At 43.1% G+C, this 247,911-nt stretch overlaps 3 protein-coding genes and 1 long non-coding RNA gene across 15 annotated transcripts in view; 1 reads left to right on the forward strand and 3 right to left on the reverse strand.

Moving 5' to 3' along the window:
- NOM1 (nucleolar protein with MIF4G domain 1) overlaps window positions 1-8,957 on the reverse strand; it is a 13,457-nt gene extending 4,500 nt beyond the window's left edge. Inside the window, exons 1-7 of one of the 2 annotated variants that reach the window (XM_057733606.1) lie at window positions 7,957-8,957; window positions 6,354-6,478; window positions 5,522-5,717; window positions 3,092-3,415; window positions 1,460-1,570; window positions 608-775; window positions 1-69 (exon numbers count right to left, since the gene is read on the reverse strand). The exon at window positions 1-69 is cut by the window's left edge and continues 53 nt beyond it. In XM_057733606.1, coding sequence (XP_057589589.1) covers window positions 1-69; window positions 608-775; window positions 1,460-1,570; window positions 3,092-3,415; window positions 5,522-5,717; window positions 6,354-6,478; window positions 7,957-8,931 — 1,968 coding nt within the window. In that variant the 5' untranslated portion in view covers window positions 8,932-8,957. Of the gene's footprint in view, window positions 70-607; window positions 776-1,459; window positions 1,571-3,091; window positions 3,416-5,521; window positions 5,718-6,353; window positions 6,482-7,956 lie in introns of both variants that reach the window. The other variant, XM_057733605.1, reaches the window with a different exon arrangement.
- Window positions 8,958-48,015: 39,058 nt separating this feature from the next.
- On the reverse strand, window positions 48,016-51,548 carry LOC130851046 (uncharacterized). The gene is made up of 3 exons (XR_009053104.1): window positions 51,306-51,548; window positions 50,341-50,454; window positions 48,016-48,544 (listed from the first exon to the last, which is right to left on the reverse strand). It is a non-coding gene; the product is annotated as an uncharacterized LOC130851046 (long non-coding RNA).
- A 119-nt stretch (window positions 51,549-51,667) lies between these two features.
- On the forward strand, window positions 51,668-188,114 carry LMBR1 (limb development membrane protein 1). Of its 9 annotated transcripts, XM_057730818.1 has the most exons (18): window positions 51,668-51,971; window positions 71,556-71,678; window positions 75,834-75,906; window positions 77,971-78,010; window positions 83,528-83,667; window positions 109,742-109,845; window positions 134,971-135,097; window positions 135,570-135,638; window positions 136,456-136,520; window positions 140,567-140,639; window positions 155,456-155,536; window positions 158,479-158,555; window positions 159,195-159,272; window positions 162,031-162,104; window positions 162,338-162,428; window positions 163,684-163,750; window positions 182,950-183,111; window positions 186,231-188,114. In XM_057730818.1, exons 2-18 carry the CDS (start codon window positions 71,670-71,672, stop codon window positions 186,314-186,316), a joined length of 1,416 nt encoding a protein of 471 aa, XP_057586801.1. In that variant the 5' UTR covers window positions 51,668-51,971; window positions 71,556-71,669; the 3' UTR covers window positions 186,317-188,114. The 9 variants fall into 9 exon arrangements, with proteins under 9 accessions (XP_057586801.1, XP_057586800.1, XP_057586799.1 ...); XM_057730817.1 differs by lacking the exon at window positions 71,556-71,678 and having other exon boundaries at window positions 158,479-158,516; XM_057730816.1 differs by lacking the exons at window positions 71,556-71,678; window positions 186,231-188,114 and adding an exon at window positions 183,961-185,932.
- Window positions 188,115-201,714: 13,600 nt separating this feature from the next.
- RNF32 (ring finger protein 32) lies at window positions 201,715-232,743 on the reverse strand. Of its 3 annotated transcripts, none has more exons than XM_057730824.1 (9): window positions 232,607-232,743; window positions 230,237-230,328; window positions 229,459-229,723; window positions 224,550-224,692; window positions 221,977-222,009; window positions 221,276-221,400; window positions 221,088-221,196; window positions 203,072-203,239; window positions 201,715-202,493 (listed from the first exon to the last, which is right to left on the reverse strand). In XM_057730824.1, exons 2-9 carry the CDS (start codon window positions 230,249-230,251, stop codon window positions 202,263-202,265), a joined length of 1,089 nt encoding a protein of 362 aa, XP_057586807.1. In that variant the 5' UTR covers window positions 230,252-230,328; window positions 232,607-232,743; the 3' UTR covers window positions 201,715-202,262. The 3 variants fall into 3 exon arrangements, with proteins under 3 accessions (XP_057586807.1, XP_057586808.1, XP_057586809.1); XM_057730825.1 differs by having other exon boundaries at window positions 230,237-230,325; window positions 232,607-232,705; XM_057730826.1 differs by lacking the exon at window positions 232,607-232,743 and adding an exon at window positions 230,949-232,589.
- Between the last annotated feature and the right edge of the window lie 15,168 nt (window positions 232,744-247,911).

Raw genomic sequence — 247,911 nt, forward strand, 5'->3', positions numbered from 1 at the left:
GAAGACGCTCCTCCTGACGTCTGTGTTCATCCTTTGCTTCCGGGCGAGTGCCAGGACCTTGGCGCTGACCTGGAAAGAGGGGCCGCCGCACGCAGCTCGTACAGATGTTTCACTGATTTCGTGTAGTTATTACTAAGCTTCTAAAAAGTAATGTGTGTGACTCTGTGGCCTGACCCGAGGGTAACTGTAAGCTACACCTGCACACACACGTCAGTGCTAAACCTTTATGCTTAAGCAACAACCCTCCCCCCCCCCGCCCCCCCAAAAAAACCCAAGAAACGAAGCAAGCCTCCGAGGAGAAAACCACTCGATCTGGGAGGCTTCGCAGGAGCAGTGGGTCTGCCAGTCTCAGCGGCAGGGGAACGAAGCAGAGGTAAGCACCGCGGCCAGGATGGCCCGAGAACGGGGGAGGCAGGGCTGGGGGGCCAGGACGGCCAGGGAGTGGGGGGGTCAGGACAACCCAGTGCTTGACGGTCACGTGTTCCCCTCACTCCACGCAACATTTAAGTCTCTCACTAAATGGAATTAAATATTACAAAACAACAGCAATTTCTGTACAGTCTACAAGTAAACCCAGGGGAAGCCGCGTGGGGGCACGGGAGTGTACCGTGCCCGCGGGCTGCTCCTGCGGGGTCTTCCGCTGACCGCTGTCGATCATCGGGGCACCGCTCCACGCGGACCCCACGATCCACCAGCGCCCAGTGCGCTCGGCGTTCAAGACGCCATCCCAGGAGATGCGCAGCTGAGTGTCCGTCCCCGAGCCAGCACCGCGCACCTGATTGAGAGAAAGGAAGGCAGTGCTGGGCCGTGGCGGCTCGGAGCCTGTGCGACAGCCACCCCGCTCCCTCTGGTGTGGGTGGTGGCACTCCTGGTGCGCGAGCGCTGTGACGCGTCACTGGCAGTTGGGACAGGTAACCCGCTGGGAGTAACGTCACCATTCGAAGTGAGCTCTCAGAACGTGTGCTTGAGCTTTGTGGATCTATCACCCAAAACACCTGCCTTAGAACAGCTGCCCCGGGCGGGGCCGAGGCTCACACTGGGGCCATGGGGAGAGCCCCGCGGGCTGGCGGCGAGGACTCCACCAGCAGGGGCCTGGGATTCAGCAACTGACCAAAGACCAGGGCTGAAGGACGCGCCCGAGGGGGCCCCGCGTTGAGAAGGTCTGGGGAGCTTAAACAGACGAGCGCCCACCCCCAGGCTTCCCTCCCTGGTCCGGGTGGGACCCTGGCCCGGGCCCTCTTCCAAAGGATCAGAGGGTCCTCCTGCGATTCCCCTGCGCGGCGGAGGGCGGGGGGCTCAGCGTGGGGCACACACAGCTCACAGGGAGGGTCTCACCCCAGAAACATGCAGCTTCCTTCTACACCGGGGAACCCCGTTCACCGGACGGGCACCCAACCTGCAGCTCCACTGCCCTCTGGGACCTCACGGGGGTCGGTGCAGACCCAGAAGCAGGCCTTACCAGGGCTCTCTGTAGCTTCCGCAGCTTCTCCACGGGCTCGGTGTCATAGCCCGGGATCTTCCGCACGTCGTTGTTCTTCAGCGCCAGCAGCGTCTCCAGCATAAAGCGGACCTTAGACACAAACAGGAAAAGCCATCACGTCAAGTGGCAGGAACCAACGACCCTTAACTTGGGAAGAAAGCACCTTCGTGCACGTGATCACCACTGCCGAGGATGAGGGAGGTGCCCTGGGAGAGTCCACACAGCCTCCGCAGCCCGCCCAGGGCCCAGCAGCCGAGAACACGCCTGGGCCACACGCTCCCTTCCGCCCCCACCAGCTACAGCCCCCCATCTCAGCTGCCCTCCTCCCCCACCGTGTGTGCAACTTCTTCCCACTCCTGGCCTTTTTGCTTTTTTAGCTTTTAAACGGGAAATAACACTGTACTCAGAGGAAAGCTGCAAGAGCAGGAGAAAGACTTCCCACAGACCCCGTCTGAGATCTCACTCACATACCAAGCGTGCACTGAGCACACTAAGGAATGTGCAGCCGTCACCACGAGCAGCTTTAGGACGTTTCCATCAGCACTCAAGGACTCCGAACCCACCCAGTCACGCTCCAGCCCAACTCCTCCAGCTTCAGGGCACCTCGAGCCAAATGCCTGTGTCTGCCACTTCTGGGTTTTAAATGTGACCCCTGAGCATGCAACACAGGGACAGGGTCTTCGCTGGGACACTGCCCAGCCCCTGCCATGACCCACCCCCACCTGGAACCCCACCTCCCCTTACACCGCAACGCCACCCACCTCCACGGCCCCCAGGACCCTCAGAGGGCTCGGCCCACACCTCCCTCCTCACAGCTAACCAAAGCCCTCATCTTAGGATTCCAAAAATGGGCCAGTCTTCCTTTCCAGTCTGTGTCTCCTGACCTACTGTCCACCTGGAGACCCAAGGTGGGTACCTAGGGTGACCTCTGGCCCCTCCTTCTCTCTCCCTCCCCCTACCAAGTCTGGCCACTTCTAAGTCCTAAACCCACGACCACTAACCATCCCTAACTCTGCTAATCATCGCCCCGACCCCTGAGGTGGTTTCTCTCTCTTTCCTATGTTGTAGCCAAAGTGACCTTAGCTCGAAAATGCGTCACTTACTTGCCCAGAACCCTTCGTGTGCCTCTGGGCTAAAATCCCAATTCCCTGCGAGGTCTGCAAGGCCCGAGGCCGGCTGCGGCCGTTCCCCACAGGGACGCTTTCCTTGTTCCTCAAGCAAGCCCCCCCACCGGGTTCCCACGACTCTCCCGGCCCCTCCGTCTGTGGACCAGCACACGAGGTGGGAGTTACGGTCAGCCCCACTTTCTGACAGGGGGAACGAGGCCTGGAAGACTGGTCCACGCGCTGCCCCTCGCCCAGGCCTCCCAGGAAGCCTCTTCTGAAAGGCTTAATGTGAAACAGACCGATTCTTAAGCTCACAGCAGTAAGGAAACAGGGTTCGTTCACATACTGAGGACAAAGCCACAAAACCAGATGAGGCAGAAGACAACAGGGGTTGTGGGATCGTCAGGAGATAAAATGCAATATTTATCCCAGATACTCATGTTTGAGTTCTGGTCAGTGTGAGCGTTTTGGCAGTTAGGAAGCAGGGCAGGTGACGTGCTCGTACCCTGGTCTGGTCCTGGAACTTGCCGCCTGCCCCGCTGGCTTTGGCCTGGGCCTCAGTGATCAGTTCCTTAAGTGACAAAGCATCATCTTTTCTCAAGGAAAAGCCCACATTCTTCAGCATTAACAGGATGAGTTCGATATCTTTCTCTGTGAAAGTTCCAATAAGTTTTCTCAAAATGTCAAAGATGAGGAGGGACTGCACCACGTGGAAGTTGTACAAGTGGGCGATGATGGTGAACAGGTTGTCACACTCCTTGCTGTCACGCCCACTTTTATAGACGTCATCAAACTTCCTCACCACAGCCTCCAAAAAGTGCGCACCGACCTGGACAAAGAACAGAAAAAGCATCACTGCAAACACATGAGAATCAAGTTGGCAAGTTACTCTCAGGGGTCCTTCTTTCAACTTCAACGTGTGTTGAAACAATTAGTACTTTTAAAATCAACACATAAAACATACATGTGGTAGGATACAAACTCCAACAGGGCAAAAACTTTGAAACACAAGTCTGAGTGCCCAGTGCTTTACAGAGGAGACCCCTGCACCGTACACGATGCAGAGCAGGGTGGCTCACGCTCAGACCTTCCCTGGAAGTGCATCTTCCCAATTCAAGCCTCTTCACTGAAGACAGACCTGAAGAATAAACTCTCCTATCATGACCACTACGTTACATTCAAATGCAACTTAAAAAAAAAGAAATCAGAATTCTGCAGACATCAAGACAAATTCAGGCATAAAATACACTCAGGTATGTTTTCCATCACACAAATGGAATTATTTAATCATATCAAAATTTGTCAAAATTATAAATTCCATTTAATGTCTTCAAAATAAAACACAATAGGATAACATTTAAAAACAGGAATAACGTTCACGTAGCCAAGTTATTTAAGCGAATAAATTCATTCTGACTTGGGGATTTTAACACAAACCTGCACAGATCCGAGTTTTGATTTTTCAGTGACTTAGAAGCAAGTCAGTAACTGACACCATGGCTTCGTCACACACGTTCCCTGTGCGTGGACTCCTATGAGGGCGCTCTCTCATCACAGACCACAGAGCAGTCTAGTGGAACCAGAGCCTGGTGAGCTCAGTCTCCTCCGGCACCAGTCTGAGTGGCTGTCACTAGCTGAAGTCCCGTAACGACTGCCCCTGGAATGCGTCCCTTCAGTTGTCCCTCGCGCTGCTAGCAAAGGTTTAAATGAGAAGTGGGACCAATAATCTCGTGCTTTCAAATGCAGGGGATTCCTGATATGCTGTGGGTGGTCAGGGTCTATGGCTTGTTCTGTAACTCCATGAAATGCTGTCTGTACTGAAACCATCTTGATTGTCAAGTACTCCAGGACAGCCTGTAATGGCACTGAATGAATCGTGGCCATCACAGGGCACGAAGAACGGACCCAGTGACCCCATTACAGCATGTAACCAAGGGAAGGGACTCACAGCGTCGAATGTGAAACCGAGTGGAGCCCTTAGAATCCAAACAATCACAGCAGAAGAGTGACTCCCCGAGCAGCGGGTGCAGACTAGCCGAAAAGAGTCTGCTGCTCAGAGGTCTCGGGGCCCACGCCTCACCCCGCCCCCACCTCCCAGTGCCCAGGAGGTCCCAGAGTTGCCCTCTTTCAAAGTTCTCATGAAGTGACCACTGCTAGAGGAGAAAAGTGTGGCTCAGAGGTTCTCTAGGGAGGGTGACAGAGGCCGCAGTGGCAGGAAAGGCCAGTGAGGAGAACGTGGCAGGGAGGGTGGGCAGAACTCTGACCACAAAGAAGTTAGCAAGAACCAGCCTTTAACGCGCACTCCCTACGGGCCAGGTTCCTGTGTACACTGCCTGCGTGCGACACCCGCCAGACCAAGCCCTCAGGGGAAGGGGGGAGGTGCAGGTCACCAGGAGGCTGGCAGCATCTCCCCAGCCACTGCTGCCCACGCGGAGCCTCCGGCAGAGCAAAGCAGAAGGCCTCCTGGCAAGGTTGTGCATTTTAAAGTACTCCCCGGACAGGCCCACGCTGTAAGATCCCAAATAATTTTTAAGACCTCAATTGCGAGCAAGTCCTGGAGAAGTGGGAGGCGCGTGAGGAGCAGGTGGGAGAGTGAAGACAAGGCTGGGGCCTGTCCAGAGCCTGCGATCCTGGGTCAGTATGACCTAGGGGCTTTGCTGCATTCGCAAAGTGGGGCTAAATAAGTACGTGCCCCTCTCATCCTGCTGGGATGAGACCTGCAGCGATGCTTGGCGGCCGAGGCTGCTCCTGGAAGGGGGGCTACCAAGGACATGTCAGCACGGAACAACCGCCAAAGCAGAAGCTGGCCGACTGCACGCACGCCCCAAGTGCAGTTGAGAATGACATGAAGCACACAAGCTGGCCTCGCGCCGTGTCAGCCCGTCACGGACCGAGCAGCACCTGGACAGCTACCGGCCGGAGAGAGGCCGCGTACCTCGATGCCGACGGTGTAGTGAAGAGTGCTGACCAGGAGGACATGCTCCATCACCAGCCTGGCAGGCATGGCTGCGTCCGGGGCGCAGGCGCTCAGGAGGACACCTGTCAGAGTGTCATTCATGTCCTTCCTGCTGTGGCCCATGTACAGCTCCTCCAGCTGGCCGCTGATGGAGGCCAGGTTCGGCTCACTCAGCCTGCAGACAGACGGGAAGGCAGAACCACAGTGCTGTTTCCCATCAAGAATTGTTTTATAGGTCAATTTAAAAAAACCGAAAAGGCTATTAATACTACCAACACATCCTAATTTGTGTAGCTATTTGACCCGTGAACAATTCTCATCCTGCCCCAATAACCCTGCATGCAGGCACACACCACAGACCCCTCTGGAATCTTCACACAACATTACCTGTTGTCCTTCCAGCTGAAATGCGGCCATAGTAAAGCACACGTAGGACTCCTTCAAGTCCACAGAGACCGTGATGAGGCGACCCCACTGACACCCTGACCCGCTGTCCCGGCAGAGGCAGGGAACCACCATCAGCACATCCGTGTGCACTGCTGGCAAACCCCAGCCTTGCTGTCCTCTGCTGCCGTGAACAGCGTCACACCCCAACACGGGGACAGGCCGCGGGGGGGGGGATGTGTACGCACTGCGCCTGTGCTGACTCTGAACCTCCAGGAAAATCCCAGCAAGCACCACGGAGAGCATTTAAATTACAAAGCGGGGGCGGGAGGAGCAATGCAGGCTTTGGTTTAATCCCAAGAATCATTCCTCTGTTTTTAGAAAACAGACAATCCATTGAAGTGACACGACACACTGTCGAGCTTACCTGTTGATCAGACCTTTGACCTGTTTCCTGAGTCTTTCTAGCTCTTCCTTCTTCTGGGCATCCACTGTCTCCCCTGCTCGCCTCACGTGAGGTGGGATGTACCTCCCACCATGTTCACAAAGACGCTGCTTGAAAGAAACAAAATACAAAAAACTTACACTGACAACACCCCACCTTTCCCCTTGTTACATTCATACTTAGATACTAAATTCCCGAGAACTGGGAGAGGCTGTCACCCCTGACCTCTGCCGCGTAATGAACATCAGTTATCTCCCTAGTCCTGGACAAGCGGGCCATCCCGGGAAGGTGGATACATTAACGTCAACACTACATGTCATCCCCTCACTTTTCCCTCTGTAGCTCTTCAGAGCGGACTGCGCCCCCCCCCCATACCTCCTCAATCCCCCGTCCCCTGACAGAGCCCTGTACGCTACTTTGCCAGCCTCAATTCACAGCAGACATGGCAGTGCACAGACACCAAAATTAAATGCAGCACAAGTTTTGGAGAAAAAGCATTCTAAAGTAACTTCAAACTTGTTCAAAACCAACATCTAAACTTACGTGATCAAATCAAAATCAACTCTCTGCTAACTACTCCCTAGATTTTCAACTGAGAGGATTACAAGTCCCTATCACCGACCCACACTTCCTGGACACCTGAGTGGTGAGCCTTTAAGGAGACACATTCATAAGGCACGATCCTTGCTGTTAGACCTGCAGCTTAGCTGGAGAAGGCACATTTTCGTACACAGAATCTTAATCTTGAGACACCCGTTAGCATGTCAATTATACCTCCACAGGCTGCGGAAGAGACTTGGGAATAGTCAAAAACTAAAGTGCCAAGAGAGAAACTGACAGCACTGCTCACAGAGCACCAGGTGATAAGGCAACAGGGATAGAAACAAAACGTCATATCCTTAAAGAGGGGAAAAGACGCCCAGAGGTGTCTGACGTGAGCAGATAGACCCAGACAGTGAGAAAACAAGGAAAGGCCTTGTAGACAGGAGAGACGTACACTCTGAGGCAGAAGGCTGAAACGGTGAGACGTGGCGCAGGGAACACAAGCACTGCCGTGGGGCTGCCCTCCAGGCACACACTGAGGCGAGGCTGTTTTAACAGCGAGGGGCCAGCCCGCCAGGCCTTGTCTGCTCTCCCTTGGGTTCTGAACTTGGTCGTACCCAAGGGAGTGCTGGAAACCAGCTCTGTGCTTTAGAAGGATGAGCTCCAGGAGCAGCTGGACAGGAAAAGGACTAGGTGAAGGCAGAGGTGAGTCAGGGTGCTGCAGGTGTCCCCAGGATACATCAGATTTGGGAACAAAGCGTGGGGGAGGGGAGTCAAAGTCATATCTGGAGACCCGGGCAGTAAACTTGAGTGAGCATGTAGGCTTGGGACAACTGGGAGCAATGTCCATTAAGTCCGTGGATGGAAAGGCCTCTAGGGATGCTTTCTCCCCCATCTCTTCATAGTGAAAATTTAAATAACGCGACAGGTCCACACTCGGCTCAATCACCAGCACATGAGCGGTGTCACTGCTGTCCCACGCTCCGCCCCCACCCGTTATTCTGAAGGAAAACCCTGAGGACTTAGACTGTTCGTACGATACCTGATCGTTTGTGTCAACCTCCTCCGAGGAATTTTCACTCCTCTCTTCATCTTCAGCAAAACGGACTCTCCTTTTCCTGCCTTTCTCCTTCGCTCCCCGCTCCGCTCCTTCGGCTGCTCGCGCTTCCTCTTCTGCGTCCTCCTGGTCCGCCTCCGCGCTCTGCGCTCCCGCCTCTGCCTCCCGCTCGCTTTCGTCTTCCCCACCGCGCTCCTCCCGTTCGTCCTCGCTGTCAGTGTCTACGCCACTTTCGGGGAGCGTCTGCCCCGCATCCTCCTCCTCCTCCTCACTGCTGCTTTCATACACGCCACTACTTCCCGCGGAGTCCAGGGCTCCCAGGACGTAGTCCAGCCCATCGCGGGCAAAGCTAAGCGGCACGGAGCTACCGTCGCCTTTCTTTCTGCGCTTGTTCAAACCGAGGCACCGCTCCAGCTTTCGGATCTCTCGGTCCTCCTCCTCGTTGGCCGCCAGAAGTGCCCGTTTCCGGGCGGCGGCGGCGGCCTGGGTCCTGCCGGGGGGACCCCGGGCCGGGGCCGGGGGAGGGCGCAGCCCCTCGGGCGACCGCGGGGCCCGCCGTGGGGATGGCCGGCCGTCCTCCGGCGTCGCCTCCGCCCGCGGGCCGCTCGCTCCCCCGGCTCCGCCGCCGCCCGGGCCCGGGCCCAGCGCGGGGCCTGCCGCCCGCGGCAGCCGGCGCGCCTTCCTCAGGCGCCGCTTCTCCTTTCTCAGCTCCCTGCGGCTCTTCCTCCCGCCCGGGCGCACGCGTCCCTGAGCCCGGGGCCCCCCGCGGCCGCCGGGGGTCGCGCCCTCCGCGGTCGCCCGCACGAACTCCTCCACCGCGAGCTGCAGTCGCTTCAGGGCCCCCTCCCCGCCGCCCCCAGGCCCGCGACGCGGTCCGCGCCCGGCTCCGCGCTTCCTGCGGGCCACACGCCCCCGGCAGCCGCCCCGGGCCGGCTGGGCGGCGCGCGTGGACGCCGCCATGTTCCGGGACGCGCCGACGAGCGACTTCCGGCTGGGGCGGGACTTCCGAGCGGAGAGCGGCGCGGGGCGGGGCGGCGCGGCGCGGCGCCCCCTGCTGGCGGGAGGGCGACGGCGCAGGGCCGCAAACGGTGCTTCCTCGCTTGAAAATGAAAACCTTGGAGATTGTGGTCAAGAAGGCTCCCAACGACGCGCCGCGGCGGCAGCCGCACCCGGGGGTGGGCGGGCGGAGCCGCTGCGCGTTTGGCGGGGGAAGCGCCGTCCTGCGCTCGGGGCGCGCAGGCTTGCTGCGTTCGCTCCGGCTCCGCCTCGCGACGCCCCCGCCCTGCGTCCTGGGCGCGCAGGTGGAGGGGGTGCGGAGGGAAGGGCCCCCTGCCCTGCTGGCTGGGGCTGAGCGGCGGCAGCGGCTGTGGTGCGCTTTAGAAACGGAACATGCAGCTGCCGTGCGGCCCAGCAGGCCCGCTCCTGGGCGTATACCCGGGGAAAACCGTCATCCCAAAGGAGACACGCACCCCAGTGTTCACTGCAGCACTGCCTACAACAGCCAGCACGTGGAAGCCACCTAACCGCCCATCCACAGGGGAGTGGAGAAAGAAGGTGTGGCACACACACACGCCATGGAATATGACTCAGCCATAAAAAGGGATGAGGTGGAGCTATATGTAATGGGGTGGATGGACCTAGAGTCTGTCATACAGAGCCAGTCGCGGGAGGGAGGGGATATGGGGTTATATGTATAAATACAGCTGATTCGCTTTGTTGTACAGCAGAAACTGGCACAACAGTGTAAAGCAATTATATTTCAATAAAGAGCTTAAAAAAAAAAGAAAGAAAATGTACATTCTGACTGAAAATCCAAGTCTCAGTAAACGCAATATATATCAGCATTAAAAAAAAAAAAAGTTTTTCAGGCATAAGGCCGAATGTAAAGAAGATAGGATTTATTAAAAACAAGGGATGCTTCCAGAGCAGCAGGCCGCCTTCCTGGGAGCCAGGGAGAGTTGACCATGAGCATGGGTTGCTTGTCTGTTTTTACAGCCAGGGAACTTGGGGTTATCTGCTAACTGGGCAGAGTGTGTATACTTTCAGTGTGCTGAGCATGAGAAGAACGGGGCAAGTATCTTTCCTTATATGGGATGGGCAGGGCACAGGGCAGGCTGCCTGGGAGGGCTCCGGGACATTGCAATGTCGCATAGTGACAGAGTGACGGGGTCCTGCAACTCTTTGTTCTGGCAGTATTGGCCATTTGAGTTTATCTTTCTTTGTCCTTGGAGCACACGGCAGTGTTCCCTGATTATAGCTTCATGGACGTCTGCCCCCGGGGGTGACGGGTGCCCGCAGACTTCAAGTCCGCTGGAATTCATGGATGCGACCTCGTGTGGAAGTAGGGCCTCTGCAGATGCAGTCGAGTTGGGGGGAGGCCTTGCTGCATTGGGCAAACCCCACACCCGCAGACAGGTGTTCTTAGCAGAGAAATTGGGGCTCGTGGCTCACACACAGGGAGAGAGCCATGCGACGTGGGACGCGGTTGACTCCATGAGCCAAGGGACTCCAAGGATATCAGCCGCACCAGAAGTTGGGCGGGGGGAGGCGGACCCTGGAGCAGGTCCTGTCCTGCAGCCCAGGAGGAACCCACCACGCCCACACCTTGATTTCCTACTTCCAGCCTCAGGACGGAGACTCTATTGTCTGTTTTAAGCTGCCTAGTTTGGGGCGGTTTGTCACCGGGGGATTTTTACTGGGAAATGAATAGGACAGATGGGAAGGTGGGAGCTGGCGCCCAACAGTACTCAGGGCTTAATGGTGACAAGCAAAGAACTGCAAGAAGGACAAGAGTGACCCCCAGATGGACGTTCAGGCCAGAGCTCCAGGCTGGGTTCAGATCCTGACCTCACTGCCGTGTGACCCGCTTAACCCACTGAGATGCAGCGTCCCCGTCTGCAGAGTGGGGTGATCAGAGTGCCCATTCCACAGGGCTGTCATAAAATTAATGGGATTAAAAGGTTAACTTCTTGGGACTTCCCTGGAGCTCCAGTGGTTAAGACTTCACCTTCCAGTGCAGGGGGTGCAGTTTCCATCCCTGGTCGGGGAGCTAAGATCCCACAGGCCTTGTGGCCAAAAAACCAAAAACATAGAACAGAAGTACTATTGTAACAAATTCAATAAAGACGTTAAAAATGGTCCACATCAAAAAAATCTTAAAAAACCGTTAACGTCTTTCATTTCCCGCTGGAGCGGACGGCACCCTCCCGGCTCCCCCTCAGCAGCGCGCTGCCGGCTCTGGGTTGCTGGTCTGTCCCCCCTCATCGTCACCTGCACTTTGGGGCTGTGGTCTCCTCAGGCGTCCACCTGCGAGCGCTCATTTGCCTGGGTACGAACCTCTCCGCTGCAGGCTGAGACTGGAGCCGTGCTCTGCGTGGACGGCTCCCCAGACCGCCGTGTCCTCAGCTCCTGGAGAGAAGCGTCGGGGAGGAAGGGTCTCCCAGCTGGAGCCCCCGGGCCTGGGGGTGAGGCGCAGGAGGAGGGGGTCCCTGGGTGCGGCCCCCCTCTCGCGTTCCCGAGCACCGCCTCCCGGGCCCTGGCTGGGGGCGGATGGGACGGGTTCCCGCCGGGAGGGAGGGGGTGAGGGCGCAGCGCGGGCGGCCCCCCGGCCAGGTCGGCGCAGGCTCTGGTTCCCGGGGAAGCCCTGCAGCCCGCGCTCCCCTCTCCTCCAGGAACTTCTCTGGTGCTAACTGGGGGGAGGGAGCCCGCCACCCTCTCGGCCACCCTGTTTTCACAGGAAGCAAATCAATTCCAGTCACTTGTCCCTGCAGGGCGCTCCGAGAGGACGCGGCTGGCAGCCGCTCAGAGTCAGCCGGCTTCTGGAACCCTCAGCACCTGCCCCGACCTGGGACCGGGCTTACTCAGATTTCACTGCTCTGAAGCCACGACTTCAAAGCCGTTGTGGGGATTGGTGTGGGCAGATCTCAGGGGTATTTTCAACCCCCAGATCCTGATGTGAAGCGGCCCCTGCAGCCACGGGCGCTGCCTGCCACTCGCAGAAGCTGTGTCTCTCCGAGCCTGGAGGGGCCCGCGGGCGCGGGGGCGCTGGACGGCTGGCGCCTCTCCCTGGTCCTGGTGAAAGGGGCTGGCCAGAGAGGAACAGGAGGCTTTTTTTTTTTTTGTTAATAAATTCATTTATTCATTTATTAGCTGCGTTGGGTCTTCATTGCTGCGCGTGGGCTTTCTCTAGTTGTGTCAAGTGGGGGCTGCTCTTGAATACGGTGGGCGGGTTTCTCATTGTGGTGGCTTCTCTTGTGGTGGGGCATGGGCTCTAGGAGCATGGGCTTCAGTAGTTGTGGCTCGCAGGCTCTAGAGCACAGGCTCAGTAGTTGCGGCGCATGGGCTTAGTTGCTCCACAGCATGTAGGATCTTCCCGGACCAGGGCTGGAACCCGTGTCCCCTGCATTGGCAGGTGGATTCTTAACCACTGCACGGTCAGGGATGTCCCAGGAACAGGAGGCTTTAGCACCTGGATGCAAACATGAAACAGTCCATGAGTGACATGTGCTGACGTGTGTGCAACAGGGGGCCCACGGCAGGCAGTAGGGCAGGGCGCTGGTGTGCGTGCATGAGTGTATGAGGGTGTGTGTGTGCATGTGCATGTGGGCAAGAGGTGCTGGAGAAGTGGTGAGGCCAGGCGGGGAAGGTCTGGCTTTGATGCTGGGAGCAGGGGGGAGCTGGCGCAGTGTTTTAGGTGGACACATGGGTAGAGGGTGCGGGGCGACCGGAATGGGGCTGCGTTTTGAGGCGATGGCCTCACATCTGGCAGGGCGGACTGAGGCGGATCAGAATTGATGGGCAGAGAGAGGCTGTTGCATCAGACACTTGTTCCCCAGCTGCTTGTGGCTGACAGCTCTTTAAAATAATAGCACGGGTGATCTATGAAGAGTAATATGATATACAATTGAAGTGCAACCTTTCACGCTGTGTCTTAGTCTGTTCGGGCTCCTATAACAGAGCACCATGAACTGTGCGCTGGTACTTCAGACATTCATTCCCCGCGGTTCTGGAGGCTGGGAGTCCTGGGTCGGGGTACAGACCCAGTGTCTGGTGGGGACACGCTTCCTGTTCATGACGACCGTCTCCTTGCTGTGTCCACGCCTGGGGTGGGGGCGAGGGAGCTCTCTGGGGCCCCATTTATAAGGCCCTAGTCCCATCATCAGCGCTTCACTCCCATGACCTAATGACCTTGCAAAGACCTCACCTCCTAACGCCTTCACTTTGGGGGTTAGGATTCGAGTCTCGGGGGAACATAAGCATTCAGTCCCTAACACTCAGGTTCACAAACTTTTATTTTTTTTGTTTCAAAGCATCAATGTATTGACTGCTTATTTAAAAATATTGGTTTTTCTGGTACAAAAATAATTCACGCTTTCCATAAAAGCCTGAAATATCGTAGTTACATATGTCATGTGGAAAGGGGACATCCACCTCCAGCTCTTCCTCCCAGAAATACATTTCCTTCCAGATAGTCAGTGCATATACTAAGACTACTCGTTACCAAAATAGGATGCATTGCTTTGCAGTTTCACTTCTGCTCTTGAAGATACAGCTCAGGTTTTTCCCACGGCAGGCACCTAGGTCCCAACAGCAGCACTGCCTGGAGGCCCTTCCCGGACCCCCGGGGCCAGAACATGCACTCAGCAGCCTCCCAGGATCCCAGGAGCCCTCCAGCACATGAACACCTGAGAACCACTGATTCTGGGTCCTTCACTTTTTTCAGTGGCTTTATGGGCATCATTTACATAACCAATCTCCTCATGGTGAATTTTTGTGTCCTTTTAAAAACATACACGTTTATTTTGCACTATTACACAATGCCACAGCAAACATCCCTGTGTGTGTCTGTGTGTGTTGTGTGCGTGCAGAACCGTGCAAGTGTTTCACAAAGTTATTATCCTAGACATTGTTTAGGGAAAGTGTATAAATATGTATTTTCTGAATTACCTGATAATGCCAAATTTCCAACCTGAAAGCTGTGCCAACTCGTGCTAACTTGAGGGTGTGAGGGCCTGTCCCTGACACCCTCCCCTTCTGTGGCCCGTCCCAGCCGATCCCCTTTGCCCATCTGTAGGTGAAAGGTCAGCGCCCCCTCCTTCAGCATCCGCACCACCGAGGCTTCTTCCCCAGCAGCCTTCCCACCCACCCTGGTCAAGAACATTCGGTCAGACCCAGGCCTGTGCGCTCCTTCCTCTCCATCCTTGTGGCCACTGCCCCAGTGCCCAGTGCCCAGGCCCTACCTTGGTCCTCTCCAGTCCACGCGTGGCCTGAGTGCTCGCTTTGGCCCTTGTGGTCCACCCACCCCCCGCCCCTCCTCCCGGGTTCCTGGGTCTGGCCTCCCTGGTGTCCCACACGCCCTTGGCTGGAACGTCCTCCATATTTGGCTGGATGGGCCACCTTTGCCAGAGCAGTTTCCCTGCCTACTGCTCTTACGGGATTGTCTTAGCGGGATTCCGTGGTCTCCTCTGCATCTGCATCTGTGGAGGGAGGAGCTCAGATCCTTCTTCGACTTCCCACAGCATGTTCCTACCCCCGGCGCTGCTTCAGCTCCCGGCACCCAGTAGGCAGTGAACACGAGTGAACGGATGAACCAGGAAATGCCTTCAGATCCTCCTGGGGCCGAAATGAACGTCCAGAGCCAGCACTTCCTCAGTCTTTCCCTTTCGCTCCGTGAATCATCAGCGGCGTGGCGGAGCCCAGAGCACAGGGGCCCGGTTAGCTGGACAAGGGGGTCAGACTGGACGGGGAGAAGGATGGCCCCATGGGCGGGGCTCTCAGTGAAACAGGGCATCTGAGCCAGGCTTGTGCTCGGGACAGGGTGTCCTCGGGGCAGGAGCGTGTGGTTCATTCCGTTAGCTGCAGGGTAGGCTCCCCACACCACACCACTCGCAGATGACTAAGGAGCTGTCCCTGGGTCACAGACCTGAGCTGACATCTCTGCCCAGGAAAGGAAAGGGAAGAAAGTCATAGTTATAAGTTGTGATTTTCAGTATTTTTAGTTTACAGCCCGACTATTCATCACATTAAGACACGGATCTATAAATAAATTTGAAGGCAGTGGTACATCTGGGTCTCTGCCGGCCTCCAGTTGAGGCGATGATCTATAAATATATTTGTCTCTGTCATTGATTCCTTTTTTTATTAATGTCGTGGCTTTCACTGTGGTTATCAATTTCATTCCCGATTACCAAAGTCCTTACAAAACCTTTGTTCCCTGGCGCGGGCTGCATGGGTCAGGGCTCATGTGTTTGAGGAACATAAAGTTACATCCACTTCTGGCTGCAGTTCAGATGCGTCGTTCATTTCCATTAGCTCTTCCGGTTCTTTCTATATACTTCTCCCCATTGTCAGTGTATCTTTCTATTATCTGGAGATGCTTCTGCCGTGTGGAGCCCACATTATCTGAATGCTTTCGAATTGAGGGCAGTTACATTTCCGACATAGGCACACTTTACCTCCTCAGCAAAAGTGAAGCCCATTTCGTTAGTTATATAAGATTTCTCACTACTTTCTATTACTGTCTCTGTTTTTGTTGATTCTACTGCAGGCTCTATAGGCAGGCAGTTCTGTATCCACGCAGGGCAAGCTTCGATGAGGTTTGTTTCCCACGAACGTTCTTGCATGAGACCACCCAGCCTGACGCATCGTGTTGACTGTGACTCTGGCGACACTGGACCGAGGATGTCCACGGCTCTTACATGCACTTAGAAAACTCTCTCTGTCTTTCTAGATGGCTATCAAACTTATCTTGATTATACTATATTTTGCTTATATTAGAGCAAACTAGTAAAACTTGAATGCAACCCCCACACACTCATGAAAAATAAAATAAAACACAAAAAAGAAAACAAATAAATTAAAACAAACAAACAAACCTGGAAAGCAGCTCTTTCAAACTGCATAAATGCTACTTAGTATCACCACTGGCAACAGGCACCCGCCTTTCCTGTTGCTCAGATCACAGACTAAATGCAGACACTGCCTCCTTTCAGAAGACATGGGAGTATGATAACTGCCAGGCATATTCTATTTTTTCTAAATGGAAATAGTTTTCTTTGATTTTGAGAAGTTCAAAGTCAAATTTTCAGATAATATCAAAAAGTTTCAAAAAGAAGGTTGCACACCCATTTGTGATAAAAACTCTCCAGAAGGTGGGCATAGGGAACCTACCTCAACATAATAAAGGCCATATATGACAAACCCACAGCAAACATCATTCTCAATGGTGAAAAACTGAAAGCATTCCCTCTAAGATCAGGAACAAGACAAGGATGTCCACTCTCGCCTCTACTATTCAACATAGTTTTGGAAGTCCTTGTCACAGCAATCAGAGAAGACAAAGAAATCAAAGGAATCCAAAGTGGAAAAGAAGTAAAACTGTCACTGTTTGCAGATGACATGATATTATACATAGAAAATCCTAAAGATACCACCAGAAAACTACTTGAGCTAATCAATGAATTTGGTAAAGTTACAGGATACAAAATTAACACACAGAAATCTCTTGCATTTCTATACACTAACAATGAAAGATCAGAAAGAGAAATTAAGGAAACAATCCCATTCACCATTGCAACAAAAAGAATAAAATACATAGGAATAAACCTAACCAAGGAGGTAAAAGACCTGTACTCAGAAAACTGTAAGACACTAATGAAAGAAATCAAAGACGACACAAACGGAGGGACATACCATGTTCTTGGATTGGAAGAATCAACATTGTGAAAATGACTGTACTACTGAAAGAAATTTACAGATTCAACATAGTCCCTATCAAATTACCAATGGCATTTTTCACAGAACTAGAACAAGAAATTTTACGATTTGTATGGAAACACAAAAGACCCCGAATAGACAAAGCACTCTTGAGAAGGAAAGATGGATTTGGTGGAATCAGGCTTCCTGACTTCAGGCTATACTACAAGGCTACAGTGATCAAGACAGTATGGTACTGGCACAAAAACAGAAATATAGATCAATGGAACAGGATAGAAAGCCCAGAGATAAAGTATGGTCAACTAATCTATGACAACAGAGGCAAGGATATACAGTGGCGAAAAGACAGCCTCTTCAATAAGTGGTGCTGGGAAAACAGGACAGCTACACGTAAAAGAATGAAATTAGAACACTTCCTAACACCATACACAAAAATAAACTCAAAATGGATTAAAGACCTATATGTAAGGCCAGACACTATAAAACTCCTAGAGAAAAACATAGGAAGAACACTCTTTGATGTAAATAACAGCAAGATCTTTTTTTGATCCACCCCCTAGAGTAATGGAAATAAAAACAAAAATAAATAAGTGGGACCTAATGAAACTTCAAAGCTCCTGCACAGCAAAGGAAACTATAAGCAAGACAAAAAGACAACCCTCAGAATGGGAGAAAATATTTGCAAATGAAGCAACAGACAAAGGATTAATCTCCAAAATATATAAACAGTTCATCCAGCTCAACATCAGAAAAACAAGCAACCCAATCAAGAAATGGGCAGAAGACCTAAATAGGCATTTCTCCAAAGAAGACATACGGATGGCCAAGAGGCACATGAAAAGCTGCTCAACATCACTAATTATTAGAGAAATGCAAATCAAACGACAATGAGGTATCACCTCACACCGGTTAGAATGGGCATCATCAAAAAATCTACGAACAGTAAATGCTGGAGAGGGTGTGGAGAAAAGGGAATGCTCTTGCACTGTTGGTGGGAATGTAAATTGATACAGACACTATGGAGAACAGTATGGAGGTTCCTTGCAAAACTAAAAATAGAACTACCATATGACCCAGCAATCCCACTCCTGGGCATGTACCCAGAGAACACCATCATTCAAAAAGACACATGCACCCCAATGTTCATTGCAGCACTGTTTACAATAGCCAGGACATGGAAGCAACCTACATGTCCATCAACAGATGAATGGAAAAAGAAGATGTGGCACATATATACAATGGAATATTACTCAGCTCTAAAAAGCAATGAAACTGGGACATTTTTAGAGACATGGATGGACCTAAAGACTGTCATACAGAGTGAAGTGAGTCAGAAAGAGAAAAACAAATATTGTATATTAACACATACATGCGGAATATAGAAAAATGGCACAAATCAACCGGTTTGCAAGGCAGAAATAGAGACCCAGATGTAGAGAACAAACATATGGACACCAAGTGGGGAAAGTAGGGAGGGTTGGGGGGGAATGAATTGGGAGATTGGGATGCAAAATTGTACACTCTAAATATATGTAGTTTTTTGTCTGTTAACTGTATCTCAACAAAAGTTATAAAAAAAAAAAGAATCTGCCTGCCAATGCAGGGGACGCGGGTTTGATCCCTGGTCTGGGAAGGTCCCACATGCTGCGGAGCAACTAAGCCCGAGCACTGCAACTACTGCGCCTGCACTCTGTGGCCCACGAGCCACAACTACTGAGCCCGCGTGCTGCAACTACTAAAGCCCACGTGCCTAGAGCCTGTGCTCCACAACAAGAGAAGCCACGGCAATGAGAAGCCCGAGCACCACAATGAAGAGCAGCCCCCACTTGCCACAACTAGAGAAAGCCCATGCGCAGCAATGAAGACCCAACGCAGCCAAAATAAGTAAATAAAATAAAATAAAATATTAAAAAAGAAAAAGAAAAAGACCCTACCTGGTTCTGATCTCATGTGTTGAAGAAACATGCCCATCATCTAATTCATGGGTTACTGTAGAACAAAATTCAATAAGGCTGTATTGCTCTTAAGTCCTGTTCCATAACTAAAAGCATTGTTCAAATATGGCTTGTTAATTGAGAAGTTCTGTAACATCACTCGTGATTATGAAGATGGATCATCAGAACTCGTTACTTTCATAACATATCTGAAATGTCACTTAGTACTAAACATGCAATATAATTGAGACTGTTTACTTTCAGTATTTATCTAAGAAATACAATAAGCTATCAGTTTTTTCTAAATGGTCACAATTTTACAAATATAAAAACACCAGGTGTTTTTCTTTTTGCAGACTCGGATACCTTTCCTTGAAGAATTTAAGGACAGTGTAGTCACTCCTAAAGGAAATGTGTTTTATTTTTATCTACTCTACAATTTAAAAGTTCTTTCAATTTTTCTCCTGCAAGGAAAGTTTAATGAGGCATATTTGCTTGTTTCCATGGTATTTCAAAGGAGGATTCCTAGCTGAAGGCAAGAAGATGTATACAAAAGAAAAAAAAAGTGTGTGTGGGGGGGGAAGGAATAAATAACAGCTCTTGCAATAAGAGAGAAACTCTCTTTTTCAAATACATTCCATAGGGTATTAGTTACTCATTGGTTATCTGTAAAAACAATGTGAATCATTTTGAATGTTATTTAAAGGCAGGTTTCCCTGAAAAAAAAATGGTAACAAGAATTTCATCATATAACACAATCTGTCACTACAACATGCAAAAATACCACATCTTATTCATGGATCAAAATTCAGTTCTCTATAAAACTACTGTATGTACAGAAAAAACAAAGATGAAGTCCACTTGCATTGTCTTTGATCTGAAAAGAAAAAAAAAAAAAAGAAGGTTGCAGAAGACGCCTTTGTCGGTTCCTCCCAGTGTCCTCCACGCGGCACCTACCTGGGGCACCTGCAGGGGCGTGGAGGTGGGCTAATGGCTGGGGTGGTACCCCCGGGAGCAGCCCTCTGGCCACCTCGGCTTCTCCCGCGACTAGACGGACTCTGAGGGCTGCTGGGCGTGCGCACTGCATCCAGCTGTCTACACTCTTGCCACCCGCTCGCCTCCTGGACCGACTCCCCACCTCCCCACCGTGCTTCGGGCATCGGTCCTCAGCCAGACCTCACGCAGTAAAATCCTTGTCTCAAGGTCTGCTTCTGGAAGAATCCAACTTACAGCAGCTGAAAGAAAGAAAACCTACTGCTAGTAAACAACGATCCGCAAGGAACCGACGGAGAGTATTCTTCCTAACTTTTCTAAACCCAACTTGGTTTCCTCCTTCCTCAGCCCAAATTCTTTCTACACACACACACACACACACACACACACACACACACAGGGGCAGGGGCAGGGCTGGCGGGCAGACAGCAGTGCTGTGTGTTTCAGGTGGCTCCTTCTCCCTCTGTCCCCGGGGTCACCAAAGCTACATCCTAGCTTCCTGTTCATCCTTCCCTGTGCCGTGGGGCCGCCCTCCCCCATGCTCATGGCGGCCCCGCCTCACTTGTTCAGCTCCAACCAAATGTGACCTCTGTTCTGACATCGACCTTGAGTCTCTTCTTCCCTGTCCCCAGACGTCCCCCTCGCTCAGAATTCCCCGGTGACTACATGCCGGCCTTTGCTTGTTTTCCCCAAGGGTGGGGACCTGGGCCACACTTTGCTGATTTCTCAGGGCCTGGCATAAAGGCCTTCAGAAAACACCCTTCCTTGGTTGATTGAAGTGGAGAGGTTTTCCGCGTTCACAGCCGCGGAGCTGGGAATCCCTGGCGAGTCACTTGAATCTCCAGGGTCACATGGGAGGGAAATCGTGGGCGCGTTTTGATTATTTTAATGGCGACATTTTTCGTTCTCTGGGAGAATTTTAACTTTACAAAAACTATTCAATGGTCCTGTATTAAACTCTCGTGCTAATGATATGCAGCACACAATGAACTTAGAATTTAATGTTTCCCCGTCAATCACAATAAGTGTGGCTGACATTCATGGCGTGTTTGCCCTGAGCCAGGCACTAGTCTAAGCTTCTAAAAACAGGTCGATTCACGTAGTGTCCCCGAGACCCCAGGAGGCAGCGGGAAGGGTGTGCAGTAGACACAGAATTGCGGTCACCCCTCACCTTGCCGGGTGGGCAGCGCAGAGAGCGCCGGCTGCATCTCCCTGGCAGGCTGCCCTACGGCCCCAGCCAGGCATTTCCAGGTGCTCCCTGAAGGATAAAGAGCTGTGCGAATGGTGTTGTGCTGGTGAAAAATGGGCTCCTCTAAAACGCTTATCATTTGTACTCTCCCAGCAAGGGTGCTGCTACAAAGCATCTTTCCTATGTTGCATCTGTAACATTTAAACTGCCTTTGAAAAAAAAAAAAGACAAAGAAATAGTAACTACCCAGAAGAAAACCAGTATTGATCACCGGGCAAGCCATTTTATTGGAGGTTAGACCTGTGGCTTGGGAGATCTGGGACTATGTGTAGACAGAATAATTTTCTTATTAGCCTAGAGAGGATCTTTAGCAACAAACACTGCCTAAACACAAGCTTTTAAATGAGCCGTTTTAAATAGTGTGGTTGAGAAAGACAGGACAGTAAATCAGGAGACCATTGTAAATCAAGGTCTCACGTTACCGAACCTAGAGTCTCCTTTGTGAAATGTCTGATTCATCTTTCGGTTGCCAGGAAAGTGGTCCTTCCTGTCGGAGAGTTGGAGCGTGGCTGTGAAGGTTCCCTCGCCGTGGCGACGCTTGCTAGCCCTGGTTTTCATCCAGCCACCTGCCATCTGTCTGAGGACCACAGAAACCTGCACATGTTCTGTCATTCAGAGAGCAATTTTTACAGGTTTTTAAAGAGTGGACATCTATACTGAGATGCATTTGCTTCTTTTGTCTTCTTTCTGGTCAGTTGCTAATAGCTGGCTTTTGCTGCGAGAAAGGCGTTTCTCTGATTATAAGCTCTGTACCATTACCAAAGTTTTACGATATCAAGTTTTCACACTAAGGTTTCAAGAGTAAAAGCCTCCAGCACCTACTGGGGGGCAGGGGAGGGCACTTATCTGAGGTTGATGTCAGCCAGGGGTTATTTTCAGGATTTTATCTGGAAAACGAGGCAAGTCTAACATTTCATTTCTCAATTAATTTCCCCAAGAAAATAAATAGAAAACAAAGTATTTAATTTGAGTATACTGTACATTTAATACTGGAATTATGGGAATGCTTTACTGTTCAGCTAGCGAGCACTGACTCATACTTTACAGAGCAGTTGGTTGATAATAGTGTAGAACTTTTCACAGCATTTATTGATCTATTTCTGGCATATGAATCCCCAGACAGGAACTGTCTATGAGCGAGATTTTACGACCTCAGTATAGATCCAAAGCTTTTAATGCACCTTTTGCCTTTATCATAATGTCACTGAGGAAATCAGAGTGGTTAGGAATGGCCTTCTGACATCAAATTCCATGTTTAATTATGTTAAGATGGCTCTGTTTTACACAGCCCTTACATCTACAGATTTTAGAATAGTTCTTAGCTGATCTGGTCACCTGGCCTCTAAAATGAAACAAACAGGAAATCCTCCTTTGTGTCAATGATGCAGGACTACTGCTGTGTTTCTAGGGGCCTCAGGACACAGCTAAACCTACCCATCAGCTACGGTCAAGAGAAACAGTAAAACATCATCACGCCAACACCAAAATAGGCGTTCTGGTCATCCTAACTCTGGCATCAGATTTGATGATACTAAGCAACCTTATTTAACAGATGAACTTGTTTGATTATTTGGTGAATCCATTGGTATACATTTCCAGAAGCCTTGCTTAGTTCTTTTATTTTTCTCTTTTTTTAAATGACGTATAGTTGATTTACAATGTTGTGTTAGTTTCTGGTGTACCGTAAGATGATTCAGTTATACATATGTAGATATTCTTTTTCAGATTATTTTCTGTTATAGGTTATTACAAGGTATTGAATATAGTTGCCGGTGCTATAAGGTAGGGCCTTGTTATTTCTCTATTTCATACGCACTAGTGTGTATCTGCTGATCCCAAGCTCCTAGTGTGTCCCTCCCTTCCCCCAGCTCGAACACGTTTTTTCATAAATCTACATTTTCTTACTCCCCTCCGCAGCATTCTGTGATTTTACGTCTCCGTGTTCATTCTCGGGCTGTCCGTTGCAGTTATAATCGCTTTCACAAAATTTTTTTGATTTTTTTTTTTAATCTACATACTGGCTTATTTAAGTGATCTACAATCCTTTTATATATTTGCTTTTCCTATTGTGATTTTCCCTTTCTTATAGATTCTTGCTTCTTTTCTATTTGCAAAATATATTTCAATATACATTTTTAGGACAGGTTTAGTGTTGCTGTACTTTTTTAGTTTTTGCTTGTCTGAGAAATCCTTTCTCTCTCCTTCTATTCTAAATGATAATCTTGCTGGATGGAGTGTCCTAGGTTTCAGGTTTTCCCTTGTGGGACTTTGAATATATCTTGCCACTCCCTTCTGGCCTGCGGTGTTTCTGTAGAGAAATCAGCTGTCTTCGGGTTCCTTTGTAACTAAGTCTTTGCTTTCCTCTTGTTGCCTTTAGAATCCTCTTTAACTTTTGCCATTTTAATTAATATGTCTTGGTGTAGGTCTGCTTGGATTCATCTTGTTTGGGGCCCTCTGGGCTTCCTCTACCTGGCGCTTAGCTCTTTTATGATAGAAAAAGATGTCCTTAAAATATTCTTTAGCTAAGCCCTAAATGGGGTAAGAACTATGGGGTTTAATGCTGGGCTTGTACCTATTGCTCAGCAAACGTTAGCTCTTAATCTGCTCGAGAAACAGAATGATGGTGCTGTAACTGAGTTCTTGTCAAAACTATTGGAAAGTAGTTTGTCTTTGGAGCTTCTGTAATTCTATTCCATGGGAAGATATAGCTGTGCTTCATGAGGTCAGGGATATAGGTCAGGGTTTTTGACGTTTAGAATACAACCTCAGCCTTACTTTCTAAATACCAACACTTGTTAGGCTGATATCTAAAGCATAGGAATCTTTTCAAAAAAATAACATGGCATAAGTGTAGTACAGTAACTGTACAAATTTTATTTATGGCTTTGCTGGGTACAGCTGTTATAGAAAAATGCACTTATGTGATGTATTCAGTTTGTTGAGTATGGATGTGCTTTCTCCTGCAACGCTGTAACCATAGACAATACACGTGTCCATCACCTCCTGACTTCCCCTCCCTTTTTTTGTGGTAAGAACACTTAACATGAGATCAACACAAGATACAATCCCATATTGTTAACTGGAGGCGCTGTGCTGTACAACTGATCTCTAGAAATTGTTTATCCTGCACAACTGAAACTTCGTGCCTATTAGAAACAAGACCACGTCTCTCCTCCCCCAGGCCCTGGCAACAACCATTCTACCCCCTGGTTCTATGAGTCTGATTATTTTCGATTCCTCGGTTGAGTGGAATTGTGCAGGATTTGTCCTTCTGCGATGGGCTTCCTTCACGAGCATAACGTCCTCCGGGTTCATCCTTGCTGCAGCATGTGACAGAGTATAACGTATATTCTTTTTTAAAGCTGAATAATATTTGATTGCATGTATACATTGCATTTTCTTCATCCATCTATCTGTTGATGGACGCATAGGTTGTTTCCATATCTTGGCTGTTGTAAATGATGTGGCAATGAACTTGGGAGTGCAGGTAGCTCTTTGAGACCCCGAGTAACCTTATCAGTTTTATTTTCGAGCAGTCTCTCACATAAATACTGTCAAAAGCCTAACCTAATTAACTCAAGATGGATCATAGACCTAAATGTAAAATGTAAAACCTCTAGCAGATAACACAGGAGGAAACCTAAATGACCTTGGGTGTAGTGACGCCCTTTTAGATACAACACCAAAGACATGACCCGTGAAAGAAATAACTGAGAAGGTGGACTTGATTAAAATTAGAAACATCTGCCCTGCGGAAGACACCATCGAGGGAATTGAGATAAAGCACAGACTGGAAGAAAATATTGGTAAAAGACACATTTAATAAAGGGTTATTATCCAAAATAGACAAAGAACTCTTAAAACTCAACAATAAGAAAACAAACAACCCAATTAAAAAATTGGCCAAAGACTTTAACAAACACTTCAGCAAAGAAGATATACAGATGGCACGTAAGCATATATGAAAATATGCTCCACACCATATGTCATCGGGGAAATGCAAATTAAAACAACAGCGAATGCCAGTACACACCTACGAGAAGGGCCAAAGTTCAGACACTGACAACACCAAATGCTGGCGGGGACGTGGGGCAGCAGGAACTCACTCATTGCCGGCAGGGATGCAAAATGGTGCGGCCGCTTTGGAAGGCAGTTGGGCAGTGTCTTTCTGAACTAAACATCCTCTTACCATATAAGCCAGCAGTCCTGCTCCTTGGTATTTATTTACCCAAAGAGCTGAAAACTTATGTCCACACAAAACCTGCACACAAATATTTGTTTATTTATTTATTTATTCATTTGTTTTTTGTGATTCATTTTATTTATTTATTTACTTATTTATTTTTTAAGAACTTTTATTGAGATACAGTTGGCATACAATAAACTGCATAAATTTAAAGTGTACAATTTGATTTTTTTTTCTTATTAGTAATGTATATATGGCAATCCCAATCTCCCAATTCATCCCCCCCCAATCCCCCCACCCCGCTGTCCCCCCTTGGTGTCTATGTGTTTGTTCTCTACATCTGTGTCACTGTATCTGCCTTGCAAACCGGTTTGCACACAAATATTTAGAGCAGCTTTATTCATAATTGCCAAAAATTGGAGGTAACTAATATGTCCTTCAGTAGGTGATGGATAAATGAACTGGTGCCTCCAGACAGTGAAATATCATCCGGTACTAAAAAGAAGCGAGATGTGACGCCAAGACAAGACATGGAGGAAAAGTAATTGCATGTTACTAAGTGAAAGCCAATCTGAAAAGGCCACACACTTCAAGATTCTGACTCTATGACATTCTGGAAAAGGCAAACGATGGAGACAGTAAAAAGATCAATGTTTTCCATGGGGGGAGGGGTAGGAAGAGGTGAGTAGGGGGAGCACAGAGGATGTTTAGGGCAGTGAAAATACGCTTTATGGTGTGAGTGAGCCCTGAGATAAACCGTGGACTTCGGGTGATTCTGTTCTGTCAATGTGGGTTCATCTTTGGTAAAAAAAAAAAATGAACCATTGTGATGAGTGATGTCAATAAAGGGGGAGGCTTTGCCTGTGTGGGGCAGTGGGGGTGGGCGTGTGGGAAATCTCTCCATCTCAATTGTATTGGGAGCTAAAACTGCTTTTAAAAAGAAGTAAAGTTATTTTAAAAAAACAGCCTAGGCAATGGATATTAAAAATTCATTTAGTTTTTATATCCTTTGTTTCATTAACCCGTTTTCAGGAAATTGCGTACTTAGACTCACTTACTCTGCGCCCCCTCCCCATAGAAAACTCTTCAGAACAGTAAGCATCCTGCCTGCAGATTTCGCAGGGGGCTCGTAGCACCCCCGCAGCTCATCTCTGCGCTTTCCAGGGGTTCCCATGGCGTGCGCGGCGGCCGACCAAGAGACGCGTGGACCAGAGGCCCCTCCAGGGCCGGCCGCATCCCTGGGTGGTCCACGTCCAGTGACGGGTTCGGGGAGGGTATTTCTGGGGCTCCTCTGATGGGCCACAGGGACGCACACCGCCTTGCAGGCTCTTGGCCTGAGCCACAGCTGCCCGCCGCTGCTTCCTCCTCTCTCCTCTGTGTGGCTCTCCAACACAAACTTCATCCCAGCTCCTGCTTCTGGAAAACCCAGCCTTTGACATGGCTCCCCCTGCTCACAGCTAGGATACACCATTTCCTTCCGCGTCCTTTCACCAGGTAGTGTCCAGACTGCTGTCGCCAGGGTTTCCCCTCATTAAGCTCCAAGGCTGCTTCCTGGAAGGGGAGGGGGCGAGGGGGCGAGTGTTCCCCTGTTGGTCCCTTTCTCTCCATTCTCTGATTCACATCCTTGAGTGACTTCCCAGACGGGCGAGGAGAGGGCAGGACGTAAGCGCTATATATGTCGTATCTGAACGTGATTATATTCTACCGCACGGTTGATTGGTGGTTTGGTGGGCTACAGAATTTTAGGTTAAACAGAATGTTTTCCCTCAGAACTTTGAAGATGTTGCTTCATTATTTTCTAGCATCTAGTGTTTATGGAGAATTAGATGCCAGCCTGATTCCTGTCTCTTTGTGTGTTCTGAAGTGATGTACTGAGATGTGGGTCTCTTTTTCATTTATTGTGCCCAGAACTCTCCACCTGAAGCCTTGGTTCTGATCATTTCTTACGTTATCTCTTTTACGCCACTCACCCCTCAGTTTCTCTGTGCTCTCTTTCTGGGACTCTTATTGGTTAGGTGATGAATTTTTTTGTTTGGTTGGTTTTTTTTTTTAATTTATTATTTATTTATTGGCTGTGTTGGGTCTTTGTTGTTGCACACGGGCTTTCTCTAGTTGCGGCGAGCGGTGGCTACTCTTCATTGTGGTGTGCAGGCTCCTCATTGTGGTGGCTTCTGTTGTTGCGGAGCACAGCCTCTAGGCCCGTGGGCTTCAGTAGTTGTGGCACGTGGGCTTAATAGTTGTGGCTCACGGGCTTAGTTGCTCTGCGGCATGTGGGATCTTCCCAGACCAGGGCTCGAACCCGTGTCCCCTGCCTTGGGAGGCGGATTCTTAACCACTGCATCACCTAAGAAGCCCCTGTTTGCTTGGTTTTTTAATTGTTTTTTTGGCTTCACTGTGTGGCATGTGGGATCTTAGGACCGCAACCAGGGATTGAACCCGTGACCCCTGCAAGTGGAAGCTTGGAGTCTTAACCACTGGATCTCCAGGGAAGTCCCAGATGTTGGATTTTTTTGGATTGGTGGTCTAAGTCTTTCATTGTTTCCCATATTTTTCATCTCTGTCTTTTGCCTCAGCTCCACCTTCCAACTTTTCTATTGATGTTTTCAATTTTCAGCATTCTTTTTAAAGTGATCTGTCCTCTAGTCTTTCCTTTGTCATGTCATCCTAGTCTTGTTTTACGAGTGCATTGGTTCTCCAGGATCTCTAAGATACTATTTGGAGTCTTTTTTGAAGTTCTGTTCTGTTTCCTGCAACATCTCAGATCACTCTAGGATTTTAACATGCTGTTTTAGTTTATTTCTATTTTGAAAAACATTTTTGTATAATTTCAGGAGCTTTGTACATTTATGGAATTGGAAGATGAAAACTGAAAAATGCAACAATAAAAAAAAAAAAGCATGTCCCACCACCTAGAGATTAGCTCTGTTCGTATCTGAATACATATCTTTCCAGGTTTGCATACATATGCACATGTATAAACACACATATGTTGGTGTGTTTGCAAACACACTGTGCATATAAATATGTTTTTAATTGATGTATAGTTGATTCACAATGTTGTGTTACTTTCTGGTGTACAGCAAAGTGATTCGGATTTATATATATAGTTTGTTTTTTTTTTCCTACTGCGCCACATGGCCTGCAGGATCCCAGTTCCCCTACCAGGTATTGAACCTGGGGCCACAGCAGTGAAAATGCTGAGTCCTAACCACCGGACCGTCAGGGAATTCCCTATGTACAATATATCTATTCTTTTGCAGATTCTTTTCCATTATAAATTATTATAAGATATTGAATATAGCTCCCTGTGCTATAGAGTGGTCCTTGTTGTTTATCTGTTTTATATACAGTAGGATGTGTCTGCTGATCCCACACTCTGAATTTATCCCTCCCTCCCCCCCAACCCTTTGGTAACCATAAGTTTGTTTTCCACGTCTGTGAGTCTGTTTCTGTTTTGTAAATAAGTTCATCTGTATCATTTTTTTTTAGTTCCACACACAAGTGATATCATGTGATATTTGTCTTTCTCTGACACACTGTGTGTATTTTAAATCGATGTGGGATCATAGGTGCATATGATTTCTTGGTTCCCCTTCTCTTGTTTCCCTTGCTCTTTCGCCTTTGTATATCTGGTTTCCCAGTTCTGTCTGGTCATTCTTTGTTGACCTTCAAGCTACAGAAGAGGCGATGGCTTGTGTGTCCCATGGAGGCTCATCGAGCCAGGCTTCACTGTAGGGTGAGCAGGAGGGGAGACCCCTGGGCTTATGACGGGAAGAGACTTGCACTGTGAGTCCTCTGGAAATCGGGAGGCAGAGTCCACAGATGCACGCTTTGCTGTCTTGCTACATCTACAAGGGTCTATGATTTCCTTTAACAGAACCGAAATCTGGGGCCACTGGGAACGTGTGCTGTGCGTTGTTGCCAGGGAGCCTGGTGGGTTTTGCTTTAGGTGATGAGGCGGGAGGCAGCTGTTCCTCTGGGGACCCCTCAGTGCTAGCGTGCTGAGCACGTAAGAGTTCGTTCCGTGCGGTGGCTTCACTTTTTTTTAAGTAACCTTATATTCAGCACTTGCTCCATTTTGCAGCAGGTGGGTCTGTCTCATTTTTTCTGAAGCTGCAGGATGTTCCATTGTAAGGTTTTACCTGCGGCTGTGCCCCGTCCCTCTTGAACAGCCGGCACGTGGGATCCACGAGGTGGGCTTCTCAGCTGCCTCTTTCTGCGTGTCGGCTGGCCAACGTTGGTTATTAACTTTGGGCTTATCCCTGAGGTCAGCGTTTCCAATGGTTAATGTCTGCAAGGCCTGTGACATAACCCTGCCAGGAGGAGTCTTCGGCTGCTTTACTGCGAGGCCTTTGTGAGCCAGAGGTTAATATATTAATGAAGACTGCGGCTGTTACCCCACATTAAATAATGGCTGTGACTGATGGGAAGAAAAACATCCTTATGTCCTCCTGCCGAGTGTGAGATTGATGAGAATGGATTACTCTGCCAGCAGAACTCAAAAATATGACAACCTTTTATTCCTCTGCAGCTTGGATGAGTGTGTGTTCATTTCTACGTTATTACAAAAAACCCTCACAATGATTCTGAGCTAGAAACATATTAAATCATCACGTTAATTATATCGAAGCAGCACACTGAGGTTCTGTCTAATCTAGTTTAAACCTGGCATCTCCAGCTCATCCAATATTTTATTTCTATTCAGGGTCATATTAGTCAGTTGGGCAGGAGCAGCTGTATTTATTTATCTTATTAGTTTATTTTGGTCAAGCAGTAAATTATGGTGGAATTATAACCATGCCTCTGTTTGTATACATCTCATAGCCACGTACAAACTTGACATTTTTTTAGATGTGATCTAAATACAATGGAAGTATTGACACTTCCACAATTGCTTTTTTCCACTTTCCCAGAGGAGTTTCAGTGGCTCAGAACGTTCTGGATTCTATGTATTCCTCTGAAACACTCCCTTTTCCGTGTTTTATTTGTGGCATTACCTCTTTGTGCAAGTAGAGACAAAAAGAGTCACACATAGTATGACAATGTGCTTTAAAACTAAAAAAAAAAAAAAAAAGGATGCTGGTGGGGGGTGGGTGCCCATCGGGCCCTAGAACTCTATTTGTCGCGTGTGGATTCTGCCCGGGAGAGTCCAGGGAGGGCCGCCGGGGACCCAGGCGCCCCGAGGCCCGGGCAGGTGTGGAGTGTCTCTGGGACCATCCAGGGAGGCACATGAAACCTGAACAGTGTCTTCCTCCAATTCCTTGGGCTCATTCCCTGGTGGCCTCCCCACAACGGAGGGACTGTGCCCGCAGGACCCTCGGAGGCTCAGGCAAGAGCATCTCCTCCTGGGCGAGGCCTCCCAGGGCCGCCTTCCTTAACTCAGTAAACTGCACACGTTCAGGCTCTTGCCCTGAGCTTCACAGGCTCAGAAACGCGACGGCAGCAGAAGTCCTAGATCATGTGGGCGTAAGGGACCCAGGAGGCTGTCAGAGGGCATCTGTAGTGCTACACTGTTCCTGCGGCTGCCTGATCCCAAGGAGGGGGCAAGGCCAGGCCTGTCTCCCACTCAGGAGGTGAGAGGGGCAGGCGTTCCCTCCTCCTGCCAGTGGCGGCCAGAGTGTGGCCGTGAGACAGCAGGAGAGCCAATCGCATGTGACCGTCCAGGACAGTGAAGCTTTAGAGAATGACTCAAGGCGTCGGTCCCTCTCTGGGTCAAGCGTCTCACTTCCACACGGGGACGCCAGGACCGCGGGTGGCAGTGACTCTCCCTGACTCAGCAGAGGCCAGGATCACGGAGGGAGAGGCAGGATGAGGACACAGGTGGCCCAGACAGACCCAGGTAAAGGCCTCGGGGGTCCTATTGGGTGGAAATAGCCCACGCTGCAGGGGCCCACTAAACCGTCAAGTCAGGGGACACGTGGAAGGTGGGGCCTCGGCAGAAGTGGGGCGGCTGGAAACGGAGGGGTTGAAGCCACGCCTGCCTCACTAGGGTCCCCTCCTAGGCTGCCTCTTTGAGGAAGAACATCCCTGAAACGTCCAAAGCATAATCCGTGGGGGTGAGCAGGGAGGTCACACGCGGAGAGAGCACGTCAGTCCCCAGCTCCGGGGGGGGAGGGGGGAGAGCAGGGCCTTGTCACTCCCCTGCCCCCATTCCACGCTCCACCTCAGGGTCTCGGGCAGCCTGGACACTCATCTTCAGGGCGGCCGCTCTGGTCCCTGTCCTCTGTTAGCATCCCTGGTCTCCTTTTCCATTCTCTCATTTGTTGCTGTGTCTCTGCCTCTTGGTTGCCGTGTAGCAGATGCGTTCTCTTCTCAGAAGGTGGCGGTGCCGCTGTTATTGGGATAATGGAGGCGATGTTCCAGGTAAAACAGGAAGTCACACCCACTGTCACTGCAGAGTGAGGCCGGGACGTATGTGCTGGAGAGGGATGGCCTCTGTGTAAATGTCTTAGACTCACGACTGCAAACACAGGCAGCCGGTGTGACCCCAGGCTCCGCCGCCTCTGTACTCAGGTGAGGAAATCTGTGCCTTAGCAGGTGTGACGAATGTTGAATCAGAGGAAGGATAGGCCAGGGGGATTTTTCTGTGCACACCTTTGAACAGGCACATTTTAAGTGCGGTTCAGTGGAGCATCGGGTCGTAAAGATATAGTGTGGATAATGCAAATTGCAACGTGTTTTCCCCCAGTCTGGGATCCGCTTGCGCGTGATAAGTCTGGGTCTACTTCTTCCGGTGAGCACGCGGGGAGTGTCTGTGATGTCGTGACCCATTTCCCATCGGAGGTGACCTGTGGAAACCTGACTCCCACTCAGATTCCACCTTTAAACATGCCACTCTTGGGTATCAAAAGGCGTCACAATTTTTGTTGCAATCATCAGGTGTGACTCAGAAAACTCATGAGGAAAAGGAAGCCTGTTGCACGGACCCCTATTTCTGCTCTTTCTATCGTTCCTTCCTCCTTCCTGATGCTCCACGATCCCTTCTTTGGTCACTTCCTTAACGTTTGAGGAACTCCCTTTAGTCATGCTTGAAGGGTAGTCTGGTAGCAACAAACTCTTCTAGTTTTTTCTTCTGCGGAAGTCTTTACTTTCCCTTCATTCCTGAAGGAGAGTTTCACTGAGGCTACAGAATTTGTGGCTCGCGGTTTCTTTTTCTCCACACTGGACAAGCGTCACGCCTTTTCCTTGGCCTCTGGGGTTTCCAGCCACAAATCTGCTGTCATTCAGGTTGGCGCTCATGTATCAGTAATTTGTTTCCCCTCTGGCTGCGTTCATGATTCTTTTCTCTCTCTGTAGTTTCCTGAAGTTTAGATATGATGTGTCGTGGATGAATTTCTTTGGGTTTATCCTGCTTAGGATAAGCTCAGCTTCTTGAATCTGTGGCTCTATGTCTTTTATCAAATTTCCCGCTTTTTCAGCCATTATTTTGTGGAGTCCTCTTTCAGCTCTCCTCTCTTTCTCTTCCTCTGGGACGCCAGTGTCGTGCATGGGGGTCTTCTGTGACTGTGCACAGGTCTCTGAAGCTCTGTGCATCTTTTCCCGCCTGTTCTCTCCGCTATTGGGAGCATGTAGATTCTGCTGCTCTGTCCTCAGCTCATGGATGCCGGCCCGTGCCATCCCCGCTCCGCTCGTGGCTGTGTCTGGGGAGTTTTCTCTCTTTGGTTATCGTAGGTTTCAGTTCTATAATTTTCTTTGGTTCTTTTTAAAATAATGTCTGTCTCTCTGCTGAGGAGACTCTGCACGCACGCACTGGCGCAGCGCTGTTCCCTGTAGAGCCCTGCCTGGTTCCAGCAGCTGGTTAGGACGTGCTGTTGGCCTCAGCGGACCGTCTTTTCCCACTTTGCTTGTGATAGTCTTCGTTCTTGGGATGACGAGCAGTTTTCAGCTGTATCCTGAACGTCGCGGCTATTCTCTCAGGAGACGCCGTGCAATTCGGATCTTGTGTTTTAGCAGGCGGTCGCCCCATTGAGGTTCAGCGTGCAGTTCTTGGCCTTCTTGGGCTGTGGTTCTAAGGGCGGTTTAGCGCTTAGAGTGTTCAGTCGGCTTATCACCTGGTGCTGGTGGGGTGCCCCTTGGTCCCTGCTGGTGCCACCTAAGGGGGTGGGGGAATCTTCCCCAGAGCAGGCCACCCAACGCCTCCCAGGGGGAGGGGGAGGCGTTCCCAGTCCTAGAGCTACAGCGTTTCCTGGGCCACATGGTGGGTTCCTCCCCTGGAGCCCCTGGCCACCCAGTTTTTCTAGGTGGGGGAGGGGTGTATCCCCGGGCCACTTCTGGTCACTCCCCTGCCCATGCTGCTGGGTCACCTGGTCCTGTCCGTGAACAGAACTCCCACTGGACCTGGGGGAGAGGTGACCCCCCCGCACCTCCTTCTGTCCAGGGCTGCGGGTCAGGAGGTGCCCAGCCTGGTTCCCTGTGCTGCTGGTCAGGGGTTGTGCGATGCCCCCCCTGCTCTGGTGTCCCTCCAGCCTGGGGCCCTAACCAATCCGCCTTCCTCTTTCCACTTTTCAGAGTTCTCCCCTGGGTCTTTCTGGACCTAATCCGCTCTTTATCACAAGATCCTATTCTAATTCTCTGTAGAGCATTACCTGATGCTTGATTAATTTATTAATTATAATGACCAATTACATTTGTCTCTCTCCTAAAGTATAAGCATAGGACAGCGGAGAGCTGTAACTATTGTTCTATACTTAAGTAAGTATGTACTTATCAACTGTATGCAAATATTCTCAGTGCCTGGAATAGTACTGAGCACAGAGAAAGTCAATACTGGTGAACTGAATGGATGAAACGAAAAAGAAAAAGAAGAGGGTGGCTGTAGAAGTCTTCTCCACCCCCAAACAAGATATCAAGTCACCCTGCTTAGAACGCAAAGGGAGGACCACAGTCTCCTAGGACGGACCTGGCGGGGAGTGCAGACGTGGCCCACCATGCAAGCTTGATTTTCCTCGCTGGTCAGGTGGTGAATGTCGGTGTGGCTCTGTAAACACCCCGGGGGAAGAGTGAGGGGCGCAGGCGTGGCGGGGAGGCCCTGAAAGGGGTCTGGCCGAGCTGCCACCACATTCATGGTGCCCACTACGTTCACACTGACCACAGGCATCCTCTCACTGAAGCCTCGTCACCCATCCTGGGGGAGCAGAAAGAAGCTCTTTGCCACGCCCCTGGGGTGCCCCAGAGCACCAGTTCCTGTCTCTGCCCCTCGGCTGTTAGGACCAGTGGGGTAACTGTGAGGGCTGCTAACCTAATCACGTCCCACCCTCTTTGTAGCAAGAGGAAAACCAAGTCGATAACCGCTGCTGGTAAGAGCCCTCGCCTCCTCCGGCAGGTCCTGGAACAATACAGGGCCCCTGTGTTAGTCTGTGGGCCTGACACAAACCTATCTATTTTTGCTAACGAGACAGATGTAGAAGGATGGGATTTTTACGTTAGACATTATGCTCTATTAGCCAACGAGTCAAATTATTTACAGAGATCAAGGATAGTCACCACTGCCCCCCAGTCTACTACCTGTTATTGTAACATGTCTGAAAGGAGTTAACCACATTTGCATTTAATTGAAAGAGAACTTTTATGATTTCAGAATAAAGTTTATCCCTGCAAATTTTGAAAATTAATCTGATTTATTCCTACTTGAATTCCTAATGCTTCTGAAGAAATCTTTAACAAAAAAATAGTATATGGTTTCTTTTCAATGCTCTAACTACAAGAAGGTGACTGACTTTCAAAAATCATTCTTCAGTTAATGTTACATGCCTACTTGCATGATTTTTCTTGTAATTTCTATTTAAATAACAGACTAAATTCTACTCTCAGACACAGGCTGAGAGCTCAGCAAGACAGACATCATTGTGAAAAGCCCTGAGTGGACAGCCTTGGAGGGGAAGTCAGGGTGTCTGCTAAGCTTCTGCATTTGTGTGAATGAAGGCTGATGACTTCTGGCACAGACAGGAGAACTGGTCTCTGAGATCAATGATAGAATCCCAGCCCCTGAGGTTTTCGAGAACACACACACACACACACACACACACACACGCACATGCACATGAAGGCAGGAAAGCGGGGTAAGTGTTGAGGTCTCAGCCTTTAACTTTCAAAACCACCAAATGAACAAATCAAAACCCAGATTTTTAATGATCAAGTCATAAGACAGAAACTGAAGAGAGCAGCAGCTATCCAGGGAACACAGACCATGTAGACGGTGTGTCCTTCAGCCCAAACATGTACTCCATCCTCAACTCAGACAAAATTATTATTTTTCTGCATTGCAACTGTAGCTCTAGAGTCTAAAACAATATAATGCAATAATATGATATGATATATAGTATGAGCAACATGTTACAACACAACACAACCCAACACACCTGTAACGTGACAGCATAACGTAAGGTGATGTGAAGTAACACAAGTCGTATACTATAGCATCTTTAAAGTATCTCTGCTACTTACGCAGGGCCTTTCCAGATCCCTCCTGGACAGACTGAACCCAGGCAGCAGAGGCACACGGACACTGAGGCCCCCAGCATGCCTGCAGAGAAAGCCAAACTCCGAAGTTTCAATGGATGCCTTTAACAAAGACTTTACACTGGAAAAATCAAAACAGCAAACACGATCTTAGGCTGGGTAATAGAGCCACACAGTTTTGATCATGTGAGTAATAAACATTAGAGGTAGGCCGAAAAAAGGATTACAAAAGTATTTTTTCAAATCAGCAGTTTTCACTGTGCCCACAATAAACATTTATCAAGATAGCCAACAAATGTAAGAACACGTACATCTTTTGAGAATACCAAAACATGTTCTAGGAGCATCTGAATTCATAAATTGCAGGATACATGTTTCCCACATGCTGGCCTGATATAATTCACATGGATTATTTCTTGCCCTAAGAGCACTCTTTTGCACTATGCATTATAGGAATGTCAGGCTCGATTTATATGCAGGGGGATTTCTGCAGGGGGCATTATTGATGGCAAATGGAAAATTCACCAGACACTGGAAATCGGAAGTACTCCTGAAAAACCTCTTTTTTACTTGAAAGGACTATAAATCTAAAAATAATCTTGAATTCACAAGCAATCCTTTTATGCAATAAGTTGATAGCAAATATATTACTGAAGAGACACATAATTACCTTAAAATCTACCACAGTTAGAAATGTATTGGAACTCTTAAACGATAATTTAATGTTTTGCTAGTAAAAAATAAAAGAAAGGGAAATTTTTTTTTTTACTAATGAATTTATTTTATTTTTATTTTTTTTAACTCTTTATTGGAATATAATTGCTTTACACTGTTGTACCTGTTTTTGAGGTACACCAAAGTGAATCAGCTGTATTGATACATATATCCCCATATCCCCTCCCTCCCATGACTCCCTCCCACCCTCCCTGTCCTGGCCCTCTAAGGCATCACCCATCATCAAGTTGATCTCCCTTTGTTATGCAGGAACTTCCTACGAGCTTTCTATTTTACAGTTGGTGGTGTATATATGTCTATGCTACTCTCTCGCTTCCTCCCAGCTTGCCCTTTGCCGCCCCCATCCCCCTGTGTCCTCAAGTCCATCCTCTACATCTGCATCTTTATTCTTGCCCTGTCACTGGGTTCATCAGTACCATTTTTTTCTAGATTCCATATATATGAGTTAGCTTACGGTATTCGTTTTTCTCTTTCTGACTTACTTCGCTCTGTATGACAGACTCTATCGAGGTCCATCCACCTCGCTGCAAATAACTCAATTTCATTCTTTTTTATGGCTGAGTAATATTCCATTGTATATATATGCCACATCTTCTTTACCCATTCATCTGTTGATGGGCATTTAGGTTGCTTCCATGTCCTGGCTATTGTAAATAGTGCTGCAATGAACATTGCGGTACATGTTTCTTTTTGGATTACGGTTTTCTCAGGGTGTATGCCCAGTAGTGGGATTACTGGGTCATCTGGTAGTTTCATTATTAGTTTTTTAAGGAACCTTCAAACTGTTTTCCATAGTGGCTGTACCAACTTACAATCCCACCAACTGTGCAGGAGAGTTGTCTTTTCTCCACACCCTCTCCAGCATTTATTGTTTCTAGATTTTTCGATGATGGCTAGAGAAAGGGAAATTTTATTATCCCTCTCAGTACATGCAACCAGCAGTCCCAGAACCTTCCAGCTTGGCTGACATCATTTCTACAGCATCATCTCCATTAAACAAGACCTCTGCGGACAGAAGGGAACGGCCAGGAGCTAGGGTATCTAGACCCAGGGTTTTCTAGCTGCATGTTAGAATTTTGATTCAGGCAGTTTATATGTCCATCTCCACCCCCACCTCCACCCCCACCTCCACCCCCATCCCCACCTCCACCCGCATCCCCATCTCCATCCCCACCCCTATCCCCACCTCCACCCCCATCCCCACCCCCATCCCCACCCCCATCCCCATCTCCATCCCCACCCCCACCCCCATCCCCACCTCCACCCCCATCCCCATCTCCATCCCCACCCCCATCCCCATCCCCACCTCCACCCCATCCCCACCCCCATCCCCACCCCCATCCCCACCCCCATCTCCATCCCCACCCCATCCCCATCCCCACCTCCACCCCCATCCCCATCTCCATCCCCACCCCCATCCCCATCTCCATCCCCATCTCCATCTCTGTCTCTCTATAACTATGTATGTACCTCTACATCATAACCACCACCACATCTGCATTCACATCCATATCAAAACCATAGCTATGTCTCTAACAGCTCTACCCATAGCCGCAGCTACGACGGTTCTACATCTGCATCTGTCCACACTGTAACTGTACGTCTATCCCTATGTCTATACCTCGACCCTCCCCCTGGGATGGCTCCGTAGAGCGGGAGAGCAAGCTCTGGACAAGGAACAGACACCTGAAGGTTGCCGTTGTCTCTGTGGTTTACTAACTGCACAAGCCTGGGTGTTATTTTACCTCATTGTATTTCAGGTTCCTCATCTGTTTAAAAGGGATGACAGCCCTAGTGTACCTTGTTGGGTTATTGTGAACTTAAATAATGGATAACACGTGCTTTGTGAGCTACAAGATACCACATAAAAGTCAAACATTATTAGTGATAAAATTTTTAGGTCCAGTTTGGGAAGTGCTAATAAATGAGGACAGGTTCTATTTGAAGGCCCCCCCTCCCCCAGTGAATGACTGCAGTTTATCATGCTTTTCTTGCATTGGGAGAATCTGTGGGGTGTAAAGGAGGAACCGGGAGCCAGACCGTGGAGTCTCTCCCCTCTCATTCTGTCTCTTTTTCTGTAACGCTGTTGGTTGATTCCACTAAAAGAGATTGCCCTAAGATCTGGGCTAAGCCCATGATTCAGGAGAAATTCTGTGTGTAAAGATAAGTAGGATAAATAGCATCACCTTTGATGCAAAATGTGCCAGTCCCGTGATTTGTGATGGGCTCCTGTGCTCAAGACTTGGGACCCGGGGAGGAGAGAGATGGATGGCTCCGAGGCCCCAGGGGTAGGAAGAACCCATCGGAGCCCCATGGGGACCGGCAGAGAGAGCGGCCGTGGCACGCTGTCAGGAGCGTTTCCTGTGGCACTGCTGCCCCCTAGCTCTGCCCGGCCTCCTCCCCGGAACTCCCCTTCCCGAGTAGGACAAACGGCGGGATGGCGCAAGGGAGCGGGGAGGGGGGTGAGGCTCAAGCCTGCAGCCAGGGCACCAGCCTCTGTCGGGGCGAGGGGCCCCAACCTCTGCTGACACTGCCTGACACTCAAGCCCAGGCACACACGGCTCCCATCAGACCAGCCGCAGGCCAGTGAAGCGTTTTGCAAGGCAATGCTTGTGTGTCCTTCTTGTGCTGAGCTTCTGCTTCGTTTGAAGATTTCTTTTCCTTTTTTTTTCCCTTTAATTTTTTTGGCCGCGCTACGCAGCATGTGGGATCTTAGTTCCCCAGTCAGGGATTGAACCCGCTCCCCCTGCAGTGGAAGCTCGGAGTCCTAACCACTGGACCTCCAGGGACGTCCCTGAAGATCTTGCTGAGGGGACAAACGGGCACCTCTACGGGCCTGTCCCGGGCTGTGACCTTGGCTCAGCATCCACAGCAAGCCTTTCTGGAGAAGCTCTGTGAGAACACTGTTAGGTGACAGAGAGGGAAGCTTCAGGCGTGGGCCCTGCCCTTAGAGGGCTGATGCTAAGGGAGACAGATACACAAAAAAACAAGACCGGCAGCAAGAACTTCTGCTGCACAACACACACAACACGACATGATGCCACGCGAGGGTCTCAGGCTGTGTGTGTGTGTGTGTGTGTGTGTGTGTGTGTGTGTGTGTGTGTGTCTCTCCATGTTTTACAGAAACCTCTCCAGAAGGTGAACTCTTAGGAAATTAGTAAGCGCTGCTAATGACAGAGTCGTTTTGTGTCCTCCCAGATCACTCTCTCACACCACCTGACAGGCCCCACCTGCACCGGCAGGCCTTCTTCAGTCCATTCCCTGATGTGGATCTTTATGTCCTAATGATTTGCTAATAAACTGACACCTGAGCACAGGGTGGAAGCGTGTCAGGCCGTCCCAAAGGCTTTTTACATCTTGCTTTTAAAGTTTATGTCCTGGAGATTACAGAGCTGACTTCCTGGATAGAGTGATTTTATGACACTCACTTGAAAATGCATTTAAAAATGCTGTGAAAGAGGAACACTAGTAACAGGATGTTTAGGAATGCCACTCCCCGGGAGCCCATAAAGGTGAGCAAGATATTTCTGTCAAGGTTTACAGGCTACACAGATCAGCCCTTCCAGCTCCTTAAGTGACACTTGGCAGAGAGACTGCCTAGTGCCAGCGAGGTTACTGCCAACCCCAGGGAGCTGGCTCTTCAAGGAGGCAGCTACCATGACAGTGAACTTGGGTTTACTGTGTGGAAAGGCCACCCCCTTGGGCGTGATCTGCCCTAGGGCAGGCAAGACTGGAGAGAGGGAGGAGTTTTAGAGAAACTTCACAGGTTTCCGGCCACTGGGCATGGCTTGTAACCCCAGAGCCAAGAGCTGATAGAAAGATGTCAGTTCACTTAGATACATATGAAGATATTCCTTATTTTGGAGAGGAAGACTCAAATGTTGTAAAAAATGTCAATTCTCTGTAACTTAATTCCAACCGAAGACCAAGAGGATTTGGGGGGGTTTGGAGGTGACAACAAATGATATCAAAGTTGATCTGGAAAGATAAACATTTGAGAGTAACCAGAAAAGCACAGCATGGGGACAAGAAGACACTCTCAACGGACTCACCCTGGACCCAGCTGGCGGCCCCTCACACCTGGACCTGCTCACTCCTGGGCCTGGGCTCTCAGGGGTGAAATCTCAGCGGCAAGAGGAGAGTCTCACTCCCAGGCTGCCGAGCCAGGCTGCTGATGCCAGCTGTCCCAGGGGGCCTGTTCCAGGGCTTGGTTGGGGCTGGCAGCCCCCGGGGAGGCCTGGCTGCGGTCTGTGGTCTGAGTGTCCTGGTGAATTCCCTGATGTCTCCCCTCCCATGCCTGCTGGCCAGTGAAGACTCAGGACGCGACCACCCCCTTCGCAGGCAGCTCTGGCTCTGTCCCCACCAGGTCCCCCTCGGAACCCTTTGCCAGGAGGGGGCCTGGCCATGACATACCCTTTTCCCCAAGCATCCGGGCTGTTTTGACCTCATCTGGAAACTCCCAAGTGGGAGCACAGGAGAGGACACTCCCAAGTGGGAGGTGGGGGACCGCCTCCAAGATTTGTACAAGCGTGCACATAAATATGTGCAAGGATCTAGGCACAGCATCATTTACACAGGAATGCAAAACAACTGTAAGCACTCCGAATGTCTACCCACATACGACTGGTTAAATACACGCAACAAGGACTAGTCAATGGACGACTAACCAAGTGGTGAGATGAATGGACTACAGCTGCACATGTAAGACAGCCAAGATATACTGTTAAATAAAAATATCAAGTAGCAAAATAGATCTCAACTGTGTAATTAAAAAACACATTTACACGTAGGAAATTCTGGAGGAATGGCTAGAAACCCTGATACCCCCCCCCCCCCGGGGTGGGTGCCCCCGGAGAAAGAATCCGAGGGCCAGTGGAGGACTAACTACTTAAGTATGCCTTCCTCACCTTCCCATCTTTTTCCTCTTTAGAAAGTGTCATTTAAAAGCCAGCGTAAAAAGTGTTGAAAGTTCAGTAACCATTTCCAGAGCTCTTGGCGCCCTTTCCTCGGGCAGTTTACGAGCTCATGTCCAGTCAGAACACTCTCCCCAGCCAGGCAGCTTCCTCTCCATGACCTGTGCCAAGGCCGGAACAAAGACCTGTGTAGACAGAACCACGGGGGTGGGGGTGGGGGTGGGGGCTTGCTCCTGTCCTTGGCCGGCAGACGTTTACTGGGGCCGGAGCTGCTCTCGCCTGTTATGGGGCTCTCATAACAAGGCCAAGTCTGCGGTGCGCCAGGGACGCATTCCGTCTCCCTCCTTGATTGCCTGCCGCGTTTGCCCGCTTGTTCTTCCTGCTTCCCTTCCTGCCATTCAGCGTGCTCCTCGGAGGGAAAGCTTGCCTCCTCTCAATCAGAGAAAAGGTGTTTTTGTGTCTATACTGCCTGGGGGTGGAGGGTGGGGGTGGAGTTTAAAGATGTCTGTGCAAGTCTCTTGTCTTGGAATTCCTGAGGTCCTGCTTTCCGAGCTGTTGGATGGTTATTGTGTACAGGGTAGGGGGCCTGAGGGTATGCACTGAACTAAGCCAAGAGCGCAGTGGGTGAAGAAGGCCACATTCCGGGTGCACAGGAATTATTCATGCCTCTCTCTCCTTTCTTCTACTAGCAGATGCTTGATCATCTCTTTATGTATACTTCAATGAGAGTTAGACAAAGCTGGGTGAAATTCATATGATTCACCTAAGATAAAATCCTGTTAAAAATCAGAAACTGATACCAAAGGCTGAAGAGGAAGTGGAGGATGCTGCTATTTTTAGCTGTGGATTTAAATTCCCATGATTCCCTGTAATGTCCCCCCAGCTAATTCCAGGTCCACGTCCTTTGTTTCCTCTGAATAGTCTTTGTAAGTCTCAACTCTATGGATACTATAGCCACACAGTTTCTTGGCACATTAAAGCTCCTTCCATCCATTTAAAGCATCCTATCAGTCTTTAATCTCCTGTGTAAAAGTTCCAAGTTTGCCGTGAATTTCTTAGAAACTTGTGTGTATTTCATAAATATCGATATATAACCCAACGTGTAAATGTCACACAAACCATGCTTAGATCCTGGCTTCTCGGACGGTGGTGGTGAGATGACAGCTCACTTTTGCAGCGTCCTTGCACTTTATGGACGTGTCATTTGATTAGAATAACCGCATCAGGCAAGCATCTTGACTATTTCTGCTTACGGATGAAAGAAAAGGCACAGCAGGTGAGTGACCTGTCCATGGTCCTGAAACCGAGAGGTGGTGAAGCTGACGTTCAAACCCAGGATTCTGAGATTGGAGACCACATTCCTAACCATTCTCCCATCCAATTACCAAAATCTCAGTTCATTTGACGATGTTCACAAGAGGCTGGGCCAAGTATCCAAGGCCTGCCCTGCTGAGCTGGGCCGGGGCCACAGAGCAGAGTGGGTGGTCAGATGAGGTGCCCGGGCGGTGACCGGAGCCTAGTGCTTCTTAGAGGCCACGTCTGTTTCCCTCGTCCACTCCCAAACGCCCCGCCTTTTCTCTCTCAGGACCTCAAACACTACTCTGCTCTCTACCCTCTGGCGGGTGACCTTGCTGTTTAATTCCGTGAGGGAAGAGTGGCAATCGGAATAGACTTTCACACACTCCCTGTGCTGAGCTGTGTCCCCCTAAGTTCACATGTTGAAGTCCTAATCCCCAGTATTTCAGAATGTGAATGCATCTGGAGATGGGTCTTTTTTTTTTAAATAAATTTATTTACTTATTTATTTTTATTTATTGGCTCCATTGGGTCTTCATTGCTGAGCAATGGGCTTTCTCTAGTTGCGGTGAACGGGGGCTACTCTTCATTGTGGTGCATGGGTTTCTCATTGTGGTGGCTTCTCTCACTGTGGAGCATGGGCTGTAGGCACACAGGCTTCAGTAGTTGTGGCACATGGGCTAATAGTTGTGGTGCATGGGCTTTGTTGCCCCATGGCATGGGGGTTCTTCCTGGAGCAGGGATCGAACCCATGTCCCCTGCATTGGCAAGCAGATTCTTAACCACTATGCCACCTAGGAAGTCCTGGAGATGGGTCTTTAAAGAGGTGATTAAGTCAATTGAGGTCATATGGTTGGGTCCTGATCCAATGTGATCAGTGTCCTTATAAGAAGAGGAGGCAAGGACACAGACACACACAGAGGGATGGCTGTGTGAGGACTTGGGGAGAAGATGGCCATCTATCTGTCAAGGAGACAGGCCTCAGGAGCAACGATCCTGTCCACACGTTGATCTCAGACGTCCAGCCTCCAGAATTGTGAGGAGATAAATTTCTGTTGTTTAAGCTGTCCAGTCTGGGGTCCTTCGTTATAGTGGTCCTAGGAAGTGAACAGACACAGGCCAGCACCTCCATCCCCTCTGTGAACCTGGACCCATGCATGCTGCCCCTCCCGCACTAGGGAATAATGGCTTTATTTTGCCCCCTTAAAATACCAACAAATACACAAACTGCCAGTGTTTCATTAGCACGGAGTAATGGATGTTTCTAAACTTTGATGTACTTTCTCAGATTTAGGATTGTTTTCTTGTGAAAAAATTCTGTTTCCCCTTCAGGAATCCCCTTGGTCCAGCTCTCCAGACACTTGGGATGACCTCCAGGAGGTGAGAGTCTCGCTCAGTTTCCATGAAAGGAGGCCAGCTCTGATCACCTGTGTTTGACTTCAGCCCATAACGCGGAAAACCTTCACTTTAGGCTCTTTCTAAAATCTTTGCTGGCTCCATTGGTGTGCTGTATCTAATAGTCAGCTCTACAGGGGGCGGGAAAGGGCCTCATTTGCAGCACGTGCTGATTCCCATGGAGTAAATGCTCGCAGCACGGCCGATCCCAGCTACCAATGTGAGGCCACTGAACACGAAGCAGCACATCATTGTAAAGGAGATGTAAGAAGACTCAAGGGAAGTATAATAAAATAATTAGGACATGATGGATTTTCAGTAGTTTTTACCTTAAAAATATAGCTTAATTAAGTGTAAGTTTATATAATTTAGTTTTAAATAGTGTTGTGCTTAACAACTGGGTTTGCAAAATTCCTAGAAGTTAACAACTGGCTTCCACAAGCCAGTGCCAGAGGTCTCCAGTGCCGAGACCAGCTCGGCGACTCGAGGTGAGTGACGGGTGCCGCAAGCTTGAAGAAGACACAGACACAGACTGAAGAGAAAAGTGGGACCCGGGGGCTCAAGACCTCTCGCATCAAGAGCCCTGCTGACTCATCCCAGGTTGCTTTTATTGAGTTCGTGGGCTAACATTCTCAGGTTACACCCATAAACAATCAAGGGCCTCACATGACTGAGGCAATTATCTTTGTTTGCTTCCTGGCTCCGAGTTGAGCAGCTGTGGATTTGAGCTGGGGGTGGAGAGCAAAACAGCCCTGGGGGCAGGAGACCTCTCTCAGATATTAGGGGGTCTGTGCCCCACCCGTGTTGGCCCCTCTGTGACTGTGCCTGTCTTAGGTTGTTCCTCCCTTGAGGAATCTTACTCGTCTCTGGCTAACCAGTCATCCTCCAGGGCCAAACAGGGTGATACAAGGAAGGCTCTATGCACCACCCCTGTTGGCCTCTGCGGCTGTGCCTGTCTTAGGTTGTTCCTCCTCTGAGGAATCTTACCCGTCTTTGGCTAACCAGCCATCCTTCAGGGCCAAACAGGGTGATAGTCTCCATGCCCCGCACCCTTAGTTCCTCCACTGCTCAAGCAGGACATTCTGAATCCCATCGCTTGGCCCACATACTTTAACATTTTCAAGGTTTCAGAAAGGTTCCCGAATGTCTTCCCACACTCCAGCACATCACTGGATGGTCATCACTGACCAAAATTCTAAAGCCCATTTGTCTCTTTAGAGTCTAGCTTTTATACTTGGATTATGCTGGCCATTAGGGAACTTTGTATTTGGACCCTATAATTCCTTTTGGTTGAATAATATTCGAAGCCCCTTCTTATGCCAAGGGAATCCCCCATCCTATGAAGCAGGGACTCTACCCCATCAAAGAAGTGGAAAATATCACTCACTTCCTTTGCAGGTGTGCGCTCATGACCGAGACTCTGCTGATTAGCCACAGCCAGGGTCCAGATAGGAGAAGTCTTGGAAGTGACCAGTGTCAGAGAAGCCGTGGCTGGGCTGTATGTCCACACTCAGGAATGGTGCACTTGTGTCTCCAGGGACCAGCTCTTGATTAAGGCATCATTCTTTCAGGTCTGGCTCTCTGATCCTCCTGGAGATTTTGCAAGGTACCTGGTATTCTTTTTCTTCCTTTTTAAAAAATAAACTTAAAAATTTTGATTTACAGAAAAGTTGCAAAGATAGTTAAGAGTTCCTGTGTTCCCTGTATCCAGGCTCCCCTGCTTTCTTCCTCTTACTTACGGTACATTTATCACAACCAATGAACCAATGTTGACACTATTATCCTTAGCCTCCTCTGGACTGAGACGGTTTTCTAGACTTCCCTCACTTTTGATGACCTTGACAACTTTGGGGAGTATTGGTCTGGTATTTCGTAGAATGCTGTTCAATTTGGGTTTGTCAGACATTTTTCTCACGGTTGGACTGAGGGTGTGTGTTTTGGGAGGAAGACCTCACGGGTGAAGGGCCATTCTCATCACCCCACAGCAAGGGTGCGTGCTGTCAACGTGACTCACCTCTGATGGCACTCACACTGACCCCCAGGTTTCTCCTCTGCAGTTTCCTTCTTTCGTCTGTTCTTTGGATGCATGTCACTAAGTCTAGTGACATTCAGGGGTGGGGAGGCAAGCTCCACTTCTTTGTGGGGGAGAATTTACCTAAATTAATATTTGTTTATATCAGTATTGACTCATGAATCTTTATTTTATACTTTGATTCTAACCCAATACTTTGCTATTTATTTTGATGTTCAAATTATTTTTGCTTTGGCCATTGGGAACTCTTTCAGGTTGGCGCCTGTGTCCCTTTGTCATAATCCTATACCTTTATCATTTTGGTTTTTGATCACTTTTTTTTATTTTTTATTTTTTGGCCATGCCATGCTACTTGCAGGATTTTAGTTCCCTGACCAGGGATTGAACCTGGGGCCCTGGCAATGAGAACACCAAGTCCTAACACTGGACCACCAGAGAATTCCCTTGATCACTTTCTTATTTTCTGGCACTACAAGATGCTCCAGGCTCATCTTGTATGTTTCTTGCCCCAGCCACAGAATCAGCCACCTCCCAAGGAACCTTCACTCTTTATTAGAGAATGGAACTAGAAACCGTATCGTGTCTGTCTATCTATCTATCTGTCTGTCTGTCCATCTATCTATCTGTCTATCCGTCGGTCCATCCGTCTAGATGTCTATCCATCTGTCCATCTGTCCATCCATCTATCCATCTGTCCATCCATCTATCCATCTGTTCACCTGGGTGTCTATCTCTCTGTATCTCCTACTGCTCTCTTCCTCTGGAGAGCCCTGACTACCACACCAGCCCTGCAGCTCCAGGGGCAGAGGGAGCCTGTACTTACCGCTATGCTTGAGCACATACTCAGGCACACAAATGAGGGCAGAAAAATCTCGGGGGAAGGGAGGTGAGTGGTTAGGGCAGAATGTCCAACAGAAGGGCCTGGGGGTCTGCCTCTGCGTCACCCACGACAAGGCTGGTTGTGGTTTTATTTTGTGGCGAGGGCAATGGTACTGTGGAAAGGACAGGAGTTAGTGAGCCAGGCGGAGCTGGGTTCGAATGCGCACTACATGAACTAGGTCAGGTTGCGGACCTCTCAGCGTCATCCATGGTAAAATGGGGCCAGCCATACCTACTTCGCAGGGTTATTGTGATGGTTAACTTACGTAGCGCATGGGAGACGCCCAGAATGCAGTGGTTATTCTACAAAAGCTAGTTTCTGCCTCTCTCTCCCTCTCCCTCTCCCTCTCACTCACACATTCAGTTATTTATCTAAGAAAGACTTACTGAGCTCCTAATGTTTGCCAGGCACTGTGCTTGGTGTTGGAAAATGGTGACCCAGACACATTAGACTGGGCAGAAAACAAGCCCATAAGAAACAACGTCAACGGTCCTGTTTTGAGGAAAATAAAACAAGGTGAAGAGGTTTGGTCTGTGACGGCCTCTCCGTATGGGTAACATTCATGCTGCAATGTCAGTGACAGGTAAGTCGGTATGACCCAGGGGAGCAGACGGAAGGGCACAGGCAATGGGGGTGGGGTAGGAGGCTGCAGAGGTGGGCAGGGGTGGGGTCTGCGGTCCCTGCAGGTCTTGGTGAGGGGTTAGTGTTAGAGTCTAAGTGAGATGGGAAGCTCGGGGGGAGGGGCAAGTCTGACCTACGTGCTTATCTCTTGGGAGGGACTGGTGGGGGCAGATGGGTGGCTGGGAAAAGCAGATGCAGGGAGACTGCTCAGGGGCCACTGGAGGGATGGGGTGGCTCGGAGCGGGAGACGGCAGGGGGGGTGTGAGCAGTGGCTGATTCAAGACATGCTCCGGTGGGAGAGGCGACAATCCTTGGTGATGGGTGGGCTGTGGGGTGTGAGGGGCAGCGCGGAATTCAGGACGATGCTTGGGTTTGCAGCTGAGCAACCGATGCCTGTTCTCTTCTTCCTCTGACCCACGAAAACTCCAGCAGAAACATAGGGTGGCGTGGAAAGTGTCCAAATTAATTTTTAAGGCCATAAACAGAGTTTTGGAAAGAACCTTAGGCATCATTAACTGAACTGAGACCCAAAAGGTCACACGCGGCAGAGCTGGAACCTGGTTTCCAGAACCCCTGCTTGGTGTTGACTCCATTTTAAGACGCTCTCTTTAGCAAGGGGTCAAGCTGAAGCAGAGAACCCACAGTTTAGGCTGCCAGAGGTTTCAGTGCCTTTTAAAACAAGTCCTTTATTCAATATTGAATGGACACAGTTTATACAACATATATGATGCATAAACGACAAGGTGACAAGGCGTTGTGAGGCGTGCCCTGGCCGCCGTGTTTAAGCAATGAGCATTGCTGTTCCCTCTGCATGCCTCTCCCCCATCTCTTCTCTGCCTTCCCTTCTTCGGTAGGGTGGTCATGCCCCTGCTTTTCTTTATGATTTTACCACACGTTTGCATCACTAAGTAACATCCTGTTTCGTTCTGTGTGGCTTTCAACTTTATGTAAGTGGAATCATACTGTGTGTATTCTTCTGCAAATTTTTTTTTTTTTTCCTCAATGCTGTTGTAGAGACTCACCCACATCGTTGCTTGCAGCTGTGGTTCGTGGATTTTTCATGCCAGGGTAAAATTCCGTTACATGAGCACATCCCAATTTGTGTATGCGCCCCACTGTGGATGGACAGCTGGCTTGTTTCTAGGCTTTTGCTTGTTGGTCTCTCGCTGTGAATATTTGGGTAAGGGAGAAAAAGAAGCCCTTTAACAGAGGCTGGAAGGAATTCAGGTTACATCTGAACATTGCTTGACTTGGTTTTACATGGGGCATAAAGGAAAAAAAAATCGGTCTCTACGTCCTTACGTCTTGAAATTTTGATCTCATTGTGATCATGAGAATCAAAGCAAGGCCTTGGGAGATGAAGGAAACCATCCCAAATCTTGGCAGGTTCAAAGACACAACGTGATAGTGAAAACACAGTATATGGTAACAGGCAGCATTCTCATTTGTGGACACGTGAGTCGTAATGTTGAACACACGGGCAACGTCCATACAGTTATCTACCTTGGTACAGAAATTTGAAGACTTACTGAAGTTTGAAGAAGTCTTTGGGGAATTCCTCAGGGAAACCATTCTACTGACCAATAAATACTTGTAAAGTGTCTACTTTGGGCAAAACATTCTAATAGGTATTGAAGGAAATACATAGAGGTTTACGTGATGCAAGAAGAGACACTCCAGACCTTAAAGAGTTTGTGCTCTGTGGATAGACACCTGTACACAAAACACTGAGGTAAAAGATAAGGTCGTGTGTACCAAGTGTCAGATGAATGACTGTACGTTCTGTTTTCTGCCTGGACTGTAAGCTCTCCCAGAGTGGGGACTGAAGCAGTCTCCTTTCCATTGTGTGTTCATGTTTTTGAATGAATGAGTGAATGAAGAGACTGGAACTGCCAGGAAAGACTTTTTGGAGAAGGAAGGCCTTGGCGTGGACAGTAAAGAGTGGTAGCACGGGATCTGAAGAGGAGGAAAGAGGGTAAGGAATGGGTGAAAGTTCTGGGCTTTGGCAATGGGAAGGCCCAGGGGGTTGGAGAGAGGAGGAAGCCAGGCTGCAGGAAAGGGCTCTTTAGGGAGAGAAATGGGAACAGTTGGAAGGGTGGGCCGGGGCCCCAAAGTCAAGGTCTTGAACACCAGTTAAGGAGTCTGATTTTATTCTACAGTTAATGAGAATACTGCATTGCAGTGCTTTCAGCAGAGGGGAAGAACCATGTTTTGAGGGATTCATGTTTTAGGAGGATGCTGAAAAGAAAGTGTCAGCAGGGGTGACAGAGATAACTCAGATACCCCTCTCCAGCTTGGGTGGGACGATTTTACACAATGGCAGTTTGAGGGTGCCCAGGGGCCGTGAGAAGGGGCAAGCCCTATCACACAAGTACTTCTCGAGAGCTTCCTATTTTCTAACGAGAGCTTCCTATTTTCTAATGTCCCTTCGGCCAAAGCAAGTCACATGTCCAGGCCCAGATTCAAGAGTGGAAAATTGGTTCTACTCCTTGCTGTGAGGAGGGGCAAAGCCATAACGCAAAGGGGTGAATGTATAGGGAAGAGCTTGTGGCCATTTTTGAGGTCTACTTCCCAGGCTGAGTGTTGTAAGTACCAGAGACAGGGAAGCAACTAAGATCAAAGGTGAGTGAACCTTCACAGACAGCTGCATAAAAGAAAATAAAAAGGTCTAGATGGCTGGAGTGTTGGGTTAGAAAGATCAGAACAGCCATATGCATTGACTTTCTGGAATATGTGTCTAAATGTCATGTCCTAAAATCGGATTTCGTTACCCTCTGATTTGGAGAAATTATCCAGGTCATTTCAGGCAGGTATTTAACCTAGCTCTCAGAAGCTGGGCGTTCAGAAAACAGACACGTCTTTATGTTTCCCTGGTTCTTCAGGGCTCTGAGACTTTCAGGAAATAAAGATGAACACTGAATGTAACGAGCGGGAAGTTACTCCTGGATTCTTATCAGCCTACCGCAGCAGTACTGCCTCAGAACAAGCCTGACGTTCTCCAAGTCCTCACCACCACCATTTTCTGGCAAAAGGCATTATCGACGCAGTATTTGGAGGCCTACAAGCTTTTCAGGGGCTATAAAAAAAAAGTTGGAGTTGTAAAAACAATTTAATTCAACATCACGAAAAGATACTTCAAAATCTAAGTTAATACATATGATAAAAATGGTATGAAAGCAATCTGTAGATTTTCTCGCTTCCTAGGAATTCTCAGAGATGCCAAAAAGTCACAGCCAATAGCAATTTAAGTGACTTTCTTATACTACCAACATCCAAGAGTAAAATGATAAACACTCCTTCAAATTCATTTTTAATGCAAACAACAGCAACAAACAGGTACTTGGTGCAGAATGGGGGTGAATTCCAGTAAGCCCCCACGTACGGCCCTTCAAGTTGCAAACTTTCACGGATGTGAACCTACGCTCGCATGTCCAACCAGGTCAGCAGACCAGGTGCCTGGCGCGCACTGTCACGGGCGTGCCTGCCCTGCAAAGGGCTGTGCCTCCAAGCACCTCGCGGCGCCGCACCGCGCAGCCCACGGCGGGAGGCGTCTTTATGTCGAGCCCAGGGCGTCCCGAGGCACGCGTGGAAGCGGCGGCGCCGAGCCCGCGGTGTGGGCTGGGGCCCCAGGCCACCTCTGCCGGACTCGGGGGCAAAGCGGGCGTCCCACCGCGGAGCTCGCGCGTCTGTGGGGGACTCGGCCCCGTCGGGGACGCGCGGCGACGCCCAGAGCAGCCCACGGGGCGGCGGCCCAGGCCGGGCCCGCAACCGCCGAGCGCCGGGCCTCGCGGCCAGGGCCGTGCACGCGTCCCGCGGGGAGGGGTAAGCCCAAGAGCGGCGGGAGCCGCACCGCTTCCCGCGCGCAGAGAAGCCGCGTTCCCGCCCGACGCGCGTCCAGAAAGAGCCGGTTTCCGACCCCTTCCTTACCCGGCGGAGCGACGGAGCCCGCGGAGACCCGCCGCCCGTCGCCGCCGCCGGGGAGGCGCTGGCCGCAGCCGCCGTCCGGCGGGGACGCCTGCGGGCCCGGCGCGCCAGCCCGCCCGCCTCCGTCAGCGGGCCCTCACCGGGCGCGCGCGCCGGACCCAACGCCAACGCCAACCGCCAGCTGCTCACGGGGCTGCCTCGGCGCCTCCGCCGGCGTCCCGGGAGCGCGGCCCGCGAGCCCCGCCCGTCAGCCCCGCCCCCGGCCCCGGGCCTCTCGGCGCGCTCCTCTGACGCCCACGCGCGGCGCGCCCCTCTGACGCAAACGCGCGGCGCGCTCCTCTGACGTCAAGCCCCGCCCCCGCCCCGCCCCGGCCCGCGCGGTGCCCGCCCTCGGCAGCCGGAGCGGCTTCCCCTGAGGTGGCGGCTGAGGCGGCGGCTGAGGCGGCGGCCGGGGTCGTGGTCGCGGTCCCTGCAGCGGCCGGCTGTCCGCCCGCTCCCGTCCCGTCCCGGCCGGCGGGGCGGCCGTCCAGCCCCTCGGGCCAGCAGGCGATGGTGCGGCGAAGCGCGCGGACGCGGGCGGCGCGGCGGCGGGCATGAAGGAGGATGGAAGGGCAGGACGAGGTGTCGGCGCGGGAGCAGCACTTCCACGGCCAAGTGCGGGAGTCCACGGTGAGCGCCCCGCCCCCGTCCTCGCCGTCTCTCCCCTCCCCCCTCCCCTCCCCTCCCCCTCCCCTCCCCTCCCCTCCCCCTCCCCTCCCCCTCCCCCTTCCCCTCCGGGTCCCCGCGGCCTCCCCAGCGCCGCCCCCTCAGGCCCCGCCCCGCCCACCTGCCCCGCGTCCCCGCCCCCAGGCCCCGCCCCCGGGGTGCTGCGGTGCCCCCCGCACCCCCTCCACCCCGGGTCCTTCCCCAGCCGGGGGGCGCGGCGTCGGCGCTCCGGGCTGTGGCCTGGCCCCTCCGCGGCCCGACCCGGCCCGGGCCTCAGGTGTGCGGGCGGGCATCCGGGGCTCCGTGCCCCCGGCCCGCCGCCGTCGCCTCGTCCCGGGCGGCGCGCACCCGTCCGCCCCCCGTCGCCCGCCCGCCCGCTGGTGCTGAGTTGAGACCTGGCGTTTGGGTGGCCGGACGGAGGGCGTCCGGCAGCGGCGTGCTCTCCCGTGCGCTGGGTCTTCGGTGCTGCCGGCGGGGCCGGGAAGCAGGCTTGGCCTCAGACGTCTCCTGCGATGTGTTCACCTCTTCCTGGGGCACTGGCATACGCTGTGGTTGTGTTTATTTGTGTTTTCATAACAATGTAAAGTGTAAGTTTTGTGTATTTGTGGTTACTAACTAGCTTCTCTCAGAGTCAGTCTCTTGGATTTAGGTGAAAAAATTCCGGATGAGAATTGCCTAGTTTGTGTAGTTACTGACCTAGAAAATTGAGCATCAGTTTGCCAAGTCATACCTTGGAATAGAGAGATATAAGTCTGAATTGGTGGACTCTGATACAGCATCTTTAGTTTAAATTTTTAAATTAAAGCTAAAATAAACAGAGAAGTACATAATCATACTTGTACACCTTGAAGCGCTTTAAACTAAATACACCTGTGTAATCCTGAACGCAGACGGAGAAACAGAACATTCCTAGCGCCCCAGAGGCCCATCCCTTCTTCCTGCCCAGTTACCCTCCGCTCACCAAGGGTAACCACTGTCCTGGCTTTAATAGATTAGCTTCCTTTTGAAGTTTTATATAAATGGAACCTTGCAGTGTGCACTTTTTTTGTGTCTGATTTCTTTCACTCAGCAGTGTTTGTGAAATTCCTCTGTGTTGTATATGGTTGTAATTCGCTCTCAGTGCTGTAGTTGTGTGACTATAGCACAACTTATTTTTATTTTACTATTGGTGGGTACTTCAGTAGTTTTCAGATTTTTGTTACCAATATTCTCGTACATGATGTCCTCTGGTGAACATGTCAATGCGTGAGTTAGGTCTGTACCTAAGAATGGAGCCTCTAGGTTATAGGTTGTGGATTAGTTCATCTTTAGTGGATACTTTTAAACAGTTTGCCAGAGTGGGTTGTACCAGTTTACACTCCCACCAGCACTGTGGGAGAGGTGTGATTTGCTTCCCATCTGTACTGACACTTAGTACTTCCTGCTTTTTTTCTTTTTTTTAATTGTAGCCATTCTGATAAGTGTCGTGGTATTTATTGCACAGAAGATTTTATGTGCATTTCCCCAATGATAATGAATTTGAGCGCCTTTTCGTATGTTAACCGGCCGTCTGAAAACCTTTTGTGAAGAGTCTTCGAGTCTTCTTCCCATTTTTAAACTTGTTTATCTTTTTAATATTGATTTGTAAGAGTTCTTTATGTTTTCTGCATGTGATACTTTGGTCACGTGTGTACATATGTATATACATATGCTTACATACATGTGTATATGGATAGTAAATCTTTTTTTCATTCTGTGGATGCCTTTTCACTTGCTTATCTTCTAAGGAGCAGAAATTCTTAATTTGAATATAGTTCACTCTGTTAGAATTTTTCTTTTATGATCAGTATTTTTTATGTCCTGTTCTAAGAAATCTTTGCTTACTCCAAGGTTATGAAGATGTTCTCATGTGCTTTTCTCAACGCTTTTTTGGTTTTCTCTTCCCATTTAAACCTACAGTTCATCTGGAATTTATTTCTTGTGTGTGTTGTAAAGTAGGAGTCATATGTATTTTTTTTCACATGGATGTCCAATCGCTTCGGCACCATTTATGACCTTAGTTACAAATTAGGTAACTGTATATTTGTGGGGTTTAATTTTTTTAAATTAATTAATTTATTTACTTATTTTATTTTTGGCTGCATTGGGTCTTTGTTGCTGTGCGTGGACTTTAGTTGCGGCGAATGGGGACTGCTCTTCATTGCGGTACGCGGGCTTCTCAGTGCGGTGGCTTTTCTTGTTGTGGAGCACGGGCTCTAGGTGCTCGGGCTTCAATAGTTGTGGCATGTGAGCTCAATAGTTGTGGCTCTCGGGCTCTAGGGTGCAGGCTCAGTACTGGCTTAGTTGCTCCTCGGCATGTGGGATCTTATTCCCGGACCAGGGATTGAACCCTTGTCCCCTGCATTGGCAGGCAGATTCTTTTTTTTTTTTTTAATTAATTAATTAATTAATTTTATTGGCTGTGTTGGGTCTTCTTTGCTGTGCGCGGGCTTTCTTTTTAGTTGCGGTGAGTGGGGGCTACTCTTCATTGTGGTGCACGGGCTCCTCATCACCGTGGCTTCTCTTCTTGTGGAGCACGGGCTCTAGGTGTGTGGGCTTCAGTATTTGCAGCACATGGGCTCAATAGTTGTGGCTCACGGGCTCTAAAGCACAGGCTCAGTAGTTGTGGCGCACGGGCTTAGTTGCTCCGCGGCATGTGGGATCTTCCTGGAGCAGGGATTGAACCCGTGTTCCCTGCATTGGCAGGCGGATTCTCAACCACTGTGCCACCTAGGAAGCCCGGCAGGCAGATTCTTAACCACTGCACCACCAGGGAAGTCCCTGTATCATTTTTTAAAAAGATTCCACATATAAGTGATATCATGTGATATTTGTCTTTCTCTGTCTGACTTACTTCACTCAGCATGACAATCTCTAGGTCCATCCATGTTGCTGCAGATGGTGTTATTTCATTCTTTTTTTAATAGCTGAGTAATATCTCATTGTATATGTATACCACATCCTCTTTATCCATTCCTCTGTCAGCGGCCATTTAGGTTGCTTCTGTGTCTTGGCTATTGTAAATATTGCTGCTGTGAATATGGGGTGCATGTATTTTTTTGAACTATGGTTTTCTCCAGATATATGCCCAGAAGTAGGATTGCTGGATCATATGGTAGTTCTATTTTTAGTTTTTTAAGGAACGTTCATACTGTTTTCCATAGTGGTTGTACCAATTTATATTCCTGCCAACAGTGTCGAAGGGTTTCCTTTTTTCCACACCTTCTCGACCATTTGTTGTTTGTAGGCTTTTTGATGATGGACATTCTGACTGATGTGAGGTGATACCTCATTGTAGTTTTGGTATGCGTTTCTTTAATAGTAATTAGTGATGTTGAGCATCTTTTTGTGTGCTTTTTGGCCACCTGTATGTCTTCTTGAGAAATGTCTGTTGAGAACTTCTGCCCATTTTTTGATTGAGTTCTTTGTTTTTTTGGTATAGACCTACATGAGCTTTTTGTATATTTTGGAGATTAATCTCTTGTTGGTTGCTTTGTGTGCAAATATTTTCTCCCATTCTGTGGGTTGCCTTTTCATTTTGTTTTATGGTTTCCTTTGCTGTGCAAAAGTTTAATTAGGTCTCATTTGTTTCTTTTTGTTTTTATTTTCATTACTCTAGGAGGTGGATCGAAAAAGATATTGCTGTAATTTTTGTCAAAGAGTATTCTGCCTATGTTTTCTTCTAACAGTTTTATAGTATCCAGCCTTACATTTAGGTCTTTAATGCATTTTGAGTTTGTTTTCGTGTATGGTGTCAGAATGTTCTAGTTTCGTTCTTTTACATGTAGCTGTCCAGTTTTCCCAGCACTATTTATTTAAGAGATTGTCTGTTCTCCATTGTATTTTCTTGCCTCCTTTGTAGTAAATTAATTGACCATAGGTGCATGAATTTATTTCTGGGCTTCCTAGCCTGTTCCATTGATCTGTATTTCTGGTTTTTTGTTTGTTTTTTCCTGTTTTTTTTTATGACAGTACCATACTCTTTTGACTGCTGTAGCTTTGTAGTATAATCTGAAGTCAGGGGGCCTGATTCGTCCAGCTGCATTTTTCTTTCTTAGGATTGCTTTGGCTGTTTGGAGTCTTTTGTGTTTCTATGCAAATTTAAAATTTTTTTGTTGTAGTTCTGTGAAAAATGCTGTTGGTAATTTGATAGGGATTGTATTGAATCTGTAGATTGCCTTGGGTAGAATACTCATTTTGACAATATTGATTCTTCCAATCCAAGAACACGGTGTATCTCTCCATCTGTGTTGCCTTCGATTTCTTTCATCAGCATCTTATAGTTTTCAGAGTACAGGTCTTTTGCCTCCTTAGGTAGATTTATTCTAGGTATTTTATTCTTTTTGATTTGGTGGTAAATGGGATTGTTTCCTTAATCCCTCTTTCTGATCTTTCATTGTTCGTGTATAGGAATGCAAGAGATTTCTGTGTATTAATTTTGTATCCTGCAACTTTACTGAATTCATTGATGAGCTTTAGTAGTTTTCTGGCAGCATTCTTATGATTTTCTATGTATAGTATCATGTCATCTGCAAACAGTGACACTTTTACTTCTTTTCCAGTTCGGATTCATGTTATTTCTTTTTCTTCTCTGATTGCTGTGGTGCCAGTTCTTTTAATTATTCAACTCTTTTTGGTTTTGCCAAAAAGATAAAATATACATAACATTCAGTTTACCATTCTTAAGTGTGCAGTCCAGTGACATGAACTACATTTGCATTGTTGTGCAGCCATCACCAGCATCCATCTCCAGAACTTATTTGTCATTCCAAACTGAAACTGTCCCCTTTGATCAATTACTCCCTGTTCTTCTCTCCTTTCAGCTCCTGGTAACCACCATTCTACTTTCTGTCTTTCTGAATTTTATTGGGTTGGCCAAAAAGTTCGGTTCCTTAAGATGGCTTTAGTAGTGCTTTGTTGTATTTAACTTCATTTGAAACAATTTTGTTAGATTGTATTGTGACAGCTGTCATATCAGTGTGCAGTTAAAAAAAAACTTATCAAAGTTGGTGAATTTTTGTGTAGCCATTTTAATATTGAAGATGGAAGAAGAAAGCAAAATTTTGGGATTTTATACTTTATTATTTCAAGAAAGGTAATGCAACTGAAACACAAAAAAAGATTTGTGCAGTGTATAGAGAAGTTCTGTGACTGATCAAACATGTCAAAAGTGATTTGTGAAGTTTCGTGCTGAAAATTTCTCACTGGACAATGCTCCACAGTCGGGTAGACCAGTTGAAGTTGACAGCGATCAAATTGAGACATAAATTGAGAACAGTCAACATTATACCACACGGAAGACAGCCGACATACTCAAAATATCCACATCAAGTGTTGAAAATCATTAACACCAGCTTAGTTATGTGAATCACTTTGAGGTTTGGGTTCCACATAGGTTACATGAAAAAAACCTTTTTGACCGTATTTCCACTTGTAAGTCTCTAGTTAAATAACGAAAACATTCCGTTTTTAAAACAAGTTGTGACGGACAGTGAAAAGCGGATGCTGTACAATTATGTGGGGTAAGCGAAATAAACTACCGCCAACCCCACCAAAGGCTGATCTTCAGCCAGACAAGGTGATGTTGTATGTATATGGTGGGATTATGAGTTCCTTCTGGAAAACCAAACGATTAATTCCAACAAGTACTGCTCCCAATTAGACCAACTGAAAGCAGCACTCTACGAAAAGCATCCGGAATTAGTCAACAGAAAATGCGTAATCTTCCATCATGATAATGCAAGACCACATGTTTCTTTGATGACCAGGCAAAAGCTGTTACAGCTTGGCTGGGAAATTCTGATTCATCCACCAGACAGTGCACTTTCGAATTTCCACTTATTTTGGTCTTTACAAAATTCTCTTAATGGAAAGAATTTCAATTCCCTGGAAGACTATTAAATGTACCTGGAATGGTTCTTTGCTCAAAAAGATAAAAAGTTTTGGAAAGATGGAATTATGAAGTTGCCTGAAAAATGGCAGAAGGTAGTGGAACAAAAGGATGAATACGTTGTTCAGTAAAGTTCTTGGTAAAAATGAAAAAATGTGTCTTTTATTTTTACTTTAAAACCGAAGGCACTTTTTGGTCCAGGTATCTCACGTAAATGGAGTCATATAATATTTATCCTTTCGTGTCTGGCTTATTTCACTTAGCATAATGTTTTCAGGTTTCATCCATGTTGAAGCATGTGTCACAATTTCCTTCCTTTTTAAGGCTGGATAATATTCCAGTGTGTTTATATACCATGTTTTGCTTATCCATTCATCCATCAGTGGAAGTTTGGGTGGTTTCATGGTTACTGTGACTAATGCTGCCCTGAACATGCATGTATGAGTATTTGCTCCAGACCTTGCTTTCAATTCTTGTAGGTATATAGCCAGGTTTGGAACTGCTGGATCACATGGTAATCCTATGTTTAATTTTTCTGAGGAGCTGCCGTAATGTTTGCCACAGTGGCTGGACCGTTTTACATTCCCAACAGTAATGTGCCAGGGTTTCAGTTTCTCTGTATCTTCACCAACCCATGTTGTTTTCTGACTTTTTTTTTTTAATAGTAGTTATTCTAGTGTGTGTGCAGTGGTATCTCATTATGGTTTTGATTTGTGTTTCCCTGATGATTAGTGATATTGAGCATTGTTTCATGTGCTTTTGGATATTTGTATATTTTCTTTGAGGAAATGTCTTTCTAAGTTCTTTGCCCGTTTTTGAATTGGGTTTTTTTGTTGTTGAGTTTTAGGAGTTCTTCTTATATTCCGGATATTAATCCCTTTGTGATTTGACAATATCTTCTTCTATGGGTTGCTTTTTTACTCTATTTATAGTGTTCTTTGTTGGACTAAAGTTTCAAATTGGTGAAGCCCAATTTTTTTTTTTTTGCTATTTATGCCTGTGGTTTTGGTGTTATATCCAAGAAATCATGGCCAAATCCATCGTTGTGAAGATTTTCCCTTATGTTTTCTTCTAAGAGTTGTATAGTTTTTAACTTATATTTATGAGGTTTTTGATCCATTTTGAGTTAATTTTTGTATATGGTGTAGTGTTTAACTTTTAAATCGTCATGTAATAATTTTTGTCTTTAATATTATGAATATCTCAGAATTCTCATGTTAGTTACTAAAATGATCACTTTCAGCTGCTACTGTCAGGTGGTAATGATCCATTTCCTTTCTTCCTTTTGCTGTGTTTTTTTCCTTTTCCTTTTGGACTTCAGGTGCACAGAATTGGATTAATTTTAACCCTTGGTTCATACACCAACTTTTGTGTGTCTGTGACCTGCTTTTCTTATTTTAATATTTTTTTTGTTAAAAAAATTTTTTTGGAGTATATTTGCTTTACAGTGTTTTGTTAGTTTATACTGTATAGCACAGTGAATCAGCTATACATATACATATATCCCCTCTTTTTGGGATATCCTTCCCATTTATGTGACCTGCTTTTGATTAACCTGTTTTTAAATAATATACACCCATGAATCATCACCCAGAATTCTAAAGCATTGACTCTAGCTTATTAATACCCATCAGGAGAGCTGAAACGTTGACAGTAATTTATATCTGCCTATTCCTTATGCTGCCATAGTTGCACAGCAACACTTATCTTTCAGTAATCTGTTCTTTGGATGCATTTATTTAGATGATGTCTTCAAAACGGTTATCTTCTGTTGATGCCACTTTCACCAATACAGTTGTTAGTTTAAAATGATCGCAGGTAAATCCATAATTGTACTAAAAAGTCTCCATAATCCATTCACTAAATTAGTAAGAAATAACGTTTATTGAGTACTAAGCAGGTTATCTTATTTGAGTCTCACAACAACACTGTGAAGTGGGTACTTCACAGCACCTGGCACAGTGTGCGATAGAACCAGTCTTTGAATCCAGGAAGGCTCATTCCACAGCCTGTACTCTGTTTACAGCCTAGAAGGTGTAAACCTCCACTATGACAGGCTTCAGGGTTCAGTGGCATCCAGCTAGGTCAGTTACACAGAATGGAGGCTTGGCTTATTGTAAGGCTGACGAAAGGACCAAGGAGAGCCGATGAAGCCAGCTGGCTGGGAGCTTTGGGGTCTGGCTGTGTGATCAGAATTCTTCCTTACTCTAGCTGCGGACCCAGGTCCCTTACTTGCTGTAATATATTTGGGGACGGTTCTAGGGTTGACTAGGACTTCTACAACAGTAGAGGTTTTAGGACCCTACCATTTATTTGGGTCTCTTTTGGCTAAATAGGTGTGGGGGAAAATGGGGGTGCCAGGACTCATCCTTCCCCTGGTGCTTCACTAAAAGGCAGGTAAATTTACCTGTCTTTTCCTACCATGGTCTTGCCCTCACTTCCATGGCTTACTCCGTGTGCTAGAGATGAAAACTTTATCCCTCTTCTCTTGAGAATAGGAGTTGGGCAGAAGACGGAGCCAGTCACCTATGTTGTACATAAATTTGGAATGCAGTTGTCTGGGGGTCCATAGTCTTTTCTGACCTTTGGATTGTTCTTTAGCCAAAGACCACCAGCAACACACCTGTAGTTGGACAAGTCAGGTTTATTGCATGCTGCGGTGAGGGCAGATGCATACCATGGGGGAACTGTGGGGCATCTCAGTAAGAGGGTGTTAGAAAACAACTTTTTAAAATAGGATTTGGGCTTGTGTTCGGTGATTGGGAAGAGTGAATGGAAGTGAAGTGGGGCTTTGATCTGTGTGGGATGCTATTACGAAGCAGAGATGGTTGTATGACTGGATGTCTTCATGGATCTTATCTAGAAGGAAAAAAGATTTGAGTGAGGCTAAAACTAATTGGTGAAGATGCAAGTCATTCATATTAGCGGGAGGGGGGGAACGTTTGGTCATTTTTATGATTTGGACAGTGTTCATGTTTTTGTCTTTGTTCAGGTGTGACTGCAGAGTGGTCTTATTTAATCTTAATCCATTACGGTCGTAGAGTGGTCGTCTCTGATGTTAATGTTCTCTGAAGTTGTTTATTTTCGATGGGAGAATCATCAACTCCTAGCTGTGAGCACCTGGCTCTGAGTTGCTAGCCAGTTTGAAGGTTGCTTCAAGGCCTAGCTGATAGTAGCAGGCCAGCTCCCAGATGCAAGGGCTGCTCTTCCCTTTCTCATTGTGGTCATAAAATCTTACAGTGGATGGTGTAGTAGATATAAATCCAATAGCCAGTGTATATTGAGGTGATTTTATAAGGTTGGTGAACAAAGAGGAATGGGCTAGAGGTATAGAGGTTTCCTTGTATCTGATTTTGCTGAACTAGGTTAAATTGATTTTCCCTGGTAGGCAGTACAGTGGCCCATAAAGGTGTCCATGCGGTGTTCCCTGGAGCCTTTGAACATGTTATCTTAGATGGCAGAAGGACTTTGCAGATGTGACGATGTTGAGGGGAAGATTATCCTGAATTATCTGGGTGAGTACAATCACAAGGGTCCTTACAAGAGGGAGGCAGGAGGGCCAGAGTCTGAGAAGATGTGGTGACAGCCAGAGGTTGGAGTGATGCACTTTGAAGGTGGAGGAAGGAGCCACAAGCCAAGGAGTGTGGGTGGCCTCCAGAGGCTGGAGAAGACAAGGGTGTGGATTTTCCCTTAGAGTCTCCAGAAGAAACTAGCCCTGCTGACATCTTGCTTTTAGCACAGGGAACCCATGTTGGAGTTTTGACCTCCAGAACTATGAGGTAATAAATTTGTGTTAGGTCACTGCGTTTGTGGCGATTGGCTATAGCAGCTTTGGCCTGCACTGTTCTCCTTGTGAGTATACCTCACCTCTTTCTAGTTCTGCACGTGAGGTTAAAGGAGACCGAGGCATCCCTCATTACACTTGAGATGATTTTTCCTTTTTCCCTGTTCTTTTCCTTCTTAAGGGACACTTGGAAGTATATTTGCTGAAGGGTATAGGCATCCAAAGCATGATTTTTAAAAAAAATTAATTAATTTGTTTTTGGCCGTGTTGGGTCTTTGTTGCTGCACGTGGGCTTTCTCTAGTTGCGGAGAAGCCAATCTTTGTTGTGGTGCGTGGGCTTCTCATTGCGGTGGCTTCTCTTGTTGCAGGGCATGGGCTCTAGGCATGCGGGCTTCAGTAATTACAGCAGGCAGGCTCAGCAGCCGTGGCTCATGGGCCCCAGAGCACAGGCTCAGCAGTTGTGGTGCACGGGCTCAGTTGCTCCACGGCATGTGGGATCTTTCCGGACCAGGACTTGAACCCATGTCCCCTGCATTGGCAGGTGGATTATCAACCACTGCACCACCAGAGAAGTCCCTCAGCATGATTTTTAGTGTTAGTCTTCCTTTTATATCCAAGCCAAAATTATGCAGTAGGATGGAGTATAAAGTCTCTGAGAGCCATCTGCTTTTGTTTTATTCTCCACAGTGTCTGTAGTGGATATTTGTAGGTATTCACTCATGCTGATGTTAGGGCTTTGAGCATTGTATGTGAATATAGCAGTACAGGTCAATTTGCTGAAAACCTTGGTGGTAAGATAATTCAAGAAACTTACGGCATTATAGGAAAAAAGAGACATGAGGGAATAAAGTTCAGAATTTATTTTTGAAAGCCCTTATAAAGATTTTAACACTTAAAACAATTCAGAAAGGACACCAAATAAAGATAAAAAATTCTAATTTTACACTGTTAATATCTGTCATCCTTTGTGTGTTAGAATCTTTTCAGGATCCGCTTCCCTAGAATATCAGTGGAATCCTTGTAAATGCATTTTGGATTGTTTTGAGTAATATGTGTTCTGAGAAGTATTTCTTTATGTCTGCTCCTCTATCCAGACGTTTGGTGCTTTTTTGCTTTTTGACTTGGAGTTTTTAGCTCCTGAGACTCCGCTCGTTACCATTCTGCTGGCGTTGAAGAATGTGTGCTGATGGTGGGAGAGGCTTTGGGTGGCCTTTCCCAGTCACTGGGCTAGCTCTGCCCTTGAGGACTCCATGGAAGCGCACTTGTCACCTTTTATGTACCTGTCTTCTTACCGCCCTCACAGACTGTGGTGGGGTGCCTTCCCAAGCGTCATTGTAAAACCATTCCTCTGTGTCATCCCACTTTACCTGTCTCTCCATTGCTGACCCGTCTCCACCAAAAGTGAATTGAAGTTTGGAGATGTCAGAATTTTTTGGCTTTTAACAAGGTTTGTAGAACTAAATTTGCATAAACTTTAAATTGCATGAGGGGAACTTGAAGTTGGAGAGGGAATACGATATTTTCTTTTTCTTCGTGGCTCTTTACAACAGACTCATGATGAAACTCATAATGCTTCAGTTGTGTGGGCCATAGACTCTCTAGATAGGAATTTTAAAAGTTATTCTGAAGTTTAATTAGTAACAGTTTTTCTACATGTGCATCTTCTTGGGGACTTGGGTGTCAGGAACGTTCCACATATCCCTGAATGTACAGTTTTTGACCTTAAGAAGTCATTTATCTAACATCATTTTAGTTCTTCTCGAATTTACTGTGTCTGTGTCTTTCATAGAGCACCGTAACTAAATAAGGAATTTTACAAAAAGCTGGGCATCTAGGACTGCAAATGGTGTTTCACCAGTATGGTAATTCATGAGATGGTGATTTTATGGGATTGATTAATGAGTTACTTGATATTGTATATTTTAGTATCAGATGTATTACTGAGGCTTGTAACTGTGGTTATCCCTCGTCTAATACTCTTTCAACCCCCCACTGTTAACCATTGTGCTCTACGGAGAGCCCGTTTTTCTCCCTACTGCACTGCAGTCCTGAAAGTGGAACATGGAGGCAGGTTTGTTGGCTTCGGGTTGCGGCAGAGTAGGTTACAGTCATATCTTGGCTGCTTACTAGCTGTGTGGCAAGGTGCTTAATCTCTTGGAATCTTACTTTTCTTGTCTGTAAAAGTGGGAATTACAATACCTACCTCAAAGTCATAAGAATTACATGAGACAATATTAGGAAGGTGCTTGGCACAGTGCTTGAACCTGATTGTATGGGATATGTTGTTTCTGTGGACTTGGGGTAAGCTTGTTCAAGAATAGATGATTTTTGAACTAGTTTCAGAGTTGTGCTAGTTATCAAGAGCACCTGATGTAGCTTTGTTAACTTAATGTCTTGGTGTTAAAAGAGCAAGGTGATGGGAACTTTTTTATTCACATTCATATTCTGTGCTTGCTCTCCAGGAGGTTCCATGCAGTGGTTTTCAGATTTGTTCCAGGGCTGGCTACCTAAATTTTGAGGCCCAGTGCAGAATGAAAATATGGGTTCTATGTTCAAAAAGCAGGAAAAAATGCCATTCAAGTTACTAAAATATAAAGCGTTTTCCTTTATTCTGTGGTTTTTCTCCCAACTTGTCATAGTGCTTTTTTTACTTGCTATTCAATGTTGTAGAACACTAAGTAAAAAATTTAAAATTTGTTAGCATGAAATTTACCGTTCATCTAGATACTGTGCAATACAAGTTTCAAATGCAAATGTAAGAGCATTTAACTCATATGAGAAATCACTGAAATTGTACAATGCACATTTAGTAGTTCGTACATGTATGTGTATTTTATTCTTGTCAGAGCAATGGGAATGCTGCACAAAACCAACTCAATTGTTTTTTAAAGTTTTATTGAGATTCAATTCACATATCATACAGTTCGCCCAATTCATTGATTTTTAGTATATTCATGAGTCGTGCAGCCATCACCACAATCTAATCACAGAACATTTTTATTATCTTAAAAAGAAGTATACCCATTAGCAGTTCATTCCCCGTTTACCCCCAAATTCTCCTCCTTTCACTTCGAGGCAATCATTAATCTACCTTCTGTCTGTGTAGAGTTCCCCATTCTGGATATTTCATATTAATTGAATCATGCCGTATGTGTGGGGTTTTTTTGTTTTTTGTTTTGGTGTGTAGCTTCTTTCAGGTAGCATGGTGTTTTCAAGGCTCATCCATGTTGTAGCTTGCATCAATACTCCATTCTTTTTTATGGCCACATAATATTCTATCATATGGATGTGCTGTGTTTTGTTTCTTCATTCTTTAGTTGATGGAGCTTCAGGTTGTTTCCATGTTTTGGCTCTTATGAAGAGTGTTGCTATTAACGTTTGTGTACAAGTTTTTGTGTGGACATAAGTTTTTATTTCTCTGGGGTGGAACTGCTAGGTCATACGGTGATGGGAAACTCCGTGTTCAATATTTTGAGGAACTGACATACTGTTTTCCAGAATCATGGCACTGTTTCACATTTCTACCACCAACACGAGAGTTCCAATTTCTCCATGTCCTCTTTAACACTTGTCATTAATGGTATTTTTGATTTTGATTTTTTAATTATAGCCATCCCGGTGAGTTTTAATGTTATCTTATTGTGCTTTTGACTTGTATTTCTCTGATGACTAATGATGTTAAACATCTTTCTGTATGCGTATTGGCCATTTGTGTATTTTCTTTGGAGGAATGTGCCTATTCAGAGTCTTTGTCCACTTTCAAATTGGGTTCCTTTTTAAAATTAAAAAAAAATTTTTTTTATTTTCTTGACCATTAAAAAAATTGAAGTACAGTTAATTTATAAAGTTGTGTTAGTTTCAGGTGTACAAGTCATTCAGTTATATCTGCCTACCTATCTATTCTTTTTCAGAGTCTTTTCCCTTATAGGTTATTACAAGACATTGAATATAGTTCCCTGTGCTATACAGTACAAAGAAAAATTGAGGGAAGTTGTTGCTGATAGACCAGCTTGACAAGAAATTTTAAAAGATGTTTTTCAGAGAGAAGGAAAATTATTTAGGTGAGAAACTCAGATTTACAAAAAAAGAAGAGTATTAGAGAGGAATAAATTAAGGCTAAATAAATCTTTTATTCTTGATCCAACAGATAACAGTTTATTGAAAGTAATAGCATCAGTGTAACCAGTGATTAGTTTGTGGAAAAGTGAAATGAATGACAGTAATGTTATAGGGACAGAAAGAAGGAATTGGGAAAATCCTGCTATAAGGTCCCTCCCTGTACTACCCATGAAGCAATATAGTATTGTTTGAAAGTAGACTTAGATTAGTTGTAAATGTAAATTATAAACTCTAGGGCAACCAATAAAAACATTTAAAAAGAAGCATAATTGATATGCTAAGAGAGGAGAGAAAATTGAATCATATAAAATGCTCAGTTAAAATCAGAAATGGCAGAAATAGATTGAAAGACCAAAATGGAAACAAAGAACAAGGTCAATGAATAGCAAATAGTTAAAACTATGATAAATATCAAAACAACTATACCAGTGATCACTTTAAATGTGAATGGTCTAAATAAATCAATTGAAAGACAGAGATTGTCAGAGTGGGTAAAAAACCCCAACTATATGTTGCCTATAGGAAATCCACTAAATATAAAGACACAGATATATTAAAAGTAAAGGAACACAGAAAGATAGATCATGCTAACACTAATCAAGAGAGAGCTGGAGTAGCTGTGTTAATTTCAGACAAAGTGGACTTCCTAGCAGGAAAGATTATCAGGGATAAAAGGAGCAATGCATAATGATAAAGGGTCAACTTTCCAAGACAACATGATAATCGTTAATGTGTGTGTGCCTAGCAATAGAGCATCAGAATACAGGAGGCAAAAACTGACCGACCTGCCAGAAGAAATGGGGGAATCCACTGGTATACCTGGAGACCACAGCACCCCCTTGACTGGTAATTGGCAGATCCAGCAGGCAGAAAGTCAGTAAGGGTGTGTGTGTATGTATGTATATGTATAGTTGAACTATGTTAACACCATCAGTCAACTGGATCTGATTGACATTTACAGACTCCTTCATCCAACAACAGCACGATGTACATTCTTCTCAAGCTTGCATGGAGCATTCACCAAGATGGGGCACGTTCTAGGCCATAAAACACACCTTAAACTTAAAAGGTCAGAGGTCACACAAAGTCTGCTCTCATACCACAGTCGAGTCAAACTACAGATTAATAACAGAAATGTAGCTGGGAAGCTCCAGAGTACTTGGAGATTAAACAGTGCACTTCTGAATAACACATGTGTGAAAGAAAAAGTCTCAAGAGAAATTTAAAAATATTTTTAATTAAATGAAAATGAAAATACAATTTATCAAAATTTGGTGGGATACAGCAAAAGCAGTGCTTAGGGAGAAATTTGTAGCATTGACTGGATATATTAGAAAAGAAGAAAGATCTAAAAGTCAATAATCTAAGCTTCTACCTTAGAAAACTAGCAAAAGAAGAGCAAAGTAATGCCACAGTAAGCAAAAGAGAAGAAATAATAAGAAAGTAAAAATCAGTGAAACTGAAAGCAGGAAATAAATTTTAAAAATCCACAAAATCAGAAGCTTGTTCTTTGAAAATATCAGTAAGAATGATAAACCTCTGGCTAGGCTAACTAAGAAAAACAGAGGGAAAACACAAATTACTAATATCAGAAATGAGAGAGAGGCCATTGCTACTGATTCCATGGGCATTAAAAAGTTACTAAAGAAATATTATGAACAATTCTATGCCTGCCAATTTGAAAACTTAGATGAAAAGAACAGATTCCTTCAAAGATACAATTTACCAAAACTCACAGGAGGAAAAGCAGATAATTTGAGGAGGTCTATATCTACTAAAGGATTTGAATCAGTAGTTAAACTTCCAAAAACCAGTTTCAAATTGTTTGGTTGTGAATTCTACCAAATATTTAAGGAAGAAGTCATATCGATTCTTTGCAGTCTCTTACAGAAAATAGAAGCAGAGGGAATACTTCCTAACTCATTCTACGAGGCCAGCATTCATTACCCTACTGCTAAAGTCAGACAAAGACATTGAAATAAAGGAAGACTACAGGCTGGTATCTTTCATGAGCATAGATGCACAATTCTATAAGAAAATATTAGCAAATTGATTCCAACAGTGTATAAAAAGAATTATACAAAAATTACTTAATATAGTCCATCACATTAACAGACTAAACGAGAAGCATCATAAGATCCTATAGTAGATACAGAAAAAGCAGTTGACAAAATTAAGCATCCATTCATGATAAAAACTCTCAGTAAACTAGAAATAGAGGGGAGCTTCCTCAATTTGGTTTAGAACATCCACAAAATACCTACAGCTAACATCATACCTAATGGAGAGAAACTAGAAGCTTTCCCACTAGGATCAGGAACAAGGGAAGGATGTCCCCTCTACCCACTCCTTTTCAACAGCATTGGAAGTCCTAGCTAATGCATTAAGAAAAAAAAAAAGGAGATGATAGGTGTAAAGATTGGGAATAAAGAAATAAAACTGGATGGGACTTCCCTGGTGGCGCAGTGGTTAAGAATCCACCTGCCAATGCAGGGGACACGGGTTCAAGCCCTGATCTGGGAAGATCCCACATGCCACGGAGTAACTAAGCCTGTGCATCACAACTACTGAGCCTGTGCTCTAAGAGAGCCTGTGAACCACAGCTACTGAGCCTGCCTGCCACAATTACTGAAGCCCTTGCGCTAGAGCCTGTGCTTCGCAACAAGAGAAGCCACTAGGTTGAGAAGCCTGCGCTCCACAACGAAGAGTAGCCCCCGCTTACCACAACTAGAGAAAACCTGCACGCAGCAACAAAGACCCAATGCAGCCAAAGATGGATAAGAAAATAAATAAATAATAAATCTTAAAAAAAAAAAAAAGAAAGAAAGAAAACTGGGAAGTTCTCTGGTGGTCCAGTGGTTGGGAATTGGCACTTTCACTGCCGGAGCCTGAGTTCAATCCCTGGTCAGGGAACTAGGATCCTGCAAGCCAAGCAGCGTGGCCAAAAAAACCACAAACAAACAAAAAACAAACAACCAAACAGAACCAAAACTGTTTTTGCTCTCAGATTGTCTGTATAAAAACCCCAAGGATCTATAACAACAAAAACCTGCTGGGACAAATAAGAGATTATAGCAAGGTTTCAAGATACAAAGTTTGTAAACAGTAGTCAGTTGCTTTCCTGTATATGACCAATGAAAAATTGGAATTTGATATTAAAAACACGCCATTTACATTAACACCCTCCCCAAATGTTTAGCAAAATATGTTCAAATCTATATGAGGAAAACTACGTACTCTGATTAAAAAAATCAAAGAAGATCAAGGTTAGTGGTGAAATCTTCCATTTTCATGGAAGATCTTCCGTCTCTAATATCATTAAGAGGTCAGTACTTAAGTGTTTATTGCATGGGTAAACTTGATAGGAAATAGTTATAAAGCAGCTTAATTTTCTCCCACTGCTGCTTGCAAGGATGCCTTGTTGGATCTTTGTATCTTACCCCGATGACAATTTGGGGCTCATCTTATAGCTTTGTAATCACTTTCACATATTGAAAAATTGAGTCCAGTCTAATCTAAACTTCCACCTTTACTTTCAAAGTGTCTTCCCTTTGCCCTGATCACACCTGACTGAGGCTAAGGAGCCAACAGTGGGAAGGGAGAGTGATTTACTCAGTTTATTTTAAAATCAATTATCTAGGCAGTCAGCGGGATTAAAGAGATGTACAAGAACGTTCCTATTTGTGTTAGTACCTCCTGTATACCTAAAGTATATATAATACATAGTTTAGGAGACAAGTTTTATTTATATGAAACACATAGTAGAAGTTGTTGCTGTGCTCAATTTGTGAACTAGGGGGTTGTGGGGGTTCAGGAGGAGGGAGGCTGTGTGGGTAGAGTGATTGTGATTGGAATGAAGAGCCTGAAGGACAAAGGGCGAGTGCCAGCTGGTTCTGGTGCCCGCTCCTTTCAAATAAAGCTGTCCTTTTATGTTTTTCTGGAGTGGGTTTCAGAAGGAATTTAGAGAACTTTTTGCTGGTGACTTGCATTGGTATGCAAGTCATAGAATCTGAAAAATCTTAAGAACAAGTAATAAAGTGTAATGTTGTAGATGACATTAATGAACTAGAAATTTGCTGTGTTAGTCTTGAAAGATGGAATATTTACCCCTTGCTAAAGATCTCAGTGTTGTTTTGCAAGGAGATGTTGTTTTTCCTTTGTTGAAGCACAAGTTGAAAGATACGGGGCAATTTATTGTGATAGTGCTATAACTGTTAGAGTGGATATCAGCATGTGTTTAGTGTTCAAGTAAATTGTGGGGATAGAGCACTGGTAATTTTGTCTTCTCTCCTTTGGAAGGTGGTTTGTTGCAATTACAAACAGTGAAACAATGAACATCTTTATATATACATCCTTGTGTACACATGCAAGTATATCTGAAAGGAGTGCATAGCTACTAGCAACAAGAATTCATTGTGTTTTTAATCAAACTTTTATTTTTCTATAAAAAGTCTGGAGGAGTGATGTTTTTATATGTGCTGCAACGTGGATGAACCTTGAAAACATGCTAAGTGAAAGAAGCCAAACACAAAATGTCAGATATTGTATGATTCCTTTATTGGAAATATCCAAAATAGGCAAATCCCTAGAAACAGAAGTCAGATTAGTGGTTGTGAGGGGTTTGGGCAGTGGGGTGGCAGAATATGGGGCACATAGGGGTATAGAGCATTTAGTATGGTAACATACATATTTATTTACTAGAGCATTCCTAATACTTAAAAAAATTCACATTTATCATTATGTATTTGATTTGGTTTTTCTTTCATGGTGCATTAAATTCTTTCAATTAGTGTTTCGTTTTTCCTTGCGTATTCAGTTTTAGAAAATATATTTTGGTGCTGTGTTTTTTGGTGCATGAAGATTATTTCCTCATTGTGGCTTATACCATTGTACACCAAGTGCCCCAATTTGTCTTAGCACTGTTTGTCTTAAACTCAGCTTTGTCTGAGAGAAAAAAAATGTCACAACCTAACTTTCTTTGTTGTTAGCATCTGCTTGGTATGTCTCTCTTTATCCTTTTGTTTTCAACCTTTCCGAGTCACTTTATTTTAGGTATATCTTAGTCTGTGAGAGTTTTCTTTTAATAGTTTGTTTTATTTACAATTATTATTTTAATGTTTCATCTTTAGTTTATCTTATTTTTTTTTTAACTATTTGTGTTTTCTTGTGTTTTACTACATAGTCTGGCTCTTAGGGTACTTTGAAAGAATTATAAGTTTAATTTTAGTTATTTTGTGGTTCACTTGTAACTTTAAAGGGTATGCAACATCTCTAATTTTTTTAAAATTTATTTATTTTACTTATTCATTGGCTGCGTTGGGTCTTTGTTGCTGCTCATGGGCTTTTTCTAGTTGTGGTGAGCGGGGGCTACTCTTCGTTGTGGTGCGCAGGCCTCTCATTGTGGTGGCTTCTCGTTGCAGAGCATGGGCTCTAGGCACATGGGCTTCAGTAGTTGTGGCATGTGGGCTCAATAGTTGTGGCTCATGGGCTCAAGAGCACAGGCTCAGTAGTTGTGGCACACAGTCTTAGTTGCTCTACGGCATGTGGGATCTTCCTGGCCCAGGGATTGAACCTGTGTCCCCTGCATTGGCAGGCGGATTCCTAACCACTGTGCCATCACGGAAGCCCAACATCTCTAATTTTTGATTTAGCAACTTGAAAATAAAGCCAGGGCTGCTGGCTCTTCTGTGGACTGAGGTTGTTGGCTTAGTTATAGTTTGCTTGTCTCCTCCCCCAGGACCTCGTGAGCAGTGTGTTCGTGGAAGCTTTCCTTCAGGCCGTTTGCACCCATCACTCTTATGGCATTTACTCCCTGTCGTCATCTTGAGTGGCTGAAGCCCATCAGCTATAAATGAAAAAGGTTGTAATACAGTTTGATTATAATGCACTAGTTTGAATTTAGGTTCAAATCTTACACCTGGAATTTAAGAATATTTGCTGTTAACAACATATTTTAAACATTACAGGTTTTTTCCAACCTCTGAAAGTAGAGTGTCCTAGGAAACCTTTCCTAAGCCGAGGTGGCACAGTTACTTTAGGACCCATCTTGCTCACAGATACACAGAGTAAGTCGAGAGGAAGTACAGATGCCCACAGACAGTTCACAGCTGTAGCAGCTTGATGCTGAGATGCTGAGTGTGGTTCCCAGGGAAGGAGCTTGGTGGGGCCCCCTCACTGCTTGGGGTGGACACCACCTCTGTAACGCTCGCTGCAAAACATGCTGAGCTGAACCGGATTTTCGCTTTTTGCCTTTTTGTTTTTTTGGTAAAAGTGAAAATCCTCTTTGGATTTCTTTCGGTTAACAAAAACAGGTACTGAAGTGGGTCTAAAAGGTGAAGTGATATAGAGCGAACTTTAGAAATACCTGTATTAGGTTGCTTGTGACTGGGTAACTCAGCTCCCAAATGCCTGGCTGTTCTTGATCAGCGTCAGGACTAAAGCCGCGTGGCCGCCAGTGAGGGCGGAAGCACCTGCTTTGGGTCAGCTGGCACAGAGGACATGTACCCTGTGCTTCGGCTTATGGGCTCTGGTAGCCTTGTTCTTCCTTCCCTGACCAGGAGAGGAAAGCTCAGTGTTTTCAGAGAACAGTGAGAGCCCATCCTCTCCCTTTTTTCAGCTGTACCTCACCTGTAGTGGTAAGGAGCTGGAATGGCTTCCTTCTTTTTTTTGGTTAGGAATTTCCTTTTCTCCCCACTGGATGTAGAGGAGAATAGGAAGCATCATAATGTGTGTTTTCATTTTACACATCCCCATGGGTCTGTCTCTCTGCTAAAGATGTGCCCATTTAGAGAAGGAGCACCTGCTCCTAGTCCCATCTTTGGAACTAGAGAAATAGTCTAATCAGTTCTGTGATTTTTTGTCTCAGTCTGGTATAGTTTATGTTTATTTTCATAGTGGGTAGCTTTTATTTCCAAATTAGTAATACTTACGTTTGTTTTTATAATTGTTAATTGTTAGCCTTACTTCGACTCTTAGGTGAATTGCTTTCCATTAGTCTTTTCCATCCCATGCCATACATTTTGATTCCTTGATTTCCCTTTGTCTATTAACTTTCATGCCTTTTCATCTACCACTTCTGCACAAACTCTTTGAAACACCTGAAACTATTCTTCTCCGCCTTTAGTTACTAATTTAAAAAACCCTAAAACATGCTTTAACCACAGCTTTGAATTCTTCCGACTTCCTTGGTCAAGTACTTTTATTGCAGCTGCTTCTCTGCTGGGAACCTCAGTTGATTGGCATGTCCACTCCTATCCGTCACTTGGTTTCACTTTTCTCCCAATTCGCTTAGGTTTCACGGCCCATCATTTCACTCACCTTGCAAATACCCTAAACCAGTGGTTTTCAAACAGTGGTCTAGGGATTTCTGGGGGTTGGTGGTTAAAACCCTGGGAGCAGATGAGGTTATCTGTGAAGAGCTGGTGCAATGAGAATAGATTTCTGGCTCCATTCAGAAATCATAGAGAAGAGTACTGTTTAAAGGCTGGCAGGAAAAGGGAGGCTAGTGATGGCGTCTGGGAGAATCAGCATCAGAGGAGGGAGATTGCTGACATGCCAGTCGCTGCTTTGGTGGCACGTGAAATCATGAAAGTGTAATCTGGCTGTTGCGTCCTCACTGACCACTGCCAGAGCACTTTGAATTGGTCAGTGAGTGTGAAGTCAGATAAGTGGTTGGGAGAGTGAGTGAGTGGTGGTTAAAAGTGAAGTCTGCAAGCATAGGCTGTAAAGGGGAGGAGAGAGAATAGAGTTTCTTAAAATCATCAAGCCTGTGATAGTTCTTGGGGCGTCAGCCTACGTCGGCCTCAGCATCTAAGAATCGGGCTCTCCTGTCGTGTTGTGTGGCATCACCAGGCTTCCTGCATTGCTCAGTCTTGGCTTGGGCTTCCCTGGAACTTTAAAGGCCATTTCATTTCTGATCACCCCTCACTTGTGTTGTGTTTCTCCACTTCATTTATTCTCCCATTCTCCTGTGCGACTTACATACGTCTCGCCCCTCCCTCATATGTAGCTCATTTGATGAACTTGCTTCTCTTTCACTGAGAAAATAGAAGCCAGCAAAAGAGAGTGTCTGTGCTTCCACTACCATCTGCTTCCCCACCTGCGGTGGGACTTACGTGTTCTCTCAGTTCCTGCTCTTCCTCCTCCTTCTCCTTTTCCACTGTCGATAAGTTTCTGTCTGTAGCCCCTCAACTGGAGCACATTTTTTCAGCGATTCTCCCTTTCTTTCTTGCATCAGTAAGTAAGTACTGGATTATTCCAACAACTATATAACTTTTCTCATCTTAAAAAAACCTCTCTCAACAGTCTCTCTCATATTTCCTTTGCTGCCCTTTATCATAAAACTCCTGGAAAGAACTGTCTACTTTCATTTTGTTCCAGTTTTTCTCCTCTTTTAATCCATTTCAGTCAGGGTTTTGCCTCCACCCTTCCAGAAAAACAGTTCTTGTCAAGGTCACCGATGACCTTCATGTTGCTAAATTCAGTTGTCAATTCTCAGTCCTCATCTTACTTGGCCTGTCAGCAGCATTTGACATGGTAGATAATTCCCTTTTCCTAGATAAACTTTCTGCACTTGACTTTCAGTACGTCCTTCTCTTTTTTGCTGCTGCTTCTCAGTCAGCTTTTGCTGGTTGCTTCTAAGTTGGCTTCTAAATGTCTAAGAGCCCAAGTCTCTGTTCTCAGGCGTCTCTGGCTATACGCGCCACCTGCAGTGGAAATCTCATCTAGTTTCATGGCTTTAATACCATCTATCTGCTGATAATTCTTTTTTCCCCCCAGCCTGGCTCCTTCCCCTGAACTGTACACATTTTTATACCCAACTGCCCATTCAACCTCTCCACCTGAGTGAATAACATGGTTTTCAAATTCAGCAGTGTAAACTCCATTCTTATTTCTACTCCAAAACTACTCCTCTTCTAAGCCTTCCTGACTCAGGAAATGGTAACTCTGTCCTTCCAGTTTCTCAGGCCAAGAACCTTATGTTTATCCCTACAAGTCCTGTCAAGTCTGCTTTCAAAACATACCCAGAACTTGATAACTTGTTAACACCGCCACTGCACGGGGCTAAATGACCTCTCCTCTGATTACTGCAGTGACTCCTAACTGGTCTCCCTGCTTCTGTCATTTTCTCTTTCTCATTTATTTTCCATGTTGTAACTGGAGTGAGCCTTTTGCAGTCTGTCGGACCATATCACGAGCCTGCTCAGTGGATATGCGCTGCCTCACCCAAGGTCATTCTCAGTCATGTGGCCACTAACTCTCCTTCAGAAGTCCATGCCTGGCGTGATCCCTAGGCTTTATCATCACCTGGAATGATTTCATTTGAGAGTCTTCAAAATACTTCTACCATGGTCCACAGCTCCAGTAAGGCTTTATCTCAAGCACACTTGGTCTTTGACTATAGTTAGATCTCCCATTCCTTCACCCATCCTCTTTTCCCTGCCATCCGCTAGATCTGTTAGAAATTAAAAGGAATTTAATATTAAAAAAGTTTCTTGTTCAACTGCTGTTTATTTTGACATATGGTATAATTATTGAATAACCCCTCCCCCACATTGATTTGTGAGACCTCTTGTGTATATAACCATCTTACATAAACTTTTATGTAAGAGAATCTGTTTCATTGATCTGTCAAGTTTTCATGCCAGCATGCTATTTAAATGTTATTGAAGCTTTATGATAATAGTATGTTTTAATATTTGGTAGGGATAGTAGCCTCTCATTGACTTTGTTTTTCAAAATTGTCACTGGTGGTCTGGTTCTTTATAGTTCCACATGATTTTGAGAAAAACTTGGGCAAGTTATGAAAAGAAAAATATCCACTGGGCTTTTTTTTCTGGAATGGTTTTAAACTGGGTTGAGTAGTTGATATAAGTTAATATTTTTTTATTAGCTAAAATTTTTACTTTGTAGTAGGTTAAATTCTTTTTCCCTATGGATACCAAAGATGTATCTTCTATTACTTAAAAAGATACGTGAAAAATGTAAATGATCTGTTAAATTTGTTTTGTTTCAGATCTGTTTCCTTCTCTTTGCCATTCTCTACATTGTCTCCTACTTCATTATCACAAGATACAAGAGAAAATCAGGTAAGTAGACACATTGTAGTTAAGCTTTGATTCTGATGCCAACTGGTCTAGGTATGGTGCATGGCTATGTGGTGCCCATCAGCAGTTAGTATATTCAATATGCCCGTGATTGAGGCAAGCAGTTGCCTGGTACTAAGAGCACTAAAAATAACCTCCAGGGAATCTGACTACTGGCAGGGTCATCTTCTTAGACCCAAGCCCTTGTTTATCACCATTCTTATGTTCAACTAAGGATAGTCCAGAGCTCTTCAGTTTCTGGGAAATTCCAGAGTTTATGAGTATATTTGGTTCCTTGTGACTGGCTCTGAATTTGACCTTACTCACCCCTCATCATCCCACCTCGTTCTTTCTCTGACTACCAGAATATCTTTTCTTTTTTTGAAGTAGTATAGAATTTAGAGTCTCCATAATACATTTAGCATTTAATTATATATTATCCTCTTATTATTTCATATGTATCCTTATCTCACTAGAGGGACCACTATATCTTTATTTTTTTAAATGAATTTTGTGCTGATTTATTCACAGATTTTTATGCCAGAGTTGTATAAGTAACTAAGCAGTTGCTTTACTGACTTCTGTTCAATCTCAGCTGTTTCCTAGAAACCACAGGATTTTCAGCTGTGATGCTGGGCTAATACTAGGTGCCATGTGAATGTTTAAGGGTTCCATATATTAAAGATTCCTTATGTTATCATACTAAACTTGTCAGAATTTTGAAAGAAACCAAGAAATAGTGCTTACTCTAGTGCACTACTTGGCTCTGTGATTGCACTCCTTGGATTCTGTAATCTTTCAAAATTTTGAAGACCTGGATCCAAGACAGCATCTTAGCTGGTTTAAAAGATGCTTTGGTATCAGGTGTCATAGATTATGGGCACAGAAGGAGGGAGAGAGAGAGAATGCGTGAATAATGCGTTGGTTTGGAGGAAGTGAGGGGTGATGAGCAGGAAAACAGGAGACTTCTTAGTCTCTAGAGTGATGGGGCGGGTGACGAGGACCCTGGACCTGTTTTGTAGAGTGTTGACAATAGAATTGAAATGGATGTGAAGCTATTCAAACATTCTTCAAGATATGGTGGTTGATTGGGTGTGGGTACGATAGTATAAAAATTAAATGTGACTGTGTTATTTTGTGGTCTCTTTGGTTGTGAAAGCATTTTGGGCAGCCAGTAATTAAGAATGGAGATTGGACTAAGAGAATGGCCCAAATATGCCATTGTCACTGAAGAAGAGGGGCACTCGGAATTCCAGAGGCCTATGCAGAGAGCCTTTGAGGATAACCCCAGTTAGGTATTGAGGAGAAGGAGGGGCCCGGGATGTTGTGTAATACTTTTGTAATTGGATCATAGTTTTCTTAGCTGGTAAGATTATGTGGGAGGACAAAAAAGGTGGCCAACAGCCATGAGAGAGGGAGAGGATAGGGTGAGGAAGGGCCATCTGCTACTTAAAAAAGACACAAAACTTGATATATTTCTGTCTGTAACTTGAACGAAATGATGAAGTGTCAAGGCAGTGGTATCCAAGGTGGTTTAGGGTGGTCCAGGAAATCATTATTTCCATTGCTAACGACAGACTCAGATTACAGGAAAGTGTATGAGTTCTAAGATTCTGAATTTTAATTTTATGGTAAAAAATTTTTTTGGCTATTTTATCAACCAGAAAATTTCATTCATTAGCAATTTCACTGACATTGTGTAATAATAAACTTGATAGTGGTTCTAAGGTTCTGCTGAGTTTTATTTCCTTGAGCGCTAAATATTTGGAAGATTTTAATTTACATATGGATTTTGTTAATCAGGATTTTTTTTTATCAGTCAGAATACTCTGTTCTTTAACCATATTCTATCCTATCTGATTTAATGAGATTTAGATTTGGATTGTGCTGAAATAAACACAGTGCTTTTTTTTTTTTTAAGCTCTATTGGAAAACACAGTGCTTTTTGAAAATAATTTCTATTCAGTAATTGCTTCTTCAAGTATATTTTTGTTCATGTTTTTATTAAATTAATGAAACATTTTGTCGGAAGATAAAAGAATATTAATACCTTGAACGTTTTTGCAGATGAACAAGAAGATGAAGATGCCATAGTCAACAGGATTTCGTACGTATTTTAATGTTCAGTTTCCCGGTTTCTAATTCTAAAGTCGTACATTTTCAAAATTTAATTCTGCTCTTTGGGCAGAAATATGGAAAAAATTCACCTAAAGTATTATAGCACCTTTATCAGATATTAGTCCTATCCTTGGAAAGCACATATAAGCAAATACATGGATAATTGAGGATTGATTGTCTCCTGTTAAAATTAGCTTATTTAAAGAGCCGCCAGATTTAATCTTTAGAGGATTTAACCAGGAAATGGGTTTAAGGTTGGGAAAGTTGCTGGGCCAAGGAAAGCAAGCAAGCTCTTGACTGTTTGAATGGCCTTGGGACAGGGAGCAGACGTCCATTGTGGTTAATTGAACGTTTACCTACTAAGAGCGGGAGATAGGCCCAGATGGTCCTCTTAGGCTGCTTGGAGCTCTCTTTCTGCTTGTGTATGCCAGTGGTAGAGGATGGACATGCTCTTTAATGCTTCTGAGGTATCACACTGGAGGGAAAGCAGCAAATTCCTTTCTTTCAGATTTTGCTCAATTAAAAATTGAAATTAAACTGATATACCTGCATGGGAGAGTTTCTGTATTCCAAGAATTTTTTTTAGATACTCAAAAATTTTTTTGAAATAGCTCCAAATTTATAGAAAAGTTAGAAATATACTACAAAGATTTTTTCCCCCTGAACTGTTTGAGAAGTTGCTGACCTGATGCTTTGAACAGTTGGCCTTCTGCATATGCAGACTCAACCAACTACAGATAGAAAATGTTTGGGAAAAAAATTTCAGAAAGTTTCGTAAAAGCAAAACTTGAATTTGCATGCATTGGCAGCTGTTTACGTGGTATTTACGTTGTACTCGTATTTACAGCTATTTACATAGCATCTTCATTGTATTAGGTATTATATGTAATCTAGAGATGATGTAAAGTTATGTGAGAGCGTGTACATAGGTTATAGGCAAATACCGTGCCATTTTATAAAAGAGACTTGAGTGTCTGCAGATTTTGGTGTCTGTACGTGGGGGGTGGGTGTTCTAGGACCCTTCCTCCAGAGACTGAGGGATGACTGTAGTGCTTGTAAAGAGTGCATTCTCCTATGGATCCGCCATACGGTGGTGAGAACGACGGAACTAACCTCAGTACAGCACCCACCACGCCCTGCTCCACTTTCCCAGTTGTCCCAGCAGCGTTCTTTGCAGCAGGAGGATCCAGTCCAGAACCACACACTGCAGGTTGTTAGGCCCCTTTATGTGCCTGCACACTGAGACGCTTCTTCCGTATTTCCTGGGCTTCCTTGATCTTGATGCTTTTGAAGATTACGGGCCAGTTGTTTGGATTTGTCTGTTGTTTCTTCATGATTAGTTTAAGATTATGGATCCCTTGCTGAGGAGTGGAGGCGAGGAGATGAGGAAAGGGGAGGAGGGAGAGAGACTCCGTGTACTTACACACACTTGTACACATACACTTTCTCCTGCACTGGAATATTGTTCAGCCGTGAAAAGGAATGAAGCCCCAACAGAGATGAACCTCGGAAACACTATGCTGAGTGAAAGACGTGAGACAGGAAAGGTCACATGGTGTATGATTCCATTTATGAGAAGTGTCCAGAGTCGGTAAACCCAACAGCATCAGTCTGATAGTTAGCAGAGGCTGAGGGGAGGAGAAAATGGGGGAGCAGCTGCTTGGTGGATGTGGGGTTTTATTGGGGTGGTGAAAGTGTTCTGGAACTGGAAAGAGGTCGTGGTTGCACAACACTGTCGATGCCTTAAATGCCATGGAATTGTTCACTTTAAAAGGATTAATTTTATGTTAAGTAGATGTCACCTCAATAAAATATAAATCCTTTTAACTAATAAGTGACTAATAAGTATTTTTAAGTAGTAAAATCAGCTCCTTAAAGACCTTCCCTCTGTCCTCTATTTGTATCTACTCATGCCCTCAGATTTACTCTCTCTGCCCTTTTCAACCCCAAATTACATTTTCTCCCAGCTAGTTATTTGATTTGATTTGGGATAAAGCACCTAACTGGTGAAACTGCTTTTAAGAATGGCTTGCGAGGCCACGTAGGTGAGGAGAGTTTCCATGCAGGAGGGAGGCTTGGCGCGGGGGTCAGAGCCCGAGGGGGTAACCTGATGCTGACCTCCGGGATTTGAGAGGAGAAGGGAAGTTTCCCTGCAGAGGGGAATCCGGGCATGGATGTCATCCCAAGCGGGTGAATAGGGGCACCCACGTGTGTTGGGGTGTGCTCTGTCACAGGGAGTCAGCCCACGGGGGTGGGCAGGGTGTCCCTCAGGGTAGCAGAGCCCAAGTAGACTGAGGAGGGTGTCCCGGAGGGATGGCCTGGCCTGGCTGTCAGTGCTCTGGTGGGGACAGTGTCCATGGTGCAGGGCAGTCCAAAATGGGGGTCACTTGAGCACGTGACACCTCTGCAGGGGGTGAGGGGCCAGTGTAGTGGCAGAGTGTTAAAGATAACGGGAACCAGTTGCAGTTAGGGGAAAGGGAGAAAACAGAAGCGAACCCTGAGCTGTTGCGTTGGAGCCGGAGGTATCTGTATGGACTCATGTTTTTCGGTATGGAGTTATTGAACTAAATCTAGATGTAAAGTGTGGGTACATGTGTGTGTTTGTATGTACATGTATACCTAGTGCACACTTCCACCCCCTAGAGCTGCCTGTCTACTGCCTGTCCATGCTTACCTGGAACATGGCACCCCAAGAGCAAGGAGTACCTTTAGCTCCCAGATTTTTGTTTCCGCTGAAAGGAATCGGGGCTCCTTAGGGGAGAGGCTGTCTGCAGGGCTAGGGTAGGGAAAGTTCTAGGCTCCTTTTGTCCATCTTGTAGTGCACGGTGCAGGGAAGTGCTCGAGAGCATTGGGGGCACGCCACACAGATCGGGACAGTCTGAGCATCAGGGCCAGGGTTGCCATGGATCCGACGCAGAACAGAGCAATCTCTAGTCCACATACATAGAAACCAACAGGTGAGTGACTTATTTGACAAGGAACAGGATATTTTCCTAGTTTCAAACTTAACTTCCCACAAAGGGAAGAGGAAGTTTAGAGTGCAGAGCCCTGGCAGATGGCACCTTGACCAATCAGCAGAGCCCATGACCACTAATGGGGCAGACAGGCATCCTAGGCCACCTGGTAGCCTGCAGAGAGGAGCGTGAAGCGTGGTGTCCTTGACTTCCCTGCCTTGTGGATGTGTCAGACTCCACAGATGCCTCCAAAGCTGGCTCCCTCACCTCCCTTGCCAGTCTTCTCCGCTGTAACCGTCCCCGTCACGGCTGATGTTACAGCTGATGTCACAGCTGACGGCTGCCTCACCACTCCCACTCTCAGGAGAAGGTCTTGGTCATCCCTGAGCCCTCTCTCATCCCACACCGGGAAGTCCTGCTGACTCTGTCCTCAGAATCTGCTCCGTTTCGGAAGGTGACGTTTCTGACACTGCCTTCAGTTCCGAGGTGCACTTTTCCACAGCTGTATAAGCAGCGACGGCTGCCGCTCCCTGACTTGACCCAGGGCTTTACCTTGAGGACCCCTTGCCAGCATTTACCTCTGTCCCATCAGCCTTTTATGGATAGTTCTCCTCACAGCTACTCAAGGGCAACAGGGAGCATGGTATTACCTTTTTTTCTATCTCTAGGGCCAATCACAATACCTAACGTGCAGTAGATTCTAGAAGGTTTTTGATGTGAGATCCAATGTTATATTTACAGTGATCATAGATATTCAGGATTTTCTGGGTCACTTTTGACTTCAAAAACTTCATCTGTTTGCCCTCATAAGCTGACCCCTTGGTCAGCTGCCAGCTGCCAGCTTCAGTCTTGGAAGCCGTGGTTGGCCTTCCCTGCTGGGTGCCGGTCCATGTCATGAGGGCCGTGTGAGGAGGGGCTGACTTTACTGAGAGGAGTGAGGAGGGACTGCTGAGGAGTGTCTGCTTCACAGGCAGATGACGCAGAGGGGACCTGAGGGAGAGGGCTGGTTGTGCCCAGGGGCATGGAGCCAGGAAACCCACTCACATTTGGGGTACAAGGAAGTTAGGTGAGCCTAGCTGTAGGTGGAAATCTGTCATGGCCAGAGAACCCTGGAAGGGTGAATTGGGAGAGCCGGGTGGGACCTGGAATGGGGAGATTGTGGATTTGCTCTTAATTTTAGGGTTGGAAGAAGGAGGGAATGGTAGTGATCAGACTTATGAGGACAGAAATGAAGATTGCTCCAGGTCACTGGTGGGCAAGTGCTGAAGTTGGCAGTGGGCCTGGGACGAAGATGTGTCCCCATGCTTTTCCCAGGAAATATGTTGTCCATTCAGGAAAACCAGCTTGTAAGGCTTCTCCTATGTCTGAATTGAATTGTATTTTGGTATGTATCATATGGTCTACATTAAAAACTTTATCAGTGATTTATTGAACGGGGAGGTTTCATGGTTATTTTTGGCTTTTAAGTAGGGAAACACTTCTGTTGATTGCCACAAGATGGCATTGGCCTCAAAGTCACTAATGAAAGATGTTTTGAGCGTTTAGTATGATTTTTTTCTTATATCTTCTTACATGCATTCTTTCTACATTAAATTTAATGGAATGGATATTAAATTAAGGATTTATCTCTAATTTTAGAGAGGTTCCCTTTTCCTTTGCCATTTTAGTCTTTTAAAAACCCTTAAAAATTAGATATAAAATTTTAGACATTTCAGACATGTATAACTGAAGAAATGAAAGCCCCTTATAGTCCCACTCTCTTAGGAATTGTTATATATTGTGCTAGATTTTTTTTAATGTACCTCTGTTTTCCTTTGTGTAAATATGCACTTTAGCGGGGGTGTGGGGAGAGCATGTTTTATATTTATTGTCCATGCTTTTCTTCGTGGTTGTTTGTTTTTCTTTTTTTTTTTTTCTTACTTTGTTTTAAACATCTTTCCATATTAGTACATATTAGAGATATTTTAAAAAATGACAGAATCATGTTTTAAATATTGTTTAATATGTAATTTTCTTTAATAGTTCCCTACAGTTTACTATATAGTTTATTTAACCTTTACCCATTTTAAGAGATAGTAGACCAATAGCTTTGTTTTTTCTTCCTGAAATAACCATTTTAACTTAATTCGTTTTTCATACTATTTTCACAAGTATTTTTTTCACCTGAAACAGTTTTTGCATTGCTGTTAGCATATATTGCCAAAGTTGTTAATTAAATGCAATTTTGAATTGAATACTTAAATTTAAAAGAGGAATGAGACTACAATTTATTCTTCGTAAAATGTGCAAAGGACTCTATCTCCAGTATATGTCTGTTTGAGGCTAACTCTTTCAACTTAATGGTCTTTTCACAGAGTGAGTTTTAGAGTTGGTCTAGTTTAACTTCTAGGACCATATGTGTATGATTTGTCTTCCAACTGCAAATAATGAAATGCATATGTAATTCTTTCTGGATTTAAAAAAATTAAGAGTTTTGATTCTATTTTTTTGAATTACTTCCATAGCCTTTGCTTTTTCCAACCACTGGTGACAGTGATGCTCTTCTCTTCCAGGTTGTTTTTGAGCACGTTCACTCTAGCAGTTTCAGCTGGGGCAGTTTTGCTTTTACCCTTCTCAATAATCAGCAATGAAATCCTGCTTTCTTTTCCTCAAAACTACTATATTCAGTGGCTAAATGGCTCCCTGATTCATGGTCAGTATATATTGCTTAATATAATCACAATTAATGTTTTACTTTTTTATGTACTGTATTTAAAATTTTTGCTTTTCTTAGTTCCCTAATAATTTGCATCTTCCTTCAATCAACCATTTGGGTCCTTAATAAAATCAGAAAACCAGATTTTATTTACTATTCCTATTCTTAGTTGGAAAAGGCTTTTCTACAAGAAGCAGTTTTTATACTTACTGTGATTTTGATAAATACATTTTCATTTAAATATTTAGCAAGAGAATTTTGGTTTATCTGGATATGTCAGAAGAACTCAACCTCCATTTAGGACCTAAAAAAAAGCCCACCATAGTGTCTGTTTTATTTATTTGCTGTTAGTTTCTTTAGTCATTTGAAAAATGTATGATAGAAGGGGGAAAAACTCTTTTGTCCAGGACAAACTTTAAAATTAATGTGGTTTAAAGAAAATAATGACTTATTTGGGCAACATGGTGTATTGCTTTGAAGTGAAATAGACCTGAATTCCATCCTTGGCTCTGTCATTTTCTGGAAGTTTTTAGTGAGGTAGGACATGTTAATTTTAATTTATGAAATATATAAAAATATCTAAAAAAAAGATATAATACACATATCTTTTTTATATGTTTCATTGTCTTTTGCCCATTTTTTTTCATATTGAATTATGTTATCTCTTTATATGTGAAACATCAGTTATCAGATTTGTGTAAATATGTTTTTCTAGTTTTTATTTTACTTTTTAATTTTGCTTTTTTGATTACAGAATTTTTGCATTTTTATGTTGTCCAGTCTTTTTCTTCCTTTGGTTTCTCTGTTTCTGTGTTTAGGAGATCCTTTCCCTTCCTGAGATGTGACAAATACTCTTTTTTTCTTGTTCTTCTAAAAATGGTTTTGTTTACACTTAACTGTTTAATCCATCTGGAATTTATACAGATAACTACCTTTTTTCTTGCCCCTTTGTGTGTGTTTAAAGAGTTATGTTTGCTGTGGAAAATTTGGAAAACAAAATTTACATGAAGAAAATTAGTATTACAGTCCTACAATCCAGAGAACTACTGTGGGTACTCTTGTGACCAAAATGCTTCAATGTTGTGTGTGTGCATGTGAACACGTAACTAAATAATGAAATGGAACCTGCTCTACCCACTGTTGATTTGTCTTTGCACCATCAGCTGTAGTGGGGAGGTTTCCATACTTGAAGTACTTTTCTTTGCTGTTTACAGTATTGCCCAGAGCCATTGTAATCATGAATTGTTCCCAATTTTTTGATTTAAAAAGCTACATTGTACATCTTTACAAATAAATATTTGTCTTTAGGACAAATTTCTGCAGTTTACTCTCCCTGTAAGCATACGTTAAAGGTTTTTAAAAAGTTTTTTCCCAAAGAAGGATGATGGTGAAGTAGAAGGATGTGGAATGCATCCCTCTCCACAGATGCATCAGGAATACACCAAAAGACACAATAATTCCCACTGAGAACCAGCTGAACACCAGTAAACGATCTTGGACACCAGAAAGGACTGCAAAGATCCCAACATAACTGGGACAAGCAGCCTCTGAAGTCTGACTACTCCAGCAGAAGTCAAGTAGGAGGCTCTGGGGAGGGAGCACTGAATCCAGGATGCTAGACTCCTAGGGAGTCCTCAGACACAGGGAAGATTAACTGCAGAGAACTCTCACAGAGCCCAGTATCAGAGTCTATGATGCAGCTTCGTCCAACTGTCTGCAACCGCCAGTGCCAGACACCTCACACCAAACTACAAACAAGACAGGAACAGAAACCCACCCATCAGCACACAGACTACCTAAAGCCATATTAACCTCACAGATACCCTAAAACACACCACCTGACACGGCCCTGCTCATCAGAGAGAAAAGACACAGAGCCACACACCAGAAAGCAGACACCAGACCCCCCCCACCAGGAAGCCTACTCAAGACACTGGACAAACCCCACAACAGGGCCAGAGGGCAGAAACAAGAGGAATTACTACTAGGCAGCATAGGGAAAGGAGACTGCAAATCCTATAAATTAGACAAAATGAGAAAACAAAGAAACACCATGCAGGCAAAGGAGCAGGAAAAAAACCCACAAGACCAAATCAATGAAGAGGAAATAGGAAAATTGCTGGAAAAAGAATTCAGAGTAATGATAGTAAAGATGATCCAAAATCTTGATAACAAAATAAATAAAATACAAGAAACAGTAAGGACTCAGAAGAACTAAAGAGCAAACAAACAGTAATGGACAACAAAATAACCGAAATTAAAAATACCCTAGATGGTATAAGCAGCAGAACAACTGAGGCAGAAGAATGAATAAGTGAGTTGGAAGATAGAATGGGGAAAGTAACTGCCACAGAGCAGGAAAGAGAAAAAAGAATAAAAACAATGGAAGACAGTCTCAGAGACCTTGGTGATAACATTAAATGCACCAACATTCTAATCATAGGCATCCCAGAAGAAGAAGAAAAAAAGAAAGGGTCTGAGAAAATATTTGAAGAGATTATAGTGGAAAACTTTCCCAACATGGGAAAGGAAATAATCAATTCCAAGAAGCGAAAAGAGTCCCATACAAAATAAACCCAAGGAGAAACACTGAGGCACATATTAATCAAACTAACGAAAATTAAGCACAAAGAAAAAGTATTAAAAGCAGCAAGAGAAAAGCAACAAATAACATATAAGGGAAAATCCATAAGGGTAACAGCTGATCCTTCTGCAGAAACTGCAGGCCAGAAGGGAGTGGCAAGATATACTGAAAACCCTGAAAGAGAAAAACCTACAGCCAAGAATACTCTACCCAGCAAGAATCTCATTCAGATTCAACGGAGACATCAAAAGCTTTACAGACAAGCAAAAATTAAGAGAATTCAGCACCCACCAAACCAGCCTTACAACAATTGCTTAAGGAACTTTTCTAAGTAGGAAGCACAAGAGAAGGAAAAGACCTACAAAAACAAACCCAAAACTATTAAGAAAATGGTAATGGTAATAGGAACACACATATCAATAATCACCTTAAATGTACATGGATTCAATGCTCCAACCAAAAGACACAGACCGGCTGAATGGATACAAAAACAAGACCCTTCTAAATGCTGCCTACAAGAAACCCACTTCAGACCAAGGGATACATATAGACTGAAAGTAAAGGGATGGAAAAAGATATTCCATGCAAATGGAGGTCAAAAGAAAGCTGGAGTAGCAATACTCAGACACATTAGACTTTAAAGTAAAGACTGTTACAAGAGACAAGGAAGGACACTACGTAATGATCAAGGGATCCATCCAAGAAGAACATATAACAGTTGTAAATATCTATACCCCCAACATAGGAGCACCTCAGTACATAAGGCAAATGCTAACAGCCATAAAAGGGGACATCGAAAGTAACACGATAATAGTAGGAGACTTTAACACCCCGCTTACATCAGTGGACAGATCATCCAAACAGAAGATAAATAAGGACACACAAGGTTTAAATGACACATTAGACCATCTTGACGTAGTTGATACTTATAGGACATTCCATGCCAAAAACTACAGAAGACACTTTCTTCTCAAGTGCACACGGAACATTTTCCAGGATAGATCACATCTTGGGTCACAAATCAAGCCTTGGTAAATTCAAGAAAATTGAAATTATATCAGGCATCTTCTCTGACCACAACGCCATGAGACTAGATATCAATTACAGGAAAAAAACTGCAAAAAAGTACAAACACATGGAGGCTAAACAATTCACTCTTAAATAACCAAGAATTCACTGAAGAAATCAAAGAGGAAATCAAAAAATATCTAGAAACAAATGACAGTGAAAACACAACAACCCAAAACCTATGGGATGCAGCAAAAGCAGTTCTAAGAGGGAAGTTTACAGCAATACAGTCCTACCTCAAGAAACAAGAAAAATATTGAATAAGCAACCTAACCTTATACCTAAAACAATTAGAGAAAGAAGAACAAAGAAACCCCAAAGTGAGCAGAAGGAAGGAAATCATAAAGATCAGATCAGAAATAAATGAAAAAAAAAAAATGAAGGAAAGAGTAGCAAAGATCAGTGAAACTAAAAGCTGGTTCTTTGAGAAGATAAACAAAATTGATAAACCATTAGTCAGACTCATCAGGAAGAAAAGGGAGAAGATGCAAGTCAACAGAATTAGAAATGAAAAAGGAGAAGTAACAACTGACACCGCAGAAATACAAAAGATTATGAGACTACTACCAGCAACTGTATGTCAATAAATTGGATAACCTGGAAGAAATGGATAAATTCTTGGAAAAATACAATCTTCCAAGACTGAACCAGGAAGAAATAGAAAATATGAGCAGACCAATCACAAGTACAGAAATTGAGACTGTGATTAAAAATCTCCCAACAAACAAAAGCCCAGGGCCAGATGTCTTCATAGGCGAATTCTATCAAACATTCAGAGAAGAGCTAACACCTATCCTTCTCAAACTCTTCCAAAATATAGCAGAAGGAGGAACACTCCCAAACTCATTCTATGAGGCCACCATCACCCTGATACCTAAACCAGGCAAAGATGTCACAGAAAAAGAACATAATAGGCCAGTATCACTGATGAATATAGATGCAAAAATCCTCAACAAAATACTAGCCAACAGAATCCAACAGCACATTAAAAAGATCATACACCATGATCAAGTGGGGTTTATCCTTGGAATGCAGTGGTTCTTCAGTATACGCAAATCAATCAATCTGGTACATCATATCAACAAACTGAAGGATAAAAAACATATGGTAATCTTAATAGATGCAGAAAAAGCTTTTGACAAAATTCAACATCTATTTATGATAAAAAAACTCTCCAGAAAATGGGCATAGAAAGAAATTACCTCAACATAATAAAAGCCATATATGAGAAACCAAAAGCCAACGTTGTTCTAAATGGTGAGAAAATGACAGAATTCCCTCTAAGGACAGGAACAAGACAAGGATGCCCACTCTCACCATTATTATTCAACATAGTTTTGGAAGTTTTAGCCACAGCAATCAGAGAAGAAAATGAAATAAAAGGAATCCAGATTGGAAAAGAAGAAGTAAAATTGTCACTCTTTACAGATGACATGATATTATACATAGAAAACCTTAAAGACTCTACCAGAAAACTGCTAGCACTAATCGATGAATTTAGTAAAGTTGCAGGATACAAAGTTAATACACAGAAATCTCTTGCATTCCTATACACTAGCAACAAAAAAGCAGAAAGAGAAATTAAGGAAACTCTCCCATTCACCATTGTAACAGAAAGAATAAAATACCTAGGAATAAAGCAGCCTAAGGAGGCAAAAGACTTGTATGCAGAAAACTATAAGACACTGATGAAAGAAATCAAAGATGATACAAACAGATGGAGGGACATACCATGTTCTTGGATTGAAAGAATCAACATTGTGAAAATGACTACTACCCAAAACAATTTCCACATTCAACTCAACCCCGATGAAATTACCAATGGCATTTTTCACAGAATTAGAACAAGAAATCTCACGCTTTGTATGGAAATGCAAAAGACCCTGAATAGCCAAAGCAATCTTGAGAAGGAAAGCTGGAGTTGGTGGAATCAGGCTTCCTGACTTCAAACTATACTACAAGGCCACAGTGGTCAAGACAGTATGGTACTGGCACAAAAATGGAAAGGAAGATCAATGGAACAGAATAGAGAACTCAGAGGTAAACCCAAGCACATATGGGCACCTTATCTTTGACAAAGGAGGCAAGAATATTCAATGGAAAAAAGACAGCCTCTTCAGTAAGTGGTGCTGGGAAAATTGAACAGCAACATGGAAAAGAATGAAATTAGCACACTTCCTAACACCATACACAAAAATAAACTCAAAATGCATTAAAGACCTACATGTAAGGCCAGACACTATAAAACTCCTAGAGGAAAACATAGGCAGAACACTCTGTGACATACATCAAAGCAAGATCCTTTTAGACACACCTTCTAGAATAATGGAAATAAAATCAAGAATAACCAAATGAGACCTAATGAAACTTAAAAGTTTTGTACAGCGAAAGAAACCGTAAACAAGACAAGAAGGCAACCCTCAGAATGGGAGAAAATACTTGCCAGTGAAGCAATGGACAAAGGATTAACCTCCAAAATATACAAGCAGCTCATGCTGTTTAATACCAAAAAAGCAAAAAACTCAATCCACAAATGGGCGGATGACCTAAATAGACATTTCTCCAAAGAAGACATACAGATGGCCAACACACACATGAAAACATGCTCAACATCACTAATCATCAGAGAAATGCAAGTCAAAGGCACAATGAGGTATCCCCTCACACCAATCAGAATGGCCATCATCACAAAATCTGGAAACAGCAAATGTTGGAGAGGGTGTGGAGAAAAGGGAAGTCTCCTGCACTGTTGGTGGGAATGTAAGCTGGTACAGCCACTATGGAAAACAGTTTGGAGGTTCCTTAAAAAACTAAAAATAGAACTACCATATGATCCAGTAATCCCACTCTTGGGCATATAACCCAGAGAAAACCATAATCCAAAAAGAAACATGTACCCATAATGTTTATTGCAGCACTATTTACAATAGCCAGGACATGGAAACAACCTAAATGCCCATCCACAGATGAATGGATAAAGAAGATGTGGCACATATATACAATGGAATATTACTCAGCCATAAAAGGGAATGAAATGGAGCTATATGTAATGAGGTGGATAAGACGTAGAGTCTGTCATACAGAGTGAAGTAAGCCAGAAAGAGAAAAACAAATACTGTGTGCTAACTCATATATATGGAATTAAAAAAAAAAAATGATACTGATGAACCCAGTGACAGGGCAAGAGTAAGGATGCAGATGCAGAGAATGGACTGGAGGACACGGGTTTGGGGGGGCGGGGCGCGAAGGGGAAGCTGGGATGAAGTGAGAGAGTAGCATAGACATAGATACACTACCAACTGTAAAACAGATTAGCTAGTGCGAAGTTGCTGTATAAGAAAGGGAGATCAGCTTGATGATGGGTGATGCCTTAGAGGGGCAGGACAGGGAGCATCGGGGCGGGGGGAGTCGCGGGAGGGAGGGAATATGGGGATTTATGTATAAAAACAACTGATTATTCACTTTGGTGTACCTCAAAAACTGTACAAGAGTGTAAAGCAATTATGTTCCAATAAAGAGCTTAACAAAGAAAAGTTATTTCCCAATTATTCCTAAGAAAAGCTGTCTGATTTTCACTCGCAGTTCCACTTTCACATAGTGTGTGAGTATCTCTGTTCCCAAAATGCATCCTCACCAGTTTTTTGTGTTAGTTTAAATAAACCTACCAATTCCATAGATGACATTTCCCCTCTTAAATTTACATTTCTTTAGTTAGCAGTGAGGGTGGACATTTGCAAAGCGCACGTAGAGGTCATTTGTACTTAATTTTTAGTGGACTGTCTCCCTGTATTTCCTTTGCCCATTTTTTCAGTGTTTTTAAAATATTAGCTATCTATCAGGTTAATTGCAAAAATTTCCTTTCCAGTTGTCCTTTAATACTGCTTGTCCTGTTTCTTGACAAGAAGAATTTTAACATATTAGTTTATCACATCCTTTATACTGGACTTGTGGTTTCTGTCATGCTTGAAACTGGCAGCAAATGGAGTCCTTGATGCTCTGAAAACCAAATGGATTTCAATAAAGTTAGGACTAATTATTAAGTGAATAAAGAGAAATTACTCCATTTTTGTTGCTTAGCAATTGAAAAACTCAAACAAATGAAGGTCTTTACTGAAATTGATACAAAATGTAAGCCATCTACTGTAAGTCACTATGAAAGTCAGGAAACAGCCTGGAAAGTAATGGTGAGTTGTGTTTACCAATGGTGAGTTGAAAAATATATTTATCAGTGATTTTTCTTGTGAATGATTTTTCGCTGACAGTGCTGTGTGTTAGTGACCAATAGTTAGATAATATATGATTTACAGATGTTTTTGTATGTGTTGTCTGAAATGTTTGTCGAGGACTGTTCCCTCTGGCCCTCGCTTTCCCTAAGACTGTCGGTTCTGTAGTGCATACATTTTTGAGGATTGGGCTCCAGGTGTTTTCACTAGCAATGCAGGTGGTCTCAGGCCAAGCTAACCAGTATTATAAGTGGACTAGCCTTTGTTTCCAGTTTCACTAAATAGAAATGGCATGATATACTTAATGACCTTCAAATACTCTAAGGCAGGGCTGTTTCTTTTATTCTGTTTATGGACTGGAAGCAAGAGCTGCCAGTACCTGATGTGCTGTGTATTTAACGCTGGAGGCACTAACCTTGGAAGTGAGAGTATTTGTGTGTATTGGTCGTCTTCCTCATTATAAGGTAAAGGGTGTAAGCCCAGGTATTGTATTGTGTTTATAAATCAGGGCTGAGAACAGTGCTTCCCACATAGTGGTAGCCCAGTAAACATATGTTGAGTTAAACTATAACCAATAGCTTTAACCTCCAGGGGACCACATCAGCTGAAAGTTGGGGAACTGGAGGAAGAGCCTTCTAATTTATATCATTGCTTCCAGATATATTCTCAGAAGTAGGAAGCCTAAGCCGTCAGCTCTGGACATTGTTCTTGAGGGTTTTATGACCCCTGACTTTGTTTCTGCTTCTAATTTTTTGGTAGGTCTGTATCCTTTACTGCATGTAGTGAATTTCATAAAGCTTCATATTTATTTTTCCCTTCTGAATTCATAGTTTTGTTTAACCTTTTGAATGATATCTGAGGGAATGTTTATTTCCTTAGATTATCTTGGGGTTGAAGATTTGTCCACCTGAGATACGCTTGCTTCTTTGCTTTTAAAAAATTATAACCATTAATGGGGCCAAACTGTCATAAGGGAGACCCAAGGAGCCCATGGCATAGTTCCAGTGTGAGTTTGAAGGCCTCATTGGTGACAGTAGCTGGGTCAGCTTTGGAGAGTGTGAGTCTGTGTTGCTGAGCCTACACATAACCTCCATCCCTGGCACCATGGCCACTTTTTTCATGAGCTCGCTGGGTGATTGCAGGGATGGCTTGGGAAAGAGGTTGACTCATATCTGTAGAACTAGGATAAGGTCCTTCTGTTCACTTTAATATTAAAATCCTCAGCTGAGGTCCGCCTTTAATGAGCAGTCACGTGGGATACAAGTATTCACATTTTTGTTTCCGACTTAGAGTGGTCTATCTGCACACCTCTTTTCCAGATTTCCTTGTTACCAATTTTCCAGTCATGTTCCTTCCAAGTCCCTGACCATCCAGCCATTGGCCAGTATGAGTATACACTTACATGTCTGGCCGTTATTCCAAGCAAAGTGAACAGTCAGGTGCACTGCCTGAAGTCCTGCCCACTGGGAGGTCCAAAGGACCATTTACCGCTGTCCTTTGGAGATGTCCCAGGGAGGACTGCAGCACTGCATCTGTGCACTTGGGGGCGGTGTCTGCATATTGTGCAGAACCATCTGTGAGCCAGGCCCAGTCTTCTCTTCCTCTGCCCGCTGATCAGGAGGAACCCCTGGAAGGCCACAGGTGCAGCCCAGGGGAGAGAAGGCGGAGCAGCAGGAGTGGGCACCACGGGCGTCTGGGCCACTTCTTCATGTGACTTACTTGTGCCTTCAGGGCCTGCTTGGGCACGATCATGTATACGCCACCTCCACCTGATGTTGGGATGTTGCTGTGCACGCCCGCTTTATGGCTGGGTGGGTCAGATAAAGATAACACCATTTCATGACGGGCAGCTCAGGTCGCATGGTAACTGGGTGGCCCACAGTCAAGTGGTCAGTCTCTACTAAGACGCGACAGCGGGCCAGTAGCTGTTTCTCAGAAGGAAGGTAGTCGTCTGCACGGGATGGCAGGGCTTTGCTCTGGAACCCTGAGGGCCTTTGCTGTGACTCGCCTCTGTGGGCTGCCAGAGGCTGCGAACAGCATCCTGTCTGCTGCTGACATTTCTGGCACCATTGGATCTGCTAGGTCATAAGGCCAAGGGCAGAGCAGCTTGCATAGCCGCATGGACCTGCTGCTGCAGAGCCTTCTCTTGTTCTGGGCGCCACTCAAGACCGGCACTCAGTAAATGGGCCAGAGCAACACACCCAAGTGAGGAATATGTTGCTTCCAAATCCAGAGAAGTCCATGGAGCACTGTGCCTCTGTTTTGGGTGTAGGAGAGGCCAGATGCAGCAGTCCTTAGGGGTATCTTGGCATGGCCCACGCCACTGGACCCCTAGAAATTTCACTGAAGTAGAAGGCTCCTGAATTTTTGTTAGATTTATTTCCCACCCTCTGACATGAAGATGTCTTACTGATAAGTCTAGAGTAATTGCTACCTCTTACTCACTAGGTCTGATTCGCGCGTTGTCATCAGTGCAGGAGCAGTCTGGAGCGAAGGGCAGTCTTCTGGAAGGGAATGGTGACCAAGATCCCTGCACGCTAAACTGTGACTTAGGTGCAGAGAGGCGTGAACCCCTCAGTTAGGACAGTGAAGGTGTGTTGCTTGCCTTGCCAACTGAAAGCAAACTGCTTCTGGTGGGGCTTATGGACAAGGATGGAGGAGGAAAGCATTTGTCACGTCAGCAGCCACATACCAGGTGCCAGGAGATGTGTTCATTTACCCAAGCAATGAAGCCATGTAAAGCATGTTGCTGCGGCAGCCACAGTTAGAGTCACCCCGTGGTTAAGCTTGTGAGAATTCACTGCCATTCTTCGAGATCTGTCTTTCTTGGGGATGTGGGAGTCACCACCGCCTCATCTTTGAAGTCCTTGACAGCTGCATTAATTGCTGCGTTACCTTCAGGAGTGTGGGATTTCTTTTGGGTTGCTGTTCTCCTAGGCAGAGGAAGCGCTAGTGGCCTCTGCTTGGCCTTTCTCGCTGTGATAGCCCTTACTCCACAGGTCAGAGGACCGCTGTGGGGGTTCTGCCTGCTTCTGAGCACATCCATTCCAATTGTGCATTCCAGCACTGGGGGGAGAACCACAGAGCAGGCTCAGGGACCCACTGTGGGACGCGTGCGACTTCGCTGAATCTCTCCAGACCTCCTGACCTCTACAAGCCCCTGTTCTGACTGGGGTGATGTTTTGGGCCCCCAGGAGATAGTGTCAGTTCCGAGCCAGAGTTTAGTAGTCCCTGGAAAGTCTGATTATTTCTTTTACTCCAGTGCAGGTATAGCATCCATATTCATTTATTAATCATTTACCATCTTGTGACATTTATGGGATTTTCTTGAATTATTGTTTGTCTTTTTTTGTTCAATATTTTGTGAATTTGTGCTAAATTCTTTGAGGACTGGGAACATGTCTTAAATTCTTTTTTTTTTTTTTTAACTTTTCATTTTTTTATTTTTTACAATTAACTGCGTATATTTAGAGTGTACAATTTGGTATCCCAGTCTCCCAATTCATCCCCCCCCAACCCTTCCTGCTTTCCCCACTTGGTGTCCATATGTTTGTTCTCTACATCTGTGTCTCTATTTCTGCCTTGCAAACCGGTTGATTTGTACCATTTTTCTATAGTCCACATATATGTGTTAATATACAATATTTATTTTTTATTTTTAATCTCCCATGGGGCATCTGTCCCAGTTCTTACACAATGAAAATGCTTGATAAAGATTCATTGATTGGATGAGTAACATTTATTAATTGTATCATGAGGAATACTTTGGTAAAAGTGGACTTAATTTGAAAAGAAATTTAGTGGCTTATTCTAAAAATTGTCAATACAGAACGATTGTGCCTTTATGTGTAAATCACATGCGGAGTAGAGGCTAAAATAGGAGTCAGTGATGCTTTGCTATGTGTAAATATATTCATTTTGGCTTAAATACAGTGTTTGGATCTTGGACATGTGTTTGAAATGTTACATATTAACTCTATTACCTTGGAATGCCACTTCACGTCTCTGGGCTAGAATGAATAAATAATAATATAGTTTATTATAGGATGGTACAAAAAGGGCAGAGGTGGCAAATTAAAATGATGGCTAAAATTTGTATTGTTATTTTTATTATTATAAGTATAATTTATTATTAGAATTAAAGTAGAAAAAGAGTAAAGAATGGACAGAAAAAAGAACGTATCTATTTGTATTCACTTTCTGTATCTTGACTGCTGTTAAAAAAATTAGTAGAAAAATGTGAAACTCTCCTGTTTGGTAAATTAAAGAACCATGGTTCAGCTGCTTAGTGGGTTTTCCTTTTCGAGTGATGAGAGTGCTTTGCAACTAGATAAAGGGTGTGGTGGCACAACATTGCGCACACACTCAGTGCCACTGAATTGTTCACTTTAAGATGGTAATTTTATGTGTGTGAGTTTGAAACAAAAATAAAAATGAAACATTGATACGTCTTTAGATATAATTAAGTTGTAGCCTTAAATAAAATAAGGAAATGATTGTTTAGTTTTTGAGGTATTTTCTCTGAGGCCCAGTTTTTGCTAAGATGCCCATGCTCGCTGTGACCAGACACAGCCACACATTTATAACCTGATTGCCCATTTTAAGATTCAGCCTGTTAAAAGATAACCGCAGTGAATCTTGACTTTGCAGGTTTGTGTGCTTTTTCTTGACTTGTCCACAAGAATAGCCAATATGCTGTTGTGGACGTGATGAAGGAACTGTACAAAATCCATCTTTGTTTTATACATTTTCAGGTCCCACAGAAGGTCAAAAAATTCAAACTTTTAGATTATAAGCAATTAGACTTAAAAAAAGGAAAAATAAGTATTATGTTTACTTGTGTATAAATATTAAAAGTCAGTTCTTAGCTAAATTTTAAGGTACCATTGTTAATTAAACGTTACTAACGATTTCTAGTTAATTGGTCTCAGTAGTTCAGTCATTTATTATAATGTGCATCACTATAGTTACTGGGTATTTATTGTTTATAGTAGTAAAAATAATCTAAGTAGGAAATTTGCTTAATTAAATTCTGATAGATCCAAACAGTGGAATGCTTTTTTGACCATTATAGATGATGATGATGTAGATGAGTATTGCTGATATAGAAAAATGTCGAAAAAAAGTTTTTCTCTGGGTAGTAGATTGTATGATATAAAAAATTTATATTTATAGAAAAAGTTTGTTTTAGTGTTTGCATTGTGTAATATTTCTCTGGTAGATGTGCATTGCTTTTTTGTTATAAGAAAAAAGTTAAAAAATTGTTCTTTTTGTTTTATTTCCTTCTAAGTGCGTAAGCAAAAGCTATTTTAATTCTCAAGTTCTCACAACACTCACTGTTCAAAAGCAAACCTGTAGTCTTTCCTTTAATGCTTATGCTTTCTTCATAGAATTTTTAAAATTATATGTCACTTTTGACAATTGGATTAGATCCTCAATTCCAGTGAAATATTGGTTTTAACTTAGTTTGTCATTTTGGAAATTATTGAATATGGCTGAACTTGGACTAATTTTTGTATTTAAATTCATGAAGTTTATTGTCTGTGTGATGAAAAGTGATAGATTAATTTGCTTCATAGTGTTGTATATTGTATTGAAATATTCTGTGACTCCAGCAGATGGAGCTAGAAGGTAATGCATCCATTGGTGATCTGGCAATTCACTTTAGTTTGGTTGGGTTTTAAACTAATTATTCTGGGATTATTAAATAACTTTTGTTTAAGTTTAGATACCTCTTTTGGGGATAGACATTGAGTATCTTTCAAAAAGGTTGTCATTCTGGTGTACCCCCCCCCAAAAAAAACAAAAACAAAAACAAAAAGGTTGTCATTGAAACTGATTTAGATGAACTACAAGGTTTCTGAACTTTTAGAGTTCTACTACTATGTTGGAGCACAGAATTTTAGCTTTCTGAAGTAGAGATACTTAGGTAACATCTCTTTTTATTTTACAAATTAATATGTCATAATAGATAATATAATAAAGGTGGTGGTAGTAATGTGTACTAGCTCTAATTTTTAATTTAGGAATGTTTTATCAAAATTATAGAATATTCTTAAGGGATATTTAGGTGTGTATGTCTGATGTATGTTTGCAAAATGCTAGAAACTTAAGTTTTACAGAGTTCCCAAGAATGAAATGACAACTTCAGAGTGTACAGTGGCTTTATTATTTTTCTATATATTAAATGTTCTCATAGTAACTAACTTATATGTTGCAAATTTGATAATTAAGTTAGCATAAACTGAGTCTGAAGCTTTCACATTTATTCTGGTTGATAGACTTAATTTTTTGTATTTAATTATTTAAACTTTGAAAAAGCTGGTTATTTACATAGATGATTATACTGTTACATGTTATATTAACATCAACTCTCAAATTTTTTGTAAGTGAATTTTTCTTGCAAACATAAACATGGTGGAGATTATATCTCTTCTGGCAATTATGGTTGGTAAAACCATCCGCAGTTGTGTTGAATCTCCTGGAAAAAGGGAAGTGGGGGAGAATTTTAAAAATTTAAGATTGTATGCATTGCACGTAAAGTTCAGCACAGGAGAGAAGCCATCCGCTCTTGCTGCGCTGTGCGTGGCTGGTGATTCAGAGCCTGTGTGGTTAGCCTGCTCACTGTCTTCGCTTGTCCGGCAGACATCGCTGCGCGCTCACACCTGTCGCTAAAGGTTTCTTTATTTAGATTTTCATAACTGTCTTCATTTTAAGTGCATTGGTTAGTCAGAATAGGTACCTTTACTGATGTGTGATCTTTTGCCTAAGGCAGACTTTCTTTGTTTACCTTTTGATTTCCAGAGAAGAATTTGAATGTGTCTTTACTGCGTGAAAGGGACACACAGAATCAGAATGATAAATTCTGAAAGTATGTATACTGAGAGCGCAATAGTAATAATAAAGCCTCCTCTTTACCGTGGATGATAATTGTTTCAAATGGCAAAACCTGAGTACACTTTATCCCCCAATTATAAAATTACAGTGAAGCACTCAAGGGTTTATATTCATGGTTGCAGCTATTTGAGAGCAATCTTTGAAGCCCCTGACCACGTGATAACTTGTGGTTTCGCAGAGGCTGGGATATGACTTGTGCGTAGTGAGGCTGGAAAATGAGTAGGCTGAGCTCTGGCTGATGAGGGGCCCAGCCATCATCTCCATCTCAGTTAAGCTTTGCCGTCTCTGCCCTTTCTAAGGTGTTTTGTGGGGAAGTTATATGACATAGTGATGTGGAGGGTCTTGAGTTTCATGAAGGAGTTTAAACATGTGTTTCATGATTTTTGTGGGTCTCTGTGTGCTTCTTGTAGAAAGCTTAGCATATGTAGGCCAGTGGGAGGACAAAATTGTCCATAATTCCACTGCATTCACTGTGTTAATAATTGGGTATATTTCTTTGCAGTTTATTTTCTGTGCCTATTTTTTGTTGTTGTTTTCGTATATTTTTAATGTCATATAAATGTACAGATTGTTGTGTAAGCTTTTTTTGGTGTAATTAATGAGAATCATTCTTTAAGGAAAGGGTTGAGAGCTAATCTTAGCTGTAACTCATATCACTTTCTTGTCTGTCTGGTCTGATTGCTGATTTGCGTTGGAGTTTTTCGGAGTTTGGGACTATTTGCGTTATGTTGAGACAGGGCGGGGAGAAGCACTGACGCTGATTGAACGTTTTGGTATGTTATCTCCCTTGTGTTCTTCAGGAGCGCTCTATGAGTCACGCTGTATAGCCCATGTTATACATGAGGAAACAGGACGCCAGAGTTGGAGTCCCTTTTCCAGGTCACGTGTAGCTGATAGATGCCGACCCAGGCTGGTCAGACATAAAGTGCCCCTCACTTACACATCTGCGGCCAGGCCTGGGAAACTCTTAAATCGTGAACAGTGTGAATCCCTGTTGTGCACTAAGTACACAGAGTACATTCAATATTTTATTGAAGTTGGATTTGTTAAAACCTTTCTGTATTTGAAAGATGTTTTGGTGTCTTAAGGCTTGGATGTACGTGTACACACAAATATAAACAAATGTAGCAGTATTAGTTCTGTTTTAGTGTCTTACAAACTGGTCAGAAGCTCAACTAAGCATCTTGTTTTACAAAGACGGGTAGAATTAATGGGCTATCGTAGTCTCAGTTTAAACATTTTTCTTAGTAAGATCTTGTGAAACTGATGTTTTCTTTTTGGCAAACAAACAAAAGGCCCTCAGCTTAGGGTCTCATGGGGCTGAAATTAAGGTTTTCACAGATTTGTATTCTTCGTCGGAAGCTCTGGGGAAGAATTTGCTTCAGAGTTCATTCAGGTTATTGGCTGAATTTGGTTCTTTGTGGTTGTAGGACTTGAGGCCCCCATTTCTTTGCTAGCTGTTAGCCAAGTGCCAATCTTTGCCCTGTAGGCTGCCTGCCTCTTTTCTCAGGTTTTCCATGTGACCCTCCTCCAGCAAAGCTGCGTCAAGTTCCTCCCTGACTTACCTTTCTGCTGCATCTCTGACTCCTCTTACAGAAAATTCTCTGCTTTTAAAGGCTTCTTTGGTTAGGTTGTACCCAGCTGGCTAATCCAAGATGGTTTCCCTGTCTCTCTTTATTAAGGTCCATAGTCTTAATTATATCTGCAGCATCCTTTTTTGCCATGTGTGTTGGGTTGAAAAGTGTTTCCCCCGGATTTGTGTCCACTTAGAACCTCAGAACATAGCCTTATTTGGAAATAATATCTTGGCTGATAAAATTAGTAAGATAAGGTCATAATGGATTAGGGTGGGCCCTAGTCCAATAACTAGTATCCTTATAAGAAGATAAAACAGAGACATACAGAGGGGAAGAATGTGAAGACAAAGGCAGAGATTGGTGTTGTGCCTCTGTAAGCCCAGGAATGCCAGGTGTTATAGGCAGCCACCTCTACGGAAGGATTCGTCCCTGGACCCTCCAGAATGAGTGTGGTCCTGCTGACACCTTGATCTTGGACTGCTTGCCTCCACAACTGTGAGAGAATACATTGCTGTTGTTTGAAGCCATCCAGTTTGTGGTACTTTGTGTTATAGAAGCCCTGAAAAACTAATGTACCGTGTAGCAGATTCACTAACGTACTGTGTAACAGTTCCAGGGATTAAGGCATGGATATCTTTGGGGGTTCACTCTGCCTACCGTGAGTCTGTAGCTGAGTACAAAGCAGGAAAATACACTCCATAATAAGGAGAAAAATCAGTCAAAACTTACAGTTGACACAGATTCAGAATTAGTAGACAAGAACATTGAGACATTTCTTGTAACTCTATTTTATATGTTCCAGAAGCTGGAGGAAAGCCTGAACATATTGAGACATGAAAGATGTAAAAAAGAACCAAATAAACTTCTAGAGATGAAACCTGTAATAGCTGACATGAAAATATGTTGGATGGGTTAAAAGCAGATTAGATATTTTTGCAGAAGAGGTTCGTGAACTCTAAGACATAGCAATAGAAAACTGTCTAAAAATGAAACAGAAAAAAATGACTGAAAAACTGACCAGGGCATCAGTGGTATAATTGATATTCTTGAAAGAGGGAGGGCTAAGAAAAATATTTGAAAAACTAATGACAGAAAGATTTCAAGATTAGATGAAAACTGTACACCCTCTTATCCAAGAAGCTCAACTAGCCCTAATTGCAAGAGACCTGGCATAAAACATCATCAGATTGGTCAAAACCAGTGACAAGGAGAAATCTTAAAAGCATTCGGGGAACAGGACATCAAGCGCAGAGGAGCAGTGATGAGAATCACAGTGTATTTCTTGTGGGGGGAATGCAAGCCAGATGGCAGGGTGGCAACATCTTTAAAGTACCGAAAGGTGAAAGCCCCACCAACCTAGGTCTATGTCCAGTGAAAATATTTTTCCAAAACAAAGTCAAAATAAAGACAGTGTCAAATATACAAAAGGTCAAAGCTCATCACCACAGACCTATACTACCAAAAATAAGGGACGTCCTTTAGGTAGAGGCAAATTGGTAAAAGATAGAAACCTGGATCTGTAAAATAGAACGAAGAGCACTAGAAGTGGCTAATTTGTGGGTAAATATAAGAGAGTGTTTCTTTGTCATTTAAGCCTTGTTAAAAGAGAATTTGCTGTTTAAATAAAAAATAGTAACAGTATATTGTGAGTTTTATAACGTGCAAGTAAAAGTTACAACAATAGCACAAGGGCAGGAGGAAAACATGGAAATAGACTGTTGTGATGTCCTCATGCTGCACATGAAGTGTTGTAGTGCCTCTTGAAGGCAGATTGTGATGAGTTTAAGGTGTATATGCTAACCCCCACACAATGAGTAGCTCAAAGAGGAGATATAGTCAATCAGCAAACAAAAGAAATAGAATAGAATCATAACAGTGGTTAATCCAGAGGATCACAGAAAAAGAAGGCAAAGGGAGGTCAGAAGAATGGGACAAATAGAAAACAAAGAGCAAATTGATATACTGAAACCTGATCATATCAGTGAACATATCATATCAGACCATATCAGTGGTCTAAACACTCCAATTAAAGGAGATGATCAAGTTGAATAGAAAAGAAAGACACAAGTGTATGCTGCCTGTAAGAAACTCACTTGAAATGTAAACACACATAGGTTAACAGCAGCAGGAGGAAAAAGATGTACTCTGCTGGTGCTGGTGCTGATGAAAAGGAGATGGCACAGGTGTATCATTATCAGAAAAGGGTGAGGAACGTTGCCAGGCATAAAGGAGATCATTTCATAATGAGGAAGGGCTTCCTTCACCAGAAGAACATAGGAATAAACTTTACCTGCTTTCTACCTGAAAAATACCTATGTATCAAATAGCTATTAAATACAGAAGCAAAACTTACAGAAATGAAAGGATTAATAGTCAAAATCACAATTATATTCAGATATGTCACTATCCCCTTGTCAGTAATTGATAGAACAAGTAGCCAGGAAAAAATTAAGGATGTAGAAGACGTAACACTTAACAAACTTGGCCTAACGTGTATTTATGGAGCACTTTGCCCAACAATAGTGGAGTACACGATCTATTCAGCAGCTCTGGGAACATTTACCAAGAAAGCCATGTTCTGTGCCATGAAGCAAGTCTCAGTACTTTGTTGTATACGATATGCTCTCTACCAGCAATGAAATGACATGGGAAAGCAGTGACAGCAACATCTCTAGAAAATCCCTCAATATTTGGTAACTAAATAGCATACTTCACAAGAACTCTTAGGTCAAAGAAGAAATCAAAAGGGAAATTTGAAAGTAATTTGAAAGAAATTTGAACTCAATGAAAATATTCCAAAATTTGTAGCACAAAGATGCTTGTTCTAGAAAAGAAAAAAGTCTTAAATTAATTCCTACAGTTTCCACCATATGAAACTCGAAAAAGGAGAGCAAATGAATCCCACATAAAAATAAAAATGGGAAATAAAAAAAGATGAGAAGAGAAATGAACAAAATAGAAAACAGAAAATACACAGAAAATCAATGAGAAGATCAATAATATTGAAAAGGCTTTAGCCAGATTGATCAGGGGAAAAAAAAAAGATACCAGTTACAAATATCAGAAATGAGAGATGTGCTATTACTACAGACTCTACAGCTCTGAAAAGCATAATTAATGCATACTATGAACGCCTTTATGCCAGTAAATGCAGCAACTTAGGGGAATGCAGAAATTCCTTGAAAGGCAGAAACTACTGAAATCCTCTCAAACATCGTGGAAATGTTACAGACGTTCTCACAAATAAAACTCTAGGCTGAGAAGACTTCATTTTCAGCCCTACTAAATATTTAGGGAAGAAATAATGCCAATTCTATACAGACTTTTTAAGAACATTGAAGATGAGGGAATACTTCCTAACTCTGAGGCCAGTATTACCCTGATAACCAAAACCAGACAGCCTTACATGAAAACATAGCTGAACGCCCCTCATGAATATAGATGCGTAAATTTTAAACAAAATTTTAGCCAGTCAAATACAACACTGTATAAAAGGATGATACATCATGACTTTTGACCAAAGCAATGAATTTAATTTACCACATGCACATACTAAAAAAGAAAACTCGTATGGTCATCACAGTATATCCAGAAAAAGCATATGACAAAATTCAGTGTCCGTTCCTGATAAAATCCCTCAGCAAGTTAGGTATGAAAGGGAATTCCCTCATCTTAACAAAGAGCGTCTGTGAAAACCCTAGAGCTAACATCATACTTAATAGTGAAAGGCTGAATGGTTTTTACCAGAGATCCCCTCTCATCACTTCTGTTCAGCATGGTTCTGGTGATTTTTAAAGAATGAAGGACTTGGAGATTGGAAAGGAAAAAGTAAAACTGTCTCTATTAACATGATATGACTATCTGTGTAGAAATTCTTTTTTAAAATTTATTTATTTATTTATTTATTGGCTGTGTTGGGTCTTTGTTGCTGCGCAAGTGCTTTCTGTAGTTGTGGCGAGCAGGAGCTACCCTTCGTTGTGGTGCGCAGGCTTCTCACTGCAGTGGCTTCTCGTGTTGCAGAGCATGGGCTCTAGGCACACGGCCTTCAGTAGTTGTGGCTCTTGGGCTCTAGAGCGCAGGCTCAGTAGTTGTGGTGCATGGGCTTAGTTGCTCTGCGGCATGTGGGATCTTCCCAGACCAGGGCTCAAACCCGTGTTCCCTGCATTGGCAGGCGGATTCTTAATCACTGCGCCACCAAGGAAGTCCTGTATAGAAATTCTGATGATAAATAGAAATCCTATTATAAGAAAGCTATTAGAGATTGGGATTGCCGTATATACATTGCTAATAAGAAAAATATCAAATTGTACACTTTAAATATATGCAGTTTACTCTATGTCAAGTATATCTCAAAAGTTCTTTAAAAAAAAGAAAGCTATTAGAACTAATAAGTAAATTTTCCAAGCTTGCAGGGATGTAAGATCAATATAAAAAACTCCATTACTTTTCTGTATACTAGCAATGGATAATTGGAAATTGATTTAAAAACCAATGCCATTTATATACAGTAGAATCAAAAAATGAAAAATGTGAAATATCAAAAAAATATGAAATGGAATGTGAGAGACCTGTATACTGTGAACTAGGAGACGCTGCTGAGGAAAATTAAAGCGTACTGTAATAAATGTGCCGTGTTCATAGATTAGAAGTCAGTACTCTTAAGGTGTTAGTTCTCCTCAAATTGATCTATAGATTCAACACAACCTCAGTCAAAATACCAGGATGCTTTTTTGTAGAAATTGAAAAGCTGATCTAAGATTTAGATGGGAATTCAAAGGAGTTAGACTAGCCAAAACAACTTTGAAAGAGAACAAAATTGGAGGACTGGCTACCAGACTCAGAGATTATTTCAGGGCCACAGTAATTGATACTGTGCTGTAAGCATGAGCATAAAGATAGACAGACTGTGTCAACTCAGTAGAGCAGAGAGCCCAGGAACATATCCAAACAGGTCATAAGTCTGTTTTTAACAGAGGTGCAAAGGCAATTTGGCGGAAGAGGCTATTTTCAACAAATGATACTGGAACAATTGGGTAATCGTAGGTAAAAAATAAACCTCAGTCCATATCTGGCACCATATACGGGAAGTAATTCGAAAGAATCATAGACCTAAATGTAAATCCTAAAACTGTAACACTTGGAGAAGGACATATGGAGAAGTCTTTGACACTGGGCTAGACCATAATTTCTTGGGTAAGACAGCTAAAGCATAATCTGTAAAGAAAACATTGATAAAGTAGACTTCATCAACATTAAGAAATTTTGTTCTGTGAAAGATATTGTTAAGAGGATGAGAAGACAATTCACAGAGTGGGAGAAAATGTCTGTAAATCATGTCTGATAAAAGACTTGTATTCAGAGTATATAAAGAACTTGCCAAACTCAGTAAGTAAACAGAGAACCCAATGAAACAGTGGGCAACAAATTTGAAGAGACATTTTATTTTAGCAAAGAAGGCAGATAAGATGATAAGATGTTCACGTCATTATTCACTGGGGAAATGCAAATTAAAGCAGTAATGAGATACCACGCTACACCTATTAGAATGGCTGAAACTGAAAAGACTGCCCATACCATTTTTTGTCAAAATGTGGATGAGACTTGAACTGTGTTGGTAGGAATGTGAAATTATACACCCGCTTTGGAAAACATTTTGACAGTTTCTTAAAATGTTAAACATACACATCCTACATGACCCAGACATTGCATGCCCATGTATTTACCGCAAAGACATGAAAGCCTGTGTCTATACAGAGACTTGTACGTGAGTGTCTGTAATAACTTGAGCTGTGAGAACCACAACCCAGGTAGCAGTTTGCATGTGGATGGATGCAGTGTAGTAACTGGATTCAATCTGATGCAAAGGGATAGACTGCTGATACTGCCAGTGTTGAAAAGTCTCAAAGGAATTGTGCGAGTGACAGACCCAGACAAAAACAAGAGCACACACTACACTTACCATTTATAGAAAATTTTAGAAAATACAGTCTTTTATAAAGTGCAGAATCTGGCCAATGGAGTATGGGGTGGGGTAGGGAATGGCAGGAGGCAGTGATTGGTATGAGGAAACTTGGGGGTGATGGATATATTAATTATCTTGGTTATGGTGACATGACTGGCAAATTTTATGAAATTGTACACTTTGTGTGTAGTTTATGTCAATCATAAATCAACAGATTTGTTACAAATAAATATTTTTTACTTTCTATATCCGTTGTCATTTTCTGCAAGGTAAACATAGGTGCTCAGAAAGTATGGTACTTTGGTACAGGAGCTAACTAGCACTGTGTGTTAGTAGCCTCTGGGGATGTGACTGTTACTAAAAGCAGAAAGTCATTAAGTGCTTATTTTGTGACAGGTGTGCCGATTATCATTCATGCATTATTTCACTTAATTCTCAGCACTACCTGCAGACAGGATCCTCAGCCTCGTTGTGTAGATGTAGAACCTGTGACTTAGAAAGGTTGTCACGTGGAAATACAGCCGGGGCTTGAACCCAGATCTGTCTGAAAGTCCTGTGTGTGCATTTGGCCACCATCCTGTGTGTTGGTTCTGGTTATTAACACGATGCAACAATTGGCTGTAATTATAACCCCTTTGAATGAAGAAAAGGGTTAAGATGTTTAGCGTCTTTGTTTTTTTAAGACCAAAAAGTGGAAAAGTATTTTAGAACACTTCTTATTTTTATTTTTAAAAGTGCAAATTAAAATTTTCCCCCTGAAAGATGGTAAGAAAAATATTGTAAAACATTTTATTTGCTAAGATAAATATATATCGTAAAATTCATTCATTTTAAATACCTAGATTTTTGAATAAGAAACTGTAAATTGATTTTTAATTACGTCACCTTATTTACTAAAGGAAGTATATCTCTCTAGGTGACCTGTACAAGTGCTTCACTGATTCTTTTTGTTTGTATTTCATGCTATTCCAAAAAGGATTTAGGGCAATTATGAAACACATGTTAATTTGTAACCAAGGCAGTTAGGAACTAGTTTACTTTGGTTCCCTGAGAGCTCAGTGTGTATTCTCCATGGGTCTGGAATGGCAGCTCTGTGAGGGCAGAGGTTTGTGTTCTTTTGGTTACTACACCTCAGGTGACTGGAACAGTGCCTTGTAAACAAGGATGTTGAAAGAACATCAGTTGCCTGTTTTCAAAATTGGATTACAATTGTATGTAGTACATTGAATTTCTACTTAGCATAATTTTTATCTTTGATTCTTGATTTTATAATTTTTTTTTTAATTTTTTTGGGGGTACACCAAGTTCAATCATCTGTTTTTATACACATATCCCCGTATTCCCTCCCTTCCTTGACTCCCCCCCCTCGAGTCCCCCCTCCCTCCCTGCCCCAGTCCTCTAAGGCATCTTCCATCCTCGAGTTGGACTCCCTTTGTTATACAACAACTTCCCACTGACTATCTATTTTACAGTGAAGATTATAGCCATAAGTTTTTTTTTAAATAAATTTATTTATTTATTTATTTATTTATTGGCTGCATTGGGTCTTTGTTGCTGCATGTGGACTTCCTCTAGTTGCAGAGAGCAGGTGCTACTCTCTGTTGCAGTGTGCGAGCTTCTCATTACAGTGGCTTCTCGTGGAGTATGGGCTCTGGGCCCATGGGCTTCAGTAGTTGTGGCACATGGGCTCCATAGTTGTGGCTCGTGGGCTATAGAGTGCAGCCTTAGTAGTTGTGGTACACGGGCTTAGTGGCTCCGCACCATATGGGATCTTCCTGGACCAGGGGTTGAACCCGTGTCCCCTGCATTGGCAGGCAGATTCTTAACCACTGCGCCATCAGGGAAGTCCTAACCATCAGTTTTTTTTTTTTTTTTTTTAATTATTTTTTTTTTGGGGGGGTACACCAGGTTCAATCAACTGTTTTTATACACATATCCCCATATTCCCTCCCTTCCTTGACGCCCCCCCCTCGAGTCCCCCCCCCCCCCGCCCCAGTCCTCTAAGGCATCTTCCATCCTCGAGTTGGACTCCCTTTGTTATACAACTTCCCACTGACTATTTTACAGTTGGTAGTATATATATGTCTGTGCTACTCTCTCGCTTCTTCTCAGTTTCCCCTTCACCCCCCGCCCCCTCCCATACCTCGAGTTCTCCAGTCCATTCTCTGTATCTGCTTCCTTGTTCTTGTCACTGAGTTCATCAGTACCATTTTTAGATTCCGTATATGTGAGTTAGCATACAATATTTGTCCTTCTCTTTCTGACTTACTTCACTATGTATGACAGATTGTAGTTCTATCCACCTCATTACATATAGCTCCATCTCATCCCTTTTTATAGCTGAGTAATATTCCATTGTATATATATGCCACATCTTCTGTATCCATTCATTTGTTGATGGGCATTTAGGTTGCTTCCATGTCCTGGCTATTGTAAAGAGTGCTGCAATAAACATTATGGTACAAGTTTCTTTTGGGATTATGGTTTTCTTTGGGTATATGCCCAGGAGTGGGATTACTGGATCATATGGTAGTTCTATTTGTAGTTTTTTAAGGAACCTCCAAATTGTTTTCCATAGTGGCTGTACCAACTTACATTCCCACCAACAGTGCAGGAGACTTCCCTTTTCTCCACACCCTCTCCAACATTTGTTGTTTCCAGACTTTGTGATGATGGCCATTCTGATTGGTGTGAGGTGATACCTCATTGTGGCTTTGACTTGCATTTCTCTGATGATGAGTGATGTTGAGCATCTTTTCATGTGTTTGTTGGCCATCTGTATGTCTTCTTTGGAGAAATGTCTATTTAGGTCTTCGGCCCATTTGTGGATTGGGTTATTTGCTTTTTTAGTATGAAGCTGCATGAGCTGCTTGTATATTTTGGATAACCATCAGTTTTAAAGCTGAGTGTTTTACCTATAAAAAGTGAGACATTGGTCCAAATGTTATCTCAGTGACATACCCAAAGTTCCATATTTTTAAAAACCTAGTGTTATTACCTAAGTTGTTTTTTATTGTGATTTTATGAGTGCGGAATGTGGCAGAAAGGGAAAAGGTGATGTGAGCTTGCTTGCCCCTTTATGTTTTCTTTCCCACTTGGAGTTGCTTACTAAAACTTCTATGATGTAGTGGTTTTTAAAAATCCCAGGAATTAGTGCAGCTACTTGCAGGCTCTGCAACCTTGGCAGGTTTTATACAAGCAGCCTCTGTCATGTTGGGGGATTGCTGTGAAGAGTAAATGAGTTTGTATAATATCTGTAAATCACTTAGAATAGCGCTTGGCACATAAGGGCTCAATAAATGCTAATGATTACTTTTAGGGTTTTTATGAGGCTTAAATTAAACAACATTATACATGTAAAATGTTTAGTAGAGTACCTGGCATTTATTAAGTGCTCAATAAATGCTACTGGCTCTAATTTAAATATTCAGGTGCCAATATGTCTGAAGAGGCTGTGTCTTTGAATCTCTGCATATGTCATACTATATAGTGAATTTATTTCAGAGCATGAGGAAAAATCTTTAGTTTCTATATTGGCTTTTCCCAATAGGTACAAGTTACAAAGTTATAAAAATTTTATGGAAATATGTAATTATTTTTATGATTTCTAAGTTTAGGTCATTTGTTGGGCCTCTATTCAAGTTTATTTTTACTATTAGAAAGTACAGAGCTTTGACAAGTATCACAATTTAGTGCAGTAATTTTCTTTGACGAGATTGTCAGTATCTAACTCCTCTTTCTTCCGTTGTTCTCCTCGCAGGTTTGTGGAACCTTGCTTCTCTCTTTTCCAATCTTTGTTTATTTGTGTTGATGCCCTTTGCCTTCTTCTTTCTGGAATCGGAAGGTTTTGCTGGCCTGAAGAAGGTACGTGAATCATGTTTTAGAATTAAATTTCTTAAGTGAAGAAATAAATATCATTCATGTTGAACTAGAAGAAGGCTTAAACAACCATTTTACTGGACTGTAAGAAGTTTAATAATAACAAGGTTTTATTAACATTAATAATGTTTTTGAAATAATATTAGTTAATAATGTTACATATTGTGTAATTTTACATGTCTACAGGGAGGAAGTCATCTTTTGACCTTTGAATGCTTTTATAGTATGTGCAAAGCTGGTGGAGTATTCTTTTGTAGAATGAATAAACCTGATACAGTAGCTCTTATTCCTTTCTTAGGCTATCTCATTTAGTGTAAAGCATGACATGAAATTCTAACAATCTTAAGCTATATCTTGATGTACAAGTTATGTCACGTCCAGTGTTTTCAGGACAGTAGCATGTTGTAAGGCTGCGTTGGATAGTCACGTTCCCAGGACCCCGGGACTCACTGATATTACGTGAGTGTGGGAGGGCGAGAAGCAGGCAAAACGAGAGACTGCAAGAGCATCTTAAACAGTTAGTCCAGGCCTTGCCACTGGTAATAACTCCCGCTGTGCTTGAATAGACCATTTTAAAGTGGAACAACATTTTCGTTTATAGGTTGTGGAGCTCTTTGCTATGAAAGTTTGAAATATACTGTAAAGATGTCGGTAGTTAATACTTTTTGGATGACTTTTAAACTTGACAAAATGAGTTCTAATATCACAGTTCACAGACACATTGCACCTTTTAAATTTTTCGTTAAGGTTAATCATGTTCATGTTGTGATATCTGGTTGTTTCGTATTTAGTGGTGTACTGAGATCAGAATGCATGCTTGTGTATGGCCGTCAAACTTACCTTGAGAAGGCTGGCTTTTATGTATTAGATTTGTTTTTTATAATGATGTATGTAAATTATTTGTCATCCATGTAATGGAAAAGACTTGTATAGTTTCTGTTTAAAAAGCTCTTTGTTCATAATTTCTTAAAGAATTATAGGAAGTTTTGTTGCTGAAAGGGATTTAGTTCAAACCCTCCTTTTGTATGGAGGACACTGAGATCCAAAGATGTTAATGTTATTAAATTGTCTAAGAACCATATATGCACCGTTGTAGGACTAGGACTAAAACCCAGGGCTTGCTTCTAACCTTTCCAGAGTGTGCACGTTCTTCACATGTCAGCACTGTGGAGAGCACCCTTAAAGCCAGCAAGGTAGGTGACAGGCCAGGGACAGACGAGGATGGAGGAGAAGAGGCCCATGGCACACTGGCAGGGGAAGGAGCAAGGGAGGGTTCTGTGTGGGGGCGTCAGACAGTAGGAGAGTAAAGGGGCTGTGATCTGGAAGCCGAAAGACGGAGCTCTAGGAGAATGGAATGTAAAACATGACCCCCTCAAAGAGGGGTCAAAAAGAAACAACGTGGAGAAAAAATAAGATCATCGGAGACATTTGAGAAAGCAGTTTCTGTAGAATTTTGGAGGCTTTTGATGGATAGTCACTCATGTGACAGAATTTTCTAGGCACTGACTAAGTGGTCATTATTATGCTGTCGTAGGGACTGGCTGGGTGCAGAAGTGAGAAGACAGGGCTCCTGCCTTCAGGTAGTGAACAGAGGGCGAACTCAAGGTGAAAACAAACAGCACGCGGAGGGTGAAGCTTTATACAACAAGCTGCTCTGGGAGGGCGTGTCTTGATTTGCCTAGAAAATCGGGGAAGCTTCAGGGAGGAGTTAGCCTGCACTTGAGCTGAGACTTGAAGGTGCGCGTTCCAGGCTTGAGCAAAGGCCTGGATTCTGCCTGGATTGAGGGAGAGGCTGGCTGATGCTTGGCTGGAGAATGGAGAATGGTGAGAGACCTCCCGTCAGGATCAGGTCCTGGAGGCCTGAGTCCTCCACCACATAGTTTGGGTTTTATGCTGTAGACAACAGGGAGTTGGCAAAGGGTTTTTGAAAAGAATTTTTACATCTACTGTTTTATTTAAGCATATTTAGAGATAAACACACATGTCAGAATTCCAACATATGTCAGTAGGGAAAGGAGCACATACGCTGCACAGTGCGAAACACTGGTTGGTAGAGATGTCTCCATACGGAATCAGCCGTGCACCTGTTAAACAGAGCGTTTCAACGTATGTCACTAGAATCGCCATGTTGATGTTTGCGTTAAACATGCAGAGTTCTCCCCCTCCCTGTCTCTGTCTCATGTGTAATCATCGTGTGCGAAAACAACTGGTAAAGCTCAGTGTAACATATGTTTTCATGTTTGGTAGTAAAGGTGTGCTGCCTAGGTTATGCTTTTTATAAAAATCTAGTTATTAAATAGATTTTTTTTTAAATTATTTTATTTTTGGCTGCATTGGGTCTTCATTGCTGCGCAAGGGCTTTCTCTAGTTGCAGTGAACAGGGGCTAGTCTTTGTTGTGGTGCACGGGCTTCTCATTGCGGTGGCTTCTCTTGTGGAGGAGCACAGGCTCTAGGCACACGGGCTTCAGTAGCTGCAGCACGCCGGCTCAGTAGCTGTGGCTCGCGGGCTCTAGAGTGCAGGCTCAGTAGTTGTGACACACGGGCTTAGTTGCTCCACGGCATGTGGGATCCTCTCAGACCAGGGCTCGAACCCGTGTCCCCTGCGTTAGCAGCTGGATTCTTTTTTTTTTTTTAAATAAATAAATAAATAAATTAATTAATTAATTTAATTGGCTGTGTTGGATCTTCATTGCTGCACACGGGCTTTCTCTAGTTGCCTCGAGCGGGGGCTACTCTTCATTGTGGTGCACGGGCTTCTCACTGCGGTGGCCTCTCAATGCGGAGCATGGGCTCTAGGCTCATAGGCTTCAATAGCTGTGGCACATGGGCTCAACAGTTGTGGCTCATGGGCTCTAGAGCACAGGCTCAATAGTTGTGGTGCACGGACTTAGTTGCTCTGCGGCATGTGGTATCTTCCTGGGGCAGGGATCAAACCCGTGTCCCCTGCATTGGCAGGTGGATTCTTACCCACTGCGCTACCTAGGAAGTCCCAGCAGGTGGATTCTTAAGCACTGTGCCACCAGGGAAGTCCCAATAGATTATTTTTAAACGCAGTGTGCAGTATGGACAAACTCCTTGCCTCTAAATTATTTTCCTCCCTTCTTGTGAGCTAACTAGAAAAAGGACTTGGCTAAATCTGTTGGAGCAGAGTCGGCACCATCTCTAGAATTAGAAACAATGGACACAAAACCCAGTGATTTACTGTTCTCCTGTTCCGCCTTGTAGACTAAGGTCAAAGGGGAGAATTGGCTTGAGGAGGGGTATAAGAAGGTAAGTAAAGATATTTTGCGCCTACAATTGTACAGCAATTCTTCCCTGTAAATTTTTAAATTTTTGTCTCTTTATACATGATTAAAAGAATGCCTTTTCTAAGCACATCTCTGACTATGTTAGTCTCCTCAGAATCCCTCTAGGTCACCAGTTACATTTCACGGTCTCAAAGGGGGCTGATGTGTTGAGTGACTGTAGGGTGCAGTTGACATGACCAATCCACTTAATTCCCAAACAGCAAAGGGTTTAAAAAGAGGGGGAGAAGGCAGAGCTCAGGATGGTTACCACTTATTAGACTCTGGTAGCTGGGGGATGAATGGGAGTTGCAGAAACCAAATTAAAGTGCTTGGTCTTTAATGCTGTTAAAGGAAGGAGGGAGATGGGGTTGTGGCTTGGAGGAGAAAGGTAGAATAATTCTGCTATTAGTGTGCTGAGAGGCGGGGCCGGTGGAAGAGAGATTGCAGGTCCTAAGGTGAGAAAATTCATCTTTAGTGTCATACTGCCTGGGCTAATTATATCATCTAAACCTTAGGTTTTCTTTCTGTGAAATGGGTACAGTAATGATAGTTACCTTGCTGTGTTGTTTGGAGGATTGAATGAGAGGCAACTATTCACATAAAGCATGCAGCCCAGGATTTAGTTCCGCAGATGTTAGGTCCTGTTGCCACTCACCTGGAGCGTCGTGCATCTGCGTGATGAGTATCCTAGAAAACATCAGTGTGAGGTGTTCAGGCTAGAAAGCTGCCTGACGAGAAGGTGCGTCTACAGGGAACTATATTCAACATCCTGTGATAAACCAGTATGTGAAAGAATGTGTGTACCTCAGGAATGAACACAACATTAGAAATCTAGTATAAGATTAAAAAAAAAGAAAAAGAGAAGGTGCATCTAGACCCTATTAGAAATGTTTAGAGAGCTTTAAAATCCGGATAACCATGGCATGTTATTTTACACCTTTTTCAGTTACATGGAATTTGCAAGGGTTGTTATTAGCATTGTATATGTAAGTCTAAACGTGTTAGGTATATGTTTGAGCCTTGCGATATTATGCCCTTCTGTTATATAAGATCCCTTGGTGTTTACTCGCACAGGTTCTGAACCGTGTTTGGTGAGATCTGTGGTGCTTTCCACAGAGCTGTCGGTTGTATCGCCCTCAGGAGCTCGGCTGCTCTGATGCAGGGGTGGGTCGCTGGTATCTTCGACACAGCTGGCTGGCAAGCATGTGTATTTGTGTGTATCCCTTTAAAGCCCTTTGCTCATTGGTTGCATTTGACACATCTACTTCCAAGGTGCCATTGAGGAGAGCTTACAAAACACTTCTAATGGGTAGATTCAGCACAATAATTTGAGTCATGACACACTTGTAATATGGTCAAGTTAAATTTCCTTTTGTTCCTGTGGCCCCGCTCCTGGCGCTGTTTTACTGTGTTGAAGTCTGGGGGAGCCCCTGAGTGGCATATGGCCCCACCAACTCCCAGGGATTCCCCTGGGCAGTCGATTTTAAAGCATCCCCTTGCATATTGTGCCGAGATGCGGAAATTGGCCACTGGCCATGGCGGATGCAGAGCTTGAATTGAAAATCAAATTAAGCAGAATTCTCTACTTAGTTTTTAATTAAACCACTATGTTAATTCAAACAGGACATTTTAGGCCTGGGGGGTTGACCATGTCCTTTTAAGGGCCTTAAATTGCCTTTCTTCTTTCTCCTTACCATGGCGTATATTTCTTTTTTATTGGGACCATCTCCTGGCTATTCCCATTCTTTATAATTCTCAGGGGTAGGAGACTGTAAGTGGTCTTGATAAAAAGCAAGGTGTTTTTTTCATTTTGGTTGTGGGTTTTTTTTTTGTTTTTGTTTTTGGTAAGAAGATAACTTTTATCTTGGAATTCTAACTGTTAGCAGTTAAATATTTATCTAATTTAGATTATTTCACAGTCACCTATGTGTATATATTGTAGTATTACATATGTTCATGTGTGTTTTGAACCTGACCCCACGCTTACATCTTATGTTTCAGCTCTGATGAAGACGTTGCGTCTGGTGGGTTTTGTTTTTGTTTTGTGGTAGAGGTGTGTTTCCTCCACAGTTTTTAGCCCGGTTGCTCAGTCATGCTCCGGAGTGTGAGGGTCCTGGGGCTGACAGTGCTCCTGTTGCTGTTACACACAGGTCAGTGGTGCGGGTCTCTCTCCCTGCTCTGCCTCGGAGGGACCCCTGGATCATTTGGGGTGATGCCGGAAGGTGTTTTTTGATTGCATAATGAACTGGTCTAACTTCTGGCCAGGGTTTAAATGAGAGTTAGGAATGTGTTTGTTTCATATTGTATCTTAACATCTTACTTTGAATTAAAATGTCATAAGGAAAAAAAATGTCAGGAGGAAAAAATTAAACAACTGAATTAAGGTAAAAAAATCCCTTCAGTGACAGATTATTTCACGAACCAAAGATGTTTCTGGAGTAACTTTATATTGTGCCTCACATGAATGCCTATCTTTGATTTGAAGTCATGGCATAACATTTAACATAAGTGACAGCAACATCCTGACCAATTACCTAAGCCATCCAGACATCCCCAAATGTCCAGAACATAGCACACGGTCTGTAGGATTAAGAGGTTAACTCCTAGAACTTCAAACGAAGTGCTTGATAATAAAAGCAGAAAGTACAAAATCTGAGGTAACTTCCTTTCTTAATTAATTAGACTGGCCAGGTGGAAGCGAAGCGCTGGGTGCCGTGCTTGGAAGGCCTATAAAGGGGAGCACTGTGACAGCACAATGGAGGAGGAACAGACATCGTTTTAATATGTTTCTATCCTGTGTCACAGTTTGAAATTGTCCTGGTTTCTGTCCCTTTTGGCAAACTTACATAAAAGTGACCTTGTACTGTATTTTATGGCCAGATGACTTCTCCCCGCAGTGGCTAATTTGTATCAGGCCTCCATGTTAGAGAGACCCAGAAACAAGGAGGAAGTCCCGCTCGGCGCTGGGCTTTCCTTGCGCTCTTTCATGATTTGTGCTGCATTTGCCGCTGACCGCCATAAATTGTGGAATGCGCGCTGAGGAAGTGCTGCTCAGTGTTAGTGGCACATGCGCATCTGCGGCGTGCTGTGTGGGGCAGGAAGTCGCATGCAGAAAGGGAAACTCCTGCTGGGGCCCTTGCAAGGAACTCTACCTGGCTCTCGTTTTGATCTCGGTGTTTCTTTCAGAAAATGGAGTCATATCTCACTCACTCTTGTTGTGCGCTAATTTGATTTTCCCAACACCTTCAAGAAAAAAAATCATTCAGTACCTTATTAACAGAATTCCTCTACCCTCCTCCAGTTGTGAGGCCTGACTTTTCCTGTGGAAACAATATGGATAAGAGTGATTATTTTCAACGCATTCGATTCCGGTAGTGTCGTTGTATGCAAGGCCCCTGCTGGGATTGCGACTCTACTGTAAAAGGCGTGGTTATAGTCACATAAACTGAGCATTTCAGACATTGAGCTTGACGTGTGGGAGCTCAGAGAGAGACACACATAAGTATTATTTTGAAGAAAAGGGTACATTTATTTCATTTAAAAATTGAAGTTTATAAGCATTTTGAATTAAAAGTCACTTAGTTAATGAAATGATGTTAATTTTGTCACTCTTAGTGCAGTTGCATGTTGGAGGCAACTAAAGTATAACTTCAGTAACAGTGTCAGTTATCGTTAAATAGCTGTGTTTTAAAAATATGTTACTCACTTCCTGCATACTTGGTGATGGTATGATACTTTTTCTCCATTTATCAAAAAAGGACAGATTTCTGCCGTAAGGCTGGATTGTCTCTTTACTTGCATGATGGTGTAGTGGCAAAACTATAAACTCTGGCTTTCAGAAGACCCGGACTTAAATCCTGGGAGTCCAGGCATGGTTCTTAGTGTCTCCATCTGTAAAATGGGCCACTGTCTTTACCTTGTCCTCGGGTTACTTCACCAAATCTGTTTGTAAAGCACTGAGACACAGTAGAAGCAGCAGTTGTTATTAGGGGCTTAAATGTACCAGCTGTGAGCGAGTTGATATTGAAACGTCAGGAAGATTTGTGTGTTAATACTTTATATGTGATAGCAAAATGGTGTAAGAAATTAGAGTGGCGTCGACGTAGTCAGCTTTATTTATTTTTTGAACTAGAAATGGTTTTATCTTATAACGGTATAAGTCATTAAAAAAAGATATTATATTTAATAGGTAACTGAATTTCAGATTTTATTCTATATGATGATTAAATTACCAACTAGTGTCTCATAATTTGTTAAATGAGTTTAGGTGGGGAGGAAATAAAAAATCGCCAGGTTCAGATTTTAAAGTAATTATGCTTTTAATTAAACTGGCACTAATACTTCTAATGTTCATAAAACAATTTTATAGGAATAACCATTGTTGTCAGAGTCTGTTTCTAAAACTATTTTGGGGGAGTTGAAAACTGTACTCTCGGTTGGAATGAACTTTATTTGAAAGTAAAATTAAATGTCAGATTTAATGCGGACTAGAGAGCCTCCTACACAGTTCTGATACACACCCACAGGCCTGTGCTACCAGAGCTCACCCAAGAGGCTAGAATTTGGGTTGTTAAAATCTTCTATTTATTTGGCATTTAAACTCATATTTATTTGTCTATAAAATCATTTATTCAGCATGTCACAGTGTTAATCTTCTGATCTCTATGAAATGTATGCCAGTATATAGCTGGAACTTGGTATATCACTTTACAACCCATTTATTTGGCCCATTTGTACCAGAAATAAAAGTTGTGTATTCAGACACATCAAAGGCAATAGAATTGTTTGATAGTTTTGACATTAGGTAATATTTCAGGTTGTAGAATATCTACTTTTCTTTAAACTTAAGTCATTAATAGTTATACTACTTAAAAATTTATTGGTTTGCACACTTTCTGTTAAGGAAGCGAAATTCTCTTCTAGAAAGACAAGTTCTTACTGTTCTAGAGCGATTGACTTTTAAAGCAGTTGAACTGTTAAAAAATACATAAAATGTATGTTCTTTTAGTCATTAAAAATAAGATGAGCAGGGGAAAACAAAAAATAGGGACACAACAATAGAAGAAGAATTACATATACTGAAATGGTCAGTTTAAAGGAAACGTTTCCTATTATCTTTCTTGGATCACAAAGAAAAAAATTTTAAGTTGTTTTATAATGCTGGATTTAAATACTTTTATACTTTCATATTTTATTTGGGATTACTTGATATTAATGTTTCTCTTTGCACATTAATTAACGAGTATTAAGTTTTATAAGCAGTCATTTTTTAAACAGGCTTGTGAAGGGCTTAAAAATTTTTTTAAGTCCTTTTTGAAATATCAGAAGAATTTATCTGATCTCTTAATGATATTTGCTTCTTTCTTTTTTATTTCAGTTGTGAGAATATTTTTTTGCTTTCTTCTTCAATGCCTAGAATTAAATGATATTTCTGATTTTTTTTAGAAGAGATTTAATGAAGTACCTTATGTTGTGATAAGAACTTGTGTTATGTAACAAATATACTTTCAGTGTTCTGGATAAGATTTCTCTTCTCTTTCTTTTATTACCTTAGTCAAGCTTCCTCATTTTGTACTTGGATGATTTAAACCACTGTCCATCTGTTTCCTGCTCCCAGTTTCATTCCCATACACAGGAACCTCGGCACTGCCTTCCAGCATTGTTTTCTGACTAATGCTGTGTCTGTGACTCACCTCCACAAAATCGCCCAAGGACCAAAACCAGCAGGCACAATACAACCTAAATGGTAACTGAGTAAGTGATGCCCTGGTCAGGGCCGGGAGGAGTTGCAAGGTGGTGCAGGACCATGGGCACATTCAGGCTAGGAAGTAAAGCTGAAGCTCCACTGAAAGCCCTTAGCAAGAGGGCAAACTTTTACACACACACACACACACACACACAGACACACACACACACACACACACGTAGGGAACATCTGTAAGCCTTAGCTCTGGGCAGAAGTCTCCCCTGAGAGTTAGTCATAGAACTAACTGTACTTCTAGGGGTTGGGGTGCAATATTACTCCTTGTATTGCTGGGAGACCCCAAGCCAAGAAATTAGCATAAAATGGTTTTCAAAGTATTATGTATCATTTTATCATTTCAACCTGATGTATATAATATCATTTTAACATAATGCGTGATTAAATATATTTTAATTTTAAGTGGTTTTAATAAATATATAATTAATGTTGGTTTTAGAAAGTTGATTTAATGTAATTTAAGATTCGTAATATGTATAAATTTTTGAGCTGGTCCTATTTATGACATGGGCTGTTTAATTGCCTTTAACTTAATTGTGTGAGAAAACTCAGGACTTGACAACAAACATATAAGCAGGTATAAACAAAACCTGATTTCATTTTATTCTAGCTTTTTTCCATTTTAATCTAATACTCTTTTGTAGTAATTTGATATTAGTTTTGTTCTTAAAGTGTTATTATTCCTTCAAAGCCAAGGGTGAATAATATAGTCTATTCTATTTTAGCTACCTTTTCTGTGAGTTTTTACAAAGATCTAATATTTTAATCTATCTGTAGTTAATTTTGTGAGGTGATTAAAAAGAGTGAATTTAAATAAACTTTTCTCTGTTATTCAGTTATTCTAAAGAAATGTACACAGTAATATTACTCTTACCTATTTTTTTAATATTTAAAATTGTGATCTATAATTACACATATTTTTGGACTTTCTGCAGCTTGTAATGCCTAGAATTGCTGCTCTTTTCTTACTTCTCTTATTTTCTTTTCCTTTTTTATTTTAGGCTATAATTTCCCCTGGACATGCCTCCATAGATTTGATCCCATTTGATTCTTTCTGTCATTGAGGAGCTTGTCAACATTGCCTGCTCTGCTGGTGACACGTGCCTTCTAGCGTAATTAATTCATTCGGTTAATTCCTCTTGGCCACTTGTGTGCTAGGCACTGTTGCAGCTGCTAGGGACACTTCAGTCGATTGATTCATTATTTATTTATTACATATTTTTCCTTTTGTGGTAAAAAAATGTATGTCTTTATTAATCTCTCATCTTGAACTGGTGTCCCTGATTCCTCTGTCTCTCTACCTGTTAGCTTTACTGGCCCTTTATCTGGAATTCAGTTATTTGTTAATTTTGGGTCATTCTTTGTTCTGTTTTCCAGAACTGGGAGGCTTTGTGGTCTCTGCTTGAATTGGCTCTGATTTCCTTGCCAAGTGTGGGGTGCAGTCTTTTCTTCTGGCTTTGTAGCTGTTTTGGCCTCTCATGGCCTTGAGGTTGTTTAAAGAAGATCTTTTCCAGTCTGGTGTTCAGAGATTCCTTTTCAGGATTCCAAGATGATTTCTACAAATGTATAAGCCCTTCCTAAGCGTGTCTGTGTCCCGGGATCTTTAATGTTTAATTTCCCTATGTCTTATTTGGCGTGCACGGAGCACACTCACAAGGCTAATGATTTTGGCTGATTCTCCTGTGTATCTTGACTTCTGTTGGTTTTTCATTAATATTTTAATTATAATTTAAACAAGTTTAGAGAAAGCCAATTAACCCCACATTGTATTTTATATCATTCCAAATTACCTGTCAACATTTGTACTTGGATTATTGTGTAATTATAATTAGTGTGTACATATATTTTATGTCCTTCTTACTTTAATAATTTATTTTGTGTACATAAATTTTCTAGTGCCATGAAAAATTGTCCGAGACTTGGAAATGTGCAGAGGAGATGCTGGGTGTTCTGTCAGTGGAGCCCTGGGCATTATCGAGTGGGTGCTGGGGGTCATATGCCTGTAGGGTGTGCACCTTTGGCTGATTTCCTCTTGACTTGGCTATATTACATCTCCTTAGGGTTAGAGTTCACTTGTAGGAAACGGACAGCAATACAAATTAACTTGTCTGATAGACATAAAATTGATTTCTTCCCCATGCGAAAGGTAGCACCACACATTTCATTTTATTGTCCCACAGGATATTATCCAATTTTGCATCTATTAGCAAATTGATTTTAATATTTGGTTATCTAAATATACATGTTCTTCTTCTGACCTGGTTTTAGCGGAAATTAAAACCATGTGCTAAAGGATATGAAGAACAGAAAGGGCCGGGTGCTCAGAGAGGAGCTGCTGTCAGCGAGCAGCAGCCACAGCGCTGGGCAGAGCAGAGCACGTGCGTCCTGGGGGGTCAGAGTTGGGAAACACTTACAGGGGCTCACCAGGGCACACGCTGCCTGTCCAGATCCACGGTCACCGGAGGCAGGAGGTGATAAAGGAAGAAGCAGGATAGAAACTCCTGTGTGTGTAAAGGTGAGCAGGAATTCAGAAGATGACCAGACATTTGGGGACAGTCAACATTGTGAGAGGGATCAAATTCAATGTACTGCTCAGTTCATAGACAAAGAGAATATTTCAGAGAGATTTGAGAATATTTGATCTAGCATTTTAGACTTTTCTTGGCAGAAAGAATTAAGGATAGCTCATCCTCAATATTACCAGAAATGAAAGTTCTGTTGAGTCATTCTGATTAAGAAAAAAATTAAGTCCAGACAGTTTCCAGGATGTTTCTACCAGACTTTGAAGAATAGATAACTACAATTCCAACAGATTTGTCCAGAGATTTGAAAGTGAAACATCCACAGTCGTATTTTTATGGGACTATTATAATCTTGATGCTGAAAGCAGACAAGATGAGTATGAGAAAGGAACATTATATGCCATTCTTTTTTTAAATTTTCATTTAATTTAATTAATTTATTATTCTTTTTTTGGCAGTGTCAGGTCTTAGTTGTGGCATGTGAGATCTTTGTTGAGGCAGGCAGGCTTCTCTCTAGTTGTGGCGTGCAGGTTTTCTCTTCTCTGGTTGTGCCATGCAGGCTCCAGGGTGCGTGGGCTCTGTGGTTGTGGAGCGTGGCTTCCAGAGAGCGTGGGCTCTGTAGTTTGAGGCACACAGGTGCTCTAGTGGAGGCGTGCTAGCTCAGTCGTTGTGGCACACGGGCTTAGCTGCACTGTGGCATGTGGGATCTTAGCCCCTGGACCAGACCAAACCCATGTCCTCTGTCATTGCAAAGCGTGTTCTTTACCGCTGGACACCAGGGAAGTCCCTATATGCCATTCTTCTTCATGAATACTTGTGAAATGAGAAAATATTAAGCTGAATCCAACACAAAAGATCAGTATCCAAAAAAATTTATTTCAGCTATCAAGGTTGGTTTAACACTAGAAAATCTATGACTGTAATTCATATTAGGAGAGTAAATGAGAGAAAAGAATCAAGTGAGCACCTCAGAGGAGACGCAAAACATGTCCATGAAATCAGTAACCATTCATGATTAAAAAGCAGACTAAGAACCAAAAGGAGCTTACTCAACCTGGTAATGGATATCTACTCTAAGACTGCAGCTGACATTGTCTTAGTAGTAAAATGTTAAAAGTATTTACTTTGAAATTGGGATGCCATCCTTAGTACTTTTATTTCTACTAATAGACAACACTGTAGTAAAGTTCTTTACCATACAGTTAGGCAAGAAAAGGAAAAATTGAATGGAACAAACAAAATAGTCATAATTAGAAGATGATATTGTCTTTTGAAAAAATTCTATAGAATCTAAAGATAAATCGTAATTCAAAGAAGAAAATTTATCAAGGAAGCTGGATATAGGATTAGTATAGAAAAATCAAGAAATAACAGCAACAAACAAAAAATCTTATTAAAAATACCTTCTATAATATACTATTTTATAATAGTAAGTTGAAATAGACCCAACAAATGATTTTTAAAATCTTACTGAAATAATATATAGAAAGAAAAAATCTTACTGAAAGATGTTAAAAAGACCTAGATAAATGGGACAGATATTCTATGTTTATGAATTTCTTTATATGGTAAAAGTACCAGTTCTCAAATTATTTTTTAGAGTCAATGCAATTCTAATAAAATTTTTAAGAGGTTATTATATGGCATGTGACAAGGAGATAGTAAAATTCTATGGAAGGGCAGAGAGCCAAGAATAGCCAGAGCAATTTTGAAGAACAAGGTGATGGAACTTACTCCATCAAATATTAAAAAACAACAAATGACTTGAATAGACATTGCTTGGAAGAAGATATGCAAATGGCCAGTAAGCACATGAAAAGACCCTAGTATCACTAGGCATTAGGGAAATGCAAATCAAAACCACAAGAAGATTACTTCTCCACACCCATTAGAACAGCTACTAGAAAATAACTGGTATCTCTGAGGATATTAAGAAATTGGAACTCTTGTACACTGTTGGTCAGAATATAAAATGGTGCAACCACTGTGGAAAACAGTATAGTAGTTGCTCAAAAAATTAAAAATATAATTACTATGTGATCCAGATATTCCACTTCTAGGATGTACACAAAAGAACTGAAAGCAAGGAGTCCACAAATATTTATACATCAATTTTCGTGGCAGGATTATTTTTAATAGCCAAAGGTGGAAACAACCCAAGTATCCATCAGTGGATTAGTAGATAAACAAATTGTGGAATGTGCATACAGTGGGATTTTGTTTAGCCTTAAGCAGGAAGGAAACTGACATACTATAGCATGGTTGAACCTTGAGAGCACTATGCTAAGTGAAATAAAGTCAGACATAAGACAAATACTGTATGCTTCCACTTGTATGAGCATCCCAGTGTAGTCAAATCCACAGCGACAGAAAGTAGTTGGTGGGTGTACGGGGCTGGAGTTAGATGGGGAGTTACTGTTTAATGGATGCAGAGTTTTAGTTGGAAAATATAAAGAGCTCTAGAAATGGATGGTGGTGATGGTTGCACGACTATGTGAATGTACTTAATGCCACAGAACTCTACACTTAAAAATGGTTAAAGTGGTAAATTTTATTTTAAATGTATTTTACCATAATAAAAAAAAGTAAACGATGTGCGTGGCAGTTCATATTGGTGGTTCAATTGGTGGGCAGGTCAGGAGGGCTACATGGGCGCACAGGGGTTGTGGCGGTGCTTCGTTATGTTGGGTGGTCTGTCCACAGGTATTCAGTAGCCATACAAAGCTAAATAGTGTACAGACGGACATACCTCAGAGACGTTGTGGGTTTGGTCCCAGGCCATGCAGTAGAGTGAATGTTGCAATAACGCAAGCCACACGAATTTTTTGGCTTCCCAGTACATATAAAAGTTACAATGATACTCCACTGTAGTCTGTTAAGTGTGCAATAGCATTGTGTCTAAAAAACAATGTACATACCTCAGTTAAAAAATACCTCTTTGCTAAAAAAATGCTAACCATCATCTGAGCCTTCAGTGAGTCAGTATCTTTTTGCTGGTGGAGGGTCTTTGCCTCGGTGTTGGCTGCTGACTGCTCAGTGTGATGGGTGCTGAAGGCTAGGGTGGCTGTGGCAATTTCTTAAAATACAGCCATGAAGTTTGTCGCATTAATCGACTCTTCTTTTCATGAACCATTTCTCTGTAGCATGCAGTGCTGTTTGATAGCATTCTGCGCACAGTAGAACTTCTTTCAGAATTGGACTTAGTCCTGTCGGACCCTGCTGCTGCCTCATCAGCTAAGTTTATGTCATGTTCTAAATCCTTTGTTGTGGTTTCAACAGTCTTCACAGCATCTTCCCCAGGAGTAGATTCTATCTCAAGAAACCACTTTCTTTGCTTACCCACAAGAAGCAGTGCTTTTCTATGAAAGGTTATTGTGAGATCGCAGCAATTCAGTCACATATTCAGGCTTCACTTCTTTTATTTTTTCTTTCTATTTTTTTCATTTTTACCAAGAACTTTATTGAACAGCGTATTCATCCTTTTGTTCCACTACCTTCTGCGATTTTTCAGGCAGCTTCATAATTCTGTCTTCCCAAAACTTTTTGTCTTTTTGAGCAAAGAACTGTTCCAGATGCCTTTTACAGTCTTCCAGGGAATTGAAATTTTTTCCATTAAGAGAATTTTGTAAAGACTGAAATAAATGGAAATCCGAAGGTGCAATGTCTGGTGAATATGGCGGCTGAATCAGACCTCCCAGCAAAGCTGTAACAGCTTTTGCCTGGTCATCAAAGAAACATGCGGTCTTGTGTTGTCCTGATGGAAGGTTGTGCGTTTTCTGTTGACTCATTCTGGACACTTTTCGTCGAGTGCTGCTGTCAGTTGGTCTAACTGGGAGCAGTAGTTGTTGGAATTGATCGTTTGGTTTTTCTGGAAGGAGCTCATAATAGAGGACTCCCTTCCAATCTCACCGTATACACAACATCACCTTCTTTGGATGAAGACTGGCCTTTGGTGGGATTGGTGGTGGTTCATTTCGCGTGCCCCACGATCTCTTCTGTTCCATGTTACTGTACACGATCCACTTTTCATCGCCCGTCACAATTTGTTTTTTTGTTTGTTTAATTTATTTATTGGCTGCATTGGGTCTTCTCAGGCTCCACTTCTAATTCTAGTTCTCTTGCTATTTCCACCACATCTGTAGTTATCTCCTCCACTGAAGTCTTGAACACCTCAAAGTCATCCATGAGGGTTAGAACCAAGTTCTTCTAAAGTCCTGTTAATGTTGGTATTTTGACCTCTTCCCATGAATCATAAATGCTCTTTTTTAAATTTTCTTTTAATAAATGTTCTTAATGGTATCTAGAATGGTGAATCCTTTCCACAGTGTTTTCAGTTGCTCAGATCCATGAGAGGAATCACTCTCTCTGGCAGCTATAGCCTTACAAAATGCATTCATTAAATCCAACTGGAAAGTCAGAGTTACTCCTTGATTCATGGGCTGCAGAGTGCATGTAGCGTTGGCAGGTATGTAAACAACATTAATCTCGTTGTACATCTCCATCAGAGCTCTCGGGTGACAAGGTGCGTTGTCAGTGAGTAGTAATTTTTGAAGAGAATCTTTTTTTCTGTTGTGGATCTCAACAATGGGTATAAAATATCCAGTAAACCACATTGTCAACAGACGTGCTATCTGTCGTGCAGGCTCTGCTGTCCAATCTGCAGAGCACAGGCAGAGTAGATTTAGCAGAATCCCAAGGGCCCTGGGGTTTTCAGAACGGTAAATGAGCGCCGGCTTCAACCTGCAGTCCCCTGCTGCAGGAGCCCCTAACAAGAGTCCTCTGAAGCCAGGCGTCGGCTTCTCTCTAGAAGGAAAGTCCTCGTTGGCATCTTCCCACAGAAGGCTCTTCTGTCCACATTGGACATCTGTTGTTTAGCCTAGCCGCCTTCACTCATGGTCTTGGCTGGACCTTCTGGAGAACTTGCTGAGCTTCTGCAGAAGCACATGCTGCTCACCTTGCACTTGTATGTTACTGAGACGGCTTCTTTCCCTAAAAACTTCACGAACCAACCTCTGATGGCCTCAAACGTTTCTTCTGCAGCTTCCTCACCCGCCTCAGCCTTCAAAGAATCGAAGAGAGTTGGGGCCGTGCCTGGATGAGGCTTTGGCTTAAGGCAGTGTTGTGGCCGGTGTGACCGTCTGTTCAGACCACTCAGACTTCCTCCACAACAGCAATAAGGCTATTTTGCTTTACCATTCGTGTGTTCACTGGAATAGCACTTTCTTTTTTATAAATTTGTTTATTCATTTATTGGCTGCATTGGGTCTTCGTTGCTGCACATGGGCTTTCTCCAGTTGCAGCATGCAGGGGATACTCCACATTGCGGTGTGCGGGCTTCTCACTGCAGTGGCTTCTCCTGTTGTGGAGCACGGGCTCAATAGTTGTGGCGCACTGGCTTAGTTGCTCCGCGGCATGTGGGCTCTTCCTGGAGCAGGGATCGAACCCATGTCCCCTGCACTGGCAGGCGGATTAACCACTGCGCCACCAGGGAGGTCCTGGAGTAGCACTTCTAATTTCCTTCAAGAACTTTTCCTTTGCACTCAGAACTTGGCTGTTAGGCACAAGAGGCCTAGGTTTCAGCCTGTCAGCCTTCCACAAGCCTTCCTCACTAAGCTTCATCATTTCTAGCTTTTGATTTAAAGTGAGAGACGTGCGTGCGACTCTTCCTCTCACTTGAACGCTGAGAGGACCTTGAAGGGTTATTAATTGTTATTATTGCTGTGTGTCAGGGAACAGGAAGGTCCCAGGAGAGGGGGAGAGATGAGGGAACGGCCGGTTGGTGGAGCAGTCAGAACACACACACATTTATTGATTAAGTTCTCCATCTTGTTTTGGTGTCATTCATGCCATCCAAAATAATTACAGTAGTAACATCAAAGGTCACTGATCACAGATCACCATAACAAATATAATAAAAATGACAAAGCTTAAAATATTATGAGGATTACCTCAATGTAACACAGAGACACAAAGTGAGCAAATGTTGGAAAAACAGTGCCAACAGACTTGCTTGATGCAGGGTGGCCACAGACCTTCAATTTGTATAAAATGCAGGTATCTGCAAAGTGCAAATTGCAGAAGTGTAAAGGGAGATAAAACGAGGCATGTCTATACTTTCAGTATTTAAAAATAGGAAAAATGGTGATTTATTTCTTGTTGGTGGGCTCATATTAACCAAACTGATACGAAAAACCAAAATGCCAGTTTGTTGATATTCAGTGGAAAACTATAAAATTCCCACACATGCATGCACACCTACGCACCCAAAGTAGCTGTTCGTGGGAGCTGGTGGAGGGACTGTGGAAGTGGAGGCGGGGGCCTAGAGCAGCTGTGGAGGGATTGGTCTGGATCTAGAGCAGACAGACAGCCTTAAGCTTTTTGTGTATGTTTCCTAGTTTGTTCACTGTCATAAGGACAGCTCTTCTGTGGTATTTTGGAATTCCTAGTGCTTTTTGTGTAAATGTACTCTTTGCCACAAAAGCAATATGACACTATTACCTAAATTATCATGTGGAATTGCTTTTATACTCTACACTTTAGTATCTTGTACATTTTGCTATAGTAATGTAATATAATAAATAATAACCCTAATGGTCTTTCTTTTGTTGTGTCTGTATTGGGACTTGTGCCTGGGTGTTTTGTGAAAGGATTAGTAAGGTATGGGCTACAATGTTCTGTTATATTAAAGGACTGAACATGTGTCCAGCATGAGCTTGCTATTATGGAATTGAAAATTAATATTCTAGTAAAAGAAGCTTTTGTGTATTTTGTGTTAGTTCCTTTACTAAAATTATAGGTTGCCTTAAGTATGCTTTAAGCATTCTCCCCCGCCTCTCATTTCCACATCAGTTTGTCTTTTATGTCTTATTTCTGTCTTGTGTAGAAAGCACAGGCTCCAAAAGCTGACAGACTTGAATTTAAAGAGAGTTCTGGCAGGCCTTGAACAGGGGGGCCGTAGGCAGATTATTTCACTTTTCTGGGTGTGAGCTTTCTTGTTTGTAGGTGACTTGCCTTTATTGTGAGCATCCAGTGAGCACACATAAAGCAACCATGTAGTAGGAGCTTTGCAGACGGTTCCCATCTCTTCTTGTCCATCAAGTTTATAACCAAAGAATTATTAGAACAGAATTAGAATTAGAAAAGAGTCTTACTGGCTAACCATTATTTTATTTTGATGTAATGAAGTATATTGAGAAATGTTTTTTTCCCAAATTTAGAATTATGTTTAAACATTTTGATGTAAAGTCCCTGCAGTCTTTTTCAATTTAGTTCTTTCATTTACATGTTGGAAACTTGCTGTATTAATTAATTTACTTGCAGTCTGGAGGATTTTGTTTAATATTATGAGAAATTTCTGCCCATAAATTTAAAAATAGTGAGCATCTTTGTTCAGTGAACTAGCAGTGTTCGTGTTATTATGTTAACTTATCCTAAAATGCTTTCTTTTTGCCAGGTTTTAATAACTTGAGACTCTTATAATTTTTCTACTGTATATGACTTAAATAAATATGTAATATATAATAAACTGCAAAAAATATTAATATTAAAAAACAATTCAATATAGAGCCTAACAGTGCTTTCTATAAAGTTTTTCTTTGACTTGGGACTGAAACTCTTTTTGTCTGTACTTTTAATGATGACTTTGGGAGCAAAGGGGTGAACGTCTGACACTCTCTAGGGACGCTTGTTTGTGGTTTTTTTCATGGTTTACAATAATTAATACCTGCCTTTATTTTCTGTTCTTTATTAGTGCTCCTATCGATCTTCCCCAGATGACTGCGTATGTGTTTGGTGCAGTCTTGATGTCATGCTGAGCAAACCTTATCTTAATGTTACCGAGAGACCCTTTTTGTTAAATGCAAACAATGGCTTGATATTTATTTTAAATGTCCTGTGAATGTGGAAATTTTTCCCAGGCTTTCCTGATGGGTGGAGACATAGTATATAAAGTGGTGTTTACACACCTTCCAAGAGGTCAAGATGTCCATGCAAAATCTTGTTTAAATGTTCATCACCATAGAAACATATCAGTTTATTGTTAGAGCTTTTGTAAATATATTGTAATTTTCACCTCATTGATGTTCAGTACAGAGCACCAAAATTTGGTGTTTAGCCTTTACTAGCTTATGTAATCTAATTTAAACTGTTAACATGTTGAGATAGTTGTAATTTCCAAAATAATAAGGGTATGAAACTAATGTAATTAATTATATAGGTTACTTTTCTTAAAACTAATACAGTGTTTCCTTGGCAGAAAGTAGGTACTTTATTTTGATGATGGTTTTTACTCATGTACTGAGAGCGTATCACACTGCGACATTAACAGAAGGGATGGCATCTCATTCAGGTAACTTAGAGTTAGGTTTTTGGGGGAGAGGTTAGGACAGGTATTCATAAAAATATTACGAAGTTCATGAAACGCCAGTGCTGTATGGCGTAGTACAAGCATCAGAATTATGTGAGCAAGCACAGCTGTGGGTGTAAGTAGTTCTCACAGTTCTGTGATCTGATATTCAGGAGACTTTTCTTACTTTTTAAGATGAACAATGGGAACCTTCTTCCGCTCGGACAATGTCTTGCCACTTTGCTCTTAGCAGGGTATTTCAGTAAGTTACTCTGACATCTGGCACGTCTTTTAGCTTCTTGTATGTAAGAACAGAGTTGATAGGAACCTTCCCCTGGGGGCTTCCCAGCTCCTGATTCTGCCTCTTAGTGGAAAAGTGAGCAGTAGGCATATTTTTTTGCTTATATGCTGTCCTGCTGGTGATTAATGGTAGTGATAAAAGCTCTCACAATGCTTTTCATTACTTTGCAGACAGAACCACATACAAAGGTTTAAAAACCTCACACATGACATGCCACAAGGCCTGTACTCTTTAGGCTTTGTAATATTTTAATGATCTCAGGAAAGGTAGTGATAACAGTTAGTGTGTGTCTGGCACTCACGTCAGCCAGGCGGTGCTCGATTAACAGATGAAGTCTCTGATTATTTATATAGAGTCCCTTCACCCTCTTCTCTCTGTTCTAAAGGTGTCAAAGGTAAAAAATCCGCCCCGTTGCGTTTAGTGGACAGATTTGTTATGTTTTTCTGTTGGTTTTGCGGAAGCTCATAAATGTGATACTTAATTGATTTCAGGTTGGGCTGATTTTGTCCCGTTTGATCACTGAAAGGGAATAAAATCAACAAAGGGACAACATGATTGTCCTAGCCTCCTAGTGGATTAGGTCAGCATAACAGTTATTTCTAACTACATCAGTTATCGTCAGCATTTCATAAACAGGTGTAATCATATTCCATGATTTCGATGGCTTGCTCTGTGGCAGCCTTTTCTATAATTCCTAATTTACTCTTTTTTATTTAGATTAATAACTTAAAGTGAGCAGATTTCTTTTTATGAGTTGTCATCTTTCAAAAGAAATGTTGATCAATTTGAAATAAATTTTTGAAGAGTTCATATGCTTTGACTGCAGAGGTTTATTTGGTTAAATGTTTATTATTTGCTGCTTGAGCATGTGAGTGTACATTTTAGACATTTCTTGTTGATATTTTTTGCATGTATATAATAGAAGAAGCATCCTCTTGGAATGATATAGCTTGTTTCTTTTTAGAAAGACTGTTCATGTCTAATTTTTAATCACATAAAAGATTTATTTGGGACTCAGATTGTAAGTATATGTGGATGAATATGTGGATATTTAACTTTATTGTCACTTTCAGGCTGGTTTATACTTAGCTTGCATTTTAAATGCTATCTATTTTTCTTAATGAGAGAATGTACTTTTTCTTTATGTAAACAGAATGGAGTAATTTTTGGACTTAGTAGTAGATTTCCTCTCTTTGACATAAATTCTACTTAAAACACTAACACTAAGCTAGAGCTATAGCATGTTAAAAGAGGATGTTACTTTAACCAGCCTGTTGTTCAAAGAATTTTATATCAAGGTTAAATTTAGGAAAACGACCAGAAATTACTTGAGAGTACAGAGAGTACTTGTATCAGATTTTGTTAGAATCAGGCTATTAGTAGTCTGCTCTGATCTATATGGTAACCATGGTGTGCCTATATAAATTTAAAATAACTAAAATTCAATAAAATTAAAAACCCGTTCTTAAGTCACAATAGCTACATTCTGAGTACTCAGTAAACACATTTGGGTATTAGCTGTGTTATTGGATAGCATTTCCATCATCACAGAAATATCTGTTGGACACCACTGCTCTAAGCTATTTAGTCATAACTAATTTGTTTTCTTTCATCTGTGGTTATTTTGCACACTGTCTAAACAGCAGGAGAAAGAGCAGGTCCCATCTTTAGGCGTATACTTGTGCAGCACCTCAGTTGGTTAGAGAATGGTGCTGATGAGCTTTGATCTTTATTGTTTCTTGTTGCCTTAATGCATCTGTTTCCCAGGTGCAGGCCTGTACCTCTGTTAGCAAGTTACGACTTACTGTGGCATGACCAGATTTGCATTTTGAGAGGATCACCTTCCCATGCGATGTAGGCATCAGGTCAGGGAGAGACAAAAGTATGGATGCAGGGCTGCTAGCTAGGAGGCTGGGTGTCATCCAGGCCAGATAGACATGGTGGCAGTAGAGAGAGAGGTGGGTGCATTATTTGGGTTGTAATTACATAGGAGAAGCAAAAGGACTTGGTGTTTGACTGGACCAGGGTTCAGGATGTGTGTGTATGTTTTGGGGAGGGTGGGGTGCAGAAGGAGAGGAGGTGACAAGGATGTTTCCAGTGTGTCTGGCAGAAATGACAAAGTGGATAATGGTGCCGCTTATTGAGGCATGTGACACTGAAGGAGGAGCAGGTTTAGGGATAAAGTGATGAGTTTGATTTGAGAATTCAGTTTAAGGTACTTGTGAGATATCTAAGGGGAGGTGACCATTGGGGTGTATGTGTCTTGGCCTCAGTCGTAAGGTTTGGACGAAAGGTATAAACTTGAGAGCTGTTGGCCGCGTGAAGGAGGCAAGATCCTGCAGGGAAGAAGAGAGCAGTCTACCTGGGGGCCATCTTCAGCAGAATCGACTGAGGGGCCGTTTGGGCTGGTCACTCAGGAATCGACAGGCCCTTTGGTAGATCTGTTGCTTGCTAATGTTTGAGAAGCACTGATACGGCTTGTGAGAGGATGAACATCTAAGATCGCGCCATGGCCAAAAAGGGATGTGAGATATTTTCCTTTACAGGAGGAAAGCAATAGGAATGGAGACAGAAATCAAGGGACGGGGAGGAGCTGAGGGGACACGCAGGCCGCCCAGCGGTGTCTTTCTGAGGGAGGGGTGAGGTCAGCTGTGGTGTAAGCAGCTAGGGCCTGAGGTCAGAGTCAAGGAGAATGGAAAACATTTAAAAACCTTCCCAGCGTGCAAGCGCAGGAGCCTCCTGTTCCTGTCGGCTCCCCAGGACTCCGAACCCCAGGGGGCAACGTGGCCCAGGTGGAAGCCGTCCCCACCGTGGGCTCGTGTCACAGCGAGGAGCCGTGCATTTAGGAAGTCCGTGTTACTCGTAATGGGCTGCAAGCAAACCCGTCTGCTTTCTGCTCTGCGGGGGACCTTCTCTTTCACATTGTACAGTAAGCAGACCTGCCTCTGCTTCAGAGGTGCCATCTCTGTCTTCCAAGGCTGTTTGCTGTACAGGCGTCCTTGAAAAGACAGTCCAGGGTGAGGACCGCCCCTGCCTCTGCTTGTGAGACGCACAGAAGTAGGAGAGAGACGGCTTGAAGAAAAACAAATTTCACTGCTGAGAACTATTTCTTACCAGATAATCAGAGGAAGTGGATAAACCTTATTGGTGATTGGTTCCCAAATTTATTATCATTGTGACACTTACTGTTACATTATTGTGATTGCTTAATAGAATAATTATAACACATTACAGCGTCTTTCCTTTGGACGTCAGGCCTCAGATAGTTCCGACTGGCACTACTGTTTAGCTCGTACACCGTACAACTTAAGACACATGTTACATGTTTTGAGAGCCCTGATGTTCCCGTGGGCTGGCTAGAGACAGGCAGGATCTGGGCTCCAGTCAGAGGCAGGAAAAGATAGAGCTGAGAGCGTGTAACACTTACACTCCAGGGCCTACTTTTTCTATCTGTTTTATTTATAGGCTTTTCAGATAATATTTAATGTGTAATTAAAAGATTCTTGCATAGAAGGAGAGGAAGAGGGGAAAAAATCAGTGCTAAAAGGTAGTGGTCATGTTTTGGTATCCTAAGTGGTTTGAAAGTTGTGAAGTGCAGGTTCAGAGAATTCTTCAGTAAAGTAGGAGTGCATTTTTTAGTAGTGTGTTCTGTGACTGTTCCTGTTTCATTTCACTTGAGTCTAACGTGTTAAATGAAATACAGGTTGTCATCACTGAGCTTTACCAGCCTCCCTTGCTATGAGCACGTAAGGTGCACAGACGCTTGCATTTGAAGACACATTTTAGCCTGCCAGGGGCCGGCCGCCCTGTGGGAAGGCTAGACTAGGAAGAGTCATCCTTTAGGGCTGGGAACACTTGGCTGTGGCTTTAGGACATTTCCTTGCCTATTGAATTTGAGGAACTGAGGTGCTGTGATTTAAGTGCAACCTGTTTCTGTAATTCAGAAATTAGAAAATAATATTTAGGGCAAAACTGAAATAAGTCTATGTTTTAGATTTTTATTTGTAGCTCATATATCTAAACTTTTTAATATGGAAGGAAGGATTACATGATTTATTGAGAAACATGGTATAACTCTGTTGTGTTAGATATTGTAAATTAGTGCATTATAGAATAAAATATCATAACGAATCTTTACATTTAGGTACAGATTCAATCATTTGATGACTTTCTGAGACTATGAGAGAGTATTGTTTTTGTCTTTGCCTTGTCCTGTAGATTTCAAGTTTAAGCCTGGCCTCTCGTTTGGCCCTGAGGTCAGAATTTCTTATATATTTAAAACAAAATTGTGCATAATGATTCTTTATTATATTCCAGCCTTGTGGATTTGATGAAAATTCTGTCTGATGTGGAAAAGGAATGATATTTAATTGATATAAATACTGCCGGTCTCCATGGTTTCTGAGGCTGGGTCACGACGAGGAGTTCTTCGTCGGGGCACTAGAGGGCTCTGGAGGCTGCGGGGAGTAACAGGGACCTGCGTGCTCTGGTCGATGGTGCTTTGCGCCTTCACCAAGCTGGGTGTTCACTGGACTATATGTGCCTTAATTAGGCTTATATTCCCTTGATTAGAGTCAGAGATAAAAATTCGTTACTCTGCTTTCTTGGTGGAAAGTGTTAGGAAAGTAATTAATTGTTTAAAATGGTTCTGCAAAATGTTTTCATGAAGAATTTTTTGGGTACTTTCTTCAAGGCTTAATGGTGTTTTACATAATTTTGAAAAGAAGAGTCAGTCTAAATGTTACAAACAGTAAACATTTAGTGTTTTTTGTCCTGCTAATAAATATAAATTTCCTATCCTTCCAAAAATTTTTTATGCTTTCATATAGACAGAAACCTAGCTGTTCATGCAAAGAAGTAAAATACTATAATTATATCTTTATTATATTTTTCAGGGAATCCGAGCCCGAATTTTGGAAACACTGGTCATGCTTATTCTTCTGGCCTTGCTTATTCTTGGGATGGTGTGGGTAGCCTCGGCGCTCATTGACAATGACGCTGCGAGTATGGAATCTTTATACGGTGCGCACTGACCTGTTTAGACCAGCTTCTCTAATGGAGACCACAGTTTGGGATATAATTACACGTTCACTTTTAAAACATATGAATAATTCTTCGTATAGTTAATCCTTGTTGTTAATTTACAAAATTAAAAAGTCTTTACACATGTTTAAGAAAAGAAATGAATGTTTGTGTGTTTCTTGTGTATAAAATGAGAAAGCCGCTTTTCAGATTTTTTTTTCCCCCTTTGGTTAATTGGCTTCTGTTCTTAAAATTCCATGGAGGCTTATTTTCTCCCTCCAAACAGGTTTTGCAAAAGGGTTATTTCCTGTTCTTCTGTTTTAGATCTTTTTATTATACAACTTAGAAATTATATGGTTTATTAGACTCAAATAGGCAATTATGATGTTTACTATACATTAATTTATAGTCAGTCTATATCTTAACGTACAGTATTTTGGGTGTACTAAAATATATTTACATTTTTTAATAGATCTCTGGGAGTTCTACCTACCTTATTTATATTCCTGTATATCATTGATGGGATGTTTGTTACTTCTCTGTAAGTATTTTTTCTGACAGAATATTGATGGTAAAGTAGAGTTGTTCTGTGTTCTAGAAAATTATGGGCAAGTTTCCTGATGAGATTCCTTAACAGCTTGGAGATTTTTTTTAAAAGTTGGCCCTTAACTTTGTGTGTGTGTTCAAGATAAATTTTTTAAACTGAAACCTTGAAATAAAAAGATGCTTTTGTTTTTTCCTCTAAAGAACGCCTCTTCCACAGAGTTGGAGAGAGAGAGAGGCAGAGAGAGGCAGACACGTGCCCCCCACCCCCACCCCAGTCCCAACACTAGCTTCTACTTTTGAATGGTAATGGTAGAATCCTGTGTACTGAATTTATGGTCTTTTTTTTACACAATTTGTTTTGTTTTACTTAAGGTATCACAGCATATCTCCGAGATGTAAGCAGATAAATGTAGGGAACAGGATTTTTAAGGCTGTAGCTGTTTTAGTTGTCACTTTCGGATAGTCTTATCTGCTGCTCGATTCAGTTAGTACTTGAAATTTCATCTGTTCTCTGGTTGGTTTTCTTTAATTTCTTCTAAGTGAAAACACTTATTATTCAACTGCTAGAGTCTGGCATATCCTCCCTCTCCTCTAGTCTTGATGAATCTCTCCTTAAATACAGGAATGCCCATCCTCTGCACGCCACCCCTGGAGCTTCTCTAATGGTGACATTGAGAAGCCCTGTGACGAGACACTGAGAGAACCTAGATCTGAAACAAGTGTTTTCTTACAACAGCAGTCTTTTGCGTTTGCTTTATTTTGGACTCGCGGGTTCCCTCCTAACTCTGAAGGAAGCTCTCTCTGTCCTGCAGTGTGCACGCCGGTCGGCCTCTCCCGCATGTTCACGGTCATGGGGCAGCTGCTGGTGAAGCCAACAGTGAGTATGGCGTTGCGGGCCGTTTCGTGTGTCAAATAAACGTTTTTTCCACGGAAACGTCTTTTAGGTTCTAGACTAGCGTTCAGAAACAGAAGAATGTTTTTATGTGTTTATGACCCAAATTGTTATTTTTACTTTAATCTTTTTTATCTTTGGAAACCAAATTTGCTTTTGCCCTTAAAATATTAACTATAGGCACTCAGATAAAAATTCTTCTGGCAAATTTGAAGACAGAATATACAAATATTTACAGGTATTTTAGGCGTCTGTTATATCAAATAGTAACTCTTTTATGTTTCAAAGTTTACTATATATATTTAATTTACAAAGCAGTTATTTGCTGAAAATTTGTCTGCGTACTGTGTCTTGATTCATTGAATTATGCTTTTCCCTCAAATCTCAGAAATACTATGTATTCATGTAAAAATAATTTTCAGTTGGTAGTAGTTTCGATGATTTGTCCCCAAGTCACTTTGGCCTTTAGCTGTTTTGTCAGATATCTGATACTATGAGAATAACTCTTCTGTGTGTCTAGGGAGTTGTCACGTTATTTTCATGGATCCTCATTGCCTACAAACTCAAGTCTAAACTGCTCACAGGATACCTGGCCTTTCACCTCCTGTCCCCCGCTGACTTTTCCTGTGGCTCCCGGCCGGCCCCGTCGCCTCCCCGGTGACTCCGGTCCTAGTCAGTCTCACAGCTGACTTGCTGTGCCCAGAGCCACCTGGACCCTTCCCCTTTCCCAGGCATGTCGAGGGTCTTTCTCTCGCCTCTGCCTCTTCCCTGCTTCAGCCACCTGACAGTCTCCTGAAGTCCTGGCTCTCACACCGGCTGCATTTACTACCTGTCTTTGACCCTTGCCTCACTTCTCCTCTGAGCTAAAATAATTAAGCTCCTTCCTCTGCATTTCTCACGTTCCCCTTTGTTTGTATTTCACTAGTAGTATTCATGAAATTATTATGGTTATATGTTTGCCTTCCCTGTCAGGGTGATTCATCAAGGGGAAAAACTGAGAGAATATCATAGTAGACATTCTTTTAGTAAATGCTTGCTTACTTTTGAAAGTTTTTTAAAATGACAAATAATCTCTTTTTTAAATAAAAATGGATTTTTTACTGGCTACATAAATGTACACGCACTCAAATACAATGCACATCCTATTAAATCTTGAAATTTATTCCCTCCTTAAAGAGGTTTTGTGACACTGCATTCATTTAGTTTCTTCCTAATTCTCTGGATTGTTTTGTTGTTGTTGTTTTTGTTTGTTTGCTTGTTTTGTCTCTCCATTTCCACCTCCTGTCCCCTAAAATAGGCAGGTGTTTAAAGTTATATCCTTGGTCTAAAGGCACTCTGCCCTGTTTTCCTGAGCACCTCTGCGGCTTCCACATCACTTCTAAATGTCTCATTCCAGTGAGAAGAAGGTCATGAATACAAACTGCAGTATATTTGATGTGCTGTAACTGAGTATCACATGGAACTGAAAACTCAACAAAGTCAGACTGCTTATTTATCTCCCCTCCCCAAGCTTATTTTCTCCCAAACTTGTCTGTTACTAAAAATACCTTCAAACTTTTTTTTCTGACAGTTTTATTTTTTTATTTTATTTTATTTTTTAATTTATTTATTATTTTTTGGGGGGGTACACCAAGTTCAATCATCTGTTTTTATACACATATCCCCGTATTCCCTCCCTCCTCTTCAAACTTTTTAATATTAGCCTCTTTTCTTATTCCTAACATCCAATAATAATGGTTATTTATTCAGTAATTAAGGATATGCTTGCAGTAAGTACTTTATTTACATGCATAATTTCATTTAATCCTGATGACAGACCCATAAGTTAGGTGATGGTGTTCTTATTTAATGGTTGGGTTATCTGTGGTTCAGGGAAATCAAGTAGTTTATACACGATCACGGATCTGGGAGGATGAGGCAGGGTGTGACTGCAGAGGCTCTTTCCAGAGCGTGGGCGCTGGACCACTGCTTGTGCCGCCGTTAAGCTGTGCTCGTCGAGCCACCTTACTGCTGCGTGAGCTTTGTGTCTCCCCTTCTGTGTGTTTTGCTTGTCATTCCATCTGAGTGAAATGTCTTTCCTCCTTTTGCTAAATGAAGCCATCAGATAAGATACTGCCGTCAAAAACATTCACCAAGACTTTTTCTTCCCAAACAGAAGCTGGGAATCTTTCTTCCTCTGAACTTTTATAACATTTTATTTTAGCTTCAGTTATGACCTCACTTTCGATTCTGTAATTATGTTTTTGGTTTTTCATGTCTCTCCCGGACACTGGCATATGTACTGTTGGTGGTCAGGAATGAAGTCTGATCTGTATTTAGGTTCCCATCAGCCTAGGGTGGCTATGATCACAGGCTTTGAAGGCAGATGAGTTTTCTTTGCCAAACCTTTGTTTCTTGGCAGATTACAAACGGGCTGAGAGCAGTCTGTGTCTCATAGGGTTGCTGTAGCATCAAGGGGATGGAGCACACCAGCCTGCACGGAAGTGCCCGTGCTTCTCATTGTCGCTCACTCACACCGGCACGTGCCAGTGGTGGCGCGTCATTACTGGGCACTTTGCGCAGGGAGAGGAGCTCCTTGTACATGTGCTGGACCTCGAGATGAGTAAAAACTGTCAATTGTGATCCACACGGTAGAAAGTGGTGAGAGCATTGCTGGGAGAGGAACTTCGTATCACGGCCCACAAAGCTGTGGCCCCTGCTTTCCTCACGTGCGGAGTCTGTCTTGGATGACTTAGCCCCTGTTCACTGCTTGCACCCAGTGCTTTCAGGGGACCCAGTTCTTTCCCCCGCGAGACCAGAGTGTGCATCTCTGTAGCGAGGCCCTCACTAGCGGCCTTGGCCTGCAGCAGGAGGTCTCCCCCATCCCTGTCTTCCCGCCCTCCCTCACTCAAGGGCGGCCTTCTCTTGTAATTACTTATTTGTTTATTATTGTTTATCCTTAGTTTATTATTTTATTTTTGGCTCCAGGCCATGGGAGATTATCAATATTTGTTGAAATACTGTGAATTATTGGATTGCTTTAAATAAGTTTTATATAAATTCTGAAAATTTGATACTTGTTAGGGATCGCATGATTGAAACTCCTTTTTCTGAAAATGCCTCATCAGGGAGCTGAAAAGAGGTGTGTGTGTGTGTGTGTGTGTGTGTGTGTGTGTGTGTGTATGGTTTCCATCCTTTGGTTTTGTACACAAACTCCTCACAATTTGTTGTTTTGCTGAGAAAAAGTAGTTTGGGGTTGAATGACACAGAACATTAATAACAGCTCCGGGCTACTTTCAGATTTTTTCACAGAGCTAGGAAGATACTTAGTGTTGTCTTAAGAAGGACAGCTCTGTTAATAAAGCTGGACTTAGACAAATTTTAGGTGTTATCAGTTTTGAAGACAGTGCAGGTAATATCCCATATAATTGGTTATTGATTAGCGAGTTTTTTGGTTGTTTTTGTTAGTGTTGTATGCTGTGGTAGTGAGTGTTGTGTATGTCAGCACACTGTTTCTCCAGGATTCTGTCTATGGGATGATTTTCATAATACCTGTGTTTAATATTTGTGGAAGTTTTTTAGTGTAAAAGATGATGTGAATGGAAAGTAGTGGTGGTAGGGATTTAGTTTATGAATTTGTTTTACACATTATGCAGATTAAGGTAGATGAGAAACCAGTGTTGGACTGGGTGATCTATTCTGTCTGGCTCTAAAATAGTGGCTTGGGCATGAAGAGATATTTCTGCATTTAGCTTTTGGATGGTTAGAATCTGTACATTTGTGTGCCATTGAGAGTTGCAAAGTTCTTTAATTCTTTAAACTGAGAAAAATCCAATGTAAATCTATGTAGATTTTGTGATAATCAGGTTTCGATGTACTTAGTTATATACTAAGAATTTCTGCTTAACTTGCAAATAGAATAGTTTGAGCATTTTTATTCTAGATTCCTTGTAATTTGAATGGTTATCTACATTATAGGCCAAATAGCCTACATATTCTCATAGGCAGTACGTTTGTAACGTGTTATTCAATAGTTTGATCTTTAAATTTAGATTCTTGAAGACCTGGATGAACAAATTTATATCATCACCCTAGAGGAAGAGGCACTCCAGAGACGACTGAATGGTACGTATTTATTACAGATTTAGACCAGAACAAAAAATTATTTAATTCAAAAAAGACAGATAACTAAGGGGAAAAATACAAGCCTCTCAGCACCTCGTGCTGTTGCCTGAGGCCAAGACGTCAGAGTGAGGTGTGCACTTCCCAGGCGAGGAGGGGGTTGCTGAGGGGCAGCCGCGCTCAGGTCGGGTCCCCAGCTCCCCGCACTGATGTGAGCTGTGACCGGCAGGGTGGGCTCAGTGCTGAGACACCGGCCACTATCCCTCTGCAGCCAGAGCCTAACGTGCTGTAAGCATTATGACTTGTCGTGACTGAGGTTTCGCAGACGTGCCTGTTGTCTTGGTGACTGTGATATCTCTACCTCGTGGCTCTCCTGTGGGAATCGCTAATGTATGGTGTAAAAGGCAGTGTGCCTCTGACACTGAGGATGGTGTCAGTGCTCATGCTGAGTGTGATGTTGTGTTCTGCCTTTTGGGAAGCCGTGTACTACTTCTGACTGCTCTGTTGGTAGGTTGTCATTAAAATCTTTCCAGTGAGACTCCTTGTTGGGGTATGTTGGGATAAACGCTATAGTTTTGCTGTTTGCTGTTGGTTAGCACTGTGGACTGTTTTCAGGTGGAAAATAATAGGCTTCTAACATAAAGGGTTCTATGGCAGAATGGACGTTTTGACTAATATAAAGAATTGTGAGCTTCAGTAAAGTACATTTATCATTATGTGCAGAGGAAAAAAAAACCAAGATGGAACAAAACTGTATTTTAAGATCTGCTCTCTTTTAAGAAAATATAGATCATAGGAGGTTAAGTAATGGAAATCATCCCATGGATTTTATTTACTCTAGTACTACGTCAAATGTATTTATTTGTAACAGTTATGTTATATTTTAAATTATTTTTAAAAAGTGAAGTTTTAATTTTTGTACTCTGGGCTATTAGAAAGAATTGCAGTATAGAGTGTAAGGTTTTCTAAAATATAGATTACAGCAGTGATTCACCCCAGAACCTGTGGTGGTGTTTGCTAAGGGCACACTGAGTGTGCTTTCTTGGTTCCCGGGGGCTGCCGGCATTGCATGAGCCTAGGGGTTTGCTCTGATCTCCGCTTTACAGTTATCTGAAAAAAAACCCATAATATCAAGATGTGCTTTACTGTGGGACTAACACAGTTTTCTTCTAGTAGTTATTGTATCCCTGGAGCTGGGTTTTCATGCCTGGTGTTTAAGTTACCAGTGTAGCTTTATGATGGACTGCCTGCCTGTGACTTCTCCATTGCTTCTCCTTGACACTTGATGGTGATAGAGGTTTTGTTCTTATTATTGTTGTTATTTCATGAAATACAGTTATAAAGTAAAGCTAACCTGCACACTTATAAGGAAGCCATCCTGTTACCAGTCTGCTCCACTCTTTCTCCTCCTCTTCTGTTTATTGCACATCTGCTAAGTACCAGCCATTGTGCAGGTGAATGTAGAACCTGAGTCTCCAGATCATGGACTAGTTAACTGAAGAAGAGGAGGAGAAACGGTGAGACTGAAGGTTGTGTCCAGCACTAACAGACTTGGAAAGAGATGGAGGGAGGAGTTGTATGTGCTCCTGGAACAGGAGGGAGCCCAAGCGCCGCACCATCTGGTTAACCCCTCGCCCCCACCCCGTGTCCACCTCACCCTGGCAAGAGTGAAGTGAGGGCCCCAGGCTCATGCGGTCCTGGCAAGACTCCCGCTCCTGCCCGCCGTTGGCCCTTGAGCCTGGCAGGAGTCATGGGTGCATTTTGCCCTTGGCCCCTTTCTGACGGTCAGCGTGAGGAGCCCGGGGTATCCAGTCCTTCGCATCTCAGACTCTCTGTTCCACAGGTGTCTTCATGTCCCATTTCTGTCTCAGTTTCCCACTGTTTCCCCGCAGCTGTTGCCCCGCATCCTGCGTTTCCCCGCATCCTGCGTTTCCCCGCATCCGCGTTTCCTTCTCCTAGAGTTTGGCTGGGTTCCTCTGGCTCTTTCAGACACTTTGAATCTCATGTCTTTAGACCCTGGCCTGACTGAATACTTCTCCCTTTCTGGTCACCCCTCCTGTCCCAGGCTGTTCCCGCGCCCTCCTTGTTCATGAGCCTTCTCTCTACAACACCATCATTGACTCTAGGTGGTTTCAGTGTCCCAGGGCTCTGGGAGCTCCTTGACCTCTCTCTTCCAGTCATCTCCTCAGCTGCTCATTGCCTGGGATTGTAACGCAGGCCTTGTCACGAGCAGGAACTCAGGTTCTTGCATAATCTCAGAATCAGTCACCCTGCTCTCCAGCTCTGGTATTTCCAGCTCAGTTCGCACCGTTCTTCAGTACTGAGACTTAACGTGCCACCTGTTTACCCTAAGAACTTCTCGCGGTTCCTTCACACCCTGGCTAGGTCACAGTTTAGATTCCTGGGCTGCTGTTATAGCCGGTCCCTCGCATCCCTCAGCCTCCTTCCCTCTCTCTCTGCTGTGCTCCCGCCCGGCAGGCCGCAGCCTCGGGTCCAGCCAGCCGTGGGCTCTGCACTCATGCCTGCTGCCCTCTGCCCCGCGGCTGCCTGGCCTCTCCTCCGCGTGTGGCCGCGCGTCCTCCTGGATGACTGTCTACATCTTCTCTTTTCCTCAGACTCTCTTCACTGCCACTCTGAGCTGGTAAGTTTGCTTCCTATTTTCTTGAGAAGATGGAAGCAGTTATGACCGAACTCTGACAAGCTTTCCCCTTCAAAGGGATTCACCCACCTGCGGCTGCCGCTGCATGTGCTGTCTGCTGTCCTTACTTGGCGGTTGCACTGTCCTGGCCCCTGGCTGTGGCCGGCCTCCCCTCGTGCACTGGTTCTGTCCCTTCTCGTGGACTCCAGGACAGAGCTCTAGCTGTTCTACCATCTCTCTTACAGAATCAGTTTTTCACCAGCTGGATCCCTTCCATCAGCATAAAGAAGTACTGTGATTTTTCTCAACAGAAGGAAACAACAAGTGAAAGAGAGGAAGGAAGGGAAAGAAGTGTCGACGAAAAACGAATCAGTTGATCTAAGAAGGAAACGGAAAATTTTATTTGAGCCAAATTGAGGATTATAACTTGGGAACAGTCTCTCAGAAGAACCATTCCTCCCGTTAGAGGTCAAAGCACAGTTGTGTGAGTTTTTGAGACAAAGGGCTGTTACCTTAAATGATGCACTGTCAACAGTGTATACAGTCGAGACCTACGTATACAAAGTGAGTGGGGGGGAGGGTCATCGTGGCCGCTTACAAGGTTAAGAAGGAAGGTTGTCTCCGAGGGGTCGTCCTGTTGGTGCCAGGAGAACGTTGCTCCTGTGGCTGAGCAGGTGTTTCTGCGGATGGGGCATGTGGTCCACGCGTAGTGTAGACACACGGTGCGGTGTGGGCAGACAGGACGCCAAAGGGCAGAGAAAATTTTTATGTTAACATTTTCCTCTACTTGCCTTAGAATACTAATTTTTATTTCCTCGGAAGGAAGGAAAACAGACCAACCTGTCTTGACCTCCTGCCCCCTCTGGCTCACCACCTCATTGCTTTCCCGCCTTTAGCAGAACTCACCAGTGTTGTCCTCTCATTGGCTTCATTTCTGTGCCTCGCGTTCGGCTGTGAACTCGTTCCCGCCGCCACGGCTCTACCACAGTGCCGGCATCAGGTCGGCCGGGACCTCGTAGTCCTCATCTTACGCTGCTTCGTCCTTGAGCTAGTTGTATTCCGCGTGGTTCTCAGTTCACCACGCTTCCCTTGTCCTTCCACGTGATGGGCTGCTGCTTCTCAGTCCACTCTGCTGGGTTTTCTCTGTGTCCATCACTTCTTCACACAGGACTGCCTCATGCCTCGGTGCTTAAACTCTGCTCTCTTCTGCTTGCCGGCCCTCCTCTGGCCGCCTCTCCTCTCCTGCAGTCTCCTTGCTGTTCGTTCCCCACACGGCCTGTCCTGCCCCTGCCTCCTGCCTCTCGGGTCTTCCCTAACAGCCCCCTTCTCGGTGGGCTGGCCCACGTGGCCAGCCAGTGGCCGCAAGTTAGCGTTGCCAGGCCTGCGCCCCCCGCCCCTCCCCCCCAGTGCTGCTTTGTTGTTTCGGCAGCACTTTCCCGTCATGGGCGCACTGCTCACTTTCCGTGCATTGCCTACCTCTCTACCCAGAACAGGAGCTCCGAGGGCAGGGATTTCTGCTTGTTTTCTCCCTGATCCTCTGATATTGCCAGACACGTGGTGGGTTGGGAGGAAGTATTTGTTGTGTGTGTAAATGCATAGATGAGAGACGCGTGGTGGAGAGTTGTCATTTTACCGTAGATGTGAAGAAGGAAGAGGTGAAGTTTGGTGGTGGCGTGGAGGACAATCACATGGGAGCGTATGTGGGAAAGCCCAGTGTGGAGACCTCTGGGGACAGCCCGGGCTGAGGGGCCGGAGGACCATGTGGGGGGGGTGTTAGTGAAGAAGCAGAAATAAGGCGATTTCCCCCTGTTGTTAAGCCGTGAAGTAGGAGCGGTCACAATCCCTCCCTCCTCCAGGACCCCCGAAGAGTAGCCGTGGAGATCCTCGTTTCACTGGTCGTGGTAGAAGATCTTCTGTCATTCCTTCCCAGGGTTAAGTTGTATATCTTTCATCAGCCTGGTGAAGTGCTGAAGTGATGTGGCAGCAGTAATTGAAATAACTGGCTCTCGTGTGTGTGCAGCCTGTGGGCGTGCTGCGTAACTTTAGAAGCACCGTAATGAATAGGAGTTATTTTTTGATGTTTAAGTTCAAAACCTTCACAGTTCTTTTAATGTAATTTATTTTAAAATATTACAGCCTTTGGAATGAAATTGGGTCATCTGTAGAGACATGGATGGACCTAGAGACTGTCATACAGAGTGAAGTCAGTCAGAAAGACAAAAATAAATATCGTATAGTAATGCATGTGCCGCATCTAGAAGAATGATACAAATCAACCAGTTTACAAGACACAGATGTAGAGACACAGATGTAGAGAACAAACATATGGACACCAAGGGGGGACAGCAGGGGGGGTTGGGGTGGGATGAATTGGGAGATTGGGATTGCCATATATACGTTATTAATAAGAAAAAAATATTGAATTGTGCACTTTAAATATGTGCAGTTTATTGTACATCAATTATATCTCAATAAAATTGTTAAAAATATTTTAGCCTTTGAACTTAATGATTCAATTCAGTTTTGTTAGGCACTGTTTTCATCTTCATGATAAAAAGTTAGTATATCACTTTTAGTGGCAGTTACTTTCCTGCTTTATCCTAATCTTTTTTTTTTTTAAAGCTTTTTCTATTGAAGTCGATGTTAATTCTCTATTCTTAAGACCACAGAAGATGTACTTATTTCATTTTTGCTGAGTGTGATGTTGCAGTACCTTGGTATTCTGAAAGGTAAAAGATTGGAAAAAAACAACATATCCGAATTTTTCGAGGAACTCAGTAACCTGTCAGAAGCATTTTGTCACCATCAGTCCCTGAATCTTGCTGTTGATAACAGAGCAGAGTTTGCCAGGCTTCTGTGCTTGCGTTAGGGTGGCAGCATCCTGCCAGAGGCTTTCCCATCGTCACGGGCAGGACAGTTAGCTGTATGATGTCTTTCACGTAACACCCTTAATGGTATGAGGAAGCTTGTGCTGGGCTTTATCTCATGTCCTCTATGTTACCTTCTTCTCGACTTTCCCTCGGCATTCTTCTCTCGCCTAGCAGTGGTTATCTGTTGGTTATACCACTGAAGTGAGACTGTCTCAGATTTAGCAGACTCTGGGCCCCTTTGAGAGAGGTTTGGGCTTAGTTAGGCCAGAGATGATCAAATACCAGCTTTCATCAAGAACATACACAGCAGAGATTGCTGACACGGAATGACCCTCTCTTGGGCAATACTGTGATAGAAGAAAATATTTAGTAATATCTTGACTTTATGAACTAACAGAAAAGAGTATTTTTGTTGTTGTTGTTCTTTGTCTTTATTTCACTTAGTATAATGCCTTCAGGGTCCATCCATGTTGTCACAAATGGTAGGATTTCCTCATTTTTTTATGACTGAATAATACTCCATTGTATACATGTACCACATCTTATTCATCTGTTCATCTGTTGACAGACACTTAGGTTGTTTCCATGTCTTGCTACTATAAATAATGCTGCAGTGATCATGGGGGTACAGATATCTCTTTGAGTTAGTGTTTTTGTTACATTTGGAAATATTCCTGGAAGTGGAACTGCTGGATATGGTGGTTCTGTTTTTAATTTTTTGAGGATCTTCCATGATGTATTCCGTAGTGGCTGCACCAATTTACAATTCCAGTAGCCAGTGCACAAGGATTCTCTTTTCTCCACATCCATGCCAGCATTATCTCTTGTCTTTTTAATTGTGGCAAGAGTATTAATTCTACTGGTAATACTAAGTAAGGTGTCTAACAAGATATAAACATTTTGAGTCCAAGTGTCTGAAACTGTGAGAGACAGTTTATTCAGCTTCTTGAGCCGTATAATCACTTTCATGACAATAAAATATGACCCAGCTACTGAGATGATCCAGGGGTGAAATCAGGTGGCTAAGAGATGATATTAGTAGGTGAGGAATACTTCCGAATAACAAACTATAGAATAATTTAAGAGTCAAGTATCATATATTCTCAGAAATTGAGAGAGAGAGATTGCTCAGTGTAGATGATCCAAGTCTGTTAGCAGAAGGTGAATTTAACGCACATGAGCTGCTTTTTTAGCCACACCTGTGTGAGTGATGGTGTTCCCAAGAGTAGCAGGTATAAAGTAGTGTTAACATCTTATCTGGCTTACGATCTACCAATAACTTATAGCCAAAGTAGAAAAATAAAGGCCAAACCGTTACTTTAATGTGTACATAGCTTCATATAATGTTCCTAAAGCTGATTGTTTAATATTCTCCATCTTGCTTGTGGTCATTTATAATGAAAATATTTTGCATTTTCAAAATTGTGTTGGATATCAAAAGTCGCATATTACATGATTCTGTAATTAGCCATATTTTTGTGGATATGTCAGAAGTAAATAGAAACTATTATTTTAACAAATGTTAGCGTTGCAAATGGAATAAAAGTAGAAATAGAGTTTCTGAGTGTTTGGGTTGTCTTTCTCCTCTGTAGGTAGTGATAGTGTTTGTTCTTGCCCAAAGAGACGCTTTAGAGATTTCAGGCCCAGGCTCCAGTTTTCAGAAACTTTCCGGGGTCTGTCTAGTCACTGGCGGCTTGGCGGTGCACGGTGATTGCTGTTTGCTTAGGGATGGAGGCCGTTCACTCTGTGAATTATTAGGAGTCCTGGGCTTTAACAACAACCTTGTTTGTCTAAGTGACTAGAAATAATTGAGTACTTGTGTGACCTGACATTCTTGGTGATAGAAATAACTTTGGTCAATTTGAAGTACTAAAGATAATCAAAAATTTAAAGTTATTTGGATAATAGATTTCTGATCAGCTTTCTTTTGGCTATATGCTAAATTTAAAAAGTTAAGTGAAAAAATAATGTTTATACCAGAGGTATCTGTTTCCAAGCAGTATTCATTGTGAGACTAAGTTTAGGACGCTCAGTTGTTTACCGTCCTGACTTGTTTGGGGAGATTATTTTATTTCTTCATATTCTTTGAATTGTTTACATACCCAGTTGGAGATTTATATTTGTTTTTAAAAATACAACGTTATATATTTTACATTAAAATAATTAATGTCTGTCCTGTAACATACGAATGTATGTCAGTTAAAGCTCTCTTATGTATTAAGAAGAGGTGTAAGGACAGCTTAATTATTGAAGAAGTGCTGGACTTTGGGAAATTCTGTTATCTTGGAAGCAAAATATTTTCAATACCACACTAGTTTTTCAGCTTAAGAATAAAGCTGGGAAAAGTTGCCTTCAGCTATTAGTTTTCCTGAATCCAAAGAGACAGGTGGGGCAGGATCAAAAATACTCATTTGATCAAAGATACTGGCTCTGAAGGTATTCTTACCTGTGTAAGAAAGATGAAAGGTGTTGTTTTTATTGCATGCTAGTAACAGAGTAATTTTGAACTAATTGATGGTGAACTGCCAATCACCTAGGGGGAATGCAAATAGATACTCTTACAATTTCCTTTGAGGTAGTGAAATCTTGTGTGGAGGCTGGAAGGAAAACAGAATGATACCGTTAAATTGACCTTAAATGAGCTGCTTTGTGGTTTTCTCGGAGAATCCCTTTTTATTCTCACGACTCGTCCACACAGGTCTCGTCTACCGGTGTGACTTATCGACTAGACAGTGCTGGCGTTGAGCATTCTAGATTCGTTTTGAAGTAAAGTGATGATAATACGGTTCTTTAGGTTTGGATGATTTTGTTGGTGCAACTTAAATTTGTGTAACATTCCAGAATTTGTTTGCAGCGTATCACAGTTCCTTACAAGAGCCATCGTTTCCTTCCAGTCATTTATAATTGAATATGCCGCCCAAACCAGCTTACTTTTGTCACTTAGGTAATGAGATGTACAGTAAAGGATGGTGATGTCTGCGAAAATGCCTTATTCCAGATGAATCTAGTCATTTAAAAAAGGCGTAATTTCTTTGAGGACAATAAGAATGTATTCTTGATTTTAGTATGCCAGTCAGTCAGTGTTTATTAACTACCTATTGTGTGCCTAGCATTGTGTCACCAAAAAATAAAAACACAGCGTTACATAAATATCACTTTAGTTATTTTCCTTTGAAAACATTGATTGGTCTAGACATCTGTATTGAGCTTTGTAGACATCACACCCACAAAGTAGGCATTTATGTCTTTTCACTTAATTTTACATTGGCAGCAGGAATACTGTCTACTCTGATTCCCTTTGAAAATTCTGACTATTCATCAGATTATTTTTTCTAGCAGTGAACTGGTTACTGGAATAGAGCTTTTCTTTACAAGTATAGGGAATGAAATGTACTTTGGAATTGTATTTGTAATTTATCAGATATAGACGTTGAATGAGCATGAACTACAGATATATACCATATAATTTATAAAGAAATGGGATAAAAAGTAATATCTCTAAGGCTGTTATATTCAGAGATACTTGAAAATCTTACAGTGCTATGCCACCTTACTGTAAATCTCTTTGTTATACAGAAATATCCATTAATTCTGTAACTTAAATGTTTCTCTTTTTGCTTTGGCTGCCAGAAACTCTACACTGTCTTTGTAGTCAAAGTTGAGTAGTTGAGGGTTACCGTACCTGAGTACATCTGTATACTGTCTTAGCCCTGTTCTCTTATATAAGTTATATACTGGCAGGTAAAATGGTCAAACTCGTGAGCTGTAGAAATAGTGTGTGACGTTTCAGTGCTTTCACGACCTTGGCTTCTCCGAAAGAGAGCGTACTCTCTCTCTGGTGATGGACGGAGGCGAGAAAGGCAGTGCGGGGGGACACTCACCTTTCTTTGAAACCTGGGGTGAGGCTGGAGTTCTGTGATCCCACAGGAGGGCTCCGTGCGTCTGCACCCTGCTGCCCTGTGTTGTTAGCCCGAACCCTCCCTTCCGTCCCTCTCCCTTTGAGAACGGAGCACTACCTGTATCTTGAGAGATGCCAGAGCACGGAGTCTTTGTTTCTCCCGAGTCAGTATTTCTGGTCAGTTCATCCATACTCTGCAAGAACAGAAATTCCTGGGCCCTCCAGATGTTTTGTCACTGCTTGATCAACTGTCTGCTCTGAGTAGGTATGAAGGGAAGAATAGCAGCAGATACAGAAAAGTTACCATTCACTTAGGACTGAGTTCCAAAGGCTCAGATGAGTATTGAGAATGCGTGATTCCTGTTGAGGTTAACTAATGGGAGAGACAAATAAGAATTTGTAATTAGCCCCCAAAAGTAAATACCAATTTTCAAAGAGATAAAATAGAAAAAAGACTGCTTAGAATGTGGGAAAAAATTAAAAATTCAGTAGACAAAAATGTGATAATCCTTGTGGTAGACAGAATAGTGTCACGCAAAGGTATCCAAGTCCTAACGCCCAGAGCCTGTAAATATGTCCCCTACATGGCAAAGGGGACTTTGCAGTGTGATTAAGTGAGGGGGTCTTGAGATTACCCTGGGTAATCTGGTAGGCCCAGTGTCATCACAGCATTGTTATAAGTGAAAGATGAGGCAGGAGGCTCAGAGAAAGAAATGTGGCAGTTGAAGCAGAGGGTGCAGTGACCTGAAAAAGGGACCATGAGCCAAGGTGTGCTGGCAGCCTCCAGAAGCTGGAGGAGACAGACAGCTTCTCCCCTAGGGTCTCCAGAAGGAACACAGTCCTGTTGACACCTTGATTTTAGACTTCTGACCTCCAGAACTGTAAGGTAATACATTTGTATTGCTTTAAGCCACTAAGTTTATGGTAATTTGTTACAGCAGCAGTATAAAAATTATACAGTCCTTCTGAAAATTGAATTAATTATCTGGTAGAATCAAGTGGAAGAACTATTTCATGTCACAGAACAAAAGTGCAAAGAGAAGGAAATCACTAATGAAATAATAGACATGGACTACAGAGCTAATATACCTAGTTTAAGTAATAGATAGCTAGGAAGAGGAAAAAGAAGTAGTAGAAAAAAGAAAATAAATTATAGAAGAAAATGTCAGTGAAATGAATTGGGAGATTGGGATACCAAATTGTATATTCTAAATATATGCAGTTTATTGTCTGTTTGAAAAATAAATAAATAAAGTAACAACAACAACAAAAAATAAATAATAGAAGAAAATGTCAGTGACCTGAGGAAAGACTTTAGTATACATTTAAAAGGTCACAGAGTCCTGGGCAAGATTATTAAACAGGAAATAAAAAAGACCCAGAGTTATAAGATTCATAATTCCAATAATAGTGGTGATAATAATAAAAAGGATTCACAAGCTTTCACATAGAAAAATTACTTACAAAGGGGAGAGAGACCAACATCAAACTTCCCATTTATAACTTGTTAAGGATTATCGAATAATATGTAGTCTTGGGGGGGCAGGGAAGATTGCAATTAAAAACATTGTTTCCAAAGATGTCATGTACCTAGTAGGGCACAAAAAGACATTCATTTGTTTATTCATTTTATAGCTTCATATTTAGTAACTAGGTACTATTCTAGTCATTGAGGATATGATAGCTTCCATACCAATGGAAAAATTTAGTAATAATCTCAAACTAAATATTTTTAAAACAATCTCAGCACAACCCTGGACTTAGGAGGGGTGAGTGGAAAGCAGTGAGAGAATGGTTTTAAAAAAGCGTTGTGAAAATTTCACCTTGGTGTGGGATAAGTTACCTAATAAGGTTTCCCTGTGGCATTATTGAAAAAAATATAAATCTAAGTGTGTGTGTTAAGAATGAGAAAGTAACCACTGAAGTGTCAAATTAACATGGGTAAAAAGAATAAACAGAAATTCCATTTGCTAGGAAAAGAAGCAATAATGAACAAAATAAAATAAAGAGAAATTATGAAATTACATGAAAGGAGAAAGAGCACCAGTCTTCAGATAGGCCACCTGTGGCTGGCAGGATTCAGTCCCTGGATGTCACTGTTGAGCTGCTGGAAAACCCACTTTGAAGCCCGCTCTGTGTGCAAACTTACAATTACATGAAATTATTTTCTTATTTTTAAGGTAGTTTGAGTTGAATTTTCTGACTCAGCAGAAAGCATCCTAATAATACCTCTGCCCCCATTTCATAGATGAGACCACTGAGGTTCAGAGAAGCATAAACCTAAAAGAAGGAAAACTTGAGAAAACCATAAAAAGTTTTCGAAATTTAGTAGATCTGAGAGAATTTTAGAAGTAGCTAATTTTGCAGACCCAAGAAAGCTGAATCCTAAGCATCTGTGCTTGATTTACATCCCAGAGTCCCTAAAAGTCCCCAAAGTGGCACTACTAGATGCTACGGAAGCGGGGATGCAGGGGGATGAGTTAAGATGAGGATTGATGATAAGCCTGCTTATGAAGCGATTTGATCTCCATGTCTTCCCCCTCTCTCCAGGGTACCAGACTACTGCCTCTTCCCCACCCCAGCAGTAGAGGGGGGATATTCTCCAGAGAAGATGAGGCTGTGGCCTGGGCACAGTTGGGGGGAGTGGAGGATGGGATGAGTGCTCACAGACTGAACACATGGGCTCCCATCTCACTTCACCTGGACAGCCAAGCTGTAATACCCCAAGAGGGAGATCAGAGAGTCTTGTCCATGGAATCCGTCTAGCCCAGGAGGAAAGCCTTATACCCTGCTAACAGTTGGGTGTCCATGAAAAACCCAGCTGGATTACCCAACAGGAAGTCTTGTCGTCAGGTGCCACCCACGCAATCTTAGAGTTTCAAATCATCGTTTTTAGTGCTTCCTTCTTAAATATGAACAGTTGACTGAACCTTACCAGTCTTAAGAGGAAGACCTCTCAAGGGAAAGTAGGGGCCAAAACAAACAAACAAACAAACAATAAAGGACACTAGGGGGAGACAGAATATACACGGGATAAGAAAAAAGTGAAATCTGTCGTCAGTATCCTGCGAGAGACTGACGCATCCAGGAGAAGGACCAGGATCCCATAAGAATGGAATAGCTGGTGAACAGAAAGGGCCTCTTAAAATTTAGAAATGATAATGTCTCTGAAAGATTGGAAGATCAAGAAAACAGATCAAAATGACAATAGGGAAGAGTTAAGAATATTAGAGAATCAGTTCAAGAGATCTAACATCCAACTAATTGGAATTCCAAGTGGGGAGAGGAGAGAAAACAGGATGGAGGAAATGACAAAAATCAAGAAAATTTCTCAGCTCTAAATGACAAGAACTTGGAGATTAAAAGTGCTCACCCTGTGCCCAACATGGAACACGAGAGTGACTCACCAACCCTGGGATAAGAGCCTGCACGTTCTCTCGGGAGAATGAGAAGCAGTTCATACCCAGGCCCAGGAGGAAGAAGAGCTTCAGACTTCTCAGAGCCAACCCTGGAAGCCGTGTGGAGCAGTGACTTCACAATTCTGGAGAATAATTAGTTTTGACCTAACTAATAAATGATCATAAACTCATAAACACTAAATAAAAAGGTCCCCTTGCTGTTTCTTGATTGTCCAACATTAAGTTAACTATTACCTGACAACCGTGGAAGATGAGGACTTAAGTCTGTAAACCACACGCCTTTTCATTCCTCGTTTATATTTTTTAAATATAAAAAGTTTATATGTAACTGAACTTTAATATTCAGACTGGTATAGTTTCAAAAAAATTACCTCCCATTCACCTTTTCTTCACAAACTACTGGAGGAAATAAAGACATTTCGGAGGAAAGTTTAGCTTCGAACTAGTGGTGAGTGCATAAAAATGAAAAAGAAAAAGCAAGTTAAAAAAAGATCAATTCTGGGGGTGGGAAGAAGAATGTTATGGAAGAAAGGAAAGCTAATGGTAGTTTATTATGTGGGTAAGCAACGGATAGACTTTGCATTGTAATAATGTAGACATTGAATCGTGCTCTAACCAAAATTACCAATACAATGATATATGAGGGGGGGTGAATATAAAGAAAAGCATTAAAGACACTAAGGGTCATGATGTAGTGATAAAAGGTGTGATTTATAAGGAACATGTTACAGTCTTATAGGAGCCCCCAAATCTTAGCAAACACATAATGGAAAAATTCTTAAAAACTGACGAAAAACTGGTCAAAGTACGGTTGTAGTGGGGGATTTTAATTTGTCCATTTCAGAATTTGGCAGATAAAATAGAAGAGTATGGACATACACAAACCATTGGAGAAACAAACAGAAAATATGTATAGGGTGTACATGTTAAAGTAACAATGGGAAAACATTTTTTACCTGTCACATTGGCAAAAATTCAAGAGTTACAGCACCCACTGCTGGGGAAGAGAAGGGAAAATGCAGATCTTCCTTGACTTATGATGGGTTACGTGCTGTTAATCCCATTATAAGTTGAAAATATCTAATGTACCAAACACAGTGTAGCCTGGCCCACCTGTGCTCAGAGCACTTATGTTAGCCTACAGTTGGGCAAAATCATCTGACATCAAGCGTACTTTATAATAAAGTGATGATAGAAACATAAATTATTACAATAACTTATTACAGTAAATCACAATATTTGGGGGGAAGTAACTGTTAAATATCTCTGAAAACTGAATGCTCATATCCTTTGACTCAGCAATCTGAATTTTGAGACTCTGTCCTACAGAAATAATAGAATCAGAATGTACTGGATGTGCACAGAAAAACGTTCGTAGTGGCAAAAAATGGAGGAAAACCTGAATATTCATAAATGGAATAATTCTGAATAAAACTGGAAGTACATCTGTACTCTGGAATTGTTATTCAGCTGTTAGGAAGTTGGGGCTGTCTCTCCACATGGACATATCCTTAACTAGGAGAGCAAGTGGTGAAGTCATGTCTAATTTGACCCATTCTTATGAAATGCTTTTGAAAACCATGCGTCTGATGTATATGTATGTATGAGTGTGTACATGAACGTGAAGAAGGCATCACCCAAGCTGTTGACAGTTGTCATGTCAGGGAGGTGGGATGAAGAGCAGATCTTGATTTTCTTTCACTTTGTATAATAAGCACGTGGTATTGTAATTAATGAAAAATTAACAATAGACCAAATAAAAATTTTACCAGAGTAATAAATTTTCTAGGAAGCATGTAGTGTTTAATCAGCAAGAACTTGGAAGTTTTAAGGAGTAAAGAAATGGGTGTACTTTTCTATGAATCACAGTAGCGTTTGTTTTCATTATTAGTGATCAGGATTTGCAATGTGTTTTTTATATTTCCATTAAATGTGAGGGCTGCATGTTCTGAGGTTCTATTGTTATACTTCTAAAATGTTTTTGCTTTTGATAGGACTCTCTTCATCAGTGGAGTACAATATAACAGAGCTGGAACAAGAACTTGAAAACGTAAAGACGCTTAAGACAAAATTAGGTATTGTACATTTTTTTCCTTGACTTATGTATGGTGTTGGTTTCTTATTAAAGACTTTACTGTAGTCTGGAATATTTTTAAAAATTATGAAATCTCTATGTTACAAGCTTTCAGTCTGTCCACAGCCGTCAATAAAAAATGTCTTTTACTTTGGGGAGAGGATGAGCATGTAATTCTTCACTTTCTGTTGTTGTTTTGTATGTTTACAGAATGACTTTTCAAAGATGATGATGTTCAAAAATACCATTCCACTATCTTTTCACTTGTATTATTTCTGATAAATAATCTTGTGTTATTCTTCTCTTTTTGTGTCTTTTTTCTTTGTATTTATCCTTTTTGAGGTCTGTGGCACTCCATGAGTGTGTGGCTTAATGTCTTTCATCCATTTGGGAAATTGTTGGCGACTGTCTCATCAAATATTGCATCTGCTCATTCTCTTTTATTTCCTCAGACTCCAGTTACACTTATGCTGGACCTTTTTACTCTTAAACTTTTTCTCTATTTTCCCTCCTTTTTTTTTTTTTTTTTGAAAGTAAGTAAAATGCTTTATTTGCAGAAATCATAATCATTTATTTAAAAATCCCTTTGGAATATACAGAAAAAGTTATAATGACTTATAAATAAGTTTAACAAGGTTTCAAGATAAAGAGGCAATATTGAAAAATCAGTTGACCAATCAAGTTGAAGCTAGATAAACAATATATTTAATAAAACATCAAAAATATGAAATACTTGGGAGGGATATATTTGACAAAAGATAGCTAAGACTTGATCACTGACTGAAAACTACAAATTGTAGCTAGGAGAAATTAAAGGAGACGAATAAATAAAGAGAGGTAATGTGGTCATATATTGGATAAATTAATATTATTAAGGTGTGAATTTACTCCAGATCACTCTATGGATTCAAAGTAATTCTACTCAAAAATTCTGATTTATTTTTTAAAAGAAGTTGACAAGCTGATTTTATAATTCAGGAAATGTCAAAATGACTTAGAATAGCCAAAGCAACTTTGCAAAAAACAAATTTAGAGAACTTAACACTACTTGGTTTCAAGACTTATTTTAAAGGTACAGTATTAAAGACAGTGTAGCATTAAAGAAAAATTAAGCAAAAAAGTAATAGAACAGAATAGAGTTTGAAATAGACTGATAAATATAAAACCAATTTTAAACAATGTTGACATGGCCTTTCAGTGGAGAAATGATAATCTTTTAAATAAATGGTGCTAGAACAATTAGTATATTGAAAAAAGTTTAAAAATAAAACTCAACTCTTACCTCAAAAATATACAAAAATTAACTCAAGATGGAGAAAGACCTAAAAATAGAGCTAAAACTTCCATAAGAAAACATAGAAAATCTTAGTGACTTTGGCAGAGTTTCTTAAAAATGGTAAATGGCATGTTTTCCCTCCCTTTTAATTTATGTGTTTCAGTCTGTGATATTTTCTACCGATCTGTCTTCCATTTCACTCTTTTCAGCTGTGTTTTAACTGTTGTCAGAACTAGCTATTGAACTCTGAATTTTAGTTACAATATTTTTCAGTTCTAGAATTTCCATTTGGTTAGTTTTCTAGATTCAAATTGTGTGTGGCATTTGCCATTTTGTTGCTTATATTGAACGTGTTAGTTAGTTACTTTAAGGTCTCTTTATGTTAAGTCCACTATCTGGATCCCCTGAAAGTCTGTTTCTGTTGTTTTTTTTCTTCCTTGTCCTGCCTCCTGGTAATGTGTGATTAAATGCCAGACATTTCTCATACAAAACTGTGGAAACCCTGGATGCTGTTTTCTTCGTTTTGAGAGGATTTACCTTTGCCTCTAGTAGGCAGTCAGAGTAGGGACAGGCCAGTCTAGTCTGGCTGGGCTTGAGCTCATCCAGCTTGGCATACCTCCTCGGGAACAGCTTTTCCTTGGTCCTAAGTAAAAGCCCAGTGGTTTTGTTGTTGACTCTGACCCCATCTTCTTCATGAGGCCTGAGCCTGACAGAAGCTCTGCTTGGCTTCTCTGCCTCCTTCTGCCCTTTCGGTTCCTCTTCTCCTCCTCCAACCCACTGATGCCTTAAGGGGAAAGTAGCTGTGTGTCAGGCTTACCTTCTTTTCTCTTTCTTTTCTCTGTGATCATAGCCTCTCAAATTCTGGCTGCCTTGGTAGCCCCAAACCCTAATTGTGTCTCACTGGCTCTGTTGGGAGTGCCGAAAGCTTTGCTTTAGCACCATTTTCTTTCACCCACTGGCTTCTGCTTTATTTCCCGGCCCTGTGGGTCTGAAGTGGAACATGCCCCCACGCAGGGGAACATAGTGCACGTTGAGGGCTCACGTCAGTTCATCTTACAGAGTATCGGCCCCTCAGTTTCCGTCATCATGGGAGCTCTCTGATATCTTCATACACATTTCATTTTAAGAAATTTAGTTTGATTCATCTTTTCCAGTTGTTTGTGGCATAAGGATTGGTGTGATGTAAGGCAGACCATTGTCATTAGAAGTAGAGGTTTGCTTCCAGCCTTTAGCCAACTCTAAGTGTTTACCTGTGGGATATGGGATTAGAGAGGATTCTTACTCATGTTACCTGATACTTTCAGATTTCTATCGATGTGTAAATCTATCAATATGTAAATATGTAAATTAAAAAAATACAAATATGACTACATTTTCAGAGTAAGCTGTATATTCACAATATATTTACTCAATAATTGAAATGTCTTTACAGTGCTAGAATTTGAGCATCACAGGATTGAGCTGTTTATGTAACCAAACTGATGTTAAAATTCTGATTTTTATAGCTCGTGGAGGAAAATTAAAAATAATTTATGTTTTTAGGAAAAAACAATTTATGTAAAAATAATACATACTGCTTTTAGTAGTGGGGAATGAAAATATGAATCTGGAGAGAATTTTTGGAAATGACTGAAACCTTTATTATACTTTGTTTTTCCTTCTAATAGAGAGGCGCAAAAAGGCTTCAGCATGGGAAAGAAACTTGGTATATCCTGCTGTTATGGTTCTCCTTCTTATTGAGACAGTAAGAATTTATTTGCCTGGTTAAATAAAGTAAATTATTTTTTATTTACTTTAGCATTTATGTATGGCAATTCCCTCAGCTAAATGGTTTCAGGTAAACTGGTTTTCTATCAACAAGATTAAAATCCATCTGTGCTTTATTTGTAAAAACTCAGTAGAGCAAAAAATGAAGATAATGGTCATTTTTTGAAGTCTTCAAGATTATCTATTTCTTCATAAAAGCAGGAAATTCATTCTTTTGTTTCAATTGAAAATTAAGAAGAAACAAGGTGTTGCAGAGACCCTGCTCAAACTCTGTGATGGGATGTGGAAATTATTAAATTAGTTCTGATAACATTTTAACCATTTTTTAAATATGTGGAGTTGTGGGTTTCCAATTGGTGAAATCAGTCAATAAGTGGACCTATATTAATAGCTTTTGTCTTAAGCTTTGAGATTGTAATACTTTGCAGAGTTTTTAGGAATTTATTCTGGAGTTTTTATAGTCTTATTACTTCAGGTTTATATGTAGAATTTTGGTCTTGACTGCTTTTCCTCAATTCTGAAGCATACGTTTGGTAGGTTACTTAGATTTTAATATGTGTATATTGGAAAAATAGCTTTGAAATTCAGAACTGATGGCTTACTTTTTGTGTTGTAGTCCATTTCGGTCCTCTTGGTGGCTTGTAATATTCTTTGCCTGTTGGTTGATGAAACAGCAATGCCAAAGGGAACAAGGGTAAAGTAAAACGCTTCAGAATGTCTTTCTTTTGCAAAAGTGTACCCTGAGTGTTTCAAATAAATAAAAGCATTAACTTTTCTGCATGTGTATATATATTATATATATATATATAATATATATACACTTCAGGTTGTATGAATTTCTTTATGCAATGAGCTTTCATAAACAGTGTGTCTAAACTATGTTTTTTTGTTTCTGATTTCTTATTTTGGATTGTCCAGCCTTTTATCAAGTATCAAGTTTCCTTTTATGCTTTGTATCAGAGTTTATCCTTGTTTTACTGAAATTTTTATTTGTGATCCTTTAAGAAAATGTGTATTTGAAATAGTGAAATATGGAGAGTTTATTCGATGGATTCATTGTGTTTACAAAAGATCCAAATATGTGATTGTGAGGACTCGTGCTTCAGAAGAGTCAGACATTTTATGAACTTGAGTCAAAATGTTTGGTTGCTGGAGGAGAGTCAGATGTACATTTTTTCATGAATTAATTTTTTCTCTTGTTTAAAAATTCATGCTTTTATTAAATTCCATCAATTAGTCTATTTAAATATATTCTCCATATAGAAGATAGTTTCCACTAAATATTCGTATATGGCATACTTTTTCTAGGCATCTCTATAAACTTTTGGATGCTTAAAGTAGCATATAAGTTTTGACATTTTATTATACTTTTCGAAGTTAGCACCTTTGCCATCTCCCATAGAAATGACTTCAAAACTCTTCCAGGCTTTTCATGCTTTGAGGGAAGGAAAAAATTTTCCTTAACCCTTTCTAGGATCTTCTGGCTGGTCTAAGAATTAAACTGACATGAGACAGATTAACAGGAGAAAACAGAATTTAATTACATGTATGTGGGAACCCTGTAGGAATACTGAGGCCCCAGGACAGCTTGGGCAGTTGAGGTGTATATTCCATCCAAGGAAAGGAGAAGGGGGGTAGGGGTTTGGGGCTTCGAGGGGGAGGAAGGACATTCACATGGAGATGGAAAAGCAGATGCTTGGTAAACAGATGGGACACAGAGAGGACTTTGGTCTCCAGGTCCTGCCAGGTTCCCTCTACTACACTCAGCCCATACTCCTTGTCGGTATCTCCTCCTCAACCAGGCCCTTTATCTAAATTCTTGTAGGCAGTTAGGGGATGAGGTGGGCGTTGGGCTAAAAGGAAAGACTTACCAAGTCTTCTGTTTCTTGAAAGCAATCAGCCTAGAATGCCTCATGCCAGAGAGGCACCTTTTGGGGTGGCCGATTTGGCTTCCCGACATGCCTCTTCTCTCTGTGAACCACATGATGTACCTTCTCTCTCATAGAAGAAAGCCAGTATTTATCTTAATTCCTGTCCTTCAGTCCAGGATGAGATACCCTGTTCTTTCAGAAGCTAATTCTTTCAGCAGCGTGCTCAGTTTCGCTCCCTGCCCCCAGCCTTTTCAGGACCCTGTGCCATTTCTCGCTGTGCCTCTCCACCACTGCGAGCCTGCCAGCTTGCTCCAGGTTGGCCATTGCACTAACGAACAGCAGCAGTGAGCAGTCCTCCCATCCACAGCCTTGTCGCTGTCTTCTGTTTAGACCCAAATCCATTGATCAAGCAGGAAGTCAACTACTGTGTTGACTTCTGTCCATTTTTTAACCCATTTTCATATACTGCACACTAGGTAAGGTCCAAACCCCGTGGTACATTTTTGTACCATTCCCTTCCTGCATAGTAGAGAGGGGCTTACACATGGTAGGCTCTTTTTATGATGGTGTAAATAAATCAGGTCATCTTAATCCTGCCTGTCGGCCTTTTCTTGAGACAGAGAATATTTCCAAAGTGTTTTCCATCCCAGTTAATAAGCTTTCCATTAGCATTATTCATATTTCTTCAAAAGATTGACAAAAGTTGGTAAATTCTTTGTCCCTTCTTTATATATGAAATTTCCATGGGTATTCTAACTTCTTTATGCCTAAATTAGATTGGATAAATAATATGTATGATATTATTTATTGGTTTATTTTTTGTTAGGCTGACTTTATCTTCTTAATTATCCTGATATATCTGTTAAATGTAATTGAAGCTGATAGCACAATACTAGTTTGTATTCAGAGAGTTTCTTGAATTAGTAAGCTTTTAAAAAATTGTTCCCTTCAGTAAGAAATGATTTTTTGCCTGTCTGGCCTCTTAACTTTTTCTGCTTGTTTTGTTAGGTTCCAGATAAAGATAGGTTTTGAGAATAGATCTAATGTTTAGGAAAAAATTTATAGCATTGCCTTTGAAAAATCTGTGTTAATTAAATCCCTGAATTCCCAAGGAAGATTTGGGGAAAGGAAACTTTCAAGAGTAGTGACAGGATAAGCGCATTCATGGTCTTTCTTTGCTTCGCTTCCTTCTGACACACTTCCATTGTGTAGTTTTTATATGTTGCCTCAGGGTTCAGACGGTTACATGTCCTATTCTTATTAGACTATTATATTTTTAAAAAATGTCTTCCAGGAATATTTAGGATTTAACAATAAGCATAATCATATCATTTTGATAAGTAACTTAAATTACATTTGAGATAAATCAGAAATGTTTTGAGCTTGTTAAAAGTAACATGTGGTTGAATTAGTTGATGAATCCAGTCTCATGTCATGCTAAATCTTCCTTTGAAAGTTTAGATGTTATTCCGGGCTATTAATCCTAATTTCAACTGTCCTATATTTATGAAACGACAATTTTGGGGAAACCAAATATAATAGTGTCATTGAATTCTGAAAAGTGTTTTTTTCCCCCCCCAGGGGCCTGGAATAGGAAATGCTTCTCTTTCTGCTTTTGGTTTTGTGGGAGCTGCACTTGAAATCATTTTGATTTTGTATCCTTTCTTTAACTGAAGTTCTGTCTCTCAAGAAGTTTTCTGTCTAGTTTTCTGGGACAGTGGTAATTTAATAAGACACTTTCCTGGAAGAAAAAGCAAGTCAGTCTTCCTCAAGCACTCCAAGTGGCGTTTTGTTTTGTTTTTCCTTTTGGCCTTAAAAGACATTTTGAAGACAATTGAGAACTTACGGAAACACATTCTTTGGAGGGTTTTTTCCTTGATTCTCACAGCTATCTTATGGTGTCCTCTGTTGTCGGTTTCTATAGCCTCCGATTTTTTGGAAACTTTATTCCCAAGAAGGATGACACAACTATGACAAAGGTAAGGTAAAGCCTTAGGTGACTGTGCCTCCCTTTTGCCTTCCAAGACAAGCGGACTGTTTTATTTAGTGATCGCCCTGAATGGTTCATTTGCGGTTCTAGGTATTTGTTTGTAAGTTGCGTAAACACACACTGGAAGATTTTCAAAATGCTGAATGAGTGGGAAAAGGATGTGCTCTGTTTAATTTGGATGGCATCCATTCACTTGTAAATGTATAGAACCGCGAGCTTGTTAACTAGCTATAGACGGCTCCTGAAAGGACTCTTTTTTTCCTACAAAGAAAACGTATTGCTAATGAGTAACTTTGATTGTGCTGACTGTACTTCAGGGAGCTTGTTTGAAATCTGAAGAACTTAGTTGCTACAAGGAGTAGAGACAAAGTATTTCACATTTGAATAATTAAAGCAAGACGGAAGAGTTCTATTCAGAAATATTTTGTAGTCTGAGGCTAATTTGACTTTCTACAATATGTCATTGGCTTCAGAATCACAAAAGCTGTTATCTTATATAGTGACTGCATTTGTAAAATATTCCCACAGGCTGACAATGAAGAAAAGCAAGAGCTGCTGGCTTCTTTTCTTTTTATTATATATTTCATATTTTCAGCTTATTCTAAAGGGGAGAAGTTATTTTTATCTCTCTATCTGCCTACCTACCTATCTATCTATCTGTCTAAGATGCTATGACTTCTTGAGATACCTAGCACCTAGTTTAAATAATCATAAGTACTAATCAGTATTTTCCCCATCTCTTATTTAATATGAAAGAATAAAGCATAGGATACATTGAAAATTACTAGAACTTAGGTGTTTTGGATTTCTAGCTTTTTGGTATTAAACCTTATAATAGTTAAGCATATTAGAAATAGCTATTATATGTCTTGAGCAGTAGTCTTGGCTTTAAAAGTAGAATCAGAAGTATTAAAAGTATTAATTCTTTTTTACTTGCCAGGCAAATCTTTTTGAAATCGACAACCTCAATCAGTAATGTAAAATGAGTTGTCTGAGGTGTAAAGTAGTTTAAGTGTTCTGTAACTTTGTGTTAGGTACTGTAAATATCTTCTAGAACTCACAGAACTTTAAATGTTTGTAGAAAAGTTTCTATTCTCTATTTTCTATATTGAATAATATCATTCAGAAGTTAGCAAAGTACAGTAGGTCACTAGAATGTACAGTAACTTGCCAGAATGTGAATGGATTTTATTTCTTCATATATTGTGTAACTGCCCAGGATTCTTTCTGATTTCTCATAACAGATCATTGGGAATTGTGTGTCAATCTTGGTCTTGAGCTCCGCACTGCCTGTTATGTCAAGAACACTGGGTAAGTTTAAATGAGAACTTTTCATTTAAAGTCTGTACCTTTTTAAATGTCAGACTTCTTCCTAAACGCCTCGTTTTTAAACTTTTTTCAAAAAGATCACTTTTTGGAAATATATTATTTCCTCACACATTATTTTATGCCTTTACTTCTGTAATTCATTTATATACACGGCTGTACCAAATAAGCCCTTTTATCAAGTAAAGACCATTTAGTTTTTCAAACACTTAGAAATATTCCTTCTCCAAACAATAGACTTTATTTTTTTCATTGACTAGTTAAGCCTTTGAGTCCTCTAGTCAGGAAACTGATATTTTAAAAAAGAATGTTTAATGTCTAGAAAATATTAAACTAATTTTTTCCTATATGAACTGTTTTAAAAATGTATAATTTAGTATGTGGTTTAAAAAATTGAGAAAGTGTAAAACTTATTTTAAGCTGCTTTATGTCCAGGGAATAGACTTGAAAGCAGTGAGATCTAGGAGAGCACACGCTGATTTAAAGGACATCCTTTAGCTCTTTAGTATATAGTTTTCTTAATTTTTCAATTTACAGAGAATTTTGGTCATCTTTTAAAAGGAAAATATTTCCTCTTTGTCATTGAAATAGTTGAATAAATCTTCATTTGGTGTTCTTATCTTTTATAAAGCAATGTTACAGACTATATGCTCAGTTCTTGGCTAAATATTATTTCAGACAAAAATTTCCACTAGGCAGTTCTGTTCTTCTTTCTAGACTTAGATTTTGACTTGAGTGTTCACAAATGATGAGAAAAATTCCATTATTCAACCTTAGCAACTTGCTTATGACAAAAATTGCAAGTAACTTCGAATTGCTTTTGTTTTAGCTCTTATGTTGCCTCCATTATTTATTCAAGACTCACAGCTCTCAGGGATGCGGGCTGTGCCAAGAAAGCACAAGCTTTATAGTTATCTTCATAATTCTTACAAAGAATTTCATGTTTTAATGAAAAATGAAATCTAAGTATAAATGTAAAAGGGACTGCTGTCCCACAGGCAAATACAAAGCTCATTTATTTAGAGGTCCTGTTGCTTTTGTGTTCGTGTTACAGGACTTGTTATTGTTTTGACATCTGCTTATGGTGTGCTAATCTTGCAAATGCCATAAATATGCACTTTAGTAACTTGATTTGTAGCTAACTGTAATCGTTTGTATTATGGCAGTCCAACAAATAATTTCTGTGGTATTATAGCCAACCTACCATTTTATCACTTATGAAATTCACTGTGCTCTGTTATTTAAGATTAATTGTTAATAGTAATATATATACTGATTTTATGGAAGAAAATTACATGCTGAGTACAGTTTTAATACAAAGAAAACAAATTAATGGCAAAATGTGCTTTTTGAAGATCAACAAATTAAATTCCTGAGTAGTTTGCCATAGAGATAAATAAAAAGAAGAAAAAGAAAGATGGAACAATTAACATGCAGCTAACAAATGCCTGGACCCAGCTGTCCAAACAGGATTAATGGAGTGCATTAGGGTACAGTGAGTCATGTGGTGCTTTGCAAAATATCAACACGCACTGCATTACATGTTATGCCCAGTGGCACTGAATAGATGAAAAGAAATAAATACGTTAAACAGATTCATAGAGGCTTTTCACAGTATTAAAAAAGCAAATTTCTAGACTGAAAGAAAAAGCTTTATTTTAGTATTATGGGAAATGCAAACTAGAGAGTTACTTTGTAATTCCTCTATTAACCCTTTAGAATTGAGTCTTTGATTTTAAGAAGATAAAATATAGAGAATTGTCGTGAATATTATCCTAGTGTGTAACGGGATTTTGATTTACTAGCTGGAAAGCTTATACGGCTAGAATAGAGGATGTATTTAACAAGCAGATTCCAAGCTGTGAAATTTTCCACTCTTTCTCATTGCCCCGCGCAAGGAAGTCCTGACCCTCAGGCCGCTCTCATTTGCTCCTGTGAATGCAGCCAGCTCTCTCAGTTAAATGAGAAATGAGGGAGCAAGAAACATTATGATTTACCTGTAGAAGCACAGCTTTTTCTTATTTTAGTAATTTTTAGTGATGATTATAACTTTAATTGTAAATTGGAAATATATTGAATCCTGTGTAAAATAATTGGTGATAATTTTGCTTCAGAAATGAAAATGTTTTTTAAAAAATTTAATTTGCCAACTGCTATTGCTGCTTCATAGGTATAAACTGTAGCTTTAGACTTGAAAGCCTGGTGTGATATGACAAATTTATTACAGAATTCCTTTGAAATAGCTTCTTATATTTAAATATGGAGGATTTTGTACTAATTAAAAAATTACCACTAAGATTTTATAAGGATATCACTTGCCGCAAAGAATTAGGTTGTGAGGAGCATTTTGGCCGTGTATTTTTAGCCAAATATAATTGATATAGATGGTGGTTTTGTTGTCCACAGGAAACACAAAGAATCTGTGCTTAACATTTTTTATTCGAACTCTTTAAGACCTTTTAAAAGTAATGCCATGTCACTGGATATGATTTCCAAAACACTGTTTTGCTGCCTGTTAGGGTTCAGTTTTGAAGACTCCAGTGTTTTGGGGGGTATGATGTCCGTGTTTTTAGTAATCATTTTGCTCTTTGGTATGACAGACTTTCAAGGCGATTAGAGGAGATGGTTGACAAAGTGAAAATAGAACAGGATCCATCTAATAAATTATCTATAGATGCCCAGACTTCTCTATAATAAAATATTTTAAAGGCAGCAGTGAATTTTGTGAGAATAGATTTTGCCAGATTGCTGACATGTTCTTTGTTATGCTTAATCAAGAAACAACTGAGAGATTGACAGTTTTTACGTTATTCTTCTTTTGAAATCTCTTAACAGGACAAATTTTCTCAGATGCAACCAGTAGACTTTGCAGTACTTTTTACTAATTTCTATTTGAAATTATTTTTAAAGTTATATTTTCATCCTGAAATTCTTTATGTAAATTGTAAGTTATGCAAGTTCCAAACGCAGATTTTTCTTTCTTTTTTTTTTAATATACTTATGCTTTTAAAAACAAAAAAACACTTAACCTTTTCAAATCAGTTTGGACCTATTTTTAGTATTTCCATGTATTTCTCATCTGGGTCCCATATAGTCAATCATCTTGCAGGAGATAAAGTGGATTATTCTCTTTTGTTCCTTGATGAAGGGACCGTGTTTAAAAACTGGTCCTTTGCGGGAGAGGTCTTTATTTGGGTTTTGTAAATACACTACTCATCTTTACCCTGAGTTTTCCCTCTCCAGTGTAAATCAGAAATAAATGATGTTTAGACATGACAAATGTGAAATCGAAGTATAAATCATAATATATATTCCTATTTAGGACTTTGATATAAAAACAATTCTAAACCCTGTATAGAAAATTTCTCAGCAAAAAAAAATTGTATATGACTTAATTATATTCTGTTATATTGCAGAGAGTAACAAATGAGTGGTATGAGTAACTTCTGATTGATGACTAATGTTCGTATAACTGAACAATAAATTTGTATATCTAGTTAAGATTTTTAATTATAAAGAAAAAGTATCCTGTGTCAGATGTCTGAAAGAATTCAGAGAGTCACTAACGCTCACTCCCGCAGCACTCTCGTTCGCAGTGTCCACTCCTTGTGTCCTTCCTGCCTGAGGAAATGTTGTGTTGGCCACACATTCTGAATGACTTAGTCATCTGTTGACATACATTCAAATCTCTTAAGTTTTAATTTGTTATAAAATATTTTTCATATGAAAATAATTCCAGTTAGTATTATTTAGTTGGAAGGAACCTTAAGATGTAATTTTTTAAATGTTAAGAATTAAGGTGTTACCATTAAAACTAGGCCATAAACTACAGTCAGGGTCTAATTTGTACTAAGAAGCAGGACCCCAACCTGACTGAGAAGACCTAATAGTGCACCTACACGTGGCCAGCTCTGAGACTGATGAAGAGAGTATCTCCTTATTTATAAGAAATTTTACTTTTAAATTGTTTTAATTAAGTGTATACATGAACAGATTCTCCTTATAAGGAACATTAAAAATTAGAGATCAGGCTCAAGTTCCTTTTGACCACCACTTTTAATCCCAGTCCTCTCTTCAGAGTTTCCAGGAGCCAATTTGATGAGCAGTTTGTAAACTCTTTTTCTGTGTGTACACGCATGCCGGCGCCGCACACATGTGGTGCACTCTGTAGGAGATTTACACCTCTCACCTGGGTGTTACTTTGTTTCTGATGGGCGTTCTTGTTTCCTCTGTTGACTCCTAACTTCTGTGTGCCACCCAGTAGGAGTTAAAAGAGGAAAAAGTTTTGAACTCATTTCTTCTACCAGAATTCAGTCAGCTGAACGTGAATTTCAAACCAAAATGCTTGATCATCTTTTCCTGCTCGGGGCACCAGTGACCTCTTGCTTGCCCAGTCCTGTAAATTTTGCTTTGATCTTCATTGCTCCGTGGCACTTGGCACTTGCTGTTTGTAACCCCACTCCCCACACTCTACTCGCTTCATTCTCCTTCCCCTTCTCCGGCCATTCTTTAGCTGCTCAGCTGCTCCTGCCTCGTTTCCTGCCCCTCAGCTTCACCCACACACTCGTCCCCAGATCCACGCCTCTAACCCACCACCCAGCCCTGAGCTAGGAGCAGGTAACTCTCGCTCTGTACTCCACGTGGTGTCCCCTGGCCATCTCAGACTGGACATTTCCATAGCGTGACCAGTGTGTGTGTGTGTGTGTGTGTTTCCCTCCCTCTCTCCCTCCTTCTCTCCTTCCCTCCTCCTCTCTCCTCTTCCTCCCTTGTACTTCCCTTCGGTCCTAGGGGCACTTTCTATCCAGTATGCCAAACCAGAAGCTGGAGAGTTCCTTTAGATGCCTCCACTCTCTTGTACCAGTACGTAATGGCACTACTCATTTTCATCTTGTTAATATTTCTCATGTTCACCCCTGCCTTCCCATTTCCCTTATAAAAAAAAAGTGAAAAGAATCAGACTTGTTTAGCATTAAAGCAGAGAGCTAAGTATATGATTTTATTTTCATATTTCATTGTGAGGGAATGTTCATGAAGTGGATTCTAAGCAGATGTTCTTTTCTTTGAGGAGACTAGAGTAAGAAGTGAAACCAAAACAAAAGAACCAAGGAAGTATTCAGTTTTCCAAGTAAGAGAGCAGTATTGAGAGACAACTCTGGAGTCTCCATCTTGGAGATTTTCTCCAGGAAGAATGTAGATGGTTACTGTCCACTGGAGGTCTTGAACTTTCACTTGTTTTTCTGTTTGCTTGTTTGTTTTGTTTTTGATGTTTTGGCTGTGTTTCCTGACCAGAGATGGAACCCATGCCCCCTGCAGTGGAAGTGCGGAGTCTTAACCACTGGACTGCCAGGGAAGTCCCACTTTCACTTGTTTTAAAATTAGCCCTTTAGGTTTCTTCACCTGGACTGCTAGGTTAAATTGCTTCACATGAGGACAGAATGAATTTGTAGCATGTAGTCACGACTAAAGTTGGTTTGGTATTTGCAAGTGCACTTTTCCCTCCCCAGGCCCACAGTGGTTCGCCTTGTTCCACAGTCCTCTCGCAGCCTTTCTCCACCTGTGCAGGTCCTCCCATTCCCTCAGGCCAGGTCAGATCCTCCATCACATGTGAGGGTGGATCAGATTCTTGTTTCAGCCTTGTGCTGTGCTCACCCACGTGAACTGGCTTTCTCAAGGCACTTGACATTTCTTAAAAGACAAGGTCAAATTCTGTGCATCCTTTTATTTCTCACAGCCCCAAGTTAATAAATATTTCTGATGTCATTGGGTGTGGATTGTATTCTCAGAATAGGTGAACCAGGGTATTCCAAGTGTCCTGCTTCCATCATCGCTGTCTGTATTTCCATGTTCTAAGCTTTTTTGACCAAATATGCTAGTTTTATTATTTTAAAAGACCCTTACAGGGACTTCCCTGGTGATCTAGTGGTTAAGACTCCTTTCTCCCAATGCAGGGGGCCCAGGTTCAATCCCTGGTCAGGGAACTAGATCCCACATGCTACAACTAAAGAGCCTGTGTGCTGCAACTAAAAGATCTCTCATGCAGCAACAAAGATCCCGCATGCCACAACTAAGGCGCAGCACAGCCAAATAAATAAATAAATATTTTTTAAAAAATTAAAAAAATAAATAAAAGGCCCTTACAGTAATAAGCAAAATGTAGAAACAGCCCAAGCATCCGTTGATGGCTGACTGGATAAACAAATTGTGGTCCATGCGTACAGGGGACTGTCATTCAGCTGTAAATGGGGTGATGCCTAAGTGAAATCAGTCAGTCACTAAAAGATAAATACCGTGTGATTTCACTTATATGAGGTACCTAGAGTCATAGAAAAAGAAAGTGGAGTGGTGGGTGCCAGTGCCTGGGGGAGAGGAAAATGGAGAATTGTTCTTTAATGAGAATAGAGTTTCAGTTTTGCAAGATGAAAGAGTTCTGGAGGTTTGCTGTACAACAGTGTGAATGTACTTAACACTTCTGAACTGCATACTTAAAAATGATTAAGATGGTAAATTTTATGTTATGCTTGTTTTACCAAACTTAAACAAAAAAAATAAAGAAAGAAGAAAAAGGAATGAAGCACTGACACACGCCACTATGTGGATGAACCTAGAAGACATTGTGCTGAGTGAAATAAGCCAGACACAAAAGGTCACATAGTGTATGACTTGACTTATATGAAGTGTCCAGCAGAGGAAAAACCATAGAGATAGAGAGTAGATTCATAGTTGCCAGGGGCTGGGGGAGGGGTGGTGAGGAGACGCTGCGGATGGGGAGGGGCTTTCACTTGGGAGCGACAGAAATGTTTTGCAGTTAGATAGAGATGGTGGCTACACAACACTGTGAATGCAGTAAATGCGCTGTTATTTACTTTAAAATAGTTAATTTTATGCTGTGTGCATTTCATCTCAATAAATTTTTTTTTAAGAAAAGATCTTTACACAGTAGATACCGATAGTAAATATTGGGTTGGCCAAAAAGTGCGTTCGGGTTTTTCTGTAAAATGGTATAGAAAAACCTGAACCAACTCTTTGGCCAACCCAATATTTGTTCTCTTCCCTGTTTGCTTGACATGGTAATCTAACTGATCCCAAGGGCTAAATTTTTTCTTAAATTTTTATTTATTTATTGGTTTGCTATTTTAGTATACTTGACATGTTAGTTTCAGGTGTACAGCGTAGTGATGTGACATTTATATGCATTCCGAGTTGATCCGCGTGATAAGCCTAGTGGCCGTCTGTCATCTTGCACAGTCATTACAGCGGTGTTGGCCATGTTCCCTGTGCTGTATGTTATGTCCCTGTAGCTTGTTTTACAGCTGGAGGTTTGTACCTCTTAATCCCTTCTGTTTTACCCACCCCCCAACTCCCCTCCCCTTAGCAACCACCTGTTTGTTCTCTGTATCTGTGAGTCTGTTTTTTGTTTTTTGTTATTTAGATTCTACATGTAGGTGAGATCATATGGTATTTGTTTTTCTCTGACTTATTTCACTTACCATGATACATCCCTGTGTTGCAAATGGCAACATTTCAGGTTTGTTTTTATGGCTAATACTCCGTTGTGTGTGTGTGTGTGTGTACAGTATCTACATATATCTCTATATAGATAGATATCTATATATCTTACATGTTCTTTATCTACTCAGCCCTTGATGGACACTTAGATTTCTTCCATGTCCTGCCTATTGTAAACAGTGCTGCAGTGAACATTGGGGTGCGTGTATCTTTTCAAATTAGTGTTTTGCTACTCTAGCTTTCCTTTCACTTCTGTTTGCAGGGAATATCTTTTTCCATCTCTTTACTTTCAGTCCGTGTGCGCCTGTAGATCTGAAGTAAGTCTCTAGTAAGCAGCGTATATATGGGTCTTGTTTTTTTTCATTCAGCTACCATATGTCTTTTGATTAGAGCATTTAGTTCATTTACATTTAAAATAATTATTGATAGGTATGTATTACCATTTTGTTAATTGTTTTCTGGTTTTTTTAGGTAATTCTCCTTTGTTCTTTTCTTCTCTTGTTCTCTTCCTTTGTGATTTGATGACTTTATTTAGTGTTATGTGTGCATTCCCTTCTCTTTGGTTTCTGCGTGTCTTTTATGTAAAGGAGTTATGTTTGTGGGCACTGTGACATTTGTGCATTACAACCTGCTATGTATATAGCAGTCCATTTTAAGTTGAAGGTTGCAGAAGTTTGAGTGCATTATAAAAGCACTACCTCCCACCCTCCCTGCCATCACACTTTTGTGTTTTTGGCATCATATTTTACATCTTTTTATTTTGTGTATCACTTAACTTTTTATTTTAGATACAGATGATGTTTTAGTACTTTTATCTTTTAACCTTTGTACTAGCTTTATAAGTCATTGAGCCACTACCTTTACTGTATGTGTGCCTTTACCAGTGAGATTTTTTCTTTCATAATTTTCTTGTTTCTAATTATGGTCTTATCTTTTCCCTTTAATGAAATCCCTTGTTAAGCCAGTTTAATGGTGATGAACTAACTTTCTTAGCTTTTGCTTGTATGGGAAATTATTTCTCCTTCAGTGATATTTCTCCTGAATGATAATCTTGCTGGGTAGAGTATTCTTGGTTGTAAGTTTTTTCCTTTCAGTACTTTCAGTGTATCATGCGAGTCTCTTCTGGCCTGTAAAGTTCTTGCTGAAAAATCGCCTGAACAGTGGGGGTTCCCTTGTATGTAACTAGTTGCTTCTCTCTTGCTGCTTTTAAGATTCTCTCTTTAATTTTGACATTTTAATAATAATATGGCTTGGTGTGAAGCTCTTTGGGTTCATCTTGTTTGGGATCTCTGGACCTGGATGTCTGTTTCTTTTTCAGGTTGAGGAAGTTTTCAGGTTGGTTTCTTCAAATAGATTTCCTGTCCCTTTCTCTCTCTCTCCTTTTTCTGGGACTCCTATAATGCACATGTTAGCATGCTTGATGTTGTCTCAGAGGTCCCTTAAACTATCCTCATTTTTTTAAGTCCTTTTTTTCTTTTTGCTCTTCAGACTGATTTCTGGTACCTAGTCTGCAGCTTGCTGATCCGTCCTTCTGCACCCTCTCACCTGCTGTGGACCCTCTAGTGTGTTTTTCATTTCAGTTACTGTATTCTTCAATTCTGATTTTTATTATATATGTATATATTTTTTCTATTTCTTTTTTTAAATTCTCCCTGAGTTCATCCTTTCCAAGTTTGGTGAGCATCTTTGTGTCTATTTATTTGAACTCTTTATCCAGTGAATCGCTCATCTCCATTTCATTTAGTTCATTTTCTGGAGTTTTCTCTTGTTCTTTCATTTGGAAGGTATTCCTTTGTCTCCTCATTTTGCCTTTTATGTTTGTTTCTGTGTATTAGGTATATCAGCTACATCTCCTGGTCTTGAAAGAATGGCCATATGTAGAAGGTGTCTTTTGGGGCCAAATGGTGAATCCCATCCCCCCATGTCACCAGAGCCAGGTGCTCCAGTGTGGGACCCCGTGTGGGATGCAGGCACCTTCCTGCTGCGGTCGGGCCTTGATTGCTGAGGGTGCACTGGTGGGCAGGGTCAGCCCCCAGGCCAGCTGGCTGCAACTGCTGCGGGCACACTGGTGTCCCTTGAAGCAGGAGCTGCTTTGGAGGGGGTGGGTGGGTTGGGAGGACTGGTCCACAGGGGCATTCCAGGATGGAGCACATGGTATTAGCTGGGTTAATGGACAGTGATAGAAATGGTGCCCACCAGTACCAGGCCAGCCAGGGGGAAGGAGAGTAAAAGAAAGATGGTACCTAGCGGCACTTCTGGCCCTGGAGAAAGTTCCACCAGATCTCTGCTTCTCCACACGCACCGTAAAATTAGTCATGAGTCTCTGTCTTGTGTGACTCAGGTGCTTCTCAAGCTGCTGCCTCTGCGGGGACTCGGAGCACGTGTGCGTGCACTGCGCCCTTTGTGCGTGGAGTCTTGGTTGCAGCAGCCCTCTGGCTCTCCTGGATGTCAGCCTCTGCTGGTTCGCAAAGCCAGACGTTGTGGGGGTTCCTCTTCCTGGCGTAGGTGCCCTGGGCTGGGGCGCCTGGCATGGGGCCTGGACCCCTGGCTGCTCACGAGGCCCCTGTGCCGCTGTGATGTCCCTCCCTCCCGCTGGGGGGTGCCACGCTGGGAGGGGGAGGGCGGGGGTGGCGGGGTTCTGACTGGACTCAGTCTCTGCCCATCTGTCTTGTTGTGGCCTTTTCTTTACATCCTTAAGTTATGGAAAAGTCTGTTCTGCTGGTCTTCAGGTTGTTCTCAGAGATGGCTGTTCCTTATGTAGCTGTAGTTTGGGTTCTGAGACCTAAATATTGCTGTGACTGACTTATTTGTCTCCCTAGTGCTATGCACTTGGTAAAGGAGGAGCCATTAACTGCACAGATAAAGTTTTTCTTGAATCCCCCCCGCCCCAACCCAGTAAGCTCCCTCCTGTGTGCTCCCATAGTACTTTCCTCAGTCCTCTGTATATCTCCTGTGTCACTTATCACATTGGGTTCTAACTGCTCACTTTTCTCTTCGCTCCATGAAATTGTGAGCTCCTTAAGGAAAGTAATGGTCAAGTGTATCCAGTGTCTGCACACAGCATTTAGGACATGTGTGTGCAATGAGGGAATTCATGTTTTTTTCAATTTTCCGTTTTACTTAACCATACAAAGCCTTTTAGTTGTGCTGGAAGTATTTCATGTCATGAAAATCTTAGGAAGACAGTAAATTCCATCAAGGGAATAAATGTCATGCGTACTTACTTGTAACTCTTACAGTTCCTGTATAGGGTTAGACATATGATAGGAACTCAAAAATACTTAAAAATTTAACTCATACACAATAGCAAATACAGAAATACAGACTTTCTAGTTGAATCTAGTCGGCACAGCCATACGCTAATATATTCATGCATGATATGGGGTAAATAGTCTGAAGCCTGATGAATGCATTTGAACAGCTTTATTGAGGTATAATTAACATATCATAAACTGCACATATTTAAAGTGTATAATTTGATAAGTTTTGACTTCCTGTGTGTAACTGTGAACGTGTTACTGCAGTCAAGATAGTGAGCAAGCCTGTCGCCGTCAGATGTCTCCTTTCGGCCCTATACAGTTCCTCCCTCACACCTCTTCCCACCCCCACCCGGCATCCCCAGGCAACCCCTGGCCTTTTTATAACTGTAAATTAGTTCACATTTCCTAGAATTTTTATAAATGAAATCATATACTGTGTACTACTTTTTGGTTTCTTTCACTCAGTATATTTCAGATTCATTCATGTTGTTGTGTGTGTCAATAGTTCATTTTATGTTTATTGTTGAGTAGTATTCCAGTGTATGTACCACAGTTTGTTTTTCCATTCACCCATCGAAAGACATTTGAGACAGCTTTTGGCTGCTAGACATAAAGCTACCATGGACATTCACATGCAAGTCTCTGTGTGGACTCAGGCGTTCACTTCTCTTGGGTAGTAACTAGAAATGGAATGCCTGGGCGTACACTTCATTTTTAAAGGAATGGCCAAACTGTTCCAAAGTGCTTATACCATTTATAGCCCCATCACAAGTGTGTGAGGACTCTGGTTCCTCTACATCTGCACCAGTACTTGGTATAGTCAGTCCATTTAATGTTAGCCCTTCTAATAGGTGTGTAGTGGTATCTTTTTGTGGATTTAACTTGAATTTCCCAGGCGACTAATGTGCTCATTTGCCATCTGTATATTTTCTTGAGTGAAATAGTTATTCAGATCTTTGGCTCATTTTAAAAATTGGGATTGTTTTCTTATTCTTGAGTTTTGGGTGCTGTTTACATATTCTGGATGAAGGTTCCTTATCAAGATAGGTGATTTGCAGATATTTCCCCCATTTAGTGACTTTTTTTCTTTTTTAAGATTTCTTTTATTATTTATTTATTTATTTATTTTTGGCTGTGTTGGGTCTTTGTTGCTACGCACGGGCTTTCTCTAGTTGTGGAGAGCAGAGGCTGCTCTTCATTGCAGTGCATGGATTTCTCATTGCGGTGGCTTCACTTGTGCAGAGCATGGGCTCTAGGCACGCAGGCTTCAGTAGTTGTGGCACGCGGGCTCAGCAGCCGTGGCTCATGGGCTCTAGAGCGCAGGCTCAGTAGTTGTGGCTCACGGGCTTAGTTGCTCCACGGCATGTGGGATCTTCCCAGACCAGGGCTCGAACCCATGTCCCCTGCATTGGCAGGCGGATTCTTAACCACTGTGCCACCAGGGAAGCCCCAGTGACTTGTCTTCTTATTGTTTTACCAATATCTTTCAAAATACAGACATTCTTAATTTGATGAAATCAAACTTACCAAATTTTCTTTTATGGATTGTGCTTTTGATGTCATATCTACTAAATCTTTCTCTAACCCAAGATTGCAAAGATTATCTCCTATGTTTTCTTCTAGAAGTTTTATACTTAGATCTATGACCTGTTTTGAGTTAATTTCTATATACAGTATGAGGTATGAATTAAAGTTTATTTCTTGGCATTTGGCAACCAATTATTCCAGAACCACTGCTTGACAAGTCTATTTTTTTCCATTGAATTGCCTTTGAAACTTTGTTGGAAATCAGTTGTCCATATATGTGGTGAGGTCTATTTCTGAAATCTATTTTGTTCCGTCAATGTCTTTGTCTTTACATCATTACTACACCATCTGGATTACTATGGGTTGATCATGAGACTTGAAATCAGGTACTGTAAGTCCTTCAGCTTTGTTCTTTTTTTTTCAGAGTGGTTTTAGTTACTCTAAGGCCTTTGCATTCCTATATGACTTTTAAAAATAGCTTGTCATTTTTTACATAAATGTCTGTTAGGATTTTGATTTGGATTGTGTTTAATCTGTAGAGCAAATTGGAGAGGATTAACATCTTCACCATATTGAGTCTTTCAGTCCCTGAACACTCTGTACTTATTCAGTTCTTTAATTTGTCTCAGCAGTGTTTGTAGCTTTTTGTTCAGGTCTTACACATTTGATGCTTTTGTGAATGGTATTTTTTTAAAAATTCAGTTTCCAATAGTTCTGTTATATAGAGATACAGTTGATTTTTGTATATTGATCTTTTATTTTGCAACTTTGCTAAATTCATTTATTAGTTCTAGTAATTCTATTAAATCTATTTTATAGATTTCATTGAATTTTCTACTTTGATGTTTATGATGTCTTGAACAAAGACAGTTTTACTTCTTCCTTTCCAATATGGATGCTTTTATTTATTTTTCTTGTCTATTGCATTACCTAGAGCCTCGAGTACACTGTTGAAGAGAAGTGGGGAGGGCAGGTGTTCTTGACTTGTTCCTTGTCATAGTGTGAAAGCATTCTGGTTTTTACCCTTAACTGTTATTAGCTGTAGTTTTTGTTTGTTTCTTTGTTTTGGTAGATGCCGTTTACCAGGCTGAAGAAGTTCCCTTCTTTTCCTGCTTAGCTCGAGTTTTTATTAGGAATGGATGTTGGATTTCGTTAAATGCTTTTGCTGCATCTATTGACATAATCATTTTCTTTTTTAGTCACTGATGCTTGTTCATTTTTTTTTTTTGTTTTATTTTGTTTTCCTTTCTGTGTGTCATTTTGAATAGTTTTTGTTGATAATGTCTTCAAGTCTATTAATCTTTCCTTTTGCAGTGTCTAATCTGTCATTAATCGCATCTAGTGTATTTTCCATACCTTACATTGTAATTTTTCTCTGTAGAAGGTCAATTTGGGTGTGTTTTATATCTTTTATGTCTCTACTTAACAAGTTCAATCTTTTCTCTAGCTTCTGAAGTATAAGGAATATAGCTATAATTGTTCTAATGTTCCTGCTAGTCATTCTATCAGCTGTGTCATTTCTGGGGGGGTTCTCCCACAAGCAGTGTATTGGTCAGTTCCCAGCTGAATACCTAAGAGGTCCTGCGCACACCTCCCAGGTTCCCACCCTTTGCAGCTCTCTAGCCACCATGCTGTCCCAAGCTCCACTGCACCTCTTTAACTTGATGAGATGGCTGGACTCTGTCCCTGTTCCTTTCCACTCTGCAGTTAGGAAGCCCTCTTTAGGCAGGAGCTATGGCAGATATACTTGTTTCTCATCTCTTAGCATCATTGACCTTCATTGCTAGATGTCCAGGGTCTTGAATACCATGGTTTTGTATATTTTGTCCAGTTTTTTGATTGATTCAGGTGTGAGGGAAAAATCTGGTCTCCTTTACTTAGTCTTAGCTGGACTCTGAAGTCAACAAACATATTTCTAATTGATGTAATATAATGAAAGTCTCTTTGGAGAGTAAAGCTGGTCAGATTTAAAGTCTTTCCCTTAACAACATCAACTTCCATTACCCACCAAAAGTGGAACCTCTCATTAGTTTTAGAATTACTTCTTTTAAAATAAATAAAACAATTGACAGTGTGCTTATTTACATTAGTCCTGAAATTAATGGTGTTCAGAATTGATTGTAGATTTTATTATTTCATACTCTTTGAGTCACATTTATTTATTGACACTGTGTAGGTAAATTTATTTCAAAAGCCTGGTTTAGAGAAGGGAATTTAAACCTAGTCAAGATAATAATTTTTTTTAAATAAATTTATTTATTTTATTGGCTGCGTTGGGTCTTTTTGCTATGCGTGGGCTTTCTTTTTAGTTGTGGTGAGTGGGGGCTACTCTTCGTTGTGGTGCATGGGCTCCTCATTGCCGTGGCTTCTCTTGTTTCGGAGCACGGGCTCTAGGCACATGGGCTTCAGTAGTTGCAGCACATGTGCTCAATAGTTGTGGCTCATGGGCTCTAAAGCACAAGCTCAGTAGTTGTGGTGCATGGGCTTAGTTGCTCTGCAGCATGTGGGATCTTCCTGGAGCAGGGATTGAACCCATGTCCCCTGCATTGGCAGGTGGATTCTCAACCACTGCGCCACCTAGGAAGCCCAAGTTAATAATTTGTACTAACTATTTTGGGAGTCTGGAGGGGGGGAAAATGTGTTAATCCCAATGTTTTGTCAAAGAACATTTAATTTATAAATTTGTTTTCTGTAACAAAATGTATGTGCTCTTTTTGGCAGTCTTTCATTAAAGCTGTGGATATTCATGTCAGCCATTTGTGTGATGTGCCAGCACACATGATTTATTGAGAAAGTTACTTTAATGATCCTTTTAGTGTGTCAAGCTTTATAAATTCTCTCTCAACAACTTCTTGCTAGTTAAGGAACATGAATATGCTTGCTAAAAGTAAAAGTTGACTCAGGTGGGCTAACAAATGTACATTCTCTTGACTCATATTGCAGATGGAGTAACCAGCTCCTTCTTGAGGTTTTATTTTATACCTTGGTTCTTTTATAGGTATGGATAACGATCTTTATTCAAGGAATTATGCATAAAACATTTTCCGTTGAATCCTAGTGCAGGGAGCTGATAATACGTGGTTTTCTATGAAGAGTATTTTATTGACAGATAATTCAGATAATGTGGCCTTATGTTTAGCTGATGCTTAACTACGTGAGCTTCTTATCTGGCATATATTTTACTTATTTTTTAAAGAAATGAACTTCTGAATGGGAATAAGCATTTCAGTATTTGACTAGGAGAGTTAAATAACATTTGCTAATTGAAATTTTCTTATAGTCAGTAGTATTTTAAAATTTGCTACCTTAATACCCTTTTATATCTTTCCTCAGAAATAGAGATTTTGAAGTATTTTAGCATAAGTCTTATTAAGTTAAAACTTTAAGTATTTTTATGTTTTCTTAAGTGTTGGTATTTTAAATAAAAAAGTACATTAGTCCAAATGGACTTAATAGATATATAGAGACTATTCCATCCAAAAGCAGCAGAATACACATTCTTTTCAAGTGCCCAAGGAACATTCTCCAGAATAGATCACATGCTAGATCTCAAAACAAGTCCTGGTAAATTTATGAAAATTGAAATCATATCAAGCATCTTTTCCAATAGCAATGCTATAAGACTAGAAATCAGCTACAAACCCCCCCCCCCCCCAAACAAAAAAACCTTCCTGGGACTTCCCTGGCAGTCCAGTGGTTAAGAATCTGCACTACCACTGCAGGGGGCACTGGTTCGATAAGATCCTGCATGCCATGCAGTGTGGCCAAAAAATAAAAAAATTCTCTGAATCTCCTTTGCAAAGAAAATAAAAGCTTATAAAAACCCCAAAACTTCCAAAACACAAACATGGGGGGGCCAAGCAATATGTTACTAAACAACCTATAGATCACTGAAGAAATCAAAGAAGAAATTTAAAAATACCTATAGAGAATGAAAATGAAAACACACAACAATCCAAAATTTATGGGATTCAGCAAAAGCAATTCTAAGAGGGATATTTATAGTGATACAAGCCTACCTCAGGAAACAAGAAGAATTTCAAATAAAGAATTTTACTGTACACCTAAAGGAATTAGAAAAAAAACAAACAAAACCCAAAGTTAGCAGAAGAAAAGAATCATAAAAGATCACAGCAGAAATAAAGGAAATAGAAACTAAAAATAACAATAGAAAAGATCAATGAAATTAAGAGCTGCTTCTTTGAAAAGATAAATAAAATTGATAGACCTTTATCCAGACTGATTAAGAAAAAAAGGGCCCAAATCAATATCAAAAATTAACAGAACATTATAACCTATACCACAGAAATACAAAGGACCCTAAGAGATTACTAAGGACAACTATATGCCAATAAAATGGACAGCCTAGAAGAAGTGGACAAATTCCTAGAAATGAACAAGAATGAACCAGGAAGAACTAAAAAATATGAACAGACCAGTTACCTGTTGAAATAGAATCAGTAATAAAAACTCCCAACAAAGAAAAGCTCAGGACCCGGTGGCTGCACAAGTGAATTCTACCAAGCTTTTAGAGAAGAGTTAACACATATCCTTTTCAAACTAGTCCAAACAATTGCAAAGGAAGGCATGCTACCACCCTGATATCAAAACCAGACAAAGATATCATACACAAAAAAATTACAGCCCAGTATCACTGAAGCACCTGTGCAAAAATCCTCAACAAAATCTTAGCAAACTGAATTCAACAGCACATTAAAAGGAACATGCACCATGATCAAGCGGGATTTATTCCAGGGACGCAGGGATGATTCATTATCTGCAAATCAGTGTGATACATCACCTTAAGAAACTTGAAGTATAAGAATCATACGATCATCTCAGTAGATGCAGTAAAAGCTTTTGAGAAATTCGACATCCATTTACGATAAAAACTCTGTACAAACTGGGTAGCCCTCTACCTCAGCATAATAAAGGCCATATATGATAAGCCCACAACTAACATCATACTTAGTGGTAAAAAGCTGAAAGCATTACCTTTAAGATCAGGAACAAGACAAGGATGTCCACTCCTGCCCCTTTCATTCAACATAGTACTTGCAGTCCTAGCCACAGTAATGAGACAAGAAAAAGAAATAAAAGGAATCCAAATTTTGTGTGGGTGTGGGGTGCCCCCACATATGTATGTGTTTTTCTAGTGAAAAATTCCAAGGCCCTTGCCAGATTCTTAGGAGTCCTTGGCCTTAAAGATCAAATATGCTTATCTGGCATCCCTGGGCCTTGAGAAGTTTGTTTTGGGGGGACTGTATCTTGGTTACAGATAACTTCCTAGGTTAAATTAAGTGGCACTTCATTTGAAAAATAATATATATAATTAGATGTATTCTTTTTAACAGATTAAAGTCTTATTAAATCTTCAGTCTGAGAAACTACTGCCAGGATGGATGCCATGATCTCATGGTGTACTCTAGTAGGGTCCAGGTCCCTTTTACCTTCTTTTAAAAGATATTTCATTGTATGTTTTCATTAACCTTATATTTCTTTAAAATACTGTGGTAGATTATTGTCTCTCAAATTCAAATACATTGGCCCTGAATAGATGTGGTTACAAAAGAACTGCTTTTTGAAACCTGCTGTTTTTCTGTTGTGTCCATAAGCTGCTTTTGTGGAGTCTGTCTGTATAGCAGGTAGATGGGGCTGCATTGCGTGGGGATGAGAGTTACGTTCAGACGTCAGCAGTTAAGGTGAAATTGAGTTTTGTCAGAATTGCTCCTGAAATCCTTAGACCACTCATAAAATTAAAGGTGTGTGGTTTTGTTTATACGGTCCTTTGTGGTTCAAATTTTACATGGCCCTGAGTAGCTTTTCAGTTTCTTCCTTAAGGAATGTCAACTGTCATCTCTCACTTGACTGACCACTTGAATGCTGTTTTACTTTATTTACCTACCAATAGTTGGAAAAACCCTACCACTCGCATATTCTTTCCAGTAAGTATTGGGCCTATGGCACATGTTCATTGAATAGAATGACTGTTCAGATTTTTTAAAAATAAAAACACTTGGTTTTTAAATCTGTATGGGTGAACTTAAGAAACTTCAATGTATATATGATACAACTGCACTGCATTTCCAACATACACAACACACTTACACTGCATGTCCAGCTCTGGCCATTTTATTCCAAAAGCCTGTAGCATCCAATTCAGAGTGACTATCATGTGTGTTTTCTCCTTGGAAAGGAGTCACCCTATTTGTTTATTCGTTATGTAATAACTTGTTAAGTATGTGCAAGAAGGCCTTGCTCTGGGCATTGGGATTACAGGAATGAAAATGACACAGTCCTTGTTCTTATAGAACTTACATCCTAATGAGGAAAGTAGGCAGTAAATAAACCACAAAGGAAAAGAAACGTTTCAGGTAGTGTGTGCTGTGCAGGAACATAATCAGGGTGGAGGGCCTTGGCGGGTCAGCACTTTGGGGTAGGGGAACCAGGTGGCCTCTCAGAGGAGGGGACATGTGGACAGGGGTCTGCATGAAGAGGGGACAAGCGTGGGGGAGGTGAGCGGCTTCGTCAGGTGTCTCTTCCGTCGACCCTGGTTTCCTAGCTCAGGTTAGCAGGCTGCACCCACCCTCCGTACGTGAGCAGCATGGTGGGTTTCTTGTGGATGTAGCTGAAATCTGCGCAAGTGACTCCTCTCAGCTTCATCGCTCATCACGTGCGAGACTGCGGCACGTGGACAGTCACTTCGGGCTGACTGGGGTTTCCCACCAGATAACAGCCATGCATTTTAACGAGGATTCCCACTAACAGAAATGAGAAAGTCCATGGAATTTGATCTGATATGTACTTTATTTTGTTTTTTATATGTGTGTATGTATATATAAATTTATTGTACCTGATTTTATTAAGGACTATTTTATTTATTTTTAACAGGAATCACTAGATTTGATCTACTTGGAGACTTTGGAAGGTTTAATTGGCTGGGAAATTTCTATATTGTGTTATCCTACAATTTGCTTTTTGCTATCGTGACAACATTGTGTCTGGTCAGAAAATTCACCTCTGCTGTACGAGAAGAACTTTTCAAGGCCCTAGGTAATCCTGAGGTTTATGGGTATTTTTCTCTCTTTCTGCTTATTAATAATTTGACATTTCACCTATTCATTTTTCCAAATGCATAAATCCTTAGAGGTCACATTCCTGACCCACTGCTTGTTGGTTATGCTCTTGTGTAAAATGACTTCATTAAGCCTTATTTTCCTCACCTGTGAGGTGGTGACGATACTGTCGTCTTTTAGGACTGTTGTGAATGTGAACTGAAACAGTCTTGGAAGGGCCTGAGCGCAGTCCTGGCACATGGGAGCAGCTCAGTGCACATAAGCTCTTCCATGGTGATGAGGAGGGGAGGTGATGAACAGAGGCTGATGATGTGCTAAAGGCTTAGGTTTTGGTAATGGTACCTCTTACTGTTTTTTTAGTTAAATATTTTTTTGAGGATTGGGTTTTATAAGTATCAGGCTGACCCACAATTATAATTCTCTTCAGTAAGTCAGAATAAAATAATAATTCAGAATAAAAGTATTAGTGTTCTTGGCAATAGTAAGAGCGAAGGCATTCATTGTGTATTCCGTGAGTCGTGTGCATTGTGACAGTGGGAAGAGCTCACAGGTTTAGCTGAGCTGTAAAGGGCACAGATGTAACCTGTGAAGCTATTTTTCATGCTTGCTTCAACATTAGTACAAAACATATTTCAGACTTTGTATTTTAGGAATACCAAGACAATATAAACTGTCTTGCTTTATAAAACCCTCTTGGGTTTAGGGTGTGTAATTTTATAAAAGAAGGGAAAGGTAGTGATTTATTGTAGAAATTCCTGCCTTGAGCTCATTTACCTGAATTGACATCATTTGAATGCTTATACTCTGTATCCCTTGTGGCTTTTAGCTCTTGCAGAAGGCAACGTCGTGATTGATGCATTAAGATCCTGCTTTCAGATACCTTAAACCTTATGAACAACAATAAGGCTTTTCACACCACCAAGCCTTTCCAGCCCCGATGCTTGGAAGGATGACCTTTGGGAAGGCAAAAGGACTTCAGATTATCTATTCATGTCTGTTTTACTGTAAATGTACCCTGAGAGGGAGTGGCTGATGGAATACTGGCCCGAAAGGGAAAAGTTACATCTCATTTCAGCTGAAGCACCAGATAATTTGTGAATTTTAATGCCTAGGTTCCTTAATGCTGGTCAGATTAAAACCTGAAGATGAAGTGGAAATCAAACAGTCCTCTCAGCCAAATGTTCAGAGTTAAAATTTCATTTTTAAGCCTGTTGTAGCATCAGCAGTGTCAGTTACCCATAATCTCAGATAAATTGCTACTTACCATTCACGAAAGTGAGTGGTTGTGAATAAACAGCGGTAAATATAGAGTTTGAGTTGGGTATTCTGGATATCCTCTTGCTAAGGAAGTCTTTGTTAAAATAATAAAGTATAGTTTAACCGAAGGTGAGACACTTGTATGTGTGGTGTTGACTCTTCGACCACGAGGGGCAATGGAATTATCAAGAGTCGTGTGAAACATCTCTTAGATGCGGGTTTCCCCATGTTTTCCCCTACTCTCTGAAAGGTTCTGAGGTGGCAGTGCCTTATACCTAGAAAAAGGGGCCTCATTAAATATATGTAGTGTGTGAACGATCTGAGATCTTAAATGTGATTGCGGTAGGAATCATAATTTGATTATAAAATATAAAATTTAACTATCTCCTTTCTTCTTCTTCTTCTTGTTTCTTGTGTGTGGGGCAGTGGGGTGGAGTTTCCCCTCTGCCGCCATGCGTTGAGAATCATAGCATCTATCTCAGAGAGCATCCACAGAGTTTAGCTACTGTGCTGGTGGTGGAGGTGACTGTCTCTGCAGAAGAGAGACACTGGTTTTTCCGAGTATGTAACCTATGCTACACTCCGGTTTGAGAAGTAGGTCAGTGAAGGAGTGGATCCTATAGGGGTCCTGGTTCAGTGCGGGCGTTGATCGCCTGCTTGCTGCTCTCTTTGTCCACTTCCTTCTGCAGCCGGCCTGTGTTAACACGCTTCCTCATGTCCAGCAGCTGCAGGAGGCTTTTGTCACTCAGTGGCTTGGCCATTCCTGAAACCAGAACTGTTTGTCTGTGTGTGTGTCGGATGGATTTATTTTTCCCTTCCCAGTCATCCGCCGTAGACAGGCTCAGTTTTACCTTCTGTTTCATTAAGATATGCAGGTGATAGAAATTTTTAAAATTTGGAGTGTTGTGTTGGCTTATGAGGGATATAAAATTGCATACCAGTCGGGTAGACAACCATCTGAAATCTAGGGGAAAAATATTCTTATCCAAGTATATTTTTACAAATATCTGAGCCTCATAAAAATTGTTCCCTCAGAATCTGCTCCACGGATGTGCTGCTTGTGTGCTCTTGCATGTCTTTATGCTTCGTTTTGTTAAAGTGCCACTTAAACTCTTAAAATTTCTTCTCACTTTTCTGCCTGTGAGGGCACATATTGTTCCATGTGGCAGGTACACTGTGTAAACAATTGCTGTATGAGGTAGAAGGAAAGTAATGTAACTTGAAAGGTAGTAATAATCTTCTACTCTGTGAAACCTCTCTGAGTAGTGAAATCTTATGTTCAGTTTGTTCTTTTGCTCTTTCTTTTTTCTTGGTCATGTTTTCTGTTACTTTTCTTTTTACTTGCACGCTTAATGTTTTGGTGTGTCTTTCCCTGTATTTTCCTGTGAGTGTATATGTATGGGTGTATTTTAAAACAAAAATGGGATCATCCTTGTTTCAGGTTGTTCCCCGGGCAGGGCACTCAGGTATTGGGATGAGCTTGTGGGAGGAGGTTTGTCAGAAGTTGCTCTTGGGGGCCGAGCTGGAGGGCGGGGCGGGGCGGGGGCAGGAGCTGTGCAGGGGAAGCGCCTGCTGCATCTCACCGGAAGCCCGAGCTGGGCCTGTGGGATGTGGGGTGAGGGAATGGCTCCCAGGCTGCCCTGAACTGTGTTGGGGGGTGCTGACGTCTTGCTGGGCCGCTGTCTTCAGTTGAGGCCCGGGTGCTGCCCATGGGAAGAAGGGCTCTTTCATCCTGCAAGGAGTGTGGCCAGTGCGGCACAGTGTCCTCAGGAGCACGTCACATTCTGCTCAGCCTCTCAGCAATGCATTAGTTCTTACATCGTCTTCATTTTTCTGCAGGGCTTCATAAACTTCACTTGTCACATACTTCAAGGGATTCAGAAACCACAAAGCCGTCTGCAAATGGGCATCAGAAAGCACTGTGAGACCCACAGCACCGCTCTACAGTCAAGAGCCTGCGCACCCCAAACGCGTGACATTCCCGTCAGGCAGGGCCCTTTCCCGCTGGCTGTGCTCCACGTTTAGGGCCTGGGCCTGTCCGTGTCCTGGTTTTCACGGGCTCAGAGCTCGGCTATTGCAGGTTGTCCTCTTTTATTTACCTTTGGGATGGACCTTGTAGTTTCCAGCCAAGCACAGGCTCCTCAGGGCAGCATGTCTTCTGGGGACGCGTTTACTTGCATCAGTTGTGGCCCCATGTGAGAACGTTAGGAAAGACAGACTTCGGGGCTTCCTAAGGATTCACTTAAATCTTGTGATACAGTCCATTCGAAATGTAGGCACCTACACAAAAGGCATCCTTGTACTTAGATGTGACGTTTCTGCAAAAATGAAAGCTTATAGATGTTATTGTAGTGGGTATGTTGGAACTACAGTGGTTGCAAATTATATTTTTCACTTCCTTAAAGAAAAACAAAAGCATAGTTCTGATTTAGGTTACAGAATGATATTGATTGGCCTTTGAGTCAAGGGGAAAAAAGAAAATTCTTTTAAAGCCTGAGCCTTGGTGGAACACCACAGGAATACCTTCTGCTGTCCAGTGTAATAAGCTATGGTAGGAAGTATTATGTAATCACAGTTTCTGAGAGCTTATGTGTATATAATTCAATATTACCTCTCATAACATAGTTGCCAGTGTTGGACACACTTGTAACTTAGGTTTTGCCTTATAGGCTATATGTACACTCAGTTTTTTTTTAAGCATTTTTTTTTTTCCCAGAAACCCCTTAATTCCCTGTGCCCCGTGTCTATTATGAAACTACAAGTGCTCAGTGGTAGACACCCTCTCTGTTGCCACATCCTTCAGGCTTTGGTCCCTTCTGTACATGCCAACTTAAACCTCAGACTTACAAAAGTTACCATTTAACACCCCAAACACACAGCATCAGCGTTCATGATGTAAGAAAAGCTGTGCAGTGTATTGTGATCTGATGATCATGCAGTTATTAAATTGTAAATAATTCTTGGGATGGGTTCTTGGCTTTAAGCCCACGGAATAAAAATGGTAACGGTGTACTCAGTGTCACCACCCACTAGGATAGAACACTAGAAGTTGTGATGCAGAAAGAGGAGATGGGTCCATTTGCACACCACTCATATCATGCAGCCTCTATAACTACATGTGTTCAAAGACACTGTGTGTACGGCAATAGACTGTGTGCAGACAAAAGTAAAAGAACAATTTTCTCAAACTGTTGAATTTAAAGGGTTTTGGGGAGAAGTTTATGAAAAACAGGCTGTATGTATCTGACATCAAAATTTCCACTTAGAGCCAAAATAATAAGAAAAAGTAACCTAGAACTCCATTGTGTATACTTCTTTATTTACACCTCTGCATTTCCTTCTAAGCGTCTCTTCTTGTTAAAATGCAGCTTAGTTTTAAAATAAAAGAACATTTTGTGATTCTACACAACATTCAGTAAATACCACCAGTCTAGTATGGGTGAATTTCTCAGCATAAGATCCACATACTGAGAAAATTAACAAAAATCAGTGGTAATTATACCTATTTAAGCATTAATTGCAAGTTTTGATTTTTACTGAAACTTGCTTGCTTTGAGCAGATCAGGTCAAGGGGAGAAGAGAAAGGAATTCCTTTAAATAAAAGAATATCACTTTTAACTTACACCAGTTTCAGGGCACACATCCAGAGGAAGAGCTTCTTGTATTTGTAAGATGTCTGAAAATTTCTGAGTAAAATATTAAACTTTTCAATGTCTGTATCAACTCTTTGTTCATTTGAAAATTTCTTTCCATCCGAGGACTTAAGCCTGGCTTGGATTAGTAAAGAGTGAAGTGTATCATAAATTCCTGAAGCTCTTATTGGATGCTTCTTCACTGCTGTGTGGAACAGAGGGCCAGTTTTGAGCCTCAGGTCGAAGATGCCTTCTGTGGAAGCAAATGCAGGCTGTTCCCTCCTTGGTCTGCACAGTGACAACCACTTGAGGCTCTACAAACGTCTAGTGCATTCCTGGTCACACACACAGTCTTCCTGTTGAGTGAGACACTTACTCTAAATGCAGGTGCTTCTCTTGGACACACGCTGGAGGCTGGCGTAGGACACGTGTGGCCAAGCGGGTGGCAGCACAGGGAAGCTGAGCACTGGCGGACCGGTGAGGACGGGCGCCCTTGGGCTTTCTGTTACTGCATCTGTGAGCGCGGCGAAGGGAGGGTGCGAGGCCTCGGGGCAGGGTCCCGGTGCCAGCGGTGAGAGCGGCCTGGAGCCGCCTTCCTTCTAAGGGGATGGGGTCCACCACTGACTGCAGTAACTCCAATGCCCCTTTATTTTCTCTCACCTCGGGGTCTGTTGTAAAAAGGCTTTCGGCACTGCAGTCACAGAGCTTCTTAAGGAGACTGGGCCAGTTCTTATCGTTCATTGCCTCTGCAGTATGTAAATACATTGTTTTAAAGTTATAAGTTTTACAGACTATAACATTTGTAATGATTTTTACTGTTTTTCCAAGATATTTCTTAGATTTAAAATTTATTTAGCTTTATGTACATTCTATGTAAAAACAGACCTGTTGTAAATATGAGACTTTATGTGAAAGTTACACACACACACACGTTCGCACCTTTGGTGCTGCGCTGCGGGTTGACAGTGGATGAGAAGGCATTCCCACGGGTGGCTCTCACCCTCGGCTGGGCCAGAGCGCACGCCCACCCGACCTCGGGGGCGCCCGCCAGCTGCTGCCCGGCTTGGCTGGAGCATAGCCGCTGTCCCTGTGGCTCAGCAGCCGCCTTATTTGCCAGCAACACAGGCTCACGTCGTGTGAGAGCCCTGTGTGGCTTTCTGTGTTGTTCGCATAGTATTTAGTGTATAAAGGCAGAGTTCTTACAATAATCCTTTTTAAAGTATGAGAATACATGTAGTACTGACTTTTTAAACTTAAAAAATTGGTATGATGTTAACTTTAAAAATAATGTTTGGATGCACTGGCAAAGTATTTTTGTTTACAGAGTGTTTTGTTTACAAATTGTTAGTCTTGTTTGTTTCTATGAGATAATTTTAGTGTGACTCTACATGTCTCAGAAATTAAAGTTCTACAAAAAGTGATTTCATATTTTGGTTTATAAGTACTCAAATGTGTTTTGTTTTGTTTTTTTAATTGTAAATACCATCATCGCTAAAACTTAAGGGTGTATATATATATATAGGTTACTTTCCTTTCAGGTTTATAGAGGGCAATACTTATTCTAGTGGAATATTGAACTGAGGAAGAAGTGGATATCTTCTCTTCTTTTTGTTGGAGAGTTTTTGGTAGATCAATTTCTTGCAGCCTGAAATGTAGCATCAGTAATTGAAATCATATATTATATTGATCTGACTTATTTAGATTTGATTTCTCTAATTTCTTCCACTGAAGGCCTGAGCCCATACCTGACTGTGGTGTGAGCAGCTTAACCCAGAGTGCTTGGAAGGCAAAGCCCTTAGCGTCTGGTTCATTCCCTGACAGACAGGAGCCTCTCTGGCAGTGGCTGTCAGACTTCTGACCACAGTAAGAAACCCAGCTGACACTGTAACTCACACACGCACATACACACAAAATCTAACAGAACAGTACCTGCTTTTACTGTGTGTGACGCATGCTGGCTTTTTCTATTCTGTTTTGTTCATATTTTTAAAAAAATACTAGACACAAACCACCAAGTCATTTCCTGGCTGAAAGAATAATGAATGTGAAGCATTTTTTTGGCTTTTGACAATTGTTCAGGTAAAACTCATCATTACAAATACCACTGAAGCAAAAGGACTGCATATGCAAATTACTGGCTCCACTGCAAAGAATGTAATAATCAGTAGAAATTGCTAAAACTCTAAAAAGTGGATTATAAAATTTCAAAACTAAGTGATCGATTCATTTGTTTTGAAGGAGTAGTGCTGGCAGCTAGTTTTCAAGATAAGTTATTTAACTTCCAATTCTTTGTAATTCAGTTAGGAAAGCTTTTTCAAGTTCAAATGTAATCAGATAGGAAATTCAGACAAAACCCAGTCATTCTGGATATGACTTTGGCGTCGTGCTCTTCTGAAGGCGTGAAGAAGTCAGGTTCTCACACGCGTGGGTCCCGGAGGGCAGGCAGCAGCCGCTGGTGTGCACGTCCTCTGAGGGCCAGAGACAGACGGAGGCTCTCCAGTCTGGGAGTGGGGAGGCCGAGACTCACACGTGGGCTGCGGGTCTGAGGAAGGACGTTTCATCAGTTTCTAAGAAAACTGCGTGAAGGTTGTCATGTCTTTCCCGTTGAGAAGCTGTTATTGAAGGAATGTCCTGCTTGCAGACAGCGACCCTGGGGAGCAGGGGTTTGGAACTCTGGAGCTAGCGTGTTGGCTCTGCGGCTTTCCTGTCACAGCCTCTTGAAAGCTTCCACAGTTTTCACGTCCGCTTCACCGTGGGCCTGAAGGTGAAGTGGCAGCACCTGTCCCTCCCCGAGCTGTGCCTGTGCAGAGAGTTTCTCATCACCTCCACTCCCTCTCGTCCTCTCTTTCCTTCAGTCTCAGCAGTGATTCACTTTTTCTTTTCTCTTTCGTCCTCACTGTGGCATCTCATCAGACCTCGAAGTCGGGGAGGTGAAGGGGGTGTGGGGGAGGGGAGGAGGCAGGTGCAAGTGCAGCCCTTGGAGCTGGGAAGTGGGGAGACGCAGGCGTCAGTGGTACAGAGAAGGGGCCCAAACACACGAAGGCTGAGATTTGCGGAGGTCACACAACTAGCGAGTGGACGAGCTGCCTGTGAACGCAGGTCAGTATCACCTCAGTCTCACCTCTTCCTGGTTTGGGGGTTTTGATTTCTTTTCTTGGTGACTCCACTCGGGTGGCTCAGGACCTTCCAGCACCAGGCTGTTGAGTCAAGTCTCTCAGCACTGCCTTCCCCTCGTCTGGGTGCTGATAGGGAACCGCAGGCGTGTGACATAGTCCCAGGGCCCACGTTCCCAGGCCTTAGAAGCTCGAGCAGACGTCGTTCTTTCTCGATTATGCAGCTAAACATTTAACGATGCAGGCAACATGAGTGGCTATGTGAGACGTGATTCTACAGTGAGACCAGTTTGATGTACACAGCTTGCAGAAGGGACCCACTGCGCTCCGTTGGTAGTAATACCACCAGTAGCAGCAGGAGGCACTTCAGCAGTGCTTCCCTGTGCCGGCTGCTGTTCTGAGCACTTCATGTGTGTGTTTATTTAAATATGTAACTTATTTAATGCTCCTGACAATCCCGTGAAGTAGGTACTGTCAGTATTCCCACTTTGCAGGTGAGGAAGCTAAGGCACAGAGAGGTTAAGTAAGCTGCCCAGGGAGCCACAGGACACAGGATTCGAACCCCAGGCCAGCTGGCTCCTGAGTCCTCACCCTTAACCACTTTATAAACATTGCTTCTCAGGTAGACTTTACGTGTCAATTACAGCTGATGGAAAGAAGGCACCTGTTTTCACACCGGAGCCACTGAGACGAGTTGATGGAGGCCTAGCTAAGATCAGAGCCTCTGAGACCAAACAGAGGGACTTGTTTAAAATTGTTACCTGTCTTTGTGGTGCTTGGTGAGGACAGTGAACCAGGTAGAGAACGTGTGTGAGATAGTTGGACTTAAAGAATGCGACTTGATTGCCTTGGAAGGAAGAAAAACAGTTTGGGAAAAGTTTCTTAAGGATGATGGTTCTGCTCTGCCTGTCAGCCCTGCAGGGTTCCTGTGGTCCAGCGAGCTCTGCGTCTGAGAAGGGTTTAGGCAGAGCCGCTGCGAGCCACTAGTGCTCAGGGAGCACAGGCCTGAGCTGGGGCCCTGGAGCCCCAACGTGAGCTGACCAGAGTCTCCGCTTCCTCGTGATTTCCGCATTCTTTTCCCCATGGTTAAAACGGGCAGGACCTGCGGTTGTGAGAAAGGGTTAGGAAACAGTAGCTGTAGTTATCTGTACCAATCTGAAAGGGAGGACATCACACCTGCGCGCCGTGTAGTGGAGCACGGGTAGCTTCTGTTTCTACACACGTGTTACATGTGCCCCAGGCCCTGACCGTGGCTGATGCGCCACAGCCCCTAGCACGGGGCCTGAAACACTAAGTACTTGATAAGTATTAGCTGTTATTTTAAATAGTTTATTTAAATGTTCTCTTATAATTGCTTGACATTTTTAAGATAAGGTCACAATTAGTTGTAGCAGATCCTATGAAGAACTAAAATAAGACTTTACAATTTTTAATCGTGGGGGCTGTATAGAAACAACTGTGACCCGCTCCGTGAAAGCCATTCAGCATTTATCTGGTCCACGTGGGGCATTTCTAAACGCGTCCTCACTTATCCTTATGGAAATTGTGCATCTACTGGAGTTGCCTAGAATCATAGTTTCTTAAATGATGAGGAGGATTTTGGAATGATGCAGGCTTTGTTAAAAACTTATAACAAACAGGAAAACATGTTTGAGTCTCCACATCCTCTCTAGGTTTATCTGGTTAAGCTTGAAAGTCTAGATGTGTCAAACATGAAATTAATTACAGTTTCCTTATGAGGCTTTGTCCATGAAATAGAAGCCAAGTTTTTGTCTACAAAAGGCACTGAGGAATTCCCTGGTGGTCTGGTGGTTAGGACGCCGCGCTTTCACTTCCGAGGCCTGGGTTCAGTCCCTGGTCAGGGAACTGAGATCCCACAAGCTGCACAGCATGGCCAAAAAAAGGGGCGGGGGGAGGCAATGATACTGGATCATTAAAATGTTTCTGCTGATTTGCCTAATCTAACTCTTCAATTTCAGTGTTTAAATGTGTATGCCATTGTAATTCCATGTGGTTGCTCTGTGAGAAACCAAATGCCACCGCAGTGCTGTCATACGTGCACAGAACCTGCTTTGTTCATGAGCTGCTTTTCCTCCCAGTAGGTTTGGTTTACATCATTCCACTGAATGGCTGCATAGCGTTCCTCTTGGTGTGTGTGGACCACGTTTTAATCAACTCTGTAGGGACTGGTGTCTAGCTTGTTTCCAATTTCTAACTACTGTAAATACTAACTGAAAGACTCCTCTTCCTCTGTACTCTCACTGTTTCACTTCTGGCTACCAAACGTGTGGGGTTTTTTTCTACACCAAGCATTTCTCCAGCTCTCTGTGGATAACTACATGGGTTCGATCCCTGGTCCGGGAAGATCCCACATGCCGCAGAGCAGCTAAGCCCGTGCACCACAACTGCTGAGCCTGAGTGCTGCAACTACTGGAGCCCAGGTGCCTAGAACCCACGCTCGGCAATAAGAGAAGCCACTGCAATGAGAAGCCCGTGCACCTCAAGGAAGAGTCGCCCTCACTCCAGTGCAGAAGGAGAAGACCCAATGCAGAGAAGGCCCGTGTGCAGCAATGAAGACCCAATGCAGGGGGGAAAAAAAAAAGATGTGGCCTATATACACAATGGAATATTACTCAGCAATAAAAAAGCATGAAATAACGCCATTTGCAGCAACATGGCTGGACCCAGAGATGATCATACTAAGTGAAGTAAGTCAGACAAAGACAAACACCATATGATACCACTTATATGTGGAATCTAAAAAGTGGCACAAATGAACTTATTTACAGAACACATAAATTCAGACATAGAAAACAAACTTTATCGTTACCAAAGGGGAAGGGTTGGGGGATAAATTGGGAGTATGGGATTAACAGATGCAAACTACTCTACATAGAATAGGTAAACAGCAAAGATTTACTGTAGAGCACAGGGAAGTATATGCAATATCTTGTAACAAACTGTAATGGAAAAGAATCAGAAAAAAAATATAATTACATATATATGTATGTGTGTATGTATATATATAAAAAACCAAATCACTTTGCTGCACACCTGAAGCTACACAATATTGTAAATCAACTCCTCAACTCTACTTCAATTAAAAAAAAGTCACCTCATTCCCTTAAGCCCAGGTGTGGTTGAAAGGGGCTTGTTATGAATATCAAAAGACACCCTTATCCTCTTATCACTTAGGAAATTCCAGGGGTCTTCAGAGCTCTGGGCCAGAAATAGAGGAAGACCCCATGTGTATTTCTTACTATAAGTTACAATGTCACGTAATTCCTAGAAATGAAAGTGGATCAAAGAGAATGCAGTTCCAAACTACTTGCAGAAAGACCGTATCAACATACTCTCATCAACGGCATGTCTCCGGAGATGTGCGCATCTAGCAGCACTGGATTTTGCGTCTTTTACAGTAGTGGCAACCTGATGGGCACATATTGTTTTTCTTGCCTTTTTAATAACTAGTGGGGGGAACTTTAAAAAGAATTTTAGCAACTATTTGCATTTCTGCCTTTGTGAGTTATTAAATATACTTATCTCACTTTTGGTATTTCTTATCCTTATTTTATAAAACCTATTATAGTTGTAAATGTTTGTCTTTCTGTTGTGTTGAGAATATTTTTCCTGGTTATTTGTTTTTTTAACTTGTTCACATTGTTTTCTGCTATATGGAAATCTGAAATTTCGAAGTAGTCAAAATTAACTTTCCCATACATTTTTTGATAACATACTTAGGACTTCCCTACTCCAAGAGTTTTAAAAATAATTACCTGTTTTTGCCCCTAACTCGTTTAATTGAGATTTAACTCACATAACACATGTTGAGCTGCAGCCCGCAGGCCTGCAAGCCTGTAATCGTCTAGTCGAGAGACCAAAGAAAGCCTGGTAGTGGCGACAGAGACGTGAGTGGGTGACTGGACCGGGGAAGTTACCTCTGAAGCAAGGTCCTGGAGCGCACCTCAGGCTACGGGCCGGCGGGGGGTGTCAGTCACAGGGGGCACGGACGTCAGGTTGGCTGGTTATCGGGGAACCTGTCACAGCGGAGCCGTTCTGATCTGAAGATGAGCAGCTGGGCCGGGACACCCAGGTGGGCAGTTACTGCTCAGGCTGTGTGATGAAGAGGGAAGGTCAGTCAGGTGAGTAGCGGGTGGGTGAGGCAGGCACTGGTCAAGCCGGGCTGTCCGGGGAGCAAGAGCACAGCCGTCTTGGGGGCCTGACCACGTGCCATGAGATTCACTCACAAAGCACACAGCCCTTTGCGGCGTAGTGCTCAGAAAGCAGACTTCAACCAGCCAGTTCGAGGACTTCATCGGTTTATGTGTTGGTTTATGACTCGGGCCGCATCCGCTCCAGCAGCTAGAAGGAGCTTCCAGGGGCTGGACAAAAAGGAAGGCTCTTACAGGGAGGAGGGTGGGGCAAGGGAGCTATTAGCCGAAGGAAAGAAAGGAACATTTTTATTTAGTTCAGGACAGCTTGTTGGGGGAAGGGAACAGCAAGGGCTTCATCCTGCGGAATGCCTCCTCTAGGGGTGGAGAGGGCCCACGGGACAGACTCCCTCCTTGGTGAAGACCAGACGATTCCAGACTGGTTGATCAAGATTACGTCTCCGGTGAAGGCCGAAACTGCAGGCAGGTCAGGTATGGTGGACTGTAGCACAAGTGACACAAGTGACCATTTTGGGGCCTATGCTTTTTCTCTTTAGCATCAAGTATACTCACAGAGTTGTGCCAACATCACCACCATCTAATCCCAGAACATCTTCATCACCTCGAACATAACTTCTTTTCAGGCTTCATTTTTATTTTTAATCAGGCATCCCTTTATCTGGAGTTTATTCTGATGAAAGGAAGGAGAGAGTGGCTGTGCAGAGACTGTCACTTGCCACACAACTGCAGTCCTTCATGCTGAGCTGCACAAGTCCGGTTTCCTGCAAGGCGGCAGTGTGCCCAGCCCGCTGCGGGCAGGCAGCTGTGGCCATGTGGCTCGGGTGAGCAGGGAGATTGTCGTGTGGGACCCCCAGGAAGGTGAACTCAAGAAGCGCGTCCGCCCGGACAGGCACCGTGGATGTGACAGAGTGTTGTGACGGGGACTCTGAGCCACTTCTGTGCATGAATGTAGCCTGAGGATGGCCAGTCACGAGAGCATGGGTGCACAGCCTGCCCGCCCGCCCCCTGGGGCTCCCTGGGAGGTGGCAGCTCCTCCTGCAGCCCGGTCTAACGCGAGCACCTGAATGCAGTTCCAGCCCATGCTTGGTCAGCTTTATTGTTTCCCCAGATGACTGCAGGCGGTTGTGGCAGGATAGCGGAGTAAGCAATGCGTGTGATTTTAGTGCCTTTTCTGTAAATTAAAGGTTCAGAAAAATCAAGTTTACTTCTAAATTTCATAACCTGGAACTCTAATTAGTATATCTCATGCTGTTTTGAAGAATGTTCTCCAAACACTAGCCTTGTGTTTTGAATTATGGCTCCTTAGGCGTCCTCTTCATTTTGTGGAGCTCCTGTCCAGGACTCATTCTCCTCTGCCTCCTCCGTCTGGAAGCTTCCACGTACGGTGACACCGTGACATACACTTGGCTTATAATTTGGAAGATGCATTCTTTTTAGACATTAGCGTTCTTGTCGGCAAAGAAAACTCTTGTTCACAAAACGTGCCAGAGGCAATTGACCAGATCTGTAGGTTAGTTAACACTATTGTGTAAATGTTCGCTTCCGGTGGAGACCATTTTCCTGCGGTGTGTCAGCATGCGGGAAGCTGGGTGAAGGCTGCACGGGATTCTCTTGCTACAACTTTTTTGTACATCTAGATTATTTCAACATTTCACAGATATCATGTAACAGAATTTTGCCATGAAATAATTCTACCTGTTTCAGAAACATGTAACTAATAGTTTTACCTCATCTGCAAGGTGCCTCCAAGATGGAGAGGAGCAGAAAGAGGCATGTGGCCTCAGTAAGGGTGTCTGCGGTGCCTGCTTGCCCACTGCAGCCCTGGAAATGCGGTTCAGCGAGGCCCCCCCCAGCAGAGATGGTCGTCAATTCACAGAAGACAGTGCACTCCTTCCTTGACAGACTGTAGGGTGTGAGTTTCCGTAAGTAGGGCTGAGAACCTTGCTATTTTTCAACAAAACTAATGGAAGATCTGTCAAAGTGTAATCTTGGATCTTCTTAGGCCTTTCACTCTCTGGGCAGAGACAGGTTGTGGCCTGGGCTCATGGATGTAATATTGCAGCTGGTTATTGGGGCTTATAGAAAACTCTATCCCCTAACACGGCCATAAGAACTGTAAGTTAGGTGTGTATCCACACTCCCTGCAGAAAGCATGAAGCAAGCATCTGAGGCTGCAGTGCAGTCCCCACGTGGCACACCATGGTCCCACGGCTTAGTTTATAACTGTGAGTTTGTACCTTTTGACCCCTTGCCCCGCTTTGCTCACCCCCCACCCTTCACTGGCCACCACCAATTTGTCCTCTGTATCCATGAGTTTGGTTTTTCATTTTTTAGATTCCGTGTACAAGTGAGATCATATGGTATTTGTCTTTCTCTTACTTATGTCACTTAGCATGAGGGCTTTAAGTTCCATCCATGTGGTCACAAATGGCAGAATTCCCTTTTTATAGAGGAATAACATTTTACAGACCACATGTTCTTTATGTGTTCGTCCACTAATGTCTTCATGGCTTGGTTACTGTAAATAACGCTGCAGTGAATACGGGGCTGCAGATATGTCTTGGAGATCCTGGTTTCATTGCCTTTGGATAGATTCCCAGAAGTGGAATTGTGAAATCATTTGGCAGGTCTATTTTTAATTTTTTGAGGATCCTGCATGCTCTTCTCCATAGTGGCTGCACCAATGTACATTCCCACCAACAGTGTGGGAGGGTTCCCTTTCCTCCACACCCTCTCCAGCACTTATTTCTTGTCTTTCTGATAGCAGTCATTCTAACAGCGGTGAGGTAGTATCTCACAGTGGTTCTGATCTGCATCTTCCTGTTGATGAGTGATGTTGAGCACCTCTTCATGTAGCCATTGGCCATCTGTATGTCTTACTGGGCAAGGTGTCTATTCAGATCTTCTGTTTTCTAATCTGATTGTCTTTCTGTATGTCTTACTGGGAAAGGTGTCTATTCAGATCTTCTGTCTGTTTTCTAATCTGATTATTTGTTTTTTTATGCTTTTGAGTTGTATGAGTTCTTTATATAATTTTGGATATTAACCTCTTAACACATATATGATTTGCAAACATTTTCTCCCACCTTTTCATTTTCATTTTGTTGATTCTTTGCTTTGCAGAAGCTTGCTTATTTTAAGTTTTTTTTTTTTTTTTGTGTGTTGCTTTTGTGTTGCTTTTGGTGTCAAATCCAAAAAATAGTTGCTAAGATTTATGTCAAGGAGCTTACCACCTGTATATTCTCCTAGAAGTTTTATGGTTTCAGGTCTTATGTTCAGGTCCATTTTGAGTTAATTTTTGTGTGTAGTTTAAGACAGGGGTCCAGCGTCACTCTTTTGCATGTAGCTGTCCAGTTTTCCCAACACCGTTTATTAAAGAGACTGTCCTTCCTTCATTGTATATTCTTGGCTCCTCTGATGTAAATTAATTGCTCATATATGCGTGGGGTTATTTCTGGGCTCTCTATTCTGTTCCACTGACCTATTTGTCTGCTTTTATGCCAATACCATATTGTTGTCAGAGTCCAAAGACTCAGTGTCTTTTTCATGAGAGATATTCTCTTTAAAAATTAGATAATCTGGCAGCGTTAAGTTCCCTGTTTCAGGATCATGGGTCCTCATCAGTAGCCAACTGCTTTCATGCCAATCTGCTACTTGCTTGGCCGCAGAAGGCGTCTGGGTCTGCTGCCACTAGAATAAGGGGGGAGATCCCCGTGTTACTTTCTTAAGTAGGCACTGGTGCTGTTAGTGCTCACTGCAGAGCACTCAGGTGGCCTCGTCTTCACGTGTCCTCTGTAGGCTCTCAGCTCCCCCGGGAGGAAGTTACCTGTGCACACCCTGTTGCCCACTAGGTATATCAATACACGTTGACCCTGGTGTGAGGGCATCAGCCCACATGAGGAATGCTTTACGAGATCTGTCCCATGAAACTCACCACTGCATCTTGGAGCACCAAAGTGAACACCATTTGCTTATCAGGTTGTACAGCAGCCTTGTGGGAGAAGCCACGTCTGAGCTGAGCATAAGGAGTGGTGGTCTGTGGGGTGGGAGGCCTGGCGTGTGAGGGGTCTGGACCCCGGGTGCTCAGGGGCAGCCTGGGGAGCGCGAGGCCCGGGCCTGAACTCTGAGTCTGACGTGGAAGGGCGGCGGCGGGAGGACGGCCGCCAGCCAGCTCCCCACGGCCGCTGCTCTTGAAAGGAGACCCGAGCCGTACTCCACAGCTGCCCCAGTTACCAATTCAAAACACGGGAGAGAGGACGCACTTTTCTCAAAAAGAGCAAGAGTAGCCCTTTTCTCCCTGAACGTGCTTTAAGTGGTGGAGGTGGAGAATCTCATAGCACACGGTTCTCCTGATGGGGCCACTGCCGGCTCAGGTGTGCAGGGCGGGCATCACAGGGAGCTCAGCCTCCTTCTCGCCTGCTTTTGTTTCTTTCTTTCCTTTTCTTTTCTTTCTTGGCTGTGCCATGCGGCACGCGGGATCCTAATTCCCGACCAGGGATGGAGCCCTCGCCCCCTGCAGTGCAGCGTCTTAACCGCCGGACCGCCAGGGAATCCTCGTTTCTTTCTCGTCTCTGGTTCCACCTTAGTTTGTGCTGTCTTGTGCTCATCAGAGCTCTTTTGTTGCAGGGGCCAGAAACCAGATTCACCAAGCTCAGGGAATAGTCTGGATCTAAGTCATAGTTTGCAGCCAAGCCCAGCTGAGCCCACTGCAGAGGCAGGCCTCATCCAACAAATAAGAAATAAACGCTTCTGGTCAGACGCATTTTTTACAGCAGTGGGACTGATAAAATCATATTCCCTGATAAAATGAAACGAGACTGGGATTTACTAAATAAAATGATTATAAACTAAATACCCAACCACCTGGAAAGATAAAAATGATATTTGTAAGTAACTCCGGAAATGTATGGCTTATACATGGATTTAAATGGCATCACAGAATTTTCCTCCCCCAAGTGAGTCCTCCACCAAACTCATGCTTCTCAGGGCCCCAACTCTTTCTTGGACAAGGACCCAAAGAGGCTGTGATGTAAGCGTACAGTCTGGTGGTGTTCGTGGCTTGACCTGAGAATGTGCTGTCATCTTCAACCCGTGCAGAGAAGCAGCAGCTGCTCCACCAACGTGCTTTTTCACTGGCCTGTGGCTGTAAGTCGGCCCCCCGAGCCTCTGGTGGGCATGTCGTCCCAGGAGACTTTTCAGTAGGGAAACCGCCTCACTTGCCAGCCACTCAGGCTGCGTGAGACATCGCCAAACACACGGGGTTTTCACTGCCGTCTTCGCCAGTGACGACCGTCCTAGGTTTCCATCCCCGCTGACTTTCCCCACGTACCCGTTGCCTACAGTTAACTCAGGCCGTCAGTAGAGTGCTTGGTTGCAAAGAGCAGAGATGGACTCCGCCCACTTACACAGGAAGAGATTTGTGACAGCTCACAGATTCACTGGGAGAGCTGGAGAAGCGGGTTCCGGACGCAGGCAGGACTGCCGGGGGCAGGGGCAGCCACACCCAGTCATCGTGCCCAGGGACAGGAGTGCAGGGACACAGTCACACACGGCTCATAGTGGCCTCTTTCCATCACTGAGTGACCTGGGCATCCCTGGGTTTGGGGCCTGGAATCGGACCGGCCAGGCCTTCCTCACGTGGCTGTGCCCTGCCTCACGGGCTGTCTGGGCTCCAGCCTCCCTCTGCTGGCTCACTGCAGACGAGCTCACTCACTGTTTAAATCATTCGCCAAGTTAGTCTCCAGATTCTGTAACGGAGACTCCACCACTGAAAGGTGAGCACAGCCAATACATGCAGATTTACTATTTTCAATAACATAAGTGTGTATGGCTATACATAAATAAAACATACCAGATGAGTGTTTTAAAAGGATGGGGGTAAGGCATAAACAGGAACATACCGTTAGTATTTCTTGCCGCGCGACACTGGGGCTGTTCCGCACCCTCGGCAGGCGTGCTCCCGGCCTTGGCGACCGGTCTGTCTTTTCCCTCCCAGGCCCGGCCTCCCGCCTCCCTGCCTGCGGTTAGCTGTGGCTGCGGTGCTGGGTGCCCCCGTGTGCCCGCAAACGTCTCTGCCTGCTCTTCCTCAGCACAGGGGGACGCGTTCCCAGGGACTCCAGGCAGAGGACACGTAGGGCCACGAGCCAGGGGTCACTTAGAGCAGCCCTTCAGCCCCTCACCCGCTGCTGAAGAGCTGGAAAGTTCAGAAGAACAGGCCGCTTTGTCCGCCCCTGAGATGTGGGCCTTACCTGTCCCACAGCTGGGGCACCTCGCCATCACAACTGTGCTTTGTTCGCGTAAGGGACCAGGCTCCCGGGAAGATTTCATGGATTTCCTCATGTATAAGCCCAAACAGTATATGTGGCTTTAAGTCATTAATACATGCTTTACTATTTTCTGATGTTGAAACCACTGAATATTTTATTTTTATATCTTGGGTTTACATATTCAAAGTGCTGAAGTACAACAGTAATGTATCCCATAGAAATAAAGCAATTACTACAAAACAAGGATGAGGAACAGAGGACCTGTAGACACTTCCTTTACAGGGTGTTTAGGTAACCAGTGGGGACACAAGCTGTAGGGAAACAGCAGCCAGGCACGGGGCCAGGCCTGCAAGCGTATTACCACCTCGCCAAGCAGAACCGCTGTGGAAACGGGCCAGTGAGTCACACGACCGTGCGAGAAGGGAGTCCTTTTACTGTTAGGCGCAATCCCAGCTGGCCGACTAGAAGCAGAGCAAGTCAGCACGTCACAGACCCTCTGAGACGGAAGTTTTTAATCCATTCCTCACTTACTTCAACTGAGTAAACCCATGAATCTGAAGTTTTCCTAAAGACTAAAATTGGATGGGTTGTCAGCTTTTAACATATCGTTAGCTTTCCTAAGTACAGCTACCAAAATTAAGGTAAAGCTTTCCCCCCGAATTATGTAATTGTTTTCCTGACGGTGAACTCAACATTCAAGAATTTTCTTTTGATAGCAAGAGCGGCAGAGAGGACACGCGTGGAGCGGGGAGCTGTCCCCCAAGGAGAACTCCTCCAGAGCAAGGAGACAGGTGTGGTGAAACACGTGCGAGCAGGACAGGAGGACCGTCTCCCGCGACGCGGGGCCCGGGCGAGCCTGGCCGCCGACGGAGAGCGCGGTGAGGCAGATGGGGCACTCGGGGGCCTCCCGGTGCAGGGCCTGCAACACAGGGGGGCACGGGGGCCGCTCACGCAGCTGGCAGCTCCCTCACAGCGGACGCTCGGGAAACCTGAGGGAGAGCTGTGTGCCACCAACCGCCAGGCGTGGGCCCAAGGAAAATGAGGACGTTTCATTCTGTGTTAGGAGAACACAGTTCTGCGCGGACTCCGCTGTCATAACCCATGCTGAAACATAAACACTTGATAAAATGCTGAACATGAATACCAGCGAGTTCCCTGTAATTCAGCAATGGAGAGCGACCGTCAAAGCCCCCGCCGCCTGCCGCTGCTGAGCCGCTGTGCGCGTGTGCCCGTGCTCGCGGCTGTGCCCCGCCGCCGGGGTCGGGGCCTGCGGGCGGGCGGGCGCACCCGGGCGGGCCTGTGCCCCCGGCGCCCGCCCCGCGCACACGCCGGCATCCGCGCAGACCTTCCCGCGCGAGGGCCCGGGCACCACCCCCGGGCGGGGGAGGGCGGCCCCGGGGCCCGCGGGGCCCGCACCGCCGGGGCAGGACGCGCAGGGCCCGGGCACCACCCCCGGGCGGCCCCCCGCGGCTCTGCAGCCCCCCCGGCCGCGCCCACCTGCGTGCGGATGCGGCCCCAGTCCTCCTCGCTGAGCGCGCGGCCGCACGCGCCCTCCAGCTGCTGCAGGACCCTGCGGTTGGCGGCCAGGCAGCGGTCGATCTCCGAGAAGAGCTCGTCTAGGTCCGTGTGGTAGGAGCACAGCAGGCGGTGGCTCAGCTCTGTGAACTGAGGGCACACGGCGGGCACACTTACTCGCGCGCCGTGAGCAGCCCTGGGTGCGGGGGAAGGGAAGCACCTTCCCGAGTCCTGGCCACCCTCCCTGCTAACGTTCCTCGGGGCTCTGCCCTGGACGAGTCCTTCTTGGGGAAACAGAGTCACGGCCATCGACTCAATCGCTCCGAGCCCAGAGAATCTGTGCAGGGATCGTACTGACGAGGGACACCCAGTGGGCAGCCGTGCATGTTGGCAGGGAATACACTGCGAGAAGCGGGGAGGAGACGGGATTAGGATTTTGCACCATGAGTCACGGGCTTGCTCTGTGCTGCCTCCTCTTCACAGGGACCCCAGGAGAGCTGCTTCCCCTCCCCCTGCTCCACAGCCTCTTCCCCTGTGGCTGCAGATCATAAAGAATCACTTTAGTGCGAACATGTAAAAAGGAAATCCAAGAGAAAGATTGTTTCTTTCAAACTGGTTGTTCATTCCGCATTTCTCACCAAGCTCTAAAATCATAATTTCGAACCCCACCCCTTGCCTAAGGACCTTACAAAATAAGCTGAGGTCATGGATGTATGGACACCGCCACGGGACACACCTTGCTGCAGAACACGCCTTCAGGACGTGCCTTGAAATCCTGTTTTCACTGCCAGCATAAATACGGAGGCAGCAGATTCCATTTCACCTCAGACTTCTGCTTTGCTTTAGAAGTATTAGCCTTCAGTACAGTCTCTGATGTTCCCCTGAGCTCGACCCTTTCTATAAAGGTCTATATTTTGATACGAGAAGACTTAGAAAAGCACAGTGACCTCAGGACAAACGCGGTAACTGGAACTGTCGGTTGGTTGGCTGTGCCACGGCACATGGTCGCCTCCTGATGGCTGCACACCAGAATTGCCAGGATGAGTCCACACATTTGCAGTGTGATTTGCTCACATGTGACTTGTAAAATGCAACATGCCTGGATCACGCGGGAGGCACATGGACTCACGGGTGATCTCCCCCAGTGTGTGCCTTTGGGCGCCACTAAGCGGTAACAGTTGCGCACTGGGAAGTAGCACAATGTGGGATCCTCCAGTCTCCCTACTCCAGGCTCAGTTGGGCCTTGTGCTCTACTTTGGAAACATTTACTATGTGATTCTCTCTGATCTCTGTGAACAGTAATCTCCCACATTAGGAATCTCTAACCCTTCCATATGTGCCCTTCCATCAAGATGCCATCACTCCTTTTTTAAAAAAAGATGAAGTCCTGTTATTGGTTTATTAGAAATATAATGTCTTAAACTTTGTAAGGTTTTTGTTAGTGTTTTGGTTACTGTTGTGCAGGTTTTAGATGGTTTGCCCATTTTCCTGTAAATCCTACATGATTTTTCAGGAACATACGCATTAGCAGGGATGACTAGATAGGTGAGTGATATTGTGATTCCCAGGGGCTTCTAGATTCCAGAAGTCAGTCTACTTAGATGGGCTGGGAAGGAAGAAGAGTTTCCTGGATTTTAGTTACGTTGTAAAGACCTGGACTATCACTGTGGGTTCAAGTCCAGACTCTCAGTTACTAGCTGAGTGACCTTGGGTAAATGACATTCGCTGTTGAGGGAATCTTATAAGAAAAGACTTGGCAAGTTCATTTGTAAACCAACCCCTCCCCCCTTTTTTAGATTCCACCTATAAGCAATATCGTATGATATTTGTCTTTCTCTGCCTTACTTCACTCAGTATGAATTTATCTACAAAACAGAGTTACAGATGTAGAAAACAAGCTTACGGAAAGTTTCAAAATAGCTGGAATTAAATTTAATAATATATTTTATTTAACCCAACATTTCCAAGCTATTATCATTTCAAAATGTATCAGCTGAATAAACTATTGAGATCTTTATATTCTTTCCTTCCTGGAAGGCTCTGAAACCTGAGCACGTGGTGCACGGGCAGCTCATCTTCGTTTGGACTGGATGGCACAGGTGGCTTATGGCTCCCTGCACCGACCACGCGGCCTGGCAGCTCAGGAAGACACACCCTGGCAAGGAGCGACCATCACGTCTGGGCACACACAGGCAGCAACCCCAGGGCCATGGCGACAGCTCCTTTGTTGAACATTTGAAGACTCGTGGAAAGGGCAGGGGATGACCTGTTGTTTAAAGGGTTGTGGCAGTGGTGGCTGTCACCTGCTGGCTGTCCTCTTGTCCTTCCACAGCACAGAGCGGTCTGCAGAGGTTGGCATCCCATCCGGAAACCATATCCCCATCCCCCTGTGCTAGGTGGGGCCACGTGACACAGCTTTTCCAATGAGAATGGGGTCTCTGGGCTGGACACACAGCTGAGGCCCAGGGGATGGTAGAGCAAAAGGATGGCGGGGACAGTATCTGTGTCCCACAGAGTGGCACGCTGTGACTCAGGAGACCGAAGCTTCTATTTTCAGTCGTTGAAATTAGGGGGTTCTTTGTTTCAGCAATTAGCAGTGTCCTGGTTGAGAGACTGCAGCTGCTTCATGGAACGGGGCAGGATGAAAGGAACTCAGCCCATCAAACCTTGCAGTCATTTAGGTGTGAGGCGCAGAACACATCCTCCGTGGACGTGGAGGACTTTCCCATTTCAAGTAGCCTAGCCTACGGGGCACCTCATGTGTGCAGTTTGTTCCTTTAGCAGCAGGGCGCCCAACCCAGCAGGAAGGTGGGGTGGGGCCAGAAGAGGGTGCGGAAGGGAGGGTCTGACAGCGAGGTGCAGGGGCGGGAGGGGTGGGAAGGCATGGGCCAGGTGCCCCCAGCTGCCCCCTCACCCTTCCTGCCTTCTGGGGACACTGCCGTCCCCACCTCGCACTGGACCCCTGATGCCAGCTCCCCTCCTCGAGCCTCTGGAGGCCGAGGACTTAGCCCCAGCCTCTCCTCGCACTACTTTCCCTTAAGGGATCTTCCGGTCTGGCGAGACTGCCTCGCTCAGCTGTGAATGACCGTCATGCTCTTCCGTCCCTGTGGCCTCTGCAGAGGGTGGGTCCCCCACGCCTGGGCTGGACGCCAGAGAGCACTTGTGGCCCCTTCACTTGACACTTGTCACCGGCTGGGTGCTCATACCTTCTTCATGTGTGTCTTTCTTATCTCCGTGTTCCTTAGATCCATCCAGGCGAGGCCCTTGGCATTCAATAAAAAATGTCAACTTCAAGTGTGCAATAGGTTAGAAATGAAGACGCAGATATGCCCCAGTGTACGTACTCTAAAGGAGTGCAGTACAGTGTCCTGTGTGGGGCTAAAAAAAAGCAGTGTCTGCACGGAATGATTCTGAAGAAACTTCCAGTGTCAGGACTCAATAGAGCATCAGTGTTTGGCTTATAATTATAGCACTGACATTAGCTTCTTAATAAACATACCAAAAATCCTTCAATATATATTCATGGCAAATTTCTAAAAGTGAACTCATGTCACTGTCTTTATTCTTGTGCTTCAAGTACTGGAAAGTTAGCAACTTTTTAATTTAAAAAGTTAAATCAGCATATGTTTACTGACTACCTAATGTGGCCAGGTCAGAGCAATGCCCTCACTGCAGCTGTTCTTAAACAGTTCTTAAATGTCAAATTCCTATGAGATTAGCATCCTTCTTCTCCCAGTCACTCCCGCACTGTCACATGGGTCAGAGGCCTTTAGTGATTGAAAAGGCAAGAACTGCACATACACACAAAGACAATCGAGTTCTAGTTTTCAAACTAGTGGTTAATATTAATTCTACAGAAACAGACAAAACATAAAATTTTCCATTAAAAAAATGAATATCTTATATTTTTAAGTCTCACATTTCAGGTATTTGACAAATTCAGTAATTATGAATTCAGGTTATTGATATGTAAAGGAATTACTGGTCATTTACAAGTACATCCCGGCTAAACAGTAAAGAAAATATACTAACAAAAGGGCCCAGGTGAACTCTGTGCGCCCAGGAGGCCCCTCTCCGCATCCATCTTGATGTCAGCAATTGCTTACTAATGTGTTGACTTACGGCCGCCCTCAAAAGCAAAGTGAAAAGCCTGGAATTTACAGCATATCAATGAATCCGTTGATAAGCTTTTACTGGTTTAATATCCTCCCCGTCTTGCTGCTTGGAGCCACTTCAAGTTAGCAACAGAATGTTTGCCATCTCTATGTGATAAAGGAAGTCAAAGGACTAAACAAACTTGAAGACCATTATGCTGTTTGGTGAGATGTAAATGAAAAAAAGTAAGAGAAACCCCCTGCGGGAGGGTGTGGGAGCGGCAGCCCCTAGAGTCAACCACGGCCTCTGACAAATCCCTAACCTCACTTTTTAAACAATGGTCGGGACTTTTAGCTTGGGTGGAGATAATATAATGCATTTGAAAAGTTTTAATTGCAGCAATAAAAGGCCATACCTCAATTATATGACAGATGCTAGCAGAATTTCTAGATAAGGATCAAAGGCACTCAAGGACCAACCACTGCATTCTGGGCAACACTTGGGCTTTCTGTACACACTGGTGACAGGTATGAGCAAAGCGGCTCTAGTGACCTCTCCAGGCGGCTTTGATCTGAGTTCACCAGACGACGCAGGAGTGCATCAGGCCTCCTGCATCATCCCGGCAGCCCCGCGCCCTCCACCACAAAGGCGCTGCTGACTCAAGGTTACTTCTGACACGTACTTGTGGGTGCAAAACGCAACATGTGACCCGCTCAGTCCTTACCATGGGACGGCCATCTGTTTAAAAGAACCTACAGTGCAACACTTCACTTTGCTCTGCTTCAGTCTTGTTAGGAATGTGTCAGTGAGATTTCAAAGCAAGGCAGATCTGCGAAAAGAAATCCTCAGCGCACGGAAACATGACTATTTGTAGAAAGATGACCTCGGTATTCTAGTAATTAGTTAAGACCCAGTAGATGCAGGAAAACTAAGGTAAGAAAAGACTTCATTAATCCCCTCTGCAACAGAAGAGTGAAAATGCAAGGCCACAGTTCTTTTACAAGATAGATTAATTTATAAAAATAGAATGAGCTGAGCTAATCTAATCTAGAGTATTAAAAACATATCCATCTTGGTGAGATCGTGAAACTTTAAAGGAAACAAGCACTTCCTCATTCATTGTGCCTAAAAATATCACTTATTATCCCTCTCTGCCTTTCTTTTCTATGGATTAGGCTTCTTTTCCCTGAAGGTGACTACACCAGTGCTTCCCAAGTATGAGAAAGAAGTTGTCACCCATCTGCCAGAAAAGAAAAAAAGTGAATTCAATGGAGTGAATTTTTTTTAAAGTGAAATGTTTCAGTGTAAAGGAATATCCTTCAGTGTGTAGTCAAGTATTTCCAACTTCTCTGGTGTTAAAACACCAGTCTTTCTTTTATGAGATGATTCTGGTGGTACATGATGCTTGGTTTTAACTCTTACTTGGCAAAATAGAACGTTTTTGAAAGTTGGCAGCGACTTTGTGGGAGCCCTAGATTTCTCTGGAGAAGCCTGGAGACCTCTGGAATGGAGAACCGCAGGGGGCGCTGGGAGAGAGGAGGCCTGTTGGCAGCGTCTGGGTTTCAGTGACTACTGGAGGGGTGGCTGTGACGTGCATCTACCTGTGACGCTGGAATGTGTCACACGATCCGTTTCTTCTAGTAATCTGCAATTTCAAGTTTCTAGACTCAACATAAGAGCCTTTGCATTAATGTAACTTTCACCGGTGGTCAGTGTGCAGACACAGCTTAGAAATGGGGCTGGTGGCTGCACGTGTGACCCCAGGTTAAGGAACCGTTGTTCCACAGAGAATGGGGAATCTACCGTATCTGACACTGTAGTTTCTGCACATTTTGCTTCGTAAACGTTCCAGTTTCTAAATTCACACATTGGATCCCTAACAGTTCATTGATCTAAAGCTCTGTGCACATTTAGGTTGTGAGGAGGGTGAGGGGGTGAAGACACAGGGGTCAAAAGGCAGAGCTGAAAGGCAGGCCGGTGCGGGAGACTGGGCGTCCCTCAACACCCCGTCCCAGAGCTGGTCTCCCGCCCGCAGCAGCCTCCATGAGCTCACTGTCCACGTGGGCTGTGGAATCATCTTTTACTGGCTCTATTACTAGGAAATCTGCAGACCCCGATTCCTCGGAAGCTGGGCTTCAGGACGCACGTTTGGTTGTGAAAAACTGCAAAGATGAACATAGTGAGAGTCCACGACCAAGGATTGTATTTTTATTTTAAACACCTTAATCTGTGATTTTTAGATTTTAAAGCCTCGATATATTGACAAGCTTACAGTGTTTTTATAGGCATTTACAGGAAAGTGATCAGTTCAAACTTTTTTTTAATGAAACACGTTTGTGTCACAATGAAAATGATAGAATTCCGTTTCTAGCATTAGAAAAACGCTATTTAGTTATCATCATAAAACATGAAACAGACTTTCATAGAAAGGGAATAAAAGTCTTCCATAAAGGCCCCCTGGATGATGATTTCTTTCTTTACTAACTCGGGGTGCGTGGGCGGTTCGTATGTCCAACATTTCTTTGTTATTAGGCTGTTCTAGTGTCGCACTGTGCCATACGTATTCTACTCACAGGATCACATCTTTTAAAAAGCACAAGAAAATAGCTGAACCCCCTAAATAATATATGTATTTTAATGTATGTGTAGATCAATGCTCCACTGTTACTAAAAATTCAAGTAAAGACGGTTATTTTGCCTCGTTGACCGTCAGTGTGCTCCCAGTGCTTTTCTGCAGAGCAGCCTCGGTGAGGTGGGCTTTTAAGCTCCCCGCTCACACCAGGTCACCAGCCCTTGCCCCTCCGCCCCCAACCCCAGAGTGGGGGCAGAGCCAGGTGCCTAGTACGCTGTCTATGTTGTCGTCTATTAATTTTATTCATTCACTTAAAAAGTATTTACATAATTAATCCATGTGGAACTCTTCTGAGGATAAGGTATGAAATCATGTCTATTTCTCTCCTTCACATGATGCCTAAATTAATTGATTTTCTCAATCGATCTTTTTCTTCACTGATCTCCTATGTCCCCTTCACTGTAGACTTAGAATCCCCATGCACTGAGACGGGTGACTTTCTACCGGTTCATCACCGGTTCATCTATCATTTCACACGAATCTTAGTTACCAAATTTTATATATATTTTGATATTTAACAAGGTTGTTCGACCTCATTACAACCTTATTGGGATATAACTGACATACAACATGGTATAAGTTTAAGGTGTCCACCGTGATGACTTGATGTGCTTATATGTTGGGAAATGATTACTACAGGAGGGTTGGGTAATACCTCCGTCATCTCACATAATTACCATTTCCTTTTTGTGGTGAGGACATTTAAGATCTACTCTCCCGGCAACTTTCAAGGCTGTAATACAGTATTGTTAACTGCAGTTGCCATGCTGTGCGTTAGGGCATCTCATAGCTGGAAACCTGCCCTCTGACTGGCATCTCCCCAAGCGCCTGGCCACCACCAGTATACTCTGTTTCTGTAAGTTTGACTTTTTTAGATTTTACATATGATTGGAATCATACCACGTTTGTCTTTCTCTGTCTGATTTTTATTTCATTTAGCATAATGTCCTCAAGCTTCATTCACGTTGTTGCAAACGGCGGGATTTCCTTCTTTCTCGTGGCTGAATTCCATTGTATATGTACTGCATCTTCTTATCCATGTATCTGTTGACTGACACTTAGGTTGTTGCTGTGTCTTGGCTGTTGTGCATACTGCCACCGTGAACATGGAAGTGCAGAAATCTCTTTTGAGATCTTGGTTTCATCTCCTTTGGATGGACAGATGCCCACGAGTGAGACTGCTGGATCGTATGGTAGTCCTACTTTTAATTTTTTGAGGAATCTCCGTACTGTTCTCCATAGTGGCTGCACTGATTTACATTTCCACCAACAGTGCGTGAGGGCTCCCCTTTCTCTGCATCCTCACCAGCACTTGGTATTTCTTGTCTTGTTGATGACAGTCATTCTAACAGTGTGAGGTGATATCTCATGGTGGCGTTGATTTGTATTTCACTGATACTGAACACCTTTTTCATGTACCTGTTGGCCATTTGCGTGTCTTCAGAAAAATGCCTATTTACCTCCTCTGCCCATTTTTAAGTCAGACATTTGGGTTTTCTGGCTATTGAGTTGTATGCGTTCTTCATGCATTTTGGATAAAAACTCCTTATGAGATATATGATTTGCAAATGTTTTCTCCCATTCTGTAAGTTGCCTTTCTTTCTATGTATCTATCTATCTATCTATCTATCTATCTATCTATCTATCTATCTATCTATCTATCTATCTATCTATCTATCATCTATCTATGGCTTCGTTGGGTCTTCATTCCTGCACACGGGCCTTCTCTAGTTGTGGTAAGCAGAGGCTACTCTTTGTTGCAGTGCATGGGCTTCTCATTGTGGTGGCTTCTCTTGTCGTGGAGCACAGGCTCTAGGCACGTGGGCTTCAGTAGTTGTGGCACGTGGGCTCAGTAGTTGTGGTGCACGGGCTTAGTTGCTCTGCGGCATGTGGGATCTTCCTGGACCAGGGCTTGAACCTGTGTCCCCTGCATTGGCAAGCAGATTCGTAACCACTACACCACCAGGGATGTCCTGTAAGTTGTCTTTTTTCATTTTGTAGACTGTTTCCAGTGATGTGCAGAAACTATTAAGTTTGATGTAGTCCATTTATTTATTTTTGCTTTTGTTGCTTGTGCTTTTGGTGTTATATCCAAAAAATCATTGCCAAGACTGCTGTCAAGATTTCCCCCTGTGCTTTCTTCTAGGAGTTTTGTGGTTTCAGGCTTCAGGTTTAAGTCTTCAATGCATTTTGAGTTAATTTTTATTATATCCTCTTGATGAATGAGCCATCTTATCATTATACAATGACCTTCTCTGTCTGTCACAGCTTTAAAGTCCATTTTGCTGACAGCAGCATAGCTGCCCTGCTCTCTTGTGGGCCCCCCGTGCGTGGAGCACCATTTTCTGTCCCTTCACTGTGAGCCCATCTGTGCCCTGAATGGTGTAGTGAGTCTCTTGCAGGCAGCATGTAAGTTGAGTTTTGTTTTTTATCTATCCTGTCTTTCTATGCCTTTTGGTTGGAGAAATCAGTTCATTTGCATTAAGAGTATAATCACTGACGGGTAAGGACTTACTAACACTGCTTGTTGTCTTCTGGCTGTTTTGTAGCTGCCTTGTTTCTTTCTTCCTTACGTGCTGCCTTCCTTTGTGTATTGATGACTTTCCAGAGTGGTATGTTCTCATTCCCGTCTCTTTATCTTAGAGTATCTACTGTAGAGTTCTGCTTTGTGGTTACCATGAGGCTTACATAAAACATTGTATAGATATAAGTCTATTTCACATTGATAACTTTGATTGCATACAAAAACCCTACCCTTTTACTCCCCCCTTTTGTGTTTTTGATGTCACAATTTACATCTTTTTTATAGTGTATATTCATTAACAAATTATTGTAGCTATAGTTATTTTTAATACTTTTGTCCTTTAACCTTTGTAAGAGAGTTACATGGTTAATACACCACAATATTACAATATTAGAATATTCTGAATTTGGCTATGTACTTTCTTTTACAAGTGTGATGTATATAGTTATATGTTTTCATGTTACTAATTAGCGTCCTTTCTTTTAAACTTGAAAAACTCCTTTCAGCATTTCTTGTGAGATAGGTCTAGTGATGAACTCCCTCAGCTTTTGTTTGGGAAAGTCTTTAATCTCGCCTTCATTTCTGAAGGACATCTTTGCTAGATAGAGTATTCTTGGTTGGCAGTTTTTTCATTTTAGCACTTTGAATATATCATCTTCTAGCTCATGAGGTTCTGCTGAGAAACCCACTGATAGCCTATGGACATTTTCTTGTTAAGTTAGTTACAAGCTTATTTTCTCTTGCTGCTTTTAAGATTCTCTCTTTTTTATTTTTGACAGTTTTATTATATTGTGTCTTGGAGATGTCTTTAAATTGAGCTTGTTTGGTGGCCAATGGGCTTCATAAACTTAGATATCTAAATCTTCCCCCCATAGGGAAGTTCTCAGCCATTTTTTCATCTACTTTCTGCCTCTTTCTCCCTCTCTTCTCCTGGGACTCTAGTAATTTACAAATTGTTTCTTCTGATGTATCCCAAAGATCACATATGCTTTCTTCACTTTTTCTTTGTTCTCCCCTTACTGAGTAATTTCAAAGGTTTTGTCTTCTAATTCACAGACCCTTTCTTCTGTCTGATCCATTCTAATGTTGATGGCTTGCTACTGAATTTTTCATTTCATTCATTGAATACTTCAGCTCCAGAATTTGCTTGGTTCTTTTTTATTTTTTCTGTCCCTCTGTTAAACTTCTCATTTTGTTCCTATATTGTTTTCCTGATTTTGTTGGTTTTTCCATATTTTCTTATAGCTCATCGAGCGTTCTCAAAACATTTATTTTGAATTCTTTATCACGTAAATCACAGATCTCTGTGTCTTTGGGGTCAGTTATTGGAAAATTAATGTGATCCTTTGGTGTCGTCATATTTCCTTGGTTTTCACTGAAATCTCGTGTTGCTATCTTTGCATCTGAGGAAGCAGTCACCTCCTGCAGTCGTTACTGACTGACTTCAGGAGAGAAATCCCTTCCACCAGCCCTGCTGGGATTCTGAGGTTTCTCAGATGTCTGTGGATATGCCTGCTCCATGCTCCTTCCTCCTTCTGTGGCAGAATTCCAAGTGTGTGTGTCCTCTCTCAGTCCTGCAGCACAACAGACTGGGTGCCGACAGCCTCCTTTGCTTTCCCAAGGTGAGACTGGAGCTCAAGTTGGTGGTGCCTCCCTGTCTGCAGACCTGGGTTGGCTTTCTGCACATGCTCACTAGCCATCTGCCAAAGCTGGCTCTCACGATCAGGGTGCACCCAGGGAGCTGGCCACATGGTGTGGGAGAGGGATGTGGAGTGCTGGGGCTGGGAGGGGGATCTGTGGCTGGGGGGGGGGCATCCCCAACTCCTGAGTGGGCTTCCTGATGGAGTCCTTGACACTGTCAGTAGGTCCACATCCCTTTAATGTCCTCTGAGAATCCTATTTACTGCTTTCCCAGTCTCTTCTGTCCCCAGTCATGTGGCTCATGATTCAGTACTTTGCATGGGGTGAGAGAAAGATGAGCCTCTTTGGCAGCGTCCCACACGGCTAGGGAAGCCAGATGCTCACTCACATGCCCTCATTTTCCCCTGCGGGAGAAACCACTTGGCCCTGAGCTGTGCTTCCTTGGGTGGGGGTGGCGGTGAGACAGGTAAAGTCAGGCTATACTTCTTTCCCTCTCCGATGTGTCCAAACTTGTATTTTTGTGTGTGTGCAACAGTGTGCTGGAACTTTGCCTTTGGAAACCTGGGCTTCCACAAAGGTTTTCTTGTTTGTGGGTGACTGTCTAAGGCAGTGCTCTCCTTTTGGCACCCAGGCTACAGGCAAGACAGGCTGGGGCAGCCTGGAGCAGGTTCAAGGGCCACTTCAGGGTCCATGGCCAGGACCATGGTGTGTGTGCCTGTGACCTGATGCACAGGTGGGTGAGACTCCTCCCAGGTCCCTTGGCATATGGGCTGGATCCCATGGCTCCCACAAGAGCACTTTTGTACATGGATGGGTGCCAAGGTATGTTACTGGCTGGGGGGGATACAAGTGAGGGACATCTTATTTGGCCATGTTGCCAGTGTCATCCTCAGCAAAACTTTGCCTTATCAGTATTTGTGTATTTCTTGTAAGTTTATTTTTAGGTATTATCTATAATGAAGAGTTATGGAAAATGGGATCCTTTTCCATTGCATTTTATATCTGATTATTGTTGCTATACAGGATACAATTGTTATTAGATATTTATCTTGAATTTGAACATCTAATATTTTAGTTCTAATACTTTTTCAAATGATTTTATAGATTTTAAATCCATGTGTATAGGTAATAAATATGGATTATAGAATACACACACACATTGAATTTTTGTTTTCCTGTCCTACTGCATTGGCAAGCATTGGCCAAAGTTGTGATTGTGAGTAATCTATTTTGCATCTTTAGGGTTTTACTATCTAAAATAATGTGTTTTTAGTTTCTGATAGATAGTCTTTATTGTCACAAGGAAATTTAATTTAGTTCCCATTCACTGTCTTTATTAGGAATGGCTGTTAAATTTAATATCTTTCCAGTAAAGATTGAGATGCTTTAATATAATTTTTCTCAGTCACTTTTATATTTTATATTTCTTTCTATGTTTGCTATTTTTATATGAAGTAATTTCAATTATATTTTCAGATTTAACATCATGAACTCATATACAATAGTCTCTTTTAACAGCAGTTCCCAACCTTTTTAGCACTAGGGACCAGTTTTGTGGAAGACAATTTTTCCACAGACGCGGGTGGGGTTGGGGGATGGTTTCAGGATGATTCAAGCACATTACATTTACTGTGCACTTTATTCCTATTATTATTACATCATAATATATAATGAAATAATTATACAACTCATCATAATGCAGAATCAGTGGGAGCCCGGAGCTTGTTTTCTTGCAAGTAGATGGTCCCATCTGGGGGTGATGGTACCACCTCAGCTGCACCCCAGATCCTCAGGCATTAGGTTCTCACACGGAGCACACAACCTAGATCCCTCAGATGCACAGTTTACAGTAGTGTTCGTGCTCCTATGAGAATCTAATGCCACTGCTGATCTGACAGGAGGTGGAGCTCAGGCAGTGATGCGGTGATGGGGAACAGCTGTAAATACAGATGAAGCTTCACTCACTCGCCTGCTGCTCACCTCCTGCTGTGTGGCCCGATTCCTAGCAGGCCGTGGACCAGCACCGGTCCATCGCTCAGCAGTTGGGGAGCCCTGTCTTATACTTTAAAAATAATTTCCACATGTGTGATTGTGCCTCCCATGTGTGTATTTGCATTCTGCTTTATCTAATTTGTTCTAACCCTGGTGAGACTTTACCTTGTACTTATTTTTTAAACTCTGATGAGCTATTTATCTTATAGTTTCTCTTTTCCAAAACACTAGCAGCTTTGTTTTTCAGTTTTACTTTTTTCCTAATAAATTACTTCATTTTTATACTTTCTACTTCCTACATTTAAAGATTTGGATGGTTAGTTCATTATTTTTCACCTGTCTTGTTCAATAATAAATGTGCTTGACATGACTGTCTTCTAGGTACAGCTTTTGCTACATACCACAGAAGAGCAGTGTCATGAACACCAGAACAGTGTATAAGTTAAATTCTACATTCTCAAATACACTTTAAAATTCATCTATTATGATGTTCTATTTTATTTCTTTTTTTTTTTTTTGGTGCATTTTCCTCATTTATTCTTTTTTTTAATTATTTATTTTTGGCTGTGTTGGGTCTTTGTTGCTATGTGCGGACTTTCTCTAGTTGTGGTGAGTGGGGGCTACTCTTCACTGCTGTGCATGGGCTTCTCATTGTGGTGGCTTCTCTTGTTGCAGAGCATGGGCTCTAGCTGTGCAGGTTTCAGTAGTTGCAGCACACGAGCTTAAGTAGTTGTGGCTCACAGGCTCTAGAGTACAAGCTCAGTAGTTGTGACGCACGCACTTAGCTGCTCTGCGGCATGTGGGATCTTCCCAGACCAGGGCTCAAACCCGTGTCCCCTGCATTGGCAGGTGGAGTCTTAACCACTGTGCCACCAGGGAAGTCCCTTCCTCATTTATTCTTGAGCATGTCTTTATTTAGAACGTTTTTGTTTCATTTGGTTCAAATGTGTCTCCCATAAGCAGCTACTAGCAGATTTTTTCAATGTAGTTCAAGAGTCTGTTGTTTAATATGGAAATTTATCCCAGTCTTGTCGTAGCTACTGTTGTGCTATCATCGTACATTGTCTACTCATTATCCTTTCTTGTTTCCTCTTCCTGACTTTTGTAGGAAATCTTTTTCTTTTTTGGCCAAGCCAGGTGGCATGCCGGATTTTATGGAAGCTCGAAGCCCTAACCCCTGGCCTGCCAGGGACGTCCCTGTAGGGAATCATTTTACATCACCACGTATATACCTACTTTGGTCTTTGTAATTGCTGTGAAGAAATCATTACACACATGTTTCCTTGGTGGCGACTTGGGCTGTTTATGGTTCTTCCTCTTTTATAATCATTGCTATAGTTAACATACAAATGTTTCTTAGAAAACATTTATGAGCATATCGGGGGGCGGCGGTGAAGTTCTAGAGCAGGGATCAAAGGGAACTGTCAGGCAGCAGGAGCGTACACTCTTAGTCCTGCCAGTAGCTCATAACAACGCCTGCTTCCCACTCCTTGTCAGCACTAGATCATCATCATCAAAACTTTCAATTCCTGCCAACCTAATAGGTGAAATGGGTTCTTATTTTTGCTTTATTTTAGTTGTCTTCAATCATGAGTAAGGTTTAGCATCTTTCTATATAGTAACCACATACTTGTAGTCCTGTCAGCTGCTTGTCACATATTAAGGAAATTTGCTTCTAGTCCTTTGAATTGCAAGTATGTTTTCCTGATTTGTCACTGGTCTTCTAGTTTTTTCTCCCTGTGCATACAGTTTGAAGTTTTGAGTAGTTACCAATCCGTTCCTTTATGGTTTGTGCGTATTTATGGTTTCACGAATCCTACTAGAGAGATCTTTCCCACTCCTAGATCAGGAATTTATTTTATAATGCCTTCTTCTAAAATTATAATGTTTCAGTTTTCATGTTTAACTCTTTGTTTCGTATAGAATGTATCTGGTGTAAGGAGTGAATTCCACTTTTGTTTATACCCTCTCCTCCTCCCCTCCCACCATACCCTTTCCTTCTCATTTCTGACCCAAGCCCAACTCCTTGGGATTTAGAAACTGTACACCCTAGTTCTACACTTTATATAAAGTTTATCTTTACACTGTAACTGTTAACACACCACTGCATTTGTACCCTTTCTTCGGGTGTACGTACGTGTATGTGAGTGTGTGCTCTATTTAAGGGCTAGTTGCAGACATTGCAGCACTTTACCCCTAAATCCTTCCGCATGTGCCTCCTGAGGACCAGGACACTGTACCTGACAGTGACAGTGCAGTGAACACACACAGGCACATCACTACTGTGTAATATATGGTTCATGTTCATATCCCCAAATGTCCCAATCAGAGCGCTGGTTTTACGTTTAGTTTTGATCCAGGGTCCAATCGAAGACCTCTCATTACACTTAAATGTTATATCTTGCAGACATCTTTGTTCTAGAATATTCCTCATGTTTTCTTTATGACATTTTACAGTTGAAGTCAGCTGTTTTGCAGAATATTCCTCATTTTGGATTTACCTGGTTGCATGTGTTCTCAGGACTGGGTTCAGGTGAAGCACCTTTGGTATGAAAGTGCAAAGGCGATGTTCTGTCCCAGTGCTCCCTGTGCACATTAGGGGCCTGTGGGTCCCTCTGTCTAGCTGTTAGTGGTGGTGGCCACTGGGCTGAGAAGATGTCTACCAGAATTTTCCAGTGTACAACCTTCTCATTCTCTTTATAAATCATGACTGATCTGTGGGATGTGTGAGATTGTGTGAAAATCCAGTTCCTCAACAATCATTCACCAACAGCTTACAGTAATTTACTGACATGATCCTCAAACTGTCATTGGTGTGCAGCCATGGAGTCTGGATATAGCTACAGAATGCTGGGTAGTGTGAAATTCAGTGACCTAGGTCAATCATCTTTCAGATGCCAGTAAAGCATGTTGGCATTTTAAAGCTGTAGATTCAGCTTGTACATGAACACTTCCTAGACCAGGCCTATAGCTCAGCAATGAGTTCCATCAAGTGGGAAAAGGTAGAAAAAAGCATCAAATTGCAAGTCATTCAATCAATGATTAGAAGTGCAACAGAATAGGACCCCATTCCCGTCCCAGACGTCCTCTGCGCCCCATCCTGCTGTAAGGGGTGTGAATGACTAGGAGAAGACAAGGTAGAATCCCAGACTCTCCAACCGCAGCCTCTAACCTCCCTGCTTCTGCCTCCCTCTACTTCTCCACAGTCCAGGGCAGCTGCGGGAACTGCCCATCCTGCCAGAGGGGCGCCTCCCAGAGCCAGGACGGGGGCAGCACCGCAGCATCTCCAGCCAGCGGTGCCCAGACGGCCCTGGCCACAGAAGCAAAGCCCTCCACCCACTGTTCCACGACTGTCATCAGGATACACAGTACTTTAAGGTCATTTGCTCACATGCTGCCTGTAATGGTGTCCTACTCGCGAGGGCAAATCAAGTATATTTTCTTGATCAAGTCTGAGGCACAGTGACATCACATAAGCCACGATTCTGACTCTTCTGCACACACTGAGAGCAACCTTGCTTGGAACAGTTACCTTAGCGACCAGGAAGGGTATTAGAAAATCTATTATTACAACTGTTTTATAGTCAAGCTTAAATCCTCTTACTTTTAAGATTCCCACGCAGTCGTGGGACACCCCTCACCCTGGGCACAAAGAAGATTGGAGAGGTTGCGAAACACACTAGAAGGAGACATGGACGTCAGCCCTGAGGTCTGAGGTCAGACTGGGGGTTGGATGACAGCACGGGGGTGCTGTGTTGACAAACCCTACCCCCCAACCTCATGGGGCTGAGGTCCTTACGCTTCATATGCCCACAGCAGTCATACAGTGGGAGAAAGGGGATCCTGCACACAGGAGTGAAGCCTAAAAACAGGTACGTTTAGACAAGACTGAAATAAATGTGTGGCTGGTGCTTCCACGAATAATAGTAACAGGAATGTGTGACTGCGAGTTTTATCCTAGTGATTTGAGTGTAACATTGTCAGAACACCCTACTCGCATACAGGCTATTCTAAAAAAATATGTAATAGCACAACATCTAAAACAGCATAAAGAAGAATCTGAACAATATATTAACATTTATAATAACTATGTAAAGTTTCAAGCGCCTACTGTGTGCTACAGCTCTCAGGATTGGAGCAGCTCTGCAGGGAGAGCTCACTGCCTTCGCATCACAGATGAAAACCCTGAGGCCAGAGCTGCTGCTGCTGGCCGGAAGCCGCAGAGCTGGGGAGGGGGGACCTGGCACTGCGGCCGGGACAGCTGCTCCTTCCTGTATGCCTGACCTTTCTGTATGAGGCACATAATAGAAAGTTACAAACAAGCCGAAAAATAGAGATAAAAAATGGTTAAAAGAAAGGGTAGAGGGACTTCTCTGGTGGCGCAGTGGTTAAGAATCCAGCCGCCAATGTGGGGTACATGGGGTTGATCCCTGGTCTGCGAAGATCCCACTTGCCACAGAGCAACTAAGCCCGTGTGCCACAACTATTGAGCCTGTGTTCTACAGCCCATGAGCCACAACTACTGAGCCTGTGTGCCACAACGACTTAAGCCTACAGCCCATGCTCCACAGCAAGAGAAGCCACCACAATGAGAAGCCCATGCACCTCCATGAAGAGTAGCCCTGTACTCGCTGCAACTAGAGAAAGCTCATGTGCAGCAACAAAGACCCAACACAGCCAAAAGTCAATCAATCTTAAAAAAATTAAGAAAGGTAGAGACTTAGGTTATTTATTTCTAAAGCTCTTGCATTTTGGTGACCTATGAGGTCCTCAATAAAACAGCAGCACTGTGGGCCTTCTTTTTTAAGTTCCCTTCCATTTCTCAGGGGATGTGCAAAAGGTAAGCTTGTCTCCATTCTTTTCTCTGAAGAGATTCGTTTATTTAAGCAATTGTCATAAAATGGCCAAACAAAAGCTGCTTTCAATGTAACCTTGTTCCAATTGTACGAATTTTACGACTTGACCAGGAAAGGAGTCACCTAACATCCGGGTTAGAAAGCACGCGGGAGGCGCCAGCGCCGCAGCCGCATGAGCGCCAGAGCGGGGAGCGGGGAGCGAGCCTCCGGGACCCCAGTCGGCGCAGGACCCCCCGGCCCGCGCGGGGCCGCACCCACCTTCGCCTCAAAGAACGTCCTCCGCAGCCGGGCGTCGGCGGGCGGCAGCGTCCGGCGCAGCTCCCGGTACCACGTGCGGACCACGTGCCCCCTCCAGGCGGCCTGGATCCTGCCGCGCGGAGCCGGGTCAGCGCGGGGCGGCCCCCCCGGCCCCCCCCCCCCCCCCCGTCCCCCGGCCGCGCCCTCACCTGGCCGCGCACTTGGCTCGGAAGAGCCGGGCCGCGTCGTGAATGACGCGGGTTTGGTACTGGCTCTTTCTGCAGAGGGGGCAGGTCTTCTTACCCGTGAACGTTTCAAACGCCTGCAGGCACGCCTGAGGACACACAGGCGCTCACCACGCCACGAGCGACGGTCGTGGCGAGCAGCGCCCGCTTCTCACGTGACGTGAGGGCGGCGCCCGCTCCTCTCGCCATCGGGAGGCTCGGTCCGCCCAGGCCCCGGAGGGAAGACGCTTCCTCACGCGGGAGCACCTTCCTCGGGACACTCGTGCCCAAAGCGGGGCTTTCCAAGAACGCGCAGGCCGACGCGCCGCACAGCACGCCTCGTGCGCCGGCCGCGCGCCCCCGCCCAGCCCCCCGCCCCCACCTCCCCGCCCAGTCCCCCGCCCTGCCCCTCTCCCCCAGCCCACCCCGCCCAGCCCCCCGCCCCCCTCACCTCCCCGCCCCCCTCACCTCCCCGCCCAGCCCCCCGCCCCCAGCCCACCCCGCGCCAGCGCCTGCGGCTCTCGCGCCAGGGCGGACTCAGACTCGTATTTGTAACGGGGCCTGGTGATCACGGACAAAACACGTGGTGCCTCTGGAGCCTGTGAGCGGAAGAGCCGGGCCCCACCCCTCCCGCGGCAGGGATGCCCACCTCCCTGGCTACGGGCGGGCGGGGGGCGGGCACTCACCCTGTGGAACACGTGGGAGCAAGAGAGCAGCACCTGTCCGCGAGGAGGCAGAGATGGTTGAAGGTTAAATCAGTTTAAAAGAGAAGCAGCGTAACTGCGTTAATTAAAAGAAACATTCTGACTTGTGTAAAAAGGTAAGCGGTGTTGTTTCTTTGAAAAATTTAAGAAGCAGGTTAACCACCTTGATGTTTACAATACTTTGTGTTTGTTTACCACAGCGCAGGTATCTAACCGCAACCAGAAAAACTAACTTAACAACAATCTGAAACATCAAACGAGCACACGAAGCTGGCTGTAGAAGGAGCGCATACTTAAAGATGAAAGCGTTATGAAAGAGAAGAATCTCCGGGCAGATCCTAAGAGAGCGCGCGCCGGCGAGGACCCGGGCTGGGGGCGGGGAGCAGAGCAGGGAAAGCAGACGCCTTTTCTTAGGACTTTGTTCAACCCAACTGCACTCTCGCATTTCATGAGCAGTAAACCCCAGAGACTTGTTCTTTTTTAAATGCAGGGAAAGCATGGTCACTAGAAAACTCCACCTTCCTGTGACCCGGATTCCCCACCAAACAGTGCTATTCTGGGCTGTGACATCGATAGCTGGCTCTCCTGGAAGGAAGGACCAGGCAGAGCTGAGACCAGGATGACCACATGAAGCTGACCCGGGCGCCCGAGGCCTCTCCCGGAGTGGAGTGTGCGCCTTGCACGGGCGCTGAGGCGCTTCCCAGGAGCGCAGGCTCCCGCCTTCCTGTGGCCCCTGGTCTTGGTGAAACTTTCCAGTTTTAAAGAGGCTCCCCCGCCCCCCACTTCGTTCCGTCTACACTTTTCTTCTTTAATGGGAAGAATGGAAGAAATATCAGAATAAATAGAACTCAGAAAGTTCTAAAACCTTTCCTTGAAACTTACTGCCACCTAATAAGCCTCAATTGGAAAACCTCAGTCATGTGGGCCCTTTTTAGTTATCACTGTTTAATCTAAAGCGACCTTGTGTGCACTCAGTGAGCCATTCTCTATAGAATCATCTTTCAGAGTGCATCACCTCTCAACTGACGTTTGATGATCTATATTGAATAATAATAAACCACTTTGAAATGTCCATATTTGTTATTGGCAAACATTCCCCTGAGATAACAGAAGTAGAGGATTCAGAGGCAGCAAATACAGTGAAACTGCCCCTGAAGTTAGGGCCAGACTCCAGCTGTGCAGAGCACACTTCCTGAGTCGGCCAGCTGTGGACCATGTGACTTGTTTATTTCCTCCACTGTTCGAGGGGTATAATGCCTACCTTAGGCACAAGTGAGATTAACTGAGACCCTCTCAAAGCATTAAACGTTGGGGAAATGCCAACTATTGTTTATAACTAAGGAAAAAGCTAAACATAAGAATGATAACCAGAAATGCAAAATAAACATGTCTCTATCCAACCAAAAATATTATAGTGAGAAATTTATAAAACACAGAATGGAAGGAATGGTGGGCATGTTGCATCTGATCCCGCCTTAAGATATGCAGCTTCAAGCTTTTATTATTTATAGCGTAATTAAGAAAGAGGTTGCTGAGGCCAGAAACACTCCTTGTGGCTTTATTATATTAGCTCTTTTGCTACTAAAATGCTGTCATCCTAGTGGTACTTCTGTGCTTTAAGGGCTAAAATCTTTCTGAAATACCCACTTTCACATATGTAAGATGAAGTCCTGATAGAGAAGTAGAACATAATAAGTATGTTTAAGATAACGCGCGAGTTCAAGTTAGTAAAGAACAAAAGTTTATGATTATGAACTAGCTCGTTAACGATGAAACATTAAAACAAATTAAGTTTGAGAGTTTATATGCCGAGATAGTAAGTAAAGCCTGGGGTTCCTAGGCTGTGGCTGTTAAGCCTGCTTTTAACTATACTTGCTGTATTTTTCTAGCAAAGTTCCAAGTGCCTCTGTGTAGGAAGCATAATGCTATGCATGTAAGAAATCACCACCGGGGGAGCCATTCGCTCAAAAAAAAAAAAAAAAAAATTCTAGGAATAGCACAGCCCCTAATTTCCAGGAGATTAAAGTCTAATTAGACAAAGTATGTATAGAAAACACCCCATGACATAGATTGATTGTGTATTATGTATATTATCATCAATCTTACTATGGCAAACTTTCATGAATAAAGATCGTTAAAAGATTTCAATTAAAAATCCTTCCACAAATTCTTTGGAGATATTCAAACTTGGTTTTTCTTTTCTGATTTCAATTCACAAAACAACTTAAAAGTTTTCCATCCTTCTGCCCTCTGTGCCCTCCTAGCAGTGTCCCCACTCACCCCCAGCTGCTCACGGCCAGTGGAATGGGAATGTTCCTTTTGTACGAACTTTGTACTTGAGAATTAATAGCATTCAGTAAGTAAGACTGTATAATGAGGGTGTTTAGCTCTTTCTCACACACATACTTTAATTAATGGAAAAGAAATGTGTCTTTGAGGGTCATGTAGGAGGAAGAGACTGGGAGAAAGAAGCACGGACTCCCTTAAGCCCCAGTTCAGAGTGCAGTCACCAGAGAACACCCCCAGGCCTGCTTGTCTAAGCTCACGCTACACACCTGTGGACGAAGTTCAAATTCTTCTTTGCATATTGGGCAGGGGTGCATGGAGTCCCCTTGCTGGATGGATCTTTGCTTCACTTTCTCCCATTCATCTGATGACAGTGGCAATGGGGGAGGTTCAAAGAGGCCCAACCTCTGTGCTGAAGTTAAAACAATATGAAACATCACTTAAGAGTATTTTACAATATGGTAACTCACGCATAATTTTAATGACATTATTTTGCAAGTATTAAAGCAAAACATTTACATTACTTTATTCCACCATATTTATTTTTTATTTTTTTAAAGGTTTATTTTAATTAATTAATTGATTGATTGATTGGCTGTCATTGGGTCTTCATTGCTGTGCGCAGGCTGTCCCTAGCTTGGTGAGCGGGGCCACTCTTCGCTGTGGTACGCAGGCTTCTTATTGTGGTGGCTTCTCTTGTTGCAGAGCACAGGCTGTAGGTGCACGGGCTTCAGTAGTTGCAGCACATGGGCTCAGTAGTTGTGGCTCACAGGCTCTAGAGCACAGGCTCAGTAGTTGTGGCACATGGGCTTAGTTGCTCCACGGCACGTGGGATCTTCCCAGCCAGGGCTTAAAACTGTGTCCCCTGCTTTGGCAGGTGGATTCTTAACCACTGTGCCACCAGGGAAGTCCTATTCTACCATAGTTAGAATGCTTTTACAGGGGTACACAGAAATCAAGAATAACATCTTACATTTACGTCTTATGTTTTTATTTACAAAGAATTCCCCCGTTTATCTATTTCATTTTCACAATGATTCTATAAGAGAGGCCGGAGATGTCCAATTTTACGAATTTCTCACAGGCGTCGGCCAGAGGTCTTCCTCCCTTCTCAGCTAAGTGCTCTCTTGGCCTTCAGCATTGCCTCCTTGCAGTTCAGCCTGTCTCTGCCACCAGTGGCCTTTATAAAATGAGCACCAATCCAGTTCTCCGCTTGCTAACAAGTTCTTACGATGTACAGTTACTGCCAGGATGCTCCCTTCCTTCAGGGCGTTTGAGAAGCCCCTGTGTGTCTACCCTGGACCAGGCCTGGCATCTCGATTCCGGTGGAAACACTCACTCTGAAGAAGAAAGTGCCGTGAGCGCGGCAGGATGGGGGTGGGGGCGTGAGCACTGGCTTCCACTCCCTCCACCCAGGGCCCGGGCCGTTAAGTGGACACAGCACCAGCCTACAGGGCCGTCTTCAGGGACAGAGGGTGTTACATCCATAAAATAAGGACAGGAGGCTGCGACAGGTGTGCTCAGAGTACAGAAAAGAGCTTTCGAAAATAGAAATGTTTTAGCATTCAATAGAAATGTGAAAGGCAACCAAAAGACTGGAAGAGGAAGTTAAGATGATCTAAAAGTAGAAAAATAAGGTAAAGGAGGAGACAGAAAATAAGAAAACTGAAGGATCAGTCTGACATCTGAAAGACAGGCATTCCAGAAAGAAAACAAAGAAAATGGAGAATCTTGAAGAAAATAGTCCAAATGTCTCCCAGAAGAGGACATGCGTTTCTACCTTGAGAGGACCCAGGAAGGCCCAGAATGAAGGACTCACACCAGTCCTGTCACCAGGAAACTGCAGAGGCAGAAAAAGATCCCCAAAGGGCCAGGAGTCAGAATCACATCAGACGTATCTATAGCAACACAGACACCAGAAGGTAATTCTTTCAAAATTCTGAGAAAAAGATTCCCATATCAAACTCTCTTATTAGCCACAATCCAGTGTCAGAGTAGAATGAAAGTTTCTTTTGTCTGCAAGCCTGTAGGTGGCCTCTCACACACTCTTTCTTAGGAAGCTCCTGGGGGAGAACTTCCCCACAGGGCACGAGTAAACTAAGGGAAAGAGGAACTAACACAGAAGAGCCGAAGGCCACGATCCACAGGATGACGCTGGGAAGAGGCCCAGGGTTGACAGCTCTGCGCCAGCCCCGCAGAGCAAGTGGTCCAGATGGGAGAAGAACGATGGAAGGTTCTAAAAGGAATGTCTACGTGAAGATAAAATGAAACATCACCTACGGTGTTTTAATGTATTGAGAGAATATATTTTTGGAAGAGATTTTTGAGGACGAATTTTGAGTCTTTTCCTACCAGTTATTAAGACATATTACAAAACCATATGAATTAGAACAGTGAGATACTGACATAGAAACAGAAGCCCCACATCACACACACTCTCTCTCTGCCTCTCTCCCATAAACACAAAACTTGGTATACGTGTAAGGGGGGTGCCACAAGCCAGCTAAGGACGGTTTATGGTTTGAGGGAGGCATCTAACAAATTGTTGTACCAACTGATGTTCCCAAAACCATTTGCAGAATAAACTGTGTTGAGATCTAAATGTGAAAGGCAAAACTTTAACGGTGGTAAAGCAAATGGGGGGACATCTTTGTGATCTCAGAATGGGTAAGGATTTAAATCCCCCAAATCATAAAGGATAGAGAGAAAAACTGATAGACCAAGTAATCAGAATGAAGATTTTATTCAAATGTAAAGTCAGACACAAAATGAAAAGACAGTGACACACCCGGAGAAGCGACTGTCCGTGGCTGGATTAACACGAAGAGGACACAACTCCAGTGAATCAGCAAGAATAGGCAGAAACCCCAGCGCAGTGCTGTGTCTGGATAGTAATTAAGAGCATGTGGTCCAACCCCATTAGTAACTAACATGCGTGATAATTAGATTTTTGTACAAGAGCTCCTGAAAGAATGACTCACTCCAAACTGGGACTCTCTTCCCAATGTCTAACTTACGTCTTCCCTGGTCAGGTGACTGTACTGAGGCCGCGTGGCCATTTCTGTAAACTGTACGTGCAGGTGGAAGACAGTCACTAAGTCACTGTCACTCTCTCCACGCCTGCGCCTCTCTTGTGCGATGCCTTATCTAGGACAGAACTAGCCCTGTTAGCAGTTCCGGGGAGAGTGATAAAGTGTCCACTGGGCACTGTGGTGGCAGCAGCCGCCCTCTTCTCCCGGGGAGCTCCTGCCCGCAAGCTTCCGGCACCTCCTCCATCCAACACCTGCCCTCAGACGCAAGGTCCCCAGCCAAACCCACTTTCCATCATTCCAACTTTTTATGGTGATTCCTCGAAAAATTAAATAGAATTACCACACGGTCCGGCCAAGTCCTCTTTTTAGTATATACCCCAGAGAATTGAAAGCAGGGACTCAGACAGATATGTGTACACCAATGTTCATGGCAGCGCTATTCACAGCAATCAAAAGGGAGAAACAACTCCCCCGTCCACTGATGAGATGGATAAATGTGCTACATGCAGGCAATGGAATGGAATTCTGCCAGTGCTGCAGCTGGAATAACCTTGAAGACGTTATGCTAAGAGCCACGAGCCAGACACAGAAGCATAGGTGTCGTCTGCCTGCTCTCACACGGCTCCTAACTAGTCAGATTCACAGACACACAAAGTAAACTGGCTGCCAAGGGCTGGGGGGAGGGGACAGGAGTGAGTGGTTAATGGCGACGGGGCTTGGGAAGATGGAAAAGCTCTGGAGATGATAGGGTCATAGTCGCTCAACAGTGGGAATGCACTTCATGCCACTGAAGTATATACTTAAAAATGGTTGAAATGGTAAATCTGATGTTGTATGTATCTTAGCACAATGAAAAAATTAAAACCCCAACCCTCTCTTCTTCGTTCCCTCCCCGTTTCCTCCCCGCCCACCAGGCTCCAGCCACCGTTCCTATCTCGGCTCCTCTGCACCTTCTCCTCCGTCAGGAGTCAGGAACATCCTTCCTCTATTCTTCGCAGGGATAAATCCTTTAACCCTTTGAATCTACGGCGCAAACCAGCTGATGTTCCCTTCCTCCTGAGCACAGAGCTGGACCTTACTTCCCAGCCTCCCTTGCAAAAAACAAAATAAAAATAGTAAAAATTTTCTTTATATTTATTTATTTGAGTCTTAGTTGCTGTGTGTGGGATCTAGTTCCCTGACCAGGGATTGAACCTGGGGCCCCTGCATTGGGAGCACGGAGTCTTAACCACTGGACCACAAGGGAAATCCCAAAACATTTTCTACTTGTAACTTCGCAGTCTAAAATAATTTCGGACTTGTAAATGCTTGTAAAACCATGTAAAGAATCCTCACGCGCTTCCACTCGGCCTCCCCAGGTGTTGACATTTTGTGCGGCCCGAGGGTGATGGTCCAACCCAGCCAGCGGACGCTGACCCAGCGCTCTCCATTAGTCTACACTCCCCGCTGGGTGTTGGTCTCATCTCACTGATGTGCTTCTGTTCTGACCCGATTGTGCAGGGTGCTCAGCTGGCCTGTCCCCTTGGCCTCCCAGGATCCGGGCCAGCACCTCAGTCCTTATTTGCTTCTCCTGACCCGGTGCTTTTGCAGAGCCGTGGCCGGGAACTGTGCAGAATGTCCTTCCATCTGGGTCATCTGAGGTTTCCTCAGAGTTACTCTCAGAGATGCATCTTTGGCGAGAAGGCCCTAGGAGGCATCTGCGCCCTGCTGAGAGCCTGTCATTGACTTTGTCACTTGGTAAAGGTGGGGTGGCTTCCCCGGTGCGGTGAGTATGTCCCTGGGACAATGCCGTGAGGCTGTGCCCCGGCCTGTGTCTCAATGGGACTCCCCCGCTCGTTCCAGCATCCGCGGATGGCTGCTATCACTGTGGCCTTTGCCAAGTGGTGATTTTCTGTTTCTAGCCCCGTCTAGATTAATGGGCATTTATTTTATTCTGCTTTTGCTTATTATCACTCTACGTACCATCACTATCTTTATTTTCTTGCTCATATTGTCCCCACCGTCATTTTTAAACCTCAGTACAGACATATCTTTCTGTAAGATTATAAGTTAAAATAACTTCCGTACCAGGGAAAATGATACTGTTAATCTCAACCAGATTCTTTAGCTCTGATAAGCCAAAACACGAGTGATGAGGTTAGCTTACCTAAAGTTAATGGTGGTGGTTTTGGATCAAGAACGTATTCTTTTTCTGGATCTTCCACTTTAGGACCTTGTGTGGTTTTTTTAAGTCCAGTATCTACTATTGCTTTCGTATTTCTTTTTAGAGATTTGGATCTGTTCTCCGTCTTTTGTACCTTTGTCTTAGAATGATCTGCTATTGAAAGATTTCGAAGTTGAAGATCATGTAAAATGTGATCTTGTAAAGCCACTGCAGTGACTGCCAAGTTATCTTGTTTAGATGAATGACCCTAAAAAAGTGGGAACAAAGCCATATATTCAGAACATTGTCTAACGTATCATTTACAAGAAAGCTTATGCTTTAACACTCAACCTTGATGGTGTACCAGACCAAATCCAGTAGTAAAGAATGCTTCACCCATTGTTACCCAAGACAGGGGAGCAAAGCCCAGACTCACCATTGATGTTAACGACATAGCAACATCTTTCCCGTAATTACTAAGGCCTTAATAGTAATATGAATAAATGCATTCTGACCTATAAAAGCTGTGCATGCCTGAGCACATTGTTTCACTAGAATTAGATTAGACTCTAGGCAAAGCTTGCATTTAAGTGTATGCTTTTTTGGTGAAAACTCATACAAAATAAAACTGCCATGAAGCTAAGAGATGCTTGCACCAAGTACTACAGCTGACAGTTCCTCACTGAAGCAAGGTTTGCAGACTATTTTTTATACTGTCAAATAGCTGAATTAAAATATAGTCAGGAGTAAAACAACGTGTGTTTTAGAAAGGACTGTGTACCTTATTTTTTAACATGCTGACTCAGGAGAAGCGGTTGCTCGGTTATATCAAATTATATCATCATTTCATATCCCAGTCCTTTGATTCTTCTACTGTAAAAAAGTCAACAGAAGGTCAAAGTTAGAGTGTACCTAAAGTCTCTGATGAGGTTTACGGGGAAGAGATGTATGGAGAGGCGACCCGATGATGAGTGCACAGCGCTGAGCTCCGAGCTCTGATCCTGGCGGGACTCAAGCCGGTTGTGACAGATTCACCCTGTCCTCAAGCAGCGCTCCCCACAGTGGGAGGGAACATATTAACATGAGTGGGAACAATCTGCTTCTAAATATGATGATATATACGTGAACACAGCGACATTTTAGGCTACAAAGGTCAGAGGATGTAAGCGAAACGCCTCCTAAAGAGAAGAATTCAAACAGGGCTCTGAAGGATGGAGAGCAGGCAAGGAGCACGCTACCCCACAGGCACCCCAGAATGCGGCGCGTGTGTTCTTAGAGGAGAAGGGAACAGTGGAAGGACTGGGATGGAAGAGGAGTACTGTCTCACTTCACTGTGCCCAGAACACGGACGTGCAGAATACAAGGCACAGACGTGGGTTCAGTCTTGCTCTGCCTGTTTGCTGGGCGAGACCCATAGCATGTGAGTCTGTTTCCCCCCTCAAAACACATAACACACTCCTTGCAGGGGTGTCGTTACGATGAAATGAGACAACCTTAGTAAAGTATCTAATGTAGGTCCTTCCAGGGACTTTCCTGGCGGGCCAGTGATTAGGACTTCACCCTCCAATGGCAGGGGGTGCAGGTTCCATGCCTGGTTGGTGAGCTAAGATCCCACATGCCTCCCGGCCAAAAAACCAAAACATAACACAGAAGCAATAATGTAACAAATTCAATAAAGACTTTAAAAATAGTCCACATAAAAAAAAAATCTTAAAAAATAAAAATAAAATAAAATAGGCCCTTCCACACAGAAGATACTCTGTAAACAGTTATGCTTGATGCAATTCCCTTCAAAGCTGGTGGAAGAGTTTGGAATTGGCCCTTTCAGTTTTCAGACGAGGGTACATCTTATGAAGACAAGAGTTCAAAATACACAGGGGTGGGAAGGAACAGCAAGCTGTGGAAGTAACCTAGGGAGCCGCACCGAGGGCCTGTCTGCAAGACGGGAAAGGGATTACTCCCAAGTTACGTCTCTCAGGACCCACACCTGCATTCAATCAGTCCCCGGGAATGCGCTTGCTACGCAGTGAGCGCAGAAGGAGGGCCGCAAGCACAGCGGAAGGGAGTCTCTGAGGTCGCCAAGGTCCCTTAGAGCGAGGCGACCGTTTCTACGGTAACCCCGTTCCTCTTCAATTCTGGCACCAAGAGGGGCACGAAGGACGTTTCCCTCCAGTGTTTCATCAGGACAGTCTAGGCTGGAGAAGCGGTAGGAGGAATTTCAGTTTCAGAAACGTCTGCTTTCAAAATGCCTACAGCCTGGCGGCACAGCGTTCACGTCACCCCGAAAACCGCCGAGCGGGCACAGCCGGCTGTGCTGCCCTGTCAGCCGCTGCGCTTCACGTCAAGCGCTTTTAAACGCGGGCCCCTCGTAAGGCCTGCGGTGGCATTACACTTCAGCATCCGAAACCGTTTTCAAGCGCGGAGCCCAACTTCATTTAAAACTGAGCAAACGTATCCAGAGATTAGCGACGCCTCCAAAATTACATCATTCGTCCGTGGCAACGGCAGGGTGAGTAAGGGACTCCTTGCCCAGCATTAAAATCTAAAATTCATAGGCACATTCTCTCTTTGTAAATTCCCCTGTCACCAGTTAGGAGGTGCGCTTGGTCACACACACATGCACTGCGGCGCCAACGTGACGAGTGACCAGTCTGTCTGAGCGACGTGCAGCTACTCCGTAAGCATGGCGGCTCGACACGCGGGCGCACACGGGAGACACGCGAGTTTTGAAAGGCGACCGGACGCCCTGTCTGGTGACGCCCTCTAACGCAGGGACGCCCGGTTCTCCGTCTGAGGAGATTCCTCTCAGGCTGGCCAGAGGCGCTGACGAAGAGGCGACACGGCGGGGTCCCGGCCCCGCCACGCGCTGGAGCAGGGCCGCGCGGCGGGCGGACGGACGGACCGGCGGGCAGCAGGCCGCAGCCTCCTTCAAGGCTCCGCCGCGCACGTCCACCGCGACCCCCTTTCGGCAGCGGCCCCGCGGCGGTTCTCCACGGTGGCCGTCGGGGCGCTCCCGAGGGACGGCCACGGAGTGGCTGGGCTGCGCGGGGACCCGAGGACCCTGGGAGCGGCCCGGGACAGTCCCGGCCGCTCCTGCCTCCAGGGCGCCCCTCCCCTCCCCCTGCCCTCCCCGCTCCCCTCGGTAGCCCACCTGCGGCCGCACCTGCGGCGGAACCGACCCCGCCCTCCGCACGCCCACCGAGGCCGGCGCCCTCTGCCTCAGCCGCTCGCCGTTGCCCAGCAACCGCCGCCGCGCCGGGCACGCGCCAGCGCGCATGCTCAACAGCCTAGTCCCTGCCCCGCGCTGGGCGCCGCTTTCAGGACGCCCACGGCGGCGCCGCCACACTGCGCATGCTCGCAGGTCCCGCCTGCGCGCAGCCTCACCACCCACGCTCACAGGCTCTGCCCCGAGCGCGGTACGGCCATCTCTGTCGCTTGGGCGGTGCTTTCACGCCGCGCATGCGCCTCTGCTGCGCGCCGCACAGGGCCGCGCCGCGCATGCTCGCCCGCCCCGCCCCGCCCCGCGCTCGGCCGCGCATGCTCGTCGGGGCGCCTGCTCACCGGTCCGCGCGCCCGCGCAGCCGTCGGGCGTGCGTGCGGGGCGGAGTGGGGGCGCGAGGCGGCTGCCAGCGCCCGGCTGCGCGGTGCGCTCCGCGTGGTGCAGTGGGAGCGCGGGCGCCGGAGCGCGCTCGGCCCGCGGCCTCCTGCCCTCCCGGGTCGCGGCCCCGACCCCCGGGCGCCCTGCGTGCCCGGCCTCGAGCGTCGCGGCCGGCGCTGCCCGGGGCCCGGGCCCGACGCCCGCAGCTTCCTGTGCTTGTCGGGTCTCTTTAGCTGCTGGGGGCGAGCGTGCGTCTGGCCCCTGACACGTCTCCGTGGCCCCGCGCGGAGGCCGGGGGAAGCCGGCTGCGACCGTGACTCGCTGTTCCTGAGAGGAAGGTCGCCTGAAAGTACAGAGAAGACACACAGGATGCAGAGAGCCCTTTCTCCCCGCGTCTCTGAAAGTGAAGTCTGCAGAAGTGACCAAGTGGATTGGAAATAGATCATCGGTTTTTTAGAAAAGTATTTATTGGCTGCCTTGCGCCTTCCTGGCTGCGCACCGGCTGTCTGTAGTTGCTGCTCTTCTGTGGGGGCTACTCTTCCTTGCGGTGGCCTCTCTTGGAGCACGGGCTCTAGGCATGCAGGCTTCAGTAGTTGTGGCACGTGGGCTCAGTAGTTGTGCCGCACGGGCTTAGTTGCTCCGAGGCATGTGGGATCTTCCTGGACCAAGACTCGAACCCGTGTCCCCTGCCTTGGCAGGCGGATCCTTAACCACTGTGCCACCAGGCAAGTCCCAATGCTGTACTCTTTACCATCAACTTTTTTCAGCTCCTCCTTTCTGCCTTCTCACGGACAATCCACAGAAAAATAGTTTAGAAGCTTGTGATTGGTTTAATAAAAATCAAGAGATCATTTTGCTTTTGGATAATCCATCACTGAAAGAAAACATGTTATGGTTGTCTCTTGTTTCCTAGGTAATTCCAAGTTTCTTGTGTGGTTTGTACCTTTTGCAACAAGATATGTACAGCAGATCTAGCAACACTAGCTATTAAAGTCTTATTTTCAAGTACTTCATATGCATTGTTTTACCAAATCTATATAAAAACACTATGAGCTGTGAATTATCATTCCCATTTTACAAAGGAGGAAAGCAAGGCTGCATGAAGTATAACACATTGCTCAGGGTGGGGGCTGAAATATGAATACAAGATTGTCTGAATCCAACTCCAGAGTTCTTAACCACTGAGCTTTATTGCCCCTTACACAGGCCTGAAGGCCCAAGTGTGGCTGGTACTGGAATTGCAGTTATTTAGAATAGAGTGGTAGGTGGGCAGGTGGGGAGCAATCAGAGGGCCTTGTGGGTGAGGTTTTTCCTGTTACAGATCCACTGTCACCCCGCTTATTAGCTCAAACTGGAGTGTTGTTTTGAGATGAGTGGAGAATGTAAAATGCACACAAAATTGGAGAAGCTGCAGTATAGCATGTTGCCCAGTACTTGCCACATGGTAAGTATTGTACAAATATTAGTTGCTGATAATCTTCTGGTTGCCATGATTTCTGTTTTGGTAATTAAAGTGAACTTTTGCTTATTTAGATTTAGATATTTTTGAAACACATAGTTGTTTTTTATTGGAAAATGTATTCCACTTTCAAGTAGATTGATTTGGCCAATGTAGGTGACTAACTGGATTTATATATAGACATGTCACCCTGAAGCTTTGGAAACTGCTGGGTGAGGTCTGTGTCAATTGGATTTCCAAAGGAGAAGACACAGTAGAGTCTTGCTAGTCCAAGGCCCAAGCTGGCATTTGGGTTCCATGACTGTTGGACCTGCATAAGGCTCGCTAGGATTTTGACTGTGGTGTATCCATAGATCAAATTGGGGAAGAACTGATATTTTAAACATACTGTCTTCCTCTCCATGGACATGGAATATCTCTCCATATATTTAGATCTCTGATTTATCAGAGTTTTGTAATTTTCCATACACAGGTCTTATACATATTTTATTAGATCTATACCTAAGTATTTCATTTTTATCGGAGCTAATGTAAATGGCATTCTGTTTTTGATTTCAAATTGCACTTGTTCATTGCTGGTATACACAAAAATGACTGACTTTTTTATATTAACGTTGTATCCTACAACCTTGCTATAATTGCTTATTAGTTCCAGGACTTTTTGTTTTTCCTTTTTGCTAGTTCTTTGGGATTTTCTATATAGACAGTCATGTCTTCTGAGAACAGAGCTAATTTTATTTCTTCCTTCCCAATCTACATACTTTTATTATTTACTTTTCTTTTCTTATTGCATTGGCTAGGACTTTTAGTATGATGTTGAATAGGTGTGGAATGAGGAGACGTTCTTGCTTTTTTTCCCCATCTGAGGGGTAAAGCATTTATTTTCTCACAATTAAGTCTGATGTTAGCTGTAGCTTTTTCACAAATGTTCTTTATCAAGTTGAAGAAGTTCCCCTCTATCCCTAGGTCACTAAGAGTTTTTACTGTGAATGGGTATTGATTTTTTTCATATGCTTTATCTGCATTTATTGATAGGATCACATGAATTTTCTTCTTTAGCTTGTTGATGTGATGGACTGCATTAATTGATTTTTTAAAATTTTTTATTTTTTACAATAAACTGCATTTATTTAGAGTGTACTATTTGGTATCCCAATCTCCCAATTCACTCCCCCCCCAACCATCCCCGCTTTCCCCACTTGGTGTCCATATGTTTGTTCTCTACATCTGGGTCTCTATTTCTGTCTTGCAAACCGGTTGATTTGTACCATTTTTCTATAGTCCACATATATGTGTTAATATACGATATTTGTTTTTCTCTTTCTGACTCACTTCACTCTGTATGACAGTCTCTAGGTCCATCCATGCCTCTACGAATGTCCCAGTTTGATTGCTTTTTACAGCTGAGTAATATTCCATTGTATATATGTACCACATTTTCTTTATCCATTCATCTGTTGATGGACATGTAGGTTGCTTCCATGTCCTGGCTATTGTAAATAGTGCTGCAATGAACATTGGAGTGCATGTGTCTTTTTGAATTATGGTGTTCTTTGGGTATATGGCCCAGCAGTGGGATTGCTGGGTCATGTGGTAGTTCTATTTTTAGTTTTGCAAGGAACCTCCATACTGTTCTCCATAGTGTCTGTATCAATTTACATTCCCACCAGCAGTGCAAGAGCATTCCCTTTTCTCCACACCTTCTCCAGCATTTACTGTTTGTAGATTTTCTGATGATGCCCATTCTGACCGGTGTGAGGTGATACCTCCTTGTAGTTTTGATTTGCATTTCTCTAATAATTAGTGATGTTGAGCAGCTTTTCATGTGCCTCTTGGCCATCCGTATGTCTTCTTCGGAGAAATGCCTGTTTAGGTCTTCTGTCCATTTTTTGATTGGGTTGTTTGTTTTTTTGATATTGAGCTGGATAAACTGTTTATATATTTTGGAGATTAATCCTTTGTCTGTTGCTTCATTTGCAAATATTTTTTCCCATTCTGAGGGTTGTCCCTTCATCTTGCTTATAGTTTCCTTTGCTGTGCAGAAGCTTGGAAGTTTCATTAGGTCCCACTTATTTATTTTTGTTTTTATTTCCATTGTTCTAGGAGGTGGATCAAAAAAAGATCTTGCTGTTATTTATGTCGAAGAGTGTTCTTCCTATGTTTTCCTCTAGGAGTTTTATCGTGCCTGGCCTTACATGTAGGTCTTTAATCCATTTAGAGTTTATTTTTGTGTATGGTGTTAGGAAGTGTTCTAATTCATTCTTTTACATGTAGCTGTCCAGTTTTCCCAACACCAGTTATTGAAGAGGCTGCCTTTTCTCCATTGTATATCCTTGCCTCCTTTGTCATAGATTAGTTGAGCATAGTTTATCTCTGGGCTTTCTATCCTGTTCCATTGATCTATATTTCTGTTTTTGTGCCAGTACCATACTGTCTTGATCACTGTAGCCTTGTAGTATAGCCTGAAGTCAGGAAGCCTGATTCCACCAACTCCATCTTTCCTTCTCAAGAGTGCTTTGGCTATTCGGGGCCTTTTGCGTTTCCATACAAGTTGTAAAATTTCTTGTTCTAGTTCTGTGAAAAATGCCATTGGTAATTTGATAGGGATTGCATTGAATCTGTAAATTGCTTTTGGTAATATAGTCATTTTCACAATGTTGATTCTTCCAATCCAAGAACATGATATGTCCCTCTATCTGTTTGTGTCATCTTTGATTTCTTTCATTAGCGTCTTATAGTTTTCTGAGTACAGGTCTTTTACCTCCTTGGTTAGGTTTATTCCTAGGTATTTTATTCTTTTTGTTGCCATGGTGAATGGGATTGTTTCCTTAATTTCTCTTTCTGATCTTTCATTGTTAGTGTGTAGAAATGCAAGAGATTTCTATGTGTTAATTTTGTATCCTGCAAATTTACCCAATTCATTGATTAGCTCAGGTAGTTTTCTGGTGGCATCTTTAGGATTTTCTATGTATAATATCCTGTCATCTGCGAACAGTGACAGTTTTACTTCTTCTTTTCCAATTTGGATTCCTTCTATTTCTTTTTCTTCTCTGATTGCTGTGGCAAGGACTTCCAAAACTATGTTGAATAGTAGAGACGAGAGTGGACATCCTTGTCTTGTTCCTGATCTTAGAGGGAATGCTTTCAGTTTTTCACCATTGAGAATGTTTGCTAGTGGGTTTGTCATATATGGCCTTTATTATGTTGAGGTAGGTTCTCTCTATGCCCACCTTCTGGAGTTTTTATCATAAATGGGTGTTGAATTTTGTCAAAAGCTTTTTCTGCATCTATTGAGATGATCATGTGGTTTTTATCCTTCAGTTTATTAATATGGTGTATCACATTGATTGATTTGCATATATTGAAGACTCCTTGCATTCCAGGGATAAACCCCACTTGATCATGGTGTATGATCCTTTTAATGTGTTGTTGGATTCTGTTGGCTAGTATTTTGTTGAGGATTTTTGCATCTAAATTCATCAGTGATATTGGTCTGTAGTTTTCTTTGTTTCTAGTATCTTTGTCTGGTTTTGGTATCAGGGTGATGGTGGCTTCATAAAATGAGTTTGGGAGTGTTCCTTCCTCTGCAAATTTTTGGAAGAGTTTGAGAAGGATGGGTGTTAGCTCTTCTCTAAATGTTTGATAAAATTCACCTGTGAACGCATCTGGTCCTGGACTTTTGTTTGTTGGGAGATTTTTAATCACAGTTTCAATTTCATTACTTGTGATTGGTCTGTTCATATTTTCTATGTCTTCCTGATTCAGTCTGGGAAGGTTATACCTTTCTAAGAATCTGTCCATTTCATCCAGGTTGTCCATTTTATTGGCATATAGTTGCTTGCAGTAATCTCTTATGGTGCTTTTTATTTCTGCAGTGTCTGTTGTAGCTTCTCCTGTTTCATTTCTAATTTTATTGATTTGAGTCCTCTCCCTCCTTTTCTTGATGAATCTTGCTAGAGGTTTATTGATTTTATTTATCTTCTCAAAGAACCAGCTTTTAGTTTTATTGATTTTTGTTACTGTTTTCCTTGTTTCTATTTCATTTATTTTTGCTCTGATCTTTATGATTTCTCTCCGTCTACTCACTTTGGGTTTTGTTTGCTCTTCTTTCTCTAGTTTCTTTAGGCATAAGGTTAGATTGTTTTTTTGGGATTTTTCTTGTTTCTTGAGGTAGGATTGTATTGCTATAAACTTCCCTCTTAGAAATGCCTTTGCTGCATCCCATAGGTTTTGGATCATTGTGTTTTCATTGTCATTTGTCTCTAGGTAGTTTTTGATTTCCTCTTTGATTTCTTCAGTGATCTGTTGGTTATTTAGTAGTGTATTGTTTAGCCTCCATGTGTTTGTGTTTTTTAGTTTTTTTTCCTGTAATTGATTTCTAATCTCATAGCATTGTGGTGAGAAAAGATGCTTGATATGATTTCAATTTTCTTGAATTTACCAAGGCTTGATTTATGACCCAAAATGTGATCTATCCTGTAGAGTGTTCCATGTGCACTTGAGAAGAATGTGTACTCTGCTGTTTTTGAATGTCATGTCCTATAGATATCTATTAAATCAAGCTGATTTATTGTGTCATTTAAAGCTTGTGTTTCCTTACTAATTTTCTCTGTGGATGATCTGTCCATTGATGTAAGTTGCGTGTTAAAGTCCCCCACTATGATTGTGTTACTGTCGATGTCCTCTTTCATAGTTGTTAGCATTTGCCTCATGTATTGAGGTGCTCCTATATTGGGTGCATATATGTTTATAATTGTTATCTCTTCTTGGATTGATCCCTCAATCTTTATGTATTGTCCTTTCTTGTCTCTTGTAACATTTTTTTATTTTAAAGTCTATTTTATCTGATATGAGTATTGCTACTCCAGCTTTCTTTTGATTTCCATTTGCATAGAATATCTTTTTCCATCCCCTCACTTTCCGTCTGTATGTGTCCCTAGGTCTGAAGTGGGTCGCTTGTAGACAGCATATATATGGGTCTTGTATTTGTACCCATTCAGCCAGTCTGTGTCTTTTGGTTGGTGCATTTAGTCCATTTACATTCAAGGTAATTATCGATATGTATGTTCCTAGTACCATTTTCTTAATTGTTTTGGTTTTGTTTCTGTAGGTCCTTTTCTTCTCTTATGTTTCCCGCTTCGAGAAGTTCCTTTGGCATTTGTTGTAGAGCTGGTTTGATGGTGCTGAATTCTCTTAGCTGTTGCTTGTCTGTAAAGCTTTTGATTTCTCTGTCGAATCTGAATGAGATCCTTGCTGGGTAGAGTATTCTTGGTTGTAGGTTCTTCCCTTTCATCACTTTAAATATATCATGCCACTCCCTTCTGGCTTGCAGAGTTTCTACTGAGAAATCAGCTGTTAACCTTATGGGAGTTCCCCTGGATGTTATTTGTTGTTTTTCCCTTGTTGCTTTTTATAACTTTTCTCTGTCTTTAATTTTTGTCAATTTGACTACTACATGTCTTGGTGTGTTTCTCCTTGGGTTTATCCTGCCTGGGACTCTCTGTGCTTCCTGGACTTGGGTAGCTATTTCCTTTCCCATGTTAGGGAAATTTTCAGTTATAATCTCTTCCAGTATTTTCTCGGGTCCTTTCTCTCTTCTCCTTCTGGGACCCCTATAATGTGAATGTTGGTGCGTTTAACGTTGTCCAAGAGGTCTCTTAGGCTGTCTTCAGTTCTTTTCATTCTTTTTTCTTTATTCTTTTCTGCATCAGTGATTATCACCATTTTGTCTTCCAGGTCACTTATTCGCCCTTCTGCCTCAGTTAATCTGCTAATGGTTCCTTCTAGTGTATTTTTCATTTCAGTTATTGTGTTGCATATCTCTGTTTGTTTGTTCTTTGATTCTTCTAGGTCTTTGGTAAACTTTTCTTGCAACTTTTTGATCTTTGCATCCAGTCTTTTTTCAAAGTCCTGGATCATCTTCACCATCAGTATTCTGATTTCTTTTTCCGGAAGAGTGCCTATCTCCTCTTCATTTAGTTGTTTTTCTGATGTTTTATCTTGTCCCTTCATCTGGTGCAAAGTCTTTTGCCTTTTCATTTTCTCTGTCTTTCTGTGGCTGTGATTTTCAGTTCCACAAGATGAAATACTGCTGATACTGCTTGATTCTGCTTTCTGCCCTCTTGTGGAGGAAGCTATCTAGGAGGCTCATGTGTGCTTCCTGATGGGAGGGACTGATGGTGGGTTGGGCTGGGTGGGCAGAGCTCAGTAAAACTTTAATCTGATTTGGTGGGTGGAGCTCAGTGACACTTTAGTCTTCTTGTCTGCCAATGGGTGGGGCTTTGTTCCCACCCTGGTGGTCGTTTGGCCTGAGGCAACCCAGCACTGGAGCTTACAGGGTCTTTGGTGGGGCTAATGGTGGAGTCTGGGAGGGCTCACGCTGATAAGCACTTCTCAGAACCCCTGCCGCCAGTTTCCCTGTCTCCTCAGTGAGCCACAGCTGCCCCCCACCTCTGCAGGCAACCCTCCAACACCAGCAGGTAGGTCTGGTTCAGTCTCCTATGGGGTCACTGCTCCTTCCCCCTGGGTCCTGGTGAGCACAGTTTTTTGTGTGCCCTCCAAGAGTGGAGTCTCCGTTTCCCCCAGTCGTGTGGAGGTCCTGCAATCAAATCCCACTGGCTTTCAAAGTCTGATTCTCTGGGGATTCCTCCCCCCATTGCTGGACCCCCAGGTTAGGAAGCCTGATGTGGGGCTCAGAACCCTCAGGACTTATGCTGTATAACTGTTCTCCAGCTTGTGAGTCACCCACCCAGCATTTATGGGATTTGATTTTAACATGATTGCGCCCCTCCTACCATCTCATTGCGGCTTCTGCTTTGTCTCTGGATGTGGGGTGGGTTTTTTTGGTGAGTTCCAGTGTCTTTCTGTCGATGATTGTTCAGCAGTTAGTTGTAATTCCGGTGCTCTTGCAAGAGGGAGTGAGCGCACGTCCTCCTACTCCGCCATCTTGATCCACCACTCCACTAATTGATTTTTAAATGTTGAACCAGCCTTGCATCCCTGGAATAAATTTTACTTGGTCATGTATATAGTTCTTTTCATACACTGTTGGATTGTATTTGCTAATTTGTTGAGGAACTGGCATCTATTTTCATCAGAGTTATTGGTTTGTAGTCTTCCTTTCTTATAACATCTTTATCTGGTGTGGGTATCAGAGTAATGCTTCTTTTTTTCTGGATGAGATTGTAGAGAATTTGTGTGAGGTCTTTCTTAAAAGTTTGGTAGTGAAACACTCTGGACCTGCTGCTTAATCTTTTTTGGCAGGTTATTAATTGTTGACGTACTATCTTAAATATAGACCTAGTCAGATTATCTGTTTCTTTTTATGAGTTCTGTCAGATTGTATCTTTTAAGGAATTGGTCCATTTCATTTAAGTTATCAAATTTGTGGCTGTAGAGTTGTTCAGAATATTCCTTTACTATTTTTTTATATGTCCAATGGATCGATAGAGATCCACTGATAATCCCATTTAAATTTCTGATTAGCAATTTCTGTCTTCTCTCTTCTTTTCTTGGTTAGAGGTTTATAAATTTTACTGATCTTTTTAGAGTACCAGTTTTGGTTTTGTTGATTTTTCTCTATTGTTTTCCTGTTTTCACTTTCATTGATTTCTGCTCTAATTTTTATTATTTCTTTTCTTCTGTTTGCTTTAGGTTTATGTTGCTCTTCTCTCTCTAGTTTCCTAATGCAGAAGCTGAGATTCTTGATTTAGAGTTTTCTTATTTTCTAACATATACATTCAATGCTATAAATTTTTCTTTAAGCACTGCTTTTCCTGCACCCCACAAATTTTGATAAATTGTATTTTCATATTCACTTAGTTTAAAATATTTAAAAAATCTCTTGAGACTTTTTCTTCGGTTCATGTCTTATATAGAAATGTGTATTTTATTCTCCAAATATTTTGGCATTTTTCAGCTATGTTTCAGTTATTGATATCTAGTTTAGTTCCAGAATGTGGTCTGTCTTGATGAATATTCCATGTGAACTTGAGAAGAATATACATTGTGCTGCTGTTGAATGAAGTATCCTTTAAATGTCAATTAAATTTGGTTGATTGTTGGTGTTGGTCAGCTCAGCTATGTCCTTAATGATTTTCTGCTCGCTGGGTCTGTCAGTTACTGATGGGAGGCTGCTGTAGTTTCCACGTATAAAAGTGGATTTATCTATTTCTTCTTGCAGATCTGTAAGTTTTTGCCTCATGTTATTTTGACACTGTTGTCAGGTACATATGCATTACAGATAGTTATGTCTCCATGTAGAACTGACCCCTTTATCATTATGTAAGGCCTGTCTTTATCTTTGATAATTATCCTTGTTCTTACATTGGCTTTGTCTGAAATTAATATGGCTTCTCCAGCTTTCTTTTGATTAGTGCTAGCATGGTATATCTTTCTGCAACCCTTTACTGTTAATCTAGCATTGTCTTTATATAAAGTGGGTTTCTTCTAAACAACACATAGTTGACTCTCCTTTTTTAATCCACTTTGTGAGTCTGTGTGTTTTAATTAATGTGTTTAGACCATTCACATATAAAGTGATTCTTATATAGTTGGATTAATATTTATCATATATGTTTTCTATTTTTTGCTCTTGTTCTTTTTGATCTTTCCCTCTTTTTCTGCCTTCTATGATTTTACTTGAACATTTTATATTGTATCATTTTCTCTCCTTTCTTAGTATATCAATTATACTCCTTTAAAAATTATTTTAGTGGTTTCCCTAAAGTTTACCACTTGCAACTAATATAAATCTGATTTCAAATAACACTATACTGCTTCATGGATAGGAGTAGACCCACCCCTCTCTCCCATCCATTATAACATTGCTGTCATCCATTTCACTTATCTATAAGCTATAAATCACTCAATATATTGCTCTTTGTTGATTATGTTGAACAAACAGTAAATCTATTAGATCAATTAAGAATATGAGAGATTTTGTTTTGCCTTCATCTATTGCTTCTCTAACCATCTTCTTTTTCTTTAAGTATATTTGAATTTCTGACATATCATTTTCCTTCTTTCTTTTTTTTTTTAATTTTATTGGCTGTGTTGGGTCTTTTTTTGCTGTGTGCGGGCTTTCTTTTTAGTTGTGATAAGTGGGGGCTACTCTTCGTTGTGGTGTGCAGGCTCCTCGTTGCCGTGGCTACTCTTGTTGCGGAGCACGGGCTCTAGGCGCATGGGCTTCAGTAGTTGCAGCACATGGGCTCAATAGTTGTGGCTCATGGGCTCTAAAGTGCCGCCTCAGTAGTTGTGGTGCACGGGCTTAGTTGCTTCGTGGCATATGGGATCTTCCTGGAGCAGGGGTTGAACCCATGTTCCCTGCATTGGCAGGCAGATTCTTAACCACTGTGCCACCTAGGAAGCCCTCATTTTCTTTCTTTCTGAAGAACTTCTTTCAACATTTCTTGCAAGGCAAGTCTACTGGAAGCAAATTCCTTCTTTTTTTTTTTTTTTTTTTGTCTGAAAAGGTCTTCATTTCTTCATCATTTTAAAAACTATTTAGGTAAAATTCACATAGCATAAAATTAACCACTTTAAAGTGAACAATTTAGTGGCATTTATTATATTCAAAATGTTGTGCAGCCACCACCTCCGTCTAGTTCCTGAACACTCCCATAACTCCATGGTGAAAACAAAATCCCATACCCATTCCCTCCTCCCTCAACCCCTGGCCACCACCAATCTGCATTCTAACTCTGTGGATTTACTTATTCTGGATATTTCATATACATAGACTCATATACTGTGTGATCTTTGGTGTCTGATCTCTTTCACTTATAATGTTTTTGAGGTTCATCCATGTTGTAGTGTTTCAGTACTTCTTTCCTTTTTATGGCTGAATAATATTCCACTGTGTATATATGCTGCATTTTGTGTATCCATTCATCTGTTGTTAGACTTTTGGTCTGTTCCTGCATTTAGGCTAATGTCAGTAGCACTGTTGTGAACACGCATGTAAATGCATTTGTTCGACTATCTGTTTTACTCTTTTGTGTATATACTGGGGGTGAAGTTGCTGTCATATGGTAATTCTATGTGATTGCCAAACTGTTCTATATAGCAGCTGTGCTGTTTTATGTTCCTATCAGCAATGCATGAGGGTTCCAATTTCTCCACATAATCTCCAACACTTGCTGTTTCTGACTTGAAAAAATTATAGCCATCCTCATAGTTGTGAGGTGGGATCTCACTGTGGTTTCGATTTGCATTTCCATAATGGCTAATGACATAGAGCATCTTTTCATGTGCTTGGTGGCCATTTGTATATCATCTTTGGAGACATGTCTATTCACGTCATTTGCTCACTTTTAATTGTCTTGTCTATTTGTTGTTAAATTTTAGGAATTCTTTATATATTCTGGAAATGAAACTTTTATCACATGTGATATATTTGCAAATATTTTATCCCATTTTCACTCCCTTGATAGTCTCCTTTAATATGCAGAATTTTAAATTTTGATAGAGTCCAATTTATATATGTTTTCTTTTGTTGCTCGTGTTCTTAGTGTCATGCCCAAGAAATCATCACCAAATCCAATGTCTTGAAGATTGTCTCCTACATTTTCTTCTAAGAATGTTATAGTTTTAGCTCTTAAGTTTAGCTCCTTGATATATTTTGACAATGTTTGTATATGGTGTAAGGCAAGGGCACAAGTTCATTCCTTTGCACCATTTTTTGGGAAGACACCGTCCTTTCCCCATTGAATGGTCTTGGCATCTTTGTCAAAAATCAATTAACCACAGATGTGAAAGTTTATTTCTGGGATCTCACTTCTATTCCATTGGTCTGTGTGTCTGTCCTTATGCTGGTGCCATACTGTTTTGATAACGGTACTCTGTAGTAAGTTGTAAAACTGGGAAGTATGAGAGTGCAACTTTGCTCTTCTTTTTCAAGAATATTTCAGCCATTCTGGGTCCCTTGAAATTCCATATGAATTTTAGAATTTATTTTTTCATTTCTTCAAAAACACCATTGGGATTTTGATAGGGGATTCATTGCAATGAATCTGTGTACCGCATTGGGTAGAAGTGTCATTTTAACAGTATTAAGCCTTCCAATCCAAGAACACAAGATGCTTTTCCATTTTTTAAGGTCTTTAATTTCTTTCAGCAACATTTTGTAGTTTTAAGTGTAAAAGTCTTACACCTCCTTGGATAAATTTATTCCTAAATACTTTATTCTTTTTGATACTGTTGCAAATGGGATTGTTTTCTTAATTTCCTTTTTGGATTGTTCATTGCTATTGTCTTTTTCACTCTGGAAGCATAATTTCACCAGATACAGAATTCTAGGTCAGTGTTTTTTTTTTAAATTTCAACACTTCAAATATTTCACTTCACTTTTTTCTTGTTTGCATGATTTCTGAGTAGAAGTCGGATGTAATGCTTATCCTTATTCCTGTATAGGTAAGGTGGCTTTCTTCTCTGACTTCTTTCAAGATTTTCTCTTTTTGATTTTCTGTAGTTTGTATGTGATATACCCAGGTGTACATTTTTTGGTATTTATCTTGCTTGATGTTCTCGGAGACTCCTGGATCTGTGGTTTGCTGTCTGTCATTAATTTTGGAAATTCTTATCCATTATTATTTCAAATATTTCTTCTCCTCTCTTTCCTTCTCCTCTTCTGTTCTCATTGCAAGGATGTTAAATCTTGGGTAATTGTCCCACAGTTCTTGGATAGTCTTCCTCCCTCCCTCCCTCCCTCCCTTCCTTCCTTTCTTTCCCTCCCTCCCTCCCCTTTCTTCCTTCCTTCCTTCCTTCCTTCCTTCCTTCCTTCCTTCCTTCCTTCCTTCCTTCCTTCCTTTCTTTCTTTCTTTCTTTCTTTCTTTCTTTCTTTCTTTCTTTCTTTCTTTCTTTCTTTCTTTCTTTCTCCTTCCTTCCTTCCTTCCTTCCTTCCTTCCTTCCTTCCTTCCTTCCTTCCTTCCTCCCTCTCTTTCTCTCTCTCTCTCTCTTTCTCTCTTTCTCTCTTTCTTTCTTTCTTTCTTTCTTTCTTTCTTTCCATTCTTTTCTCTCTTTGTGCTTGAGTTAGGGACGTGTTTATGGCCAAGTCTTCACACTCACTGAGTCTGTCTGTGGCTGTGTGCTGTCCACTGATGCGCCATCAAAGGCACTCACTTCTGCACAGCATTTTGATTTCTAGCGTTTCCTTTTGAATCTTTCTCAGAGTCTCCATCTCTGCTTATGTTGCCCATCTGTTCTGGCATGTTGCTCACTTTTTCCACCAGGGCCATTGTCATATTAACCATAGTGTTAAAAAAAATCTCCACCTTATAATTTCAAGTCTCTGTCACATTGGGGTCTGGTTCTCATGCTTGCTTTGTTTCTTCAGAGAGCAGTTTTTTATGCCTTTTGTGTGTCTAGTTACTTTTGGTGAAAGCCAGGCGTATGTATTGGGCAGTAAGAACCGAGGTACATAGGGCTTTAGTGTAAAGTTTTGTGTTTATCTGGCGAGGAGCTGTGCTGTGTTTAACCCTTGCTGTAGCTGGAGGCGTCCAAGCTTCCATTTCCTCTGACGTCTTTGGATTTCCCCCGAACCCCACTCTTAGACAGATGCTATGTCTCAGCCCTTAGTCATAATCCATGCCCATCATCCTGGAGCCCTGCTGCTGTGCTGGCAAAGTACTGGGGAGGAGAATGCTTATCTATAACTTTATGATTAAATCTGCACTTTTTATGGGCCAGCATCCATGGGCTGTGACCTTTAGAAGAGTCCCTCAGCCTTCTCCCAGTCCCTTTATGTGAGACAGGAAAGCCAGTGGTGGCGCAACTCACCTAGTTGACCTCTCCCCAGGTCACACTGGCTCCAGCAAGAAAGTTTCCCCTGATGGCAGGTCCCTGCACAGAGAGAAAGCCTGAGCTCCTCCCTTGCATGTCCCCTCCTACTGCCACGGACATCGGGAGGGGGTGGGGGTGGGGGTGGGGTGCAGTCTTCCTGCAAGATTCACCAGAAGAACCTGGTCAGGCTGCTGGCGGTAAAACGTATGAGAGACCCGGTCCCCAGTGGTTTTTGAGCCAGTCCACACTCAGGCGCCTGCGATTCTGTTACCCTTGACGTGAGCCTGCCGGCTGCTGCTGGAGCCCTGGCTTCCCACGCAGTGAGCTGGAGTTCCTGCATCCACTTCTCTCTGGTTCTCGGGTGATGGTTTGCCCTCTGACCTCAATCTTCTGGTCATTCTAAGAAAAGCTGATTTTTTTCAGCTGTTTTTCTTGTTGTGAGGATGGGAGTGATGGCTGCAAGCTATTTATATGTCAAAGTAAAAACCAGAATTTGTGACTCTAGATAAGTTTTTTTTTTTTTCCTGTAACTGTATTCTTGTTGTGTTACTTCCTTTCATTCCCTTTCACTGCATTTTTTTTCTCTCTTTTATATGATTTTTAAAATTTATCCTTTAGC

The sequence above is a fragment of the Hippopotamus amphibius genome, chromosome 4 (genome assembly GCF_030028045.1).
Source record: "Hippopotamus amphibius kiboko isolate mHipAmp2 chromosome 4, mHipAmp2.hap2, whole genome shotgun sequence".
Lineage (NCBI taxonomy): Eukaryota > Metazoa > Chordata > Mammalia > Artiodactyla > Hippopotamidae > Hippopotamus > Hippopotamus amphibius.

Coding starts and splice junctions, on each gene's coding strand:
- RNF32 (XM_057730824.1), bottom strand. Junction 224,693..229,458: donor ACCACCACCATTAACTTTAG/GTAAGCTAACCT, acceptor TTTTAACTTCAG/CACAGAGGTTGGGCCTCTTT. Junction 203,240..221,087: donor GGACGTTCTTTGAGGCGAAG/GTGGGTGCGGCC, acceptor GTGTGCCCTCAG/TTCACAGAGCTGAGCCACCG.
- LMBR1 (XM_057730815.1), top strand. CDS start 51,906: ATGGAAGGGCAGGACGAGGTGTCGGCGCGGGAGCAGCACTTCCACGGC. Junction 136,521..140,566: donor AGCTGCTGGTGAAGCCAACA/GTGAGTATGGCG, acceptor CTTTAAATTTAG/ATTCTTGAAGACCTGGATGA. Junction 155,537..158,478: donor GACGCTTAAGACAAAATTAG/GTATTGTACATT, acceptor TCCTTCTAATAG/AGAGGCGCAAAAAGGCTTCA.